Below are 288358 nucleotides of genomic sequence, written 5' to 3'. Positions count from 1 at the left end.
TGTCTTGAATTATGTCTCTTGGGCTTCCTCAGGCACTAGCCCTAGGGAAAGAACCTGCCTGCCAATACAGGAGACTTAAGAGACTAGGGTTTGATCCCTGGGTCTCGAAGATCCCCTGGAGGAGGGCACGGCAACCCACTCCAGGGTTCTTGCCTGGAGAATCCCTTGGACAGAAGAGCCTGGTGGGCTATAGTCCACAGGGTTACAAAGAGTCGGACATGACTGAAGCAGCTTAGCACACACGCCTGCATCTATCTCTTCTTCCTTGCACAGTCTTCAAAGAGATTGAATGTAGTTCTTATCTTTGTTCCTCTGTGGGCAAGGTTTTTTCCCTTTAGCTTCTTTCAATATTGTTTCTCTTTATCTGAATTTTAAAATCTATATTCTGTATTTTTATCTGTATTCTGTATTACGTTATATTTTCTGTAGTTTGAAAAATGATATGCCTACGTACAGTTTCTTTTTTTTTTGCCTGCTCAGTATTCTCTGAGCTTCCTGGATCTGCTGTTTGTGTTGGAGAATTCTCAGTTTTGAATATCACTCATGAATTTCAGCAAGTTGAAATTTTTATTTTAAGTATTTTATCTGTTCCTTTCTCTCTTAATTATCCTTCTAGTATTCCCATCATGTATGTGTTACATCCTTTTAGTTATGCCATAATCCTTGGATATTCTTTTCTGTTTCTTTTCAGTCTTTGTTCTCTTAGTTTTTTAATTTTGGAGACTTCATTGAGATATTCTCAAGTTCAGAGATTTTTTTTTTTCTCAGCTGTGTCCAGTCTACTAATAAGCTTCATTGCTATCACAGTGTTCTTGATCTCCAGCATTTCTTTTTTTAAAACTTTATTTTTAATTGACAGATAGTTGCTTTACAGTATTGTATTGGTTTCTACCAAACATCAGCATGAATCAGCCATAGGTTTACTCCTGTCCCTTCCCGCTTGAACATCCCTCCTGCCAGTTTGTTTGATTTCTTTTTTCTAGGATTCACATCTCTCTGCTTACATGGCTTAGCAGTTCTACTTTGTCTATTAGATCCCTTAGCATATTAATCATTGTAGTTTTAAATTCCTGGTCTGATAATTCCAGCATTCTGATTCTTGTTCTCTATCTCTGCAAATTGTGTGTGTGTGTTTTTTTTAATCTTTCAGTATGCTTTGTATGTTTTTGTTAACAGCTGGACATGATGTACTGGATACAAGGAACTGCTATAAATAGGCCTTTAGTAATGTGGCAATGAGGTGTGGGGAGAGGGGAAGTGTTCAATTATCCTGTGATTAGGTCTCAGGCTTTCAGTGAAGCTATGCTTCTAGACTAAGGATTTGGCAAGTATTTCTCTGTGTTTTTCTCCCCTCTTATGTGAGACAGAATGGATAGAAGGGGCTGAAGTTGGGTCCTTCCCTTCCTGTGTCAGTTAGATTCTGGTAATACCCTAGCAGCTTCCCCAGTGACTCAGCGATAAAGAATCAGCCTGCAATGCAGGAGAAGCAGGAGATGCAGGTTCAATTCCTGGGTTGGACAGATACCCTGGAGGCGGGCATGTCTAACCCACTCCAGTATTCTTGCGTGAAGAATCTCATGAACAAAGGAGCCTGGCAGGCTACAGTGCATGGGAATGCAAATGATTGGACACCACTGAAGCGACTCAGCTGGTAAAGAATCCGCCTGCAATGCAGGACATCCTGGTTCGATTCTTGGGTTGGAAAGATCCCCTGGAGAAGGAATAGGTTGCCTACTCCCGTATTCTTGGGCTTCTCTGGTGACTCAGACGGTAAATAATCCGCCTGCAATGTGGGAGACCTGGGTTCAATCCCTGGGTTGGAAAGCTTCCCTGGAGGAAGGCATGGCAACCCACTCCAGTTTTCTTGCCTGGAGAATCCCTGTGACAGAGGAGCTTGGCGGGCTACAGTCCATGGAGTCACAAAGAGTCGGACATGACTGAGCGTCTAAGCACGAGAACAAGAAGGGACTGGGCGCGCGTGCACATTCACAACAGACAGGGTCAGATTAGATAGTTTGTCCCCAAGGGCAGTCTTTGTTAAGAACAGAATGCTGTGGTATATTTCAAAATAGTTTCTTTTCCCCTTCTCCTCCAGGAAGCACAAGGAGATTTTTCTTCAATATTTACTTTGGGGACCTGGTCAAGCTCCTGGAGGAAAACCTTAACAATATTGTAAGTCCCTCTATGACTGGATCCTCCTGGAGTTTTTAACCCTCAGACTTGTTCTCACTTGGCCTCCAGCAATTCATCAATTACAGATCAGGTTTTCCTACCTTCTAAGGGTGATTTCCATTCCCCAGTCTTTGCTCTGGTAAGCAGCGACTCCCTGTGTTTGCTTGTCTGTCTCTTCCATTTGGGGTTTACACTGTGTCCTCCCTGCTCTTACAGATCCAAGAAGAATCATTGATTTTTCAGTCTGTTCAGCTTTTTGCTTGTTAGGACAGAGTGGTGAGTTTCAAGTTCCTTATGTGCAGAAACTGTTGTAGATCTTATTAAACACCAGTGTCACTGAGAAAGCTTTTTATTCAAGGTGGAGGAATTTAAAATATATCAAGAGACTCTGGATAGCCACTGAGTTCTAATTATTAATCTTTCTCTCTGTCCAGGAGGATCAAAGCAAGCATGAAGTGCTTGGTTGAAGTGAAGGATGGGATGAGAACTAAGAGAAAGTCTTGCTACAGTCACTAGGCTGCCCAGACAGGATCCTGCTGCTGCTGCAGGAGAATGACTTCAGTCACTTCAGTCGTGTCCAACTCTGTGTGACCCCATAGACAGCAGCCCACCAGGCTCCCCTGTCCTGGGATTCTCCAGGCAAGAACACTGCAGTGGGTTGCCATTTCCTTCTCCAATGCATGAAAGTGAAAAGTGAAAGTGAAGACGCTCAGTTGTGTCTGACTCTTAGCGACCCCATGGACCACAGCCTACCAGACTCCTCCGTCCATGGGATTTTCCAGGCAAGAGTACTGGAGTGGGTTGCCATTGCCTTCTCCCTGGCCTCCCTTAAACCTCTATCTCTACAATCCTTAGAAAGGCAACATCCATAATGAAGGAACTACCTTCCCTCAGACTCTATCCTCTATGTGGCAGTATCTATAAAATAGGTATATTGCTAGTCAGTAAAGCTTCTGGGGCTTTCCTGGTGGTTCAGTGGTAAAGAATTCATCTCTAATGCAGGAGTTGCAGGTTCAATCCTGGGTCAGGAAGATCCACTGGAGAAGGAAATGGCATTCCACTCCAGTATTCTTGCCTGCAAAATTCCATGGACAGAGGAGCCTGGCAGGCTACATCCATGGGGTCACAAAAGGGTTGGACATGGACGTGACTTAGAGACTAAACAACAAATCTGCTCAGATTATTTTCTCTGAGTAGATAATGTGTAATTATTTTTCTCCATAAATCTCAAGTAGATATCAAATGCCAATTCTTTCTTTCTATCTCATTTTTAAATGAATGAATGAATGAATTTTTGGCTGCACTGGGTCTTTGTTGCTACAGGCAGGCTTTCTTTCCCTGTGGTGCGTGGGCTTCTTAGTTCTTTGGCTCTTCTTGTTGCATAGCATGGGGCTCGAGGACACACGGGCTCAGTAGTTGTGGCACACAGTCTCAATTGCCCCTCAGTTGCTCAGTGGCACGTGGGATCTTTCCAGACCAGGGATCGAACCCATGTCATTTGCATTGGCAGGCATATTCTCAATCACTGGACCACCCGGGAAGTTCCAAGTGCCAGTTTTTTCTATCGGTTAGTTTTATCTCTCTACTCATTTTTTGAATAGGAAGAGATGAAGTATGATCTGTCCTATATATTGAGAGTTTTAGGAAAACAGGCTGTTCTACCTAGGAAAAAAGTCAAAACCACAGTTTATTTATATTTTTAAGTAAAAATCAGCCAAAGAAATAATACAGTGTTTTTGTGTTGCTGATGATATCGTAGTGTCTTTTTTTTTTTTTAAACTTCTGCTATAGTCTGGTAAAGGATCTACAACCCTGTGATGAGAGAACTGTGTTCTCATAGAGAATGGAAGAGATAGAGAGCCTGTGCCTCCAAGTATAATAGAAGAGCCTCCTGGCTTTGCGGTATCTCCAGTCAATGAAACCACAAGGTGAGATCATTCGGAACATTTTATATTAACTTAGGGCAGGCTAGATAAGAGAGAGAAGCAAAACTTTAAAATACAATCTGGTTTAATCAAAACCAGGGAACCATGAACTGTTTGGGACTCAGAAGGAAAAAAGAGAACTTAAAAGTGGTGGTAATATACAGGCACCCAATGCTGCTCTCTGTAACAGCTTCTGCTTAATGGGAAAGCTGTGGGTTTTTTCCCCGAGGTAAAGATAGCCAATCTGATTAGGGATCTGGCTAGAACAGGGAGTGTACTCTGACCCCTGGAAGAAGGTTTTGCCCTCTCAGGAAGCCTCACCACATCCTATGTGTACATTGGATGACTAATATTTATTATAGAGTCATGTGATGGAACAATGAACAAAGGTTGTTCCTGGTCACCGTAGGTCCGTCACCACAATCGCTGCTCTTGTGGAATGTGACATATTGCCCGCCTCCTAGGACAGTTTTTGAGTCACAAGCAAATGCTATTTTATAAATACAACTCAGAACCTCCCAAGGATGTATTAGGACAACTTATCAAACATATTGCCTGCTCACCCTGACTCTGAGTTGCCAAAGGATTCTCCCAACACTTCCTTTGTCCTCGTGGCTGAGCTTTAATTGGCTGTGAATGATGTCATGACACTGTTTACTTTTCTTAGTAGAAGCAAGGATTGGAGTGTGGTAAGTGTGTCTACACTGCGTTAGGTAATAGAGAAACTGTACACATAGATCTCAAGCCATGTTGTACTCATTTACTATGAGCCTATGATGTGGCAACTCAATGAAATACACATCATCTGTGTGTCTTCTGTTATTTACAACTTTTGAAAGTTTCTGTTTACCTTGGGTTCTTCCTCTAGGATGCCCTTTCTAATTTTAGTATTTGAGCCATATTATTAACAAGCTGTGTCTTTCCACAAACACAAAGCAAATTACTAGGCACAATTTGAAATGAGATTTATGGATAGAGCTCTGTCTTGACCAAGTTTTAAGACAAGTAGGCTTTGTTTATAATTGAGAATTGAATTGCCAGGTCTTTGCAGCTCATTACCACAAAGCAGAAAATGCCTGGAAAGGAGGCATTTGACTAGGTGATTTTTAGAAAAATATTAACATATCTCATGGGTTTAGAAACATTTCTGGCATTTCAAGAGACGTAGAAAATGCTCTTCATAGAATCTACAAGTAACTCTTTAAATAGATAAAGTAGAATGTGTGCAATGCTATTCGGCTAGATAACGTAGATTAGATCAAAAGGTTTTTATGAGAGGAAAATTCTATTAAAATGTTTTCAAAGTTTTTTGTTTTTTTTTTTACTCCTAAAGAATGATTTCACCCTGCTCCATACAAAATGTATTCCAGAAATTTTGTTTGCACAGTCACAATAAGAACAATAATTTTCACAATTCTTTTAATTACAATTTGGACATAGAATGTCCAATGAAAAGTTATGAACTTCAATTAAATAAAAATTTCACTTAAGAATCCAAGGGGCATCCCAAGGCAATGTCCAGCCTTTGGACATTTAATGCTTTTGTATCCTGAGTATTTCAGCTGCATGACAGGCCTCATAAATTGTTGATACTGATGAGAGATATTTCACATGATTTTAGCATACTCTTTAAGAACATTCATATATTGAAATATCCCTCAAGGTTACTTCTTGTTTCATTGGGATTTCCTCCATGGGATTTCCAGAAGTTGCATTCTTCTCTGAAGGCATTCAACACAACTCACTCACTGGAAACTGCTTTCCTGGACAAAATTCAAAATGTGCTATCTTTATCAAACACATTTGCATCCTAAAAGGTAAACTTACATTATATAAACACAATTTTGGATTCTCCCTAGAGTATGTATTGGCTTGTAGACTTTTTAACTTCTTTAGATAAATACTATTTATAGATATTAACCCAAAATTCCCTGAAATAGCTAAAATCTTAAACATAAGAGATAAAATAACTGTAAAATGTCTTTGAAGTTAAGAAATTCTGTAAGGGATTATGAATCACTAATCTTTACTATGCTTTGTAGAATCACAGCTTGGACAAGACCACAAGAACCTAAGGATAACCAGTTTAGTTCAGTCACTCAGTCACCGTGATTTTGGATAACCAATAACCCACAAATCTAGTGCCTGTCTCAGACACTTCCTGTGATTGGGAACTCACTCTTCCAATTTTCAGAGGAAAAGTTTTCAGAAGAATTTTACCTTGTTGACATTGGTTAACAGGTTTAAACTTTCTGGGTTTCAGGGTCTTTTTACTTGTAAAAGTATTCATTATTTTTTGCATTTCTACTGTGGATCAGGGTTTTGTTTAGTTTTGTTTTTTGGTGGGAGGGGCATTTCTTTTTTGGTGGGAGGAGCCAAGGTAGGAAAAATAAACAGATAGATGACATGAAAAAATAAGCTGCACAGAAATTTTAGGCTTTGGGGATATAAACATGAACAAGACCATAGTCTAAAGGAAGAGATGGGGACATAAACAGTTATGAGGACACTACAAGTAATTTATTAAGATTCTGGAAATTCTGTGAATTCTGGGAGCACTGCTTGCTAGTTGCTCTTTGCCCCGCTCCCCCACACAAGCTCAAAGTGCCGATTTCCTATAAAAACTGCATTAGGGGACCTCCTTGGTGGCTTAGCAGTTAAGACTTCAGTTACCAATACAGCGGACCCGGGTCCCATCCCCGGTCAGGGAACTAGATCCCACATGCTGCAACTAAGAGTTCACACGCCACAACTAAGACCTGGTTCGGTTCGGTTCAGTTCAGTCGCTCAGTCGTGTCCGACTCTTTGCGACCCCATGAATCGCAGCACACCAGGCCTCCCTGTCCATCACCAACTCCCAGAGTTTACCCAAACTCATGTCCATCAAGTCGGTGATGCCATCCAGCCATCTCATCCTCAGTCGTCCCCTTCTCTTCCTGCCCCCAATCACTCCCAGCATCAGGGTCTTTTCCAATGAGTCAACTCTTCACATGAGGTGACCAAAGTATTGGAGTTTCAGCTTCAGCATCAGTCCTTCCAGTGAACACCCAGGACTGATCTCCTTTAGGATGGACAAGTTGGATCTCCTTGCAGTCCAAGGGACTCTCAAGAGTCTTCTCCAACACCACAGTTCAGAAGCATCAATTCTTCGGTGCTCAGCTTTCTTCACAGTCCAACTCTCACATACATACATGACCACTGGAAAAACCATAGCCTTGACGAGACGGACCTTTCTTGGCAGAGGAATGTCTCTGCTTTTGAATATGCTATCTAGGTTGGTCATAACTTTTCTTCCAAGGAGTAATCGTCTTTTAATTTCATGGCTGCAATCACCATCTGCAGTGATTTTGGAGCCTAAAAAAATAAAGTCTGACACTGTTTCCACTGTTTCCCCATCTATTACCATGAAGTGATGGGGCCAGATGCCATGATCTTCGTTTTCTGAATGTTGAGCTTTAAGCCAACTTTTTCATTCTCCTCTCTCACTTTCATCAAGAGGCTTTTTAGTTCTTCTTCACTTTCTGCCTTAAGGGTGGTGTCATCTGCGTGTCTGAGGTTATTGATATTTCTCCTGGCAATCTTGACTCCAGCCTGTGCTTCCTCCAGCCCAGTGTTTCTCATGATGTACTCTGCATAGAAGTTAAATAAGCAGGGTGACAATATACAGCCTTGATGTACTCCTTTTCCTATTTGGAACCAGTCTGTTTTTCCATGTCCAGTTCTAACTATTGATTCCTGATCTGCATATAGGTTTCTCAAGAGGCAGGTCAGGTGGTCTGGTATTCCCATCTCTTTCAGAATTTTCCACAGTTTATTGTGATCCACACAGTCAAAGGCTTTGGCATAGTCAATAAAGCAGAAATAAATGGTGCAGCCAAATAAATAAAACAAACAAACCGGATCAGGTCTTCCCTTTAGAAGTCCTCATATCCACAGCCTCCATAGTTCCCTAGAGTGTTAACAAATCGGATCAGGACTTCCCTTTAGAAGTCCTCGTGTCCACACCCTCCATCGTCCCCTAGACTGTTAACTCCAATGAAGGCAGAGACCCCATTGATTTTATTCATCCTTTGATTCATCTCACTGAGCCCAGAGTCTGACATAAGGCAACCCCATGTAAGTATATGTTTAATAAAAGAATAAATGAGTTGTATCCAGAAGCTAATGGGGAGCTACTATTGGAAGTCATGGAAAGTAGTGGCATGAGCTGTCTTTCCCTTATTACTCCATCTGGAAACATACATCCGGTAGCAACAAGGATATGGATCAAAGGAGGCCATGTAGGAGGCCATGTGCAATAATTCAAGAAAGGAGTAATGAGGGGATGAAATAGGGTGATGCTAAGGATACTGGTGGTGGATACATCAAGGCGGGGTTAGCCTTGATAGTTGGGTAATGAGGGAGGTGAAGAAGTAAGAGGAGTTGAAGATTATTTTCTGAGTTCTGGTTTTGTATTTTTCCAACTAAGTCACGTAGGAGGAAGAGCAGTCTCTAGAGGCAGACCATGAGTTCAGCTTTGAACAGGTTGTGCCAAATATGACTGTGGATGGTAAGATGGGGAGATGCTCATGGGGCAGTTAGCAGACCAGGTCTGGAGCTGATGCTGCAGTCGTTGTTACTGACTCCCCAGCGTCCATCCTACTGCCCTTTCAAAGTGATTCAGGAAATGGACCTCATCTCAAAGGAAAGCCTGATTGATCTGAGAGTGTTGATCCAAAAATCATCCTACTTGTTAGAAATTAGTTCAGGGAAAGTCATGGGATCTAACTGCCATCAGTGAGAGGCAATACGGTGTTTACAGGCGGCTTCTAGGAAAGGCACAGGAAGCCAGGCTTTCTCGCAATGGATTTGGATGAGAGGAAACCTACAGCCTCAGTGGTCCTTACAGTTTTCCTGCAGCAAAAAAGGTACCAAGCCACAGGCTGAGGCCAACACTGAAGACTGGAGAGTGGAGAGAGAGAAGCTGTGTCCTTGATGATGTTGTTGAATCTATGCACCAGCCATCTTGGAAGTTTTTTCTGTCTCTTGATGGCTCTCACAGGAGCATTCATGTGTCTTTTTATGATCATTGGGTGAGGATCTTGTTAATGACAGTTGAAAGCATCTTAAATTAAACAGCTGAAGCTGCACATTTGTTGGTCACCAGCCACCGGGTGACAGTTAAAGTTGAGGATATTATTACCTGGGAAACACTGGCTGAAAATACAGTTCTAGGCACATCAGGCACATTATGCTTATGATTGCATCCAATTTTAACCTACGACTCAAGAGTTTTTTTAGTCAAACTCAATCTTATTAAGGCTATCCTTTAACTGAGTGGCCCTATGACTCTGAAGAGTCTACCAATCACAGCCTTTCTGTGTTTCAGTGAGCTGAATGGTGATCTAGAGAGGATAAAGTTGGTCTACACACTGACTATACACTTACATCTATATGAACAGGTCAGGTTTGTAGGGCTTGAAGTATATATAATCTTGAGAAGTGAAGTGAAATGAAAGTCTCTCAGTCGTGTTCAACTCTTTATGACCCCATGGACTACACAGTCCGTGGGATTCACCACGTCAGAATACTGGAGTGGGTAGCCCTTCCCTTCTCCAGGGGATCTTCCCAACCAAGGGATTGAACCCAGGTCTCCCGCATTGCACGTGGATTCTTTACCAGCTGAGCCACCAGGGAAGCCCCATAATCTTGAAAAGCTCCATTAAAAACTGGGTACTGAGCCTTGCAAGGAAACAGAACATGTGAGCGGCCCTAAAGCTTCAAGGCACATCTTCATCTGCTTAACTTTCAGGCTGTTGTGTGGAACGAGTAAGATAAAGCATGGGACATTAGCATATGGTTCAGTAAAGCTTAGCTGGCATGATTAAGAATATCTTAACATATAATTTAGATTTAAACTATGGCGATCCACTGATATCTGTATTTATTTAATTTGTATGTTGCTACTTTAAGCTCTTTCCCACACTTTTGAGCAGAGTTCTTGCTCTCTCCCCCTCATTCTGTCTATAAGGCCCACGTCTCCAGTAGGCATAAGAGAAAGGTGCCTTGGGCCCATAATAATATAGAAGCACACAAAAAGGTTTTTATTTCTTTTAAAATCAGATGAAAAAATGAGCTTTCAAGTAAAAAAATTAATATAGTCACCTTTATTTCAATGCTGTAGTAACATCTAATTTTTAATATCTTCTTATGGAAAAAGAGGCTTCCCTGGTGGCTCAGAGGTTAAAAAGCGTCTGCCTGCAATGCGGGAGACCGGGGTTCGATCCCTGGGTTGGGAAGATCCCCTGGAGAAGGAAAAGGCTACCCACTCCAGTATTCCTGCCTGGAGAATCCCATGGACGGAGGAGCCTGATGGGCTACAGTCCATGGAGTCACAAAGAGTCCGACACGACTGAGTGACTTCACGTTCACTTGTGGAAAAAGAAACCTGCAAGGCAAAAGTGCCCCTGGCCCACAAAGTCAGAATCATCTGTGTGTCTTCTATTGGCGTCTCCCTTTTAGTCAACATTTTTTTTTCTTCTCCATTACTTTCTATAGCTTCATCTCTTCCTCGCCTCTCCCCACTCTTTACTATTTTAGACCTCTTATTCTCCTAACTCTAGCATTTTCTGGCTTATATCCATATGACACTTTCATGTAAAATGAAAAAAATAAAAAACAAGCATTTTCCTTGTGCTAGCTTTTCTTTTCTGTCTCAGCCTTTTAATTCCTTAGGTTATTAGCTTTCAGAGTAAAGACGCATAATCCCTTAGAGAATGGGGAACTCAGAATAGAGAGTTTGAGACACACCTTCTGAAACTGCAGCCTCTTGAAAGCCTGATTCTTAGCAAAGAGTGTCACCACTCTGCTTTTCATATTGGAACGCCGTGTAGACGATGAACATTAATTAGGATGATCGAGCCAGGGAGGCTTACCGCACTGTGACAGATCACAGGAAAGAGAATGCCGCTTCTTTTTTGGGCTGCAATTCTGAGTGTCATGTATGTATTAATTCCTGGACTCAAGCCAAGTTACTTTAGGGTGAGATGCAATCTATTATTTTTAGGTCATATTGGGTAGGGGTGGAGGCTATTCTTTTAGGTTAGTAAGAAGGTAGGTTGGATTAATTTCAGATGATCAAGTTTCCTATTATGACTTCACAAACTAATTTTGGAATGTTATCATTTACAGTTCATGCTTACAGAGAACTTAATGTTGGAAGCATTCCTTAGTTCAAGGGGATTTCACACCTAGGTGGTTTTCAAGTTTTATTGTTTTCCAGCTTACTTGTCTGATTTAGAATCCCTATTGCTTCTTAAATTTCACAAATGAATGAGTTAAAGAAAAAAGCATACACACCAAAAACAAATCAGTACTTAACCCCCTCTTCCAACAACCCCACTGTCCCAAGGGAGATATACATAAAGGAAGAAATAAAGTGGCTAGTTTCCTGTTTCATAAATGCCTTGAATTCAAATTATATCTTAAAGACAGATTGAAAACAAAGGCTTTTATGAGTAACATACAGATCATTAAGATCGTAATCTCTAAACTCTGGCATGTAAGTCTTTGATTTACTGTAAAAGTTCACACTGATTATCCAGGATGATTTCCAGATGTTTACTCTCTGGGTGTAATTAAATTTTAGTAAAAATTATAACTGACTCAGTTGCTTTAAAAAAAGAACTGTCAACAGAAATACGGAAGAAGTTTTCAGTGAGATGTATTTTTTCCCTCATGGTATCACTTCTCTCATGACAGAAATCTCCTTCCTCAAATATTTCTGACTCACTTAAACCCACCCCTGGTTTTAACCAGAGAAGAGAAAGCTGCTCTGAGAAATGTGATGGATTTGATCACTTCAAGTCTATCATTTGGGAGGAAACTGCAACAAAATTTGCATGACAGAACAGAAAATTGGCACAAGTAAATTATTGAGTCTGTATTCACAGACGTAAGAGGGAACAGAAAAATATGACAATGGGCAGTAAAATGAAATCTTCGGGGACTATCAAAGTATCATGGAAAAACAGGATATGAGCATTGTCTTTTTATGTGTTGGGAATTGAAATTATAATTTTGGGAAAATCTATGCACTATATCAGCTAGAATGTGAGTATCATGTACAATAGCAAATGAAGAGACAGATGCCATGTGATGGAAAAAGAACAAAAGTCAGGCCAGAAAATAGTTCAAAGATGCATATCATGAAGAAATCATTTAAATATATTAGAAAGAAGGAGATGGCAGGATAATCAAATACAGAGAAATAAAGCAGAGGGGAAACACAGAGAGAAGAAGAAGGAGGCACAATAATTTGACAAGAGAGGAAAGATGAAAAGGTAGAATGAGAGCGAGCAGCAGGCAATGGTTCTTAATGACCTGTTTCTCATGAAAAATGCATTATCCTAGAAGGGAATGATTTTCCTCCTCCCTCACACTACTTTGATTTGTGGGTCTACAACACACCAAGCCCACTGGGATGCAGCCGATGGATTCAGAGCCTCCAGAATGATCAACCAGAGACTGCCATTCCCGACACCAAATGCAGTGTAAATAATTAAATATCAATGCAAGTCAACTAACACGGATGGAGTGTGTACCCTCAGGATGAAGCAGGCATCAGCATTGTGACAGAGTGTAAGGTCTTGACAGAAGTGCAGAAATCCAAAGGAACTGGAATGGTGATTCTGGGTTGAGGGTGGGGGGATTTAAAAAGGGTAAATGTAACTTAACCCGCAAGTTCTTAAGCTTATTCTGAATAGTAGACTTTACATATTTGATGAAAGCTTCAGGCTTTTACCCAGGAAAATGCACATTTGTGTGTATAAACAAAATTCTGTTTATGTCAGAAGGTTTATAGATCCCCTGAAGTCTGTGTTCCCCCTATTGTAAGATCTTAGAGTTCTGAATTTAATAGGGATACAATTTTTTAATAGCCCACTATTTAAACTGCTAACTGATTCACTTCAGTTACAATCTCAGCAGTTATTGTAATTACTGAATTTTAACTAAAGAGTGAGGCACAGATGTTGTCCCTCTGTGAAAACTTTATTCAAATAATGACTTCCTCAATCTTCCAGTTGGATTTTTTGTTTATGTATTATTTATACCTTGTTCTGTTCTAGAAAAAAATTCCACTCATATGCATATAATACAAAATAGCAAGATAAGTACTTGGAGGAATTGGAGTGAACTAAAAGCATGGGTAAAACCCCCACAAAATCCAGAAAAAAATTAACAGCATATATTCTCATGGTAGACATCAGTTACAATTTTATAACTTTGTAGTAGCCAAAGCTAATACAAAGACAGGCTTAATTACAAGATTTATAACAATCTATAAAATAAAAACTAATTAAATGTTAGGATGCAAGTAACTGACAGCACAACTAATGCTTTAAATGAATCAGTGGTTATTTTTCTTGCTTAACAAGAAATACACAGGCAGGCAGTTGTTTAGTCATATTATCAGAGACCCAGGCTTTCTCTATCTTCCCTGCTATCCTTAGGGTGTTGAGTTTTTTTTCACTTTGTAGCCTCGCTGTCTCAAGTGAGCTGCTGCAACTCCAGACATCACGTCCATAATCAAGGTAGAGAGAAGAGGTAAAGGGCAGGCTAGAGAGCTCTCCTCTCACATGTATTTTTCATCAGGATAGCAATCACTATCCTAGAGGCTTCCTTACACACTTCTTTCTATGTTTCATGGCCATAACTGGATCATATGATTTCCCCTTCAGTACAAGAGAGACTGGAAAAGTGAGCACTGCTTTTTTGGCCTTTACAGAGAAAGGAGGGCAAGCAAAGGCCTTGAGAATGGCTTTGGGTTAATGTCTTCTGCACACAGTATGAACAGTTTTTCCTGATGTAGAGCAGCCTCACTTCTGGATGTCATCAAAAGGAGGATACTGTGTGATTCCTCAGACTTTGCCCTAAACATCAATGGCTGCACTAAATAAATGCAGCAGTAAGTACCATAGCACCCCGTGGAACTTTATGTTTCTTTCTATAGGCTGATATTTCTATAGGCTAAGGCACAAATTTGGAAAAGGGAGGCCTATGCTATGCTATGCTAAGTCACCTCAGTCGTGTCTGACTCTGTGTGACCCCAGAGACGGCAGCCCACCAGGCTCCCCCGTCCCTGAGATTCTCCAGGCAAGAACACTGGAGTGGGTTACCATTTCCTTCTCCAATGCATGAAAGTGAAAAGTGAAAGTGAAGTTGCTCAGTCGTGTCCGACTCTTAGCGACCCCATGGACTGCAGCCTACCAGGCTCCTCCGTCCATGGGATTTTCCAGGCAAGAGTACTGGAGTGGGGTGCCATTGCCTTCTCTGAAAGGGAGGCCTACAAGGAATCAAAACTCAAGTCCACAGCCTTGTTATGATCTTGTTTGATCCAAGGGCCACATTTAAAAGCCTATTTACAGTAATGTATGGGCGGCAATGCTCTTGAACTACTCTTTTGTAAATATCAGTTCCCATAACCGGACTTTGAATGAGAATGAGACCACAAAAGTGAAAGGCTGTAATCTCCAGCACAAACCTACCTGGAACATGAAAACCTACATTGCTGATAAGAGCAGATACAGATGCTTTAACAACCTACTAGTGAGAGAGGAGGGTTAAGTGCTCCTTATACAAATTCAGAAGCATAACCAAGACGTATGCCTGATGGACAGATGTTCTCTGGTGGAGATGAGCCTCAAGAAGAGGTAATCATTCTTTCCACTCTATTCCCCTAGCACTTTGTCTCTTTCTCTATGATTGCACGTGCAGCCCAGATTTATGTAACTCTATTACTGCTTATAAGTCTACTCATTTTGTAGCCTCAGGCCATGTTATTTTTCATATAATAGACAGGTATATTCTTAGAAATATCCAGAAAAATGATTCTTTCATTGAACAGTGGGTGGAGGTTGCTTAGATAATGTTTGAAGGAATAACACTGCACAAAGAAATCCATGATAACTTCCTTCATGATATTTTTCCTAGTAATGACTTGAAATAAGCATTATTTGAATTCTTACCGTTTAAAGATTGGAATACTAGCTACAATGGGTTAGACACAAAAGGATAAAAGTTCAAGGGAAGGAAGATTACTTTCCTTTGAAGAAACTGTGAACTAGTTGAAGGGAGGGGCATGTAAAACATGTATCTGAGGAAGGAAACCAGAACATTTACAAAAGCTGTTTCTAAAATTATTTTTGGCTGTGATGGGTCTTTGTACTGTGCATGGGTTTTCTCTAGGTGCAGCGTGTGGGCACTACTCTCCTGTGGCAGTGCTTGGGCCTCTCGTTGCAGTGGCTTCTCTTGTTGCAGAGCACAGGCTCTAGGGCATGCGGGCCTCAGTAGTTGTGGCACACAGGTCCAGCTGCCCACGGCATGCAGAATCTTCCTGGACCAGGATCCAACCCATGTCCCCTGCATAGGCAGGTGTATTCTTAACCACTGGGCCACCAGGGAAGTCCCATGGTTGTTTTAATAAAGGGTAAATTTGACATTAAGCAGAAAAAGGGTACAATTAAATTATAATGTTTTTGTGTCTAATTCCATGTTTAAGGGCTTCCTTTGTGGCTCAGCTGGTAAAGAATATGCCTGCAATGTGGGAAACCTGGGTTCGATCCCTGGGTTGGGAAGATCCCCTGGAGAAGGGCAAGGCTACCCACTCCAGTATTCTGGCCTGGAGAATTCCACAGACTGTATATAGTCCATGGGATCTTAAAGAGCTGGTCACGACTCAGCCATTTCCACTCACTCACCATGTTTAAAGTTTCCTGCTTGATAAAGAAGATTAAGGTCTATGACTTGCATTATAATTGGAGGTGTTCCATAAATAAAAAGAGTTGGTGAATAGAGTCACCTGATAACGAATTTTAAAATATACCTGTGAAATATATTCTTCATCATGTATAATCAAGCTACATCTTTTGCATTAATTGTGGGTTCCCTGGTGGCCCAGTCGGTAGTCCACTTGCAATGCGGGAGACCTGAGTTTGATCCCTGGGTCAGACAGCTCACTCCAGTATTCTTGCCTGGAGAATTCTAAGGACAGAGGAACCTGGTGGGCTTCAGTCCGTGGGGTCACAAAGAGTCAGACACGACTGAGTGACTCAGTTCAGTTCAGTTCAGTCACTCAGTTGTGTCCGACTCTTTGCGACCCCATGAGTCGCAGCACGCCAGGCCTCCCTGTCCATCACCAACTCCCGGAGTTTACTCAAACTCATGTCCATTGAGTCGGTGATGCCATCCAGCCATCTCATCCTCTGTCGTCCCCTTCTCCTCCCGCCTTCAGTTATTCCCAGCATCAGGGTCTTTTCAAATGAATCAGTTCTTCACATCAGGTGGTCAAAGTTGACTAACTTTCACTTTTCACTTTTTTAGATTGGAAACAAAACATAATCTGTTAATTGTTTTTTTATTGCTGTAAACATTAAAGAGGCATTCCCATCTTATTTTGGGTTTAGGAGCAAATGGAAAATGACATCATATAAATGACATACTAAGCTGCAAGAATAACAGCAAATGAAAGATGAACAAGACATGTGGGGAGAACAAAGAAGCTTATTTATTGGCACTGAAAGTTAAAGAATTATGGGATGGGATGTCAGGAGTGTCAGTTAGCTGGAGAGCATGAAATTTGGGCAAAGAACATCAGATTTCACATGCTAAGAAACAGTGAAAGTATTTTTTTAAAACCTGACTATTGGATTATAAAATATTTGCAAGTAATGACTGACTTCCAGGTTTACATTTATTCACTTGATAAACATTATGAAACTATGGGGGATCAAAATAAAAAATAAAAATAAGAAATAACTCCTCTATGGTCTTTGGCAGGGAAGGCAATGGCACCCCACTCCAGTACTCTTGCCTGGAGGGTCCCATGGACGGAGGAGCCTGGTGGGCTGCAGTCCATGGGGTCGCTAGGAGTCGGGCACAACTGAGCGACTTTGCTTTCACTTTTCACTTTCATGCATTGGAGAAGGAAATGGCAACCCACTCCAGTGTTCTTGCCTGGAGAATCCCAGGGACATGGGAGCCTGGTGGGCTGCCGTCTACGGGGTCGCACAGTCAGACATGACTGAAGCAACTTAGCAGCAGCAGCATGGTCCTTGGTCTGCTAGAGAAGAAATGATTTTTAAACAAAAAGCTGTCATACAAAGTGGACTGTTTTAAATTCCATGCCAGGAATATAGATCAAGTTCCAGGGATTCTGCTATTATGAAGGAGTTTCCCAGCTGTAGGGTATCAAGAAAGGCTTCCTAGAGAAGGTGACATCTGAGCTAGGGAGATGGGAAGAAGAACATCCTAGGGAGAAGAAACAGAGTAGCTAAAATGTTGGTGGCAGAAAATAGAGGCATATGTTTAGAGGTTAGAAACCAATTCAGTTTTTCTGGTCCATAAGAGCTCATTAAGTGGAAAAATGAGGGATAAGGTTGAAAACCTTAGGTTTTCAAGAAACTGTTAGGTTTAAACGAAAGCACTTGGACTTCATGTGGTAGATAATGAGGACTATCAATGGTTTTTTGAGTCCCTTACAGAAACAGAATATATGTTTTCTGAGTGGAAGAGGCAGCAAATGATAGGAATCAAGCCATCATCCTGTACACTTTGAGGAGCCCAACACTGTCTTGTTGGTCAGTCACTAAGTCATACCCTACTCTTTGTGACCCCATGGACACTTGTAGCACACCAGGCTTCTCTGCTCTCCACGACCTCCAGGAGTTTGCTCAAATTCACGTCCATTGAGTCAGTGATGAGTGATGCTATCTAACCATCTCATCCTGTGCTGCTCCCTTCTCCTTTTGCCTTCATCTTTCCAAGCATATTTATTACAGTAGAGATGACAATCTTTAAATTGGCTATTAGAGACATACCTGAGCAAGGAAGCCATCTAAGAAAGTTATTGAGAATGTCTGACATCTCCGGGGGGACAAACAAGGGATCGGCCAGGTATGCTTTGTTGGCACTCACTATCCATACCCATCTCCTTCTGCATGCTCCCTGTGTCACAGAGGCTGGAAGGCTGACATTTACATTTCTCTGCTCTCTTGCTCCCAGGGGTCGAGATGCCTCCCATGAGATTTAGAAGATGAAATGCAGGTGGAGGCCAATTTTATTTCTGCATCAGTGATAGATTCTGGCAGAAATGAATTTCTGCAGTGGACGGACTTCACGTCCCACTGTCTTGTGGCCAGCTTCACAGAAGCACCCGTGAAATTGGCAGTGGTTCCTTGACCTCTGGGTGTTGACAGTGAACTCCTGACCTCTGGTTCAGAGTTACAGGGTTATAACCTCAGAACCTAGCAGTGCCACCAGCCTTGCATCTAACAGGACTTCCTCACTTACATTTAACTCTTTCGATCATTTTGTAGCGCTCAATTCCCTGTATTCAATTCCTTTCTACTTGAGGTACCTAAAATGGTGTCTGTTCCCTGCACTGAACCTCGATGGGAACAAGAGACGAAGAAACTTGCATTGCAGTGGGAGTTAGTGATTCAAGGGAGACAAGTCACTGTGGGCTGGAAGAAAAGAAATTGAAGTCAGAGGGCTTTGGGCACTACCAAGGGCACCAATGTCCTTTTTGCCCAGTGGTCACATCTATTTGAAGAGGAAGGAGAGCAAGGTAATCTTTATCCTGCACAGCTGTGTACTCAACTAAAAATAGGGAGTGCCATTAAGGAAGGGGGCAAGGAAAGATACGGGAGGACAGTTAATACTCTCAGTCACATCATTGTAGCATCCAGTCTTCCCTCATATGGAGACTGGCAGTTTCCCTTTTCTTGGCCTCTCAGACACCACCCTCATCCATGGTCATAACCTTGATGCTACTGGTGTTGTCATTTTTTGGTCGTGTTACCCTCTCTCCCTTCCTGGGGCATTTTTCTTGGAGTAATTCTCCTAGCAGTAGTTACTTTAACATTCTTTATCAGTCTATCTCTGACCACCTAAATTTCCCATCTCACTTGTCTACCTAAAAGTTGAACATCCCTCAGGCCAAACTTCCATAATGTCTTCTTCTAGAGTCATCTTGAATTTCTAGGTCCTGTCCCCAGAAGGGCTTCAGGTTATATTGCTCTTCTCCTGACCCACCTTTCTATTCTTCCTTCCAGAAGTCCAATAGTTCTTGAAAATATCTTCCGTGAAGCTTTGTTGGACTAACTGCAGCCCTCTGTATACCTCAGATGAATCTCCAACCAATGTCCCTTCTGCTGTGCCTTACCAGGGCTGAAAAACACTTTCTGTAATATAAACTGCATCTCTTACAATTTTGCCAGTATTCTTTCAGAGTTATTTTTAATCTGTGAGTTTTCTCCAACCATATTTTTTTTTCCTTTTCCACTTTTTCCATTCTTATATTAAAGAAGCTCAGGGACTGAAGCCATCTGACCATAGAAATATATGAAGAGAGACTAAATTCACATATTCTGTTGATAAAGTTTCTCTCTTGGTTTTCTTTGAGACCCAGTGAACATCTTCCTGCCTCTTCTGGGACCTATCGTGGCTCTTATCTACAACACCTTGGGCTTCCCAAGCTTCAGGCTTAGAGATGCAACCACAGACAGCTGACTTACAGTGCCACTCCCTCGAGAAATTCCCTGGCTTGTAAAAGCTCCTATTGCCTGAATGGAGTGAGGATGGTTTCCCTTGGAAGTCAAGGATCAGTTCAATATAATTCAATATCTAATCTCCAGGCAATGGGACAAGGAAAGGGGCATCTTCTGTGTCTTCAGCATTTACGATAGTCCAGGTTATGTTGCTGTAACAAACAACCTGCAAATATGAGTGACTTTAAACCAAAAGCGTTAATTTCTTGTTCATTCTACTTGTGCCTTGTAGGCTGGCAGGGAAACCCTGACATTATAGTTATTTAAAGGCTCAGGCTGATGGAGAAACTACCGTATTGAATACTGACGGTCCCCATTCCCGAGAGGAAAGAGAGCTCCAGAAAGCCTTGCATCAGTAATTCAACACTCTAGCCGGGAGGAGACCCATGTCACTTCCATTCATTGGCTAGAACTAGTCACATGGCTCTGCCCAACCACAAGGAGACCGGGAAGTGCAATCCATTTTGTACTTAAAACGGCAGAAACATGGAACTATTTAGAGGACAGCACTAATATCTAATTATTAATATTAATATCAAAATCTAGCTGATTATAATTATTAATATTCACAAGCCACTATGTGACCCAGAATAACTTGAGGCAATTGCAATCCACATTTCTAAACCTCTTTGTGTTTCAATCAAAGGAAATCACTTTCAACATTTTGCTCCTAATTACTGTGTATCTCTCTCAAATTGTTCCTACTTCAAGGTGAAAGGTTTTGAGAGCACTGGTACAAACTCCCAGGCCTGTCTCAGCTTCCTTGTTAAACATGCTCGGCACCTGGCTCTCCTTGAGCGTCCTCCCCACCCCTCCTGTCAGCCCCAGCCTCCCCCCTGCACTTGCCCGTCACCCTGGGAGCAGCTTGCATGCATCACTGTTTCAGTGGATGGCAGCAATACACAAGGGCACCTCATTGTTGGAAAGGAACTGCCTTCTGCCTGCCAAGGACAAATGCAGACACACAAAGCAATATCAAGCAAGACTTCACATCAAAGGGAACCCTGCCTGGGCTTGCCAAGAGCAGGGCTGTCTCTGAGCCTCTCCCTTCAGCCTTGTTAGTGTTCTTAGGGCCCACAGGGCCCAGGGTGTTCCTGCCAGGCCCTCTCCCCATTCACCCAGCACTCCTGTAAACTCTGACACCTAAAGCTCAGACTCTCTCTGAATCTGGCCCCAATCACTTGAACAGAATAGAATGCCAAGTGTTTAAAAATGTTGGGTGATTAGGAAGGAAAATCCATGAGAAAGATTTACCCTGTGAACTCTGTTTGAATAGGAGAACCAAACACTTCACTCTACTTGTTCAGTGCAAGAACACAGAGAGAGTTAAGTCCCAGCCTAGAGCTTAAGAGTCGGACACGACTGAGCGACTTCACTTTCACTTTTCACTTTCACACATTGGAGAAGGAAATGGCAACCCATTCCAGTGTTCTTGCCTGGAGAATCCCAGGGGCGGGGGAGCCTGGTGGGCTGCTGTCTGTGGGGTCGCACAGAGTCGGACATGACTGAAGTGACTTAGCAGCAGTAGAGCTTAAGGGGAAAAAGCACAGCAGGGACACTTACCTACTAAGGAAGGAAGGATGCTCTGGGAACAGAGGTTGGGGACCATTAGAACCAATGCTGAAATGGAGACTGGCTGTCCTAGGCACTCACACCTAGATGGGGAGAAGTGGTTTCCAGAGCAACTTCTAGTTCTATTTTTTGAATCAACACAGGGAGTTCAGGTTCCATTCAGGAAAAGAAAAAAGTCTCTGTTTTAGAAGGAAGATGAGGAAAAAATATAAAAACGGACTGACAGTGACAGAAAAAGGGAAAGAAACTTTTAGAAAACAAGTGAGGCATTCTGATCTGGATGCTAAAGAACTCTTTTGGAAAGCTGCATTAATCATCAAAATACAATAGAAGATTTTGAAAGTTTTAAAGCCAAAGACTGTGAGAGATGGAAGGGGAATTTATAGATTGTTTTTTCCAAAAAAAAAAAAAAATTGTTTTGAGTTAAATTTCTGAGGCTCTGGGATGTCAAAGGACTTTCTGTCACACTGATTAGTGACAAAGCAGTAGCTAGAACCCTGATCTGGCTCCCAGGTTCCGTGGAGCAGACCGAGACATGGAATGGGATCAGAGTGAAGGTCTGAAGCCTCATCAAGTACAGTATTTTTAACACATGGCTTCAACCCTTTGACTAAGATCTTCCACTGTGGCCAAGCCTACTGCCCTGTTCCAACAGCTTCCCAGAACGGTAGTAATTAGAGCAAAAAAAAAAAAATAATGGCCAGGGCCCAGAGAAAATGTCGCAGTTCTAAAAGTGGGAGGAGGTAGAGATAATGTCTTCACATAATTTCCTACTTCATGTGACTGTGTATCCATGGAGAGAGCTCAAGCTTTCCATGATGGGGGGAAAAAAAATTGACATCTTTTACTAACCTCCCACTGAAAAGCAACATTTTCTTCACTATGAATGCAGGCAACAAACTAAGACAGTATTTGCAGAACTTGGACTTTGTCACTAATAAAAATACGAAATATTCTCATATTATATCAGTTTAGTAGCTATCTTGGTATATCTTTATCCTCATTACTACTTTGCAATTATGGTAGTCATTTGATCTGCCACTGGAGCTTGTTATTCAGTGCTTAATAAATAAGCACATATATGGCTATGTTACAGATTTTTATAAATATTTTGAAGACAAAATTTTATTATAATTAGATTCCCTTGTAATCCTCTGTATTTTATGTTATTTTATGCAGTTAAAGGCATTGTTCTGAGAAGGGATCCATAGACTTCATCTGGCTATCAAAAGGGTCATGGCATGATGGTTGGGAACCCTTGACATATAAGGGGTGAGTGAGTGTCAGGTTGCTGACGGGTACCCATGTCACTCGAGCCCATGTCTCTGTGCCATCACCCTGTGGGCTCAGAGTGACAGAGATGCTCACTTGTCATTCCGGATTGGAGAACTGCCAGTGTCTCTTGTTTGAGATTCCAGGATGCGCCAACATTTGAAAGCTGGTATGACTATATTACAAACATGACAGAAAAGAATCCATTGTTTGGCATTATTATTAAAATGAAAGCTCATAGGGATTTGGTGACATTTATATTAAGAGGGCTGTATTCACATGTCTCATGGAAGTTTTTTCCCAGGGAGTTGGCATTCCAAAATCCACTCAAAAGGAAATCAGATTTTTCAAAGATGGCAATGTTGGTTTGGCATGGCAAATAAATGTTTAGAAAGAATGAAATTTTAAAACACCCAGGCACCATTTTCCACCTCTCCAATAGGCAAAGAATTTTAAAGATGACAGTTCGCAGGAATGGGGGCGTGTAATGAAATGGGTGCTTTCATAGGCTGCCCACAAGACCAAGAGTTGGCATAACTTTTCTAGATGGCAGTTTGGACTCTATATTTTCAGGGCTTTTTACCCAGTAATTTCACTTCCAGGAATTCATCCCTATACACAGAATTACAAGATATTCTTTCAAGGATATTCATCAAAATATTATTTATAACAGTCAAAACTGGGAAACAACATGAACGCCAACAATATGAGGTTGGTTAAAGAAATTATGCTACCGCTGCAGGGCACGCTATTATGTAGCTAATTTTAAAAAATAACCATTCTGAAAATATTTAATGACATGGGAAAATGCATGAATATAATGTTAGACTTAAAATGCAAGACATAAAACTGCATGTGTAAAATAATCCTGTTTTTTAGTTTCAAAAATAGTCACTGTATTTCTTTGTAATCTTATTTATATGCATTTGCATGTAGAGCATATATGTGTTTAAAAGAAAAACTTGGGAAGAAAGGCATCAAAGTGTCAGTTCATACTGGCAATCTTTGAGTGGTTGTATTTAAATCCTGTATTTTTATTTATTGACTTTGTTATATTTCGTCTGTGGTTTCTTCTGACATTAAATAAAGCAGCAAGACGTTGTGTTTTAAATAATGAGTTGGTGCCACCAGGGCTGATCTCTGTTTTCAGGGCCTTCTTGTTGCTCCAGACAAAAGTTTGTTTTGCTGGTTGCTACTGAGTGTTATTTTTCTCCTAACCTTTGCTCTCTTTCCCCACCCTGGGCTTTGAGATGTCTGATTTAACCAAGTTCAGGGTATTCTACTCATGTACATTTCCCCCTCTAGCTTGACCAAAAACTTCAGAAACTACATCAGGGCTGCCAAGCTGATAGAATCAGCACCAGCATGAATGTCAACCAGAAACCTCTAGGCATAATGAGAAATAGTTCAGTGGGGGAATTTGAAGCTTTTGTAAACAAAACTGAGGATGGAGCTTAAAATAGGGTGAGAATTTGAGAAAGCATCTGCCCCTCTTCTCTTTTTACTTGTAGCTGTTTCTGCCTAGCTGTGCTTTGTGCATGTCAAGGGCCAGGAAGGGCGATGAAAAAGAATTCTTCTAGAGCCACTTAACCTTTCACTGATATTTGCTTGAAAGTCATACATTTTCAACTTTCAGTGATTATTTAGTAGGTAGTGTATAAAATGGCTGGAAAGAAATGTTTGGCTCGATGAAGATATTATCTATTGATTTTACCTTGAAAGAGAATTATGAAGGCAGTTTTCTGTCTGGGAATGTTTGTTTTAGGCATCTATTATCTGCAATGCCATTTGGAATTTTGAAAACACTAGAGTCTATATTCCCTTCCTCCTCTCTTTCTTAACTTGGATCGATGCTCTCCTGGGTGAAGTTTAAAATAATAAAAACTGAGAAACCATTTACTCAATGCCTGCTGTTGCATAGCAATCTAAACAAACAAGCCCCTTTCCTCCGTTAAGAACTTCCAATAAAACAAATCACAAAGGTTGTGTTTAAAAAAGATGATTTCCAAGACTCCTTTTTTCTTCTTTAAAAGCTTCCTTTAAAAAAAAAATTAGAGGCCAAAGATTGCAGGCAAAAATTGACTTTTTAGTGAGTCACTTCTCATACTACTGCAGGGATTTGAAAACTTTCGTTTGTGGTGAGGCCAGAGGGGCTGAGCTGGACACATGAGTACCAAGCCAACCAAAACAGGAAAAACAATAAGAAATAATACTAACCATCAAGGGTTCAGAATCCTCTGTGTGCCCGGCACAGGGCCATGTCAATTACCTAATCCCCTAACTAACCTCTTGTGTTGGGTGTCTGCCATCTGTATGTCCAGGCCTTCCCTCTACTCTTTTCCATCCTGTTCTCTGCTCAGGAACCATGATCTGTGTGGACTTCAACAAAAGGCTCTCTTGCCCATGGGCACTGGCAAGAGAGAGGAGGGAGGAGGCGAGGATAGGGTACTTATTTTCCTGGCGCCTGACCTGCTGGTTACGACAGGTTGGCTGTGTCCCTCTGTTCAGAGTCTCAACCGTGGCCAAACAGCCCTCCCTGTCCAACTCCCCTCCTTGAGTCCAGGAATTGCTCCTCACCCTCTGCCCCTTCAGGCTTCCTGGCGGTAAGAGCTCCTCACTGTTGCTAGCTCCAGAGGGTGACCCTATCCCCTTTTTTAAATTACTTTTTGTCTGCACCGGGTTTTTGTTGCTGCACGAGGGCTTTCTGTAGTTGCGGCAAGTGGGGGCTACACTTGAGTTGTGGTGCTTGGGCTTCTCATCGCAGTGACTTCTCTTGTTGTGGAGCAGGGGCTCTAGGCATGCAGGCTTCAGTAGCTGTGGCCCATGGGTTCAGCTGCTCCACAGCAGGTGGCATCTTCCCAGACCAGGGATTGAACCTGAGTCCCCTGAACTGGCAGGCAGATTCTTAACCAGTGGACCATGATGGAACTCCAATGACTCTAACTTAATGATAGAGTCCAGCCTTACCCAGACCTCTGCAAAGAGTCTCTTGGTCCACTCACTTCAGTCACCCCTTTTTTGGGTGCCATTTGTCTCCTGCATACCTGTTACCCCTGCCTCCACCCTCAGGCAGACACTGGTAGTTCTTGCTCAGAGGACTATTATAGTTCCCTGACTGTTACTTTCTAGATTATTTTATATTCTCTTGTAAAGCAAATCTTTCTTTTTTAAAAATTATATATATATATATATGTATATCTATTGGAGAAGGCAATGGCACCCCACTCCAGTACTCTTGCCTGGAAAATCCCATGGACGGAGCAGCCTGGTAGGCTGCAGTCCATGGGGTCGCTAAGAGTCGGACACGACTGAGTGACTTCACTTTCACTTTTCTCTTTCATGCACTGGAGAAGGAAATGGCAACCCACTCCAGTGTTCTTGCCTGGAGAATCCCAGGGACGACGGAGCCTGGTGGGCTGCCGTCTATGGGGTTGCACAGAGTCGGACACGACTGAAGCGACTTAGCATAGCATAGCATAGCATAGCATATGTATATCTATATTTTATTGACATATAGTTGGCTTACAGTGTTGTCTTAGTTTCAGGTATACAGCACAGTGATTCAGTTGTGCATACATACTTATATATGCATAAATATATATAGACTCTTTTTCAGATTCTTTCTCTTTTAGGTTGAGTATAGTTCCCTGTGCTATACAGTTGGTTCTTGTGGTTATCTATTTCATATATTATAGTGTGTATATGTTAATCCCAACCACTTAATTTATCCTCCCCCCTTTCTCCTTCAGTAACCTTGTTTGCCTTCTATGTCTGTGAGGAAGATCTTTCTAAAGCTCTGCTAAGACACTCAATTTGCCCCTGCTCCCCACAGAAAAGCATTCAAACATGCCAGAGCTCTCAGTCTGTGCTCCATTTCTTAAAAGATGGTGCAATTTTCTCTTTCCTTATGATTGCTCACACCGTCAATGGGCCTTTGCTACCCGCTTCCAAAATTACACTCATCCATCAAGATTCTCCTCCAGCCCCACTTCTTCCAGTTAGTCTGCCCTCCCTGATGTTCCTGTTGGAATGTCTTTCTGTGCAAGTTACTGGGAAATCAATGACCTATCACCTTGCCATACATCCTTTAGTATTTTAGAAACTTTATTTAAATTTTAAATCATTTGACTTTTCAAAAACATGGACTTTGCCGCCAAGTAGTTTTGGCCTTGACTAGAAGCTCTGTCAACAGTGGAAACTCACATTACTTATGAACCTGGCAGAGTCTCCTTGACTCCAGAATGAAAGGGATATAGTAATATCCACCTTACATGGTACTGTGAGGATTAAGGGAATACCTATAAAACTCTTACTATACAGAATGGCAGATAAATATTATTTTACCTCTCTTGTTTTCTCTTTCTTTCCACTAGGGCTCAAAACTAGCTCAGTTCAGTTCAGTTCAGTCGCTCAGTCGTGTCCAACTCTTTGAGACCCCATGAATTGCAGCACGCCAGGCCTCACTGTCCATCACCAACTCCCGGAGTTCATTCAGACTCATGTCCATCGAGTCAGTGATGCCATCCAGCCATCTCATCCTCTGTCGTCCCCTTCTCCTCCTGCCCCCAATCCCTCCCAGCATCGGAGTCTTTTCCAATGAGTCAACTCTTCACATGAGGTGGCCAAAGTACTGGAGTTTCAGCTTTAGCATCATTCCTTCCAAAGAACACCCAGGACTGATCTCCTTAGGATGGACTGGTTGGATCTCCTTGCAGTCCAAGGAGCCTCAAGAGTCTTCTCCAACACCACAGTTCAAGCACCAATTCTTCGGCGCTCAGCTTTCTTCACAGTCCAACTCTCAAATCCATACATGACCACAGGAAAAACCAAAGCCTTGACTAGACGGACCTTTGCTGGCAAAGTAATGTCTCTGCTTTTCAACATGCTATCTAGGTTGGTCGTAACATTCCTTCCAAGGAGTAAGCGTCTTTTAATTTCATGGCTGCAATCACCATCTGCAGTGATTTTGGAGCCCAGAAAAATAAAGTCTGACACTGTTTCCACTGTTTCCCCATCTATTTCCCATGAAGTGATGGGACCAGATGCCATGATCTTCGTTTTCTGAATGTTGAGCTTTAAGCCAACTTTTTCACTCTCCTCTTTCACTTTCATCAAGAGGCTTTTTAGTTCCTCTTCACTTTCTGCTATAAGAGTGGTGTCATCTGCATATCTGAGGTTATTGAGATTTCTCCCAGCAATCTTGAGTCCAGCTTGTGTTTCTTCCAGTCCAGCGTTTCTCATGATGTACTCTGCATAGAAGTTAAATAAGCAGGGTGACAATATACAGCCTTGACATACTCCTTTTCCTATTTGGAACCAGTCTGTTGTTCCACGTCCAGTTCTGACTATTGCTTCCTGACCTGCATATAGGTTTCTCAAGAGGCAGGTCAGGTGGTCTGGTATTCCCATCTCTTGAAAAATATTCCACAGTTTATTGTGATCCACACAGTCAAAGGCTTTGGCAGTCAATGAAGCAGAAATAGATACTTTTCTGGAACTCTCTTGCTTTTTCCATGATCCAGCAGATGCTGGCAATTTGATCTCTGGTTCCTCTGCCTTTTCTAAAACCAGCTTGAACATCAGGAAGGTCACGGTTCACGTACTGCTGAAGCCTGGCTTGGAGAATTTTGAGCATTACTTTACTAGCGTGTGAGATGAGTGCAATTGTGCGGTAGTTTGAGCCTTCTTTGGCATTGCCTTTCTTTGGGATTGGAATGAAAACTGACCTTTTCCAGTCCTGTGGCCACTGCTGAGTTGCCCAAATTTTCTGGCATATTGAGTGCAGCACTTTCACAGCATCATCTTTCAGGATTTGAAATAGCTCCACTGGAATTCCGTCCCTCCACTAGCTTTGTTCATAGTGATGCTTTCTAAGGCCCACTTGACTTCACATTCCAGGATATCGGGCTCTAGGTGAGTGATCACACCATCGTGATTATCTTGGTCGTGAAGACCTTTTTTGCACAGTTCAACATGAAATGCTTACCACATTTCATGTATTATCCTAAGCATTTTGCACACATTCGTTTCCTTATAGCAGTCTTATGTATTTTTGACCTTCCCAGGTGGCAGCAGGGGTAAAGAATCCACCTGCCAATATAGGAGACACAGGAGACCTGGGTTTGATTCCCCAATCAGAAAGATTTCTCTGGAGTAGGAAATGGCAACTCACTCCAATATTCTTGCCTGGAAAACTTCACAGACAGGGGAGCCTGGTGGGCTACAATCCATGGGGTCCTAAAGAGTCAGACATGACTGAGCACATGCACGGATTTATATATTATTATTTTCCCTATTTTATGGATGAAGAAACTAAGGTACAGAGAGGTTAAGAAAACTTGCCCAAGGACTACAGTGGGAGCCTTGATTCACAGGTAGATTGGAGGCTTTTGGAGACAAAAACCCAGCTTTATACCAGATTTCTTTCTTTCATAGGGCCAAGCATGATGTCTTACATATAGTCAGTGTTCAATGAATGTTGATTTCATTCCAAGAGGGGAAGGCAATTAGGCCAGTTTCGCAATAGGCAGGGGGGTAGAAAAACACTTTGCCGAAGCAGCAGCTGCTTCCAGGAAGTAAGCGGTAAGTAACAGCGCAGCTGAGAAAGAGCTAGGACGTGAGGATCCAAAGAATGTGGCTGCTGCCGGAAGTCAGAGGGAAGCCAGCTGGGGTGACGTAAGAAAGAAGAGAACCTGAGCAGGGAGGCCCGCGAGGTTGGAAACCTGCACCCACGAAGCCGGAACTCCTCTCCCAGCTATCCCCCTGGCCCCGCGAAGGCACTAAATCTTACCCCATCCTGTGGTTATACCGCTGGAGCATCCTTAAAAACACTTAACCCCAAACTGATGGGCCCTTTCCTGCTGCCTTTCTTACTGAAGCCAGCAACCTCAGAGCTTTTTGGAATTTCTGTTAAAACAACAACAACAACAACAACAACAACACAAAACCCAGATCCTTGGACTCATTCGTTCTCCAACACAATGTCTCTCACACCAAGCATGGGACATATGGCCGAGCATCTGGGTGGGGGCAGATCGGCCAGCAGTGCTGGCGGGCGGGCGGCACAGGCTTTCATTAGAATGGATATGTCACAGTAAATCATTTTGTAAAAGTTCCCTCCCCTTCTCTCTGCATAGCGAAACATAAAGGAAGACGAATTACCCACAGCTCCATAATGCTGTTTGAATATGCCAAAGTTTGTGCCTGAGACACTTAACTGACACCGCCTTAAATATCTTTTTAATATCTTGGCCAGGTCAGGCATACCAATGGCATTACAGAGCTTGCAAATCAATGCCCCAGCTGTTTTGGTTTTTTAATAAAACTGAATGTGATCTCTTTTAAATGATTGCCTTCCACCCCCTAGTTTTCTGCAGGGCTTTCAGAGAGTGGGACTCTCGGCAGCCTTGAAGTCAGGACTTGGCTCTGAAAGGACAGTTGTTCCTTTGGGGTGGGGGTTGGGGGTAGAAATCAGACATTTGTGGGATTACTGTCGTCATCTTTCCCTAGTTTTCCCGGCCTCACAAATCTGGTGATGGACATAATTCACAAAACCAATTTGTGGTTTGCTGTTTTCAAAAATGAATTTACCAAAATGTTGCTGACGAATCTGAAGTTCTCAACTTCTAAAAAATCCCATCAGTTTCTCTGACTGGGTTCAGTCCAAGTGATTTATTCGTAATTTTATTAGAGATCTTTCCCCAGACAAATTCTCTGTATCTGAATATCAACATCATGGAAATTGAAAGAGCCCCTACCAAGAATTCAACCATATGCATGTGACTTTTGCCCTTGGGGAAAAAAAAAATGGAATATGTGAAACTGCCATCAACAGGAACCATCTTGCCTTCTGTATATACATGGTCCCCAGTTACGACAGGAATTCCTCATGCAAATAGGGAGGTGATCTTGTCAAATCTGAGGTCCCAGTAGGAGGAAAAATCCAATGTAAGTGCTTATAAATCAGTTTTATAATGATATTAGTTGACTGCTACTTGTGTGGGTCATAAATGTGACATCACGATAAACAGTCTTGTTACTTTGAGGATGTATTTGAAGGACTCTTTTATTGGCTTTGAGATATTACAGTACCTCCAACAGGAAGGTCTCATCTGCTCTTGCAGTTTATTGCTTTTACTTTCTATAGTCGGTGCAAATTGTCTAAGCTTTGTTTCTTCTAATATTTTTCCTGAGGTTACATTTGTGGAAGTCTGTGTTTTCCCTGGGCCTTCAGAACCACAAGCCAAATTAAGAGGAATGGGGAATTGGAGCTTCAGCTGGGCCCCTGGAGAGGCCTTCTCTCACTGCCTTCCCGCCCCTGACTTTTCACAAACCAGCTCCAAAGCAACTAAAATTTCTCCCCACCCCACCCCCTTTTTTTTCTGACCACAGGCAAAGTTCTGTCTCCTTGGTTCTCTGAAAGATATCCATTCCTGAATTTCACCCTCAACCACAGTGGAGGAAAGGGAATAACTGAGGTCAGGAAATATGGAAAGAATGTTAACAATTTACCACTAAAATATACATTAAGAATATTTTCAGTAAGTATAATCTCCACGTTGAACTTCTAAATCTAGAATTCTCCTGTCATGGGACCATCTTCACATTTACGCGTGCCCCTTTCAGCTTCAACTCAGCCCTTCCTGAAGGAACATTCTTTAAAAGATAGAGCTGATTAAAAGGAGACAAATAAGGTCTCCAAGTTTCCCTCCCTGTTCAACCCTGGACTGCACTGATTATCACTGTTAAAGCAGACAGGCTAAAATACTCATCTTTTACATGAGCGAGTGCCTGCATATCACCAGAGATGTGAATAGACATAAAAATAGAAGTGAAAATACACTCACAGGTAATGCCTTCAATTGAATACTAAGTTCTGTTAATAGAAATCCAAAGTCATGAATACTTTTGCTTTAAGAATATCACAGAGGGACTTCCTTGGCGGTTCAGTGGTTGAAGACTTTGCCTTCCAATGCAGGGGGTGTGGGTTCGATATTTGGTTGGGAAGCTATCCCACAAGCTGTGCAGCCAAAAACACCCCCATAAAAACAGAAGCAATATTGTAACAAATTCAATAAAGACTTTAAAAATGACCCACATTAAAAAAAAAAAAAAAAAAACCTTAAAAAAAAATAATGTCACAGCATGTCAGCACTAGAAAGGGACTTAGAGATTCTTTTTCATTTTTTAATCTTTATTGAATTTGTTGCTGTATTGCTTCTGTTTTATGTTTTGGTTTTTTGATCCCAAAGCATGTGGGATCTTTGTCCCCCAAGCAGGGATTGAACCTGCATCCCCTGAATTGGAAGGTGAAGTCTTAACCACTGGACCCGCAGGGAAGTCCCTTAGAGATCCTGTTATTCAACCCCTCGCTTTGTACAGTGACACCAGTAACAATAAACACCATTGCTAGTATAGATTGATTATCTCATTTAATCCTAACAATCAAATGTCTCATCCCCATTTTGCAGATGAGAAACCAAGGAAGAGAGAGGAGAAGTAATTTGCTCAAGCTGAAGTGGTAGAGGTAGTATTCAAATTGAGGCACTCAAGTTCCTAGTTCAGACATCAGAGAACCTCCAGGGACTTGAGTCTCCAGCAACTGGCCTCTTTGCCCTGCCCTGGGGCAAGTGGATGGTTGAGAACTGCCTGACTTTATCGGCTCCTTCCTTGTCACATGGCTCCCCCTCACCCTAATCTCAGGTTGGCCTGGAGTGACTGTCATGATCTAAGATGAATCTGCCTTGGTCCCAAGGGCTGGAGCCAGGGCCTCCCCAGACATGCATGCTGGGCTGCATCTGTCGCTAATGGGATTTCCAGATTTCTGTGTCTTGATGAGCCCCCACTTGGCAGCCTTGCATATCTGTGAATCTAATGTGTGCAGTCATGCTCTTCAGCTGTTCCAGTCTGGCAAAAAAGCGAGGATGTCTGTGGTCAGGTTAACTCTGAGAGCAGACTGACTGTGAAAGAAATGGACCTCTTATCTGGGTTAGGTTTCTGAGTCCATCTTTGCAGGGCTGAAGCTACCTTGAGAATGCAACATGTAATGTGATAATAATGCCTCCAACACTCATTTTCCTGAGATCCTGAGCATTTCCTGTATTATTTCCTTAGAGCTCTTTTTTCCCCTCTTCCTCTTTTTCCTAAGCAACATATTGTAACTTGAAGGCCACTGTCTTGTTCAGCATTGTTTTCTCTGTATATTACCTAGCATAGGGCATTAAACTTTGAACACCAACCAATTATTATTAAATCCAAAAAAGAATAGCTTGTACCCATGCCATATTTTCTCACTGACCTATGTAGTGAAGTGAAGTGAGTCGCTCAGTCGTGTCCGACTCTTTGTGACCCCATGGACTATACAGTCCATGGAATTCTCGAGGCCAGAATACTGGAGTGGGTAGCCTTTCCCTTCTCCAGGGGATCTTCCCAATCCAGGGATCAAACCCAGGTCTCCCACATTGTAGGTGGATTCTTTACCAGCTAAGCCACAAGGAAAACCCAAGAATACTGGAGGGGGTAGGCTATCCCTTTTCCAGCGGATCTTCCCGACCCAGGAATCCAAGCAGGATCTCTTACATTGCAGGCGAATTCTTTACCAACTGAACTATCAGGACCTGTGTAGTGGACTTGGGCTACCCACACTCATTCTATATCCCAACATATCCACTTCATTTTTGGAGAATTCTTTTTCCCTCACAATGTGAGATCTTAGTGATCAGTAAGTCCAAGTGCCCACTTCTTGCTCCGGCAGCTGCAGAGGCAAGTCTCTATCTCATAGGGTTGTAATGTGTATTTAATGAGTTAATTCAGAATAGCATCCAAAACATGCAGTAACTACTCAGTAAGTATTAGCTCTTTACTTGCTGTTATTGTTCTTCTTCATCTTGTTCTTGTTTACCTTCTCATTTTTATTTTTATTATTAGATTACTATCCTTTTACGGCAGTGGGACAAGGGCATTTGACCTGAACTTGGCCACTCAGACTCTTTTCTCCTGGCATGTTGAACGTTGTATGGTTTACATAGAACAGAAGATGTGGTTGGATTTTTAATTGCAAAATATAACAGCACTTAGGAAAGAGTGCATAAAACTATATGGTTGGTGGGTTAGTCACTAAGCCATGTCCGACTCTTATGACCCCCATGGACTGTAGCCTGCTAGGCTCCACTGTCATGGGATTTTCCAGGCAAGAATACTGGAGTGGGTTGCCATTTCCTTCTTCAGGGGAGCTTCCTGACCCAGAAATCAAGCCCAGGTTTCCTGTCTTGGAATCCCATGACAAAGGAGCCTAGCAGGGGGCTGGCCTCAAAGCTCAGTTGGTAAAGAATCTGCCTGCAATGCAAAACTACTTGCAAGATTTACAAATAGCTGAACACGTGCCCACAGGGCACCACTGTGAAGACTTCAGCCTCCTGAAGCTTTCTGTGTGTCCCTCACCAGTTGAAACCTTCTCCCTCATCAGGGACAGCTTCATGGGTATGTTGGCTATGCAGTGGCAAAGGACTCTGTGCTCAGAAATGTCCCAGGCTTGGTTTCATGCTTTGAGTTGCCATCTTGAAACTCCTAATAAACTTTGACCAAACAGTCATGCATTTTCATTTTGCATTGGGCCCTAAAAATTATGTACTCTGGTCCAATTTTCACTTCTTGAGGTAACCATTGTCCTGACTTCTATGAAGATAATTTTCCTGCTTTTCTTCTTTTTAAAAAATTTTTTATTTTGTATTGAAATATAGGTGATCAATGATATTGTGTTAGCTTCAGGTGTACAGCCAAGTGAGTTATACTTATTCATGTATTGATTCTTATTCAAATCCCCTGCTTTTTTTTTTTTTTTTTTTACCCTTGTGTGTATCTGGAGCTCTTCATCCCAGTGGTATATTCTCTGACATACTCCTGCTACCCATCTACCAATCCTATGGTTCCTGTTTCATAGGCGTCAGAGATGCCCTGTCTGTCTGCTTTCAATATTCTCCCAATACATTTTATTTTGCTCAGGTTTGCCAGTGTCACTTTCTGTTGTTAGTGATCAAGGAAACACAACTGGTACAGTCTGTTACTAAAAGACTCTTGATAGAGAAATATCAAGAGTATACAATATTTACTCTTGATATTTTATATTTATATTTTTCTTTGTTTTGTTTCTTTTGCCAATACCCCTAAGTCTGATGGGTATTCTACAGATTTGAGATTCATTTAAGAAGCCAGATTTATTTAAGAAACATCTAACCTGACAAATTCTTATTCTCTAGCAGAAGAAACTGAAACTTAAAGTTGTGAAAGCAGTTACCTGTGTTTAGAAAAATATCTTCAAGCAAGCCATGAAGCCTAATGTACCTGCCAATGACACTTTTCTGAAAAATTGCTTCAGGTTGCTAATGGATTGCCACTTTTTGGAGAACTCCTCCCCACAACATATGGTTGTGGTAGGACTCCCAGTTGCTTAACCTCAGGTGATTGGTTCAGCCATAGTCATGTGACCTATAAACAACCAATAATAATCTTCCCTAGGTGTTTTCTGCTTGAACCATCAAAAGATCCCTGGCCTTGGAGACCCTGGAATGATACAGGCTAGGGCTGTCGTGGTAAATTCAGGGAATGGAAAATGAGGAAAAATTCCTATTGCAGTAAAGACTGAAGCCAACACATAAAAGGCAGTAAGTAGAAGCCATGAAGTACCCAGAGGGTTGGTAGTTGATGGTGGCATAAAAGCAGAGAAATGCTGGTTGCCAGACTTCTCTGAGCCTCTTGGGGGACTGTGACGTCTTGAGGAACATTTCAGCGCCCCATGACACTTGGCTTTATTGCTGTCAAGATGGTTCCCTCCTCTTCCTATTTCCCTGTGTGTCCTAAGACAAACTTTGACCAACTTGCAATCTTGTTTCCTTCAACTTCATTCTCCATGGAGCAGCCAAAGCAAACATAATAAAATTAATATTTTATAACTGCTCTCAGGATATGGCTTCAAATTCTTAGTATCATTTGGGATGGTTTATGATCTTGGCCCTTGCTTGCTTCTCCAGCCTTGTTCTCACCACCTCCCCCCCCCACCTCCATCCCTTCTCTTACAAGCTCTGCTCCAGAACCACTCCCTCTCCCTCTTACTTTTTACTCACCTCTCCCTACCTTGCTGTGAGTTTCCTCACCTCCCTCTATCTTGCTGTCTCCTACTCTTCCTTGAGGGTTTCATTTGAATGTCTCTTCCTCCAAAAGATTTTTCCTGACCCCAAAGACTGGGATTCACAATCATGCACTATAGAGCTCTTTTATTTTACAATCTATTTTATTGAAAGATAGTTGAATTACAATGTATTAGCTTCTGGTATGTGTGTGTGTGCAAAGTCACTTCAGTTGTGTCTGACTCTTGTGACCCCATGGACTCTAGCTCTCCAGGGTCCTCTGTCCATGGGATTCTCCAGGCAAGAACTGCACTGTGTTGCCATTCCCTTCTCCAGGGGATCTTCCCAACCCAAGGAATGAACCCAGGTCTCCTGCATCGTAAGCAGATTATTTACCATCTGAGCCATCAAGAAAGCCCAAACTAATATAATTATTCATTATATTATATATATTCTTTTTCATATTCTTTTCCATTATGGTTTATCAAAGGATATCAAATATATATAGTTCCCCGTGCTATGCAGGAGGATCCTACTGTTTATCCATTCTGTATATAATACTTTGCATCTACTAATCCCCAACTGTCAATTTATCTCACCCCCACTGCCCCTTGGCAACCAGAAGTCTGTTTTCTATGTCTGTGAGTCTGTTTTGTAGCTAAGTTCATTTGCGTCATAATTTAGGTTTCACATGTAAGTGCTGTTGTATGATATTTGTTTTTCTCTTTCTGACTTATCTCACTTAGTATGATAATCTCTAGTTGTATCTATGTTATTGCAAATGGCATTGTTTCATTCTTTTTTATGGCTGAGTGATACTCCATTAGAAATGTTTATACGCATCTTCTTTATCCATTCATCTGGCAGTGGACACTGAGGTTGTCTCTATGTCTTGGCTATTGTGAAGAGTGCTGCTAAGAACAGGGGAGTGTAAGTATCTTTTCAGATTTGGATTTTGTCCGGATACATGTCCAGGAGTGGGATTGCTGGATCACATAGCAACTCTATTTTAATTTTTTTGAGGAACCCAGATACTGTTCTCCATAATGGCTGCACCAGTTTTCATTCTCACCAAGAGTGTAGGAGGGATCTCTTTTTAGAGCCCTTTATTTTAAACTGTAGAGTTTAGAGAACTGTGGAGTTCTTTATTTTAAATTGAATGATTCTTTAATTTGTCTGTTTCTGACTTGGCTGTATGTTCCTTAAGGGTGACAGGCACATGGCTGGTGTATAAATGAAAGGATGAGATTAGAAGAAACAATAGAACATTACACTTCTGTAGCTAGAGCCCATGGCTGAAGTGTGGGTAAAGGGTGATCAGAAATTTGCACTAGAATCTCGGCCAAAATGTGGGCCAGGGCCCCAAACACTAGTTGAACAAGACCACTAGGGACCATGAATTACTTCAGAAACTACCTCCTTAATCAGGTTTGTTTAAGACAGCCTGGCAAATTAAGACAGCCTGGCAAATCCATCCATTTTCTTCCCTTCCAGGGAAACTAAGTCTGTGAGCACTGGATTTGGGAGAAGTGTTCCTGAGCAGAAGTCATAAGGTCAAACTTTACGATACCATGGAACAGTAGGAAAGCACAGGAATCACAATTTCTTTGATCAAATTATTTTGATTTAAATTCCCCCTCATCAACTCTGCTAAAATCTCAGGCAATTTTTTACAATGTCATTCTGTGTTTAATGCTCATCATTAAATTGTTCATCAATTTAAATCAATAAGTTGGCAAAATAGTTGCAGGAACTGAGGTTTCCCTTGCTCTTCAGTACAGAAAGGAACATAGAAGGAATGTTCAAGAATGTATTTCCTTTTGGGTCTCAATTGAAGGTGGCCATTGGTAACAGTAAGGACTGGACTCAGAATAATCACAGGCATGTACCTAGCTACATCAGTTTACCATGGTAGACAGCAAGAATCAACCACAGCACTTTCCCCCTCAAGCTTGCAGCTGGCCTCAGAACCCTTCCCAACACAATGGTAACTTGAGCAGATCAGGGTGAAATCCATTTGTCATGCCTGGTCTAGGCACTGATCAGAGGCGTGACTCTTCAAAATTAAGTTGTTAAACAGCTATTAGGTGATGCCCTAATGTCCTACTGAGAATATAAACTAGCAACTTGCAGGTTTGTGACTTATTCTTTCATTTTAAGAACACTTACTGATTGCACTTAATTCAGAGCAAAGCAAATAGGGTAGCAGAGTTAAACCAAAATGCCTGGATTGTGATCCCATAGAAGTTTCTCTCTCTTCTTCCAGCCACACAGGATATTCGATCCTTCTAATGCTGTTAGCTGTTGGCTTCCAACAACTGTGAAGAAGAGGAGGAAACCTGACACTTTAGTTGGATGGTGTTTGTACAGATGTAGCTTCTTCCTTAGCATATTTGGTTCAGAGGAACTCAAGGAGCTAGGAGCTGAATCTCAGGAATGTGCAAATAAAGTGACATTGACACAGACCTTTAGGAACATTTGCAAGACCCATTCTAACCCCACTTAGAGCTGAGGTTCTTAATCTTTATTGGGCATGAACTCCTTTAGCAGTCTGGTTACGCTTATAAATCCTTCTCATAAGATTGTCTTTAAAGAAGACAGTAAAAGAAAACACATTAGGTTATAAAGGAATCTGGTTATAATGAAATACAGTTATTGGAATATTTGTTTAAAAATCTTGATGTAGGGACTTCCCTGGCAGTGCAGTGGTTAAAACTTTACCTTCCAATGCAAGGGGATGCTGGTTCAATCCCTTGCTGGGGAACTCCCACTTGCCATGGTGTGGCCAAAAAATAAAAATGAAGAAGTTAAAAAAAATAAAATCTGTGACAGTAATATATGTGTTTCTTGATTAAGCATTAAGATCTAAGTGAAGGTCAAAGAGAAGTGAAGTGAAAGTCACTCAGTTATGTCCGACTCTTTGCGACCCCATGGACCATACAGTCCGTGGAATTCTCTAGGCCAGAATACTGGAGTGGGTAGCCTTTCCCTTCTCCAGGGGATCTTCCCAACCCAGGGATCAAACTCAGGTCTCCCACATTGTGGATGGATTCTTTACCAGCTGAGCCACAAGGAAAGCCCAAGAATACTGGAGTGGGTAGCCTATCCCTTCTCCAGTGGATCTTCCTGACCCAGGAATCAAACCAAGGTCTCCTGCATTGCAGGCAGAGTCTTTACCAACTGAGATATCAGGAAGCCCTGAAAGTCAAACATCTACTATAATTTTGTAGTAAAGATTAGTGCAACTATCTGGGACAACCACAACCTTCTGTAGATTATGTGTGATTCCTGCCAGTGACCACGTCACAAGTACTGATTGAATGATACTACTGTGCTTTGTAAGCACATTGAAAATAGAAAAGTTGTTTGATTTCAAAGAGGGGTTAGTAAAAATAAAGGTGGAATTTTTTCCTGCATCCAGCTGGTTCATGAACCCTTTGAATTATGTGCTGGGACCCCAGTTACAGACCTCGGACGTAGGTAAACTTGGACATAAGGATCTCTGACTATCAAGCAACATCCTTACCTCTAGCTTCTCATTCGGAGAATATCTTATGGAAAAGAAAAGGGCCTTCTATGGATAGCTTTGCTTTGCTGTGAGACTACCACGCTCTTCTCTACTATCAGAGCTCTTCCCTCGAGGATGGAAGGCTGCTTAAGCATGTTCTCTGGCATAGAAACTGTGCACCTATCATAGACATGAAGAAATGGGAGCCTAAGAAGGATAAGCAACATGACCTACAGAACTGAACAGTGAGAAAAGACATCAAACACCACAGTCTCTGATTTCTAGAGTTCGGAGAAAGTTCTGTTACTTATATTTATTTTATATCTCTGGTAAGTTGAAGGGTTAGGCAGGTCAAATACTCTCTCTAAATCTGACTTGAACCAGAGGTCTAGGAAAGCAATTTCAAGTAGAATCAGGGACTCCTCGTCTAGGGGGGTTGATTTGATACAGCAGGTTACTTAGAACTTTTCTGTAGGAGAGACATCAAAGAACTCGATGTCCTAGTACTGGTGGGAAATCTCTAACATGATGTCATTGAAGCATTGTTAGTGCTACATACTTCTGTTTTGTGGTTGGTTTTACATTGGATCAAATGAAATCTAATGATGTTTTGGTGGAAGTGGGAGATGGGAAAAAAACTATTTTCGAAAATACTGCCTTTAGGTATGCTAGCTTATGACACAACTTTGTAATATTTCTTACTGAAGTATGGTTGATTTGGGCTTCCCTGGTAGCTCCGCTGGTTGAGAATCTGCCTTCAATGCAGGAGACCCTGGTTTAATTCTTGGGTTGGGAAGATCCCCTGGAGAAGGGAAAGGCTACCCACTCCAGTATTCTGGCCTGGAGAATTCCATGGACTGTATGACCTATGGGGTCGCAGAGAGTCAGACATGACTGACTTTCACTTTCACTTCATGGTTGATTTATACCAATGCCATGTTAGTTTCAGGTTTACAGCACAGTGATTCAGTTATCAATATGTTCTTTTTCAGATTCTTTTCCCTTATAGGTTATTATAATCCCTAGGGATTGAACACAGGTCTCCCATATTGCAGGTGGATTCTTTGCCAGCTGAGCCACCAGGGAAGCCCAAGTATAGGTTATTATACAATATTGAGTATAGTTCTTTGTGCTATACAGTAGGTCCTTGTTGTTGTTGTTGTCGTCATTGTTTTGGCCATTTGGCTTGTGGGATCTTAGTCCCTGACCAGGGATTGAACCTGTGCCCTGACCAGTGGAAGCTGAGTCCCAACCACTGGACCTAACTGCCAGGTAAGTCCCCAGTAAGACTTTGTTATCTATTTCATACAGTAGAGCACATATATTAATAGAACATTATAATTTAAATTCACATTAGAACTTAGATTATGCTCTCTATGACAGCATTAAAGTTGATTGACAATTTATTTTAATGAAAATATCTCTTTATTTATTTGTAAGTGATTACAAAAGGGCTCCCCAGAATTACTTAACACTAGAAAAATAATCCTGAGAGAAAAATCAAATCAACCACCCTCTTCCAACAACGTGGAAGCCAGCAAACAAGTCGATGGCTCCTAGTACACCAGCTCACTTGGGTTCTCTCATTTGGGTGTCATTTATGGTAACAGTTACAAAGAAGCTGAGCTTCTGGGGCATCTCAGTCTCCCTGAATTTAGGTGAGTGTCCAGAATGCAGGTAGCATTCTAGGTAGTGCTAATGGCAAAGAATCCACCTGCCAGTGCTGGACACCCAAGAGATGCAGGTTTGATCCCTGGGTGAGGAAGATCCCCTGGAGAAGGACATGGCAACCCACTCCAGTATTCTTGACTGGGAAATCCCATGGACAGAGGAGCCTTGCAGGCTAGGGCTACGGTCCAAGGGTCACAAAGAGTCTGACACGACTGAGCAAAAGGAAGAAGCACCAGATGCAGGAATGTGGAAGTGAAAGACATGAACAAAGAAGACTTTGTAGCATTTCTCTGAAGAACTTTGTCCTTCTATTCAAATACTTTTCCCCCACATTAAAAAAAAAAAAAAAGAACTCAAGTAATACATGCTTTGGTTAAAATGCAAATACTATAGAAGCAAACCTAATAAATCGTGAAAGTCCCTCTTCCTCCAGTCCTACACCCTTTCCCAGAAGTTGAGTATCTTTCCAGAATTTTTTTCAGTGTCTTTGTATATGCATGTATATGTACGGAAAATTAATAAATTCAAGTGAAGTATCTATTTCTTTACAAAAATGGGAACATATTTTACCTATTTTTCTATGACTTACTTTTTAACTATTTCTTAGATAGCTGTTTACATATATAAATCTATCTTGTTCCTTTTAATGACTATGTACTATTCCACAATATAGGTGGATGCACCATACATGTTTAACCATTTCCCTGTGCGTGGGCATTCTGGTTATTCACAGGTTGGATTTTTACTGGTTGGTTTTGCTGCTATTGTGCATTAGAAACAATACTCCAATCCAATATTTCCTTTAAGCCCCCCAAAACCTGTTTGATTTTTCTCTCTTCCTGCAGGGATAAGAATGGGAATGAGGAGAATAGGAAAAAGAGAGGTTGCAATTCTTTTCTTCCCCCATCACCCCCTTCCCAACTCCCAACAAAGCCTATATCAATACAAAAAAAGAGCTCCCTCTGCTAGGAATGCTCTTCTCTTTCTCCCTTTCACCTGAGTAACTTCATCCTGCAAGTCACACCTCCTGTTTTATTTCCCCAAGGCCCTGTCTTACCATCCAGAGAGAAGAAGGGCCCCTTGTCCATGCCCCCATGGCCTTCTCTGCACCTCGTTCATTTTAAAGTTTCCTGACCACGCGCCTGGCCCCTGAGGGGACAGAAGGAGCTCACTATGTGCACTGTGTACCCTCTGCCCCTAGTAGCACAGTTAGCATGTAACACAGGCCCCGTGACACAACTGGTTCCCTGAACTGAAGGGCTTTCAGGTGAGTAGTTCCTGACATAGAATACACTTAGTCTAGTTACCTTTCAATCTGTGTTGAAGCCAACAACACTAGATTATGAGTCATCTGGATAGCATCTGAGCATGGAACGAAATGTTTGGACCTGAAGAGTGTGGCAGAGGTTAAAACAACATAAAATCTCACCACATTCATCAGTTCTTTCTCTGGCCTACCCCCACACTCATCACATCCATGGGAATCACTTTGATCTTGGCAGTAGGCTCCAGCACACTGAAAAACCTGTTCTGCAGGTTCTATTTTTAATTTTGATGAAAACTGTTTACCGTGTCCTACCTACCTCTCAGGCTCTGATACAACTGGTTGGGTTATGCCCTTTCCCTGACTGCCAACCTGCCCATCCCGGTGCCTCCACTAGGGCTGGTGGGAGCTGACGGGCTCCCCAGTGCCTCCACACTCCCTCCTGTGTAAGACAGGGAGGACCGCCACAGGGGACGATGTACCTCTAGCCTGCTGGAGTAGAAAAGGAGGGAAAATAAGGAGTACAGAAGGGCTGGCCAGAGAGTCCACCTGAAGCAGCTGGTAGGTCAGACCTCAGTGCTGAGGCCAACATTTTGAATCCTGAAATTCTAGACTGTAAGTTATCTCGGGGATGAGCTAGTTAGAAATAAAGTCAGCAAAGGCTTGGGGGAAATGGATACCATGGTATGTGAAGCCCAGTCCATGCTAATTCCACCCTTTCACCAGGTGGTTGCTCCCTAACGTGACCCATATAAAAATCCTGGCGTGAACTGGCAAGAGGCCACGGTCTCTCACTCCAGCTTCCACAGCTGGCCAGTGGACTCTGATATCTACACAGTGGTCCCGACAGTGAGGGAGAAGGACGAGGGCCAAGTGGAGGAGACGGAGATGGAGTAGTATGAGTGAATCTTCCTCCCATCTGTCACTCTTCAGAGAAGCAAACTGACACCCAGAAAGGTGAAGGGTGAGGCCCGAGTCACAGTGCTGAGAGCCAGCAGAAGTCTGCACTTTGCTATGCCTTGCATTTTGGAGTAGGTAGAACAGGTATCTGCCACACATCTCATATAATCCACGTCTAAGAGAGGGATGGGTGTGCTCTGGCTGAAATGCCTCTTCCACCTGACTTGCCAGTTCCTCATCAAGATCAGATTTTTTTGTTGTTGTTATTTTTGTTCATCTTTGGTTGCACTGGGTCTTTGTGGTAGACAGTGGGCTTTCTCTAGTTGTGTTCAGATCAAATCAGATCAGTCCCTCAGTCGTGTCCGACTCTTTGCGACCCCATGAATCGCAGCACACCAGGCCTCCCTGTCCATCACCAACTCCCGGAGTTCACTCAGACTCACGTCCATCGAGTCAGTGATGCCATCCAGCCATCTCATCCTCTGTCGTCCCCTTCTCCTCCTGCCCCCAATCCCTCCCAGCATCAGAGTCTTTTCCAATGAGTCAACTCTTCGCATGAGGTGGCCAAAGTACTGGAGTTTCAGCTTTAGCATCATTCCCTCCAAAGAAATCCCAGGGCTGATCTCCTTCAGAATGGACTGGTTGGATCTCCTTGCAGTCCAAGGGACTCTCAAGAGTCTTCTCCAACACCATAGTTCAAAAGCATCAATTCTTCGGTGCTCAGCCTTCTTCACAGTCCAACTCTCAAATCCATACATGACCACAGGAAAAACCATAGCCTTGACTAGATGAACCTTTGTTGCCAAAGTTATGTCTCTGCTTTTCAATATGCTATCTAGGTTGGTCATAACTTTTCTTCCAAGGAGTAAGCGTCTTTTAATTTCATGGCTGCAGTCACCATCTGTATTGATTTTGGAGCCCAGAAAAATAAAGTCTGACACTGTTTCCACTGTTTCCCCATCTATTTCCCATGAAGTGATGGGACCGGATGCCATGATCTTTGTTTTCTGAATGTTGAGCTTTAAGCCAACTTTTTCACTCTCCTCTTTCACTTTCACTTTCACCAAGAGGCTTTTGAGTTCCTCTTCACTTTCTGCCATAAGGGTGGTGTCATCTGCATATCTGAGGTTATTGATACTTCTCCTGGCAATCTTGATTCCAGCTTGTGTTTCTTCCAGTCCAGCATTTCTCATGATATACTCTGCATATAAGTTAAATAAACAGGCTGACAATATACAGCTTTGACGAACTCCTTTTCCTATTTGGAACCAGTCTGTTGTTCCATGTCCAGTTCTAACTGTTTACTAGTTGTGTTGAGTGGAGGCTACTCTCTAGATGTGGTGCTCAGGCTTCTCATCACAGTGGCTTCTCTTGTTGCAGAGCACAGGCTCTAGGGCATGGGTTCAGTAGTTGTGGTCGACAGGCTTAGTCACCCCCACGGCATGTGGGCTCTTAGTTCTGGACTGAGAATGGAACCCGTGTGTCCTACTTTGGAAAGCAGATTCTTAAGCACTAGACGACCAGGAGAGTCCCCAGCTATATCAGTTTTAGTCTTTGATCTCTAATATTTTCATTTTTCATAAATGCAAATGCCCCTTGGAGATACAACACACTGGTAATAAGTTCATTAAAGCTTTTCTGTAAAGCAGTTGAGTAAAGTCATGGGCTAATAAGGAAGAGAGAGACAGAGAGAGATTGTGCATGTGTTTTAAGTTTTCCAACCATCTTGAGAAAATACGATGTCGAAAGAGAAGAGATGCCTCTGGGTTTACTTTTTGCCTAGAGATCAGGCTGATATCAGGGACTTTTCCCTTGAATGTGTTCCTGGTCACTCTGGCCACAAAGTGAGATATGGAGTCACCATAGTTCATATCCAGGACTGACTGATCCTACAACCATAAACTCCCATTGACCCAGATTCTTCTTGGCAGCCCACAGGAAGATGAGTCTACTGTGATCAGCAGATTAATTTTTTAAAGTGGAAGACTGCCAGCAAGATGTGTCAGCAGCTCTCCTTGGAGGCAGAAGGTGGGAGAGCCTGCCTTTTGGGTAAGGTGTGTCCTGGGTCAGTCAATCATTTCTGGGTTCCTGAAGTCAATGGCTTGTTCCCATGCATTAAGTAAGGAGTCTCCCTTCCTCCATCACATGTGGATTGCCAAGGTCATTCCCTTGCTACAAAAGCAGGGGTACCTCTGAAAAGCCTGACAAGCGCCCCTGTTCTGGTGGCTCTGCCTTCAGTAGTTATTTTAGGGTTCCTTCTGAACCTTGCTAACCCTTCACATTTCTTCTTAGTTGGAGGAGCCCAGAGTGAAAATGAAGAGATGTGGTGTTCCAACAGCTGAGTATGCTAGGAGATTGTTTAATGCACTCTGGCCCCCTCTGTCTCTTCATGTCCCTTTTGAGGATGAATAAAAGAGAGTTAAGTCTCCAACGCTCTTTGAGGTCCTTGGGGAGAAGGATTATGGATGGCCAGATTCTGTGGTTTATACAGGGTATTTAATAATAATACCACAAACAGTTAGACTTTCCCTTCCCTGACAGAATCGGATGACATGCACTCCCAAAGGTTTTCTCTGCAATAGAATTTTCTGAAAGTCAACAAAAGTGGAAAATATCACAGTCTCCCAATAATGATTGACCCCAGGCAAGATTCTGCTCAATCTTGGAAAGGGGCTGCATTTCCCCTGGGACAGGCAGAACTCTCCCGCTCTCTGGGGCATCTTAGAGATGGAGCGGTAATGGGAAACACAAGAATAAGTTTGACTACTGAGATTTAATAAGCCCTGACATTTCTATGCCTAATCCTCATATATATGCCATTATGGTGATTTTTTTCAAGACAGACCTCTAAAACCAGGCCTTCTTCTGTACATGAAGAGGGCCAGAAAGCAAAGGGAGAAAGAAGGGACTATCATCATTATAAAAATAAGAGCAATCAGGCATAATGCCAACAAAACTTCTGGAAAAACCGGCCCTGATTTCTGTTTGAAATTCTCCCTTTGAATTATCGGCCAGACTCCAGTGAAATCCTAAACTAAGTTCTTTAGAATGCTTGAAACACAAAAATCTATGTAAAACAGCAAACATTTTAGAAATAGATACACAAAAAGACCTCGTGGAAAGCTGGGAGAAAGAGAAGGTTTGGTAAGTCAACCCTTTCTAAACTATCTCAGCCTGCCTGGATCTAGACAAGGGAGGAATTTAGAACTCAGCTGCCTGGCTTCCCTCTGTGGCTGCTCAGACATTCTTCAGTGGCTTTAGTGGTTAAAAAAAAAAAAAAAAAGAAAGAAAGAAAAAAGAAAAACCCTCATAACTTGCTTCAGAAAGACAAGTGGCTCCCATTCATAACTGTTAGAAATCACAGAAAGTTGACTGAATTTACACCAACCCCATCAATGAAAGATCGCATGTCTCATGTAAAGGCTGCAGTACCATCTGCCCTCCAACAGAATGAAGAATTTTATGCTGTTTTTGCATGGTGTGGGTCTTTAAAACAAAGTGATAAATTAAAGTGGCCTCAGTAATGCACCAAAAATGTTAAGCTGTTTTCAGGCAATTGGAAAATGTGGTCTTCTCATACAAGGAAGGAGTCAGCAGACAGAAAGGTTTGGAGTCAGCCCTCAAATGAATTCAAGAGAATATCAGCCAACTGGTCCGTCTGGTATTGAACTTCAGAAATTGCACTGTACCCAGTATTGTGCTTGGGCATGAGGATTATTTCAGAGAGATTATTTTGGGGGTTTCTGAATCCCCAGTTTGTAGAGAATTTCTTAAGAGAGAATTTGTTTTCGTATAATACAACTCACCCAGCTAAGTTCACATCCCATCTTCTGCAGTTCTCCTAGGCTACTCAAAATGGCCTATTTTTGGTCACTGGAGCCATCCACCACTTCTTGCCAGTGCTCTCGAAGTCCAGGCCTTACTTCTCCACATTTCACTTAATTAAATCCTACGTCTCACACATCCTTCAAGGTCTAACATAAACCCCCTGTTTTCCCTTAATGATTTCAGCCTGTGATGGTGGCTCATTCTTCTCCTCTCCTATTGCACTTAGGGTGGACCACACAGAGATGTTTAGATGAGCTGTGCAGAGAAGGGGGACGTCCCAGAAGCAGCATGGGCAAAGGCAGATTGAGTGCACCCCAATGATGCTAGGGAATGGGGAGACTGGGAGAGAGCAGGGAGACTGGGAGGAGGAAGAAGGTCGATCCAAGTTCAAATCCAGGTCCCTCGACTCCCCAGTTCGGCAATACTGGGCAAACCATGTCTGGGAGTCTTGTTGCTCCAGTCTCAGTGATCTCCCTCACAAGCTTTTGTGAGTGATTGCCAGTAGTATCTGTAAAACAAATGAATGAATTTATGCTAAACCCATCTAACCTAAACCAAAGTGGCTCACTGGGATGAGGAGGGTATGAGTAAAGGCAGTTTGGGGAAGGCTTTCTGAGTTAGGTCTCCTCAGTGATCCCACCCACAGGTCGAAGTTCTTTTTAGTTGCTGTTGCCTTGTATCAGTTTAGTCTTAGGGAAGTGTGTGCATGTGCGGTTTTCTGACTCCCTCACATACTCTGTGAGTATGTAGGATTTTCATGTACTGTTGTGTCCCAGGGGCTGAATCCAGTGCCTCAATAAACTCCTGTGGGAGAAATGAAGTTTACCCTTGATGCCCTGGTAGCATTTGCAAAAGTGCTTTGAAAGGGTGTCCTGACGACGGTGTACTGCACACATTAGACAGAGTGAGGCTCAGAAGCAGAGCTTTGACAGCTTCTGGACTTGAGAAATTTGTTGTTGGCACATTTTATGTTTTGCCAGTGAGGCTAGCCCTCTTCTCAATCCCAACAATAGTTTCCGTACCGAGCATCACCACTGAAGATCATCCATGGGAACCAACCCTGCATTCAGCAGGAACAAGCTTTAACCTGTTTGATTCAATATAATGTATCTTAATACCAAGATTTATTGAGTGTTAAGTATGTGCTGAGGATTCCCAGGTGACTCAGTGGTAAAGAATCCATCTGCCAGTGCAGGAGATGCAAGAGACTCAGGTTCCCTTCCTGGGTTGGGAGGATCCCCTGGAGAAGGAAATGGCAACTCACTCCAGTATTCTTGCCTAGAGAATTCCATGGACAGAGGAGCCTGATGGGCTACAGTCCATGGGGTCGCAAAGAGTCAGCCACGACTGAGCATGCCATGCCACGCCAAGTATGTGCTAGACACTGTCCTAAGAATGCCACATGTATTGGTCAGGGTTGTCCAGAGAAACTGAAACTGTTGCAGAAAGGGAGATCCTTTCTGGGGCTTGAAAGAAGGTTCTTGTCTAACACTTTGAAATGAATTGTCCAAGGAAACACACAGGCTGACAAAGCAAGAGACATTATAGGGAAGGGGCACCTGGGCAGAGAGCAGGAGGGTAAGGGGACCCAGGAGGACTGCTCTGCCACATGGCTCACAGTCTTGGGTTTTATGGCCATAGGATTAGTTTCCAGCTTGTCTTTGGCCGATCACTGTTACTCAGGGTTCTTCCTGGTGGCACACGCATTGCTCAGCCAAGATGGATGCCTGTGAGAAGGATTCTGGGAAGCTGTAGGACACATGATGCCTCCTTTTGACATTTCCCAAATTCTTCTGGTTGGTGGTGGCTTGTTAGTTCTGTGGTCCTTACCAGGGCTTCCTGTTGTGAAATAACTCACACATATGGTTACTATGATGCCTGGCCAAGATAGGTGGTTTCAGTCAGTGTGTTTCTCCTAACAAAACAATAAGAGGTTTACATACATATGTGTAAAGAGATTTATTGAAAGGAGTTCAATAATGTGATTATGGAGGGTCAGAAATCCTAAGAACTGCAGTTGGCAAGTTGGAGGTCCAGAAAAGAACGTGAAGTGCTAGCCCCCCGGTCATGTCCAACTCTTTGTGGCCCCATGGACTGCAGTTGGACAGGCTCCTCTGTTCATGGAATTTTCCAGGCAAGAATACTGGAGTGGGTTGCCATTCCCTTCTCCAGGGGATCCTCCCAACCCAGGTATTACGTCCAAGTCTCCTGCATTGCAAGCGGATTCTTTGCCTTCTGAGCTACCAGGGAATAGCTGCGGGTATGGTTCTAGTTCAAGTTCACATCTCAAGGCAGGAGATGTGGTCTTAGCTTTAAAACAGGTAGAGAGAGAGAATTCTTCCTTCCTCAGCCATTCTGTTCTACTCAGGCCTTCAACTGATCCGATGAGGCCCACCCACAATGGGATAGAAAATCTGCTTTACTCAGATACTTCACTCAGATAACTCAGATATTTTGAACTTTGTTCAAACATACATCCACTGATTCAAATGCTAATTTCACCCAGTAATAACCTCAAAGACATACCCAGAAGAATGTTTAATCATATGTCTGGGCACCCCATGGCCCAGTCAAGTTGACACATAAAATTAAACAGCTTATATGTGTTAATTCAGTTAATCTTCATTACAATTGTGTAGGTGGGTAACATTATTATCCTCTTTATTTGGTGAGCCAGGATTTCTTGCCCAGTCCATCCTCATAGCCAGTAAGTCTATAGCTAGTACAGTGTCTTACACGGCTCCACCCTGTCCTAGAAAGCCATCCAAGGGCTTCCCTTCACATGTTCAAGGGATGTTTATTTTATTTTGTTGAATAAGATGCTTTAGAAACATCAAATAACAATTTTAAAAATAGCTTATTATTTTTATGTGTTACTCTGGTCCTTATTCACTTTTACACATAACTTCACAAAGGGTCCTGGTTTGCCACAGTTCTACATGTAAACTTAGAAGTTATGTTGGCATAAAGACTGTCATCTTCACCGGGCCCTGGTTAGTCATTCAGTAACAATAAAAATGGTAATAATCATAACATGAAATTATTATTGCCAATTAAGTTTACTAAGTAATCTTTATCTAATGAATTTTTAATGTATGTCATTCTCATGGGTTGTGGTTTACTTTCCTGAACATGACCAAAAAAATGATCCTCCAGTGGCCTCCCTTATCACACCTCAAACCAGAGCAGATTTCAGAACTTAGTGTTGTCAAACTGAAGATGAGTTGGCTTGCCCAACATGCAGCGGAGCCAATTTGCTGACACAGGTTGTAGAGAAGGAAAGTTCAGAATTTGCTGCAGGGTGCCAAGCAAGAAGAGTGGGCAGCTCAGCTGTTGCTCAAAAGACCCAAGCTGCCCGACGGCTTTCAAGGAAGGATTTTTAAAGTCAGCACTAGGAGTGAGAGTCACAGGCTGATTAGTTGTGGACATTTTTCCAATTGGTTGGTGGTGCGATAAGGGTGATTTTTCAGGAATCTTAATCATCAACCTTCTCATTCTAACCAGTCTGGGATCTGTCTATGTGCCTATGGTCACCACATAGTCACCATTCTCCACCTGGTGGAGGTCTTAATTTCTGCAGAGCAACTCAAAGATAGGCATCAGATTGTTAGTATATCCCTTCAGGAGGAACTAGGAGTCAGATGACTTCAGTGTTTTAATCATTAACTCTTTGGAAGTCAGGAAAAGTCAAAAGGGGGCTGGAAGGGAATTGTACTTGGAAGGGCCCCCAGGGTCCTGCTCAGCTTCAATCCCCCTTTATCTTTGATACTCATCAATCCTGATGGGAATAGGGGCAGGACAAGAAAGGGAATAAAGTTTTGAAGAAGTGGTTAATTATGAACTCATTAGAAGAACTCGGTTACAGGAGGACTCGGTTTAAATAGGGTTCTCAATCTGTTACTGATTTCTGCCAAGCTGTTGTTCACTTGCTAAACTGTGTTGGACTCTTTACAATCCCATGGATTATAGCATGTCAGGCTTCCCTGTCCTTCACTATCTCCCAGAGTTTATTCAAACTCACCTCCACTGAGTCAGTGTTACCATACAATTATCCCATCTTCTGCTGCCCGCTTTTCCTCCTGCCCTCAATCTTTCCCAGAATTACGGCCTTTTCCAATAAGTTGGATCTTTCTATCAGGTGGCCAAATACCAGAGCTTCAGCTTCAGCATCAGTCCTTCCAATGAATATTCAGGGTTGATTTCCATTAGGATTTCCTTTAGGATTTTCCTCCAAGATTAAAAGCTGTTTAGTGACAGACCAAAGAACGGAACCCAGGCTTCCTGATTCTTCCTAATTCAGGGATGCTTTTATCCCAAATGAGCTAGCTTCTTGAAACTTTCTTACTAAGATTTTATCACATGCATTTTCCTACTTTGCATTGGGTCCATGGGCTCATGGCTGCTGCTGCTGCTGCTGCTGCTGCTGCTGCTGCTGCTCAGTCGCTTCAGTTGTGTCCAACTCTGTGCGACCCCATACACGGCAGCCCACTCGGCTCCCCTGTCCCTGGGATTCTCCAGGCAAGAACACTGGGGTGGGTTGCCATTTCCTTCTCCAATGCATGAAAGTGAAAAGTGAAAGTGAAGTCGCTCAGTCGTGCCCGACTCTTAGTGACCCCTAGGACTGCAGCCCACCAGGCTCCCCCGTCCATGGGATTTTCCAGGCAAGAGTACTGGAGTGGGGTGCCATTGCCTTCTCTGGGCTCATGGCTATAGGAACATAAATGTAGTAACTGTGTGCAGGAGTAACAGAAACATGGTGAACCTCCCCCATTCTGCTGGCTCCTCACCCCTGGCAGGCATTGTTAATGGATCAGAGAGTGCTCTTCCCAGAGTTCAGCCTCAATTCACATCCTTCCCAACACATTGCTCCAGGCAGTCATTACAGAGAGTTGGTTCTGAGGATGAGCCTCCTTGCTCTCCCTGGATGGGACAGTGATGGCAAACTTGATCCTACTTTTCCTTGCCTTAGTATTTGGCTGTGGTCCTATGATTGTGGCTCCAACACTGCACTACTTTTTGTTTCTTTAAAAAATAATTTTTTTAATCATGAAAGTATGATAACACATTTATAGGAGACTTGAAAAATACAGAACAAAGTTATATGTAGTTCCACTGTATATTACATTTATTTAAGTATATAAATTAAGATTTTTAGTTAATTTCAAACTCTCAAAAATTAATAGAATGAATAGACAGAGAAGTAGAAGGATATAGTAGACCCTAAGAGCACTGTGACCAATTCAACATAATTAAGATTTATACAATTTTCATACAACAGCAAGGTACAAATTCTATTCAAGTTCCCATAGACTATAAACCAGGAGACTCTGGAACATATTCAGGGACATAAAACAAGGTGTAAACATTTCATGGTCTAAAGGTACTGAAATCATACAGAGTCTGTTCTCTTAACACTGTGGAATTATGTTAGAAATCAGTATCCAAAGATATTTGAAAATAACCCACATATTTTCCAGTGCAGCATTGCACTGTTTTCTCCTTCTGCTTGAGAGAACCTATTCTGAAAATGGTTACTTAGCTTGGAAGCTACTTTTCTTCCCCAAATAGTTTCCCAAAACACAAGACCTGGGGGAATCACACTGAACCTATTTATTTTGCATGTTTAGAACTCCCTACAAGATTGGCTGAAGCTTACACAGCTGTGTTCATGACGGAACAGCAACTAATCCCAAGCTAGCTGACTCTATGTCCAGTGCTCGTTTCACCACTCTGCCCATCTGACTCTGGGCTTTATCAGACAGAACAGCAAAAATGTTCCTAGGGCCTGACACGTGTAAACACTCCTCCACCACCCGGGCCATGGCAGCTTGCCAAGACAGGAATGAAGCCAAATTTAGTGGGTCCTTCAGCCCGGTGACCCCAGTGGAAACAATCTCCTGATATAGAACAGGGAGAGCCAGAGAAAAATGTGCTGTCCTACAAAGAACAAAGCCTGGGATGATTCATCCTCCTCATCCTGGTGATTTATCGCTGGACACGGTCATTCATACGTGGCTGTCAGCAACTTTGCAGGAATTCTAATCTGGATGTTCGTCCTGAACACATAATTCCCTCCTTACTTCCTCCAGGTTCCCAAACATTCAGAAGTTTCCTGGGCATGCTTTCCTGCCTGTCCTCTTGGTGTATAGCCAAATAGTCTGGGGACCTTGGGTAACTCTTTTAGCTTCTTTAGACCTCAGCTTTCTCATCCTTAAAAATCAGGAACTGAAAGAGCTGGTCTCAAAGATCCCTCCTGGACCTAAAATCCTATGACAAGACACATTTTGGAAACCCTTTTAAATAAACAACGTATTTGGATTTTCTGTATCTTACAGCTTGACTGTTCACCTATGCACCGATGAGACCACGCAGGGAGGATGGGGCAGGGCCTCGTGGGAGGCGTGGCCTTTGGGGCGGCACCCACCACCCTCCCAATCCACTGCGGTCCTCCCTCCCACTTTGCCGCGGAGACTGCTCTTGCTCGGGTCACTTATGATTTATTCATTGCGGCATTCACATACTTTATAAAGTAAAAGAAAATTATACAAGTACTATGAGTGTATTCTTACAAAAAGTCAACAAAGCATTGTATGTATATATACGAAGTCATGTACATCTGTAAACATTTACAAATATGCCATTTTTTTAAGGGGGACTTATTCTGCAATTCATGGGGTCGCAAAGAGTTGGACACGACTGAGCGACTGAACTGAAGTGAACTGATTCTGGATATTTTAGTTTAGTTTTATTTTTACAGAAGTGGGATCAAATGGAACATAGACTTTTGTAATATGCTTTTTGACTTGATAATATGTCCTAGAGCTCTTAACCATGTCAACCTATGTATTCTTTTTTATAACTGCTGCAGAAGGTCCCTATATCATGTTTTAACTACTTCTTTTTGTTAAGGACAAGAGTCTGGTGGCTCAGTCAGTAAAGAGTCTGCCTGCAATGTGGGAGACCCAGGTTCAATCCCAGGGTTGGGAAGATCCCCTGGAGAAGGAAATGGCAACCCACTCCAGTATTCTTCTCTGGAAAATTACATGGACAGAGGAGCCTGGTGGGCTACAGTCCATGGGGTGACAAAAAGTTGGACACGACTGAGAAATGAGAAAGTTTCACTTTCTCCATTGATGATATTTGGTTTGCTTCTAGGATTCTGCTATATCAAAAATAAATTTGAAATAAACTAATATTATTGTCCACGCATTTGACCATTTCTTTAAGAGAGGTCGAAGAAAAACTATTGAGTTTATAGAAATGCACATTTTAAATTTTGAAGAATTCAGCCAACTGATTCTTCAATATGGTAGTGCCAATGGGAATATCCATTCCCCCATATTTTCATTGATCTTTCATTGCCTTTTCTTTATTACAGCAAAGTTGAGCACATTTACAAGTTTTTGGCCATGTATATTTCTTTCATGAATTGACTATTTATACCCTTTGCTTATTTTTCAGTCAGGTTGCTTTTCTGTATTATCAGTTTATAGAAGTGTTAAAATTTTTTTCAAAAACTGAACTCAAGCACTCATTACCAAGTTTTGACATCATCAACTCATGGTCAATATATGTTCCCATCCCCACGCTATTATTTTGAAGCAAATCCCCAACATCATACCATTTCATTTGTTAACATTTTAGCTAGTAAATCTAAAAAGAAAAATCAAAGCTCTTAAAAATATCCATCATATATAATAAGAAAAATAATTCCCTAATGGCGTCAATTATTCAGGGTTTATAGTTCCTCCATTAGCTCTTTTATTTTTTAAAAATAATTACCTCAATGTCATCACATATCCAGTAAGTATTTAAATTTCCTCAATTGTCTCATAAATCTTTTTTTAACAATCTCTTTGAATCCAGATCCAAAGAATGTCTATGAATTTTAATTGGTTAATATGCCTTTTAAGTCTCTCATAATTAATAGGCTCTTTCTTTCATTTGTTGAAGAATTCTGGCTAATTTTTCCTATGAAGTTTCCCACAGCCTGGATTTTGCTAACTGCCTCTGATGATACTATTTAACACATTCCTGTGTCCTGTATATTCCTTGAATGCTTGCAGTTAGATCTAAGGCTTGATCAGATTGCTGTTTTGACAAGAATGCTTAGTAGATGTGTTGTATATTTCCAACAAGACCACATAATTCTGGCTGTCTCTTTGTGAGGTAAGCAGCCATTCATGGTTGTGTTGGTCTGGGTACACTCAGAGAAACAGAAACCACACAGAAATTCAAATAGGGGACATTTAATATAAAAAATTATTAATTCTGTTAGGAAAGTAACTATGAAGATATAAAGAGACCCCTACTGGGTATCCTCTAAGAGAGGGCGCTCAGGGCAAAATAAGCCTGGCAAGAGGGGCTCCCAGCAAGGCTGGGGCTGCAGCTCAGTTGGAGAAGGCATGGCTGAGCACACAAGATGGAGGTTAAGTTCACTGGGTTGCTCGGTCAGAATTCAGCCACCAGGAGAGCAAGAAAGATTTCACGGATGCAGGCGAGCTGAAACTGGTGAGGACTGCTATGGTGTGAGGCACTCACGTTGGAAGTATGGTGGGAAACGGCATTTTGGGGTACAGGCCAGCTGATCCTGGAGATTAGGATACAGGAGGAGGTGGGGTTCCACTGCAAGTGTGAGGCCTAGAGGGCAGTGTTCGCAGCACAAGGGCTGGGGCAAGTCGGTCACTGGGCCCAGGCTGGGGGTCTGAGAACTCTATAACCTGCACAGTCTGGGCACGTGTCTGAGGTGGGCCGCGCACTTCTGACAGGCCCTGCAGCCAGGGTGAGGGAAACAAGAAAGAAAGATCAATATACCAGGACTGAGAAGCCCCTTTGTCCTGCGATGTCCCTCTAGCACCCTCTACCGATAAAGATTAACATTGCACTCATTGTAAAAGTCTATCCATTATCATAGAGCAGGCACTGAAGGGTGGATCCCCGCTGAGAAGGAATAAATTGATAAGGGACACAATGCTCAGTGGCTAGGTCCATGATTTCATTCGTGGTTGCGATTCTAGCTACCTTCATATAGTAGCTGGACTGATTGGTCCTAGAGGGAGGAGCTTCCCACATCTCTTCACCTGCTCTGAGACACAGCATGTACCAGAACATGGCTCTTTCCCCGCAGCCCCCATTTTTCCTCTTCTCGCATAGTCTAGGTCCCTGAGGATCACAGCACTTTTTGCTCATTCATTGGCTCTAATCTGAACTCTTTCTGTTTTGGCCTTCATGCATTTCCTTTTCTCTCTGGTCCCATGCCTGATTCCAGGACAAAGCTATTTTCTCATCACCTCCTGAATCCTGACTCTGCCCGTAAATCCCCTGAACAGAATGTTTGGGAAGTGAAACTTTTCATTCACACCTTGTGCAATCCTCACCTTGTGAAATGCATGTCATTGTCCTGGTTTTACAGATGGGGCACCTGAGGCTTAGAAAGGTGAGGCAAGTACTTCCAGATACTTCCAGAACAAGTTCCAATTGGCAATGGGCAGAGATGGGATTAGAACCTGAGTTCTGCTTAACTCTGACTCCACCAGGAGAGCTTGCCACCCGCTGGGGGCACTCGCAGCTTTCTGCTTATTTTTCTTCTGGTAACTTCGGACTCACTTGTCTCCTGGCTTCTCACCAATTCTGCTTTCTTCTGAATTTCCAGGTTACTTAAAGTGTTCTCTGAGAGTGTCATACTGAGTGAAGTGAGTCAGTCAGAGACAGAGAAACATCGTATGACATCCCTTATATGTGGAATCTAAAAAGAAATGATACAAATAAACTTACAAAACAGGAGAGTCACAGACTTAGAAAACAAACTTAAGGCTACCGGCAGTGGGGGAAGGGATACTTAGAGAGTTTGGGATGGTCATGTACACACTGCTATGTTTAAAACAGATAACAAACAAGGACGTACTGTATAGCACGTGAAACTCTGCTCAATGTTATGTTGTAGCCTGGATGGGTGGAGAAGGAAATGGCAACCCACTCCAGTGTTCTTGCCTGGAGAATCCCAGGGACGGGGGAGCCTGGTGGGCTGCCGTCTATGGGGTCGCACAGAGTTGGACACGACTGAAGCGACTTAGCAGCAGCCTGGATGGGAAGGTGGTTTGGGGGAGAAGAGATATGGCTGGGTCCCTTTGCTGTTCACATGAAATTATCACAGAATTGTTAATTGGCTGTACACCAGTACAAAATAAAAAAGTTTAAAAAAAAAAGATGTTCTCCCAGAATCATCACTGAAAAACTCTCTCCTAGGATCACCTCCTCCAATATCCAATTCAGGTCTTTATTACTTTTTAAATTAATTATTTTTTTATTTTTGGCTGTGCTGGGTCTTTGTTGCTGCATATGCCTTTCTCTAATTGTGGCAAGCCAGGGCTGCTCTCTAGTTGCGGTTGCTTCTCTTGTTGAGGAGCACAGGCTCTCAGGTACACGGGCTTCAGTAGCTGCAGCTCCTGGGCTCTAGAACACAGGCTCAGTATTTGTGGCCCAAGGGCTTAGTCGCTCTGCTGCATGTGGGATCTTCCCAGATCAGGGATTGAACCTAAGTCTCCTGCATTGGCAGGCAGATTTTTCACCAACTGAGCTACCTGGGAAGCCCCAGGTCTTTATTTTTTAACTGGGGTTTCTTCTCTAACAGTTGCCTAATAACATCTCTTTGCATTTAGCTCCATGCAATTTAATTTCAGTTTATTTTCTCTGGTCTCAGTTTGATGAGACAGATACCTAAATCCTCTCTAATTGTGAAGATGCTGTTTTTAACTCCTCCATCACCCTGTCCCCGACAAATACACACACAGATGGAAGGGAGTGTGGCTAGAGGTGAGAATTTCTCTTCCCAGAGGCAGTTACGCTACTCAAGGGATTATAAAGCAGGAAATAAACAATCTGGAATCTGGCACTGACATGAAAACTGGCCCTCTTCATCCTGTATTCTCAGGAAACCAGGACCTTGCTGTGAAGTCCTGACCATGCCAGCTGGGTAGAGATGGCTACAGAGCATGTTGAAATCTTGCCTCTCTTCCTTCTCCAATTCATCCGTCCTCCTTCAACAAGTCACCTGCCACTTCTCCTTTTCTTGTGAGTCATGTCCTCCATCCCATCGTTATCACTGACGCCTCCTGGTCTTCCTTAGCCCCCGACCCCTCTATTCCTTCCTTCTGGTCCATGGTCCCCTCTCTTCTTCCTTCCTCCTCCCCAAGCTTTACTGGCAAAATCAAACAAAAATAACAAAAGAATGGGGAATAAGTAAACAGCTGCCTGCCCGCTCGTGGAAATCCCTGGAAGCCGCTTCCTTCACCTCCAGTGACAGAGTGTCTCTGCATTTCAAAGCGGTTGGCCCTCGTTCAAGGCCAGTCCCAGTGGCCGTGGAGTCATTGTGTTGAGATGGAGGCGCATCTAGGCAGTTTCTATATTTAGATGCAATTGTGTTTCTGGAAAAGGCTGCACATCACATAATAGGAAATCCTGAGAGTGTGAAGACTGTTTCTTGCTTGTCGAAGCACTGTTGTCTTTGGCTGTTCTGACAATAGCAGAAACCTTCGAGTAAGTGGGCAAAGGTGGAGGGGCAGCAGGAGGAAGGAACCCGGCTGCCCTGGGTAGATGAGAAGCAGTGAAGTGTTGGGGGGAAGTGGGAATGGCTGGGGAAGGTGATTTAAAACTATAAGTGAAAGCAAATTAAGTTCAGAATCCTGTCAGAGGATGGAAAAACAAAACTGGTCACTTTGGAAAAATATCTGTGGAAATGAGGTCAGCTAGAGCAAGGCATTATCCGCTCAGTGTATGCTTCTATAGAAATGGTCTTAAGTGAGATGTAATGGATGCACTCAATGGAGATAATGATGCCAGTCAATGGCGATGACTGGGGACCTGCCATTCATTCAGGACCTGCCCTGGGCAGGGTGATGAAGGAGGTAAAAATAGAATCTTCACAACTAGAGAGGATTTAGGTATCTGTCTCATCAATCTGAGACCAGAGAAAATAAACTGCAATTAAATTGCATGGAGCTAAATGCAATGAGATGGTATTAGGCAACTGTTAGAGAAGAAACCCCAGTTAAAAAATAAAGACCTGGAACTTCCCAGGTGGCTCAGTGGTGAAGAATCTGTGTGCCATTGATGGGGACCGTGACAGTAGTGTTGGAGCAAGTCATAGCTATTTTATTCAGGCTTAAGGAACTGAAGACTCGGCTGGGAGTCTCTGGAGAGTTCTGACGCAGTGCTTTCTCACCCTTAAATGTACATATGAATCACCTGGAGTATTGCATTTGCAAGCTGGTTCTGATTCAATAAGTTGCAGACAAGTGTGAGATCCTGCGTTTCTGATAAACTTCCTGGTGAGTTCTGCCAGCCGACCAATACATCCATTCTGTTTGCATACAGGGAGGGATGTGAAGTGTGAAAAGTGTTAGTCGCTCAGTCTTGTCTGACTCTTTGCCCCCCATGGACTGCAGCCAGCCAGGCTCCTCTGTCCATGGGATTCTCCAGGCAAAATACTGGAGTGGGTTTCCATTCCCTTCTCCAGGGGATCTTGCCAACCCAGGGATTGAACCCGGGTCTCCCACATTGCAGACAGATTCTTAGCCATCTGAGCCACCAGGGGAGCCCACAGGGTGGGATGCGAGAACATATTTGGGGATGGATCTTTAGAGTGTTGGGAGGGGTTGGGAGTCAGGGTTGGGAGACAGCAAGTAAGGCAGGGTTTCTTGATATAGGGCGCTCGTGATTCAGGATTCATATCCTGGTGAGGGCACGGAAGGCACTCTCATTACTAGAGTGATAAGGAATCCACTAGTTAGGGATGGGGGACACCGACATCCCTGAGAAGCACAGCAGTGGCTGTCTTCCACAGGCCAAGGTTGACTGTAGGAGATGCTCCATTAGACTTGGGCTCCATGCTCATCCTGAAGTACTGAAGGCCAGCTGGAGGCACCTAATCATCAGAGGCAAGCTGGGAGTAGTTGTCATAGTGAGACACAGGCAGAAGCACAATCTGGGGGCTTTGACCTGCAGGGGCCTCTGGTGGTGACAGACCAGCGTGTCTAGGGATGAGGTCATAGGCAGCCCTTGGCGGTGCTGCTTGACCTGTGTATCCAAAAAGGTCAGGAGCAGATGAGCAGGAGGCTGGTATCGGCTGCCACTGTGAAAATCACCATCTCTCCTCCAGTTTTTAGATAGAGGTCAGTTCTCAGACCCAGAGCACGTTATTAAAGGAGGGATCAGGTCCTTTTCAGCCTTCACAGGTGGTGCTAGTGGTAAATGCAGGAGTGGCATGATGACAGTCGATGGTGATGACTGGGGACATCTGCCTGCCAACGCAGGAGACATAAGAGACACAAGTTCGATTCCTGGTTGGGAAGAGCCGCTGGAGGAGGGCATGGCAACCCACTCCAGTACTTCTTGCCTGGAGAATCCCATGAACAGAGAGGAGCCTGGTGGACTATGGTCCATTGGGTCACAGAGTGGGACACAACTGAAGTGACTAACACACACACACACACGTGCTTTCAGGAAGAATCCTGCAACATACCACATCAGATGTATTGGGAAGCTCGTTCCCTAATCTTCCCCCAAATCCCACAGCCATTTGCCACAGTAATTCTATGCTAGGGAAAGGAGACGTTCTTTCAAGGATCTGAGTTGGTACTGATAACAGAGGACCCAAAACACCACCATGGCCCCCTTTTAGAGTGGTGTACACAAAGCCGTGTGATAAATGTCTCCAGTCAGTCTCAAAATGGGTCCAAACTGGATCTGTGAACCACACGGAGATCTCTTCCCCATTTCAGTGGTATGCTGGTAAACCAGCTCTCCACAAAGGAGGAGGAGAAAGAGGAGGAGGGCGAGGTAGGGGAGAAGGAGGAGAAAAGAAAAAAAGCCCTTGCCTGAACATGTGGCCTTTACTGATTTTTATGTAGTCCATGCTCCAACCATGGCTAATTTCCAGCCACCGACCTTGGGAACAGATGCCTCAGACTCTCCCTGTAGAAACAGGATGAATACACAGTAGGACTCACCTAGAGTCTGTCAACCCTCAGGCCAGGTCCTGTGGCTGTTTGGGTGAACCATCTCTTTCCTTCCACCCAAGCCTTTCTGACACTTGACTATAATTGTGGATCTAGCAGCACTGAGGAGTCACGGAGCAGGTCTTCAGGAAAGCAAACACTGTCTAACAAGGTATCTGGCTGGGGGAGGCCTTTAACTCCCAGGTGAGGGGCGACTGCTCTCCTCTAGCAAGTGGGAGGGGGTGACTTCTGCCAGCCCAGAGCTCCAAGGAACCTGAGGGTTCAGGCTCTTAGGCTCACCTCCCAGGGTTTCCCATCTCAGGTTCTGGCTCCCACTCCCTTCTTCTCAGGGCCCTCGCTTCCCTGCAGGAGACACACCACAGCTGTGATCCAACCTCCTCTGTTACTGCAACACTCTGACAATCAGGTTCTAGACCTGGTTTTCTTCCTGACCAGCCCTTCAGCTGCAGAAGATGAAGATTTTACAAAATGCTGCCATGGAAGCCTTCTGGTTTTTACACTGTGTTCTAAGCTGATGGTTGGCTGCACTGAGCCTGTTGTTTTCTTCCTTTAGGTTTCAACAGTAGTTAACAACAACTCAGCGACTCTCTAGACTTAGATGTGCTGGAGCCATTGCATGAGCTGATGCTCCTCCTTCCAGCAGACTCCATCTCAACTCACTGCAGATGAGAATTTTAGAGAACTCATCCATAGCTGAGTGAGATAAGAATCTTAGAGAACCTTTCAGAACTGTCCTTAACACCAACAATGGAGTCTCCAACATTGGGCTGATAAGTGATTCAGTTCCACAATTCCATCCTCAGGGTGTTCGTCCAGGACAACTTCCAGCACCAACTGTCTTAGGTAATTGCTGTTGTTCAGCTGCTATGTTGTTTCTGACTCTTGCGACCCCATGGACTGCAGCACGCCAGGCTCCTCTGTCCTCCACTACCTCCCAGAGTTTGCTCAAATTCATGTCCACTGAGTCGGTGATGCTATCTAACCATCTTATCCTCGGCTGTCCTCTTCTCCTTTGCTTTCAATCTTTCCTACCATCAGGATCCTTGACAGATGGATTTGAGTCTAAATATTTTATTTTTGAGAGGATCCCAGGAAGCACCACAAAGAAGGGCTGCTGCTGCTGAGTAGCTTCAGTCATGTCAGACTCTGTGCGACCCCAAAGATGGCTCCCCCGTCCCTGGGATTCTCCAGGCAAGAACACTGGAGTGGGTTGCCATTGCCTTCTCTGACGAAGAAGGGCAGGGGCCTAATAAAGGGAGTATAATCCAATAGGCGCCCTCTGGATAACACTGGGGCTTAATGGCACTGGGAAATATTCTGGAACATTCCTCAGAGTTATCCACTGTCCTGAGGGATGAGGAAGCTGATGTGTTTATCCACCCACATCTCAGCTATCATTGCTTGAGGGCTGTGTCTGGGGGACATTAACTCCCTGGCAGCCCAAAACAGCCCTCAGCAGAGAAAAATTAGGTATTTACAAAAGTAGCCATAGGTCTTTTGAGGTGAGTGCCAAGGAGATGTGGGCTGGGCATGTCAGTCTCTGCTACAACCTTGCATTGTAGAACTGAGTTAAGAGTCACTTCACCATGGCAGCAGCAGCAATGCCAAAAAGAATTCAGAGTAAAGCCAGCCCAAGTGGGGATGGCACCTGGAAAGTCTTGGAGAAAAGGAGACCTCAGTGCTGAGCCACTGATGCCATGATGGTCAGGAACCACAATTCCAGCTGAAGACTGGAACACTGCTCTGCCATGTGGGATTAGTCACCAAGCCAGTTCTTTCGAGACTCTTCACAGAGTGGGGTGAGTCCCTGAGCCAGTTCCCGAGAGACTGTCCATCCGGATGCCGGGAGATGTGGTCCACAGATGCGTTGGTGGTAGTTTAGTTGCGCACTTGTGTCTGACTCTTGTGACCCCATGCACTGTAGCTCTCCAGGCTCCTCTGTCCATGGAATTCTCCAGGCAGGAATACTGGAGTGAGTTGCCTTTTCACCAGGGGATCTTCCCAACCCAAGGATAAAAATAGGTCTCCTGCATTGCAGGCAGATTTTTTACTGACTGAGCTACCAGGGAAGCCCACAGATGGGTTAATCTGACAAATTAACATTGTGCTCGCAGGTAACAACCCATGATCCCAGCAAAAAAAGACCCCTGAAGGAGTGAAACTCTCCTTAAATGAGAGTTTCAAGCACAGGCTGTAGGGAAGTGATAGATATACAAGTTGTTGTTTTTGTTTTTTGTAGGGACCTTCACATTATATTGAGAATACTAACAGCAGCTACTTAACATTGCTATGGAGTTCTTGGAGCACTTTCACATATTCATTAGTTCAGTTGACTTTCATAAGCCGATGAAGACAAATACGAAGGAGATTTGTCCTCATTTTAGAGATGAGAACACTGAGAGCAGAGAGATTAAGTGACTCACTGCAAGGTCCCGAGGCCGTGTAGTGGTTGGAGAAGAGGCTCAGCCTCCCATCTCTGACTGCCTGTCATCCAGAGCTTGTTCCTAGAGCAGCATTTCTCCCATTAGCTTAAAAGAGCACCTTGGTAGCAGCAACGTGCCGGCATATTCTGAGTATTTAATATCTGTATGTTAAGCAAATGAAGTTTGAAGTCCTTCCAGAAGACTTGTAAACTGATACAGCAGCTTTCATCAGCTCCCCTCTCTTTTGTCCCTCCTCCTAGCTACGCCTACACACAACACACACACACACACACACACACACTCTTCTCTCACACACACATTCACACACACAAGCACACACACTTCAGTCCTGCAGGCTATACTCCACGCCCCACCCCCAGGTTTATTGAGACCAAGTTGACATATAAAACTGTAAAGTATTTAAAGTGCACATCATGGTGATTTGATATACATACAGATAGGGAAAGTATTCCCCTGTTTAGTTCATTAACACATCCACCACATTTATCTAGAACATTTAAGTTCTACTCTGAGGAAATTTCAATTAAACAAGGCATTTTTGATACTTCTTGGAAAGCCTTGGAGAAACAGAAATCTAAAGATTGAAAAGGAATCAGAGCCAACCTAACATTTATTAGGAGACCCAAACTGCTCTCTGGACGTGTCTCTTCAGTTAGAAGGTGGAATCTTGGCGGAGTCCTGAGTGTTCAGTTCACTTGCCTCTTGGGTCTGTTCTTCCAAGGTCGGAGAAGGCGATGGCACCCCACTCCAGTACTCTCGCCTGGAAAATCCCATGGACGGAGGAGCCTGGTAGGCTGCAGTCCATGGGGTCGCTAAGAGTCGGACACGACTGAGCGACTTCACTTTCACTTTTCCTTTCATGCATTGGAGAAGGAAATGGCAACCCACTCCAGTGTTCTTGCCTGGAGAATCCCAGGGACAGAGTTGGACTCGACTGAAGCGACTTAGCAGCAGCAGCTTCCAAGGTCAGGCCTCCCTTCAGTGCTATGCAGTGCCCTGTTAGAGCCACAAGAGGGAGCCAGTGGCGTGGAGAGCCCGCCTTAAAAGAGCTGCCTGCGTCGGGAATGACCCTCCAAGAGGCTGGGCTGGACCCAGTAAGAAATCTGAAACCAACGCCCAAGTGGGAGAGGAGGAGACCTTGAGGGGCAGGAAGCAGAACGGAGAGAATGTGAGAATAACCAGAACTTTGGAGTAAAGCGGAGTGGGAGGGTGTTAAAACTGTAATTAATCATATTTCATATTAAAGAAATTCAGGGGAACTTTCATTTTTACTTTGCACTGTTCTCATTGTTTTTCCAGAACAAACATACATTTTCATAATTAACAGCGAATAAACATATATTTAAAACAAATGGGAAAGATAGAATAAACTAAGTCAAATGATGGAAAAATCCTGTAGTTGCTCTGGAGTTCTGGGACAAATCAATGTCGTTTCAGGATTTTTTTTTTTGCTTTGTTACCAGGCACTGCCCCCACATCTCCTTTCCCTTGACTCACTCTCTTATGAATTGTAATTGTCTTCTGAGCAAACTATCTTTAGCCTGAAATTAGTATAAATTAATAGCAGATAGTTTCAGTGTTTTGCAATAATTCTTAACTGAAGCTGTTATCATTTCTACTTCTTTATGAAGATAAACCCCTAAGTGATTGATGCCATTAATGAGCTATAAATGCAACTGTTAAAACTTCGTTAGAAACTATAGTAAAATTATTTTAGTTGCCTCTTGGAAGCCTCTGTTTAGAGCATTGGTTTTGTGTATCCTGAGAGGTACAGCTATAAAGCAATGGGAATGAATTTAATTAACCATCATGTATCTAATTGACACTTTTCCTGCAAATCACAAGAACCAATATGATTATTACAGGCATCAAAGCATTTGGCTTAGGAAATTGCCCTCTGAGTCCATTTAGAAAACATACCCAAGGAAAAAAAAAATCAATTTATGTCATGCCTCTTTGGGACTCCAAATGTTATTAGCCATCTTAAAACGTGTTTTATTCATTTGAATATAGCCGCAGGTGTCTCAAAGCTTTTCTGGAGATTAATCCACCCTCAGAGGATGAGGACTCACCACCTCCATTAGCGGCTACAGGAGAAGGGGGGGTGGGGCATAAACAGAATCTGGCCTTGGTGCTGGGGCTGGAGCTCTCTGTTTGATGGGAGAGGAGGTGGAATGCTGAAGTTGTCTTTGAAGAGTGCCCTCTTAGACTCTCCCTGGTACCCACACAACTGAGAGGAGCCTGGGATACAGCCTTTTACTCTCCCACCTCCAGAGGTGGGCCCTGAGGCAGTTGAACTTATTCTGTCCCCAAGATTCCATCATTTATATATCATAAATATATTGAAAGGGCTAATGTAAGAACTAAAAACTAGAACTGGAGGATATCTAGAAGCATCTATATGGAGGGCTGATGAAAAATTCATTTCTTCGTGAAAATATTATAGGAAGTATTGAATTTATATGAAACTTCCAGATAAAATCTTTGAACATTTTAAGTAAGAGGATTGTTTGCTTCTGTCTACATGTTTTTCTACCTTCCTTCCTTTCTTTCTTTATTTTTGGCCGCCCGTGTTCCCTGCCATAGAAGCTCAGAGTCCTAACTGCTGGACCACCAGGGAAATTCCCTACATAATTTTCTAGGATCAGATTTGTGTTTGCAACAATTCTTCAAGACTTCTTAATAATAACCTCTTTGGAATTCTGACAGTCACCATCAATGACTTTGTCTGCAAAAGAGAGTGATGCAATTTTTAAGACTAGTTTCACAGCCATTCAAAAGTTTACTCCATTTGAAATTATGACAAAAGAGAATCCAACTCTATTCCTCGTCTTTTGAAATGGAGAATGTTGGCATTTCCTGGATAAGGGGAATGTATTTTTATTTCAGTGAAACATTTTCAAATCAAGTATCTCAAAATAAGAAGCTCTAATGTGGAGAGGTTTTTCCAGTAGTCATATACAGATGTAAGAGTTGAACCATATAAAAGACTGAGTGCCAAAGAATTGATGCTTTTAAATTGTGGTTCTGGAGAAGACTCTTGAGAATCCCTTAGACAGCCAAGAGATCAAACCAATTAATCCTAAAGGTAATCAATCCTGAATATATTCATTGGAAGGACTGATGCTGAAGCTCCAATACTTTGGCCATCCGATTTGAAGAGCCAACTCATTGAAACAGACCCTGATGCTGAGAAAAATTGAAGGCAAAAGGAGAAGAGGGCAGCAGAAGATAAAATGGCTAGATAGCATCACCGACTCGAAGGACATAAACTTGAGCAAACTCTGGGAGATAATGGAGGTCAGGGAAACCTGGTGTGCTCCAGTCCATGGGGTCACAAAGAATCAGACACGACTTAGCGACTGAACAACAACAACTTTGTGCAGAGGGAACATGCATGCATGGTTAGAGTCCTTACTTTGAAGCAAGGAGCCAGAAGTATCCCATGGATACAAAGATAGAGATTAGGGAGCTGTGAAGGCAGAAGCCCCTTGCTTCTTGGGTCCCTGGAGAGAGACTCTTCTGGCATCTGCATAAGCTCCTCATCCAGGCAGGCACTGCCACCCTCTGTGTGGGGTGGAGCTGCCCACGTGGTAGGGGGAGAGCACCCCCTTCGCCGCTCACCCACAGCTCACCCCTGCACAGCAGCCAATGAGATGGTCACAGTGATGCTCCACGCTCTCTGGCCCAGAGGCTTCAGGAAACCAAGGTCTTGGGGCTCACTAGTAAGCACCCCATTACAAACTGCTGTGGGAAAGCTCTCTTCTACTTTAGACTCAAGGAATTTTCTCCACTCATGTCCTGCTCAGCCAATTCGGCAGAGAGAGAAACAGAAGGATTTTCTGAGCTAAAGCTCCATAGGTACCATGATGCTCTAGGCTGCCTATGCCCCAGGCCTGAACTCTTGGAGCTTACCAGGGTTAGCATAGCCTCAGGAAGATGCTTTGAAGTGAAGTGAAAGTTGCTCAGTCATGTCTGACTCTTTGCCATCTCATGGACTATAGCCCGCCGAATTCCTCTGTCCATGCGATTTCCCAGGCCAAGAATACTGGAGTGGGTTGCCATTTCCTTTTCTAGGGCTATTCCCAACCCAAGGATTGAACTCAGGTCTCCTGCACTGCAGGCATATTCTTTACCATCTGAGCCACCAGAGAAGTCAAAGTTCCTGTCTTCGGGTATCTGTTACTACTGAGATGTGATCAACAACCTCTTTGCTGTTCACAATGGAATATCTAAGAGTTATTTCAGATGTGGTTGAAACAATGGTATTACCAGAATGTGTCCACTCACCCAAGGTGACTGTTTTTGAAGGAACAGTGCTCATTTGGGTATTTTCTCCTGTTGGAATAACCTGCCTCTTCTTATCCTTACACATAGTCTTCTTTTATCCATAGATCAGGGTTCTGCTGCATCTCAGAAAAACTGGGTTAATGCTCAGGTGTGTCAGCATGTAACTGGATTTGTGAATGGGCTTCACCTGCTTTAATCAGTTGTAGCTTTGTACCTCTCATTTGCTTATAGTCTCTCACTAAAGAACAAACGACTCTTTAAACGTAGTGACTTAAAATAACTCACATTTATTATCTCATTATTTCTATGGGGCAGGGATCATGTGGGGCTCAGCTGGTGCCTCTGGCTTTAAAGCCCTCATGTGGTTGCTGTCAAGCTGTCAGCTGGGGGCTGTGGTCTCATCTGAAGGCTTGGTTGGGGGAGAATAAGCTTTTAAACTCATTCACGTTGCTGTTGGAAGAATTTAGTTCCTTGTGGGCCAACTTCCCAGGTGGGTCAGTGGTAAAGAATCTGCCTGCCAGTGCAGGAGACATAGGACATTTAGGTTTGATCCTTGGGTCAGGAAGACCCCCTGGGTAGGAGATGGCAACCATTCCAGTATTCTTGCCTGGAGAATCCCATGAACAGAGGAGCTTGGCAGGCTACAGTCCATAGGGTCAAAAAGAGTTGGACATGCATGGGCTGTTGGACTGAGGACCTTGGTTCCTGGCTGGCTCTTGGCTGGAGCTGCCCCTCAGTTCTTTGCCATGTGAGTCTTTTGTTATGGCAGCTTATACAACAGAGCAGTTGGCTTCTGTCTGAGTGAGCAAGCAAGACAGAGAAAAAGCCCCCAAGATAGAAACCACTAGATTTGAAACTGAGCAGGGCCCTGCAGGAGCTTCTCAGGAGAGATTCCTCTGTGTCCCCACTTACTGCTGATTGGGAAACGCAGTCATGAAATATACTGTGACCTCCTAGGACCTCATGTAGAACAAAGAACAGGCCCTAGTGGTTAATGTTTAGGGAAGCAAAGAATGCTGAAACAAAGATAGGACAGTCAGGCAGGAGAGTAACCATAATTTCAACACCAAATCAGTCACAAGGACTCCCAGTTCTGTTTCAAAAGTAAAAATAAGTCTGACGCACAGGCCTAAGTTGTTTTGCAGATACTAAAACCCCCACCAGGTAGAAGTTAACTGAATGCTGAACACCAACGTGTAGCCCTAGACTCGTTGGAGCCAGAAAACTGATAATTGAGATTCTCCAAACATCATCCATCCCACAACCCTCTCCCTCACCCTGTCTTTGAACACCCTTGCCTGAAAGTCATCAGGGAGTTCAATCTTTCAAGCATGAGTGGCCTGCTCCCTTTGCGGGTGCCTGCAATAAATATCAGACTTGTCTTCACCCAAACCCAGCGTCAGTAGATGGGTCTTACTGCATTCTGGGCGAGCAGAACCAGGCTCGACTCAGTGACAGATTTGTGACCCAGTCTTTGGAGGAATTTCTCACTAAATCAGCCATAAACTTAGAAACAGGTCGATAAGTCCAGCCCTCCCTCAAGGGGAGGAGGCCACACAAGCTTGAATAACAGGAGTCAGAGGTCAGTGTTGGTTATCATGGAAGTTACCCACCAGCCTCTGCTTAAGGTCCATACTTAATCCCTTTCTCTGAGGTTCTTCCTGAAGGATGAGCTGGTTTCCCCATTGTTGGAGGACTGGAGCACTCGCTTCTTGTTAGTGCCTCTTTTCCCATTCACTCTCCTCTTCATTCAACAAGTATATATTGAGGCTACCATATGCCAAATTTCATGCTACACACTTGGAGGCTGACAGAAAAGAAGCCCCATCTGTATACACAGTTTCTTTCCCTCTGGCCTCTACCTGTGGCCTCTTGCAGTCCTCTCAGAGGCCAGCTGGTGTCCCAGTGCCTTGGGTCGGGGCTCCTCCTGATGCCACCATCCTCCAAGGCACCATGTTCCACCTCCAGCCTGGTCACTCCATCCACCCCTTTTCTGCAGCCAGACTTTGTTTCTCCATCCTGTGCCTTCCCAGGTCAGTACATCCTGTTGGCTCCCTTCTGAGTGGGGGAATCTTTCCAAGCCTCAGTTTCCTCTCGGGGTTACGACTTGCATAGTTAACTAAGATAATACAGGAAAGAACCTAGAACAGACACTGGCAACAGCAAACATTTAAGCTGAGGCCTTCCCAATGTTGTAATTATTTTGCACACCTGTTCAGGCAAGCCACAAAATTAGTCACATCACCACAGAGTCGTGCCTGCATGAGTTTGAGAGTGGGAACATTGATAAAAAAGGTTATGCTCATTTCCTCCAATTTAATCATCACTTTGAAGCTTTTTTCTTAAAAGCACATCTGATCGCATTATGGAAACCTGAACTCTTTTCACTCTTTCTCACTGACACTGCTGCTTTTCTCAGAGGTGCCTGTGTTGTCCGCATCCCATCCCCCAGCCACAGTCCGTATTGGGTGACTCATGTGGTCCCCTGCCGCTGACTCTCACAGAGCCTGGCTGCCTGGCTGGAGCCATCTTCATCCTCTATTGGGGCACCGTTGCCTGCAGGGGCTGCAGGCAGGAGGATTTGGGTCAAGATTTCCCTTGCTAGCTCCCAGGGGCAATTGGTCTATACATGAAAAGAAAACGAAAGTATTAGTTGCTCAGTCGTGTCTGACTCTTTGTGACCCAAGAACTGTAGCCTGCCAGGCTCCTCTGTCCATGAGATTCTCCAGGCAAGAATACTGGAGTGGGTTGTCATTCCCCTCCAGAGATTGAACCTGGGTTTTCTGCATTGCAGGAAGATTCTTTACAGTCTAGCCCACATGGTAAATTGCACACCAGCTGTTAGGAAAACATCACACAGGAGCCAGTGACTATGTTGAAGCTGGGGTCCCCTCACGTGAGTTGTTGGTGAACTTTAAGGCAGGAGGAAGTCCCTGGAAGGAACCGTTGGGTCCTGCCCGCCCTCACCCCCAGGTTCTGGAGGATGTAGCATAGATCACACTTGGCTAAACTTAGATTTCTCCCTGCCTCTGTCAGCGCTGCCTCCAGACAGAAGGCAGGTGTTGCTGTGATGCAGTGAAATTTGCCCTCTCTCTGCACTGCTATCCCAACCGTGTCCCTGGCTGCCCAGATGGAGCAGCCGGAGGTCTGACTCACCTCCTGTGGTAGAAATAAGTGTTTACATTCTCATCTCAGCCCCCTATCTATGGCTTGATGAACAAACAGTTAAGGAAGTTGGAATGGTTATTGCTCACCACAAGCTAAGATTACCACAAGTCAAAGAGGAGGGGAGTACAAGACAGCCTGGGGTGGAGTTTGGAGCATTATCATTAAAACATTGAATTTGGGGGCTTCCCTGGAGGATCAGTGGTAAACAATCCATCTGCCAATGCAGAAGGCATGGGTTGATCCCTGGTCTGGAAAGATCCCACGTGCCATGGAGCAACTAAGCCCATATTCCACAACTACTAAGCCTGTGCCCTAGAGCCCGGGAACTGCAACCGCTGAGCCCATCTGCTGCTACTGAACCCCCCACACTCTAAAACTTGTGCTGTGCAGTAAGAAAAGCCACTGCAATGAGCAATGAGCAGTCTATACGCCACAACAAAGAGTAGCTCCCACTCGTTGCAGGGAAAGACTGCACGCAGCAACGAAGACCCAGCACAGCCAAAAATAACTAGCTAAATAAAAATTTTAAAAAAACATAGAGCTTTTCAACCTTCTCATCAGCAGGTGGGTTTAAGGAAGCCTTTCTCCCCCATCTAGCTATAACTGCCGGCTCCTCTCTCATATTTGCCCCTCACTCTTTCAGAATTTTCTTTCTTATCTCCTCACCCCCATCCCCTGCTGTCATTTCTCCCATAAGCTCAGCTCCTCCTCCTAGATTTCCCCTCCTCAGCCTTGGATCTTTCCTCTGAGGCAGGTGCTCTGGTCTCCCTTCTCACACTGACACACCCCTGCTCCCTCCAGTCCCTCTGCTGCAGCTGTGATTGCGGATGGAGAGCAATGGAACCTGGGTTGGAGGTCCCCCACCTTGTGCTGAGCAGGTTGACAGAGCCTCTATGGATGAGAGTAATGAGCATTGGGAAGCAGAATGCACAACTGTTTCTTAAAGGGAGTGCCGGGCTGGCTTTACAGCAGGGTAGGTGGTTGTAGGGCTTCTCGGGTGGCACTCATGGTAAAGAATCTTTCTGCCAATCCAAGAGACACAGGAAGCAGGATTCAATCCCTGGGTTGGGAAGATCCCCTAGAGGAGGGTATTGCAACCCACTCTGGTATTCTTGTCTAGAGAATCCCAAGGACAGACTAAGCTATGGTCCATAGGGTCAAAGAGTCAGGCATGACTGAAGCGACTTAGCACGCATGAACTCAGGTGGTTTAGAGCAGTAGGTGATGCTTCAGGTCCCTCCTCATCTCCCACTCCCCTCTGAATCCTGCTTCATGTCTTTTATTACAAGCAGGTGTGTCTCTACCTGAATCTCTGAGGCTTTCTGACAAGTGAGTGGTTGAGTATTAACAGTTAGCAGTTAAGCAATCTCCAGAATATGTAAGGAACTACATCTCAACAGCCAAGAGGTAAACAACCCAATTACAAAATGCAATAAGGAGTCGAATACACATTTCTTTAAAGAATACATACAAATGGCTGATGAACATGGGAAAAGATGCTCAACATCATTAGTCATTGCTGCTGCTGCTGCTAAGGTGCTTCAGTCATGTCCGACTCTGTGCGACCCCGGATGGCAGCCCACCAGGCTCCACTGTCCCTGGGATTCTCCAGGCAAGAACACTGGAGTGGGTTGCCATTTCCTTCTCCAATGCATGAAAGTGAAAAGTGAAAATGAAGTCGCTTAGTCATGTCTGACTCTTAGCGACCCCATGGACTGCAGCCTACCAGGCTCCTCTGTCCATGAGATTTTCCAGGCAAGAGTATTGGAGTGGGGTGCCATTGCCTTCTCCGTCATTAGCCATTAAGGAAATGCAAATCCAAACTACAGTGAGATACCACTTCACATCTACTAGGATGGTTATATTATTTTTTTTTTAAAGGAAAAATAACAAGTGTGGGCAAGTATGTGGAGAAATCGGAACCCTGGTGTATTGCTATTGGGGATATAAAATTGTACAGATGCTATAGAAAACAGTTTGGCAACATAACAAAATCTAAACATACAATTACCATATGGTCTAGCAATTCCATTCCTAAATGTACCCCCCAAAGAAGTAAAAAGAGGCACTCAGATCCTTGTGTGCCAGTGTTCATAGCAGCACTACTCACAACAGCCAAAAGGTGGAAACAACCCAGGCGTCCATCAGTGCCTGAATGGAGACGCAAAATGTGGCACACCTATACAATGGGGTATTATTAAACCGTAAAATGAACAAAATCCTGATATATGCTACAACATGGATGAGCCTTGGAAACAAGCTACATAAAATGTCAGCCACAAAGGGACAAATACTGTATTTTTGTGTTTGTGCTGTGTTTATCATACATGTATTGATATGATTCCATATTAGTAAAATATCTAGAACAGGCAAATTCATAGAGACGGAAAGTAGATTAGAGGTTGGCAGGGGCTTATTGTTTAGAGGTGAGGCCTTATTGTTTAACGGATACAATGTTTCTGCTTGGGTTGATACACAATGTTTTGGAAATGAATAGTCGTAACAGTTGCACAACAGTGTGAATGTGATTAATGTCACTGAATTATACACTTAAAAGTATTAAATGGCATGTTTTACATTACAAATATTTTACCACAATAAAAAATTCAAAACAAAACAAAAAGAGAGCTCCAAAGGGCAGGTGCGTGAACACAGGCTCTAGAGGTGGAAGGGCTGGAGGCTGAAATTTGTGAGCTGCTTCCTAGGAGAGGGACTGTGGGCAAGACTTGACACCTTGGATAAATCCTCCTGAAGTCTCTGTTTTCTCACCAAGAGGCAGGAGAGCGAAGCTTCCAAGAGCACAGGCTGTGGCTGCCCAGGTCCAACTCCCATTTTGACACTTGTGTGACCTTGAATGAGTTACTGAGCCTCCTTGCTCTGTTTTCCCCATTTGTAAATTGGAGACAATATAACTCATCTCACTGGGTTTTTGTTTGGATTGGGTAAGTTAATTTGTACCAGGTTTGGGACTTTCCTGGTGACTCAGACAGTAAAGAATCTGCCTGCAATGCAGGAGACCCAGGTTCAATCCCTGTGTTGGGATGATCCCCTGGAGAAGGGAATGGCAACCCACTCCAGTATTCTTTCCTGGAGAATCTCATGGACAGAGGAGCCTGGTGGGCTACAGTCCGTGTGGTTGCAAAGAGTTGGACACAACTGAGCAACTAACACTTTCGCTTTTAAAAAATAGAGACTGGCCAGTAAAGAGTGCTCAATAAATATTAGCTGTAAAATGGAAGTGTGTGTGTGTGTGGGGGGGGAGGTGGCTGCAGGCATTGGTGGAATTATTTAGAGTTTATAAGCTCAGAGGGTTTTTTTTTTTTTTAGTTAAAATGTAAAATACTAAAAGAAAAAATTTTAATTCATGCTCTCATTATAATAGTTTTATTCTCTCTAAGTTTTTAGGTTTTGCAAGTTCCAGATAAGTTTATCAAATCTTAAGTTTTGCTTTTTTTTTTTTTTTCTATCCTGCTGTGCTGGTGCTCTAAGCATTTTTAAAAGCAACCTAAGCAGTATTTCACACTGGCTTTGGGGAGAGTTACTAGAAAAATAATATCTACCTCAAAAGGTGGTTTTGAGGCATAAGTAAGATAAATGTATGTCAAAAACTTCCTTTCACGGCATGTAATGTTCTTCAGCCCTCTGAGACCCAATGCCCCCTTTCTATAATAGATATTTATTTACCATCTGTAACAAGCAGAATTATAAGATTCATACCCCTGAGGTACACACCTTCCATAATCTCCTACCCTATGGTATGGTTGGAGAAGGCAATGGCACCCCCCTCCAGTACTCTTGCCTGGAAAGTCCCATGGATGGAGAAGCTTGGTAGGCTGCAGTCCATGGGGTGGCGAAGAGTCGGACATGACTGAGCAACTTCCCTTTCACTTTTCACTTTCATGCACTGGGGAAGGGAATGGCAGCCCACTCCAGTGTTCTTGCCTGGAGAATCTCAGGGACGGGGGAGCCTGGTGGGCTGCCGTCTATGGGGTCGCACAGGGTCGGACACGACTGAAGCGACTTAGCAGCAGCAGCAGCAGCATGGTATGGGCTGGATGAATGAATATAGTGAGATGCCAGTCCTATGATAAGGGATTACTAATCAACTGAATGCGATTTAATAAAAAAGAAGACAGTCTCAAGTCGGCCTGACCTTTAAAAGAAGGCAAACTATTAGATGCTCTTAAACAAACTGCTACATTGTTAGAGGGTCCGCAGGAGGAGCCACCTGGCAAGAATCTGTGAGAAGCTTCTAGATGCTAAGAGCAATCCTGGTAGTTTGTCGGCGAGGAAATAGGGACCCCAGTCCTACAACCACAACTAGGCTTCCCTGATGGCTCGGATGGTAAAGAATCTACCTGCCATGCAGAAGACCTGGGTTCAATCCCTGGGTTGGGAAGATCCCCTGGAGGAGGGCAACCCACTGCAGTATTCTTGCCTAGAAAATCCCCATGGACAGAGGAGCCTGGTGGGCTACAGTCCCTGGGGTCACAAAGAGTCAGACACAACTGAGCAACTAAGCACAGTCTTAAAACCACAGGGAACTGAATTTTGCCAACAACCCAAGTGATCTTAGAATGGATCTTGCCCTAGTTGACTCTCTGGATGAGAACACAGCCAGCAAACACCTTTCTTTATTTCAGTCTTTCGAGGTCCTGAGCAAAGGATCCCACTGAAGGTGTGCTGGACCTCTGCCCATGGAAACTGGAGTGAATAAATTTGTGTGGTGTTCAGCCAATAACTTTGTGTTAGTTTGTTAGGCTGCAATAGTACCCCCTTTTCCAACTTGAAATAAAATTCATAGATAATACAGTCTACTTACAATTTTAAAATTTCAATGAAAGTTACTAACTATATTACTAGGAGAAGTAAAGGGAAGGTAATTTCTAAGAGGAGAATAACATGTATATTTAACAAGTGAAAAACCAAACACAATCACATTGGAAGACATGAAAGAACCAGATGTTTGCATTTGTGCATAAAACCATCAAGAATGTCACAGGTACAAATGCAGACTGGCCTGGTGTTCAACACTGCTTGTGATTTTTCCAAAAGAGTGAACATTCCTGGTGAAATTATGTACAAAACAAAGTATATCCTTCTAGCCATTTGTACTTTAGTTACATCCCGCCAGATCTCAGTGTTTATTAAAACTTTGTAAAAAAAAAGGAGTGTGATCAAGTTAGGTTGTATGCATGTATAAGTATAAACAGGGGCTTCCGTGGTGGCTCAGTGGTAAAGAACCTGCCTGCCCATGCAGGAGACTAGGGTTCGATCCCTGGGTGGGGAAGATCCCCTGAAGAAGGAAATGGCAACCCACTCCAGTATTCTTGCCTAGGAAATCCCATAGCCAGAGGAACCTGGTGGGCTACAGTCCATGGGGTCAACAAAGAGTCGGACGTGACTTAGCGACTAAACAACAACTATAAACAAATTTCTCATTCACACGACTGTCCAGTGGGACATTTACAAACCATCCAGGATGCAGAAGAATACTTCTTGTTTGGAACTGGAGCCTATCCACTAAAAAAGCCAGGAGTTCTGTTCCTCCATCACACACGCAGGCATGCTCAGTCTAGTCAGACTCTCTGTCTCCTGTGTCTCCTGCATTAGCAGGAAGGTTCTTTACCACTGAGCCACCAGGGAAGCCCTTCCTCCATCATAGGTAAAATACCAAACTCCCTCGCAAATTTCCACACAGACTCCCAGGGGAGGTGCTGCTACAGGCTGTACTGTAGCTCCAAGTGCTATTATTATCTTGTGGTACATCTACCCCCCACCCCATGCTCTCCCGGGTTTGTCTTTTATGCTTGTCAGGCACATTGCTAAACATTGAAAAAACTTCGGGTACAGGATTTTTTTGCTTTTTTGGCAAAATGACAATGTTAAAATTAAAAATACACCCCCCACCAACCAGTGGTGATGGCCAAGAAACAAGCCACTGCAGTGGGCCCCTTGCCTTGCACGTGGGCAGCTCCCTGGGAGAGACATGTGTGGAGGCAGAATTGAGAGCCCCGGTGGGGATGTGCCAGGAAGCAAGCGCATGCACTTGGATTTCAGTAAGTGCCAGGATTGTTGGCCACAAGGTCTCTCTGACTAGCTCAAGAAATGCAGGGCTTAGCTCGCAGGGGTCACCGGGGCTCATTTCTGCTGCCCTCAAGGGTGACATGGTGAAGTGCAGGGTGCTTCTCGGCCTAAAAGCAAAAGGCACTGGGACAGAACGCCGCCATCCAAGCAGAGGACCTGCGACACGTGACTGTCCCCACCCCCTGCAGGCGCTGCATGTGGAGACAGTCCTCACCTCAAGGAGGCGGCCAGAGCATCCAGGGAGGAAAATTCTTGGCTCCCCCTAAGCACCGCAAAACAGCGTCAACTGGATCTTTCTGTGAGAGACTCTGGAAGGAAGGATGCTAAAGGTCGTCTGCCTCTGAGCCTCCCAGCCCGGCGACCGCAGTGCAGTGCAGAGGGTTTCCTCCTGGGAATCCCAGTTGCCGAGGGCCTCCGCAGGGAGACTGAGAATAGCATAGTTCTCCAGCAAAACCAGAGGCTCCCGTGGTGCGTCAGGGCCTCAGCATCCTGAACTGGGTTTTAACAAGATGCTAGAGGAAAACAGTGCAGGAACCTCCACTGTGTTGCCAGTACTGCCAGAATGAGTCACCCCCTCCCCCAGAACTTCTTCTGGGTGCTGGACTTCAGTGTTAGTGCCTGGCCAAGAGAATCCGAGGGATAATGCTGCTTCCAGACTCAGTTCTGGTGTGGACTTGTTCTGGAAAGTGTGCAGTGTATTTGATTCCTGTGTTGGTTCCCATTCCTCGTGAATCATCCCCTCATTTCTAGACCCATTCTTTTGTAGTCTGCTGCTGCTGCTGCTAAGTCGCTTCAGTCGTGTCCGACTCTGTGCGACCCCATAGACGGTGGCCCAGCAGGCTCCCCCGTCCCTATGATTCTCCAGGCAAGAACACTGGAGTGGGTTGCCATTTCCTTCTCCAATGCATGAAAGGGAAAAGTGAAAGTGAAGTCGCTCTGTCGTGTCCGACTCTTCGAGACCCCGTGGTCTGCAGCCTACCAGGCTCCTCCATCCATGGGATTTTCCAGGCAAGAGTACTGGAGTGGGGTGCCATTGCCTTCTCCCTTTTGTAGTCTACCTACAAGCAAACTCCTCTGCTTCAAGTCAGGAGTGGGAAGGGTTCCATTTCATTAAATTCGCTGGTCAGACATAGGCTGACCTTGTGATATTTTTTTGCTCACACATAAAAAGCACCTTGTTGAAACTTCATTGGTCAGGACTTTGATGGCTGAGTGACAACATTTTCCCCCAAAGCAGTGATGTCTACTCCCTTCGCACCACTGAGGAAAGGGCTCCTGTCTAAATGTGGACCTCAAGAAAGGAGCACAGAATAAGACAGGGATTCTCAGCTCTAAGACTGGTCCCACAGTGTGAAAATGCCTGGTTACATCTCCTTCCTAGAGCCAAACCTGGTACTCAGGGGGACTGTGGACCTCAATTACAAAATACATACTTCACATTTCAACCTCTTTAAAACTGGATGTGTCATACCTCTCAACTTTCTGACACTGGGCAATTTATTTTTTCTCATAGTACACAAAACAATGCAGTGTCTTAACATTCATGGTCTCGTGAATTCTATGAAATACATCAAATAGACAAGGCAGCCATGGAGAGAACCTTTACTGAAATTCTAATCAGCAGAAATGCACTGCACAGCCGAAGGAATCTCAGGTGGCACCTTTCAGTGGGGTTATCAGATTACAAATGACATGCAAATAGTTAAGTATTTCCAGAGTCAAAGGATACTGTCTTAGCACAGACTGCCGTAGCAGAATACTACAGACTGGTGGCTTATATGACAGATATTTATTTCGCACAGTTGTGGAGGCTGTGATGTTCAGGTTCAAGGTGCTGGCAGATTTGATTCTTGGTGAGGACTCCATTGCAAACAGCCACCTTCTCCCTATGTGCTCACTTGGTAGTAAGGGTGGGAAGAAGAGAGACAGAGACAGAGAGACACACACACAGAGGGCTCTCTGCTGCTAAGTCGCTTCAGTCATGTCCGACTCTGTGCAACCCCATAGGTGGCAGCCCACCAGGCTCCCCCGTCCCTGGGATTCTCCAGGCAAGAACACTGGAGTGGGTTGCCATTTCCTTCTCCAATGCATGAAAGTGAAAAGTGAAAGTGAAGTCGCTCGGTGGTGTCTGACTCTTCGCGACCCCATGGACTGCAGCCCACCAGGCTCCTCTGTCCATAGGATTTTCCAGGCAAGAGTACTGGAGTGGGGTGCCATCGCCTTCTCCGAGAGGGCTCTCTGGTCTCTTCTTAAAAGGGCTGCAATCTCACCATGAGGACTCCACCATCATGACCTCATCTAAACTTCATTACTTCCTACCTTAGTCTGTTCCAGCTGCTATAAGAAAAATGCCATAGACTGGGTGGCCCATAAATAAAGGAAGTTTACTGCTCACAGTTCTGGAAGCTGGAAGAACAACATCAGTGTGCCAGCATGATCAAGTTCTGGGGAGAGCCTTTTTTCCCAGCTACAGACTGCTGATTTACTTCTATTCCTACAAGGTGGAAAAGCACAAAGGAGCTTTCTTCAGCCTCCTTGGACATGAATCACATTCATGAGGGCTCTGCCTTTATGACCTAATCACTTCTCCAAAGTCCCACCTCCTAATACTATCAGATTGAGCATTAGTATTTTAGCATATGAATTTTGGGGGGGACACAAACATTCAGACTATAGCACCTCCCAGAGGCTTCATCCCTAAATATCATCACACTGGGGTTAGGGCTTTGGTGTATGAATTGGGGCAGCATACAATTTAGTCTAAAGCAGATACTTTTGTTGGTGAGATACATGACCATTTGGATGAACATTTTCCCAAGTCATTCCTGTTGTTGTTCAGTCGCTTAGTCATGTCCAACTCTTTATGACCCCATGGATGCAGCAGGCGAGGCTTCTCTGTCCTTCACCATCTCCAGGAGTTTGCTCAGATGCATGTCCATTGAGTCGGTGATGCCATCCAACCATCTCATCCTCTGTCGCCTGCTTTTGCCTTTAATCTTTCCCAGTCATCAGGGTCTTTTCCAATGAGTCTGCTTTTCACGTCAGGTAGCCAAAGTATTGGACCCATTCCTGGTCGAACATAACACATACAATGTAGTGACTCATATCTGTGTTAGGCTGAGGGTTATTTTTGACATGCGACAAAACACACAGCCTTGGCCCTTTCCTGGTCAATGATTTTCTATCCATAGTTTTAACAAAGGTAACATAAAGTTGCTTATTCAAAGAAAGGAAGGAACAACTTATATCCTGCATGCAAAATAATTCCCACCGAATGGCATCAGCCATTTGGAATTTAACAAAACAAAGGAAGTTTTCATTTAGGTTCAAAGAATCAATGGCATATATACAAGATGAGGGAGCAGTGGGATCACTCCTTAAGGAGGAAGGTTTTCTTCAACAAGTTTGATGGGAAGCAAGAATGTGATAGAGTTATGAAAATGAGTAGCAAAATGAATTGCTGTTAGAAAGTGTCCTGTCCTGACCTTAAAATAGAATGGTTCTGTGTGCTCTATATGCACATTAATATAAAGCGGAGTTTCTCAACTTCAGCACAATTGACACATTGGGTTAGATAATTTTTTGTGGTGGAGGCTCTTCTGTGCATTGGAGGATGTCAAGTTCCATCCCTGGCCTCTACCCACTAGATACGCATGGCAACCATATACCCTTCTGAACCCTCTCCAGGTCCTGACTATCAAAAATGCCTCCAGACTTGGCCAAATGTCCTCTGAGAGGCAAGATCACCCTCAGTTGAGAACCACTGATATAAAGTATTGCTTTCAATTTTTGGAATCACAATTTAAGAGAGTAACAGCCCCACTAGAAAAATATCCCCTGAGAAGGGCAATGATTACATTAATGCATTTATAAGAAATGCACAGCATACAGAGCACAAGTTGAGAAGGAGCATTTGTAAGTTAAGTCCTTGGGCCTCAAGAGTCCATTAAATAGTCCTCATTCAATATGGGGTCCTTAATAATCCTCAATTATTCGAAGAGTTCTTGATTAAAGATGGAATAGACCAAGGACATGGGGGGTTGAAGGAAGGCAGATTTCAGAATGCAATGAAAGCTTTTCTTTTAGTTGCTCTTAAAAAAAGATCAGATATTACATTAGTGTACAGAGTACAAAGTCAGAGCTTCTCCCCAATTCAATCCCTAGTGATAGTCACAAGTAATGGTCTGGGGATATTTCCCAGACCCCCCCACCCCCAGATAAAATGGATTAAAGTCAGAATGAACATGAATTTCCTCTTCGCCTGGCTTCCTAGAGTACATGAAATGGCCAAGCAAATGCTTCCCTCCTGTTTCACTCCCTCCTCCTCCCACTTTGTCGAGAGTCTTTCTGTTGCACTGGTCCAAGACTTCAGATTTTTTTTTTAATTGTGAAAATTTTCTAACCGCCACAAAAAAAAAGAAGAGAGAAAATAATTAAAAACAAAAAAAACCCACCCATGTTCCCATCATCCAGATTTTTTCCTTTTTTTAAATTAATAAATGTATTTTAATTGGAGAATAATTACTTTACAATATTGTGATGGTTTTTAACCGTACATCAACCTGAATTGGCCACAGGTGTACACGTGTCCCCGTAAATATTTTTTCAAAGTATTTATTGAATTTGTTACCATATTGCTTCTGTTTTATGTTTTGGTTTTTTGGCCACGAGGCATGTGGGATCTCAGTTCCCCAACCAGGGATCAAGCCTGCACCCCTCACGTTGGGAGGTGAAGGCTTAACCACTGGACCACCAGGGATGTTAAATCATCCAGATTTAACAATCGTCAAGATGATGCTACATTTATTTCCTTTACAATTTTTCTTTTCTGAAGAACTTCAAAAGAGTTCTCAGACATCATGTAATTTCACTCCCACATACTTCAGTGTGTTTCTTAAAAACATACATAATTCCCAAACTTTTAAACTGTAAAATCAGAGGATGGATAGGAGGCTGGAGCTGGGGTGGGGGGAAAAAACCTGGAGGAGAAGGAAAAGAAGTAGAAGGTACATCCGTTAAATGTGCTAGTTTATCTTATGAAGAAAATGGAACACATAATTTTCACTTAATATAGTAGACATTTTAGAAAGAGTATTTTTCCAAAGATTCCCTAACAATGTTCCAGGCTCTCAGTCCTTCACCTGAGCTACCTTGTTTAAATTCACAGTAACTTTAGGCTAGAAGTGCTACAATTATCCCTGTGTTACAGATGGGGGCTTAAATCTCTTGTCCAAGGTCACTGCTTTTGGGGGCAGAGGCAGGTCTTGAACCCAAGTCTGCCTATTTCCAAAGTGTGACTGTCAGCCACTCCTCCCCAGTAACTGTGCCAGGAGGCTGTGGAACCCAGCCATGGGGGAATGCCCATCTGACATGCATGGAGAGTTCTATGGCTCTGTGCTGTCAGAAATGCCACCCTACAAGTGTGCAGTCCTTTCTCAGAGGTTCCTGTCTTTATAAATTCCTATAAAAATGAACACTCTTCCTGGGAAAGCAGAACCAGTAAGATAAATTCACTGCTCATGAAACATGACTAGCTGGAAGGGAATTGATTTAGTCTGTTCAGGCTGCTATAACAAGTTGCCATATATCAGGTGGCTTATAAACAGCAGAAATTTATTTCTGACAATTTTGGCAACTAAAAGTCCAAGATCAAGATGTCAATACGTGGAGTTCTGGTGAGAGCCCTAATCCAGTTGCAGTTGGCTCACTTCCTGTTGTATCTTCACATGGTGGAGAGAGAGCAAGCTGGCACTCTGGGGCCTCTTTTATAAAGGCACTAATTCCACTCATGAAGGCTCCACCCTCATGACCTAAGCACCTTCCAAAGTCTTCACCTTCTAACACCTTCATAGTAGGGGTTAAGAGTTCAACATATGAATTCAGGGGAGGAGCCCAAACATTCAATCCTTAGCAGGAATGAAGTGATTAGGAGCAGGAACTCTAGACTCAGACACACCTGGTCTCAAATCCTGCCATTGTCCTTATGAGCTCTGACCTTGGGCAAATTGCTTAACTTCTCCAGGTCTCAGTTTTCTCTTTGGTAAAGTAGCAGTTATTACATGACTACAACAGATGGAGGCAGACAGAGGACGAGGGAAGCCTAATATGAGGGGGAATAATATGGAAAGGCAAGCTTCCCAGGTGGTACAAATGCTAAAGTATCCACCTGTCAGAGCAGGAGATACAAGTAGGTTCAGTCTCTGGGTGGAGAAGATACCCTGGAGAAGGAAATGGCAACTCACTTCAATATTCTTGCCTGGAAAATTTCATGGACAGAGGAGCCTGGCGGGCTATAGTCCATGGAGTCGCAAGAGTCAGACATGACTGAGCAAGCACCCAGTAGACACTTGAACACCATCAAAAATAAGGTTCACCTGTTGGGTTGGTGGTGTTGGCCTTTTGTTTCATACTGGACGATTTCAGTCTATACCCAAAAAAGTCTTTGTCATAGTTTCTAAACAGTGTCCTTGCCATTGATGTCACCCCTTTGGGCTAGACTTTGCGGGGGAAAGCACTTGTTGACATGGAGGGTGGGCCTAGTGGGATGGCACATGGAAGCCAGAACCATCTATTGACAGAACATCATGATCATGCAGGCTTGTAAAGGGTCAAGGATGTTCTCTGCTCTCCTCATCATTATTCAATACTGTAAATATAGCCAGGCTTCCTACATTGCATGTAGGCTTGGCCAACTGCAAAGATGGGACTTTGATGCTGAAACGAGGACCACCCAGGACAAACTGGGTGAGTTGGTCATCCTCCTGGTACATCTCCAGGTGATCTTCACGAAGCTGCCCTTTTGTGTAGGGCACAGTTTGCATAACTGTGTACTAGTTCTGAAAAGTGTTATTTAAAAAAAAAATTCTGCTTAGAGTTAAAATCAGTGGGACTTCCCTCATGGTCCAGTGGTTAGTACTCTACATCCCCAATGCAAGGGGCATGGGGTCCATCCCTGGTCAGAGGACTAAGATCCCATATGCTGAGGGTGCAGCCAAAAAAAAAGGTTAAAATTATTGTGGACAGTTTGTATTCTCAATGGTTAACTGAAAATGCCTCTACAAATTAGAAAAGGCCAGACAAATAAATAACAAAGTTATTTGGGCTCTATTTGGAGAAAAGGTCAATCTTTTTTGGCTCTAAAAATAAATAAAATTACTTAGTCTCCATTTGAACAAGGAGGCAAATTTTTCCTTCCTTAGCCATTTATTCCCTTAACAGTTTTATTCCTTCAACATTTTCACACATATGGAAAAGGTGAACAAGTAAAAACACAACCACATACACTCCATCTAGTTTTTAACAATTGTTAGCATATTGCCATATATATACACTCTCGCCTCTCTTTTTGTCTCTTTCTAGGTATGTACATGTGATATATTTGAGTTCTTTCTTTCTATGCATGTGTACTGAAAATATTCATGTATTTTTAATTTTTATTGATTTGAAGGTAAGTTGCAAATATCATGACATTGTACCCCTTAATACTTCATCTCACATCTCGTATCATAAATTGCACTTAAGAAAATTAACAATTCCATACAATCTTTAATCTCAGTGTTCCCCAGTTTTATCCAAATTGGTGCTTTAGAAAATGACATTATTATCATTCATTAATAGATTTAATTTTTGCCTATTTTCTTTAAGTCTCTATCTTGTCGAATGCTGTTCCTCATAACAACACCAGAAGTAAGTGTTAATAAGACAAAGCTGAGTTGATTGCTTGCTGTGATAAGGGAGAATGATACCTGGACAGAGCCTAATGGTGTCTCTGGAGAAGGAAGGGCAGTTGGGATATTCATTGAGTGTCTGAAGTCTGGTTTAAGGTGGATCTTTCCTTGGAGGATTAGAGGATGGGGTGCCTGGGTAGGATTGAGTAAGGATCAAGACATAATAATTTAAGATTCATGATTTCAGGATATCTCCAAGGTCTAACATTCTGTGAGCCATTGTGCCACATTTTCTTATTCAAAAGCACAAAGCAGTGTCTCCTGGGGATGCTGAAAAACTTACCAGTCCCCTGATCATACCACCAAATCTGCAGAGTCTCAGCAGTTTCTCTGAACTCCTGACATCTAAGATGCTTCTGACATCTAAGGCTTCAGCTGGGGATGCTGAAGGTCACCAGGTTTTTTTTTCACCCCATCAAACTTAAATTTTAGCTTGGGAGCCAGTGACTGAGAGAATGCCATTCCAGGGCTGGTACAGAATATGGAGGAAAGGGACTCTGTAAGTCCCACACCCAAGATCAGAAGTTTAATATTTAAAAAGGAATTTGTAGCAAAATCAATATAAAAATCAATATTTCTCTGCACTAGCAATGAGCATCTGAAAATGAAATTAAGAAAGCAATTCTATTGAAGCAAAAAAGAAGCAGACTCACAAATGCAGAGACAAACTAGTGGTTACCAGTGGGGAGAGGGCAAAGGTAAGGGGCAAGATAGGGGTAGGGGAACAAAAGGTATAAACTATTGGATATATAATAAGCTACAAGGATATATTGTACAACATGAGGAATATAGCCAATATTTTATAGTAAATACAAATGGAGTATACACTTGAAAATTGTGTACACTTGTAACTTGTACATCAACTATACTTCAATGAAAGAACAAAACAATTCCATTAATAATAGCATCAAAAAATGAAAGAAAATGTGACGTCATTCTTCAAAATAATTAAACATAGAATTATCATATGATCCAGCAATTCATCTTCAAGGTATGTACCCAAAAGAATTGAGAATAGAAACTCTAACAGATATTCACATACCCATGTTCATAGCACCATTACTCACCATAACCAAAAGTTGGAAGTACCCCAAGTGTCCATTGATGGATGAATGGATAAGCAAAATGTGGTATATATTTGCAATAGAATGTTATTTGGCAAATGAAGTACTGATATAGTCAACAGTATGGATGAACCTTGAAAACATAAGTGAAAGAAGTCAGACACAAAAGGCTATATATTATATAATTCTATTTATATGAAATGTGGAGAATTGACAGATTCATAGAGACTGAAAAAGGATTAGGGTTGCCAGAGCATTGGAGCAGCAAAAAAGTAGGGTGTGAGTGCTAGTGGTGTGGGGCTTCTTTTTCAGGTGATGAACTGTTCTAGAATTAGATTGTAGTGATGGTTTCCGAGTCCTGTGTATACACTAAAATCCTCTGAATTGTACACTTTAAAATGATGATTTTTATTGTATATGAATCATATCCTATTTTTTTTTGAAAAAGGGAAACTTAGAACAATCATGCAGATCCTGTTTCCCACATGACTAGTGGATTGAAGGGAAGTGATGTGAGCTCTCAGGATTTATCCTCCTTGAACACAACCTTATCTGTAGAGGAGATGTCCAAAACATCATCCTTAAAATTGCTATCTCTGGATTGGGATTGGCCATCGAAAAAGACCATCACACCAAAGCTGTGATTTCTTAGAATAAATTTGAAATTGCTGGAAAAGGTACTTGATTGGGGCATCCTGCGTTACATACCCAGCCCTTGAGCCAAACAAACAACTGAGGGGCAGGGGATAGTTAGGGATAAAAGGAGGAACTTCTAGGCCCCATGCCTGGACCAGTCAACTGTGGGCAGGGGTCACCAGGTACAAGTATCTCTGTTCGGATTGCAATTGCACGCAGGCAGAGGCAGAGGAGGCTCAGGCCTAAAGTGCAGGTCCCTACCAGACAAAATTAGGGCCTGTGCACTACATGAGCAGTTAGCCTGTCATCTCTAAGTCCTGTGTAGATGTTAGTATCAGAAGCTTTAGGATGAAAAGATATTGCCTTTCTAGATGTTGGAGATAACCAGGGAGTTGACCTAAGCCTGGCCTACCTCTAGCCATACAGATCTGCCCTCCCTTCCTCCAGAGAGAAAGAAAATACTTTCTCTCTCTCAACTCTGCCAGGGTGGAAGAGAGAAGAGGAGAAGGACTAACCCCTTTACTAGTCCCCTGGATCCCATCCACCAGCTCTGAACTAAGAGGAATTGTGGGCTTTTTAGTTGCTCTGAGTAAAACTGGTTTCAGTTAGTGAGAAAGAAGAGAAGAATGAAGATTGGAGAAGCAACTGACAGCCTCTGCCAAACCATTCAAACCATCTTATGATCTTTTTTTTTTTTTTTTTTTTTTTCATCTTATGATCTTAATGGAAGGATAGGGTTAGGGAGTCCCGAGGGGATGGAGGGCAGGGAGGGCAGGAAGTGCAGTCAGGCCCTTTTGTGGGGGAAGGGGCAGCCAATGCCTGTAGACAATTGGGAACCCAGGTGGCCACTCTGGGGGTCTCTCTCTGGGGCTCTATGGTTTTTAGTTGGTTCTTTAATGGCATCCCACTCCAGTACTCTTGCCTGGAAAATCCCATGGACAGAGGAGCCTGGAAGGCTGCAGTCCATGGGGTCATTGAGGGTTGGACACGACTGAGCGACTTCACTTTCACTTTTCACTTTCATGCATTGGAGAAGGAAATGGCAACCCACTCCAGTGTTCTTGCCTGGAGAATCCCAGGGATGGGGGAGCCTCGTGGGCTGCCGTCTATGGGGTTGCACAGAGTCGGACACGACTGAAGTGACTTAGCAATAGCAATTACTCCACATAATTACCTCTTACTTTTTTTTCCCTCTCCCATCTGGCTCTCTGTGTCTGTGTACACAAAGCAGAAGATGGTCACTCCCTAGATCCTGAGTTCCCATGTCCTTTGCTCGAGGAGACTTACGGGGATCACTGGGCTTTCTCTGACTGCTGCTGCTGCTAAGTCACTTCAGTCGTGTCCAACTCTGTGTGACCCCATAGATGGCAGCCACCAGGCTCCCCCATCCCTGGGATTCTCCAGGCAAGAACACTGGAGTGGGTTGCCATTTCCTTCTCCAATGCATGAAAGTGAAAAGTGAAAATGAAGTCGCTCAGTCTTGTCCAACTCTTAGCGACTCCATGGACTGCAGCCTACCAGACTCCTCCATCCATGGGATTTTCGAGGCAAAGTACTGGAGTGGGGTGCCTTTGCCTTTCTCTGACTACTCACCTCCAACTTTCCAGGAAAGAGAATCTGATCATCTCCCTTTGCTCATGGCTTATTCCTGGTTCAATTATAATTGATTGTGGTCAAAGGGCCACTCAGTTCAAATATGTCTGCTAGATCCGTGTGTGTATGTGTGTGTGGATGGGTGGGTGTTGGGGTTAGGAGAGTAATTCTCAAAAGAGTACTTCTCAGCCAGAATAAGGGCTCTCTCCAGTAAGTAGCCATAATGTAGTAAAATGAACTTCCATTAATAAAAATACAGATAATCAGAAAGTTCAAATTTAAAAGCATTTCCCTGGGACTTCCCTGGCAGTTGAGTGGTTAAGGCTTCGCCTTCCAATGCAGGAGGTGTGGGTTCAATCCATGGTTAGGGACCTGGTATCCCACCATGCCTCTTGGCCAGAAAACCAAAACATAAAACAGAAGCTCTATTGTAATAAATTCAATAAAGATTTAAAATGGCCCACATCAAAAAAAATATATATTTAAAAAAAAGTATCTCCTTGATCATATGAAATCGCTGAGGCCCTGCCAGACCCTGAAATACCATCTGAAATACCACATCAAGAGAAAGGTAGGTTAGATCCTATATCGTTTTTAAGTTAAGGGCTTTGCATCATCTTGGAGTCTTTACAAAAATCTGTCATTTATGTCTGAGCTGGGTGGGGATGCCCCACTAACCAGAATATCCCATTCTCTGGCCTGCCAGATAAATAGGGGTTTACTGTCTTCCCTGGAGTCTGGAATGGATTCAGCCAAATAGGCTCCACATTTCCATGACTTTTAAGATGCTGACTATCAGCCAGTTCCACCCACCAAGTGTAATTGTTGACAGCTGTGTCTTGAAAAGAGTTTCTTTTGTTGCCCATCCAGCTGAGTGAGCTGAATTGCTTCATTAACATTTAGGCCATGTTACACGTTCAAGTGCTTGTGAGGTATTTGGATTTCAGATGAGGTTAGTTTTTTTTTTCCTTTTTTTTAAAAATCTGGTTTCCAACATGACAAGCCTCCATTTTTGTAATAAGTTTTTTTGTGTTTATGGGTGCTATTGAAAGCCGATTTGCATCTTTGTTCATTTGTCATGCAAAATCATACAGAAATGATTGTTATGGGTTGACCTAGTTATTAAGGGCTTTTATATTTGGGAAGAGCAAATTGCAAATCATTCTTTGGAGAAGCAATGGCTGTTGGTGTTTCACCACCCAAGATGATGTCAGTTTCAAAGGGTGCTTGGCAAGGGGGAGAAGAAACTCCCCTGCAAAATTCATAGGCTTCCTTAAGCCATCCCAAATGAAAGCACATATGAATTTAACCAAAAAACAAAACCCAACAACACAAAAAAACAACCAAACAAATAAAAAAATCAAACAAACAAATAATGAATTTGCTATGAAAATTCAGCTTCAAGACAAATCCCCTCACCTACACTTTAAAGGAAATTTATGCTCTAAACCAGCAGTTCCAATCTTTTTGGCACCAGGGATGGGTTTCATGGAAGTCAATTTTTCCACAGACCTGGGGTATGGGGGTATGGTTTCAGGATGACTCAAGTGCATTACATTTGTTGTGCACTTTATTTCCATTATTATTACATCAGCTCCACCTCGGATCATCAGGCATTAGATCCTGGAAGTTGGGGATCCCTGCCTGCTTTGAACCATTTCTCTGTAGGAGTTCGGGGGCTGTAGTAGTAAGCAGCCCCTTCTCAGTCTGAGGCTCTAGGACCAGAAGAATTCCTTGTGGCATACACTAAGTGCTTATCCAATATCTATTTTCCTTGTTAACCTCAGTCATTATGAAGGTAACAATGTGCTGTGTTAAAAGTACACACCTCCTCAGACTCCCTTGCAGCTAGAGGTGGCCCATGAGGTCCTAATCTTGCCAATGAAATGTAACAGGAAATCATTAAATGAGACCTCCAGAAAAACATCGCAGAAGAAGCAGGGTTGCCTGCCAATCGCCTAGGCCTTTGTTCCCTTATTGGTTGTTACTGTCTCGGGACACGGGTGCAGTGGCACCAGAGGTGGCTGCAGAGGCAGTGATCACCTGGTGTGGAGCTGGAAGATAGGAGGAGCCCAGGTCTCTGCTGTGAGCCCAGAGAAGCTGTGCCATTCTAGGAGGTCTAGCTCTGGACTTCTCTTCTATGTTATTTACAACCAAACATAGTCTTAATTAAACCCTCCAGAAGGGCACAGAGAGGGTTTTTGCTTTTTGAGTAGGACCTATTCTGGTTATCTATTACTGTACAACAAGTTATTCTAAAACATATGTGACAACTATGTTATTATCTCTCTTATCCCATGGACTGCAGCCCACCAGACTCCTCTGTCCATGGGATCTCCCAAGCAAGAATACTGGCGTAGTTGTCATTTCCTTCTGTAGGGTTATCTCTCTTACTCAGCCAATGTTGGCTGGGCAATATTTCTGCTCCCTGTGGCACTGGTTGAGGTCACTGGGTGGTACTCCGCTGGTGGATGGGATGGTCTGGAAGGTCCAAGACAGCTTCACCCAAATGTCTGGTGCTTTGACAGAGTAGCTTGTAAAGTAGGGTTCAATGGGATCTCTCAACTGAGTCACTTATGTACTTTCTCCAATGTGATGGTCTCACGTTGGTCAGATATTCTATGGTGGTTCAGGGCACCCAGAAAGAAAAAGCTCCAAACAGATAGTTCCAGTTTCTCAAATCTGGACCTGGAAATAAATACAGCATCACTTACAATGTATTATGTTGGTCAAAGTAGTTGCGGAACTAACTAGATTCTGGAGCAAGGGGACTTAGACCTACCTTCTGATTAGAATATTGTCAAAGAATGTGTGACCATTTTTAATTTGCCAAAGGGCAATGAGCTACAAGGTTACTTTGACAAAGTTTGATCATAGACCTAGAATAGGCAGGTGTACCTCTGAAAGTAGGCCTGGTATTCATTCCCTTATTGGATTTACAAGAGGAGCTAGAGGACATATTCTAAAACATATGGTTGTGTTTGTGAGAATGTTTCTGGAAGACACTAGCATTTGACTGGTGGACTGAGTAAAGAAGATCACCCTCATCAATGAAGATGAGCATCATTCAATCCATTGAGGGCCTAAACAGAACAAAAAAGATGGAGGAAGGGTAAATTTGCTCTCTCTGCTTGAGCTGGGATGTTCAGCCTCTGTTCTTGAATGTGCCCCTGGTCCTGGGGCTTGCAGCCTTGGACCAGGACTTACACCATTGGCTCCCTTGGTTCTTAAGTCTTCAGATTTAAACCAGAACTACACCACCAGCCTTCCTGGGCCTCCAGTTGTACACAGCAGATTGTGGGATTTCTCAGTCTTCAATCATGTGAGCCAATCCCTCATAATACATTTCTTTCCATGTATCTCTATATATCTTATTGATTCTGTTCCTCTGGGGAACCCTAACTAATACAGTGACCTAAGTAGCTGCTCTTTATGTAAAGATCCTGGCCCACAGATGAAGAGTCCTGGGTTTGGTCTTCAGCTTGGTGCTAAAGATCTGTGTGACTGTGAAAGCCTCCAGTCACAACTTCAGATTTCAGTTTCTCATCCACAAAATGATGGGACTAGGCTTTATAATCTGAGTTCTCTCCCACTGTACATTCTACAGGTCTAGGCAATCACTATTTATGATTATGAAGAGATAGAATCATGATTTTTTTCCTTACTTTAAAAAAAAAAATGACATGCCTTTTCTGTCCTCAAATTCCATGGCATTTTCTTCCACAGACTTAGTTCATTTATAGAGCAGACCTCAGAGAGAGCTTGGGGTAAAGGCAATATTTTTGGGAAAATTAAATCTTCCCAGTTAATTTGATTTCCTTGACTTTCCCTGAGAACTTGTCCTTTCCAAACTTTCCCTGCTGTTCTCTTTTAAAATTATAACATAAACTGTTTCCTTTGTCATTGGAGCATGACAGCAGACTCATTTAAGGCCAAATGTTTCCGGGTTCACTAGGTTCTTGAACCATGGGGGAATCTAAGAAGTCTTAATAACAAAGTAAATGAACAAGAGCCTGAGAGGGAATGATTTGGGGTTCGTTTAAGAAAAGGGGACCACTTATGACCAAAAGATGAATGCCCAGAAGGAAAAATTGAACTTGCTGGTGGGAAGACAGCCAAAGATACTTCTTTCAGGGAATTTATTCCTTTTTTCCCACTTCAAAGATTTGTAATAATAGTATGTAATTCAATCCCACAAAAAATTGGGGATATCTGAAGAATTCATGGAACATCTACATGACTTGGAGTATAATGGTGAGTCTTGGGATTTGAGAATGTCAAAGAAAAACCAGAGCTGGACTGTAGTTAAGTATTACAAACTGATTTTATTCAGGGTTATGGTGGTGCTAGTGGTAAAGAGACTAACCTGCCTGCCAATGGGGGAGACACGGGTCTGATCAGGGAGATCTCCTGGAGGAGGAAATGATAACCCACTCCAGTATTCTTGCCTGGAAAATTCCAGGGACAGAGGAGCCTGGCGGTCTACAGTTCATGGGGTTGCAAAGAGTCAGACATGACTGAGCACGCTCAAGAGTCAGAATTTATAGCCAAGGAGCAGAGTGAGAGTCAGCAGATAAAAGATGTCTTAGAAGAAACATCAGGAAGTTCTGGCTAAGCTAACCTAATAGGATTGTTGCTGAAGACAAATCAGGGTGATCAGACATCATCTGGGGGAAGGAAAAGGATGAAGAGCCTAATTAGATATTCAGAGTAGTCAGATGTGGAAGATGGGGGTTCTTGGTAAAATGACTTGGCAGGGTTCTTGATAAAACTGGATTTTATAAAGAAGTGCACAGATGGGCCCAGGAGAAGGCTCAGGCGACTGACTAAAATTCGGTCAAGTAAAGAATCTCTGTCAAGAAGTGGAAAAACCTGGGTTTCTTTCTGAGGGACAAAAATATATACGACTTTTGCTTTGACTTCCTGTAGTATTCTGGCTAAATCTATTAACTATTTCATGATTATGTTATGGATATGTTATTTGGTTTCTAGGAGAAAAAGAAAAACGATCTGCTTCTTCTATTATATTAGTATAATGTACTTCTATGTAAGGTTTGCAGTTTGTTTTGAGAAATAAATGCTATAAGACATCCTCATAACTCTATCCTTGGGATCCATTCTGGGGGACAGAATAATAAAATAAGATTGCTTTATATGGAGGTCTTTGTGACTCCAGTAACTAGTCTCCTTTGGGGGCTTCCCCAGTGGCTCAGTAGTAAAAGAATCTGCCTGTAATGCAGGAGCTGCAGGAGATGAAGCTTTGATCCCTGGGTCAGGCTACAGTTCATAGGGTCACAGAGTCAGACATGACTGAAGTGACTTAGAAGGCATGTGCATTCTCCTTTGGATTAGCCCAAGAAAGACTCAATGCACACAAAAGGACACTTAATAGTGAGTGCTGTTATACTGAAGACTCACTCATTAATAGTAACAAGATAAGAATCAGAATATTTATCAATGGCCATATGCCAACAGTGTGCCAGGCACCCTGATAGACGCTTGTCCATACATTGCTTATATTCCTTACAATGGCCCTGGAAGTTCTACATCTGAAAAGACTGAGATGCAAGGAGCTTGAGTCTTCAGACTGGGGAGTGGTGGGGCTGGAATTCTAACCCAGTCACGTGTGTTGCCAAAGCCCAAGCTTTTTCCACTTCTGTCTTTATCCAATTATCCCTTTGAGGGTAGTGCAAATATTTTTAGAATACCATAGAACAACTGCAAACAAACAATTTGTATTTTCCTCACTTGGTAACAAAAGACAAGACAATCAGGCAGCAATTACATTGTTGAAACAGGATATTTTCCCTTTAAGATTTATATGGTAAATACACATTGTCAAATATTTCTGGATTCTATGGAGCTCTTTTTCACCCCAACAAATGCTCTTCAGAAGTTCATGGAAACCACAATAGACACTATGCTTGTCTGGTGGGTGAGAAGTTAAAATGTATCCAAATTTAATTAGGTACTGCCTTTTTGGATCATTTTTAGTTTTGAATTTATAGCCTCCTCCAGTACTCTTGCCTGGAAAATCCCATGGACAGAGGAGCCTGGTAGGCTGCAGTCCATGGGGTCGCTAAGAGTCGGACATGACTGAGAGACTTCACTTTCACTTTCTACTTTCATGCATTGGAGAAGGAAATGGCAACCCACTCCAGTGTTCTTGCCTGGAGAATCCCATGGATGGATAAGCCTGGTAGGCTGCAGTCCATGGGGTCTCAGAGAGTCGGACACGACTGAAGCGACTTAGCAGCAGCAGCCAGTACTCTTGCCTGGAAAATCCCATGGATGGAGGAGCCTGGTAGGCTGCAGTCCATGGGGTCGCTAAGAGTCGGACACGACTGAGAGACTTCACTTTCACTTTTCAGTTTCATGCGTTGGAGAAAGAAATGGCAACCCACTCCAGTGTTCTTGCCTGGAGAATCCCAGGGACAGGGGAGCCTGGTGGGCTGCCATCTATGGGGTCGCACAGAGTCGGACATGACTGAAGTGACTTGGCAGTAGCAGCCACTCCACTCACCTTGTCCTTTTTTTTTTTTTTTGAAAGGAAGAATTAAAAGAGTTTTATTTGCTGATGATATGAATATATTTTTTTCTAAAAATTCAAAGGAAATCTACAAATATATTACTAGAATGAATTTAGGAAGCTCTTGAATACATGGTTAATGTTTCTGAAAATCAATTCTATGTTGATTTAACTGTTAGAAATAGTTTAAAATACAATATTATTTGAAATATCCCCCTAAAGGATAAAATAACTAAGAATCAGTTTAATGAAAAAGCACTCATCTTGTCTTTTAAGTGGATTCTTCCTTTTTAAATCTTTTCTTGGTATTCCCACTTTTCTTTATTGCCCCCAGGGGCTCCACTCCTGACCTTTCAATTGTAGACACCCACTTTCTAAGACTGCCTGACTTGCTCCTGTTTACTCAAGATCATTAAAAAAACACCTTGATAAAAAGCATCCCATTCAGGAGTGACTGCACATACTGCTACCCTGTCCTAGGCCAAATTCTTGATTTTTTCCTTTCCTCTGCCAGATGGCTGTGCAGATATTTCATTTCAATTCAGGGTCCCTGTCATCAAGTTGTGAAGCACAAAAATAAATCACCTGCTTACTGGCATCCTCCTAAAGATTTTGAAGAAACAATAAAACCAGTACAAAAATGTAGTTTAAAAGCAAAACCTTTTCTAAACAACAGGGTCCTAAAGTCAGTATCTTGAGATAAATCATAATGGAAAAGAATATTAAAAAGAAAGGATTTATATGTGTAACTGAATCATTTTATTGTACAGCAGAAATGAACACAACATTGTAAACCAACTATACTTCAATGAGAAAAAAAATAAAAAACCAAACTTCTCATTTCGTATCATTATAGACTGACAGGAAGTTTCAAAAGTAATAGAGATCCTGTATATATTTCACCCAATTTTCCCCAATGACAATAGCTAACATATCTACAGGACAATATCAACACTAGGAAATGACATTGGTACTATGCACAGACCCATTCATATTTCACATTTTACATGTATCATGTGTGAGTATGTGCATGCAATCTATGAAATTTTATCACATGTGTAAATTCATACATCCACTACCACAGTCAAGGTTCAGAACTGTTTCATTACCACAAAGTTTCCTCATGCCAACCTCACACCCACCTTCCTCTTTCATTATCTTTTAATCCTTGGCCATCTGTTCCCTATCTCCATAAGTTTCACATTTTGAAACTGTTGTGTATTTGGAGTTATAAAATACCTTTTAAGATTGGTCTTCTTTACTTAGTATAATTCTATCACAATCTTTTTGGTAAAATGTCTGCTCATTACTTTTGTCAATTTTCTAATTGTTGTTTTTTGTTTTTTGTTTTTAAAAAAACTATTGAGTTTAATATGTATATGTATGAAAGTGAAGTGAAAGTGAAAGTGTTAGTCGCTCAGTTGTGTCTGACTCTTTGCAACACTATGGACTGAAGCCCACCAGGCTCCTCTGTCCATGGAATTCTCCAGGCAAGAATACTGGAGTGGGTAGCCATGCTGTGCTCCAGGGGATCTTCCCAACCTGGGATCGACCCCAGGTTTCCTGCATTGCAGGAAGATTCTTTACCGTCTGAGCCACCACGGAAGCCTTATATATATATGGCTATATATATATACACACATATTCTAAATAAAAGTCTTTTGTCAGATATGCGGTTTACAAATACTTTCTCCCAGTCTGTATCTAGTGCCTTTATTTTCTTAGCAGAGTCCTTTACAGAGCAAAGTTCTTAGGTTTCATGAACTCCAATTGGCCAATTTGTCTTTTCTGGATGGATTGTGCTTTCGTATCACGTCTAAGAACTCTTCATCTAGCCCTAAGTCTTGCAATTTTCCCCTTTGTTATCTTCTAAAATTTTTATGGATTTATACTCTAAAATACGATGTATTTTGAGATAACTTTTATATAAAGTATGAGGTTTAGATTAAGGTTATTATTTTTGCCTACACATATATTCAATTGTTCCAGCATGATTTATTGAAAAGAATAGCTTTCCTGTTTTGAACTGCTTTTGCACCTTTGTCAAAAATCAGCTGGCCATACTTGTGCAAAGGGTCTATTTCTAAATTATCTTGCTCCATTGATCTTTGTGTGTACCACTCTGCCAGTTTCATACTTTCTTGATAACTGTAGCTATATACGAAGTCTAAAAATCAGGTACAGGGATTCAGTCCATTTTATTCTAATTTTTTAAAATTGTTTTAGCTATTCAAGTTTCTAGGCCTCTCCATATATATTTAGAATGTTTGCTCATACATGCAACAATTCTTATTGGAATTTTGATAGGAATTAGACTAAAACTATAGTTCAATTTGGGGAGAATTGATATCTTCCTTATGTTAAAGATGAACATAGTACATTCCGCCATTTTTCTAAGCTCTTTCATTTTTTTTCCACCAGCATTTTGCATTTTTAGCATACAAGTCCAGTACATGGCTTATCAGATTTACCTAAGTATTTAATTTTCTTGAAAAATTGATTCTAAAGTTTATACAAAAAAATAAAAACACAGAATACCCAGCACAATATGGAAGAATAATAAAGTTGAAAGACTAACGCTACCTAAATTCAAGACTTCCTATATAGCTACAGTAATCAAGAGGGTTGTTATTGGTGAAAGAATAGACAGACAGGTAAATGGAAGAGGATGGAGAGGCCAGAAATACACTCACATAAATATGATCAAATCTTTGACAAAAGAGCAAAGTAAACACAATGGAGCAAAGGTATTCTCTTCAACAAATGGCTGGAATAACAGACATACACATGCAAAAACAAAGAAAGAAAAAGGAAATATATGTAAACATATAGCTGACTCACTTTGCTGTACACCAGAAACTAACACAACATTGTAAAGCAACTATACTCCAATAAAAATCAGTTTAAAAAATACAATAGCGGTCATTCCTCTACCACACTATGCCTTGGACAATGCTTAGTCTGTTCTGAATAACAATCAATTAAAAAAAATACTATGTACCACTTAAAAAAAAAAAGAAAATCTAAAAGCACACACGTTATGTCCCTCACAAAAATTAACTCAAAATGGACCATAGACCTGAATATAAAACACAAAACTATAAAACTCCTAGAAGATAACATAGAAGGTAACCTTAGGTTGTTTAATGACTTCTTAGAACACCAAAGGCATAATCCATGAAAGAAACAATTGATAACCTGGGCTTCATTAAAATTAAAATATCTTCATAAAATTAAAATATTTTGCTTGCTAATGACACTGTCAAGAGAATGAGAAGATGTCACAAACTAGGAGAAAAAAACCAAAAATATGTCTATTTGCAAAAGCGCATCTGATAAAGGGCCATTATTTAAAATATACAAAGAACTCTCAAAGCTCACCGATAAGAAAATGAACAGTCTGATTGTAAAATTGGCAAAAGAAATACAGACAGTAAATAAGCATATGAAAAGATCCTTAGTGTCATATAGCATTAAGGAACTGCAAACTGAAGTAACAATGAGGTATCACTACACACCTACTAGAAGGGTCAGAACCCAGAACATTGACAACACCAAATGCTGTCAAAGATGTGGAGCAACAGGAACACTCATTCATTGCTGGTGTGAATGAAAAAATGGTACTGCTGCTTTGGAAGACAACCTGGCAGTTTCCTATAAAACTAAAGATAGTCTTACCACGGGATTCAGAAATCACGCTCCGCTATTTGCCCAAAGGAGTTGAAAACTTATGCCTACGCAAAAACCTGCACACAAATGTTTATGGCAGCTTTATTCAAAATTCCAAAACTTGGAAGCAACCAGAATGTTTCTTAGTAAGTGAGTAGATAAATAATGTGTGGTATATACGGACAATTAAGATATTATTCAGAGCTAAAAGGAAAAAGAGCTATCAAGTCATGAAAAAATCTACAGGAACTTTAAGTGCATATTAGTGAGTGAAAATAAACCAATCTGAAAAGACTATCTCTGGTATGACTCCAACTATATGATATACTGGAAAACACAAAACTACGGAGGCAGTGAAAGTATCAGTAGTTGTTGGTTAGGGTAGCGGGGGGGCTGAGTAGGTGGAGCACAGAGGGTGTTTAGGGCAGTGAAACCGCTTTGTGTCATACTGTAATGGTGGATATGTAACTACGGATCTGTCAAAACCCCAAGAACTGCACCATACTAAGAGGGAACCCTAAGGTAAATTGCCTACTTTAGGTAATAACCATGTATCAATATTGGGTGGTAAATTGTAGCAAATACACCGCACTAATGCAAGATGTTAATTACAGGGGAACTGGGAGTGGGAGGCTGGGAGGCTGGAATATGGGAACTCTCTGTACTTTCTGCTCAGTTTTGTTGTGAAGCTAAACAAAAGCGCTAATAAATAACATCTATTTTTTTAAAAAGGAACATTGACAGAAGGATAAAAAAAATCAAATACCTAAAAAATAAATCTAACAAAAAATGTCCAAGCCTTCTTTATGGAAAATTAAAAAGTGTTATTGAGAGAAAATTTAAAAGACCTATATGTATATTCTTATTTATTGATGGTATATTTAATATTACAAAAATGTCAATTCTCCAGTAGCCTACAGACTTAATGCGATCCTGTGATTCTAAATTTTATGTGTAAATATAAAGTTTTAATAACGGCTAAACCTGAAGATTTGATGAGAGGACTAGATAGCTCTTCAGAATTATGAAGACATAAAAGTTCCAGTAATTAGAATAAGTTGATATTGGGGCAAGGCAGAAAATGGAACAGAATAGATCATTCTAAAACATAAACAGAAATGAACATTCGACCAAGGTGCTACTGTAGAAGAGAGCCATGAGCATGGCCTTTCCAGTAAACAGACCTAAGACAATTGGATATCTTCCTCAAAGAAAAGACACAAGTACTACTGCCTACCAACAAAACGTCCATTTCAGGAAACTGCAAGCCTAAATGCAAAAGACGAAACAATAAAGGTTTTGAAAGATTATATAAGACGGTGTCTTCTTGTCATCAGGGCAGGAGAATATTTTAAAAAGAGGACACAGAAAACATAAAGAAAAGATTTATAAATTACATTCCATTAAAATTAAGAACCTCTGTTTATCCACAGGCACCAAGAGGATGAAAAAGCAAACCATGAGAGGGGAATGCGTATCAGCGTATATAACTAATAAAAATTTCTTAATGAGAATAGCCAAAAGACCAGTAAAAATAATTTTTAAAAAAGACCATGAAAAATGGCCAATAGACCTGAACAGGTAACTCACAAAGGATATTCAAATAGAAAAATATATATATATGAAATATATATGCATATATATATGGAATATATATACATGTGTGTGTGTGTGTATGTGTGTGTGTGGAAAGTGCTTAACTTCACTACTAATTAGAAAAATGCCAATTCAAACACCGTGAGGTATCAGGATCATACCTATCAGAATGACAAAAATGAGAATGACTGACATTTTGGAGATTGTAGGGCACAAAGGGAATCCTATAGTGAGAACAAACTTTGTTATATTCCACTTTAGATACAGTTTGTCATTATTTACTAAGGTTGAAAATACGCAAACGCTATGACCCATCAATTACAAATACCAATAATGCGTCCCAGAGTCCTATACATACAGGACCCAGTGTATGTGTCTCCCCAGACTCCTCTGGATGTCATCAACCCCCAGACCTTGATTTTTATAACAGATGAGTTTGCATGTAGCAGCAAGGTCTGTCCTTCAAGGAGGAAACGCTGATAAGCAAGAATGTAAGACAATTTGACTTCCACAATGCCTCAGCAGGTAAAGAATCTCCCTGAAATGCAGGAGACAGAGGAGACACCCGTTCAACCCCTGGGTAGGGAAGATAACCTAAAGAAGGAAATGGCAACCCACTCCAGTATTCCTGCCTGAAAAATTCCATGGACAGATGGCAGGCTATCGTCCAAAGGATTGCAAAGAGTTGGACACGACTGAGCGACTAAACACTTAAGACAATTTTGTCTTCTTTCTGTTTCTGGGTCCATCCCCAGCCAATAGTGAAGTCCGGCTTCTTGTTTATGATAAACTCCCACAATGCAAAAGTGTCAGACACAACTGAGCCTGCACGCACACACACACCCCCCCCAGCAGGTCTGGTTTTTTTTGGTACCATTTTCTTGCCAGAAAACAGGGTATGTTTGTTCACCTAATAAGCCCATCAGAATGCCTTTAGTCCTGTTCTGTAACAACACTAGATGGAGCTCCTTCTTTTTGTTGCCCTTGACTCTGGCAGGCTGTTCAGCCATGGACTCAGCAGTTTCTCAGAACCAGAGCTGGTGCTCTTGCTCTGCCACATTCTCCAAACGGGAAGTCTGCACCCAGGGGAGAGGGGAATGCACCCTTTCTTCCAAATAGCTAAGGAGCTTAAGAGGTCCTCCAGTTAGCTTTATTCTTCTATCTATAGATAAGTGTGGGATCAAATAATTTCAAACCCGCAATTCACTGCCTTCTCCTGAGGGACCACGGGAAGCAGAATCCATGGAACCCCCTTTAGTGACAACCTTGATTTCATCCTTTGAGAAGCAACTGTCTCCCCATGGCATACAAAGAAGGGCTCAAGTCATGTTGATTGTCCATTGAAAAAGAACATTACCTCCTTGAGGAGAAGAGGGAGTCAATAAAGCTCCAGAAATGAATTAGGGATTGGGCTTTAAGCCACATGAACTAGGGTCACTCTGCCCCTGGGAAACCCAGCTCTCTATCTCTTCTCCTGCTGCTAAGTCGCTTCAGTCATGTCTGACTCTGTGCGACCCCATAGATGGCAGCCCATCAGGCTCCCCCGTCCCTGGGATTCTCCAGGCAAGAACACTGGAGTGGGTTGCCATTTCCTTCTCCAATGCAGGAAAGTGAAAGTGAAGTTGCTCAGTTGTGTCCGACCCTTAGCGGCCCCATGGACTGCAGCCTTCCAGGCTCCTCCGTCCATGGGATTTTCCAGGCAAGAGTACTGGAGTGGGGTGCCATTGCCCTCTCCTCTTCTATCTCTTCAGATGTCTTCTATCTCTTCAGATGTCTGTAAATCCTGATGGGAATAATCTGTTTCAACATCTCCTCTGCAAAGTGATGGTCTATTCTCAAGTAGTGCCCCCATTCATCATCACATCCCCTGCTTTTTTTTTTCTCTCATTTATTTGGTCAGTTATGTACTGTAGGTCACTCCACCAGACTGTGAGTTCTCAGAGACCTTGTCTGGTCTGTTTACGGTGTTGTCCTCCTGTCCTAGAATAGTGCCCAGCAGATACTAAGTGCTCAGTCAATGTAGAGTGGACTGAATCAGCTTTGTCTACAGGTCATCTTCCACCTTGCACAATATAGTCCCTGTCTCACAGTTTGCCAGCTTATTTGTGTCCTTCCCTGAGTGGCCCCTCAAAAACCTCCCATGGAAGGGGTCTTTGGTGTAAAAGTCTTCACTAAAAATATGGGAGGAGAGAGGGGCTTACATAGAAGTGACCAGATCGTTGAATGCTGAATAGGAGTGTTTCATGGCTATAACCTTTTCATCTCCCTCCCATAATAAAATATCTCTAACACTCCCACCTCACAAACATTTCTGACATCTCAGGATTTTGCTGTCTCTCCTCCCTTTATCACCTCTCTTACTTTTTTCAATTCTCTTTCTCACACTTTCATGCAGAGTAACTCAACTCGGCTCTTCCCTAGCAACTTATCACAAACTGAACTCTAAACCCAGCTTTGCCCACCTAAGACCCATCAACATATTAACCAAACTAAAGAATCACCTCCCTTAGCAAACCGAAAAGTCCAAAATGTGACAATGTTTTCTTACGGTGCCTTTATGGTGCTTAGTCGCTTCAGTCGTGTCCAACTCTTTGTGACCCCATGGACTGTAGCCCGCCAGGCTCTTCTGTCCATAGGATTCTGCAGGAAAGAATACTGGAGTGTGTTGCCATGCCCTCCTCCAGGGGATCTTCCCAACCCAGGGATCGAACCCACATCCCTGGTGTCTCCTGCATTGGCAGGTGAGTTCTTTAACACTAACACCACCTGGGAAGCCCTTTCTTATGGTAGCACTGCCCTTTTCTTTACAACTAAGATTTTCACCTGTTTATCTGTTTCTGTTCCTTTACCTTCTCTTTTTCCACAAAAAGTTAGGTTAAAACAGCCAGTATCCTTCCTATCCTCCAACATTTTTGTTTAGAATAAAAGTGGTTTAAAAGATGACAGGTGGAGGGAATTTCCTGATGGTCCCATGGTTTTGACTCCCACTTTCACTACAGAGGACAAGGCTTCAAACCCTGGCTGGGGAACTAAACTCCTACAAGCCATGGGAGGGGAGGGGCAGAAAAACAAGAGAGAGAGAGAGAGAAAGATGGAGCCAGTAAGAAGATAAATAAATCCTCTAAGCCCTGAAGCCTAGGATAGCAGTGGGGAGCAGAGGGAATCTTCCCTTTACATGATCTTGGTGATTGCCTAAAGAGACACAAGGGGCTGTCGTATTTATCAGCCCTTGGTCTTTTACTTACAGAGGAGATGAGTTCAAAGAAGTTATCACCTTGATTTTTGAATTGCCTCTGCTCGCCATAGGCTTCTTCTGAGCTTTTATATGTGTGAAGTAAAACTAGCTCCTGAAATAGATCAATTCTGAAATCTCAGAGACTTCAAACAATAGAGTTTCTTTCCCATTTCCATTGCAGTCCAATGCAGGTTGATGGCTTCTAGGTGATCATTCGGAGGCCCTTACCTCATGGCTTCTTCTTCCTCTTCGTCTCCTTTTCCTTTGTTGTTCAGTTGCTCAGTTGTGTCCGACTCTTTGTGACCCCACGGACTGCAGCAGGCCAGGCTTCCCTGTCCTTTACCATGTCCCTGAGAACTGCTCAAACTCATGTCCATCGAGTCGGTGATGCCAGCCAACCATCTCATCCTCTGTCGTCCCTTTCTCCTTCTGCCTTCAATCTTTCCCAGCATCAGGGTCTTTTCTAATGAGTCAGCTGTTCGCATCAGGTGGCCAAATTATTGGAGCTTCAGCTTCTGCCTCAGTCTTTCCAATGAATATTTAGGATTGACCTACCTTAGGATTGACTGGTTTGATCTCCTTGCAGTCCAAGGGACTCTCAAGAGTCTTCTCCAACACCACAGTTCAAATGCATCAATTCTTTGGCTCTCAGCCTTCTCTTTATGGTCCAACTCTCACATCCATACATGACTACTGGAAATACCATATCTTTGACTGTACAGACTTTTGTCAGCAAAGTAGTATCTCTGCTTTTTAATATGCTGTCTAGGTTTGACTGGCAAATAGAGAAACAGACTAGATGGAGATTCATATGCATCTTGGTCCTTCGGCTCACTTGACATTTTACAAAAGTCTTTTACTCACATTCAATTAGTGAGCACCAAACCCATAGCCCATCTCCATGTAAGTGGTGAGGAGGCTACAAAATGTAGCCTCTGGCTGATCAGGAGGAGCTTGAATCTTTGGTGGTCAACTAGTCATGCTTGTCACACCAGCTGGAAGATCCAATTTCCATCTGGGGATTAATCACATGTACTTGGCCTCCTTACCTTCTTCTAGCTGAATTCCTCATCTTTTCAGCTAGAGTTTCTACTCTCAACCCCTTATAAGATCCTCAGGTGCTTTCCCTACCTTCTTCTCCCAGACTGGTATCCTAGCCTTAACACCTTTCTTCTCCCTGAGCAAGCTCATTTATTTGAGGCATCTATACATTGTTTCTTAACTTCAGCCCTTCTTTTGCCAGCTGAGCCCATGTCTCTCTGTTTCCTCTTCATGAATGTGTTGTCACATTTTCAGAAGCCCTCAAAACTCAAAGACTGTAGAGTCCTCTTGCCAAGCCAGAGGTTATATTTCTCAGCCTTCTCTACCTACCCAATTATGTCTAAATGGGCTGAGTGACTGATTCTCATTAAAGAAATGTGAGCATGAGAGTTCTGTAAAGACCCAAGTGATTAAGAAACAGAGGAGCCTTCCCCCTAGTCTCTTTCACCATCTGCCAGGTGCTGAGAGAAAGATTGTGGTTAGAGAGAGGGACCTGGGCTCTGAGTGATCATGTACATAGGCCATACCACCTGTCCACTTTGAGGAGGGCAGCGTCTACAGTAACGATGCCAGACTGGCCTCTGACTCCACCTCAACTCCTTTCTGACTTCTATCCTTCCATGTGGTCACTGTCCCCTATTTTTCTTCTCTTTCTTCCTAGACTATTAAAAGCTTAAGGCATGTGCCTTTCAAAATAGTTTATTCAAGAAAGGTCTTTTCCAATAAGATTTCAAAATTCAATAAAGGAATTATAGGCATTGTTATAGGCAGAGAGGGAGAGATATTTTTGAAAAAGGAAATTGCCCACAGCCCTTTAAATCTCCTACAGTTATTAATATCCACCATTTGTTAATGATGATACGCTGCTAAGGACTATTTTATGTGCTTTCATTGAATTTTTTTCTACAGACTGATGAGGTTGAGATTCATATTTGTCTTCTCCAAGATATCTTGGACATCTGAATTAGGGACTGTTCCTGGGAAATCTGCCAAGCTGTCTCCCTCTTCTTTCCTAACTTGGTTTAAAGCATCTGCTCATTTTCCCCCAACATCATAGCTCCATTCTACTCTCCACATCCCACTGGACTGTAAACTCATGGCTGAGAACATTCCTGTCTGTCACCTACCTGCTGACCTGAGTGCTCTGCTCATGCTCAAAGGGATTTGCGGCAGCCTATGTCTTACACATATTTATAAATTCCATGGAACTTAAATGTGCAACTTTTTTCATAGAAGATGCCTAATAGATTTATACTTGAATAATGGATGAATTCCAGTGTTTTAAGTGTTCCATTCAACTATTTCTGTAGTTCCCAGGAATAGTCAGAGTCAAACAGTCAAACAGGAAAAATTTTTAGTCTATCAACATTTCTGAGGATAGGTTTCATAAATCTCTATTTTTTTTTTTAAAGAACCTTTCCCACTGTCAATCAGTCATGTCCAACTCTCTGCGACCCCATGGAATGTAGCCTGCCAGCTCCTCTGTCCATTGGATTCTCCAGGCAAGAATACTGGAGTGGGTTGTCATATCCTCCTCCAGAGGATCTTCCCAACCCAGAGATTGAGCCTGTGTCTCTTATATCTCCTGCATTGGCAGGCAGGTTCTTTTTTTTTTTTTTTTTAAATCTCTATTTTTAGCAAGTTCCCCCAAGTGACTCTGAAGTAGCCAGCTTGATCCCAGGCTGAAGACTGGCATTTGAAAATTCATGGAGCATTCTATCTTTCTTCACCCCAGAGTCCTATAAAATCTCCCCTTCCTGCCCCTGTCCATGCTGTCCTAAACCATTTTCTCTTAGCAGACCAATGCCAACAACCAAGTTGGTTCATTCTGAAAGTCTCACCATGAGACAAAGATATGCTTCAAAGTCTAAAAAATGGTAAACTCTACTAGACATCAAAACTTACCCCTAGCAATCAGCTCCTACCTATAAATAGATGACCACCTCTATAATCTACAGTTCCCCCAGCCCCCTACTCAAAAAAAAAAACATCAGAGACACATTTCCTGGGTGTGTTTTACCATGTTGCCTATTTATCCAGCAATAGAACCTTGAAAATTTCTACAGTGAGTTTTGCCTTTAAACTCTTTTCACATGGTATTTGGGTGTCCCACGTTCTCAGACAACCTGAATCCACTGGTTTCTCATGCTGACCCTACCTGCAAGCATGCTCTTTGGGGGAGCTTTTCACAAAGAGGCTGTTAAAGTAGAACAGGCAGCTTCAAGAAAACTGCCATCTGGTTTCCACATTGCAGATGCCCACACGAGCCTTGAAAAATCTAGCTGGGGAGGAGGTGGAATATCCTGTGGGCTGGTTGATAAAGGAAGAAACAAGAAGGGTACTTTTTTTCCCCTCTTAATGTTCCTACAGTTGAGCCTAATCACCATAATATGAGAGAAAGAGAAAACTGTAATCACATTAGGTAGAGAGCCTGAAACATCTGACGGCTCAAGAAACAACCTGAATTTTGTGTTCTGTATTCTAGAGACGCATTATGTGTCCACCTTGGTAGCTCTTCATGCTGCCAAGGATGGAATTCTTATCTAATCAATTCCACTTTTTCTCTTGCTTATATTTTCTGGCAAAATCCCTCTTATGACACAAGAAACAGGAAGATGTTCCTCCCATATATATGCATATGTATATCTTTTCATTAGGAATCCCAGATGCCGCTAGTGATTAAGAACCTGCCTGTCAATGCAGGAAACATAAGAGACACGGGTTCAGCCCCTGGGTTGGAAAGATCCCCTGGAGGAGGGCATGGCAACCCACTCTAATATTCTTGTGGAGAATCTCATGAACAGAGGAGCCTGGCAGGCTACAGTCCATAGGGTCGCAAAGAGTCGGACACGACTGAAGCGACTTAACATGTTTGGTGCATCTTTTCATTACATGCATAATTTATAACACAAGGTTATTTTCTCCATTTGCTAAAGACAAGGTAGAAGGCCAGTTATGAAAATTGGTTTTAAAAACTTAGAATTATAGAGCTGAAGGAAACCCAACCAGACTTTCAGTAGGAGACAAAGTTGAAACCCAGAGAGACAAGGCAAGTTGCTCAAGTGTACACCGCCAGTTAGAACCAGATCCACGGTGATCTTAGTTGATGGGCCCCACTGGATCTCTCTTAAAGGAAGGATTTGTTGCTTCTGCTGCTTGGAGGGCTGTTGGCAGGCAGCCGTTAGCTGTCAGTCTCTTTAGGATAGCTGAGGCTACCAAGAGCAGTCTCTCCCAGGGACAGACCCTTACAGGGGAAGCTCATACTCAGTGACTGACTGAGGCAGAACAGAAAAGTCCAGACTTTTGACCTAACCTGGGGCACCTTGAAGGGCCATTTTAGCTCCAGAGCTCCCGGTGAGGTTAGCTAAGGCTATCAGTCAGTCAGCGAGGCTAGTTTCTCCCAACGCTTTCTTTTCCCCTTTTCACAAATGTTGATCCTAAAACATCTACTGAATAAACATCCTGCACACTGACCTTCATCTCAAAGAGAGCTTCCAAGAGAACCCAACTTTGAATAAAACCTAAAATAAAAATTGTGTCTAAAATAAAATCTGTTTCCTGCTAAAATGTCCATTTTGAAAGTAAATGTGTGTGTGTGTGTGTGTGTGAGAGTGTGTGTGTGCGTATGTCTGTCTATCTGTTCATGGTGTAAACATGCATATATACATGCATGAATATATGTCCGTGTGCATCCCATGTCTCACCATTTCTAAGAACTTTCCCATTTGGCAGCTGAAAAAACATCTAAGTTTTCCATCATGCACTGTCAGGCTTTTGCCTCTCTAGAGAGATGGTGATTATCTGGTCCAAATGGATAATGCACTTGACATTGGCATGGCTCAGTTTGGTGTGTGCAGGACTGTCTCAGACTGACCTCACATCCTAGCAGCCAATGAGTGACTGGTTGAGAAGCAAAGATCACAGCAAGAGAACCAATAGGACCCTTGCAGTCTTTCACCTCATCTACTGACAGTGACTCCAGAAAACGAACCTATAATCACCCTCATTAAAGTCAGAACAATCTATCACATGTCCAAAGACATGCTGGCTCTCTTTGTATCTTCCCCATCCACTCCCTTTCACAGTTTCAAATCTACATTTCTAGACACAATTGGACACTCCCTTGGCTGAGGCAGTGGTAGGAAATCAGCTGTGACATCTCAGCTGCCAGCCTCTTTCCTGGCTTCTTAGCTGTCCCCTCCTTACCCCTTACCTGTCTTGCCTTCAACAAGATTGACCATCAAGGGCTATTGCACTCCCCACCCTCCACCCACCCTGAACAATATTTTTCCTTTTTTTCATGTCTTTCCCATCTAATTGGATATCATCTGTCAACTGAATGATCTTAGAGAACTCTCTGTGTCCTCATGTGGAAATGGGATCATGGTTCCCATCTCACAGGGTGTTCTGAGGACCGAACAGGATTGTGCTGTAAGGGCTTTAGCCATAGTGCATGTCCAATCCCAGTAGCTCTTCCTGACAGTCTCCCAATACAGTCCTATGGTCATTCTTCAGCCACTTCTCCTTCAACCACTGTTCTATCCCTGTCCATACACTTCTTCTCAGCAAAGGAGGGGTTCATTCAAAATCCTTCCTCCACTGTTAAGAAATGATGAGGTGATATGATCAATAAGAAAATAAAGGCATATGTACCGTGCTTGCAGGGTCTTCCGGGTGGTGCTAGTGGTAAAGAACTCATTTGCCAATGCAAGAGACATAAGAGATGTGGGTTCAAGCCCTGGGTCTGGAAAATCCCCTGGAGAAGGAAATGGCAACCCACTCTAGTACTCTTGCCTGGAGAATCCCATGGACAGAAGAGACTGGTGGGCTACAGTCCATAGCGTCACAAAGAATCAGACCTGACTGAGGCAACTTTGCATACACACACTCACAGTGCTGTACTTTAGTCAGGCTCAAACTTACACCCCAGAATTAATCTGCTGTTCCTAAGGATATCTTTATCAATTATTATGCATATGTAAAATAGCCATGCATTTGAAAAATATTCTCACAAACTTGACATTTGAAAGGGAATTCTAAATATATACCACATTTTAACCACCTTGCAAATAACTTAGTTTTTTTCAGGCCTTTCCTGATCCTTCTATTTATATCCCATGAACATCACATTGTAAGAGTATTGACATACTGACATTTTAAAGCCTTTTCACTTTAAGCTGTTTCTCTTTGAAGATTTCTCGCCACCACCCTGTCTACTCCATCTTAAGAATGAAAATCAGAGGGATAAGGGAGCAAATAATATAACTAAAAACAGAGGTAGGTGCATGTTTGATGAACAGATTGTATTGTTGGGTTATAGAAAGGACAGACCACTGCTGTTATAAAATACGCAGCCATTTTATAACTCTAGAAGGCCCTAAATTTATTTTCAGTGAGAAATAATCAAGATGGAAAAGAAAAAGGAGAAAAAATATGAGCAATAAAAGTAGAGGAAGATATTATATTCAAAACATCATTAAACTGAAAGTTGACAGACATGGCAAAGCAAAACAAAACATATTTTATCAAGGATTGCTCTATGCCCTTGGTAATGCCATCCACTTTATGACTCATTATAATGCTGTGAAACCTTTTTATTTTTAAAGTATCATTATTATTATTATTATATTTTTATGTGGGTGAATTTATCAACATAATCATTTTCGGTTAAATCCTATCCTTCAGATTTCTAATAGAAGCTCCATAGAGTAAAGAAATGTAAAAGTTTCAACAAAATTCACACAATGACAATACAGGGTATCCTTTTCCTACAATATGGGTCTTCAGTACTTCTGCTAACAATAAGCAACATTTGTGGAATGTGACTTTGTGCCAGGCACTGTTCTGAGTACTTATCATATTAACTCACTTATCTTTCTCAATCCTCATCTGAGCTGGGTACTTCGCTTTATGATTGTGTAACACTTTACAGTTAGAGAAATCAAGGTAGAGATGACTCTGGTCTGGAACGCAGCTGTCTTTCCTTCCGGTTTTAACTCTGCCACAACTTGTAACAAGACCTTGAGCCTTCCAATTTTAGGCTGTCAGTTTCTCCTCTGTAATATGGGGACATCCCATGGCATCATCTCAAAGGACTCTGTTTCCTCTAAAATAATCTGGTTTTGTGCTTCTATATTTTGTTCCTAGAAAGCTGTATTTGAAATTCTTAAAACATCTTAAAAAAAAAAAAAGCAACTAAGACGATTATATTGAAAGCCTCAGCACTCATCTGAAAATGTATAACTGTGTTGCCTGCAGAGTTTGTCTTGGGAGTGACCAGTTTATATTTCAAGGAAGAATGAATGAAAAATTGTGGTTGAGGGGGTCACCACTTCAAAAGAAAAATATCTATACATGTAAACTTAGAAGAGAGTAAGATATGAAAAAAAAAAAAAAAGAAAACTTCAAGGGTAGGTAAGTGAAGGATGTAAGAGAGGGGAATTGAACACCACAACATATTTTTCCTTTCAGAAGACCATCTGCTGAAGTTCTGAGCATGAGAACAAAGTGGGATTTGAAGGATCTGGAATAAATGAAGTGAAAGAAATGCTGAGAAATCTTTTGAAGGAGCAATTTCCAGACAAGCAAGGGAAGTCATGTGGCTTGCCCTTCTGGTCCCACAAAAGTATGCACGTTCTTGGAGAGCAAGCTCTGTGGAGGGTTCTCTGGCTAAAAGAATGTGATTCAGGGCCCATAATAACAGAGCCCTCAGCAGGGGGAAGGTGGACGTGGGGAGTGAAGGCATTCAGGCTGGGACAGGAGACAGAGTATAGGTTCTATCAGACAGAATGAAGAAAGAACATTTAAATGGTGAAACTATAAAACATTAAAACTTAAAAAAAAACTTTTTATTTTGTATTGGCATATAGCTGATTAGAATATTAAAACCTTTGACACCTTATACATCTTTTACTTCACCTGCTTCCTCTTAGGATACAAACACTGATGGCCAGGAAAATGAAGGGATTTTACAAAGAAAGATCTTGAAATCAATGCACTGAGGATTAAAAACAGCATGAATTTTAGAAACAAGATTGATGGCAAAATATTTTTTTACTCTCTTAAAATATGGAATGCCAAAAAGGAAAAAAAAAAAATCTTTCCCAAAGAAAGCACTAAGTGATAATCCTTGGCTTCTTCAGCAATCTGTTTTAAAGGTTATAGTATTATCAGTCTTCTAAAACTGCTGATATGCTTTTTTTAGGTAAGAAATTATGAATCAGCTGAATGAACAAACTCATCTACTGTTTCTACAATGTCTAATTTAGGATAACATTAATAATAGAAGATGCTCAAAATGCAACAATGAGAGCAACAGAAAATATATTCTTTTAAAACTTGGCCCCTAAACCCCAACAATCCTCCTTATAGGAAAGCAGTTGTGGTACAAAGGCCCGAACAGAAGAGGAATAAAAAAATCTACCAATAGTTATTTTTAGCAGTTGTAATTTTAAAATTTTATGTGTTAAAAGTAAAAAAAAAAAAAATTTCCTTAGAATGGAAATTAAGATTCATCACTGAGAAGGAAAAATAATGGTAGGAGTTTTCAGAATCTTAAAGAGTGTTTTAATCTAGCTGTCAGATCTGTGACCTACTATGGTTTTCCATGCCTCGTGTTTTAAAAAATGGCAAAATATGCACATCATGAAGTGCTTTGGAAGTATTTTTTTATGATGAGAAACAGGTTCTGAGTGGTGAGCCAGGCCTCAGGGTCTTTCTCTTGGAGCTGGTATTGAGTACATTGCATGGATCTGAGGGGTAGAGTTACAGCCGCTTTTGTTTCTTCTTCTATCTTGGGTCAGGTTATCACTAACATTTGGGGACTACCCTGGTGGTCCAGTGGCTAAGACTTCATGTTCCCAGTGCAGGGGACCCAGGTTCGATCCCTGGTCACGGAACTAGATCCCACGTGCTGCAAGTAAGAGTTTGCATATGGCAATTTAAGATTCCACGTGCTGCAAACAAGAGCCAGCCAAATAAATATTAACAACAAAAGAAAAGGATTATCACTAACATTCGGTCCCTGACTTTCTAAGAGGAAGCAATTCCAGTCTCTATTTTTGGCTCCTGATTCTTCGTGTGCGCTTTTGAAATTATTATGAAAATTTATTTTGAAATAATGGCATCACTGACTCGATGGACGTGAGTCTGAGTGAACTCCGGTAGTTGGTGATGGACAGGGAGGCCTGGCGTGCTGCGATTCATGGGGTCGCAAAGAGTCGGACACGACTGAGCGACTGATCTGATCTGATCTGATGTGCTTTAAGGAGGCCAGGAATGAAGGGCATCATAACAGAAAGGGCCTTCACCTTCTTTTTCTTTAATTCTTTTTTTTAAAAAGGAAACTGAACAGCCTACGGGCCTCTGATGTGCAGAATCTTGTGGGCAGCTTGCTTACCTATGCAGTGGTCTGCAGGGGGCATAGCGTCAGTGGCTGACACAGGCTTTTCTGAGACACTGCCCTTCACTGCCCTGAGATTCCCCCCAGTCAGGCCCAAAGCACCCTAGAGCTGACTGCAACCACCTAACAGCCTGCCTCCAGAAAGGAAGTCTTTCCTGGTGGCTGGCTTTGAGGACCCAACTGGCAAGAGGATCATACAGAAGTGCTTGAGCTGGGATTGGAGCCATTTCAGCAAGTCTGATACCTCTTGGTAAATATCCTTTTAGTGAGTAGTCTGACATGCCAGTTTATATCATCTGAGGCTGCCAGGCAGTTCTTGGGCCCGTTTAGACAATAGCTCTCCCAGTCCGGTCAAGCCCTTTCCTACCTGAGAACAGATCCAAACACACTGAGAAGTAGTTCTGAGTTTCCCCCTTGTAGAGCTTAGTAGGAACTTCAAAATTATTTGGGAACTGTTTTGGAGGGTTTTGAGCTAGCATATTTAATGATGATTTTGCTCTCAAATTAATTTCCTCATCTCTTCCATCACTTCGATCAGCCACCACAAACTCTCCTCTGGATTACTATGACTGCTCTTCATGAGGCTCACTTCCTTGACTCTCTCGTCTTCCCTACCATCTAAAGAATCTTCTCAGATCACAAATCCGACTGTGACACTTCATGCTCACGGCCCTTCACTGCCTACCCCTCATCCTTTGACAAACATTGAAAACCACTAAAATCTGGCTTCCCCTGTCGATCCTCTCCCTTCATCATCTTCCTCTTCTCACCACGCAGGGCTCCATACAATTCTCACTTGGGCCAGCTTTTCCCCATTCTGATTTGCTGGTGCCCACTGTGAACTCATTTTTAGGTATCAGGTCCAGAGTTCCCCTTGGGAAGACTTCTCCGATTCCCTTTGCCTGGACCAACCTGCTGGATCCTCCACCCCTTCACTTCTGTGTACAGGGGACTTGGCTGTGTACACATCCATCAACCTCACCAGAATGTAAGCTCCTAGAGGCCAAGAGCTGGGTCTTATTCTCGGGCCCCCAGTGCCTGGTCCAGGGCTTGACACTTGCAAGAGCTCAACACATGTCTGGAGCTTGAACGAAGTATTTCATCAACGCTGAGAACCAGGGGGAGGAGTTGCCTGCCCCTAGGAGGGGATCTGGCTGCTTCTTCCATTTTCCTTTCTTCCCTGAGGCCAAGAGGGTGCCAAGACTCCCCAGTCTCCCCTCGGCAGCCAGGGAGAGGGTGAGGAGAGGGGGCCTTTGTTCCTCCTCCAGATGGCTGGAGCTGGGACGCAGCCCAGCAGCTGTGTTTGGGTGGAAGGCGAGAGGACAGATGGCCTGGTGTCTGTTTGCAGACAGCCTGAGAGACCGCAGCCCTGGTACAAGGCACGCTCCGAGGTAGGCGCCACAGGACAGTGGTGGAGCGGGGCAGACGCCAGGGCAGACCGCTGTGTTAGCATTCACTGCTCAGACCCTGGCCGGAGCGACTGCTGGGCAGCAGAAAGAGAAGCCTTTATGCACGAATCCCTTGTGTTTCTGGTGGTAGCTTTTAACATTTCAATCCAAACAAAGACTTTCCTATATGAAAACTCTCTTAATTACTATCATTTAAAAATTGGTTTAACACAAGCAAGCCTCATTAGGATTCAGTTTTGCTTTCTGCAAATTTTGGCAGCCATTGAATTATTAACCCAACCAATACTGGGGGGGGGGGATGGGCAGGGGTGGGGGGGTTCTCCTGCTCAAAATATTTAGAACAGAACATGATACAAGGTGTAGTAATTTGTACCAGGAAAGCAGTCATATGTTTATGTACTTCGATCAAAATGAGCTCACTGATATCCTTATAGCTTCAGGAAAGCCTTTTATTTAAAAAATGGGCAGGATCCTCAGGAGATCAGGATGAGATCTGAGGACAGTGCTATCATCAGCTGACTGACTGCTCTTCCCCTCCTGATCCAAAGCCAGTCAGCCCAAAAATCAAGGCAAAGTGTCATACTTGTGTCCCACAGATGTTTGTGTGACCTCCCTAAGATGCCAGTTTGTAATGGACATGCTTACAAGACAGCCACCTCCAAGACTGTGATTCTTTGATCATCTTCTTCTTAATCAATCATTCAAGCCATGACTTGAAATCACCTTTTGTTTCTGTGTGTAGTAAAACAGAGACTTTGAAAGATGGAAAATCATATCTTGGTGCTTCATGTAGTATAAGTATAAACTACCTTTCCCCTACCAAAAGAATTTTTAACAGCAGTAAGAAATCTGGTTCTATCCAGAATCAACTAGAGGAATCCCAGTGAGGAAAGTGGAATTGCCTTCTTTCTTGCCACCACCTTGTCCCTCACCCTTAAAAAAATCCACATCCCCACTTAATAGATGGAAGCGAAAGTGTCAGTGAAAGTGTTAGTCGCTCAGTTGTGTTCAACTCTTTGCAACCCCATGGACTGTAACCCACAAGGCTCCTCAGTTTATGGAATTCTCCAGGCAAGAATACTGGATCGGGTAGCCATTCCCTTCTCCAGGGGATCTTCCTGACCCAGGTCTCCCACATTGCAGAAGGATTCTTTACCATCTGAGCCACCAGCCCAAAGGGAATCCTTTAAAACCTGAGCATTCTGACATCCAGGCTTATTTAAGGCACCTGTAACAAAACAGAGTTCTGACCAGGGAAGCATCTGACTCCCTTTCTTGCACCTGACACTTCTGAGTCCTCTCACCAAGGGTTGCTGCTGCTACTGCTGCTGCTAAGTCGCATCAATCATGTCCGACTCTGTGCGACCTCATAGACAGCCTACCAGGCTCCCCTGTCCCTGGGATTCTCCAGGCAAGAACACTGGAGTGGGTTGCCATTTCCTTCTCCAATGCATGAAAGTGAAAAGTGAAAGTGAAGTCGCTCAGTTGTGTCTGACTCCCTCTTGGCTACCAAATGGGCCTTAGCCTAAATTGCCCAATATGGTAACCACTAGCCACTCGTGTCTATTAAGTTAGAAGCTTAAAGTAAGTAAAATTAAATACAGTGAAATAGTCCCTCAGTCACATTAATCACATTTCCAGTGCTCAATGAGTGCATGCCACTAGTGGCCACCATATTGGACAGCAAAGATATAGAGCATTTCCCTCATCACAGAATGTTCTGTTTGATAGCACTGCTCAAAGACTATTTAGTTAGGCAATTCAATTTGATATCAAGGCAGGCTTGCTTGATTTTATTACTGAATTGACCCATTGTTTGAATTTATTAATAGGTTCAGTTGGTCTAGCTGTGCGCTGCAGCAGCTGTTGAGGAGATGACAGAAGTGATTTGTTTCATAGAATGGCAATGGTTATAGTGAAAGTATGAACGAGAGTAATAGCTGACATTTACTGAGCACTTAGGATCCAGGCACTGTGCTAAGCACTTTATTTATGTAATCTCATAGTCTTCATAACTCTATTATTATCCTAGTTAAACAAGAGAAAATTAATAGCAGAGATGGGAAGAGTCTTTTAACATTCGTCCGATTCAACCCTCTCTGTTGACAGAGCTTAGATTCTGGAGTCAGACTGCCTGGGTTCAGTTGAGTGGCCTTGAGCAAGTAACCCTCTTTTTGCTTCAGCTTCCTCATCCATAAAATGGAGGAAATGGCAGCATCTGTCTTATAGATTGATGTGAAAATTGGACAAGAATAGTTCATGTAAAGTAAGAATCTAGTAAGTATTAACTGCTTTGATTACTATTACAGGTAAAGAAAATCCAGGGAGATTAAAGATATGTCAAAGTCACACAGCTAAGACCAGTCTAGAACTCTTCCCATTACACTTGTGTATAAATCACACTGGCCCTCCTTTCTACCTTCTCACATGCTTTCAACTAGCCTATCCACTTTTATCATAACTACTTGGCAGCTAACTGCTAGTTTCAGAGTGACATCAGCACTTTTCCATTGGCAAAGAATCCAATGCCTCTCCTGTGGAAGCTGCCAGTTTCCAGGCTTTCTGGCTTGGTGACAATTGAAGAATAACCTAGATGAGCTCCAAGGTCCCTGTCTCTCCCAATGTCACTCCCAGGAGCATTTGAGCCCAGAAAGCAAAGGCAGTTTTTCCTGTTAGGGGAGAATAAATTCTTTGGCACAATTGTCTAGGTCAAAGATAAGACTCCTGAAATTTCTCTATAGTAGGATGAGAGTGAAAGGGGAAAAAAATAATTAACTACACCTGGCCCGATCCACGTGGCCATCTATCTACAGCATACATCTCTCAGGCCTTTTTAAACAGCTCATGGGTGTGCTAGTGTGGTTTCCAGTCCCAGGCTCCACATGAGATGTTGATCCAAGATGTTCACGTTAGAGGACACTGACTGAGGGTTCATGTGTTTGGATCTCTGCTCTTACCTGGAAGTTTGAAGACAGGAGAAGAAAATTCTCTATGCAACAGCATAAGTGCATACAGATCACTGGAATTCTTATTAAAATGATTTAGTAGGTTGGAGTGGGGCATGAGAGTTTGTATTTTTAGCAAGCTCCTGGGTGATGTAGATGCTTCTGGCTCAAGGTCTACACTTTGTATAGCAAAGATCTATAGGGCTTTTATGCAGAAGTTGACAACTGGAGATTTCTAGACTCAGAATCTTCCTGATAAGTGTTATTTCTTGCTGGTGTAGATATCTTAGGTGTAAATTCAGTTCCCTTCCAAACATTTTCACCAAAAATGCTTCTTGAGAACAACCTTGTCCCAGCAGATCCCCACATAGATAGTTCACCTCCAGGCCTTACAAAGCAAGGTACTCCTTCAGTGGGCTAGCATTAACATCTTCTTGCTCTTTCGTGTAATTGTGAAGTTAGTTGGGAAGGGCTACCATCTGGAGGTAAGAGAGGGGAAAGACTTGCATTCAAAATATATAAAGAAACACTTATAACTCAACAATAAAATTAAAAAATATTCAACACTATTGGTTTTTAGGGAAATATGAATCAAAACCATAGTAATGATTGCTTACGGTGAACGATGACGGACTCGTGATCTCCGAAGATGATTTAGCTTCGGGACCAGGGACCAGGTCTGCTTTTGTATAGCAGAGTTTTATTAAAGTATAAAAAGGGACAGAGAAAGCTTCTAACATAGACATCAAAAGGGTGACGGAGAGTGTCCCTATGGTTAGTGTTAGCAAGGGAATTATATACTTTTTAATTAATTATTACAATAAATCAAAAGAATGTCTCAAGTTTGTGGAAACTTTACCAGACCCACTCCCACAAGATACATTTTAGGATAACAGTATTAGAATTTAACAATAGAAAGGTCGTACCAGACCCACTCCCGTAATTTACATTCTAAAATATCAGGATTCAGTTCAGTTCAGTTCAGTCGCTCAGTCATGTCCGACTTTTTGCGACCCCATGAATTGCAGCATGCCAGGCCTCCCTGTCCATCACCAACTCCCAGAGTTCACTCAAATTCATGTCCATCGAGTCAGTGATGCCATCCAGCCATCTCACCCTCTGCTGTCCCCTTCTCCTCCTGCCCCCAATCCCTCCCAACATCAGAGTCTTTTCCAATGAGTCAACTCTTCGCATGAGGTGGCCAAAGTACTAGAGTTTCAGCTTTAGTATCAGGATTAGTCAGAAGGTTTTCAAGAAGGAGAAACTGTCCTCAAGCAGGATACATTGTTGCTGTATAATCCCTAATACAGAGTTTACAGAGTTTAAACTGAGTTGTTTGTTGTGTAATCATCGGTTCCGGGCTTAAAGAAAAAAAACGTTCTATGTGACTAAGACTAAGGAATGTAGAGAACAAAAAATGTTTGTCCTTTTCTCCTCCTTGAGAACCCCAGACTCCTATCTTTGCTTTGAGAGTCCCAGACCCTTCTCTTTTCCTCAGGGATCCTGGACTTCTTATCAACCTGTCTAGGAATTGACTCTCTCTGTAAGACATTACTTCATATCCAGTAGGATGATAATGGGTTTCCCAGGTGGCTCAGTGGGTAAAGAATTCACCCATCAAGGCAGGAAACACAAGAGATGTGGTTTTGATCTCTGGTTTGGGAAGATCCCCTAGAACAGAAAATGGCAATCAATTCCAATATTCTTGCCTGGAAATTTTCATGGACAGAGGAGCGTGGCAGGTTACAGTCCATGGGGTTGCAAAGAGTTGGACACAACTGAGCACACGCACACAGCAACACAGCAACAGGATGGCTATGATAAAAAAGAGAATACCAAGTGTTGGCAAGGATGTAGAGGAATTGTAATACATTGCACAAGGTAAAATCACACCACCGCTTTGAAAAGCAGTCTGACAGTTCCTCTGAATGTTAAGCAGTGAGTTGCAATTCTAATCCTAGACATACATCAAAGAGAAATGAAAACATGTGCCCACAAATAAACCTGTGTACAAATGCCCATAGCTGTATTATTCACAATAGTCACAAAATAGGAACAATCCAAAAGTTCACAAGCCAATGAATGGATAAAAAATGTGGAATAGTCATACAAGAGAATTGTTTCAGTCCATTTCAGCTGCTATAACAACATACCATAGACTAGGTGGCTTTAATAACAAACATTTGCTTCCCATAGTTCTGGCAGCTAAGTCCAAGTCAAAAGCAATGGCAAATTCAGTGTCTAGTGAGATCCCACTTTCCGGTTCACAGATGGCTATCATTTTGCTGTGTCCTTACCTAGCAGAAGGGACAAGAAAGTTCTCTGAGATCTCTTTCATTAGGGCACTAATTCCATTTGTAAGGGCTTCATCCTCCTGAACTAATTACTTCCCAAAGGCTCCACCTCTTAGTACCATCACATTGAGGGTTAAGATTTCAACATATAAATTTGGGAGGGGGACATAAGTATTCAGTCCATAGCAGGAATATAATTTGGCAATAAAAAGGAATAGAAACCTGATACAGGTCATAACATGGATGAACCTTGAAAACATTATATTAACTGAAGGAAGCCAGTCACAAAAGGCCACATATTGTATGATTCCATATATATAAAATACTCCAAACAGGCAAATCCGTAGAGACAGAAAACAGATTAACAGGTTGTCAGGAGCTGGGGCGAAGGAGAATGGGAAGAGACGGCTACTGTAAGAGGAGTTCTTTTGAGGATGATGAAAATGTTCTAAAATTAGATTGTAGTGATAGTTGTACAACTCTGTGAATTTACTAAAAACCACTGATTTGGACACTATAAATGGGTGAATTTTGTCGTATGTGAATTATATCTCAATAAAGTTGATAGCTTTCCAGGTGGTGCTAGTGGTTAAGAACCCGCCTGCCAAAGAAGGAGACACAAGAGGCAGGTTTGATCTCATAGGGGCAAAGAGGTGGGAAGCATGTGTTGAGAAAGCGCTCCACCCACTTCCTCCATCCAGGGGACAGTACTCCACTACCTCAAGGGGGTTGTGCTTCCTCTTCTCTTTGTTGGAAAATTCACCCTTCATTTTGTGCCTTCTCAGGTCTTAGTAATATGCCTATATTTAAAACAATCTCACTGCAGATTTTTTTTTAATTTTTGGATGATTTTCGCATTATTATTTTTATTCATATGTATTTCAGGTCATGTATTTGTGACCATGAAAATGAATCAGTTGTACTTAAGTTTGTCAACATTATTTTTTTTAAAGCTTATTTAAACCTTATTTATTATTTAAACCTTATTCATTGCATTAGGTCTGCATTGCTGCAGGTGGGCTTTCTCTAGTTGCGGCGAGCAGGGGCTTCTCTTTATAGAGGTGCGTGGGCTTCTCACTGTGGTGGCTTCACAGAGCACAGCCATCGGTAGTTGTGGTACACAGGCTCAGTTGTTCGGAGGCATGTGGAATCTTCCTGGACCAGGGATTGAACCTGTGTCCCCTGCACTGGCAGGCACATTCTTATCCACTGTACCACCAGAGAGGTTCTCAACATTATATCACACTAAGAAAGAGTCATTTCTGACTCCTTTTCTTTCTTCTTCGTTCTTTTCCGGGCTTCTTCCCCAGGCATCATGAGTCTTTAGAGGTCTGTCCTGGTTTCAGTACCTAAAGAAGCTCAGGGTCTTGATATCTCATCGCAGAGAGAATTCAGTGAGAGACAAAGTGATAGGTAAGAAGTGAATTTATTCAGATTCAGAGAGAAACACACTCCACAGACAGAGTGTGGGCCATTGCAGAGGGGGAGTGCTGCCTCACTGCAGATTTTTGAGTGTGCTGATATATTGTTTTTTTTCATAGGCTGTGAAAAAATTTCCAGACCAAATCTGATTAAATGTGCTTTCCATCTGAGACTGTGAGAGACTGCACTGTGTAGTGTCAGTGGCATGACAACAAGCCTGCTAGATTTGGGTTAAAGAAGTTACGGGAATTCAGGTGAGCTGACATTTCCTGTTCTGCTTCTGAACAATTCTCACTTAGAGTCCACAGACCTCTGTGATGCCAAACCAGCAGAAGGATCACACAAAGTTTGCTTTTAGAGAAATGATGGCTTTCTTTCTTTTTAATATATATTTTTGACGTGAACCATTTTTAAAGTCTTTATTGAATTTGTTACAATATTGTTTCTGTTTTACGTTTCGATTTTTTGGCCGAGAGTCATGTAGGATCTTAGCCCACATCCAGGCATCGAGCCCACATCCCCTGAGCTGGAAGGTGAAGTCTTAACCACTGGATTTCCAGGGAAGTCCCCATGGCTTTTATTTAATAAAAATGGGCACCTATTTCTCTGTACCTGTTCACAAAGAGCTGACTAACTATTTGCTGCTAAATGCAATGTGGAAATCTGTGTCAGGTCTAGATGGCTATCAATATCCTTGAAAAGATGAACTTTTTGTCACCAGTCTAACATTTTACATTGTTGTTGTTCAGTTACTAAGTTGTGTCAACTCTTTGAGACCCCATGGACAGCACGCCAGGCTTCCCTGTCCTTCACTATCTCCTGGAGTTTGCTCAAACCTATGTCTGTTGAGTCAGTGATGCCATCCAACCATCTCATCCTCTGTCACCCCCTTCTCCTCCTGCCTTCAGTCTTTCCCAGTATCAAGGTCCTTTCCCAATGAGTTGGCTCTTTGCATCAGGTGGCCAAAGTATTGGAGCGTCAGCCTCAGTCCTTTCAATGAATATTCATTGTTGATTTCCTTTCACTGACTGGTTACGTGCCTGCCATTTAATTGCTCTACCACAATACAAAAAATCCTAGCTAATGAATTTGTTTCATCAAAACTGGTTTTCTGTATGGATGGAGATGCTAATTACTTACAGGGCGTGATTTGCACCTGATCAGCTGCACCCTCTCACCCTCTACTCCTGGCACTTCCCCGACTCAGTCTCCATCAGTTGTGACTGAGTTACGCTCTTAAAGGTTAAGTTACTGCTCTATTGGTTTTTCTTTAAAATACAAATATGCTCGGGAGAAACATGTTTAGCATTTTAGAATTACCAACACCTTGATTAGATTCAATTAGATTCCCTGAATTTATTAGGTCCCTTTTGTCTCCTTGATAACACAGAGCAGCATCCAGAAAAAAAAGGAGGGGGTGGGGATTCTGACTGGGAATAAGGAAACACAGAATAAAGAGCAAAGGACTGGCTGTCAGGTCTGGGTGAGCTCCTGGGATCAACAGTTTCTTAGTTCTAAGCCTTAGTTTCCTCATTTATAAAAAGAGACTAATGGTGGTAATGCCATCTGCCCTGCCAGCCTCCAGCTCAGTGTTGGGGTCAAGGCAGTTGTGAAAGGGGGCAATTTTTGTTACCTCTAAACTGGGCTTTGCAAGCATGCAGCCCAGACAGCACTTAATGCACCCCCTGCATCTGCTGGACAGTGTTGAAGGACCCCAGTAGATCACAGAATTGCACACAGACCTTGAAGATACTATTTCCTACATACTTCCTATGGAAAATACTAAATGGGTTTTTTTTTAATTTTAAGATTTTTTAAAAATATAATTTTATTTATTTATTTTTGGCTGTGTTGGGTCTTTGTTGTTGCACACGGGCTTTCTCTAGTTGTGGCAAGTGGGGGCTACTCTTCCTTGTGGAGCACAGGCTCTGGGATACGCAGGCTCCAGTAGCTGCAGTTCCTGGGCTCTGGAGCACAGGCTCCGTAGTTGTGGCATGCGGGCTTAGTTGCTTCACAGCATGTGGGATCTTCCTGGTCTTCTGCTTTGGCAGGCAGATTCTTTACCACTGAGCCATGTGGGAAGCCCCCTTTAAAATTTTTTTCCCCAATATCTTGTTAAGAAAATTTTCAATCATATGTAAAAGTTGAAAGAAATTCACAGCAAGCCCACGTATACACCCCACCTAGATTCTATAACTAACATTGTACTTTATTTTATTTATCCCATGTTTCTTCATTGATTCAGCTGCTGCTGCTAAGTCGCTTCAGTCGTGTCCGACTCTGTGCGACCCCATAGACGGCAGCCCAACAGGCTCCCCCGTCCCTGAGATTCTCCAGGCAAGAACACTGGAGTGGGTTGCCATTTCCTTCTCCAATGCTTGAAAGTGAAAAGTGAAAGTGAAGTTGCTTAGTCGTGTCTGACTCCTAGCGACCCCATGGACTCCTCCATCCATGGAATTTTCCAGGCAGAGTTATCTTTAAAATCAGGTTAGCTTTGCATGCCACTTATTAAGATACTTTGTCTGGCAACCAACATGTACAGAGGAGGAATCAAATAAAGCTTTTTTTTTGGCATCTCACTTGGGGTTGTTACGTCTAAGAGCCTTAACGGCCAAATCCTTTTATCCTTTTCCAAAAAACTAAGATACAGAAAAGATAGATTTGGTAAAGCCAGTAATATCGTAATGGTCCTCATCACCCTAGGTAAACCATGAAGTTTTTTATATTTAGGCAAGAACACGAAAGAAACAGAAGGAGTTTGCTTCTGTTTTAAGTATCATTGATGAGAACAGAGAGGGAGGATTATTTTTTTTTTTTTAAAGTAAAAGAAAAGAGAAAGACTTGTCTATTATTAAAAGTTCTGAAATAAAGCAAAAAACTACACACAAAATATTTAAACAGCCCCGTATATTGGTTTAAACAGCATACTCTGCACCTAAAGAAACGCACAAGGAAAAAGATTATGTTAAACCAAGCAGGAATTCCCTGGTTGTCCAGTGGTTAGGACTCTGAGTTCCCACTGGAGGGAGAACAGAGGCCAAAGGTTGGATCCCTGGTCAGAAGGCAATGGCACCCCACTCCAGTACTCTTGCCTGGAAAATCCCATGGACGGAGCAGCCTGGTAGGCTGCAGTCCATGGGGTCGCTAAGAGTCGGACACGACTGAGCGACTTCACTTCACTTTCAGGGAACTAAGATCCTGCAAGCCAGTGGCATGGCCAAACACAAAGTAAAGGGTTGTCTCGCTGACGGTGGTTTGCTTATCAAAGAAAGAGAAGGTTCTGGAACACTATAAACTGGAGCAGAAACTTTGAGCTGTGTTTCCCAAACTTAGTCTTTTAAGTATCTTTTCACAATGCCTGCCATGGCTGATTACCTCCTGTGCTTATATAGTTTTCTTTAAACTGGGTTGCTTTTTACCTAAATATATATTTTTTTTCAGTGGGCTTCCTTGGTGGCTCAGATGGTAAAGAATCTTCCCACAATGGGGGAGACCTGTTTTGATCCCTGTGTCAGGAAGATCCCCTGGAAAAGAGAATGGCTAGAAGACTTATCTCATTTCCATACACAGAAAACCAATAGATTTGCCATAAGCCAATAGCTACTTCAAAAATAAAAGCCATGAAAATCAAACAATGTTATTAACTTCTAGTTCAATCCTGTTCTTTGACAAAGGTTCTGAACTTGGGCCTGTTCTTTCTTTCTTTTTTTTAAAACTTTTTATGTCTATACAATTTTTAAAGGTTACTTTCCATTTACAGGTCTTCCCTGGTGCTCAATCTGTAAAGAGTCTGCCTGCAATGCCAGAGACCCAGGTTCAATCCCTGGGTCAGGAAGAGCCCCTGGAGAAGGGAATGGCTACCCACTCCAGTGTTCTTGCCTAGAGAATTCCATGGACAGAGGAGCCTGGTGTGTTACAGTCCATGGGACTGAGTGACAAGACTGAGTGACTAACAGTTTCACTTCCATTTACAGTTATTACATTGGCTGTATTCCCTGTGCTGGACAATCCATCCTTAAGTCTATCTTATACTTAATAGTGGGAGGGGGCAACATACAGATGGGGTAGTGGGAGGAGTCTATTCTTATTGGAAAGTTGTTAAAACATTCAAGTGGAAACTTCCTTCTTGATTTAATCAGAAGGATTGAGGGATAATTTAAAAAGAGAAATACTTTCTTGGTATGTGATTCAACATCCTTTAATACTAAGTCCTTGAACTATTCTGTGTACTGCAATCGTACACATTCCATACTGAGAATAGTGTTTAACAGTGTATAACACACTGTCTTGGCAGTATCTTCTGTGATTCTCCAAGTCAGACTTTTCTTTGGAATGGAGTCAAGGATCAGTTGATCCCTGGTTTCTCCAATTACCAGAGTGCCTTTCCTTACACATGTCCATTATGCAACAATTCTAGCAATTGAGGGCAGACTTATGTCATAGCTTTACCTCTGTCCTTTACCCCTTGAACATCTCGAGTGTTGGCTGTTCTCCAATCGTCTCCTTCTGCTCCTCACTCTCCACCCTCCTTTGACCCATTCTCTGTCCTGGAGATCATCATCTACAGACTGACTCGGATTCAGCTGTACTGAAGCAATAGCAGAAGATGGAAGTACAGAAGGAGAATGGCCAGATTTCTCCTCCCACTCCCTGTTTGCTTGATGAAATAGCTCGGGCAATATCCTCACCCCCACCTCCACGGTTCTGACTTTGACCAGCTTCTGTGAAAACTGTGTCCTTTCTTTGCTCTTTCAGGTCTAAAGGTAATAATGACATCCTGCTGATGATGACTCAACAATGATTTAACTTTCCTTGTTTGATCCCTCAGTCCTATTGACACTTTTGTAATAATTTCTTATTAAAACACCTTCATATAAGACATCTTTTGGGGACAACAGAATGGGAAAGACTAGAGATCTCTTCAGGAAAATAAGAGATACCAAGGTAAGATTTCATGCAAAGATGGGCACAATAAAGGACAGAAACCATATGAACCTAACAGAAGCAGAAGATATTAAGAAGAAGTGGCAAGAATACACAGAAGAACTGTACAAAAAAGATCTTCATGACCCAGATAACCACGATACTGTGATCACTCACCTAGAGCCAGACATCCTGGAATGTGAAGTCAAGTGGGCCTTAGAAAGCATCACTATGAACAAAGCTAGTGGAGGTGATGGAATTCCAGCTGAGCTATTTCAAATCCTGAAAGATGATGCTGTGAAAGTGCTGCACTCAATATGCCAGCAAATATGGAAAACTCAGCAGTGGCCACAGGACTGGAAAAGGTCAGTTTGCATTCCAATCCCAAAGAAGGGCAATTCCAAAGAATGTTCAAACCACTGCACAATTGCACTCATCTCACAAGCTAGAAAAGTAATGTTCAAAATTCTTCAAGCTAGGCTGCAACAGTATGTGAACCACGAACTTCCAGATGTTCAAGCTGGATTTCGAAAAGGCAGAGGAACCAGAGGTCGAATTGCCAACATCTGTTGGATCATCAAAAAGCAAGAGAGTTCCAGAAAAAAATCTGCTTCTGCCTTACTGACCATGCCAAAGCCTTTGTCTGTGTGGATCACAACAAACCATGGAAAATTCTTAGTGTGATGGAAATACCAGACCACCTTACCTGCCTCCTGGAACATCTGTATGCAGGTCAAGAAGCAACAGTTAGAACCGGACATGGAACAACAGACTGGTTCCAAATCGGGAGAGGAGTACATCAAGGCTGTATATTGTTACTCTGCTGATTTAACTTACATGCAGAGTACATCATGAGAAATGTCGGGCTGGATGAAGCACAAGCTGGAATCAAGATAGTTGGGAGAAATATCAATTACCTCAGATATGCAGATGACACCACCCTTATGGCAGAAAGTGAAGAAGAACTAAAGAGCCTCTTGATGAAAGTGAAAGAGGAGAGTGAAAAAGTTGGCTTAAAACTCAACATTCGGAAAACTAAGATCATGGCATCTGGTCCCATCACTTCATGGCAAATAGATAGGGAAACAATGGAAACAGTAACAGACTTTATTTTCTTGGGCTCCAAAATCACTGCAAATGGTGGCTGCAGCCATGAAATTAAAAGACACTTGCTCCTTGGAAGAAAATCTATGACCAACCTAGATAGCATATTCAAAAGCAGAGACATTACTTTGCCAACAAAGATTCGTCTAGTCAAAGCTATGGTTTTTCCACTGGTCATGTATGGATGTGAGAGTTGGACTATAAAGAAAGCTGAGCACCGAAGAATTGATGCTTTTGAACTGTGGTGTTGGAGAAGACTCTGGAGAGTCCCTTGAACTGCAAGGAGATCCAACCAGCCTATCTTAAAAGAAATCAGTCCTGAATATTCATTGGAAGGACTGATGTTGAAGCTGAAACTCCAATACTTTCGCCACCTGATGCAAAGAACTGACTGATTGGAAAAGACCCTAATGCTGGGAAAGATTGAAGGCAGGAGGTGAAGGGGACGACAGCAGTTGGATGGCATCACTGACTCAATGGACATGAGTTTGAGTAAGCTCTGGGAGTTAGTGATGGACAGAGAGGCCTGGCATGCTCCAATCCATGGGGTCACAAAGAGTCAGACATGACTGAGTGACTGAACTGAACTGAACTGATTTCTGGCCAGATTTCAAGTAGTAAAGTTGGAAATTTTTCACTGTATATACTTTTATACATGTTTCTGTGTGCTTGTATTACTTATTCAAAAATGTAATTGTTTAATAATCAAACAAATAGCAATATTACACATCAAAATTTGTGAGATACAGCTAAATCAGTGCCTGGAGGGAAATTTTAGCTTTAAGTTGACAATTTATAAGCTAAGCTTCCATTCCAAGAAACTAGAAAAAGAAAAGCAAATTTTAATTAAGACAGGAAATAAAGACAGGAACAAAACTTGAAGAAGTAAAAATAGAGGTAGAAATAAAGTAAAAAATTGGCTTTTTGAAAAGATCAATGAAATGATAAACCTCAAGCATAGAGCAAGTAGAAAAAATGCAAATTACTAACACTAGGAATAAAAAAGGAGATAACTACAGATCCTAAATATTAAAAAAATTAAGATGGTAGTCTAACAACTTTATGTCAAAAATTTGACAACATAGTTGAAAAGAAATATTTTCTTGAGAAATATAAATTACTTAAACTGAAACAAAGGAAATAGGAAAAATAGTAAGTCCTGAATTGATTAAAGAAGCTGAATCTAAAATTAAATCCTTCCTTATTCTCCAACTGTCTCAGAAAACCCTACAATCCCAGATGGACTTATTGGTAAATTTTTTCTGAACATTCAAAGGAGAATATGTATACTTTTAGATAAGAAAGAAGAAATGATTCTAAACTAGTTTTATAAGGCCAGCATAACCCTGATGCCTAAGGGATATTATAAGAAAGGAATGTTACAGGCCATTATGTCTAACTTAAGAGTATTAGATACCAAAACCCTAAAAAAACTTAGTGAATTGAATCCAGTGATAAATAAGAAAGACTATATACCTTATAACTAAGCTAAGTTTTACAAAACTGCAAAATTGATTTAATACTCAGATAAATGTAATTCACCAAATTAACAATATAAAGAAGCATCGTAGGATTACCTCAATACACGCGGCGAGAGCTATTGACAAAATTCAACAGTCTTTAATGATAAAATCTGTTAGCAAACTAGAACAAGTTCTAGTTTGGGAACCTTCTTAATCCTATAAAGAATACCTATAAAACACCTTCAGCTAATATTAAATAAATTGTAAAGCTCTGAACTCCTAACTCCTGAGGCCAGAAATAAGACAACAATGCACACCATCACTTCTATTAAACAGTATATAGGTGAATCTAGCTAGTGTATTAGGCAAGAAAAAATTAAAATATATAAAGGTTAGAAACAAAGATATAACACTTTTTATTTACAGATGATATGATTGCATATACATAGAATTATTAACGATCTTAGAAACTGAATTAGATCATTCAGTACTGTTAAGACTTTAAGTTTTCCCAAACTGATGTACAGGTTCCATGCAATCCCTATTGAAACTTCAGTTGCTCTTCAGGGGGTTGATTTATTTTCATATAAATATGTTCAGTTCAGTTCAGTTCAGTCTCTCAGTCGTGTCTGACTCTTTGCGACCCCATGGACTGCAGCACACCAAGCTTCCCTATCCATCACCAACTCCCATAGTTTACTCAAACTCATGTCCATTGAGTCAATGATGCCATCCAACCATCTCATCATCTGGCATCCCCTTCTCCTCCCACCTCAATCTTTCCCAGCATCAGGATTTTTTCCAATAAGTCAGCTCTTCGCATCAGATGGCCAGAGTATTGGAGTTTCAACTTCAGCACCAGTCCTTCCAATGAATATTCAGGACTGATTTCCTATAGGATGGACTGGATGGATCTCCTTGCAGTCCAAGGGACTCTCAAGAGTCTTCTCCAACATCACAGTTCAAAAGCATCAATTCTTCAGCACTCACCTTTCTTTATAGTCCAACTCTCACATCCATACATGACTACTGGAAAAACCATAGCTTTGACTAGATGGACCTTTGTTGGCAAAGTAATGTCTCTGCTTTTTAATATACTGTCTAGGTTGGTCATAGCTTTTCTTCCAAGGAGCAAGCATCTTTAACTTCATGGCTGCAGCCACCATCTGCAGTGATTTTGGAGCCCAAGAAAATAAAGTCTGTCACTGTTTCCATTGTTTCCCCATCTATTTGCCATGAAGTGATGGGACCAGATGCCATGATCTTAGTTTTCCAAATGTTGAGTTTTAAGCCAGTTTTTCCACTCTCCTCTTTCACTTTCATCAAAAGGCTCTTTAGTTCTTCTTTGCTTTCATATATAAATACTTTATAGTCATATAATTTCATATAAATTTATTAGTATATCATATTTATATGAAAATGCAAATATCCTAGTACAGCCAAGGCAAATTTAAAGAAAAAGCATAAAGTTGAAGACTTTATACTTCCAAATTTCAAGATTTACTATAAAGCTACAGTAATTCAGACAGCGTAACTTGACCTGTTAAATAGGCAAATAAGTCAACAAAATATAGAGTTCAGAAATATGCCCAATGGCCCCCCACTCCAGTACTCTTGCCTGGAAAATCCCATGGACAGAGCCGCCTGGTAGGCTGCAGTCCATGGGGTCGCTAAGAGTTGGACACGACTGACCGACTTCACTTTCACTTTTCACTTTCATGCATTGGAGAAGGAAATGGCAACCCACTCCAGTGTTCTTGCCTGGAGAATCCCAGGGACAGGGGAGCCTGTTGAGCTGCCGTCTATGGGGTCGCACAGAGTCGGACACGACTGAAGCGACTTAGCAGCAGCAGCAGCAAACAGTTACTTAATGTGCAATAACAACACAGTAGCATAATCATTTTTAATAGTGTTATTATAGCAATTATATATTCCTGTGGAAAAAATGAACATTGCCTCTTACTTCATGTCAAACACAAATTATTAATTTGAGATGGCTAGTTCTATACATGAAGGCTTCTAGAAAAAATGTTAAGAGAATACTTTCACAAATTTGGATTAAGGAAAGATTTACTGAATGGGACACAAAAATTACTAACCATAAAAAATTAACAAATTTGGCATAATTAAGATTTACAGCTTCTGCTCATCCAAATCAAGATACCCATAAAGGATTAAAAAGGCAAATTCAGGAGAAAGTATCTGCAATGCTCAGATCCAACAAAAGAATTGTATAAAATGTATGAAGTGAAGTCACTCAGTCGTGTCCGACTCTTTGTGACCCCATGGACTGTAGCCTACCACGCTCCTCGGTCCATGGGATTTTCCAGGCAAGAGTACTGGAGGGGGTTGCCATTTCCTTCTCCAATACAAATGTATAAAGAACTCCTAAAAGTCAATAAGAAAAAAATAAACAAGTAGTTAAAAAATGGGCAAAAAACTTGAAGAGACACCTAACAAAGGAGGATATTCAAATACCTATTTAAGCATATGAAAAGGTGCTCAACTTCATTACTCCTCAAGGAAATGTAAATTAAAATCAGAAAGATATAACACCATCAGAATGGCTAACTTCAAAGTTTGATGATACTAATTATTATCAGTTAAGATGTCAAGCAACTGGAATTCGCACACACTGGTGGTGAGAGTATACATTCATATCGCTCCTAGAAAGCTACTTAGTATTATGAACTAAAGCTAAGTATATAACTATCCTATGGCCCAGCAGCCCCACTCTAGGCGTATACCCAAGAGAAGCAAAGCCTGTCTACTAGAAGACATGGATGAGAATGCTCATAGCAGCTTTTCTCATTATTGAGAAAATTGAGAACAACCCAAATATCCATCAATGAGAGAATAGGTCAATAAATTCTAGCCTCTCATACAATGGAATACTAAAGTAATTTTGATAAATACACAAAGCAACATGAGTGAATCTCACCATATTAAACAGAGCAAAAGAATCCAGACACAATGGTAGTGTACACAATATGATTTCATTTATGTGAGATTCAAGAGGGAAATGGTGTAGTTCATTAAGAGCAACTGATCTCAAATGTACACAAAAGTTGCTCTTGTAGAGTACATAAAGCTAAAATCACCTCAGCTCTTTCAACAAATGGACATGATCAAAGGAATTAATTGTACTGAGCATCTAAACTCAGTGCCTTATAATCTAATCACGATCTAATGAGGGAGACTGAATAGGGACTTTATATTCTTAGAAACTCATAAAAACCTTTTTTAATAAAAGCCCTCAGCAAACAAATCAGACCCCTGTGGTGGAATAATATTTTAAGATATTAACCACCGGGTCCCCACTCCTGGCCCCAGGAGTTTCCCATAGCCCTTCCACCCACTCAAGCTCAATGCACTTTGCCTTGGGGTAGGAATGACCCAGCAGAGAGGGAGAAGAAGCCTTTGTAGTTCTAAAAGCCCAACCCACAGCGGGGACCGGAAAGAGCACAGGGCATAGCACAAAGGATTTCAAAGAATATGTAGTGACTCAGAGAGTTTTTCCCACCCTCAAAACTAGTTTGAAAATATTCCCTGGGTGGATGGGAGACAAGGACTGGAGGGAAAGTAGAAAAAACTAGGGCCCTGAAGAGGTGCCCTGTGCCTTGCTGTCCTTGGGCTACATCCTTGGAGTGGAGGTCAGGGGAATGATGGCAACCCCAGAAAGATTTGAGGGATTCAAATGAAGACGGTGTCTCTTCTTACTTTGCAGTTGAAAGCCATCCCAACTTATCCTGCACTGAGCATGAAGCAGGAGCAAGGACTGCAAGCAAGGACATGGTTATGTGGGGCGTCTGGGTTGATGGGCCCCTTAGCAGCCTCTAGAATTCCCTCATGCTCCCAAGCAGAAGAGGCAGATGTATCAAAAAGTGGACCCTAGAGTGGGCTGTGAGAGTCAAAAAGAGCCATACTTGGAGAAGCCCAGAGATCTGCATTGGGGATAAGGTAACAGCACACATGAGACCCAAGGATTGGGAAACTGTACATCCAAGCAGGTGCCAACCTCGTGGATATTTATCAAGAGATGGATGGCCCCTCCCAAAGCTGTGACATAACATTTGTTGTTATGACATTGAAACATGTAAAATATCATGTAAGAAACGAGTTGCCAGTCCAGGTTCGATACACAATACTGGATGCTTGGGGCTAGTGCACTGGGACGACCCAGAGGGATGGTATGGGGAGGGAGGAGGGAGGAGGGTTCGGGATGGGGAACACATGTATACCTGTGGCGGATTCATTTTGATATTTGGCAAAACTAATACAATTATGTAAAGTTTAAAAATAAAATAAAATTTAAAAAAAATTAAAAAATAAAAAAAAAAAGAATTCATTAAAAAAAAAAACAAAACATTTGTTGTTGTTCAGTCGTGTCCAAGTCTTTGTGACCCCATGAATCACAGCACACCAGGCCTCCCTGTCCGTCACCAACTCCCGGAGTTCACCCAAACTCATGTCCATCGAGTTGGTGATGCCATCCAGCCATCTCATCCTCTGTCATCCCCTTCACCTCCCACCTTCAATCTTTCCCAGCATTAGGGTCTCTTCCAATGAGTCAGCTCTTTGCATTAGGTGGTCAAAGTATTGGAGCTTCAGCTTCAGCATCAGTCCTTCCAATGAATATTCAGGACTAATTTCCTTTAGGATGGACTGGTTGGATCTCCTTGCAGTCCAAGGGACTCTCAAGAATCTTCTCCAACACCACAGTTCAAAAGCATCAATTCTTTGGTGCTCAGGCTTCTTTATGTTCTAACTCTCACATCCATACATGACTACTGGAAAAACCATAGCTTTGACTAGACGGACCTTTGTTGGCAAAGTAATACCTCTGCTTTTTAATAGCTGTCTAGGTTGGTCATAGCTTTTCTTCCAAGGAGTAAGCATCTTTGAATTTCATGGCTGCGGTCACCATCTGCAATGACATAACATAGGCATCCTGAAACTCAGACTCAATCTCAGAGAGAAGGGGGAACCTTGAATTGACTGAGATTAAGTTTCTACTGCCAGACACGCTAATAGGAGATGGCTGCCACCTCTGTAGGTGGGACCCAGGAAGAGAGAGGAAGGTGATTTTTTTGCTTGTTTTTTTTTTTTTTTTAAAAACTTTGGATGCAAAATTAATCAATGTTCAATATAGAAAACATATAGTATGCTTAGTCACTCAGTCATGTCCTGCCAGGCTCCTCTGTCCATGGAATTTCCTAAGCAAGAGTATTGGAGCGGGTTGCCATTTCCTCCAGGGGATCTTCCTGACTCAGGGACTGAATCTGAATTTCCTGCATCTCCTGAGTCTCCTGCATTGCAGTCGGATTCTTTACCACTGCACTACCTGGGAATCTCAGAAAACATATAGTTCACATAAGCAAAAAGGTAAAGCATATAATCTCATTACGCAGAGATAATAGCTATTATTACATGACCCTTTTATTTTCTTTTACAAAAATAAGATTTTATTGTGCCCATCAATTAAGAACTTTGCTTTTTTTTTTTTTAATAATTATATAGCATAACCTGCCTGGGTTGTCATTACATGCTCTTCCTCGTCATCATTTTTAATAACCATAGCAGTGAGTGTTAGGGATGTTCTATAATATTTTTTAAACACTTTACTAATTGTTGGGCTTTCCTACTACTGTAATTAACACTGTGATGAATACTTAATGCTAAATCCTTGTGTACATCCTTGGCTATTTCAGTGTTAACCTGGATTTTTCCACTTCCTTTGGCTCCCAGTGTTGAAACTGGGCATATATAGCAGAGAAAACCTGGCTGGTCATTCTAGTCACTTAATCAGCCATGTAGATTGGAACCAGTAAAACAGGTTGGGTATAGTGCTATAAAAACCAACCAACCCTAGTTTTGACTCAAAATTATTCCTGTTCCCTGGAGATTATGTCCCCAATTCAAATCCTCTGGCATATCGAGTGAGGGAACTGCCTCATGTATTAACTCATATTCTTAAGAGAATACACTGTCATCCTTGCCTGGCAAGAGGAGCCCCTGGCAGCATGGTCTATGTTACTATTTATACAGCATGCTTTATACATGCTGGTGAATGCCAAATGTATTAAGTCAATGAGAGTCACTTGCACAATGCATATGGGATCAGGATATAAATGATTTGGAGTCCTTTTTTTGTACAATGAATCTTCTTATATAAAATCTACTGATAAGCTTCCAAATAGAATGTTTAAATATCTGGCAGAGAAGTTTTATAAGAACTACTCTTCTTCCGGTGGGTCTTTTCTTATGCTCTGCTGCTGCTAAGTCGCTTCAGTCGTGTCCGACTCTGTGCAACCCCATAGATGGCAGCCCACGAGGCTCCATCCTTGGGATTCTCCAGGCAAGAACAACCTGGAGTGGGTTGCCATTTCCTTCTCCAATGCATGAAAGTGAAAAGTGAAAGTGAAGTCGCTCAGTCATGTCTGACTCTTAGCGACCCCATGGACTGCAGCCTAGCAGGCTCCTCCGCCCATGGGACTTTTCAGGCAAGAGTACTGGAGTGGGTCGCCAGTGCCTTCTCCGATGCTCATCTCTGGCTAAATGGGGCTCAGAGAATGGTTAGTAAAGCTCTTAAAAAGCTCTTCAAAGTGTTTAAATGCCCCAGCAACCTGTCTGCCTATACAGTAAAGTGCAACCCCTTAGCACAGATGATTTCCTTGTCCTGCTGAATCTGTCCTCAGATCTTCCCCTGTAGCTTTTTTCTCCCCTGACTATCACTCCTTTCTTACTGAACCACTATGGATTATAACACTTTATGTCATAACTGGTTTAAATATCTGTCTCTCCCTTCCCATAACCACAAAATCCTGCCCACTACTCTGCCTCCATCTAAGAACCTAGTTCCCTGGGTGGCTCAGATGGTAAAGAATCTGATCCAATGTGGGAGACCAAGATTTGATCCCTGGGTCAGGAAGATCCCTTGGAAGAAGAAATGGCAACCCATTCTAGTATTCTTGCCTGGAAAATCCCATGGACAGAGGAGCCTGGCTGGCTACAGTCCATGTACTCGCAAAGAATCAGATATGACTGGGTGAATAACAAGAGAGAGAAGTACCTGGGATACAGTAGACAATCTATAAAAAGATCCATAAGTCAATTTGTCATAAAATAAACACCTGACATATGATAAGAAGGGCTAGCACTTATTATGCTCCAAGAGCTTTATCTGTGTTATCTCACTTAATCTTCACAACAACCTATCAACTTGGCACTCTTATTGTCTTCATTTCATAGACAAGGAAACTAAGGCACAGAGATTAAGAACCTTATCCAATATTATAATAGTCAATAGATGGCAGAATGGAATTTGAAGCCAGACAGTAAGGTTGCAAAGTCCTGCTTCTTCACCTATAATGAATGAAATTTATTATAGAATAAATGATGCTAACATGTCACTGGGATAGGGACCACATGCAGGGAATTTGTTCAGTTTTTTTGATAAATGCTTGGGCTCTATAGACAGATTGCTTCTATTAAAATTCTGCTTTTGCCACTTAGTAGCTTTGTGAGCTTGGAAAAGTTATTTAAAATTTCTAAGCCTCTGTTTTCTCACCCATAAAATGTGGATAAACATGGCCCCATCCTGATGAGATTATAGTGAACATTAAATGATATAATTCTTATTAAGTGCCTGGCATGTCATAGGAGCTCAGTAAATACTGTATACACATAGCTTATTTCTAGGTCATAATCTAGTACTTACTGATATTTACTGTCCCCGAGGGAATATTTCAAATGCCTTGGCAAGCAGGCCATCCATTCCCCAGTCACCTTCTTTGCACACAAGTCCGTGTATATGTGTGTGTATTGATCATACAATACAAATATGAAATGACAAGGTCCCTTATCCACCTAGAAGGCCTCTACAAGTGTGTTCTGTGCCAGGCACAGGTGTTACAGCTTTCTAAGGTGGCACCAAACAGGGCTTCAGTGTCACCCTGCCTGACAGATCTCAGGGACCCTCTCATTCTAACATCCCAACTGTCAAAGAGTAAAGCCTTTTCCAGACCTCAGGCAGTCATGAGAACTTGGGAGGAGAGCAAGGGTTGGAGGCAGCCCCACCCAACATCCAGAAAAGGGCTGCCCCTTCAATCCATCACTGATAAGACACCAGCACATAGCATCCACCCCATAGACCTGTTTGGGCTCAACCTTCCAGAGACTAAATTCTCACTGGGTTCTTTTCCCACCAAGAGGAAGCTGGGTGGGATTTACCCATGATCTCATAGCTCCCTTCTCTTACTTTATTTCTCATGGGTCTGGGCAGCTGTGCCCTGAAAATACAGCTCTGAGTAAAAGAAATAAGGTCTGCTTTCTTTCATCACTAAAACTCGGAGTTAAAGTCAAAAGTAAACTGAACTTCTGAAAGGCAAATGGAGAAATCCACCAGCACAATTCAGCAGGGTGCTGGGAGAGAGAGAGACAAGAGTAAACAGCGCGAAAGTCTCTCAAAGATGAGGCAGGGCAAGTGAATTCAACCAGTGCATTCAGCCAGTGAATGCAGAGGCCCCAACGTGCACAAGTGGAATCTCAGATCCTCTGCTCCCAACTTCAGCCTAAACTCAGATGTGAGTATTACTCAGTCTAACTGGTGAAGAAAGGGTTTGGGGGACATTTAATCTGCCTAGGATAATGTGAGTCAGTGGTGCTATCAGGACCCATGATGTTTCCTCTGTCTTTTTAGAAGTAGTTGCTGGGAGGGTGCAGAGACTCATGGAATGTTAGTGCGAGAAGGAATCTACCCACCCATGCCCCCTTATTTTACCTGGGGAGGAGCTAAGTGTCAGAGTGAATCCATTTGCCCAAGGTCACAAGACACGATGGCTCGTCCATGGTTCTACGCTGTCCCCCTTATGCTTTCTGCCTCCTCCAGCTGATACACCCATACCTTCCTTTCTACCCACTATTCATACTTAATATGATGCAGGGTGCATGTCAGAGCCGTAACACGCCTGTGGGCTACAGAGGGGAAAAAGCATATAACAGGGTCTCATAGGAAATACCTTGCCATCTATTTTTCTGCCCCCTTGTGGGAATCAATTCCATTTTGGACCCCATATATAAAGCTAACTTTCCACCCAGAAAAGAGACCACAGATCTTCCAGAGCAGAGAGAGAAACTTCCAGGGTTATGCCACCAAGGTATCCAAACAGAAGGAGAGGCCAATCAAGTTGCCAAGCACGTGTTACAGCCATTCTGTTGCTACATGTGGCTGAGGATTAGCAACATTTTCTTAGCAAGAAAGAAAGAGCATCATTATCAGAATGCTTCCAGTAACAGATATTGAGTACTTACCATATACAGGCAGTATTACTTAATCCTCAACAACATTAGGTAGTTATTGTTATCCCCTTTTTAAAGAAGAGGAAATTTAGGCACAAAAAGGTTAAGTAGCCATGAAATTAAAAGACGCTTACTCCTTGGGGCTATATGGACTGAGGTTCGTGACATTGTACACGAGACAGGGATCAAGACCATCCCCATGGAAAAGAAATGCAAAAAAGCAAAATGGCTGTCTGGGGAGGCCTTACAAATAGCTGTGAAAAGAAGAGAAGCAAAAAGCAAAGCAGAAAAGGAAAGATATAAACATCTGAATGCAGAGTTCCAAAGAATAGCAAGAAGACATAAGAAAGCCTTCTTCAGCGATCAATGCAAAGAAATAGAGGAAAACAACAGAATGGGAAAGACTAGAGATCTCTTCAAGAAAATCAGAGATACCAAGGGAACATTTCATGCAAAGATGAGCTTGATAAAGGACAGAAATGGTATGGACCTAACAGAAGCAGAAGATATTAAGAAGAGGTGGCAAGAATACACAGAAGAACTGTACAAAAAAGATCTTCATGCCCCAGGTAATCATGATGGTGTGATCACTGACCTAGAGCTAGACACCCTGGAATGTGAAGTCAAGTGGGCCTTAGAAAGCATCACTATAAACAAAGCTAGTGGAGGTGATGGAATTCCAGCTGAGCTATTTCAAATCTTGAAAGATGATGCTGTGAAAGTGCTGCACTCAATATGCCAGCAAATTTGGAAAACTCAGCAGTGGCCACAGGACTGGAAAAGGTCAGTTTTCATTCCAATCCCAAAGAAAGGCAATGCCAAAGAATGCTGAAACTACCGCACAATTGCACTCATCTCACACGCTAGTAAAGTAATGCTCAAAATTCTCCAAGCCAGGCTTCAACAATATGTGAACCGTGAACTTCCAGATGTTTAAGCTGGATTTAGAAAAGGCAGAGGAACCAGAGATCAAATTGCCAACATCTGCTGGATCATGGAAAAAGCAAGAGAGTTCCAGAAAAACATCTATTTCGGCTTTATTGACTATGCCAAAGCCTTTGACTGTGTGGATCACAATAAACAATGGAAAATTCTGAAAGAGATGGGAATACCAGACCACCTGACCTGCCTCTTGAGAAACCTATATGCAGGTCAGGAAGCAACAGTTAGAACTGGACATGGAACAACAGACTGGTTCCAAATAGGAAAAGGAGTAAGTCAAGGCTGTATATTGTCCCCCTGCTTATTTAACTTCTATGCAGAGTACATCATGAGAAACGCTGGGCTGGAAGAAGCACAAGCTGGAATCAAGACTGCCAGGAGAAATCTCAATAACCTCAGATATGCAGATGTCACCACCCTTATGGCAGAAAGTGAAGAGGAACTCAAAAGCCTCTTGATGAAAGTGAAAGGGGAGAGTGAAAAAGTTGGCTTAAAACTCAGCACTCAGAAAACGAAGATCATGGCCTCCGGTCCCATCACTTCATGGGAAATAGATGGGGAAACAGTGTCAGACTTTATTTTTCTGGGCTCCAAAATCACTGCAGATGGTGACTGCAGCCATGAAATTAGAAGATGCTTACTCCTTGGAAGGGAAGTTATGACCAACCTAGATAGCATATTCAAAAGCAGAGACATTACTTTGCCAACAAAGGTCCATCTAGTCAAGGCTATGGTTTTTCCTGTGGTCATGTATGGATGTGAGAGTTGGACTGTGAAGAAAACTGAGTACTGAAGAACTGATGCTTTTGAACTGTGGTTTTGGAGAAGACTCTTTAGAGTCCCCTAGGACTGCAAGGAGATCCAACCAGTCCATCCTAAAGGAGATCAGTCCTGGGTGTTCATTGGAAGGACTGATGCTAAAGCTGAAACTCCAGTACTTTGGCCACCTCATGCGAAGAGTTGTCTCATTGGAAAAGACTCTGATGCTGGGAGGGATTGAGGGCAGGAGGAGAAGGGAATGACAGAGGATGAGATGGCTGGATGGCATCACCAACTCAATGGACATGAGTTTGGGTGAACTCTGGGAGTTGGTGATGGACAGGGAGGCCTGGCGTGCTGTGATTCATGGGGTCGCAAAGAGTCAGACACGACTGAGTGACTGAACTGAACTGCACTGAATCTGTAAATAGTAAATAATCTGACTTTCGAACCTGACTCTTCCTCACACTCTTGTCAACTCTCTTATAAAACTGTGTATATTTCTTGCTTCATGCTTGGGTTCCGTCATTCTCATCGGGTTCTATTCTCTTTATCAAGTCCTAAAGGAAAGTTTCCCTCCAGTTATTATTATTGGTCAACACCTAAACCAAATCTATTTCAATTTCTTCGCTGCTTCATTCCCCCCTCACTATATAATGTATTGTTAATAGTCTTTATAACTACCATTTTTAACTGAATAAATAACCCTTTGTTGAATAGATCTATCATTATTTGCTCACGATGTTAAATAAATAGGGCACATAAAGCCCTCTTATGATATATTTGGGCAGTTCCCAAATTTTTCATGTTATCAATAACTGCAGTATACTTTACCTTTTCTATACTTACCATATATATTTTGCTTTAGGTTAGCAGAGTTTCAATTTTCTTAAGGAAGTCAAAGCATGATTTGTATCTTTGTGAGTTTAGATAGGAAGAGTTTAAGAAAACATAGATGGGCCATGAGCCAACCCAGAGGTCTCAGTCAGTTCAGTGAACACCATGAAAGGCCTGCATAAATCAGCAGTGACAAGAAGAGAGAGTTGCCACATCAACCGAAAGACTATGCACAAGCAATTTAGGAAGGCTAGAAACTTCATCACGGCTCAGAGTCCTGGCTGGAGAGACAGCTCTTATATCATAGTGAATACTGGCTACTCATCTGGAGCAGTTTTTCGAAACAAGACAAGTTAATCATGATTCCCAGATCACTTGGGAGCATTCTCAATTCTTTGCAACAACCACAATGCACAGAGCACAGCACATACACACACATGCACACACACACACACACACACACACATTTGTTGTTCAGTCAGTTATGTCCGACTCTTTGTGATCCCATGGACTATAGCACATTAGGCTTCCCTGTCCTTCACTATCTGCCAGAGTTTGATCAAATTTATGTCCATTGAATTGGTGATGCCATCCAACCATCTCATCCTCTGTCATCCCCTTCTCCTCCTGCCTCCAATCTTTCCCATCATCGGGGTATTTTCAAATGAATCAACTCTTCACATCAGGTGGCCAAAATATTGGAGCTTCATACACACACACACGATCTAGAGAAGCCCATTTTCCTGCTCATTCACATAGCAGAAATGAGAGACCTTGGGATTAGGGAAGGCCTTGATTAGGAGCTCAGCCTCAATCCTTCCCACCAAGTTGAATGTTATCCAATACAACTATTTCCCAGTCTTCTCACATGTAAAATGAGATTTGCGTTTAAGGGAATAATTAAATGGATTTTTTAAAAGTACTTTAAAAACCACAGAATCAGATCAGATCAGATCAGTCGCTCAGTTGTGTCCGACTCTGCGACCCCATGAATCGCAGCATGCCAGGCCTCCCTGTCCATCACCAACTCTCAGAGTTCACTCAGACACACGTCCATCGAGTCAATGATGCCATCCAGCCATCTCATCCTCTGTCATCCCCTTCTCCTCCTGCCCCCAATCCCTCCCAGCATCAGAGTCTTTTCCAGTGAGTCAACTCTTCTCAAGAGGTGGCCAAAGTACTGGAGTTTCAGCTTTAGCATCATTCCTTCCAAAGAAACCCCAGGGCTGATCTCCTTCAGAATGGACTGGTTGGATCTCCTTGCAGTCCAAGGGACTCTCAAGAGTCTTCTCCAACACCACAGTTTAAAAACATCAATTCTTGGGCGCTCAGCCTTCTTCACAGTCCAACTCTCACATCCATACATGACCACAGGAAAAACCATAGCCTTGACTAGATGAAACTTTGTTGGCAAAGTAATGTCTCTGCTTTTGAATATGCTATCTAGGTTGGTCATAACTTTCCTTCCAAGGAGTAAGCGTCTTTTAATTTCATGGCTGCAGTCACCATCTGCAGTGATTTTGGAGCCCAGAAAAATAAAGTCTGACACTGTTTCCACTGTTTCCCCATCTATTTCTCATGAAGTGATGGGACCGGATGCCATGATCTTCGTTTTCTGAATGTTGAGCTTTAAGCCAACTTTTTCACTCTCCTCTTTCACTTTCATCAAGAGGCTTTTTAGTTCCTCTTCACTTTCTGCCATATGGGTGGTGTCATCTGCATATCTGAGGTTATTGAGATTTCTCCCGGCAATCTTGATTCCAGCTTGTGCTTCTTCCAGCCCAGTGTTTCTCATGATGTACTCTGCATAGAAGTTAAATAAGCAGGGGGACAATATACAGCCTTGACATACTCCTTTTCCTATTTGGAACCAGTCTGTTGTTCCACGTCCAGTTCTAACTGTTGCTTCCTGACCTGCATATAGGTTTCTCAAGAGGCAGATCAGGTGGTCTGGTATTCCCATCTCTTTCAGAATTTTCCACAGTTTATTGTGACCCACGCAGTCAAAGGCTTTGGCATAGTCAATAAAGCAGAAATAGATGTTTTTCTGGAACTCTCTTGCTTTTTCCATGATCCAGCGGGTGTTGGCAATTTGATCTCTGGTTCCTCTGCCTTTTCTAAAACCAGCTTGAACATCAGGAAGTTCGTGGTTCACATATTCTGAAGCCTGGCTTGGAGAACTTTGAGCATTACTTTACTAGCGTGTGAGATGAGTGCAATTGTGCAGTAGTTTGAGCATTCTTTGGCATTGCCTTTCTTTGGGATTGGAATGAAAACTGACCTTTTCCAGTCCGATGGCCACTGCTGAGTTTTCCAAATTTGCTGGTATATTGAGTGCAGCACTTTCACAGCATCATCCTTCAGGATTTGAAATAGCTCCACTGGAATTCCATCACCTCCACTAGCTTTGTTTATAGTGATGCTTTCTAAGGCCCACTTGACTTCACATTCCAGGATGTCTGGCTCTAGGTCAGTGATCACACCATCGTGATTACCTGGGTCGTGAAGATCTTTTTTGTACAGTTCTTCTGTGTATTCTTGCCATCTCTTCTTAATATCTTCTGCTTCTGTTAGGTCCATACCATTTCTGTCCTTTATCGAGCTCATCTTTGCATGAAATGTTCCTTTGGTATCTCTGATTTTCTTGAAGAGATCTCTAGTCTTTCCCATTCTGTTGTTTTCCTCTATTTCTTTGCATTGATCACTGAGGAAGGCTTTGTTATCTCTTCTTGCTATTCTTTGGAACTCTGCATTCAGATGTTTATATCTTTCCTTTTCTGCTTTGCTTTTTGCTTCTCTTCTTTTCACAGCTATTTGTAAGGCCTCCTCAGACAGCCACTTTGCTTTTTTGCATTTTTTTTCCATGGGGATGGTCTTGATCCCTGTCTCGTGTACAATGTCACGAACCTCATTCCATAGCTCATCAGGCACTCTATCTATCAGATCTAGGCCCTTAAATCTATTTCTCACTTCCACTGTATAATCATAAGGGATTTGATTTAGGTCATACCTGAATGGTCTAGTGGTTTTCCCTACTTTCTTCAATTTCAGTCTGAATTTGAAAATAAGGAGTTCATGGTCTGAGCCACAGTCAGCTCCTGGTCTTGTTTTTGCTGACTGTATAGACCTTCTCCATCTTTGGCTGCAAAGAATATAATCAGTCTGATTTCGGTGTTGACCATCTGGTGATGTCCATGTATAGAGTCTTCTCTTGTGTTGTTGGAAGAGGGTGTTTGTTATGACCAGTGCATTTTCTTGGCAAAACTCTATTAGTTTTTGCCCTGCTTCATTCCATATTCCAAGGCCAAATTTGCCTGTTACTCCAGGTGTTTCTTGACTTCCTACTTTTGCATTCCAGTCCGCTATAATGAAAAGGACATCTTTTGGGGGATTTTAGTTCTAAAAGGTCTTATAGGTCTTCGTAGAACTGTTCAACTTCAGCTTCTTCAGCGTTACTAGTTGGGGCATAGACTTGGATTACTGTGATATTGAATGGTTTGCCTTGGAAACGAACAGCGATCATTCTGTCGTTTTTGAGATGGCATCCAAGTACTGCATTTTGGACTCTTTTGTTGACCATGATGGCCACTCCATTCCTTCTGAGGGATTCCTGCCTGCAATAGTAGATATAATGGTCATCTGAGTTAAATTCACCCATTCCAGTCCATTTCAGTTCGCTGATTCCTAGAATGTCGACATTCACTCTTGCCATCTCTTGTTTGACCACTTCCAATTTGCCTTGATTTATGGACCTGACATTCCAGGTTCCTATGCAATATTGGTCTTTACAGCATCGGACCTTGCTTCTATCACCAGTCCCATCCACAGCTCGGTATTCTTTTTGCTTTGGCTCCATCCCTTCGTTCTTTCTGGAGTTATTTCTCCACTGATCTCCAGTAGCATATTGGGCACCTACTGACCTGGGGAGTTTCTCTTTCAGTATCCTATCATTTTGCCTTTTCATACTGTTCATGGGGTTCTCAAGGCAAGAATACTGAAGTGGTTTGCCATTCCCTTCTCCAGTGGACCGCATTCTGTCAGATCTCTCCACCATGACTTGCCCATCTTGGGTTGCCCCACGGGCATGGCTTAGTTTCATTGAGTTAGACAAGGCTGTGGTCCTAGTGTGATTAGATTGACTAGTTTTCTGCGAGTATGGTTTCAGTGTGTTTGCCCTCTGATGCCCTTTTGCAACACCTACCATCTTACTTGGGTTTCTCTTACCTTGGGCATGGGGTATCTCTTCACGGCTGCTCCAGCAAAGCAAAAACCACAGAATAGTATAGTACCTAAATGTTAGCTCTTACGTATTGTTATGTATGCATGCATGCTAAGTAGCTTCAGTCATGTCCCGCTGTTTGTGATCCTATGGACTGTAGCCCGCCAGGCTCCTCTGTCCATGGGATACTCCAGGTAAGAACACTGGAGTGGGTTGCCATGTCCTTCTCCAGGGGACCTTTCCAACCCAGGGATCAAACCCGGGTCTCTTTATGTCTCCTGCACAGCCCTAGCACCTTTAGGGCATTGAGAAATTCTGACTTTGGAGACTTCCCTTGAGTACAGTGGTTAAGACTCTGCACTTCCATTGCAGGGGTGCAGATTCAATCCCATGTTGGGATGAATTCATGATACAGCCAAAAGAAAAACAAAAATGATGGCTTTATTATATAATTAATATCCATCTTAGGGGTTGAGGGTGGAAGTGATTATATATGTAAAATTCGGTATTTTATACTTCCTTAACAGGGTACTTTACAGGCTAGTTGGGATTTTTAAAATGGGAGATATTGATGAATGGTTTATATCTCCTGCTAGAGGAGATTCAAAAGAGTGGTATTTCCCCCTCAGCCTGCCCAGTGGTGTTCAGAGTCTAAACTACCTGTCTCACAGGTCTGAGCAGCTTTCTTGATGCTTGGCACTCAGAAGTCCCCCACCCTTCTTCCTTGCCTTCTTGTTGGGGAGGTAGGAGCCCATTTAATCAACTACTTATCTATAGGACCCCTGGAATCCTTGTAGACATTTGAGTTTGTGAACCCTCATTCTGAGAAGTCATGATCAAACCTTGGCAGTCTCTCTCACCTCCTTGTCCATTTGCATAATAAATTCAGTTGCCAAAATCTTTGGTTCCAGTCTTTCCATTGATGTCTCTACACTAGTCCTCCTGCTGCTATCCTAATCTGTCCGCATTACATTATATCTTGCTTTGTCTAATGTGATCATCTATTTGGCATCCCTGCTTCTTAGTTTTCCCTCATTTCAGTCCATCCTACACATCACTGCCAGATATTAATTATATTCCTAAAATAGTATCACCTTTTGCTTCAAAATAATCTACAGTCTCCAGTTTACTTGAATTAAGTGCAAACTATTCCAACATGGTATTCAAGGGGCTCTGCAGAATGTCCATGTAACCAAGACTGCCAGTTTTTCTCTCCTCCTCCTTAATAAGAGACACTCTTTTCCTAATGTTAGCCAGACACATGGCTGTTCTGAATAGGGACTACATTTCCAAGCTTCCCTTTTAGTTAGGGAACCATGTGACTTAATTCTGCCAATGAGATGTAAGACATGACATGTGCAAGCTCTGGGAAGTACCTTAGGGAAAAGACCCATACATTTTGCCCTCTCCTTCATCCTTCCTGATGGCTGGGATACAGACGCAGTGGCTGAAGCTCAAGCAGCCATTTTGAACCATAAAAGGAAGCCACACACTGAGCATGACAGACCCTGGTCCCATGGAGCACTGCATCAGTCCTGACTTGACTATCTTGGAACTTGTTTTATATAGGAAACCAACAAACTTCTGTCTTCATTGTTTTATTTTATTACACTTTCCCAAATATGCATTTTTCAACAGTTTTATTTTGGTATAGTTGATATACAAAAACTGCACTTACTTAATGTATACCATTTAATGAGTTTGAACATATGCATGAACTTGTGAAACACTGCAATCAAAGTGATAGATGTGTTGTCATCTCCAAAAGTTTCCTTGTACATTTTTGTTGCTGTTATTGCTTTTGTTGTTTTTGTAGTAAGAACACAACATGAGATCCATCCTCAACACTTTTGTAAGTGCACAATACAGTATTCTTAACGACAGGCACAATGTTGTTCAGTAGATGTCTACAACTTATTCAGCTTGCATAATTGAAACTTTATACTAATTGAACAACTCAATTTTCCTACCCTCAAACTCTCACAACCACCATTCTATTCTCTACTTCTAGAATTTGATTACTTTAGATACTGCTTATAAGTATAATCATGCCATATTTGTCCTTCTGGCTTTTATCACTTAGTATATTATCCTTCTGGTTCATCTATGTTGTCACATATGATAAGATTTTCTTCTTTTTCTTAAGGTTGAATAATATTCCACTGCATGAATACACCGTATTTTCTTTATTCATTGATTTGTTGATGGACAGTTTGTTTATTTCCGCATCTTGGCTATTGTAAATAGTGCTGCAGTGAACATAGCAGTGTAGTTACCTCTTTGAGATGCTGATTTCAACTTCTTTGGATATATACTCAGAAGTGGGATTGGGGTCCAGATATGCATTTTAATAAGATTTATTGAGATATAGTTCACATACCATTATTTTCACCTTCTAAAAGTGCCATCTTCTCATATGTGCTGCGCTCAGTCACTCAGTTGTGTCTGACTTTTTGTGACTCTTTGGACTGTAGCCCACCAGCCTCCTCTGTCCATGGGACTTTTCAGGCAAGAATACTGAAGTGGGTTGCCATTTTCTCTTCCAAGGGATCTTCTCAACCCAGGGATCGAACCTGCATCTCCTATGTCTTCTGCATTACAGGTGGATTTTTTACTGCTGAGCCATTGGAGAAACCCCACCATCGTCTCATATATTTGTCCCCTATCCTTTGGATCCATAACTTTTTTGTTTATTTGTTAAGGTTGGCCTTATTTTATAATTATTACCCACCTGTCACTTCTTCTCTACTCATATCCTTAGTACCTACCATTTTTAGGAGCTCAATTTTTTGTTAACTTTGCTTACTGACTATATTTATGAATGTATGAAAACACTGGTTAAGTTCAAATTCCAAGATGAACAAAAATGAAATACATATGAGAAACCTATGTGCACTTTGACTTTTTCCTGTGTCCAACTCTTTTGTGACCCCATGGACTGTTGCCTACCAGGCTCCTCTGTCCATGGGATTTCCCAGGCAAGAATACTGGAGTGGGTTGCCATTTCCTTCTCTAGGGGATCTTCCCTACCCAGGGATTGAACCCAGGTCTCCTGAATTGGCAGGCAGATTCTTTACCACTGAGCCACCTGGAAACCCTGACTTATTCCTAGAGAATGGGTATTCTTTTCAAGACAACACATTGAATTTAAAGAAGTTTAGCAATGTTAAAATAATATAATCCAAGACAGGATCTTAATTAATAAATATGTCAATTGTCCTTTCATTATGCAGATTTTAGTCAGGATCCTGACACAGAAAAAATGGGTACCTCTTATGCTTAATCAATCTTATCGATCCCATTTTTAAAATAAGGAAACTAAAGCCCAGAATAAAAAAGTATTATTTCAGGAAATGGTATCTCATTATTCGATATTATCTAAAGACTTTAATCATAACCAGTTTCCTGCAGCTCTGAGAATATTACTTCCCCTACATCAATCAGCACTTCTCAAACTGTGATCTGTAGAAGACTATAGATGCTTGATCATTATATGGATTCTGGGACTCCACCATCTTCCTATGAGTTAGCATCTCTGGGAATGGGGCTCTGAAATCTGAATTTTTAATAACCTCCTGAGAAGATTTCTATGTACATTGGAGTTTGAGAACCTCAACTCAGCATAATTAATAATACATTAAACTGAAGTATCTCAGCCTTGGTTGAGCATCAGAAACCCTATGGAACCTGAATTACCCTATTTCTGGGCTCCAGTCCCAGAGATTCTGAGTCAGCCAGCTTTGAAGTCTTCTCGACTCTACTCTCATTTCACCAAGAAAGATTGAAGGCAAAAGGAAAAGGGGGCAGCAGAAAGGGGCAGCGGAAGATGAGATGGTTAGATAGTCACTGACTCAGTGGACGTGCATCTGAGCAAACTCTGGGAGATAGCAGAGGACAGGGGAGCCTGGAGTGCTGCAGTTCATGGGATCACAAAGAGTTGGACACAACTTAGCTACTGAAGAACAACAACAATATGTTCTTCAGACTAAGTCATCCCTGCTATGAAAGAAAGTTGAAATACTGTGTGTGTGTGTGTGTATACACATTCAACAAGATAGTGCCAACTTCCCAGATCACCAGGAAAAAACTGTTAATTAGGAAAAACTAAGATTCTTAGATTTACTGTAGTAAGACACAACATCAGCTTGACAGACAAGATTGTGTCTCAAAAGAGGAAAGTCAAAGGAGGATATTTAGAGGATTTTAAAGAAGGACAAATGACGTTGGGATAAAGGCCTTGGAAGTTAGGAAATGGACCGGGCAGAGTTTACAACACAATAGCTTTGGGTTGTTGGGCACAGGGAGGTCAGGGTCTTCAAGAGTCTTGATAGATGGGCCAGTTACTCTTCGTGAGTGAGTCATTTTCTTTTTTTTTTTTTTTAAGTAAGTCATTTTCATCGGCTTTCAATTCTTATTCCCCAGGAGCAAATACATACTTCCTGGAGAAAGCAGGTAAATTATTTAGTCTGGTCCCAGGATTATTGAACACAGGAGGAAAATATGTTTATTTCCACTCTGAGTGCTCAGTCACTCAGTTGTATCTGACTCTTTGCAACCGCATGGACTGTAGCCTGTCACGCTCCTCTGTCCATGGAATTTTCCAGGCCAGAAGGCTCGAGTGCCATTTCCTCCAGGGGATTTGCCATTCCTTGCCATTTCCTTCTCCCAGGGATCATCCCGACCTAGGGACCAAACCTGAATCTCTTGCATCTCCTACATTGGCAGGCTGATTCTTCACCACTGCACCATCTGGGAAGCCCCATAAATATTTTCACTGAAGCTTCAATTGTCCCTAAAAAAACACTTTCCAGAATTTTACATTCTGTGAGCCCTGTGGTAGAAATGTACCCAATAACATTTGTATTTTCACATTTTACAGAAACCATTCCAACACATTGTATATTATATTATTGAAACAATAACTTGTGAAGTTTTTAAGCCAAGTTATTTAATATTCCCATTTTACAGACAAGGAAATGAAAACTTAGGCAAGTTATGTAATTTGTCCTAAAAGTAAGGTGCTTTAGCTGGGAACTGAACACTGCTATTTAGACTCCTAAATCCATACTCTTAAATAGCACCACAAACAGGTTTTACTATGTTACACTGGAGGCTTTAAAAAGAAGAAGAAAGAAAGTGCTGAGAAATCTGGAGTTAGCCCTTGAAGCTTGCTTAATGTATGAATAATTTGGTCATGGAAAAACTGGAAGGACTTCATTATAATTTGGCCCCAACTCTAAATTTCCAGAATCATGGACCCTAGAGAAGGAGCTATAACTGATCAACAGCAGAGCAGTAATTAGCCACGTATAAATCAACTGAGAAATAGGGGGAAAAAATAATGACGGCATCCTGAGTGTAAAAAGCACTACATAGCACTTTTGTCCAGGTTGATTAGCTCCTTAATGCAGACAACCTAGAAGCTAGTTTTGTAGGTTCCAAATTATAAACTCTTACAGAGTGAAATGTGTTTTTCAAGGACACAAAGCACCCCCCGCCCCCAAGTCTGACCAGGAAGTTACAAGACTTTTCAAGTGGAAACTTACTTGTGGGGTACTTAATGACCCATGTCACTTCCATTAACGAAATGAAATAAACCACACTTCCCAAAGTCTCTTTCAATTACAGATTTGTCTAAATGGTTCTTTTCAGACAAACAACTGCAAAAATTCCCTCCAAAGTATAGAAGCATACTGGATGCATACAGAAGCATATGATGATCTGGAAAAAAAAAATCATGAAGGAAAATAAGGGGAATAAGTCATTGATTTCTTCACTCTTCAAGCAGCAGCAGATACTTGCAAGTGTTAGTCTCTCAGTAGTGTCTTGAGTCTTTGAGATCCCATGGACTGCAGCCCTCCAGGCTCCTGTCTCCAAGGAATTCTGCAGACAAGAAGACTGGAGTAGGTAGCCATTCCCTTTTCCAGGGTATCTTCCTGATCCAGATATGGTAGGTCTAACACAAACAATGAACTATCTCTTGGATACTGAATGTTGAAATAGACATTCTTCTGCAGGGCTTCCCTGGTGGCTCAGATGGCAAAGAATCTGTCTGTAATGCAGAAGACCTGGGTTTGATCCCTGGGTCGGGAGGATCCCCTGAAGAAGCGAATGGCAACCCACTCCAATATTCTTGCCTGCAGAATTCCATGGACAGAGAGCCTGGTGGGCTGCAGTCCATGATGTCGCAAAGAGTCAGACACGACTGAGCAACTAATACTTTCACTCTCAAATATTTTCTGCTGCCTGAAGAGTGAAGAAATCAATTGTGCTTTCCTCAAGTGGGGTCCATACACTAAATCTGGGCTCTCAGCCTTCACTGTACCTTGCAATCATCTGGGAAGCTTTGAAAATTCCTGATTTTCAAGCCTCACTCCAGACCACAGGGTTTTTTAATTACCCCAGGTGATTCCAAAGTGCCGGCAGAATTTAAAAACAGTGCTCAAAACCAGTGGTTCTCAAAATAAGCAACAGCAGCATCTGGGAAATTGTGGTATGCAAATTCTCCAACCCCACCCCAGCCTCTCTTGAAACAGAAATTCTGGGGGTGGGACCTAGCAATCCTGTTGCCACACGCCTCCAGGTGATTCTGCTTTAAGCCACAGTGCTACTCAGAACCACTGTTCTAAATATAAGGGCTGCATCCTTCCACCTGCAGCTTAAGAGAACACAAGCCTGACCTGCCCCAAACACAGCTTGAGACCTGCGACTTTTGTCTCAAACCAGAAGCCACTATTGACACAACACCCAGGCCTCTGGCTTTAGGTAAATTTTGTGAAGTATCCTGTGAGTATAAACTGTGGGGCTTTAAGGTAGACATGAACAACAGAAGTCCCGGGCCCCAACTCCAGAGCTGGTCCCGTGAGGCAGGCTGGTCTGACACAGAGCACCTACTGGGGACCACAGTCAATAACCCATGGCCAACATTTGGGGGTTTCCTTGCAGGATACATTATACCTTCTTCCAGCTGCCAAAATTTTTGCTCAGGAATTCACCTTTTCCCCTTTCAGTCCTTGAGCAAAGTCTCAGTCTTCAGGAACCAGGCCAGTCACCTAAAGGCTCTGGCACTGAGGACCTCGGCCCCACCTTCCTCTCCCCTCCATCTCCTCCCGTTCTCCTGGCAACCCAAGCATCACCCTGGAGAGCCATCCAGTTCCTCCACCACATACTTCCTGAACTTCCTCATTTCCGAGGACCTTTCCCTAGGCTCAAGCTCACCCATTTCCCCCCCTCCTCCACAAGTCTTTTAAATCCATTAATTCAAGCATCCCACCTCTGGCCCTCAGCCTCCTCCCCTTCCAGCGCCTTTGCTTGGATACTCCTGGTTCACCTCACCTGCCCTTCTCATCTCTTGACCCTCATTCTTCTCCTTTTTTGTTCCTCCTGAGAAAATGAATGGCCCTCATTCAGGGGCAGGGAATTCAAAAAGGCACTTTTTCACCCGTCCAAATACCCATCCTGTCACCACTATTTGAATTTCACTATTGCCTCAAATCTCTGCCACTCTAACACGACGGAGAAAGTCCCTTCTGCTTTTCAAAGGCTAATCAACCTATGTGTTCTGGTCCCTCCCTCTACCCCTTTTCTAAAAATTTTCACACCACTCAGTATCTGCCTTTATTTGTGTCCACTTTTTCAATCATACCTTGAAACTGGATCTTTCTCATCATGAAGAAACATGATGGCTAAACATGCTGGCTTCTCTGGTGGCTCAGATGGTAAAGAGTCTACCTGCGATGCAGGAGACCCGGGTTCAATCCCTGGGTTGGGAAGATCCCCTGGAGGAGGGCATGGCAACCCACTCCAGTATTCCTGGCTGGAGAATTCTATGGACAGAGGAGCCTGGTGGGCTACAGTCCATGGGGTCACTACTAACATATTAAACATGAACTCATTATTCCTGACTGAATCTTTCCCTGTATGAAGATGCATGCAGGCATTGTTCTATTCCCACCTTTCTTGCTCATTCTTCCCACAAGGGTTGTTTGCATTTCCTCTCTTTATAGGTTCATCGTTTGTTCCTCAGCCCTTCTGGTCCAGTTTCTGGACCAGTTTACTTTTTCCAATGAAGTCAGCTCCATATGGTTAAACCCATTGGTTTAATCTTCAGTCCTCATTGTCCTTGACTCCTCGGAAGCATCTGACACCCTTGACCATTCCCTTCCTCTCCTCTTTCCTTACTTACTTTTTAATTTTTTTTCAATGTGGACCATTTTTAAAGTCTTTATTGAATTTGTTACACTATTGATTTTTTTGGCCATAAGGCAAATGAGATCTTAGTTCTCTGACCAGAAATTGAACCTGCATCGTCTTCACTGGAAGGCGAAGTCTTAACCACTGGAGTACCCGGGAAGTCCCCTCTTTCCTTTTTATGTTCCCCCATTAACCCCCCAGAAGATACACTTCATGAAAACACATGGATTATCTGTTTTGTACCTGTTGTATCTATATCCTAGAACAGTCCTGGCACATAGTAAGTGCTCATTAAATATTTACTCAGTGAATGAGTGAATCAATTGCATAAATTTTCATCTCATTATGAAGATGAAGGGAAGGGCAACTAGGAAAGAACATATGATGGGGGTCTATCCTCATATTAGGGAGAAGCACAGTGTGAAGGCTTCTGGTTTTGACACTCCCACACTCTCCAACTTTTCTTTCCACCTCTCCAACCTCTCCTTCCCAATCTCCTTTACCAGATGCGTTCTCCTTCTCTCACCCTAATGTGCCATTCCTCAGGAATTGTTCCTGGACCCTATTTTCTTCACACCTTAAAACCCCTCCCCAGGAGTTCAGTTCAGTTCAGTTCAGTCGCTCAGTTGTGTCTGACTCTTTGCGACCCCATGAATCACAGCACGCCAGGCCTCCCTGTCCATCACCAACTCCCTAAGTTCACTCAAACTCACATCCATATATGACGACTGGAAAAACCATAGCCTTGACTAGACGAAACTTTGTTGGCAAAGTAATGTCTCTGCTTTTGCATATGCTATCTAGGTTGGTCATAACTTTCCTTCCAAAGAGTAAGTGTCTTTTAATTTCATGGCTGCAGTCACTATCTGCAGTGATTTGGGAGCCCCAAAAATAAAGTCTGACACTGTTTCCCCATCTATTTCCCGTGAAGTCATGGGACCAGATGCCATGATCTTCGTTTTCTGAATGTTGAGCTTTAAGCCAACTTTTTCACTCTCCTCTTTCACTTTCATCAAGAGGCTTTTTAGTTCCTCTTCGCTTCCTGCCACAAGGGTGGTGTCATCTGCATATCTGAGGTTATTGATATTTCTCCCGCAATCTTGATTCCAGCTTGTGCTTCTTCCAGCCCAGCGTTTCTCATGATGTACTCTGCATAGAAGTTAAATAACCAGGGTGACAATATACAGCCTTGACGGACTCCTTTTCCTATTTGCAACCAGTCTGTTGTTCCATGTCCAGTTCTAACTGTTGGTTCCTGACCTGCATACAGGTTTCTCAAGAGGCAGGTCAGGTGGTCTGGTATTCCCATCTCTTTCAGAATTTTCCACAGTTTATTGTGATCCACACAGTCAAAGGCTTTGGGGTAGTCAATAAAGCAGAAATAGACACTTTTCTGAAACTCTCTTGCTTTTTGATTACCCAATGGATGTTGGCAATTTGATCTCTAGTTCTTCTGCCTTTCCTAAATCCAGCTTTAACATCTGGAATTTCTCGGTTCACGTACTATTGAATCCTGGCTTAGAGAATTTTGAGCATTACTTTGCTAGCATGTGAGATGAGCGCAATGGTGCAGTAGTTTGAGCATTCTTTGGCATTGCCTTTCTTTGGGATTGGAATGAAAACTGACCTTTTCCAGGCTGTAGCCACTGCTGAGTTTTCCAAATTTGCTGGCATATTGAGTGCAGCACTTTCACAGCATCATCTTTCAGGATTTGAAATAGCTCCACTGGAATTCCATCACCTCCACTAGCTTTGTTCGTAGTGATGCTTTCTAAGGCCCACTTGACTTCACATTCCAGGATGTCTGGCTCTAGGTGAGTGATCATACCATCGAGATTATCTTGGTTGTAAAGATCTTTTTTGTACGGTTCTTCTGTGTATTCTTGCCACCTCTTCTTAATATCTTCTGCTTCTATTAGGTCCATACCATTTTGGAAAATGACACAGGTAACATTAGCTGTGTCATTTTCCATGTGCATACCCGTACCACCTTCAATGAGAAGACCTCAGCCTGGGCCTCTCTTCTGAGCTCCAGACCAGTAGATCCAGTATATTCCTGCCTGCTTAGCATCTGTGCCTGCATGTCTTATCGCTTGTTGTTCAGTCACTAAGTCATATCTGACTCTTCATGACTCAATGAACTGCAGCATGCCAGGCTTCCATGTCTTTCACCATCTCCTGGAGATTGCTCAGATTCATGTCTGTTGAGTCAGTGATGCTATCTAACCATCTCATCCTCTGTCACTCCCTTCTCCTTCTGCCTTCAATCTTTCCCAGAATCACAGTCTTTTCCAGTGAGTCAGCTCTTCACATCAGGTGGCCAAAGTATTGGAGCATGTCCTATATGCACCTCAAATGGAATGTGTCCAGAATTAAGTAGACACACTAGTGCTTCACCATTCCCCATATTTGCTTATTTTCCGTTGTTCTCTGTCTCAACAAGTGACACCACCTTCTGCCTAGTTATTCACGCTTCCTTCTCCCTTATTAATTCTCCTTCCCAGAACTGAGCATAATGATTTTAGACATGATTATAATAAATGAGATTCAATCTATTAGGCCCCTCATTCTTTTTTTAATGTTTATTTATTTGGCTGTATCATGATCTTTTGTTGCAGTGTGAGGGCTCTCTAGTTGTGGCACTTGGGCTTAATTGCTCCATGGCTTGTGGAATCTTAGTTCCCCGACCAGGGATTAATCCATTGCTTTGGAAGGTGGATTCTTAACCACTGGACAATCAGGGAAGTCCTCCCTAATTCTTTTATTCTCTACTTACTAGATGTAGATAAATCCCAAGTATAGTACACATACGTAACTTTCCTTTACAAAATTGCTTTACCTGGAGTTATTAATTGCCTCTTTTTGGTTTGTTCATCTGTTTGCTAACTATATCTTCCCATACCTCAAATAGCTGTATTAAATACTTCTTAGTACACTGTTTGACTTTGTCAAACTTGATACATAGTCCATCCAATCCATTTTCCTCCAAGGGATATATATATATATATTTTTCTTTTTTATTTATTTATTTATTTTTATTTTATTTTATTTTATTTTTTTTACCTTTTTGCTTTTTTTTTTCTAATTTTATTTTATTTTTAAACTTTACATAATTGTATTAGTTTTGCCAAATATCAAAATGAATCCGCCACAGGTATACATGTGTTCCCCATCCCGAACCCTCCTCCCTCCTCCCTCCCCATACCATTTTTTAAGAATCCTCTCTTCTTTTTATCTTCTCTCACTGTTCCCTTGTTTCCTCAACCCCATGTCTTCTTCCTTTCTTGGTTTACTCTCTCATTTTAACCAAGTATTTCCTTTAGTAGCTTCTGAGAAGCATCATGGGAAAGATTGAAGGCGGGAGGAGAAGGCGAAACAGAGGATGAGATGGTTGGACAGCATCACCGACTCAATGGACATGAGTTTGGGTGAACTCCGGGAGTTGGTGATGGACAGGGAGCCCTAATGTGCTACAGTCCATGGGGTTACAAAGAGTTGGACACAACTGAGTGACTGAACTGAACTGAGAAGCATCAAGTATATTTTTGAGGCAGCATGTCTGAAATGTCTTCACCTTATCCTCATATTAGATACTAATTTGGCTAATTTGGCTGAATATAGAATTCCAGGTTGAAAATAACTTTCCATCAAAATTTTGAACTTATTTCATTGTTTTTATTGTATAAAAAATGCTGTGGTTGAGAAGTTTGATGCCATTCGATTTCCAGTTCTTATATGTGACATGCTATCTATGGAAGATTTTGAGCTTCTCTATTTAGTACTGGAGATCTCAAATTTTGTAATGGACCCTGATACATATATTTTTCATCATTCATTCCTTAAACTTTTACAATCTGAAAACTCAAGTTCTTCAGTTCTGATAACTTTTCTTATATTATTATTATTATTAATTTTCAATATATTATTTCCTTTCTAGTATTATTTTTTCTATTCTCTCTTTCTGGATTTAAAGTTTTATTCTTTTTTTTCCCTTGCATCATCTCTTTTTCCTATAACTTTTATCTTCATATTTAATTTTGATTTCTCCCTTTCACACCAGAGGCTTTCCCTAAAAGGCTGTCATCCTTGGATATTGTAGTTCAGCTTAAGCTACACTGTGTGTTTGAATGAGTTTGTTGATTTGGTGGCTTTACTGTGGGTCAATTGTATGGCCATCTGGCTTTTTCATAGGGACCTTCAAATGTCAATTTCTGCATGTTTTTATTCTGTGGTAGTTCAGTTTCTCCAGAGAAGATCCTGTGGTCTCCTGCTTGGTGGTGTGTATAAGCTTCCCTTGACTTCCTGGAGTAGGTGGATGGGAAATTTTTGAGGTCTTATAACCAAAAGTGGGATCTGGCTGCTCACTGCTCAAAAGCCAACAGAGAGGCTAGTTTGGTGGAAAGGAAAATTTCCTTTAGTTTGGATCCTGGCAACCAAAGGGAAAAGCAGATGCTTGTCCAAAGGCCTACCCTCCCATCCTCCAACAATCATTGGGCAAGAGCTTTTATAGACAGAGTGTAGGGGCAACATGCAGAAAGAGCATGGTCAGTTCTGACAGTCATCTTGAAATCAGTCATCGGCCATTCTTAGAATTGTGGCAGCCTATGTCATGGCTACAGTCTGGTCATCATGTAGTTAACTTCTTCCACCTGATGGAGGTTTCAGTACTACAAGACAGCTCACAGGATATGGCTCAGAATATTATATATAGCCTCTGAGAAGGAACTAAAGATCCTTCACTTTGATTAATGACTACATTATTATTATTTGGCCTCCTTTGACTATTTTTCTTTGTTTCTGCATTTTCTCACTTCTCTGATTAAATTTATTCTTTGGCTAAGTTTCTTCCACAGACAAAAGACAGGCTGAGGACATGTGAGACAAGGACCATAGGGGTCTTGCTCTGTTTCAGTCTCACTTTTCAGTTAGCAGACTTTCACTTAATCCCTCACTTTCCCAAATTCTGCATCTTGGTTCCGGAATACAGTATCCCTCTAGTTTAGTTTCTGCATGGGTGCTCTCTCCTGTCTCTCTGGGCTTTACAGAGTGATGATATGTAGGGAGCATTAAAATGAATTTATCTAGGCAGAAATTTTGGAATCTGACCTTTCTTAGGAGCTGATACTATCTCCCCAGGGAGAAATAGCTGTGAGTGGCTGGATACAGGCAGGATTTCTTGTCCTTCCTTTGACTCCAGGTTTAGGGTCTCTTACCTAATTCCCATGTTCCTTTTGCCTTTAGTATTTTATGTCGGATAGGAATATAGCCCTATTGATATGTAAAATTTGGGTAGACCTAAAAGGAAATCAACCCTGAACATTCATTGGAAGGACTAATGCTGAAGCTGAAGCTCCAATACTTTGATCACCTGATGGGAAAAACTGACTCACTAGAAAAGACCCTGAAGCTGGGAAAGATTGAAGGCAGGAGGAGAAGGGGATGACAGAGGATGAGATGGTTTGATGGCTTCACCAACTCAATGGACATGAGTTTGAGCAAGTTCCAGGAGATGATGAAGGACAGGGAAGCCGGGTGTACTACAGTCCATGGGGTCTCAAAGAGTCGGACATGACTGAGTGACCAAACAACAAGTCTTTGTTCTTGTTGTTTAGTCACTAAGTTCATGTCCACTAAGTGGTGTCTCACTTGTGACCCCATGGACTGTAGACTGCCAGGCTCCTCTATCCATGGGTTTTCCCAAATAAAAGTATTGGAGTAGGTTGCCATTTCCTTTTCCAGGGTGTCTTCCCAATCCAGGGATCGAACTCACATCTCCTACACTGGCAGGTGGGTTCTTTACCACTGAGCCACCAGAGAAGCCCAAACCTAACTCTTAAAGATGTATTTGTGCCAGACCTATGCAGTAGGGCTTAGACACACCACCCTTTTGTGCATTGTTGGGGTGATGGGAGAAATGGGAAGAGGCTGGTGAAGAAACGTAAGTGTTTGGCTGAAAACCTCTTTGTGGGACTGTCTCTTTGACCAATGTTTCTTTCCTTGTTTCCTAGAGCAAAACTACTGAGTAGTCATTGCCCATTTGTAAAATCACTGGATTTTGAAAGTTGTCCCCAGTTATGGCAACAACAAAGAAAAACCTTGATGTCTCACTAAAAGAACCTCAGAATTAGACCAAAAGAAGAACGTTTTAGAAGGGGTGTGGAAAAAAGAGCTGGTGACTCTTTTCACAGTTGAGATGAAATACCTCACACTGTGCTAGTCATTATAATGCACATAAATGGCTGAATATTTATGAGCCTCATTAAGAAGGATTAAAAGAAATAGGTGAAACTAATTTTAATAATATAGTTTATCTAATTCACTATTTCCAAAACTATCACTTTGACATGTAATTAGTATAAAATGTCACTGAGTTATATGATATTTTCATGTTTGTTCTGAGTCTTTCAAACCCGGTATATGTTGTATTCCTCCAGCACATGTCAGTTGGGACTTAACATGTTTCAAGTGCTTAATGTGGGCATTGGTTACTGTACTGGATAGTACAGCTCTTAAACCATTCATTACCAGTGGGAGGCAATGGGCTGTGACGGTAAGTTATCACAACTGACTGTAAGCTTCTGGTGAAAACCCAGTATATCGAACCATTCGAATGCAAAGCAGGTGTGATTGTCAATAAGCCTTGCACCTTTGAGCTGAGAAAACTGTGGGCCTGCTGGACATAAGGCCTTGGGAGCCATTGAATGGGAACAGGCTTTCTGTCTGAAGGATCAGCTTAAGAAATTCTGGGCATTTTCCTTTCTTGAGGCATCCAGTATTCCTACCTGCCCCCCCCACCCCTTTACAAATTAAGGCTTTTATTTTCCTAATTTTCAATGGGAAATAAACTTTTGTGGTAACTAAGGTGTATTTTAGGTCATACCTGAGTGGTCTAGTGGTTTTCCCTACTTTCTTCAATTTAAGTCTGAATTTGGCAATAAGGAGTTCATTATCTGAGCCACAGTCAGCTCCCGGTCTTGTTTTTGCTGCCTGTATAGAGCTTCTCCATCTTTGGCTGCAAAGAATATAATCAATCTGATTTTGGTGTTGACCATCTGGTGATGTCCATGTGTAGAGTCTTCTCTTGTGTTGCTGGAAGAGGGTGTTTGCTATGACCAGTGCATTCTCTTGGCAAAACTCTATTAGCCTTTGCCCTGCTTCATTCCATATTCCAAGGCTAAATTTGCCTGTTGCTCCAGGTGTTTCTTGACTTCCTACTTTTGCATTCCAGTCCCCTATAATGAAAAGGAAATGGGGTGTTAGTTCTAAAAGATCTTGTAGGTCTTCATAGAACAGTTCAACTTCAGCTTCTTCAGCGTTACTGGTTGGGGCATAGACTTGGATTACTGTAATATTGAATGGTTTGCCCTGGAAATGAACAGAGATCATTCTGTCGTTTTTGAGACTGCAATCCAAGTACTGCATTTCGGACTCTTTTGTTGACCATGATGGCTACTCCATTTTTTCTAAGGGATTCCTACCCACAGTAGTAGATATAATGGTCATCTGAGTTAAATTCACCCATTCCAGTCCATTTTAGTTCACTAATTCCTAGAATGTCGACATTAACTCTTGCCATCTCTTGTTTGACCACTTCCAATTTGCCTTGATTCATGGACCTAACATTCCAGGTTCCTATGCAATATTGCTCTTTATAGCATCGGACCTTGCTTCTATCACCAGTCACATCCACAATTGGGTATTGTTTTTGCTTTGGCTCCATCCCTTCATACTTTCTGGAGTTATTTCTCCACTGATCTCCAGTAGCATATTGGGCACCTACCGATCTGGGGAGTTCCTCTTTTAGTATCCTATCATTTTGCCTTTTCACATTGTACAGGAGACAGGGATCAAGACCATCCCCATGGAAAAGAAATGCAAAAAAGCAAAATGGCTGTCTGGGGAGGCCTTACAAATAGCTGTGAAAAGAAGAGAAGCGAAAAGCAAAGCAGAAAAGGAAAGATATAAACATCTGAATGCAGAGTTCCAAAGAATAGCAAGAAGGGATAAGAAAGCCTTCCTCAGCGATCAATGCAAAGAAATAGAGGAAAACAACAGAATGGAAAAGACTAGAGATCTCTTCAAGAAAATCAGAGATACCAAAGGAACATTTCATGCAAAGATGAGCTCGATAAAGGACAGAAATGGTATGGACCTAACAGAAGCAGAAGATATTAAGAAGAGATGGCAAGAATACACAAAGAACTGTACAAAAAAGAGCTTCATGACCAAGATAATCACAGTGGTGTGATCACTGACCTAGAGCCAGACATCCTGGAATGTGAAGTCCAGTGGGCCTTAGAAAGTATCACGATGAACAAAGCTAGTGGAGGTGATGGAATTCCAGATGAGCTATTTCAAATCCTTAAAGATGATGCTGTGAAAGTGCTGCACTCAACATGCCAGCAAATTTCGAAAACTCAGCAGTGGCCACAGGCCTGGAAAAGGTCAGTTTTCATTCCAATCCCAAAGAAAAGCAATGCCAAAGAATGCTGAAACTACCGCACAATTGCACTCATCTCACACGCTAGTAAAGTAATGCTCAAAATTCTCTAAGCCAGGATTCAGCAATATGTGAACCATGAACTTAAGGATGTTCAAGCTGGTTTTAGAAAAGGCAGAGGAACCAGAGATCAAATTGACAACATCCACTGGATCATGGGAAAAGCAAGAAAGTTCCAGAAAAACATCTATTTCTGCTTTATTGACTATGCTAAAGCCTTTGACTGTGTGGATCACAGCAAACTGTGGAAAATTCTGAAAGAGATGGGAATATCAGACCACCTGACCTGCGTCTTGAGAAACCTGTATGCAGGTCAGGAACCAACAGTTAGAACTGGACATGGAACAACAGACTGGTTCCAAATAGGAAAAGGAGTCCGTCAAGGCTGTATATTGTCACCCTACTTATTTAACTTCTATGCAGAGTACATTATGAGCGACTAAACTGAAGTGAACTGAACTGAAGGGGTATTTTATGAGCCTCTTGGGGATTTCTGGAATTCAGATGTAATTTCATTGATGGTGTACTAATAAACAAAGCAGAACAGACTCCATTTTCTTTCTGGGATGGATGGGCCTGAACTCGATTATAACTAATTTCTATATTAATTGAACAATCATGAATTCAAATAATATGCTACTTTGCCTCAAAATATACTAAGATTCCTGGGATCCCAAATGTATTATCAAGATGATCTAACTCATTCTCATTCTGCAGACCCATTGTCTGGATTGGTAAATACAGCATTTTATCTGAATCTGCTTCATTTCATGAGCTGTTTGCTTGTTACTCCTAAAACAGACATGGCTGGGACAGGAGGGTGGGTTTATCCCCTTTCTAGACCATCTGGCCCCTCTTGTTTCAGATTCTAAGAACCATCCTTGGCTGCTCCAGCCTCCATGTTTCTCATGCACAGGACTGACAGGCATTCATTAAGATGGAAGTGTACACCCTGTTTGACTTTCAGAGGATCAGCAAAATTATTTTTTGTCTGCATGAAAGATGGCACCTTGAAATATTCCAGTCCTGGTCAACTCTTCAGACAAACGACCTGCTTATTGTCAAATTGCCAGCTCAGGCCAAGGCATCTCCCACTCCTGGTCTGCCTGAGTCCCAGCAGGCCTCTCCAACAAGCCTCTCACACGTCTAAAAAAGTGACATTTTAGCAGTCTGTTTATAAAACCGCCGAAGGAACATTTATCATGAGGTGCAAACAGAAGAGGCACTGGAAAGAAATGTTTTTCACCAGGTTTTCCAGAACCCTACATCCCAGGTCTCCCGGACATCTCTTGTTTCCCTGAGCAACCCCTCAAATATCAGAAGAACACAATTCAGCAGAACAGGGGACCCTGGAAGGCAGATACACGCTGTGTGAAAGCTTGGGCCAGGAAGACTGGAGTGTTTAAAAGGGTCAGAATCCACCACAACTGTCCAAGGGATTATTAAAATAATATGCTGAAGGGAAATTTTTCTGATTACAGCAAGAGTCCAAGAGGTTAAGGAACTGCTGATAAAATATCCCTGACTGACTGAGTTGCCCCTGGCATTATATTACATTTTGACAGGCTGCCCATGTTGGAAAACAAATAGATATTCCTTCAACAAGACGGTGACGAATCAATTCTTTTCCAGGAACAGTGGCCACTGGAGCATAGATTTAGGAGCATTATGCAGTTTTCTCTAGTGACTTATCCAGTTTGCTCTCTGCCAACTTGTTTGAACTTCTTTGGGGGAAATACCAGAATCAGAAGTTAATGTCCTGAGGAGAAGCTACCATCAGAACATTACTCATTAACTGAGAAAACCTGAATATAACCAGAAAGATCTGGCTGCAGTCACTGAAGCCAGACCAATATGGAGCCGCTGTCTCTTTCCTCCAGAGGTCACTGGTCAGGCCATCCATGACATGCTTGGGAAATCAGGGAAATAAACTCTGATGGACCACTTAGCCTGTGTTATACTGTTCAAGCAGAGTTACGAGGTCTTCCAAGCACCACAGGATTCCCTATCACTGATCTTACTCAGATGTTTACAGCCGGGGTCCGATCCACCTTGAGGCTACCCTGTGGATCAGCATAATCAGACTGCCCTGGGTGGGGGAGAGCCCATGGAGGAGGGCTTGGCAACCCACTCCGGTATTCTTGCGGAGAATCCCACGGGCAGAGGAGCCTGGAGGGTTATAGTCCATGGGATTGCAAAGAATGAGACACAACTAAGCAATTGAGCACATGTGCACATACACACAGTCACATGCACACAAACACATACCCTCTCCTACACTCACACTCAACACAAGCTCACACAGTCACATACACACACACTCACACACATACACACACATGCACACTCGCGATCCACGTCAGATCCAAGAAACTCGCCTCAGCTGGACTAGCTGGCTCTCCCACCCTCCTCTCTCTCTTTCTTCTCTCCATGTTTGCGCTCTCCTTCTCAGCCAACAAATGGAAATGGAGATTTAAGCAGTGGAGGCAGGGACTTCCCTGGTGGTCCAGTGGTTAAGACTTCACCTTCCATTGCAGGGGATGCAGGTTCAATCCTTGGTCAGGGAGCTAAGATCCCTCATGCCTTCCGGCCCCAAATCCAAAAGAGAACAGAAGTAATATTGTAGCAATGTTCAATAGAGACTTGAAAAAATGGTCCACATCAAAAAACAAACAAACAAAAAAAAGGAGTGGAGGGGTAGAGATGGGAGTCAGGCAAATGTCATGGTGTCCTAGGAAAGGAAAGAGACACACCCTGCGGCCCCTAATAATTAAAAGCCACTCAGAGGAGCCACTTTCTGGCTGAAACAGGAGGTGGGTAAGGAACAAAGGTAAGTCCCACAGTGACATAACGAATATGTCTGCTTCTTTTCTAGGCTGTGGGCACCTTGAAGGCAAGATCTACATCTTAAGGTCTTCCTTTAAAGCAATATGGATTTTTTTTTCTGACTATGGAAGAAATCCATGCTCATTATAGAAAAATTGAAAAATATAAAAGATATTTTTGTACAGCTTTTTGAATAGTATTTGGAAAGTAACAGGCACTCAGTAAAATTGTGTTGGAAGAAAGGAAGGAGAGGAGAAGTCTAGGACGCCTATAACTGTGACATCAATCTCCTCATTAAGATGTACATTATTTAGCAGTGGCCACGTGGGGGCCATGAGTCAGGAAGTGCTAAAGCTCAGAGCTGTTCAGGGTGGGGCTCGGGTTCACAGGCTGCCTGTGGCTTTGTTCTCTGGCTACCATCCTGTCTTTGCTCTCAGAAGCTTATCAGGACGCATAAAGTGAATTTACCAGACTGTTAGGAACTGGATTACTTAGCCTGGAGAGAAGAAGCCTTCAGAACAACTTAAAATTAGGATAGCACTATTATTTCTATTATAAAAAGTAGTAAAATTTATTAGTGACAAATTGCAAAATATAAATAAATCCCCCAGAGTTCCAGGCCTGTTGATATTTTGGCACATTCCCTCCAGGCAAGTTCTCTAGATGTATGTTTTTGTCATTTGCTTTTTCCATCTTTGGTATCATGCTTGATTAGTGAAGGGTCATAATCCTTCACTGGTGATGAAACCCATATGGTGGGTTGCATTGGAACTAGCATCGGAAAAGATCCAATGGAAGCACAGATAAAACGCCAAAGTGCATTGCACCCAGCGTTGGCAAGCACTGTTTTCTGCAAATGTTATAAAAATATGTATAAGGTGTCCTGGGTCAAGATGCAAAATGAACCGTGTGGACAAAGAAGGTTGCCTACCATTCCAGTGAACAAGTGTTGGCTACCATCAAGCCATCAGCCGAAACACCACACCACCACACACCACTCTCAACCACGATGTGCCCTGAGGGGAATTCAGGACTTAGGATGGAGAAAAACAGAATAATTACCTTAGATAATTATTAATAAGAAGCATATCAAAGGAATAGTTTCAATGAGCCTGATTCTTTCATCTTCCCATAGGTAGAGAAACACAAAAATCATTAACTTGAGGTGCCTGTGTTTTGTGATTAGCAGTAATCTTTTTATGTTCCACTACATGTTTTTGTTTTTCAGCAAAATTTTCTATATATCCTGGCTCCTCCCTTACCGCTTTGGCACAGTTCCTCAGAGCTATCTGCAAAGTTGCCTCCTGGTCTACAGTCTTCAGTAATGTCCCTGAACAAAACATAACTAGCAACTTTTAGATTGAGCTTTTTTTTTTTCAGTCAACAACTGGTTACTCTGGGTCATGGTCAAAAGGTTTAAAAAATACAATATTTCTTTATGCTTGTTCCATGGACCAATTTAATAGAAAAGTAATTATATGCCATTTCATGTTAGCGGAAACATCATTGTAACTAGTAGTCTAATATGCCACCAGGTGGATGTACTATAATGTACCTAATCTTCTACTGGTTGGCATTTAGGTTGCTTCATTATTATAAACAATATAGAAATAAAAAATATATCTGCATAGTTTTTTCTATTTTGAAGATTAGGTTTTCCCAAATAAAATGGTTAAAGCATATGACTTAGAAAATGCTCAGAGAGCTCTATGCTTAATGACAGAGGCACAGACACTATTTTGATGTTATTTGTCCCCAGCCCCACCCTATCTCCAGTCCACATTTTCAAAGATTCCTGTGGGAGTTCAAGTGCAGCTGGCAATGGGCACTTTGGATTTTCTTACTGAGAAAAGTTATCAGGAGGTAAATATAAGCTGATTTATAGCCCACTGGAGCTTTGTTTTTGTTACGCCATCACCTCTCTCAACCTAGGACAAATACTTCCCAAGTTAGGGCTGTGTGCCGCTAAGATGACTTTGTTTGATGGATATGCATGGCATTAGATGACCTTGAATTAAAACAGAAAACCGAACTCAGGGTGTTCTCAATGACTGAAATAGCCTAGAGGGCAGGAGAGAGGAAGGCATCCTGGCTGGTCTGCTCATCTGGCTCTGGGGCCTCCAGTATGCTGGCCTCACTATGGGGCTAGCAGCATCTTTTCCCATGGCTAAGACTGCTCCAGGCCTGGTGTTTGTATTCAACACTGGCCCCAGTCAACATCCAGAGGAAGAGATGCATTCTCTTTCAGGGCCTCTCAAAAGAGAGAAAATCTTTTTTTCTCCCCCAAAGCCTCCAGGGAAATTTCTCCTCTTGTTTCATCAGCACAAATTGGTTCACGTGGCCTTTTCTGAACAATTGAAGATTAGTCTTAAGCCTCAGGCCTAGGTCTGTGGCAAGGCCAATGTGCTAAGAGGGTAAAGCAAGACTCCCTCCATTCTCTTGTTAACAAAAAGACAGCAGACCCCGGGATGCCTTTAGGCAAACAAGTGTCTTGCTTGCTTTGAATACCATACGGGTGTTTGTTTTTGCTTTTCTTCCACCCCCGCCCCCCATTGCTTTCTCTTGATGGCAAATAGTGCTGATTTTCTATTTACAGTTCTAATAAGAAACTTTTTTAAAAATTATCATTCAGTTTTAAAACAAAATTTAGGATATGTAGACTCCTATCTGGAGGGAGGAGTCAAAAGCACCTCTCTGAGTCGGGAAATGAGAATATCTGAAGAGCAGTCACTGCCTTGAGACTGGGCCACAGTCTCTGGGGCCATGCTCAGATCTCGCGATGTTTGGGCCATTCCACACGGGAACTAGGGGCAGTTTCTCGCGAGAGCCTGTGCTGAGGGTTCTGTGAGGCACCATGTGCTGGTGTGTGTTGGTGTGCTGGTGAACATGAGCACTGGGAAGTGCTGAGGCCATCACAGCGGTGGATCCTGAGGTACCAAAGCCCCATCCCGAGCTCTGCTGTGGGCTCTTCTAAGCCCATTGTTTCTTTTAGATTTGCTGGGGCCTACGCAATCTCAGAGCCCAAAATTTGGCGTGGCCAGTACTGCCGCCTGAGCCTGTTGGCTTAACAGTAACAACAGGAGTGGCAGCAGTTGCAGTCTTCATTCAGAATACAAGCCTGGGAGTGGGCACTTGTTTAACACTTGGAAATGAATTGTCTGAGTAGACACACATGCTAACAAAGCAAAAGACTTGATTGGAAGGAGGTGCTGGAGCAGAGAGCAGCTGGGTAAGGAAACCAGGAGAACTGCTCAGCCAGGACTTGCAATCTCAGGTTTTATGGTAATGGAGCTAGTCTTCTGGGTTGTCTCAGGCCTATCACCTTGTTTGGGTCCGTATTCGGTCTGACTTGGGTCCTTCCTAGAGGTGCTTGCATCTCTTAGCCAGGATGGATTCCAGTGCGAGGCTTTCTGAGGGGTTGGCGGGATGTAATATGGACTGGCCTCTCCTCCTTTGTTTTGGCCCCTCCCTAATCCTGCCAGTTAGTTTTCCCTGGCAGCACCCTGTTCCCTATTCAGATCAGATCAGATCAGTCGCTCAGTCGTGTCTGACTCTTTGCGACCCTATGAATCACAGCACGCCAGGCCTCCCTGTCCATCACCAACTCCCGGAGTTCACTCAGACTCACGTCCATCGAGTCAGTGATGCCATCCAGCCATCTCATCCTCTGTCGTCCCCTTCTCCTCCTGCCCCCAATCCCTCCCAGCATCAGAGTCTTTACAAATGAGTCAACTCTTCACATGAGGTGGCCAAAGTACTGGAGTTTCAGCTTTAGCATCATTCCTTCCAAAGAAATCCCAGGGCTGATCTCCTTCAGAATGGACTGGTTGGATCTCCTTGCAGTCCAAGGGACTCTCAAGAGTCTTCGCCAACACCACAGTTCAAAAGCATCAATTCTTCGGTGCTCAGCCTTCTTCACACGTCCAACTCTCACATCCATATATGACCACAGGAAAAACCATAGCCTTGACTAGACGAAACTTTGTTAGCAAAGTAATGTCTCTGCTTTTGAATATGCTGTCTAGGTTGGTCATAACTTTCCTTCCAAGGAGTAAGCATCTTCTAATTTCATGGCTGCAATCACCATCTGCAGTGATTTTGGAGCCCAGAAAAATAAAGTCTGACACTGTTTCCACTGTTTCCCCATCTATTTCCCATGAAGTGATGGGACCGGATGCCATGATCTTCGTTTTCTGAATGTTGAGCTTTAAGCCAACTTTTTCACTCTCCACTTTCACCTTCATCAAGAGGCTTTTTAGTTCCTCTTCACTTTCTGCCATAAGGGTGGTGTCATCTGCATGTCTGAGGTTATTGATATTTCTCCCGGCAATCTTAATTCCAGCTTGTGCTTCTTCCAGCCCAGCGTTTCTCATGATGTACTCTGCATAGAAGTTAAATAACCAGGGTGACAATATACAGCCTTGACATACTCCTTTTCCTATTTGGAACCAGTCTGTTGTTCCATGTCCAGTTCTAACTGTTGCTTCCTGACCTGCATACAAATTTCTCAAGAGGCAGATCAGGTGGTCTGGTATTCCCATCTCTTTCAGAATTTTCCATAGTTTATTGTGATTCACACAGTCAAAGGCTTTGGCATAGTCAATAAAGCAGAAATAGATGTTTTTCTGGAACTCTCTTGCTTTTTCCATGATCCAGCAGATGTTGGCAATTTGATCTCTGGTTCCTCTGCCTTTTCTAAAACCAGCTTGAATATCAGGAAGTTCATGGTTCACATATTGCTTAAGCCTGGCTTGGAGAATTTTGAGCATTACTTTACTAGCGTGTGAGATGAGTGCAATTGTGCGGTAATTTGAGCATTCTTTGGCATTGCCTTTCTTTGGGATTGGAATGAAAACTGACCTTTTCCAGTCCTGTGGCCACTGCTGAGTTTTCCAAATTTGCTGGCTCAATATGCACTCAATATGTGCAGCACTTTCACAGCATCATCTTTCAGGATTTGGAATAGCTCCACTGGAATTCTATCACCTCCACTAGCTTTGTTCGTAGTGATGCTTTCTAAGGCCCACTTGACTTCACATTCCAGGATGTCTGGCTCTAGGTCAGTGATCACACCACTGTGATTATCTGGGTCGTGAAGATCTTTTTTGTACAGTTCTTCTGTGTATTCTTGCCATCTCTTCTTAATATCTTCTGTTTCTGTTAGGTCCATACCATTTCTGTCCTTTATCGAGCCCATCTTTGCATGAAATGTTCCTTTGGTATCTCTGATTTTCTTGAAGAGATCTCTAGTCTTTCCCATTCTGTTGTTTTCCTCTATTTCTTTGCATTGATCGCTGAGGAAGGCTTTCTTATCTCTTCTTGCTATTCTTTGGAACTCTGTATTCAGATGTTTATATCTTTCCTTTTCTCCTTTGCTTTTCGCTTCTCTTCTTTCACAGCTATTTGTAATGCCTCCCCAGATAGCCATTTTGCTTTTTTGCATTTCTTTTCCATGGGGATGGTCTTGATCCCTGTCTCCTGTACAATGTCACAAACCTCATTCCATAGCTCATCAGGCACTCTATCTATCAGATCTAGGCCCTTAAATCTATTTCTCACTTCCACTGTATAATCATAAGGGATTTGATTTAGGTCATACCTGAATGGTCTAGTGGTTTTCCCTACTTTCTTCAATTTAAGTCTGAATTTGGCAATAAGGAGTTCATGGTCTGAGCCACAGTCAGCTCCTGGTCTTGTTTTTGCTGACTGTATAAAGCTTCTCCATCTTTGGCTGCAAAGAATATAATCGGGTTTGACCATCTGGTGATGTCCATGTACAGAGTCTTCCTTATTAGAACCTTCTTTTGTGACATGACTTGTGCAAGCGGTTATTGTTGTGCTCGTCAAGGTGGGCTATTTTAGTTAATGGTCCCCTAACACAACAAAAAAAATCACAGACCAGGTGGCTTACAAGCAACAGATATTTATTTCTCATAGTTCTGGGGTCTGGAAGTGTAAGATGAAGGTGCTAGAAAGGTTGTGTGAAAACTGTCCTCCAAGTTGCAGACTTCTCTTTATATCTTTACTTAGTGGGAGGGCAGAATAGCTCTCTCGGGCCTCAGTTATAAGGGCATTAATTTCAACCATGAGAACTCGGCATTCATGACCTATTTACCCCTCAAAGGTCCCACCCGCTAGTAGTATCACATGGGGCACTAGGATTTGAATGTATGTATTTTGGGGAGATATAAACATTTAGATCGGATTAGAACCACGTAGGAGTTTTGATAAAGCAAGTTTCTGGGCTCCACCCTCCAAAGATTAGAATGGTCTCTAATGGGGTCTGAGTATCTGTATTCTTTTTAAGAAAACAAAAAAAATCTTCAAAGACTATTTTAATAGGTTTCCCAGGTGGCGCTAGTGGTAAAGAATCTGCCTGCCAGTGCCGGAAACACAGAAAACAAGGATTTGATCCCTGGATTGGGAAGATTCCTTGGAGAAGGAAATGGCAACCCACTCCAGTATTGCCTGGAAAATTCCCTGGACAGAGGAGACTGAGCCTTACAGTCCATGGGATCGCAAAGAGTCAGACATGACTGAGCACACACACACAAGGACTATTTTAAAGTAAGCCAAAGTAAGAACAACTGCGGAGAACTTTGGAGAATCCTTTTAAAACTGGACATTTAGGGGCAACATGGGTCTTGTTTGGTTTGATCTGCTGTCTCCATTCCAGAAATGTCATGTTTATCTTCACTATTAATCCAGTCAAAATGAACATAAAGATATGCAAGGTTTGCCAGAGAGCAAAAGGGACAAAAGCTTTATTATAAATGATAAAACACATTTGAAAATACTGTTTCCCAATTAGTGTTCTCACAATAAATTTGCAAGGATAGTTATAAATGCAAGAAGATATTAATGTTAACTTGTGATGTCTTTAATGTGTGCTTAAAAAAAAAAGTGTACATTAAAGCTTGGAGTATTTGGAAACCTTTTTTAAAAAGCCAGCATCCCTTTTGTTATTATTTTCTTGGTGATATAAAATATTAACTTAATATTTTGAAACTGAACACCTAAGGGTATTCAGGAGAAGGCAGTGGCTCCCCACTCCAGAATCTTGCCTGGAAAATCCCATGGATGGAGGAGCCTGGTAGGCTGTGGTCCATGGGGTTGCAAAGAGTTGGACACGACTGAGCGTCTTCACTTTCACTTTTCACTTTCATGCATTGGAGAAGGAAATGGCAACCCACTCCAGTGTTCTTGCCTGGAGAATCCCAGGGACAGGGGAGCCTGGTGGGCTGCCGTCTATGGGGTCGCACAGAGTCGGACACAACTGGAGCGACTTAGCAGCAGCAGCAGCAGCAGCAAGGGTATTCAGCTTCAAACTTCAGGTGTTCATCTGCTCAAGATTTTAGTTAGGAGTTTGAAGACAAGTATAGTCCCTGAGAGAACAGAGTTACTACATTTTCAAAATGCAGTCTTTGTCATAGTCATTTGAAAAGTCATATATTTATACTTTGGTGCTTTTCTGCTGCTTTTGACATTTACAAAATAAGGTATCTCACTCTTCACTAGTCAACAGTAAGAGATCAATGTAATTTAGGAGGTTGCTAATCTTCCATAAGTCCTCCCTATGAAATTATACTTCTACCTTTGGTCTTCCTTCTGTATCATGAAAGTGTTGACATTTTTAATCTCAACTACTTGTAGCATAAGTGAATGTTAATGAAGGGGCTTTGAGTTCCTATGTAAGAGCTGTTTAAAAATGATTAAAGAAGACAATTTAGATGATAGAAACAAACTACTTAACACTTCACGAAGCAAGAGTCTTCTTTTGCAGACAACTGGAAAATAGGAACCTTTTATAGGATAAAGACTAAAAAGCAAGAAAGAGAAAAATAGAAACTCTGATTGGCAGGTACCACCTAGTCCACCCAGTTTCAGATGAAAAGGCCCAGAGTGGGCTTTGTGTTTGGGAATTGGCTGGATGGATATATTGCATTTCTGGTCAACTGGAGCATTGATAGGGACACAAAAGTTATTTGAGTTTCCATTTGCTGATGTGGCTCACCATCCTGGAGTGTCTCCATAATGGACCTAGAAAGTTCCTTCAATAGAACTAAAGGTGAAATGGCAACAAAAGAAGAAACCCAGGCAAAGGACTGAATGAACTTTCTGAAACTCTGAAAGGTGCCTTGTTTGTTAGGGGGATTCCCATAAGGGCCCTGGTTCTAGACCAGGAACAAATGATTTATTAAAGGAGGACACCAGATGAAGAGAATGTGCCCACCAGTGTTAGCTCCACTTCCCATCCTGATCATATTTCTTTATTGAAAATTCATTTATTCAGCAAATATTTAAGCACCTATATGTGGACATGAGTTGAGCAAACTCTGGGAGATAGGGAAGGACAGGGAGGCCTGGTGTGCTGGAGTCCATGAGGTTGCAAAGAGTCGAACACGACTTAGCAGCTGAACAGCAACAACATACATGTGCCATATTCGGGCACTGAAGTAACAAACATGAATATAGAGACCGCCCTTGGAGGCCTAAGTCAGGTTAGAAGGCAAAACCTTTGTTCCTAGCTAGAGAGTTCTTAGGACAGTGAGGCTGACATTCAGTTCCAGAAGGACTAAAATTCTACTGGGGATAGTAACAGGCAAAGAGACTTGAGGCTGGGAAGATGGAAGTCCTTCAGTGGGTGTCAGAGAAATTCTTCTGGCATGCTCTACTGTGTCTGGACGGCCTCTGACCCAGCAGGCAAGACCCTGGCTCAGGTTTTGTTTCCTCTCCTTGCCCTCCTGGTCACCATCACTTCTCACACCATCCCCCGGCCCACTTTGGCTTAGCTTCACTAAACTACCATCTGCACCTGTGTGTGTGCATGTGTTAGTCACTCAGTCACGTCCAACTCTTTGCAGCCCCGTGAACTGTAGCCCACCAGTCTCCTCTGTCCGTGGAATTCTCCAGGCAAGAATACTGGAGTGGGTTCCCATTTCCTCCTCCAGAGGATCTTCCCAACACAAGGATTGAACCCAGGTCTCCTGCATTGCAGGCAGATCCTTTACTGTCCGAGCCACCAGGGAAGCCTGAGTCTCTGCACTATCTGGACCTCTGTTCCAGGAGCCCATAACCTTGGTGTGGTCCTCAAAATTTATATCTGTATTAGAAGCCATTAGCATGAAAATGTTATTTAATATTCCAGAATCATATCTGGAAGATCACTTTTTCACTCTTTTGTTCCCCATTGAAAAAAAAATTTCACCTAAAATTTTTTCTAAGAATTAAAAAATAAGAAAATTTATAACCTAGACCAACTGTATTCTTGATGCAATTGTGTCTTATACCATGATACGTTAAAAACACAGGGACATTGAAACTAGCAAATAATGTGACTGGAAAGCATCAAGAATATTCCTACTAAAGAGGTACCAGTAAGATGATTTATATGTTACCATCTTTTCAAGTTGTAAAGAAAGTGCTTGAACTCTGCATCATTTGAAGTGTGATGGCATATAAACAGGATACTTAATTCCAGAGAAGAATCATGCATTGGCACCTGCTAACTAGCCAAGTCGTGAAGCTTGTGTTTGTGTATGTGTTTAATAGTCTGTTATATTCCAGTTTTGCTTTTTGACAAATATGCATTTAAATATATGTCTTAACTATATACTTTTTTAACAAATGTTTATTAGCTAAAGACAATATCCTTTGAAACCCAGCCCAGAAAGCGACAGCTTAGACTGAGTGAGGTCTGATACATTCTGCCTTTAACTTATCTTGGTGTGTGTGTGTGTTTAATCAGTACTAATGACTTTATGGCAAGGTTTGTGGACAGAGAAAAACAAGGAGAAGGTCAGGTAAACCAAACTATTATCTGTCAAATTATCTTTTTCTTTTCTAAAAAAAAATATAACATTAGAGATTAGAGCCCCAACAAAACAATTTTTTCCCTTTCTACTTAAAAGCATTCTTGCCTCATTGATGTTTAATGCTTAAAATGATCACAAGGGATGCCTTTGTTTGCATCCATGTAAGCTGCCTTCCTTTAAGTTCAATGTTATAGCCCTGGAGGGCAATTCATTTACTTAGTTGCCTTTGGTCAAAATGGTTCCTGGGCCCTTTAGAAGGATATTGATCATTCAACCACTAAACTATTTGCAGAAAAGCAGATGAAACCACTTCATGTCTTTCATAAAAATACTTTCAATGATAGTTGAAAGAGTTTTATTTACACCTGTCAATGCTGCCTTTTATGTCTATGTTTTACTTTCTGCAGAATTTATCTTCACTCCATCATATATTTAAATAAAGCATAGGTCACTCTGATTATAGTAAAACTCACGAGGCAATGTGGGACTCCCATGGACAATTTTGGTTGCTTTTTTAGGGGGTCATTAGAGCCATTCCCAAATAGTCCACCTCCCCTTCCTTCCCAACTCACCATAGAATTGCACTTCCCTGTCATAGGAGTTGGGAGTGGTCAGGAGACTTGCTCTGATGCAGAGATGGGTGTGGAAGTTGTGTGTGTCACTTCTAGACAGAAGGTTTAAGAGCTAGCCTGCCCCTATACACATCTCTCACCGCACTGGCATCATAACCAGTCTTGATCCAGAACTGGCTTTCCTTTCAGCCTGAGTTCCAGAGGACATGAAGAGGTGGAACAAAGCTCCTGCTGACATTTGACAGACACGTGGCATCATTATAAACCTGAGCTGTTTTAAACTATCAAGATTTGGGGGCTGCTTGTTATGGGAGCATAACCTATGCTTTCCTATTTCATCTCTTTTTTTTTAAGTCTCAAGGAGAAATTATCTTGTAAGTGCCAATTAAAAGGGAATTTTGTTTCAGGGTCACAATAACAAAATGAGAACATTAGCTTTTATCTAAATGGAGCAAATTAATTAAAGTTCTGCATTTATATAATAAGCTGGTTGCGTCTCCCTCTCAGAAATAGTTTCATTCTTAAAAAGAAGGAGAAATCATGGAAGCTTTTGGACCACAGACTGTCACTGCCACTTTTATTTTGAAAATTTTTTCCTTGTCATTTTATTACTAAAGAACACATGTCCCTGAGTAAGTCACTTCATTTTTCTAAACCTCAGTTTCCCTGCTATTGGAGAAGACTCACTGGTTCTCCCTGCAGTATCTCACAGCAGTAACATTCTGTGCTTAATGCACAGTTCATAGAAATCAGTAGGAAAATTAAGTGGAAACTAGAACTCATCTTTTAGCTCTTCTAGTTTCTGAAAAGTGTTATTAAAGCTTGAAGTAATTCTGTGAGACTATATCCTCCCTGAGAGAGAGGCCTAAAGTGAAAGAAAGAGGATTTTCAAAGAAATGAAAATGTTAGAAAATTTGGGGGTTTTTATTTTGTCTGATTCTCAGTATATGTTTGATTGAAGTGTAATCTATAATACATCTGGGGAAAATGTAGATGTTTAATATACATCTTCATAAGTGAAGAGCTCAGTGAATTTTCACAAAGTACACACACTTTTTAAGTTGAAGTATGGCTCAGTGGTGGTGAAGTCAATGGCAGCCCACTCCAGTACTCCTGCCTGGAAAATCCCATGGACAGAGGAGCCTGGTGGGCTGCAGTCCATGGGGTCGCTGAGGGTTGGACACAACTGAGCGACTTCACTTTCACTTTTCACTTTCATGCATTGGAGAAGAAAATGGCAACCCACTCCAGTGTTCTTGTCTGGAGAATCCCAGGGATGGGGGAGCCTGGTGGGCTTCTGTCTATGGGGTCACACAGAGTCGGACACGACTGAAGCGACTTAGCATTGTTGAAATGTCATGTAACACTAAAGAAGCGCATGAAATATTTTTGGTTAAACTGGTTTTTGAAAATTTTTATGTTGGATTAAACTGATTAAGTTATATTTTAGTGGCCTTTGGAAAAGTTTTTTACAGTAACTTAAGATTATTTCTATCTAAACAATGAAACTTTAAGATCCTATCAAAGATCAAAGAATTTTACTAATGTTCAATTCACAGGAATGCTGTGTTTCATAAACATTGATGTAAGTTTAAATCTCAAGTCAAACAATTTTTATTAGCATATATTTTGTGACTACATTGAATCTTTAACAAAGAGTACAAAGTAATCAAAGAATCAAATGTTACTGTGTGTATCCTAAGAAGGGGGAGAGTGAAATGATTTAACTTTTTGTGTATTAGTAGTATCTAGCTTTTTGGAGCGGAGAAGGCAATGGCACCGCACTCCAGTACTCTTGCCTGGAGAGTCCCATGGACAGAGGAGCCTAGTGGGCTACAGTCCATGGGGTCGCTGAGAGTCGGACACAACTGAGTGACCTCACTTTCATTTTTCATTTTCATGCATTGGAGAAGGAAATGGCTACCCACTCCAGTGTTCTTGCCTGGAGAATCCCATGGATGGGGGAGCCTGGTGGGCTGCCGTCTATGGGATCGCACAGTCGGACACGACTGAAGCGACTTAGCAGCAGCAGCATGGCTTAGTGGTAAAGAGTCCACTTGCCAATGCAGGAGACACAGGAGATGTGGGTTTGATCTCTGAGATGGGAAGATCCCCTGGAGGAGGGCATGGCAACCCACTCCAGTATTCCATAGGATTGAACAGACTCTGATACGACTGAAGCAACTGAGCTCAAAGCTCAAAAAAAAAAAAAAGTTAATTTGCAATGTTGTGTTAGTTTCAAGTATACGGCAAATTGATTCAGTTATACATATACATTTGTTGTTGTTGTTGTTTAGTCACTAAGTCATGTCAGACTCTTGTGACCCCATGAACTGCGGCCTGCCTGGCTCCACTGTCCATGGCATTTCCCATGCAAGAATACTGGAGGGGGTTGCCATTTACTTTTTCAGGAGATCTTCCCAACCGCTGAGGGATCAAACCTGTCTCTCCTGCATTGGCAGGAGGGATTCTTTTACCACTGAGCCACCAGGAAAGCTTATATAGATATTTACACACATACATACACACACATATATATTATATATCATATATATAATCTTTAAGATTATAATCTTATATAATAATTGGCTTCCCTGGTAGCTCAGCTGGTAAAGAATCTGCCTGCGATGCAGAAGACCCCAGTTCGATCCCTGGGTCGGAAGATCCCCTGGAGAAGGGATAGGCTATCCACTCCAGTATTCATGGGCTTCCTTGGTGGCTCAGATTGTAAAGAATCCGCCTGCAATGGAAGAGACATGGGTTCTCTCCCTGGGTTGGGAAGATCCCCTAGAGAAGGACATGGCAACCCACTCCAGTATTCTTACCTGGAGAATCCTCATGAACAGAGGAGCTTGGCAGGCTACAGTGCAAGAGGTCACAAAGAGTCAGACATGACTGAGTGATTAAGCACAGCACATACATAAAATCTTTTTCAGATTCTTATCCACTGTAGGTTATTACAAGATAGTGTGTATAATTCCCTGTGCTCTACAGTAGGTTCTTGTTGCTTATTTATTTATTGTTTTATTTATAGTTTTATTTATTTATTTATTGTTTTATTTATAGTAGTGTGTATATGTTAATCTTAAACTCCTAATTTATCCCTCTTCTCCAACTTTCCCCTTTAGTAACCATAAGTTTGTTTTCGAAATCTGTTTCTGCTTTGTAAATAAGTACCTTTGCGTCATTTTTTAGATTGCATGTATAAGTGGTATCATGTGATACTTGTCTTTGTCTGATATACTTCATGGAGTATGATAATCTCTAGGTCCTTCTATGTTGCTGCACATGGCATTGCTTCATTCTTTTTTATGGCTGGGTAATACTCCATTGTATATATGTATCACACCTTCTTTATTGAATCATCCATCTATCGACATTTAGGTTGCTTCCATGTCTTTGAGATTATAAATAGTGCTGCTGTAAATATAGGGATGCATGTATCTTTTCAAATTAGAGTTTTTATCTTTTACAGATGTATGCCAAAGAGTGGGATTGCTGGATTATATTATATTTTTAGTTTCTTAAAGAACCTCCATTGCTATTCTTCACAAAGCCAACACACTCTTAAAATCAGCTCCCCAGAGATCCTCCCTGTCACTCCTGCCTGACACAGGGTTCCACCCTCCTGACTTTGACTAGGCTCACTTCTAACAGCAGAGATTAGTCTTGCTGCTTTTTAATGTCAATGAAGAGCACCACAGGTACTCTTTTGTGCTTCACCTCTTAAATGGTAGACTCATTTGTGTTTTTGCGTGTGGTTGCAGTCTGTTCTCATTGCTCTGTAATGTTCTAGTGTGTGCATTTACTACAGTCTATCCATTCCAGTGTGATGGACACTTGGGATGTTTCCAAGTCTGGGCTAGTATTAATAGTGAATATTTTAATGGTTCAGGAGGTAGACATCCTTAGGCCTAAATTAGAGGATCTAGCTCTGTTGCAGAAGATTGTATTTTGAAGCATCTCACTGTGGATGGAGGGGAGTAAGCCATTCTGAAGTCCTAGGTAGGAGAAGGGAGAGAAGGAGGGAGGGAGAGGGTGGAGATTCCTTGGAGCTAGAGGACTGAGTGCTGCTGAGTTCTGCTGTTCCCAGCCAGAATGCCACGTCCCTTTAGTTTAATCCTTTGAACCCTCAGGCAGTACCATCATGTGGAATTCCCTGAAAAGCGTTTTCTGGAGCAGCATTGTTGTGTCAAAGCAGGAAGTCAGCAAAAAAATGGTAGATGCTTAGAAGGAAAGTGTTTTTTCTAGACTTGTTATTCAAAACTGAAGGAATCCTGCAAACACAGTATGTCAAATACCAAATAAAATGCATTAAAATTCATAAGGGAGAGGGAGAATATGAGCAATTGCTAATCACCTGATTCCCTTTTTGGTGGATCTTGAAACTTACAGTTTCCCTGATGCCACTCTCAATCCAATTTGGGGTGTGTAATCATAGTAAAAATGGTAAGAGATCCTTAAGTATGACTTTTTCTTTGTTTTCTCTATAAAAATATGAAATTATGAGAGAATAAATAAAAGGCAGCATACCAATAAGCTTGTCAGTTCAAATGTCATACTTGTTTTCATTCCTGAAACTTAGGGCTTTTCTTGACCTCCTGGAATGCAAACTCCTTCTGCCACCAAATGCATTCCATTTCACCCTGAGTTGCCAGCTCCTCTCTTTGGTCATGTTTTATTCATGCATGTTTTGGTAAATTGACCCACTAGCTATTGGTCCAAAGAAAGCAATAGTTTAGTTAAATTAATGTAGCTTATTGAGTACTTTGTGTACCTTCTCTCTAATCCTTCCTGTAATTTTGAGCACTATGATCTCTGTTTTGCAGAGGAGAAAACTGAGGCTCAGTGAGATTAAGACTTGTGGCTTAAAAGGTACAAGGTCAGTATTTGGACATGAATCTGTTCTTGACCTCCATCTTTCCACTGGAGGTATGTCTATGCTGAGACTTATATTCTCAACCCAAAGTTGCAGAGATTTAACAAATTACGTGTGGTGATCTTAGAATGCTCATTTTAATCTGAAGGCTATTTTGTCCTGCACAGGACATTTGGCAATGTCTGGACAGAGGGAGGGGAATACTACTAGCATCTAGTGGGTGGAGGCCAAGAATACTGCTAAACATCTTTCAGTGTGTAGGACAGCCCGACTACAAAGAATTCAGTTGAGTTCAGTCACTCAGTTGTGTCCGACTCTTTGTGACCCCACAGACTGCAGCACGCCAGGCCTCCCCATCCATCACCAGCTCTTGGAGTTTACTCAAACTCATGTCCATTGAGTCAGTGATGCCATCCAACCATCTCATCCTCTGGTGTCCCCTTCTCCTCCCACCTTCAATCTTTTGCAGCATCAGGGTCTTTTCAAATGAGTCAGTTCTTCGCATCAGGTGGCCAGAATATTGGAGTTTCAGCTTCAGCTTCAGTCCTTCCATTGGATATTCAGGACTGATTTTCTTTAGGATGGACTGGTTGGATCTCCTTGCAGTCCAAGGGACTCTCAAGAGTCTTCTCCAACACCACAGTTCAAAAGCATCAATTCTTCGGCACTCAGCTTTCTTTATAGTCCAACTCTCACATCCATACCTGACCACTGGAAAAACCATAGCTTTGACTAGACAGACCTTTGCATTACCTTGGCAAAGTAATGTCTCTGCTTTTTAATATGCTGTCTAGGTTGGTCATAACTTTTCTTCCAAGGAGCAAGTGTCTTTTAACTTCATGGCTGCAATCACCATCTGCAGTGATATTGGAGCCCAAATTATCTGGCTCCAAATACACTTGCCGTCCAGGTTTTTGTGCATCATAATGTGTTTATTAACCTTAAAAAGAAGAAGGAAATGGTTCTTGCCTGGGAAATTCCATGGATAGAGGAGCCTGGCAGGCTACAGTCAGTGAGGTCCCAAAGAGTCAGACACGACTAAGCAACTGAATACACAAGCTTAAAAGAGTGATAAATTGCATTTGAAGGGAGCAAAGAGGGATAGTTGAATATATCAATACATTAAGAGTCAGAATATCTGTGTTCTGGTCCCAGGTCCTCTGTTAAGTAGCCTCATAACTTTGTGAAAATAGACTCTCTAAACCTCAGTTACCCTGTGAGTAAATGGTGAAAATAGTATCTGTCTTATCAATTTATTAATCCATCAGATTTTTATTTATTATCCACAATGTCTCAGACACAGAGAAGGCAATGACACCCCATTCCAGTACTCTTGCCTGGAAAATCCCATGGACGGAGGAGCCTGGTAGGCTGCAGTCCATGGGGTCTCGAAGAGTCGGATAGGACTGAGGGACTTCCCTTTCACTTTTCACTTTCATGCATTGGAGAAGGAAATGGCAACCCACTCCAGTGTTCTTGCCTGGAGAATCCCAGGGACGGGGGGGCCTGATGGGCTGCTGTCTGTGGGGTCGCACAGAGTCGGACACGACTGAAGCGACTTAGCAGCAGCAGCAGCATGTCTCAGACTGAGTTAGACACTGAGTATGTAGCAGGGAAGGGCTACCCTGGTGGCTCAGTGGTAAAGAATCTGCCTGCAATGCAGGAGATGTGGGTTCGATCCCTGGGTTGGAAAGATCCCATGAAGGAGGGCTTGGCATAAATATTCCAGTATTCTTGCCTGGAGTTATCTCATGGACAGAGGAGTCTGGCAGGCTATAGTCCATGGGGTTGCAAAGAGTTGCACAAAACTGAAGTGACTGAGCATGCAAGCATGCAGCAGGGAACAAAATGGGCACCAACCCTACCTTCACGTAACTTAGTGGGAAACAGAGATAAGAACTATGAGATAATCTGGTAACCTAGAGATGGGATACATAATCTAGTCCTAGGCAGTGAGAGAAGTAAGAGGTAAACTGATAACTAGAGAACAAGAAGGTAGGCAAGCAAAAAATAAGGGAAGAAAGTAGAGAGTTCCGTGTTTGCAAAAGTCCAGAAGTGAGAAAATACATGGGGTAATAAAAAACCTGAGAAATGTCCAGTATGACTGAGTACAGCATTCAAAGGGAAGAAAGAGGCATGCCTGGGGAGGGAATTCCTGCTCAGTTCTTGGAAGATTTCATGGGCCGGGGTAAGGAATAGAAATTTCAGCCTGGGGCAGAGAGGGAAAAATGAAAGGTTTTAAAAGCAAGGGGGTGACATAGTTAGACTTGAGTTTTAGGAAGATCATTCAGATTGCAGGAGGAAAATGGGTTCTAATTATGCTAGTGACCAGGAGACCAGGTGTAGCTTGCTGCTGCTGTCCCAGCGCAGATCATGGTGGCCTCAACTGGGGTAGAGGCAACAGGACTGACAGACATGAATACATTTAAGAAAGATCAACCAATTCCTGCTACTGAGGGCTTGATGAGATATCCCTGTCGTAGAGCACCAAAGTTCCCAGAATGAGGCATGACTGTCACTGCTGTCTAGAATCCGGAAATATTGATTGGATTCTATGAGGAACTGTATCTTTGTCTCATTAATGTGGAGCCTTTGTGGTATGTGATCAGCAGGGCATAGGTCGTATGTCTGCACTCAAACTGCAAGGGATTTTGGGAAAGTATGTATCTGGCTTCCCCCTGGGGAGAATGCCCTAAACTTAGGAAGGATGTTTAAGAAAGACAAATACTCCAACAGTACCAATGGAATGTGATTTGTTAGAACCTATTTAAAAGCAAATCTGAAAATATCTTTCAAATTAAAAACATTCTTCCTCTTACAAGCCCCATTTCTCAGAATCTATTCCATAGAAGTAAAATTACCCATACGTAGAGAATATATTCATAGAGATATTATAGGAGCAAAAATCCTGGCTATTCTTAGTGGCAAAATTTTTGTAACAAAGTGAGTTAGAGCTAAACCAATTGGGACTGGGATTCTATGAAAGGCTGAGAGATGTGCTAGGACACCTCAAATAGTAACCTGTCATATTTCACAAAAATCTGATTCATACCATCTTCCGGGGAATGAGAGGAAGAGGGTTTTGTTTTTTTTCCCCTGAATGACTCGCTCCTGCTTCTTCAACAGCCCTGTCCAGACCCAAATCACTGAATATTTTGCTCATATTTGCTCTCAGCTTCACTCAGGAAGTGACCACTGATAACAGGGAAGGTACTGAGTTTTAGTTTATGCAGCTTCCCCCGGAGCTCTCACGCCTGCTCTTGGGTTCACCGTACATCACCCTTGCGCCAAGAAATTCTTTGTGACCTGTCCTGCAGGAAACAAGGTCTTCACAGAGAAGCCCCTGAAGTAATCCCTGGATCTGAGCTGAAACTCTTCTGCCTACAGTTCCTTGTCTCTGGGTAACAGCTTGGTTATAACAGCTTTGTGGTCTTACTCTTCTTGGACAGCTGTAACAAAATACTGAAGACTGGGCTTAACAGAGATTTATTTTCTCAGAGCCCTGCAGCTTTCAGACCAAGGAGCCAGCAGATTCAGTTTCCTGTGAGGGCTCTCTCCAAGCCAGGGAGATGGCCACCCCTCACTGTGTCCCCACCTGGTTAAGAGAGGGAGCTCTAGTGTCTCTTTCTCTTCTGATAAGGACAGTGATTCCAGCACGGGGTCTCCACCATCGTGACCTCAGCTAAACTTCCTAAAGGTCCCATCTTCAAATACCATCACATGGGGAGTTAAGACTTCTGCATATACATTTTGGAGGGACGCAAACGTTCCCTTCCTAGCATGGCTTCTGAATGTAGTCATCAAGAACACAAACTTTGAGGTCAGACTAAGTCCTGGTTCTGCCACTTACCTGCCGTATGAACTTGAGCAAGTTAGTTAGCCTTTCTGTGCTCCAGTCTCATCTATAAAATGGGTTAGGAACAGTATATCCGTTTCATGAGGCTGTTACAAGGATCAATTGGTTAACATATTTATATGTATATTACATATAACACATGTAATGAGGCTTCCCTAGTGACTCAGATGGTAAAGAATCTGCCTGCAAAGCAGGAGATGCAGGTTCAATCCATGGGTTGAGAAGATCCCCTGAAGAAGGCAATGGCAACTCGCTCCAGTATTCTTGCCTGGAAAATTCCATTGACAGAGGAGCTTGGCATGCTACAGTCGATGGGGCCACGGAGTTAGACATGACTGAGCCACTAACACTTTCAGTATGGCTGTAGAGCAGTGCCTTAAATGTACAAAGATCATCATTCACTTCTCAATGTATATTAAATTAGTATCTTCCCCCAAGTACTTAACCTGGTTGACGTACTCTAGCAGCTTTCTTTCTCTCCCAACCTCTGGTTGATCCTTTTGTTTAAAAAACAAAGTTGTATTTATTATTAATACACAAGCAATATTATAGTAATGGTGATTCATAAAAGACACATGGCTAAACTTCTTGAGGGTGGGAGAGGAAAGGAGGAATTTCAGTTCTCTGGATCCATTCCTGAACTGGAGGACGTTCTACTACCCCAATACTTTCTGTACTTGCAATGTTGCTATTTTCCATTTTCTAAAGCTCTATTTAACCATTGTAATTTGCGGCTTTCTTCAAAGCTAAGTATAGAACAAAACATAATAATGCAAACTGGCTCCTGCTGAGCTGAAATGAGTAGTGTTCTGTCCCCAAATTCTCTTGTGAGCTTTAATAACTTCTTGAATCCCTCTGTTATTTTCCAATATTGTATACCTGTTCCAGAAGTGCTCATTTTGTCTTTCCTAAACTGGCTTTCCTCTGCTGGAAAAATGATTCTGCTCCTGTCCTCTTACCACACCTCTGTTTTTTGGTTTTCAGCTCCCATTCTGGGGTTATAACCAATTTAGCAGTTGTTGATCATGGTAAGAAGCTATAATTGAGTCAGCACTGGAGATGGAATGACTTGTCAGAACATTTCATTTGCGAGAAACCACTTCTAGGACCCAGAGAATGAGCAGGACCGTCCATATGCATTATACTTGCTTGGGAAGTAATAGAGGGGATTTCAAGATGGAGTTAGCTTGGGTTATATTCCTTGACTCTGTGGCATACTCTTCCTTTTTTTGTCTGTTTTAAAATTTAAGATTATCCTCTAACAGAGGCAGAAAAGTTCCCTGTCTGGGTTGAGGCCTGGACACTATGTTTAGACTGTGAGCTCTCAGAAAGAGCAAAATATTAATGCTCAGCTTGTCATGAGAACTCAGAAAACATGAATTCAAATCTACAGGCAGAAAGAAAGTGCTATGCTTAAAGAGACATGGGTTGGTTAGTGGTGACCTTATGGCTGCTTTTATAAATAATGGGTAGCTATGTTTGTTTCTATATTCAGATTCCTACGAAAAGGAGAATGTTTGGACTTTAAAAAGTACCAGGGTGAAAACAGTAAGGAACTGGAGCTGAAGTTTAGAATGAAAGGGGCAAGAGAGAACTGCCTCCTTGCTGGAATGTGAGGGGCTCCAGAGTACTTCCTGGGAAAGGCTGAGATACTTTTCTACCCACATTCCCTCTGGACTCAATTGCCTACAATTCTGTGAGAGGTCTGTGGTCTTCAGGAGCACCATGCCCTTGTTCGCTCTGCCTGAAGCATCTCTTCCCACAGGTGCACTCACTACCCCCACCCAGACCCCATTCAAATGATGCCAAGTCTTCTCCCAGCTAGGCTTAAATCCCCTCCTCCTCTGCATTCCCATTGCTCTCTGTTCATGCCTCTAGTACTTAACACACTCCAGTGTCCATACTTCTTTTAAAATCAGACCTAGAGTAATGGATTTAGGGAGAATAATTTATTTGGGAAGAGATCTTAGGAAGCACTGTGAGGGAGTAGGAAGTGGGACCAAGAAAGGAGAAAAGCTAATAAAATGTGTTTTAATGAGCAGGTTATTGCTGTGAGCATCTAGCCTTAGTTCCATTAGGGACCTCCTGAGAGACTGAGTGACATGGGCTCAAAAAGTTTCCTACTTAAGGGCAAGGAACGCCACTCTCACTGGATGAAAATTGTCCTGGAGGTGTTATTTCTCTGACAATTCCAGTCTGCCTCCAAGGTGCTGAGCTACTCCAAGGTTAAAGAGTGCCTTTATGTGGAGAGATGCCATAACTCCTGGTGGAACTATCCAGAGTGGAAGAAGGGGGATGCTGAAGGGATATGGACTTAGCAAGGACAGCCTGCTACAATGATTGACAGTTGTGTAAGCTTTTGGAAGGCAGGATATGAACTGCACTCATCTTTATACACCCAAAATATCCAACATGCAGCCTTGTACCTAGCTGGTGCTTACTTACTGTTAAATAAATGAGGTTAATGAGCGCCGAAGAATTGATGCTTTTGAACAGTGGTGTTGGAGAAGACTCTTGAGAGTCCCTTGGACTTCAAGGAGATCCAACCAGTCCATTCTGAAGGAGATCAGCCCTGGGATTTCTTTGGAAGGAGTGATGCTAAAGCTGAAACTCCAGTACTTTGGCCACCTCATGCGAAGAGTTGACTCATTGGAAAAGACTCTGATGCTAGGAGGGATTGGGGGCAGGAGGAGAAGGGGACGACAGAGGATGAGATGGCTGGATGGCATCACTGACTCGATGGACATGAGTCTCAGTGAACTCCAGGAGTTGGTGATGGACAGGGAGGCCTGGCGTGCTGCGATTCATGGGGTCGCAAAGAGTCGGACACGACTGAGCGACTGATCTGATCTGATCTGAATGAACATAAAACACATCTAATGAGCCAATGACGCATTCGACTAATACATAGTGAAATACTGACTGTGCACCAGAGTAATCAGTCAGGCCTTGTTCCTGCTCTTGGGGGAGCTGACAGTCTCACAGAAATGACAGACAACAAACAAATAGTTACAGTGAGGTTGATGAGTATATTGACTGACATCATCAGTGTACTTATCACTCATTGGAACCCCCTCTCACTGGTATCACCCATTGGTACAAAACCTATCATTTGAATCTTAGCAGGTTAGATTTTTATCTTCTAAGTTTATTTTTCAGATAGAGAGTAGGAACAGAGATTAACTTTATGAAGTTATTTCGATGTGATTTCACATTCTGGATTGGTAGACTTGGATTAGGATTTTAAACAGACATAAAAGGACATGATAAATGGAAATGTAGAAATACAACTTCCTGATTCCTTTCCGGTTTTTACTTAAAAACTGATCTGTTAAAATAGCTAAGTAGATCCTTGATTCAAGAAACCAGAGGAAACAGGGTATTTTCTTGCCTTGCCTGATAAGTAATACTCAGTGAATGCTGAAAAGAAGCTCAGAAAAGGAAAGAAAAAATTGTCCCCCAAAGTGGGCTTGTCTCAATTTCAGTTTGAGATGAGGAGGCTGAACAATATACCAACAGAACTTTTGACCATAGCACTTCAGTTTTCTAGAACTTTAAAAAATAATGCCTTTCAGTTTCCAATCTGGTGTGTAAGGGACTTGGTGTTTACTCAAATGAATTAAAAACTTATGTGCACAGGTGTGTATGGCAGCTTAATTCATAACCGCCCAGACTTGGAAGCAGCCAAGGTGTCTTTCAGAAGGTGAATGGATACACAACTGTGGTACCTTCCGATTATGGAATATTATTCAATGCTAAAATGAAATGAGCTATCAAGTTATGAGACGACCCAGAGGAAACAAACAAATACTGCTCCATGAAAGAAGCTGATCTGAAAAGGCTTTATATTGTATGACTTCAATGATATGATTTTCTGGGAAAGGTAAAACTATGGAGACAATATAAGAAAAAAGTCAGTGGTTTTCAGGGGTTGTGAGGAAGGCAGAGATTATAGGAAGAGCACAGAGGATTTTTAGGGGACTAAAACTATTCTGTATGATATAACAATGGTGGAGTTAGATACATGTCATTAAAAATGTGTCACATCCCATAGAATGTAACATCACAAGTGAACAGTAATGCAAACTATGGATTTAAGGTGAAATGCACTCAATATGCCAGCAAATTTGGAAAACTCAGCAGTGGCCACAGGACTGGAAAAGGTCAGTTTTCATTCCAATCCCAAAGAAAGGCAATGCCAAAGAATGCTCAAACTACTGCACAATTGCACTCATCTCACATGCTAGTAAAGTAATGCTCAAAATTCTCCAAGCCAGGCTTCAGCAATATGTGAACCGTGGACTTCCAGATGTTCAAGCTGGTTTTAGAAAAGGCAGAGGAACCAGAGATCAAATTGCCAACATCTGCTGGATCATGGAAAAAGCAAGAGAGTTCCAGAAAAACATCTATTTCTGCTTTATTGACAATGCCAAAGCCTTTGACTGTGTGGATCACAATAAACTGTGGAAAATTCTGAAAGAGATGGGAATACCAGACCACCTGACCTACCTCTTGAGAAATTTGTATGCAGGTCAGGAAGCAACAGTTAGAACTGGACATGGAACAACAGACTGGTTCCAAATAGGAAAAGGAGTATGTCAAGGCTGTATATTGTCACCCTGGTTATTTAACTTCTATGCAGAGTACATCATGAGAAACGCTGGGCTGGAAGAAGCACAAGCTGGAATTAAGATTGCCGGGAGAAATATCAATAACCTCAGACATGCAGATAACACCATCCTTATGGCAGAAAGTGAAGAGGAACTCAAAAGCCTCTTGATAAAAGTGAAAGAGGAGAGTGAAAAAGTTGGCCTAAAGCTCAACATTCAGAAAACGAAGATCATAGCATCCGGTCCCATCATTTCATGGGAAATAGATGGGGAAACAGTGGAAACAGTGTCAGACTTTATTTTTCTGGGCTCCAAAATCACTGGAGATGGTGATTGCAGCCATGAAATTAGAAGATGCTTACTCCTTGGAAGGAAAGTTATGACCAACCTAGATAGCATATTCAAAAGCAGAGACATTACTTTGCCAACAAAGGTCCGTCTAGACAAGGCTATAGTTTTTCCTGTGGTCATGTATGGATGTGAGAGTTGGACTGTGAAGAAAGCTGAGCGCCAAAGAATTGATGCTTTTGAAGTGTGGTGTTGGAGAAGACTCTTGAGAGTCCCTTGGACTCCAAGGAGATCCAACCAGTCCATTCTAAAGGATATCAGTCCTGGGTGTTCATTGGAAGGATTGATGCTAAAGCTGAAACTCCAGTACTTTGGCCACCTCATGTGAAGAGTTGACTCATTGGAAAAGACCCTGATGCTGGGAGTGGGGCAGGAGGAGAAGGGGATGACAGAGGATGAGATGGCTGGATGGCATCACCGACTCAATGGACATGAGTTTGAGTAAACTCCGGGAGTTGGTGATGGACAGGGAGGCCTGGCGTGCTGCAGTTCATGGGGTCACAAAGAGTCGGACACGACTGAGCGACTGAACTGAACTGAACTGATGTTTTAGTGCAAGTTCACTGATGGCAACAAATGGAACACTGTGGTTTGGGATGTGGTTGGTGGGGAGGTTGTGCATGTGTGGGGCTAGGGAGTATATGGAAACTCTGTACTGTCTGCTCAATTCTGCTGTGAACCTAAAACTGCTCTAAAAATAAATTTTATTAATTATATATCATTGAACTGTTAGAAACACAAGCCTATATTTTACCAAATTAAAAGAAATTTTTTTTTTTTTGAGTCATGGTGCAACTAATTAACTTTTGGGTGACATAATTTGACATGAGAATTCATGGTGCCTTTTTACATTTATATTTAAACTAAATATAATTCAATAAAATACTTATTATGGATTCTACTGCCACTCACGTTGACAAGAACTATTGAGAAATATTAATCTTAAAATACATAGTTCAGAGATGCTAGATCATCTTTATTCATGAAATTATGTTCCCAGAAACAGTCTAGATTTCATTTACACACTTTGTGCTTCCCTGCATCTCATTCCCACATTTGTATTCTCTGCCTCCCTTTATAAGCATAAGGGCTCCACATAATGGGACATGATTTGCAATATACATTTAGAGAACGGTCCTAATTGCTCTGGATTTTCAGCTCAGAATATACATATTGGTGGGTAATTGTTAAACTATCATATATTATTCTAAATACCAATGATAACTATTTTAACAGTCTTATCTATCAAAAAAAGAAATTTTATCCACAGGGAGGTTAGGCAACTGAATGGTTTCTTGTATCAGGCTCTGTAAGAATAAAAGAATGCAGGGAATATGGGGGCCAGCTCTCACCTAACTTCTTCTTAGATTAAGAGATCATTGCATTAGTACTGATGTCTTCTCCTATAACTTACCCCAAATAACACACACGTCTTTAAGTGGAATCACCAACACTTTTGTTTTTGTTTATCTTTCCTCGCATTACTTTGTCTTTGATGAGCATGCATTAAGGATGCAATAAAAAACCTCTTTAAAGGGGCAGAGTTTTTAATTTGTTGTTTAAAAAGCTTTGGAATGGGACATTTTACTCAGGAATTCTTAACAACTTTTGCTCCATGCTGCCCTTTGGTGGTGTGGGGAAGGCTATCTAACCTTCACAGAGTTAGAACTGGAAGAGGAAATGTTTACTGATTTTAATAGAAGGTAAGCCTAGAAAAAAGTGAAAGTGAAGTGAAAGTCACTCAGTAATGTCTGACTCTATGCAACCCCATGGACTATACAATCCATGGAATTCTCCAGGCCAGAATACTGGAGTGGGTAGCCTTTTCTTTCTCCAGGGGATCTTCCCAACCCGGGGATCGAACCCAGGTCTCCCACATTGCAGGTGGATTCTTTACTGGCTGAGCCACAAGGGAAGCCTGGGGTCACAGCCTAAGCTGAGTCAGGACAATGAATGAATGAATCACAAACAAGGGAAAGAAAACTGGCACAGGATTTTCCTGGAGCTCATGGAAAGCTTCTGATGGAATCCCTGCTGCTTTCTTACAGCAAGTGCTTTTTGAGGTAGCCAAGCTTATCTTTTTCATCATATGCACATTCCAGTCAAGACATTTTAAAATATGAAACGTCCCCATTTTCCATAAGGCTGGTTTAATTGCAAACATTCACAGAAGAGAGGTTAGACCCTGACAGATGACATTGCTCCAAGTGCATCATCCCTCACCCTTGGGGTCGGCACAGGACTCCAAGCTGAGCATCATCAAAGGCTCTGCCAGAGGCTCTGTCTTAAGTACATCAGAATGACCTGGCCCTCATATTTGGTGGTGCCCCAGGGTATCTGGGGGCAAGACAGGAATTCACAATGAGAAAGTTACATGTGGCCTGTGTGGAGATCCTTTCAATTAAAGCTTTTAACGTTTTTTCACAAGCAACCCCTAGGGATTCAGTCATTCTTATCACTAGCTTTGATGGATGGCAGGCTAATGCAGCAAATGGCTCACCCAGCTCGCTTGCAGATAGCAGCAAATTCAGATCGTCTACCTTCTCTGGAAAGCTCCTCGTGCTTCTGTTAGGGACATAGGTCAAGAAGCTTTAAGAAATGTTGATTTTTACTTAAATAGGTGCATAACTGCTGTTTTCAGCAGAAATTATTCCTGTGGCTTGTTTTTGTCAGAATAATGTTCACTCATCTTGTGTTTTCTTGATAAACTGGGCAGCAGCCTGGTATCAGGAGCAGAACAGTCCAGCTATTTATTGTGTGACTCTAGACAAATCACTTAACTTCTCAAAACCCACTTTTTCTCATATCTGCAATGGAGTAAAATGCCTGGCTTATAGTTCTCATTCTGATTCAGAGGAGGGTCCTAGTCAGTACCTAAGTCATTATTCATGAGTCTAACTCTAAGGAGCTGTTATGTATGAGTAGAGTTGTCTGTGTCTGTATGTGCACACATGTGTTAAATATTAATACATATCCATCCATCTATCTATGCTATGCTATGCTATGCTATACTATGCTAAGTCAGTTCAGTCGTGTCCGACTCTGTGTGACCCCAGAGATGGCAGCACACCAGGCTCCCCCGTCCCTGGGATTCTCCAGGCAAGAACACTGGAGTGGGTTGCCATTTCCTTCTCCAATGCATGAAAGTGAAAAGAGAAAGTGAAGTCGCTCAGTCCTGTCCGACTCCTAGCGACCCCATGGACTGCAGCCCACCAGGCTCCTCCATCCATGGGATTTTCCAGGCAAGTGTACTGGAGTGGGTGCCATTGCCTTCTCCCCATCTATCTATATACACATACATATACATGAGCCAACATATAAAAACTGAAAAATTGCATACAAAAATGAAATATTTCCTGTTTTTTTTAAAGTAAAATCATAGCATTTGGCAACATTAGGGTAAGTGACAACGGCTCCCTGAGCTATGGCAAGTACTCACATCCTCACTTCCTGAACCACGTCCCTTCCTCTGAGGCCTGCTCTTTGGTCATTGGACTGTACCATATTCCATCTGCACCTCCACTGCCACCCCACCTTCTACTGCAGGTCTGGTGGCAAGAACTCTTCAGAAAGGCAGAGGCAAGCTCCAGTTTGAATAGACTGAGGATGTGTATTTACTTTTGTTTGTTTTAATGTTTTTATTGAAAAGACAATAAAATAGGATAAAAAAAGAGCAGTGACCATTTTAATCAAACTTTAACTTTACAATTATAAAAATATAACCAAAACTTCAGTTTCTTCTATACATTTTTCTGTAAACTTAATGCCAGAGTAATTCTCAAAGCCAAACTATAAATGATGCTTGTACACTATGATGTGAACACAGCAACCAAAGTATACGTTTTTAAAGTATTGATCTTTCCCTTAACAGAACATGATACATTTTCCCAACTTAACTCTAGTCTCACAATACAATCCAAGACTAAAATAAAAATTACATCTTAACTGGCTTAATCTAGACTTACTTAGGTTTTAGTCAGTTTTCTTTTTCCCCAAAGCAAGCTAGATATAATACAAGCTAATATTAAAGTGTGTTTTATGGCTCAAGTCAAATTACAGCGTTATGCTGCTCGTTATGTATTTAACAAAAGCAAATTGCTTCAAGTGAGTCCAGTTTAACCCCAACGATGAGTGATGTAAAACATGTGGAATAATTATGGGAAGCCAAACCTTACAGTTATAAAATCGGATTTGTTTCCATCAAAGCCCACTAATGACAGACCTCCTTGGTCTCCCAACTTGGTTAGTCAAACTTAGAAGAGAGGGACTCCAGAGGAGATGAGTCAGCTTTTTAAATTAAAACGTATTTCCAGCCTAACCCTATTCAAGAAAGTCCTCTGCCTGTCTCCAGAGCTGCCAAACTGAGCAGATGGTGTTGCTGGAGGTGGGGATAAAACAGTGGGTCTGAGGGCATATTTCAGCCATGACAGTGCTTCTCCATCAGTGCTTCTCCATCCTTAGGGATTGTGTTGGTAATTTGTGAGGCTTTTGTTTGTCACATGATTGGAGGGTACCACTTGCCTTCAGTAGGTAGGGCTAGGATAGAAGATGCTCTGTAGTGCTCAGGAAAATGACCCCCAATAAAGAGGTTTGCCATATCCCCCCTAACTTTCATGTATTCTGCCAGATATTCACACAGGTGAAAAACGTAACTGTCTTAACTGGAACCCAACTCCACTGTACATACACAGTGTCCTCAGATGGCTTTAATAAGCACCCACTTTTCTAGGAGCTCAGGTACTGTGTAGATTGAGGGAAGAGTGTACTTTCTTTGCTCAGAGGTTTACCAAGTACTGATCTCCATTTCAGAACCTGCCCAAAAGCATCACTGTTCAATGTATTTAGGGTGACAGTTCAACCAACTGAGTCAGTCCGCTGGTATAGATACTTTATTCAGGGTGTTTTTACCTATAGTAGTGAATATCTGATTACTTAATTAAGGATACTGTAGAGAAAAATTTGGGTTTCCTTAGGTGATGCTAGTGGTAAAGAACCCACCTGCTAATGTGGGAGACAAGAGAGACATGGATTCAATTTCTGGGTTGGGAAGGTCCCGTGGAGGAAGGCATGGCAACTCACTCCAGGATTCTTGCCTGGAGAATCCTGTGGACAGAGGAGACTGGTGGGCTACAGTGCATGGGTTCACAAAGAGTCAGACACAACTGAAGTAACTTAGCAGGCAGGCAGAGAAAAATTTGTACTTCGATGAAAAGTGTGTGTACTATGGAATAGCACACCCCTCTGGGTTATCTGATTCTGTGGGAATGATTCTACAACTCTGTAAATTGTAGATAAGTGATAACAATGTGAGATAATATTTGTCTATAGACATCTGAGTTCTGTCCTTCCTAGTAGAGGTTCAATTATCCTCTCTTTTCCACTGCTGAAGAAACTAGCTTTGCCTTCATTTACGTATCATTTCAATATTCCTAATTTATAAATGTATCCATTTTTTGGCTTCTCTCTTGAATGGGTTATAACGTTTGCCAGGTTCTTTATTATGAGGTAATTGCCATAAATACATTTTATATCTCAGTGAGGGTCATGATTTTACCTGTTTGTTTTTTAAATTATCTTTCATCAGTTGTCTGAGTATTTGCAAGTTGAGAGACATGTCTTATTGAAGATTCCTTTCCCTTTGGTTCTCCTTTTATAACAAGGTGTTTTTTTTTTTTTTAATGTGTAATACATAAATTTCATTTCAAGATAACAAAAGGGCATTCAAATACTTGTTATAAAAGGGAGCATGAGATCTGAAAGGGTTGCAGTCGTAGATTCCATCAGAAATTCTCTGAACAAGCCCACATATGTTACTGATTAACTGAGTCATTATTTTTTGTCAGACAGAAAGTTCTAGAGTTCCAAGCTACTTATAGCAGTCACTAAGCTATGAATTATTTTGGGAACCAGTCTCCTTCCCCAGCTTCAGCTTGGTTAAATAGGAGAGGCATAAAGTAGCCTTTTATGGGTACCACTGACCCAAGTTTCATTTTTCAATACTTTCCCCCAGATCATCAAAAAAGCCAAGAGTATTCCAGACAAACTGCATTGTCTGACTGTCTTGGGTAATATCAAGAAAACATAAATTAAAAGAAGTAACTTTCCCTTATTCCCCCTTCCTTGATCCATATTTTTTCATCCCAAGATAAATACCCCATGAGTACTCATTCCCCACATCACCTCTAGGGAATACTGATTCTGACTTGCAGTCCTGCAGTAAGTCTTAGGTCCAACTCCTATAATACATGTATCTGTTGTCACATTTTAAAGTCCAGAAAGGGTGGAATTTCAGGCTGAAATTTCTTTAAGCTCAGAAAGAAACAGTGAAGTGGCTCACCCATCTTGACGCCATAAATTTCAACCCTAGCTGCTGACTGAGAATGTCTTCAGCTGACAATGATGAATGAAAAAGAAAAGATCCACTCCTGGTTGTTTACTACTAAGATATCCTTATTTTAAGACATCACTTTTCCTTTTATTAAGTAAACATTTATCTCCCAAAAAGTACAGAAGAGCTAGGCAAATAAAAATAAACTTTAGAAAATTTATAAGCCTGGTTTATATATTGCTTTATTTAGAGGATAATTCGCACATGTTTTTTTTTTTCTTCCACCTACTAAAAGGAACATGCATAATAAATGAAACTAAGCTTGGCAGGAAATCCATCAATAAGGTTAATTTAAAGTGTAGGGAGGACGCGAATCTCCATATGGATATCAAGGGGTTTGTTCTTGTTTCAAAACCAATTGACTTCTAGACATATAAGTATGCCTCTCTGAAGAACCACCAAATAGAAGGAAATTCCAGCAACTTAAACATCTACATCCTGATGATATATTCTCTGAAAATTCATGTTTTAGATCGCCTAAAATTAAGAGCAAGGCTTAGGCTAGAAATGGGGCCATTTGCTGCAAGCAGACACTCAGGACCTGGGCTGCAGGGTTCAAAATCTGGCACCATCACTTGCAAGCTCTATGACTTTGAGTAAGATACAAAAATATCCTGGGCCACAATTGCCTTATCTGTAAAATGATAGCATGCAGTGCTGTATAACTTCATATACAGTATATGTGGTTGAAATGACTACTGGAATCCATAAAAAAATTATTAGCATTGGCTGGGCATTACACCATTTAAGACAGTTTTTAAAAATCATAATTGGTGAGGGGAGATATGTGTAGAAATATGAGGAAGTATACTTTTAAAGATTACTTATTTTAAAAGAACAACTCCTCTAAAGAGGAGATAAGGACATAAGATAAGACCTTAGAAAATGGTAGAAATAATTTGTTTTTCAGCATGAGCAAACTTGGTTCTCTGTAGAACTTTAGTAAAGTTCTATCTTCTTGACCTAAGTCCTCCACCAAAGAGGATTTAGGACCAGAGAGGACTCTGACCCTTACTAGGTAAAAGACAGCTTTCTTGCTCATCCCATTGGGATTAAGTGTGGGCATAAAACACGAAAAACAAGAATCTTGGGAAATGAAGATCTTAAATATTTTCAGTAGTAAGACATTGCCTAACTCCTTATTTTTTTAGTCTCTAAAATGAGGGCTTCCCTAGTGACTCAGCTGGTAAGGAATCCGCCTGCAACGCGGGAGACCTGGGTTCAATCCCTGAGTTGGGAAGATTCCTGGAGAAGGGAACGGCTACCCACTCCAGTATTCTGACCTGGAGAATTCCATGGACTGTATAGTCTATGGGGTCACAAAGAGTCAGACACGACTTAGAGACTTTCACTTTCAAAATGAAGAGCATCAGTCAGAGCACTAAGGCAAGGAAGAGAAATAAAAGGCATCTAAATTAAAAAGGAGGAAATAAAATAATCTCTTTACAGATGACATGATCTAACTTGTACAAAGCCCTAAACATTTTACACACACACACATACACAAACTGTTAGAACTAATGAACAAATTTGTCAAAGTTGAAGGATACAGAATCAAGACACAAAAATCAGTTGTGTGTCTGTACACTAACAATTACTAAAGAAAATTCTGTTCATAATAGCATCAGAAAGAATAAAATACTTAGGAATAAACTTAACCAAGGAGGTGAAATACATTGAAAATTAAAGAATATTTCTGAAAAAATTAAAGACACAAACAAATGGAAAGATATCCCATGTTCATTGATTGGAAACAATATTTTAAGATGGCCACATCACCCAAAGCAATCTACAGATTCAACATAATCCCTGTCAAAATTTCAGCTACATATTTTGTAGAAATAAACTCATCCTAAAATTCATATGTAATCTCAAGGGATCCCAAATAGTCAAAAAATTTTGAGAAAGAAGAACCAAGTTGAAGGACTCACGTTTCCTGATTTTGAAATGTATTATGAAGCTACAGTAATCAAATAGTTTGGAACTGGCATAAAGACAGACAAATAGACTAATAGAATAGAGCAGACAGCTAGGAAATAAACCTTTGCATACATGGTCAAATGACTTTTGACAATAATGCCAAAAGGTGTCCTCTTCCCAATGGGGAAAGGACAGTCTCTTCAGCAAATATTGTTGGAAAAACTGGATGTTCACATGCAAAATAGTGAAACTGGACCTTTATCTTACATGATACAGAAAAACTAAGTCAATATAAGACCTAAAGCTGTAACTGAGGAAAAATCATAGGAGGAAGTTTTCATGACATTGGATTGGCAGTGATTTCTTGACTATGACACAAAAAGCACAGGGAACAAAAGGAAAAATAGACAAATGGGACTACCTCAAATTTTAAAACTTTTATGTGTCAGAGGACATGATCAACATAGTGAAACGGCAACCTGAAGAATGGAAGAAAGTATTTGCAGGTCACATTAACTCCTGATTAGGAGTTAGTATCCAGAATATATAAAGACCTCCTACAGCTCAGCAACAAAACATCAGATAGCCTGTTTTTAAAACATGTAAAGAACTTGAATAGTTGTTAAATGGTCAGCAAGCATATGGAAAGATGCTTAGTATTTATCATTATCAGAGAAATGCAAACCAAAGCCACAGTGAGATGTCACCTCACACCCACTAGGACAGGTACTGTATGAAAGGAGGGAGGGAGGAAGGAAGGGAGAAAAACAAGAAAAAGGAAGTGTTGATCCTCATGTGGACCCATTGGAACACTTGTAGACTGTTGGTGGGGTTGCAAAATGGTGCAGCAACTATGGAAAACAGTATGGAGGCTTCAAAAAGTTAAAAATAATACTACCATGTGATCTAGCTATCCTACTTCTGGGTATACATCAAAAACTGAAAATGGACTCTTGAAGAGAGATTTTCACACTCACATTCATAGAAGCACTCTTCACAATAGCCAAGAGGTGGAAGCAAACCAAAGGTCCCTCGACAGATATGTATATATGTTATATACATATAATGGCATATTATTCAACTTTAAAAAGGAAGGAAGTCATGTCACATGCTACAGAATGGATGAATCTTGAGAATACTCTGCTAAGTGAAACATGCCAGTCACAAAAATACAAATACTGTATAATTCCACTTATATCTTAAAATATCTTAAAATAGTGAAATTTATGGAAACAAAATAAAATGGTGGTTATTACTGCCTGGGGGCAGTGGGAAAAGACAACGTGTTACTTAATTGGGTAAAACTCAGCAGTGGTCACAGGACTGGAAAAGGTAAGTTTTCATTCCAATCCCAAAGAAAGGCAATACCAAAGAAGGCTCAAACTACCGCACAATTGCACTCATCTCACACGCTAGTAAAGTAATGCTCGACATTCTCCAAGCCAGGCTTCAGCAATACGTGAACTGTGAACTTCCAGATGTTCAAGCTGGTTTTAGAAAAGGCAGAGGAACCAGAGATCAAATTGCCAACATCTGCTGGATCATCAAAAAAGTAAGAGAGTTCCAGAAAAGATCTATTTCTGCTTTATTGACTATGCCAAAGCCTTTGACTGTGTGAATCACAATAAACTATGGAAAATTCTTCAAGAGATGTGAATACCAGACCACCTGACCTGCCTCTTGAGAAACCTATATGCAGGTCAGGAAGCAACAGTTAGAACTGGACGTGGAACAACAGACTGGTTCCTAATAGGAAAAGGAGTCTGTCAAGGCTGTATATTGTCGCCCTGGTTATTTAACTTCTATGCAGAGTACATCATGAGAAACGCTGGGCTGGAAGAAGCACAAGCTGGACTCAAGATTTCCGGGAGAAATATCAATAACCTCAGACATGCAGATGACACCACTCTTATGGCAGAAAGTAAAGAGGAACTCAAAAGCCTCTTGATGAAAGTGAAAGCCTCTTGGAGAGTGAAAAAGTTGTTTCAAAGCTCAACATTCAGAAAACGAAGATCATGGCATCTGGTCCCATCACTTCATGGGAAATAGATGGGGAAACAGTGGAAACAGTGTCAGACTTTATTTTGGGGGGCTCCAAAACCACTGCAGATGGTGATTGCAGCCATGAAATTAAAAGATGCTTACTCTTTGGAAGGAAAGTTATGACCAACCTAGATAGCATATTCAAAAGCAGAGATATTATTTTGCCAACAAAGGTCTGTCTAGTCAAGGCTATTGTTTTTCCAGTGGTCATAATGGATGTGAGAGTTGGACTGTGAAGAAAGCTGAGCACTGAAGAATTGATGCTTTTGAACTGTGGTGTTGGAGAAGACTCTTGAGAGTCCCTTGGACTGCAAGGAGATCCAACCAGTCCATTCTAAAGGATATCAGTCCTGGGTGTTCATTGGAAGGACTGATGCTGAGGCTGAAACTCCAATACTTTGGCCATATCATGCAAAGAGTTGACTCATTGGAAAAGACTCCGATGCTGGGAAGGATTGTGGGCTGGAGGAGAAGGGGATGACGGAGGATGAGATGGCTGGATGGCATCACCGACTTGATGTACATGAGTTTGGGTGAACTCTGGAAGTTGGTGATGGACAGAGAGGCCTGGCATGCTGCGATTCATGGGGTCGCAAGAATCAAACACAATTGAGTGACTGAACTGAGAATGGAGTTTCAGATTTGCAAGATGAAAAAGTTCTGGATATCTGTTTCAAAACAATGAAAGATATACTTAACACTGCTGAACTGTACAATTGAAATGGTTAAGATGGTAAATATTATATTTTAACACAATTTTTAAAATGAAGAGAGTTAAATGAGATGCATGTGAAGGCTTCAGGAGGATGCTTTTCATGTAACAAATGCACATTAAATACTATTAGCTATTAATGAGGTTATCAAATGCAAGTGCTCCAACATGGTTCTTTCTGTACCACCCCCTCCCCAGCCTTTCCCTGTCAGCACAACATGTTCTTTCTCAATCTGCACTTGTATTCTGTCCTATTTCATAGCTACATTTATACCTTTCTATGGCAACCCACTCCAGTACTCTCGCCTGGAAAATTCCATGGATGGAGGAGCCTGGTAGGCTGTAGTCCATGGGGTCGCTAAGAGTCGGACACGACTGAGCGACTTCACTTTCACTTTTCACTGTCATGCACTGGAGAAGGAAATGGCAACCCACTCCAGTGTTCTTGCCTGGAGAATCCCAGGGACGGGGGAGCCTGGTGGGCTGCTGTCTATGGGGTCGCACAGAGTCAAACATGACTGACACGACTTAGCAGCAGTGTCAAATGCAGGAGCAATGAATTGCTGAACACTGTGTCCTTGCTGAGTTCTACTCACCACTAGGAGTTTGGTAGATACATATTTTTTTTTAAGTTAAGATTTTTTTTTCCTTTCCATTATGACCAAAGCACATCATTGATTCAGAAAATATGGACAATAGTAAAGTAAGAAACAGAAAAAGAAAATTGCCCAAAGTCTCACCTTTTAAAAGTAATTGCACCTGTGGCGGATTCATTTTGATATTTGGCAAAACTAATACAATTATGTAAAGTTTAAAAATAAAATAAAATTAAAAAAAAAAGTAATTGCAGTCAGTATTTTCTTTAGTAACAATTTCCTGTATCAGAGTGAAAATATTAATAAAACACCAACTGTCTTAAAAGGAAGGTAAGAATTTAATATTCAAGTACATTTGGGAATTGTTTTCCTTGAGAATACCTCAGGGTAGGTTGAGGCACCTAGGTGCCAAGAGACTGATAGGGATGTTGAAATAAAAGACAGTATAACTGTGATAATGCAAATATATATCTTTTAGTTAATATTATTGTGGTTGCAGTCAAAATAACCCATCTCTGGCAACTGAAGTAAAAAGATGAATTAATTGATTTCAAAATATAATTTTCAAAAAGGTGAAACATATGACTCTCCTACTCAATGATATAGTATGTGTGTGTGTGATCTATCTATCTAATTAATAAGAGAACCAACAGGATGGTAAAACTGGTTAAATGGAGGATACATTGAGATGGATGTAATGGTCAGTAAGAAACAGGATGCTGAAATCAAATAGCTAAATTAGATACAAAACTAAACCCAAAGTAGTACAACTATAGCTTCTGTGGATACCCATTCCACTGGACAAAAAAGATTTTTCTCTTAGACAAAAATTACACGTAACTTAATTTTAACATCAAACTTTTGGGAAATAGGGCCCTAATCAATTGTCCGCTGTGGTCCTAAGTTCCTTCTCTACAATGTCACATGACCCTTAGTCAGGCCCATTGGACACTTATCCAATATGACATTGAAAGGCATCAGATTAGATCAGATCAGTCGCTCAGTCGTGTCCGACTCTTGGCGACCCCATGAATCGCAGCACGCCAGGCCTCCCTGTCCATCACCAACTCCCGGAGTTCACTGAGATACAGTCATTCTTTATTTCCGAAGATTTGATCTTTTTTTTTTTTAAGTGAACACAGTTTAAAGATTGTATATACCTTGCTGTTAAAGAGAGAATTGGTAAGATGTTACCACAGTTCAAAGGAAGAACAGATTTATAGACCAGGAATAACAAAATGAATATGCAAATAAAGGCAAAACTGATGTTTTCCACAGTGGGTAACAGAAACCAGTTAAACCTCTATTGGATTTAATTTACATGTCTATAAACAAGAATTATTTTGCATTACTACTTTTTTCTTCTTTTAATTGTGGTATAGTTGACTTATAATGTTTTAGTTTCAGGTGTATAATACAGCAACTTGTTATATGTATATGAATATATATATATTTTTTAGATTTTTCATGTGTGTCTTTATTTTTTTTTTTTTTAATTTTTGGTTAGCTTTTATTTATTTATTTTTTTGTGTGTGTTGTGACTGGCATTTTTAACAGTCATTATCTATTAGAGATGTATTCTGGAGTATTTACAGGTGAATGATATGATATCTTGGATTTTGGTTTAAGATTTTCCAGATTTAGGCAAGGAGGGTGCATGAAATAAGATGGACAAAATGTTTACAATCACTGAAACTTGGTAATGATATATGGGGGTTCATTATACTATCTCTCTACTTTTGTGTATGCTGATATATTTTTTTTTTGTCTCTGCTGTGCTTTCTTTTTTTTTTTTTTTTGCACATTTTTAATTTTTGATGTCAAGCTTAAAGAAAAGTTCCAAAAATAATACAAATAATATCCATATAACCTCTGCCCAGATTTTTCACTTGTTCTTATCATTTCACCCCATTTCTTTATTATTTGTCTGCTCCCCACCCAAAAAGTTTTTTTCTAAACTCTTGGAAGGCCTGCTGCAGATATCATGGTTTTTATTCCCATGAAGTATCCCACATACTTCAGTACATATTTCTGAATTTCCTAAGAATAGGGATATTCGGTTAATAACTGTAATAGTACAGTTGTCAACTTCAGTAATTTAACATGGATAAAATACTTTTATTAAATCTACTGTCTGTATTCTAATACTGTTAACTGACCCTCAGTGTCCTTTTTAGCACTTTTTCCTTCTAGTACAAGATCTAGTCCAGGATCAGATATTGCATTTCATTGTCATGTTGATAAAGTCTCTTTTAATCTGGAACACTTTTACAGCCTTTCTTTGTTTTTTATGATATTGTCATTGTTAAAGAATACTGCCCCTACTTTGTTTTTTTTTTTTTTTTTTTTTGACAGCTTTAATTTTTCAGCACTTTATTTTTTTTTTTATTTGATAAATTTAACGCCTTTTATTGCCATACCTCATTTTACTGTGCTTTGCTTTAGTGAGCTTTATAGATACATGTTTTTTTGTTTTTTTGTTTTTTTCCCTTGTTAATTTTCTGTTTAGTTGATTGTCTTTATTTTTTAATATAAATTTATTTATTTTAATTGGAGGCTAATTACTTTACAGTATTGTATTGGTTTTGCCATACATTGACATGATTCCACCACAGGTGTACATGTGTTCCCCATCCTGAACTGCCCTCCCATCTCCCTCCCCATCCCATCCCTCTGGGTCATCCCAGTGTACCAGCCCCGAGCACCCTGTATCATGCATCGAACCTGAACTGGTGATTCATTTCACATACGATATTATACATGTTTCAATGCCATTCTCCCAAACCATCCCACCCTCGCCCTCTCCCAGAGTCCAAAAGACTGTTCCATACATCTGTGTCTCTTTTGCTGTCTCGCATACAGGGTTATCATTACCATCTTTCTAAATCCCATATATATACGTTAGTATACTGTATTGGTGTTTTTCTTCCTGGCTTACTTCACTCTGTATAATAGGCTCCAGTTTCATCCACCTCATTAGTACTGATTCAAATGTATTCTTTTTAATGGCTGAGTAATATTCCATTGTGTATATGTACCACAGCTTTCTTATACATTTGTCTGCTGATGGACATCTGGGTTGCTTCCATGTCCTGGCTATTATAAACAGTGCTGTGATGAACATTGGGGTACATGTGTCTCTTTCAATTCTGGTTTTCTCAGTTTGTGTGCCCAGCAGTGGGGTTGCTGGGTCATGTGGCAGTTCTATTTCCAGTTTTTTAAGGAATCTCCACACTGTTCTCCATAGTGGCTGTACTAGTTTGCATTCCCACCATCAGTGTAACAGGGTTTCCTTTTCTCCACACCCTCTCCAGCGTGTATTGCCTGTAGACTTTTGGAACGCAGCCATTCTGACTGACGTGAAATGGTACCTCATTGTGGTTTTGATTTGCATTTCTCTGATAATGAGTGATGTTGAGCATCTTTTCATGTGTTTGTTAGCCATCTGTATGTCTTCTTTGGAGAAATGTCTACTTAGTTTTTTTCCCCATTTTTTGATTGGGTCATTTATTTTTCTGGAATTGAGCTGCAGTAGTTGCTTATATATTTTTGAGATTAATTCTTTGTCCGTTGCTTCATTTGCTATTATTTTCTCCCATTCTGAAGGCTGTCTTTTTACCTTGCTTATAGTTTCCTTTGTTGTGCAAAAGCTTTTAGGTCCCATTTGTTTATTTTTGCTTTTATTTCCAATATTCTGGGAGGTGGGTCATAGAGGATCCTGCTGTGATTTATGTCAGAGAGTGTTTTGCCTGTTTTCCTCTAGGAGTTTTATAGTTTCTGGTCTTATGTTTAGATCTTTAATCCATTTTGAGTTTCTTTTTGTGTATGGTGTTAGAAAGTGTTCTAGTTTCATTCTTTTACAGGTGGTTGACCAGTTTTCCCAGCACCACTTGTTAAAGAGATTATCTTTTCTCCATTGTATATTCTTGCCTCCTTTGTCGAAGATAAGGTGTCCATGGTGCGTGGATTTATCTCTGGGCTTTCTATTTTGTTCCATTGATCTATATTTCTGTCTTTGTGCCAGTACCATACTGTCTTGATGACTGTGGCTTTGTAGTAGAGCCTGAAGTTAGGCAGGTTGATTCCTCCAGTTCCATTCTTCTTTCTCAAGATTGCTTTGGCTATTCGAGGTTTTTTGTTTTCCATACAAATTGTGAAATTATTTGTTCTAGTTTTGTGAAAAATACCATTGGTAGCTTGATAGGGATTGTATTAAATCTGTAGATTGCTTTGGGTAGTATACTCATTTTCATTATATTGATTCTTCCGATCCATGAACACAGTATATTTCTCCATCTATTTGTGTCCTCTTTGATTTCTTTCACCAGTGTTTTATAGTTTTCTATATATAGGTCTTTTGTTTCTTTCAGTTCAGTTCAGTTCAGTTACTCAGTCGTGTCCGACTCTTTGCAACCCCATGCATTGCAGCACGCCAGGCCTCCCTGTCCATCACCAACTCCCAGAGTTCACTCAGACTCACGTCCATCGGTTCGGTGATGCCATCCAGCCATCTCATCCCCTGTCATCCCCTTCTCCTCCTGCCCCCAATCCCTCCCAGCATCAGAGTCTTTTCCATTGAGTCAACTCTTTGCATGAGGTGGCCAAAGTACTGGAGTTTCAGCTTTAGCATCATTCCTTCCAAAGAACACCGAGGGCTGATCTTCAGAATGGACTGGTTGGATCTCCTTGCAGTCCGAGGGACTCTCAAGAGTCTTCTCCAACACCACAGTTCAAAAGCATCAATTCTTTGGTATTTAGCTTTCTTCACAGTCCAACTCTCACATCCATACATGACCACTGGAAAAACCATAGCCTTGACTAGCTGGACCTTTGTTGGCAAAGTAAGTATTTTATTCTTTTCATTGCAATGGTGAGTGGAATTGTTTCCTTAAGTTCTCTTTCTGTTTTCTCATTATTAATGTATAGGAATGCAAGGGATTTCTGTGTGTTGATTTTATATCCTGCAACTTTACTATATTCATTGATTAGCTCTAGTAATTTTCTGGTGGAGTCCTTAAGGTTTTCTCTGTAGAGGATCATGTCATCTGCAAAGAGTGAGAGTTTTACTTCTTTTCCAATCTGGATTCCTTTTATTTCTTTTTCTGCTCTGATTGCTGTGGCCAGAACTTCCTATTCTTTTTTGGATTCTTTCCTAACCCTTATAGGTTATTACAAAATATTGAGTATAGTTCCCTGTGCTATACAGTAGGTCCTTGTTGGTCCCTGTTGGTTACCTATTTTACACCGAGTAGCGTGTATACATTTGCTAGAGAAGGGAATGGCTATCCATTTCAGTATTCTTGCCTGGAGAATTCCATAGACAGAGGAGCCTGTTGGACTACAGTCTATGGAGTCACAGAGTCAGACATGACTGAGTGACTAACACACATGCACATACACACAGTATGTTAATCCCAAACTCCTAATTTATCCTTCCCCACTGCTTTCCCCATTGGCAACCATAAGTTTGTAAATAATTTTTAGAAAACTGGGAACCTCAAGTCACGGAATAATCACTACTGAGAAGTACTGAATGTGTGCCGTGGATCAGGCCTGAGCTAAATGCTTTACACGCAATATTTCACTTCATTCTCATAACCCCTGCAAATTGGTACTATCACTCCTTCATGTTACAGATGAGTAATCTAAAGTGGAGAAATTTACATCATTTCCCCCAGGTTATATCGCGGATAAAGTGGCAAAGCTCAGACAGTGTTTATCTGAGCAGTCTTAAAGCCAAACAGGCATCTCCTCGACTCTGGGCTTTGTGAGGGTGGAGGAAAGGGAGGTTTGCCATTAAAGTGACTTCTGTGTGACTCTTAACTTCCTACCAAGGCTTTTAGAAATCACATTGTATGGTGACTGAAACGACCTACAGATGAAAGACAGTAAACCACTGGGTCCTCGCCTTAGAAAACTGAAGGGCAATGAAGGCTGGACACAGAGTCCACAGGAATTCAGATTAGCTTCCAGAGGCAAATGCCAGCATCATCCTCAAAGCCTAACTGAGGAAATGCTTGGAGCATTCGGAGCGAAGCCCTCCAAGTGTGCTGTAACATTCATATTACTGGGCACTTTCTGAAATTACTAGTTACACTCAATTGGATAAATGCTTCTAAAAGCAATTAAGAATGTATTCTTTGTTAACTTCCTGGATAAGCTAAGAAAAATACTCATTATCTTGTCTCTCTGGGAAATACTACACATTCTTAGAGGCTTGGTCTTCTTGCCACAGTTGTAGGGCATAAGCAAAGGGGAGGGGAACCAGAGCTCCCCAGCCCAGCTGCAGGTGTCCTTTCAGTGCCCACTCACCCACTCCACACCCACACCACACACAGGCCTTGTCACCCAGCTCCCTTCCCCAGCTTGAGAAAGCCCAGTGTGATGAAGCTGGGAAACACAGCTTCCTGCCTAGTCCTAGTCACACTCCCCAAAGCAGATGGCCTTCAGGGACCTCCAGGTAATGGCTCAGTAGGGGCAGGTAGCCCCAGAAAAAGGAAGAGGCCTCAGAAAGGGCATGGTTGGGAACTCTAGCCTCACAGTGGAGCCCCTCAAATCAACCCTCATCCTTTTCCCATATGAATGGTATAAGCTCACCTGCTGATTTCACAGTTACAAGGTACTTCCAGAGGGTACTGCACATAGTGGGTTTCAGCTTCCCTCTACAGAGAAGTTTCCCCTTTTATTTGACAACTAGTTGTGGCAGGTATGGGCTTTTCCTGGTGGCTCAGATGGTAAAGAATCCATCTGCAATGCAAGAGACCTGGATTCGATCCCTGGGTTGGGAAGATCTCCTGGAGAAGGAAATGGCAACCCATTCCAGTATCCTTGCCTGGGAAATTCCATGGACAGAGGAGCATTGTGGGCTATAGTCCATGAGGTCTCAAAGAGCCAGACATGACTTAGCAACTAAACAACAACAACAACCCAGTCTTCATGCACCTGTATGGCTCCTCACACTTGAAAAAGGCTGACTGTATAATAATAAAACATTGCAGAAATGATAAAGTGCAACTTCCAGAGATAGATCATAAAAGGCATTGCACCTTCTGCTTTGCTGTCTGCTAGATCACTCATGCTGGGGGAAGCCAGCTGCCATGTCAAAAGTACACTCAAGTAGCCCTAAGGGAGATCCATGTGGCAAAGAACTAAGGCTCCTACCAACAGCTACGTGAGGGACTCATCTCAGAAGTGGATTTCCAGCTCCAGTTTAGCTTAAAGAGACCGCAGCCCCAGGCAGCATTTTAACTACGATCTCATGACAGATCCTGAGCCAGAACCATCTACTTAAGCCACTCTTGAACTCTTGACTGGAACAGAAACTATGTGAGATAATATTTATTGTTGTTTTAAGTCACTGTGTTTGGAGTAATTTGTTATACAACAATAGATAACCAATATATCCACTGTAGTAGTCAAGTCTCTATCTATCAATCATTATGTCTTTCTGTGTGTAAATCTTTCCCAATACAATTCTCATACCCAAGATCAACAGAAAGGAATAAAAAGCAGGGAATAAAATTCTCTTTTGTTCTCATTTGATAAAACATTCCAACAGTTCCAGGCAAGCACAGAGCAAGCAGATCCAAGGTAAGAATGTTAGTTGGCGGGGGACCACATCCTCCCCACACCCCTGTAGGTTTCCATAGAAGGAAGAGATTAACCATTCCATTTTCCAGGAGGAGGGGAAGAGGGAAAGTTTGAGAATTTCCCTTCCAGGAGCTTCTTTTTGTCCCTCACTCTTTCCTCCCTGGGCTAACAGACTTACCTGAACAGACTTCCCAAATTTTATCATTTTGGAGAAGGAACTCAGCCCTGTGCTCCCAACTACAGAGGGAGGCTGACTCTGCAACTCAACAGGTGAGCTTAGAAAAGTAGTCCTGTGGGATGACCCAAGGTGGTACAGCCCTTCCAAGGAATCTGTGCAATCTTAAATTAGGTGAGGTGTTAGGATCCATGTGTCACACACTTAAACTCTGTTCTCCAAGCCAACTTTATTTATGAAGAGTGAAGTCTCACTTTGATCTCCATCTGTGTAACTTTGTGTCTACCTCTTGGTTCCAAATTCAGAAGAGGAAGGAAGGGGTGTTATTAGCCCCTGAAACATCAGCGAGAGGCATACATTCAACGTAGATGTGTTATTCTAAATTACTTTTTTATCTTCAATCTTCCTCAACATTTTCCCAGTTATCACTTTCCCAAACCACCACCTATATAAGAAACCTCTGTTACATCCTAATTACAGTCTCACTTTCTCAACATAACTGCTCATCTTCAAAACCTAAGTAGTACACAGCAGAGGGAGAATCTAGGTGATTGAGGAAGTCAGTCCATCTCATTGATCATAGTAACAATAAGGACACCTACCATGCACTACTATACTACTTATGTTTATAGTCTCTCTTTAATCCCCATGATAACTCTGATGTAACTAGAGCTTATTTCCATTTCATTGAGGAGAAACCCGAGTCTCAAAGGGATGGTTCACAGAAAAGTGACAGAACATCCTAGGTTTGTGTGCATGTCTGGCTGGCTCTGAAGTCTCTGTTGTTTCTAATGCTCAATATTACATTTAAAGCCATACTTTGGACCTTAGTCAGTTTAATAAGCATTATTGTATTTAGATGGCTTGAAAATTTTTCTTTAAGTTTTATACCTTGTAAATGATAATATCAAGTAAATTTTTAGGATTATTATCAAATTTTTGAATTTCTCTCCCAAATTTCTTTCATACATGCTGTAAAATTACAGAACATTTCAAGTTTTCTTGTTGTTTAGTTGCTAATTTTGTGTCCAACTCTTTTGTAACCCCATGGACTGTAGCCCAGCAGGCTCTTCTGTCCATGGGATTTCCAAGGCAAGAATACTGGAGTGGGTTGCCATTTTCTTCTCTACAGGATCTTCCTGACCCAGGGATCTAACCTCCATCTCCTGCATTGGCAGGTGGGATTCTTTTACACTAAGCTATTTGGGAAGCCCCAGGTTTTCTTGGATCATGACTAATCTTAAATACTCTTTAAATTAATAACCCCTACTAACTAGTTTGTTGCTGATGCCCAGGTTATAATGGTATATGTTTAGTTTTTATCTTAGTTGATGTCAGTGTTTTGTGTCAAATTGGCAAGGAGTTTAAATCTTTTTCCATGTGGTCAGACATTTTACTTTTCATTAATTTCATGTTTAAGCTGTCCATGTTTAAGCTTACTGAACCACCTTTCCTGCCTCCTGGGAAATCTTTATGCAGATCAGGAAGGAACAGTTAGAACTGGACATGGAACAACAGACTGGTTCCAAATTGGGAAAGGAGTACATCAAGGCTGTATATTGTCACTCTGCTTATTTGACTTACATGCAGAGAACATCATGAGAAATGCTGGACTGGATGAAGCACAAGCTGGAATCAAGATTGCCAGGAGAAATATCAATAACCTCAGATATGCAGATGACACCACTCTTATGGCAAAAAGCAAAGAGGAACTAAAGAGCCTCTTGATGAAAGTGAAAGAGGAGAGTGAAAAAGTTGGCTTGAAAGTCAACATTCAAAAAACAAAGATCATGGCATCCGGTGCCATCACTTCATGGCAAATAGATGGGGAAACAATGGAAACAATGACAGACTTTATTTTATTGGGCTCTAAAATCACTGCAGATGGTGACTGCAGTCTTGAAATTAAGATACTTGTCCCTTGGACGAAAAGCTATGACCAACCTAGACAGCATATTAAAAAGCAGAAATATTACTTTACCGACCGTCTAGTCAAAGCTATAGCTTTTTCAGTAGTCTTGTATGGATGTGAGAGTTGGATCTTAAAGAAAGCTGAGTGCAGAAGAACTGATGCTTTGGAACTGTGGTGTTGGAGAAGACTCTTGAGAGTCCCTTGGACTGCAAGGAGATCCAACCAGTCCATCCTAAAGGAAATCAGTCCTGAATATTCATTGGAAGGACTGATGCTGAAGCTGAAGTTCCCATATTTTGTCCACCTGATGTGAAGAACTGACTCATTTGAAAAGACCCTGATGCTGGGAAAGATTGAAGGCAGGAGGAGAAGGGGATGACAGAGGATGAGATGTTTGGATGGCATCACCGACTCGATGGACATGAATTGAGCAAGCTCCAGGAGTTGGTGATGGACAGAGAGGCCTGGCATGCTGCAGACCATGGGGTCACAAAGAGTTGGACATGACTGAGTGACTGAACTGAACTGAAGCTGTCCAAGAATCCATTTCTTACTTTTATCTGAAATGTATGCCTTCCTCTTGATCATTTACTACTCTTAGTATAATATAAAAAATTTTGCTTCTATTTGCTTCTTAAAAAAAAAAAAAATCTATGCCCCATGATAGCATGTCTATGTTTGTCAGCCAGTCATGTCCAACTCTCTGTGATCCCATGGGCTATAGCCCACCAGTCTCCTTCTGCCTGTGGGATTTCCCAGGCAAGGATATTGGAGTGGGTTGCCATTTCCATCTCCATCACCCTTGGTAGAGTGGAGGCTTAATTACCTTTATATTCCCCATATAGAAAGTTACATTACAAAATCACTGTCATGTAAAGAGTCAAAAAAAAATTGGGGGAAATGGTTCTATTGAACTATTCTTTTGATAAATAAAAATAACTTATTTTCTCAAAAAAAAAAAAAAAAAGGAAACATTATTTTGACTCGTTCCCCTTTGGGCTGAAACTGAGCTTGTGGTTGGTTTCAGAGAAGCATGGAATTTTTAATTCTGACCTAAAGATTCAGTTCAATCAGTAGAGTTCCAGAGAAGCATGAAATTTCTGGCCTTGAAAGTTCTCTGAATATCAAGTCCTACCTCATCCCCCTTCATTTACAAATGAGGAAACTCAGAAATTTAGATCACTTCCCAATAATTTAATGGTAGCTTGTAAGAACTATGGGTAGTCCAAACTGCTAATATGATTATGAAGTTAGCTGTACAGAGATTTTATTCCCTAAGGTCCCTTATTTGACCATCTGAGATTTTATTCCCTGAGATCTCTTATTTGATCATCCAGTTGTTGGCTTGGGCCCAAGAGAACCAGACAAACTGAATTCATAACCAAAAGATGTGCTATTTACCCTCTCCTGTGATACCCAATTGCTTTGGAAGATAGTTTTATGGAGGTGAAATATAATTCTTTCGTAGAAGAACAGAAACATTTTGTTTGTCTCCATCCAAGCTCAGAGTTTCACATTTATAGTCAGTTATGGGATGGTGGTATTCCCAGTAAAAACTCAACATCTAGACCCAAAGAGAATTGAGCCCATGTCACAATTACAGATCTACAAGAGGGCTAGTTTGTCTTGGATGCAAACTCTGACATTTTGTAACATTTTGGATTTGGTTCACTTAGGAAGCTGTCAATTACTGCCACAAAACCAATCATTCTTTGCTAAAAATACACTTAGAAACTCCATTTCTGACACTTTTAGGAATTTCCTTGGCATTTTACCAAGAAACATCACTTATTTGGAAAGGAAAACAACTCCCATATTTTCTGCTGTAAATGACCCTTTGCCACGTGGGAGAGCACAGGCATATGGTGAGCCCACCACAAGCCCAGCCTCAGCCCAAAGAGGGAGTAGTTGGAAATAACGTGGAGCGTTCTGGACTTCACCTTTCTGTTCTGGTAATACTGCTATGACTTGTCCTAGTGACCAAACTTCAGTTGGTCCCTGGGTCATTTCCTTGTTTCCTTCTTCATGGCCCAATGCCCTCTTGTGGTGCCCTTCTTACAGGATCCTTTCAGATGGAGTGCAAAGGAGTGAAATTCAGAGCACTGGCCTCAGAGTCAGATGGTTCCAGATTAGGTTTCCACGCTGGGATCTGTCACACTGGTTGTGACCCTGGTGATTTTTCTTGAGCCTCTGATCCTTGATTTCCTCATCTGTGAAATAGGCATACAATACCTAATATGGAGAGTTGTTGTGAGGGCTGAAGGAGATGCTATTTGTCTAACATCTAACACACTTGGCATGTAATAGGTGTCCATAAGTCAGAGTTCTCCCTTGTGGTTACACCTTAGACTCATAGGGTGCAGTTTTTAAAAATACCCATACTCAAGACCCGTGACCCAGGATTTGACTTGTCAATTTTTAGAAGCTCCCCATGTGAATCTGGGCTTCCCAGGTGGTGCTAGTGGTAAAGAACCCACCTGCCAATGCAGGAGATGTAAGAGATGTGGGTTTGGTCCCTGGGTCTGGAGATCCCCTGGAGAGGGAAATAACAACCTTTTCCAGTATTCTTGCCTGGAGAATCCCATGGACAGAGGAGTCTGGTGGGCTACAGTCCATGGGGTCACAGAGTCGGACATGACTGAAGCAGCTTAGTATGAGCACATGTGAATCTAATATACAGCCAGGATCATGCTCCCACTGTTATAAATGTTTTTCTTTTCTTTGCTTCTCTAGTTCCTTATAGAAATGAAAATTTAATCATGAATAATCTAGAATAGTTCTATTTCTGGAAACTGACTCAGGACATGCTATCCCAGGTTCGGAATCTTTGCAATGTGTTTAAATCACTCCCTGGTACATGGACTATAATGGCACATAGTGAATTCCTTCCATTGCGCCAGATCTTTCAAAACATTTGTTCGAATATTTAAATCTCAACTAATCTGAGTTTATCCCTATGAGATAAATTATATTATTGACCCCATTATACTGAGTGAGAAACTAGTAGTCATAAAGATACATTCAGTTTTTCAACAAATGTTTATTGCGTGCATGCCTCTAGGTGATACATCAAAGGGGCACTTCTAGTTGAATGAGCTTGCCTCATTTAAGAAAGAAAGGGAGGCTGGACTCAATTCCACACTGCCTGACTCAAAGTATGCTTTCCATCATGGCTTTCTGCCGCAAAGTGGAATTGCTCAGCCCAGAAGCAGGAACCAGAAGAAACTCTTGTCTATTCATTCATTCAACTCTCACCCTCCATGGAGCACTACTCACATCATACTGTGCCTGAATGATGCTCCAGGGAATTGTGCAAGCCAGTGGCCCTGCCATTTCTTTCCTTTTTAAAAAAATTAATTTTTATTGGCATATAATTGCCTTATAATGTTGTGTTAGTTTCTAATATACAGCAAAGTGAATTCAGTTATATGTATACATTTATCCCGGAGAAGGCAATGGCACCCCACTCCAGTACTCTTGCCTGGAAAATCCCATGGATGGAGGAGCCTGGAAGGCTGCAGTTTATGGGGTCGATGAGGGTCAGACACGACTGAGCGACTTCACTTTCACTTTTAACTTTCATGCATTAGAGAAGGAAATGGCAACCCACTCCAGTGTTCTTGCCTGGAGAATCCCAGGGATGGGGGAGCCTGGTGGGCTACCGTCTATGGGGTCACACAGAGTTGGACACGACTGAAGTGACTTAGCAGTAACAGCAGCAGTGTATATATGTCAATCTCAATTTCCCAATTGGTCCTCTTCCTTCCCCTCTTGGTAACTGTAAGTTTGTTCTCTACATCTGTGACTCTATTCCTGCTTTGCAAATAAGTTCATCTGTATCATTTTTCTGGATTCCACATATTAGCAGTATTATACAATATTTGTCTTTCTCTGTTGACTTATTTCACATAGTATGATAATCTCTAGGTCTGTCATTTCATTCTTTTTTATGGCTGAGTAATATCCTATTGTATATACGTACCACATCTTTTTTATCCATGCCTCTGTTGATGACATTAGGTTGCTTCCGTGTGCTAGCTGTAGTAAATAGTGCTGCAATGAACACTGGAGTGCCTGCATCCTTTGCCTACGAATGGGATTGCTGGATCTATGGTAGCTCAATTTTTAGTTTTTTAAGGAACCGCCATACTGTTCTCCCCAACCATTTCATTCTAAAGGAGATCAGCCCTGGGTGTTCTTTGGAAGGACTGATGCTAAAGCTGAAACTCCAGTACTTTGGCCACCTCATGTGAGGAGTTGACTCATTGGAAAAGACTCTGATGCTGGGAGGGATTGGGGGCAGGAGGAGAAGGGGACGACAGAGGATGAGATGGCTGGATGGCATCACCGACTCAATGGATGTGAGTTTGAGTGAACTCCGGGAGCTGGTGATGGATGGGGAGGCCTGGTGTGCTGTGATTCATGGGGTCGCAAAGAGTCGGACACGACTGAGCGACTGAACTGAACTGATACTGTTCTCCATAGTGGCTGCCATTTCTATCACTGCCATTCTGTAGATGGGGGAGCCAAGGTACCCTGAGGGTCTTAGGTTCACAATGCTAAAAAGCGCCTCCCAAACCTCAGGCTGGTTTGCAAGCTTCCAAAGGACAAGATGTCCATCTTCTGTGTGGACTGTTCATTGACATATATGCTGTGTTTGAGCCACATTAACCAACAGCTGAGAAATGCCTGGCAAGACCTTCCTGAGGGAGTCAGTGCCCTGAGGGACTGGGATGAATAGTGAGTCTCATTGTTGTGGATTCCAAGCAAATGCCAACCCTAAGCATGTGATTGTGCCGCTCCATGATTATATTTATCTTGTATTGCATCACATATTCAACCAAACATATTAAAACACAGTGCCTGCATCCAAAGAACTAAATATACAAAAAGAGAGAAAGGAGGCTGTGTCAGGAGGAAGAGAGTGAGTCTCCTTTCCGTGCTGTTTTGGGGTTCTGGTTTGTACAGAGAGTTGATATCAGATACTGATTCAACACTTAGTGCTTTTGTTTTTCTTACTCTCAGATATAGTGGAAAGACATGGCCCTGAGAGCCTGATAATGTGGTTCTCTGTCCACCAATTACTCAGCTACATTGACCTGGAAGCAGCCAAAGCTTTGACCAGATGAGGCTAGGCTCATTCAGAAAGTCTAGAACTCTGGTTCCGGAACTGTAATGTGCATCAAAATGCTCCACAGGGCTTGTTAAGACACATTGCTGAGTCTCATTCCCAGAGTTTCTGACTTACTTGCATTTCTAACAAGTTCCCAAGTGATGCTGTTGCTGCCTGTCTGGGGACCACACTTTTAGGACTTCTGGTCTCCAAGAACAAGGCAGTCCCATGGATACTAGAATAGTCCCAATCTAAGACTAAAAAGCAAGGGGAAGCAAGGGAAGGGTTCACTACTATTTATGTATAAAGTAAGTTGGCATATATTACATTTGCAGCTTGTATATACATAGACTATTTCTAGATGGTTATAAAAAACCATGAATAGGGAGCTGTAGGTCCACTCCAGTCTAGATCAGGGGATCTGCCGGGCCTGAGGCCGAGTTCCACCCTGGCTTCCCGGGATGTCGGTGGCCTACGTACCGGACTGGCTGAGAGGGAAGGCAGAAGTCAATCAGGAGACCATCCAGCGGCTCCTGGAGGAGAATGACCAGCTGATCCGCTGTATCGTGGAATATCAGAACAAAGGCCGGGTGAATGAGTGCGTCCAGTACCAGCATGTGTTACACAGAAATCTCATTTATTTGGCTACCATCGCAGATGCCAACCCAACCAGTGCTTCAAAAGCAATGGAATAGTCTTCCAGTTGGCTGTTGTGAGGAGTAATTGAATGTGATCTATTTCCTATGAAATGGATTTTTGCCAACTCAACTGCTTAGAATGTGAATGGAACCTCTGTGGCTCTTCTAAAAATGTGAAAATGTGAAGAAAGCTACTAACTTAACCATATTCTCAGTATAAATATTTAATAATTAAGTGGATTCCCTCAATTAAGTTGACTCCAAGTGTCCTTCATCCTGAAATAAGTGTGTTTGGATAACAGAGATATAATGGGCATCTTCAAGTCAACCTTTTTAGTTTCAATCTGAAGAGGAAACTGAGCAGGTATTGGGCGATCAGCAGAAATTGCTGAGACTTTCCACTGAGACACTGCCAAATGGACGTGTGACTGTTTCTCCCTCCTACCAGTTTGTGGTGGTGGACCCCTGACTGCTCTTTTCATGTTGCCTTGAAATTAAGCTTGCCTTTCCACAAAAAAATAAAAATAAAAAACCATGAATAATAGTTGTTGGGGAGAGGGGGTGCTTGGGGGTCTAGGGTGGTGCTATGTTGATTGTTTTCTGGGTCTGACTCCAACCCAAACAAACATGAACTCATTTTCCTTTCTCTACTGTGTTCCTTTCAGAGTCTGTCCTCCACAGCCTTCATCATCTAGTTCCCCTTGATGGTTAACTTCCTCTTGGATTTGGCCAATGGGAGGCACCAGCAGGGATCTGAGGATGGTAAGAGAGAAAGATGGACAGATTTCTTCTCTGAGGTCTCCCCACTTTGGTGCAGTGTCTAGAACACACTTAGCCCCAGCTCTCACTGGACTTCAGTAAGAACCTTTCCTTCTTCGGCTGTTGCTAGTCTCTGGGGCTTCCACATCCCCCCTTTTAATCCCCTTAACCCTACCCACCCATCTGTGAGTGGTCCCTTTATTAACATCTCTGAATTTGAACCTTCTGGAGGTGAATTTTGTTTTCTAACTGAAATGATGGGGAACTTACTAGTTCAGTTCAGTTCAGTCACTCAGTCGTGTCCGACTCTTTGCGACCCCATGAATCGCAGCATGCCAGGCCTCCCTATCCATCACCATCTCCCGGAGTTCACTCAAACTCACGTCCATCAAGTCGGTGATGCCATCCAACCATCTCATCCTCTGTTGTTCTCTTTTCCTCCTGCCCCCAATCCCTCCCAGCATCAGAGTCTTTTCCAATGAGTAAACTCTTCGCAAGAGGTGGCCAAAGTACTGGAGTTTCAGCTTTAGCATCATTCCTTCCAAAGAAATCCCAGGGCTGATCTCCTTCAGAATGGACTGGTTGGATCTCCTTGCAGTCCAAGGGACTCTCAAGAGTCTTCGCCAACACCAGAGTTCAAAAGCATCAATTCTTCTGCACTCAGCTTTCTTTATGGTCCAACTTTCACATCCATACAAGACTGCTGGAAAAACTACAGCTTTGACTAGATGGACCTTGGTCAGTAAAGTAATATTTCTGCTTTTTAATATGCTGTCTAGGTTGGTCATAGCTTTTCATCCAAGGGGCAAGTATCTTAATTTCAAGGCTGTAGTCACCATCTGCAGTGATTTTAGAGCCCAAGAAAATAAAGTCTGTCATTGTTTCCATTATTTTCCCATCTATTTGCCATGAAGTGATGGCACCGGATGTCATGATCTTTTTTGAATGTTGACTTTTAAGCCCACCTTTTCACTCTCCTCTTTCACTTTCATCAAGAGACTCTAGTTTCTCTTTGCTTTTTGCCATAAGGGTGGTGTCATCTGCATATCTGAGGTTATTGATATTTCTCCTGGCAGTCTTGATTCCAGCTTGTGGTTCATCCATTCCAGCATTTCTCATGATGTTCTCCACATGTAAGTCAAATAAGCAGAGTGACAATATACAGCCTTGATATACTCCTTTCCCAATTCGAACTAGTCCATTGTTCCATGTCTGGTTCTAACTGTTGCTTCTTGACCTGCATACAGTTTTCTCAGGAGGCAGGTAAGGTGGTCTGGTATTCCCATCTCTTTAAGAATTTTCCAGTTTGTTGTGATCCACATGGTCAGAGGCTTTGACCTAGTCAATAAAGCAGAAATATATGTTTTTCTGGAACTCTGTTGCTTTCTCTATGATCCACCAGATGTTGGCAATTTGATCTCTGGTTTCTCTGCCTTTTCTAAATCCAGCTTGAACATCTGGAAGGTCACGGTTCACATACTGTTAAAGCCAGCCTTGGAGAATTTTGAGCATTACTTTGCTAGCATGTGAGATGAGTGCACCTGTGTGATAGTTTTAACATTCTTTGGCATTGCCTTTCTTTCAGATTGGAATGAAAACTGACCTTTTCCAGTCCTATAACCACTGCTGAGTTTTCCAAATTTGCTGGCATATTGAGTGCAGCACTTTCACAGCATCATCTTATAGGATTTGAAATAGCTCAGCTGGAATTCTGTCACTTCCACTAGCTTTGCTCGTAGTGATGCTTTTTAAGGCCCACTTGACTTCACATTCCAGGATGTCTGGCTCTAGATGAGTGATCACAGCATCATGGTTATCTGGATCAAGATCTTTTTTGTATAGTTCTTCTGTGTATTCTTGCCACCTCTTCTTAATATCCTCTGCTTCTGTTAGGTTCATATGATGCCCATCTTTGCATGAAATGTTCCCTTGGTATCTCTAATTTTCTTGAAGAGATCTCTAGTCTTTCCCACCCTATTGTTTTCCTCTATTTCTTTCCATTGATGCCTGAGAAAGGCTTTCTTATCTCTCCATGCTATTCTTTGGAATGCTGCATTCAGATGGATATATCTTTCCTTTTCTCCTTTGCCTTTAGCTTGCTTTGATTCCATGAGTCTCTTGTCCCTCCTGGGTCCCCAAAGGGGACTCATCCCATCACATGAAGGATCTGTACTGTTTGGACATTGCCTCTTGGATGCCGTGGCATTCCTACTTTTACATTCTTCCATGAACCTAAGAAACAAGCCATTAATCCCTTAGCTGTTTTCATTCCAACATAAGGACACAACATACCCTCACCCCATGTCCAAATCACACCCCTACTAGCTCGAGGAGGGGTGGTCCAGGGGTCAGGCATGAGAGAAGGCTTGAACCTAAGGCACTGAGATTTAGAGAACCCCAAAATTGTAAATAATGGTTTTGAAAGCTTAACATCTATTTAGCAAGAGTAATGGTTTAAAGTGGGAAGTCGCCAGATGGTGTGCACTGTTAATAATGCCCATCTGTGAGCCATGTCATGAATTATAAAATTGATTTGGAGGAGAACATCTCCTGCTGTTTGTCACAGGTGCCAGAATGTCTCCTCATGCTCTGGGGGTCAGGTATGGAATGAGGCAGGCTGAGGTGCATGTTGCTTAAAAATAACATTATATAGTGTTTTGTATAATAATATTAAAATACTTGAATGCTAGTTAATTTTTTACAAATATGTGTGGCATCCAGAACTTCCTGATTCACACACGCCTGCCTCCAGGAGTGTGGAGGTGTCTGGCTGTAGGTAGGGCTGCCTATCTCCAATGCTGTGTTGGGCCACTCTTGACCTTCTGCCCTGATTCTGGTGAGCTTGGCCCGTGAGCCTCTTCACTTCAATGTAGATTTCTGTCGATGGCCTCAGGTGCTCTTGCATTCAAGGCCAGTTTGCTCCTGTGTCTCCACCTTGACCCTGCAAACTCTCCCTGTCTAATGTCATAGCTGCAGATACAGAGGTTCCCTCCTTCCTCCTTGGTCCCTGAGGACCGGATCACTTGGTTGCCTTGCCTGAATGGTCTGCTAGGAGACGGCATGAGCAGCTTCCTAAAATCTCTAAGGCACAGTTCTTCACCCGTAGTGATACTTCACTAAGGAGTTTCAGTGAGGACTGATGTAAAGCAACAGTGGGAAGTGGTGATGGGGGCAGAGCACGGCAATCCTCAACCGCCAGCCCCAGGACAGCCTGCAAACTATACCCCATGCACACTCCTTCCCTTGCTCTCTGTCTCACCTGCAGGGAGCACCCTCCCATTGCTCCACAAAGCCCCCAACTCAATGCTTCCCCTATGAAGCCCCTTTACCCTTCACACCCATGGGGGTCTTCCTTCCCAGAATCCTTGCAGGCATGGCAGCCACCTACCTGTACTTTGCTTTATGCTGCATTCAGTTATCTTCACTTGTGCTCGTCTCTCAGGTAGGATGGAAAACTCAGCGGGAGAGCCACGCCTTCTATGTCTTTGCACCCTCTCCCACTGTGTGTCCGACCCAGAATTGGAAAGACATGTGTGCTAAGTCACTTCAGTCATGTCAGAGTCGTCGCGACCCCAGGGACTGTAGCCTGCCAATCTCCTCTGTCCATGGAATTCTCCAGGCAAGAATACTGGAGTGGGTTGCCATGCCCTCCTCCAAGGGATCTTCTTAGACCCTGGGATCAAACCTGCGTCTCTTATGTCTCCTACATTGGCAAGTGGGTTCTTTACCACTAGCACCACTTGGGAAGCCCTGGGAAGACACAGAGAGCTTCATTATTCTTATCCATTGTGTAATTCATCTTGTCCTGTTATTTCAGTAGTCCTCAGTCCTCACACTGCACTAGAATTACCTGGGAAACTTTCAAATATGCAGGTTCTCAGGCCCGTTTCACTAGATCTAGAATGGAGCCTGGTTTTGGATGTTTATATAAAAGCTCCCCCATATAAGTCTAAGGTACAGCTCAGAACATGGTGTGAACCAGGATAACTTTGTCCTCAGCTGTACTTACTGCCACTTCAATTTGTCTGCTGGCTGCTCTTTCTCCATTTTAATATTTCAAATGATATCTTACAAGTTAAATTGCAACCCTCAGCTCCTTTTTGATATAATATACAAGGAATCATCTTTAAGGCAAGTGAAAATTTTTGCCATTACCTCATTGGGCAGAGAGTCAAGCTGTAAAAAACCATACTAGTGATTCCTTCAAATTGGGACTCTCATTAATCAGTGGGCCATCCTCCAGGCACCTGTGTAAAGCCAGGCAGTCACCATTTGTGACATTCTGTTTCCTTCATCCACATAAATCAGGCAGAACTAGCAAACAGCAAAGGTACTGTTACCTATCAGGGTCACCAACAGGTAAGGATGAAAGAGTAGGTAAAGAGGGAAAAAGCAGGAATGATGAATCAATGAGGTTATTATGACAAAATGATTTAATATGTGAAAGTGAATTAAGGAGGTTTTGATGGTATTTACAAGTTTCATTTCATTTGAGGATCGCAATGAATTCAGTATCTCCTGAAAAACTTTTAAGAATATTTTATTTTGAAGATGTTCTGCTAACAAGACAGGAAAAATAGTCTTGAGGAATATTTTCGCCATTTGCTTCTTTTTGGTTTAGTGCAGTTTTAATTACTGAGGAAAGGAAACCATGAGGTGAAAAGAAAAAAAAAGCAATTAACCCACAGAATTCTTAAAGAGTCAAGGTGATTCGAAACGAATATTTTTGTAAGATGGTTAAAACAGGGAAACTGTGAGGAAGTGTACACTATTTTACACTTCTCTAAATTATGTTTTTCAAAAATTTCCATTGGGCATCAATACACTTTTAGATATTCTGTCAGATTAATTTTCTTAACAATTGCTTTAAAAACAATTTTGTTTATCTGCTCAGAATTAAAAGAGCTATTATACTTTGTTATAAACTGTGGAGCTGCTTTACTGAAGATCTATTATTTCAACTTTGTCTCTTCAATGTACAGTTAAACTAGGCTCTAGAATCAAATCTATTCTGCATCTACACAGTTATTTTTTTCATGAGCAAAATTTCCATTGTCATGAATCTTTAGTTTAGAATGGATTACTTTTCCCTTGGATATCTTTTCAGGGTATTGTTTTTATTAAAATTTGCCATTTTTCTTTTATGGAGACGCTCACTAGATAATACACACTGCTCATACATCCAGAGCTTTCACATACCTTAATTCCTCCCTCTGAAATATAAACAGAGACCAAGGATCACCAATACTGTAAAATCCTCCAATATGAAGGAAAGTGACCCCAAAACAAATATACAGACTAAAGGAATGCAGATTGATAAGAGGAGATGAAGAGAGCAGAAGAAAATGCTGAAACAATTAGAATTCACATCCTCCAGGAGACAAAAGGAATTTCTGTACCCATTTTAAAAAAATAAATCAAACCTGAGGAAAAAGGAAGAAGACCAGGGGAAAGCAACATGGGTTAGAATGGTTGGTGTCAAGGAAGAAATGAGTCTCAAGTTTCATCACCCTTTGGGGGTGAGCATTCCATAATGCAGGAACAGTATAATCGAAGGTGTGGAATCAGGAATAAAGCAGTGTGTGTCTCAAAGACAGAGCAGTGGCTCGGATTGAGATTACACTGAGAGTAAGGATACATGCTGAGCAGTTGTGTGAAATAAGAATGGATAAGTAAGATGAAGCTATGTTGACGAGGGCTTTGACATTCGGGTTTTGGATTTGGTTCCATAAGCAATAGGTACACACTGAAGCTGGGGTTGCATGTGAGACTGGGAGCTGGGCCACTGAATTGCAGTTTCCGTAAGCTTCTTTAGGTTAGTAGTGGGATGGAGAGACACGAGTCAGGAGGACAGATTAAAGCTTATAGGAAATACCCAAAAGTTAAGCGATGTTATTGTAAAATAAAAATTACATCTATTACAATTTTTAAAAGAAACGGAAAGCATTATTTGCCTCCAAATTTTCTCGATTGATTATAACTAAAACCCTGAGTTATTTTGTTAAATAGCATTTCCAAAAAAAAAGCATCATGGCAGTAATTATTGCAAGATCACTGATGAGTATTATCTCTCAAAAAAGCTCTCTATACACTACGGGTATGGTTATAATTCTGCCACTGCTTGGGGAAAAAATCAAACAGCGGTTTTATGCTTTACTTACATAGAGAAGCATTAGAACTTAGTGGTCTATGTTCAAATTCAAGATAAGCCATGTTAGAGAAGTCATTTAGCCTTCCTAACCTCAGTTTCCTTATCTGTAAAATGGGTATAGTGATAATTAGGAAAATACCTGTCACATAATAAATGTTAACTGTGTTGTGAGGTCAATGTTTTGTTTATAGATTCATTGATTAGAATATTGGCTGCTAATTTATATTAGAAAGAATATTGCCATTTACTGTAGTGGTAAGGGAAGAGTTAAAAGATGCTGTAAGTAATAATTAAGTAATGAACAATGGGAAATTTAATCAAAGTCACCATTTAAGGACAAAGTACCATTCCTTGGTTTTGAATCTATTATAACTGTAGTATTATTAATAGTAATAAAGTGTTGGTTTCTATAGAACCAGGGCTTGGAAACAAAGCCAAGTGGCATATGTATATATTTATTTAATGGTGGGAGACCCAGCACATTTGGCGACAGGCACAGTGTTCCACTCAGTGGGATGAAATGCGTGCCTCACGCCAGCTTCTTTAGAGGGACTGTTATTCATCACAGCTGTAATGTTCCCTTCAGAGAGCTCCCACCAGAATGGAAAAGGCGCACTGGCAATTTATATACAAAAGCCAACCCACGTTTGGCTTTGAAAATTCACTGGGAAAACTGTATGCAGTCTGTTAGTTATTCATGGACATGCTCTGGTTTCTGATGGAAGTGCTGTGGTTTCGTTTGTTATCGTCACAGTAAAATTAGAAAGCAGCAAAGAAAAATTAAAGGACTGGCATGTAGACATATTCTAGCTGACAAATCATTATGTGTAAGTTTGCATGGTTCAGCTGCCATGTAAAAATAGTCATAATTCACACAGCCCTGTGTTTGGAGGAGGCAAACTGGCCTTTGGCCTGGTTGTCGGCCCTGCCCCCACCTTCCTTTGGTAAAATTATAGCGTCGTCCTCTGCCCTGGGACACTCAGCATGCCCTGCAGAGCTAAGGGTTTGGGACGCACGAACACCCTGCCTTCCTCAGCAGTGCCATTTATGTAAACTGTACCGAAACATCTTTTAACATCTAATGAAACAATGTAACTGAAAATATAAACTTGCAAAATGCTGCAGAGTTGAATCTTGATTGAAAGGGAGTATTATCTCCAGTTAACCTTTCAACTGAAATAGTTTCTCTGCTCCTTAATTAGATAAGTGTGTAAGTCTAGACACCAAGATTTTTCCTCAAATAACATTCTCTCACATCCACAGAGGAATGCTATGCTGTTCTAAAAGCACCTTCGCATCTACCATCACAACTGATCCTCACAAGAAAAGTGAGAGACAAGCATCACAACACCCATTTTACAGGTACAAACATCAAAATCCAAGAAAGTGAACAGCTTTGCCCCAAATTTCACAACTAGGAGAGACAGAAGTGGGGTTCGAATCCAGCGCCCAGTAAAGGATCCAACATTTATGCCACTTTCTTGAAATGTGTTTTGGAAAGGAAGTAGGACTTTGTTTCCCATTTAATGATGAATTATTCCTATCAACAAGTTAATGATGAATTAAATCTTTATTTAAATGATAAAGAATACAAATACAGTTTCTTTTGGTCCCAGTCAGAAAAGCAGTCATCCCTGGTGGCTCAGACAGTAAAGAATCTGCCTGCAACCTAAGAGACTTGGGTTCAATCCTTGAATCGGGAAGATGCCCTGGAAAAGGAAATGGCTAGCCCCTCCAGTATTCTTCCCTGGAGAATTCCAAGGACAGAGAAGCCTGGCGGGCTACAATCCATGGGGCCGCAGAGAGTCAAAGACGACTGAGCAATAACACTTTCGCTTTCAGAAAAGCAAACATGATACCATAATGCTTGAGTATGGAACATGTAAGAAATGTGATGCTGTCATTTTGTTGGTTGATTTTTTGTCCATGGGATCAGTTCTGTACTCATTTTACTTCAACCAACCCAGAACTGGGCAACCACTATGTAGCAAGCAATCTGCTAGACACTGAAGACACAAAGGGTCAAGTTTCAGCCTTTGGCTCAGAAGTCCTTTTTGGAGACAGACAAGCAAACAGATGATACCTCACAGTATTCTAAATGCTGTGACAGAGAGGTGCACACAGGCTGCTAGGGGAGCCCAGGGGAAGGGTTGGGTGTGTCAATTAAGGAAGATTTTCTGCAGAAGGAAATCTCTCAGATTGGTTTTGAAGGATGAATAGGAGTTTTCCAAGCAAAGAAGAGGGGAAAGAAATACCAGGAATGTTCAGAGACATGGAGACAGAAGACAAAAGGAATAAATACAATTTCTGCTGAGGGACACAGGAAAGGAGGGGCACTTTAAAGGAGAATAGCCTGGAAAATCCCATGGACAGAGGAGCCTGGTGGGCTGCAGTCCATGGGGTCGCTAAGAGTCGGACCTGACTGAGCGACTTCACTTTCCCTTTTCACTTTCCCTTTTCACTTTCATGCATTGGAGAAGGAAATGGCAACCCACTCCAGTGTTCTTGCCTGGAGAATCCCAGGGACAGCGGAGCCTGGTGGGCTGCCGTCTATGGGGTCGCACAGAGTCGGACACGACTGAAGTGACTTAGCAGCAGCAGCAGCAGCAGCAGCAGCATATAATCATAAAGATAGTTAAGTTCACATAGTGCTTGCCTTGTGCCAGGCTCTGTTCTAAGCACTTTACATGTACAAACACATTTATCATCCACAGTTTTGCAAGCAAGCAACTGAGACACACAAATATTAAGCAGTCTGGCCAATAGTCCATGGCCCATGCTTTCAACACTATGCTATACTGCCTTCCAAAAATGTGTGTGTAACAGAGAGAGGGAGAGGAAGAACAGAGGAAGCTTCCAGAGAAACAGAGATGAGCAGAATTTTGGAAAATCTGTACACTTTAGAAAAAAAATTAAACCAATGGAGGGACTTTATTCTGGAAAAGTGGGGTGAGAAGGCAGAGGAAGAAAATGAACCTCAGTATAATTAAGGAGCCTATACATTAAACTCAAACTCAAATAAGAATTTTCTCCTGGGTAGGAGTAAGCTGTGTCAGACCTATGTCCCCTAGAGGGCTTGTCAAGGAGCCTTCTGGCAGGCTCTGCTCCCCATAAATGTTTTGAGTAGTCAGAATCCTGCCATGTCATTAGGGCAGCACAGGAGGAAAATATGAATTTGTTGGAATGCATGAGCCCTTTGGGTGCAGATGTGTAATAAATATTGATTGGTAACAAATCATAGTTAGTGCTATAACTAAGGTTAGTTAAATTAATTGGAAACACATTGAATGTTAGCTTAGTTGTTATGACTCATGGCTAACAGGTGAAAATTCAATAAGGAAAGTTTTACCCTTTTCCTCATTTTTAAGGACGTTAATGTAGATAAGCTGTCACTAGCTAATAAGAAGTTCAAAGTCAAATTTGCAGTCCTCTTCTGTCAAGGAAGGAAGAACTCTGTGATAAGTATTCTAATCACTAATCTTGCCATCATTTTATCTTATTTTTTCAGTGCTTATTTCCTCTCCATATTTACTATTTCCTTTAAAACAATTTTTACTGCACTCTATGTATCTTTGAAAATGCCCACAAATTCTTTTGCAATGAGGTAAAGGTATAATTAAATACATACATAAACCAGATGTTACTTGAAGACCCCTTGGAGGGTTAGTTAAAATTAGTTTACCCCTGATCAGAGGAACTCAAAGAATTCCCATGATTTCCACACTCCTGTGGGCCATGTCAATTCAAACCCACTTATTCATTTTTCTTCTCGTTCTTTCAACAAGCATTTACTGACCACCTCTACGTCCCAGGTACCATTACATCAATGGCAAGTCCCTGTCCTGGAGGATCTTCCATCCTAGTAGGTGAGAGGCAGGCAAAGAAGCAGACAAGAGCCAAAGAATTATGTACGTGAAAAGATAGTTCCAGGGGGTGAAAAGTTTGATGAAGAAAAGGAGATAAGGAGATGTGGGGTGGGGGGTGAATTTCCCCTGGGGGCTCAGGGAAGTTCTCCCTGAAAGGTGACCTCTGATTGGGACCTGAATGACCAGCCTGATGGCCTGCAGGTCTGGGGGAGGAACTGCAGGCAAAGATAGCCATGAGGATCAAGGCTTTGAGGTTAGGCTGGACAGGGAGAATGAGTGGCAGGGGGTAGATGCACTTAGGAGAGGGGGCTGGAAAAGATGAGTGGCCAAGATGGGCCAGGTCACAAAAGGCTTTGTGAAAGGCCAGGGAAGATGGGAGTTATCCTTAATTGGGATCTGAAGGCTTCTGCCTTGTGGTTTTTAAAGACCGCAGTTTTTATTTTGTGGAAGGAAGATTGCAGAAAAGTAGGAGATCCATTGCGGGGGGCCTCTTGCAATTGTCTGGGGGACAGATAGTGGCCCTGGAACTACAAGGTACTGGGCGTCCAGGGAGAAATACAGTGGATCCTTGAACAGCATGGGTTAGAACTGTGTGAGCCCACTTATTACATGGATTATTTCCAATAAGAAATACTACCCTACTACACGATCTGCAGTTAGTTAAATACGTGTATGCAGAATCATGGATGTGGAAAAACCTTGACCTGTATTTCTCCCTGGATGCCCAATACCTCGTAGTTCCAGGGCCACTATCTGTACCCCAGACAAATGCAAGAGCTGCCCACCCCCCACTCCAAGAGCTGACTTTAAATTATACTTGAATTTTCTACCACATAGAGGGTGGATGTCCCAAACCCGGCTGCTGTCAACTGTAGACAGCAGCAGGTTCACTTTTAGAGATGCTGAGACAGAGGCAAAACTCCTGCCTCAGTCCCCCACCCACACCCTTTGCTGACTTCTGCAAGAAATTTAATTGCATCAAAACTGTAATTTTTGGAATTTTACTTAAGTTTGAGGAGTGAGAAGGAAGGGCTTACTTTGGGGAACCTGTGAGCATCATTGACAGGGCCCCCTTTGTCTCACTCTGCCCTCTTTTAAGGGTCTATTGTGCCCACCCATGAACCCTCCTCTCTGTGCAAATCCTCCAGCACTTATAATCCTGTCCTCACTGCCCCCTGCTTCACTGCCCCTTTACCTCAGTGCCAGTTGAAGATCATTGCAAATATATTAAATCAGATGGAAGTCCACCCACTGTCCGCACTAAATGTAGTTACATATGAACTGACTTGTTACTGACTAGGTGATACACTGTTATGGTTTGTAAGCATTTCATTAGATTTTTATTTTATGGTTTATTTTTCTGTTACGATAATACTTTTTTATTTTTCAGGCCTCAAACATTTTGTGGGACATTACAAAACTCTTGTCCTCTGTGCCCATGGAACTTCATGACTCAAACAACCGTGACGGAGGCACCAGGCTCGCTGGCACTGTGGTAAGTGACATCACCTCCGTGTGACTACACGTGTACACTGAAGGACGAACTGCAGTGTCAGCAGGCTTCTAGGACACTGCTCACAACATAAATGCACATCTCCCCACCCTCCCCTGTTACAATGGGCTTCCTGGGCCATCTGCCTTCCTCTTACTCACAGGTTCCTCTCCACTCCACACTCCTCTGCTCCCAGGACCTTGGGCCCAGAAAGGTCAACCCAGAGTCTGAGGTGGTAGAGAATCTGGATCCTGGATTCTCCACGGCCGATCTAGGGTGAGAGCATGGCTTCCACTCAGGAGCCCCTGAGAGTGGGGCACAGACTGGGCAGAGAGAGGAACAGTTGGAAGAAGGGACTCAGGGCCCTCACACGCAGGAATCTTGAGGCAAAGAGATGGAGACGAAGCCTGGAGGAAAGAGAGAACGTGTGTGTGGTGGGGGCGGGGTAGGGGAGCAGAAGCACAGTACAGGCCAAGGTCCGGCAGCCGCGGGGAGGACAGGCCTGCTCCTGGTGGGTTCCTCTAAGGCAGCCGCATCTTCTTGGCTCCAGCAGGCCCTGCAGTCTGTGTTTCAGCAACCACACAGCTCACCTGGGCGCACCCTTCCTGGCACAGTTCTCATGCCGCTTCTCCTCACCTTCTTTTTCCAGCTCTTCTTAGAGATATAAGGGATCCTCCCTGTGTGTGGAAACTCAGACATCAAAGTCACAGCGGGTTTAGGGGTTGAACACATGACCCCTAGAGCCAGGTTGCCACAGCTTACATCCGGGCTCTGTGCTCAGTCACCTTGGGGTGTGACTAAAACTCAGCCTCTGTTCACCGGTGCCAAATAGAAACATGGAGACAGCGTTTTGGGTGAAGTAGAAAAGAGTAGCTTTTATGGGTTTGTCAGGCAAAGGGGGCCACAGCAGGCTAATGCCCTCCGTGTGTCCCAAAGGTTACAGTGAGGAGAGTTGTAGTGTTCAAGGAGCAGGTGTGATCAGCTCATGGACATTGTTCTGATTGGTTGGTGGTGGGGTAATTGGGAGTCAACATCTTCAACCTTCTGGTTCCATCCAGTCTGGGGTCTATGTGCTTGTGGGCAGCAAACAGTTGACTTCTCCCACCTGGTAGGGGTTTCAGTATCTGCAAAACAGCTCAAAGGATGTGACAGTATTATCTATAGACCTGACTTTGTTTAATGGCTAAAGTATTATTATTTCATCTTGCTTGACTGTTTTCCTTTCTTTCTGCATTTTCTCACTTCTCTGATTAGACTTATTCTTTGACTAAAGTTTTTCTACAGACAAAAGGCAGGCAGAAGGCATGGGTGGGGGCCTATAAGGTTTTATAAGGATTTATAAGGTTCTGCACGGTCACCTGAGCCCTGGGCCTACTTCTTATCATGTCTGTGCCTCAGTTTCCTCAGTTGTAAATGGGCTGGAAATAGTTCCCATTGCACCAGCTTGTGATGTCAACTGCGAAGTTCCTAGCATGTACCAAAAGTGAAAGTCGCTCAGTCGTGTCTGACCCTTTGTGTCCCCATGGACTGTAGCCTGCCAGGCTCCTCTGTCCGTGGGATTCTCCAGACAAGAATACGGGAGTGGGCAGCCATTTCATCCTCCAGGGGATCTTCCCAGCCCAGGGTCTCATGCATTGCAGGTGGATTATGTACCAGCTGAGCTACAAGGGAAGCCCTCCTAGCATATAAGAGTTCACAAATGCTTCACTATTACTGTTTTAAAGATTTGTCAAAACAAGCACAAAACTGTGGCATATTTTAAAGTTTACCTTAGCAAGTTATAATTTTAACTCAGAAAACACAATGGTATATAACTGTGCTATGCCATTCCATGCTAAGTCACTTCAGTCATGTCTAACTCTTTGCAACCCTACAGACTGTAGCTCACCAGACTCCTCTGTTCATGGAGTCCTCCAGGCAAGAATACTGGAGTGGGTTGCCAGTACCCCTCCTCCAGAGGATTATCCTGACCCAGAGATCGAACCCACATCTCCTGCAGCTCCCCCATTGTAGGCAGATGCTTTACTGATGAGCCACCGGGGAAGCCCATGCTGCTGCTGCTGCTGCTAAGTTGCTTCAGTCGTGTCCGACTCTGTGTGACCCCATAGACGGCAGCCCACCAGGCTCCCCCGTCCCTGGGATTCTCCAGGCAAGAACACTGGAGTGGGTTGCCATTTCCTTCTCCAATGCATGAAAGTGAAAAGTGAAAGGGAAGTCGCTCAGTCGTGTCCGACTCTTCGCAACCCCATGGACTGCAGCCTACCAGGCTCCTCCGTCCATGGGACTTTCCAGGCAAGAGTACTGGAGTGGGGTGCCATTGCCTTCTCCAGGGGAAGCCCATATAAGTGTGCTATTCTCAGGTAATTGCATGTTTGTTTTTCTTTAATTTGCAGCACCTGAAATGCGGTATGGGTCAATCACAGAACACAGTTTAGAGTTGAACAAGAAGCATCTACATGTAATGCCTTTTTAGGAAATAATGTCCAAAATCCAAGTTTGAGATCCTTTGTGAATGTTTTATCTCCAGGCCAAGTGCTTTTCCTGGTCCCTCTCTGACCCCCCACTCCCACTCTCATTCATATCTTAAAATGATGACAGCACATAAGTGTGGGAGCTGGATTAGACTCCATTTCCTAGCACTCTGATTTTAAAATGGGATTAACAGGGTATGAGACAGAGAGGAATAATGCACGGCTAAAACTCCTATGTCCTATAAACAACTGAAGTCAGGCAGTCTTTGAGGAGATGAAGGCCCACAGGTCCTGGGCACAGGAGAGCTGTGGAAGGAAAGACAAACCCTCTCTTTTCAGTCACTAAGTCATGTCCAGCTATTTGTGACCCCAAGGGGACTGCAGCATGCCAGGCTTCCCTGTCCTTCACTATCTCCCAGAGTTTACTCAAACTCAAGCTCTCTCTACCACCAATTGTTTTAACTCATCATGTCTGTGAGTGATTTTCAACCAAATGGCACTTTAGGGCCACAAACATGACCCTAAATTACAGCAGTCCATAAATTAGGAGGAAGTGGAGGGCATGGCAACCCACTTCAGTATTCCTGTCTGGAGAATCCCATGGACAGAGGAGCCTGGTGGGCTATAGTCCCTGGGATTGCAATCGAAGTGACTTAGCGCCTGTGCGTAGGAGACAGAGAGGGAAGGCCAAGTTAACCCCACTCCCTGGTTTCCTCTGGAAACGTCAGTGCATGAAGGGCTTTGTGGTTGCTACTGTAGGAATGTTACTTGCAGATCTTTAAAAACAGGAGCCTTGGCTGCTCTCTGGGAAGCTGAGATGAAAGCCTACCTAGACTGGAGCAGACTGGCTGACCTTTCAAAGGCCCTTTTATACTTGAGCACCTGGTTTTGATGTAGTGTTGAGTATTTTTCAACTTCCTATCAAGAGTCAGGGAGATATGAAAAATAAGGTTGGGTTCTGCACTCATTGCTTCATGCATTTTTAAAAGGTTTTAAAAATGGATAAACATTGTAGTCACTTGATAAATAATATTCCAACAAGATGAGAAATTTAAATTTGTCTATTTTGCAAATCTAAAAGTTCAAAATTCCTATGCAAGAATCCTTGTGGGGGGGAACGCCATTTTCTTTAAAATAGGAGACAAGTCCTTGTTGATCAGCCCATAGTAGAAACACACATTTTTGTTGAGTGAAGGAGATATTGAGGAACACAGTTTTTTATGTCTTAATGCTTATTATTTTGGAGGAAATAAAGTCAATGGATAATGATGACAACTTAAAAAAATAGCTGACATGTATTGAAAGGACTTTTAATCTCAGTTACCTGCTGCTGTGTAACAAACCACTACAACATGTAGTAGCTTAAAAGAATATTTTATTATTTCTTAGCATTCCAGGTGGCACTAGTGGTAAAGACCCTGCCTGCAAATGCAGGAAATGTAAGAGACACGGGTTCAGTTCCCAGGTCTGGAAGATCCCCTGGGGGAGGAAATGGCAACTCACTCCAGTATTCTTACCTGGAGAATCCCATGAACAGCAGAACCTGTAGGGCTACAGTCCATAGCATTGCAAAGAGTCGGACATGAGTGAAGCGAGCAGGCAGGAGTCTATGGGTTGACTGGGCTCAACTGGGTGGCATTCTGCTCCGCATGGTGTCTTCTAGGGCTGGACTGTTCAAGATGGATATCTTGCTGGGTGGGATGCCTGGAACAGAACAGCTAGGGTTTGAGTTGCTATTTCTCTTTCTCCCCAGGGAGTTTCTCCAACAGGATCACCTAACTTCTTTATATGGTGGCTCAGGGCTTTGAGAGCAAATGTCCCAAGGAGACAAACCCCTATATGCAAGCATTTATTAAGACTCTGCTTCCGTACCACTTGCTAGTATCCCATTGGCCAAAGCAAGTTATCCAGCCAACTCCAGAGTCAGCGTGGGGGGACATTACACAGGGCTTAGTATTGGAAGGCATGGTTCATTTGAGGCCCCCAGTGTAAGTCAACCACACAACCCACATGCCACATCTGTGTTGGACATTTTACATCAATGTATCCTTTTAAAATTTAGAGTACTGTAAAGTGTATACTACTTAGAATCTTCATTCTAAGATGAAAAAACCTAGATATGGAGAGGTTACTGACTTCATTACCCAAAGCCAAAACTGGTAAGAACTGACAGAATTGGAGTTGAATATAAGCCATCTAACCCTAGAACCTGAACTCACAAATCTGAAGGCACAAGCACAAGAATCGAAAGTTACTAACTTAAAAGTAAATAATATCTGAGAAATATTTAGGTAATATTTGATTTAGAAGTTCAGGGCTTCCCTGGTGGCTCAGTGGTAAAGGATCCACCTGCCAGTTCAAGAGATATGGGTTCAATCCCAGGTCTGGGAAGATCTCACATGCCATGGAGCAACTAAGCCCATGTACCATAACTACTGAGCCTCTGTTCTAGAACCAGAGAACCCAACTACTGAGCCCTTGCCTGAAAACTACTGAAGCCTGTGCATACTAGAGCCTGTGCTCAGCAACAAGAGAAGCCACTGCTGTGAGAAACCCGAGCGCTGCAGCTAATGGAGGACCAGCCCCGGCTGATCCAGGGTATTCGAAGGAGAGATGGCGTAGGCGAAGATCAGGAAACAATTGCTTAATTAAATGTTAATTAAGGATATAAAGAGTAATAGAATGAGGATAGCTCAGTAGGAAAATTCAGTGGAGAAAAGAGGCTGAGTAGCTTGGTTTACGCAGGAGACCAATAAAACTTCAAGACAAGAAGTTTGCACCACTTACGTAGGCCACAGGCGTCCTTCCGTTCTCCCGAAGGAGAGAAGACACTGAGGCCTCCCCGGTCGGATCTTAGAAGCCCAGGCATAATTAGTAAGCGTGGTGGGTTCCGCGCTCCAGATGGAGACTCAACCAGAGTGAGAGAGAGAGCGACATGGGGAGACCAGTATTTCGAGAAACTGATCCCAATTCTTTATTTTCCAGAGTCTGTTTTTATACACTGAGATGTTATACAAAAGTCACGTGGGGACAGCAGTCCTGACTTTTATCAAAGTCAGGTGCTTCATACAAATGTATACAGAGGTCTTAGGGGTGTTACATCATCTTCTGCCCAGGGGGGCCTGCTGACAATTTACGACCCTCTCCTTGTGACAGCGGTCAGTCAATCAGGACACTTATTTCTCCAGGGCTGATTATTCTCAAAACAGACACCACCCAAATAAAGTTACGTTCCTATAGGGTGAGGGTGTAGTGGGTTTTAGTTAAGGAAAGAATTTACTTAGCCTAAGGTCTAACGTGATTAATATCAAAGGTTAATACTTATTTCTTCTATATATTCATTAATGTGTGTAAGGGCGGGGGATGTGGAGACTTAGCAACAAACATTGGCTCAACAAGTGAAAAACCCTTCACCAATACAATTTCTAATCAGCCCATTATACTTATACTAATAGTTTTCTAACTTTTCTAAGGAACCTGTTTTTAGAAGGTTTAAAGCATCTCGTGCCTCTCACGGTTGGGAGGCTGTGAGCAATCACATGTGGCCCGACAAGCCTGTCAGGCAGGCTAGAGAACCTTCAGAGGAGTTTGTAGGTTAAAACACTCTTGTCACACCCAAGAGTTTTTATTGACTGGAGCTCTAGGTTAACTCCTTCTCCGAAAGAGGTGGTGGGGGACAGCCCCCCGTAAAGTCAGAGGTGTAGGTAAGAGCACAAAGTAGTAAAGTAGGCAGGCTCTGGTTATGGGGGTAGACGCTCGAGGATTTCCAGGGGGACTCCTGAGGCTCGATCCCGCCTTTGCGTATGTCGAGCCTCCTTCCTCATGACCTTTGCCATGGGCGGAGTACCTCACTCTGGCCCCCAACAGAGTAGCCCCCAATCTCCTCAGCTAGAGAAAGCCCACACAGCAATGAAGAACCAGCATAGCCAAAAATAAAGAAAAAATTAAAAAAAAGAAGCTTATACATTCAGTAACATATATGAGAATTCTGTCCTCCTTTTTCTAAGAGGTAATATTACATCTTACCTCCTAAAAGGATTGTGAACCAGGAGAGGCAGGAGCACGGAGTTGTCGAGTTCCATTGACCTGGGTTAGAATTTTTCTTCTCCTTATTCATAGACTCACTTGATAACTTCATTTCCTCAGCTGTAAGTTGGGAATGATCATCTATAACTTGCAGAGTTGTGGTGAGGATTAAATGAGATATATAGTGAGCACAAAGTGTGGAGAATGTTCTTGATGCATAGAAGGTGTTCATACCTATGTATCAGTATGCATCCTGGACAGAGCTGAGTGTGACAGGACAAACAGGGGGAAGAATTAGGGATTTATGATCTCCTACATGAGCTCGCTGGAGAATTAGAGCAGTGAGGTTTAACCATAGCATAAGCCATTATATTCACCCACAGCTGGGAAGCATGGACCGGAATAGAGTGAGAGAAATCACAGGTCTGGAACACCCCCTCCCAGAAACAAAGGGAAAACAGGCACCACGGTCCCCGGAAGACTCATGGCTGGTATCCTCACAGAACTAGTCTAACTGATCCAACTCAACTTGACCAGGCTCTATTATCTGCAAATTTAATACAGTTCTAAGAGTCTCTGAGGGCATCCCCCAAATTTAGAGAGTCATAAACTAGCTGAATACAGGTCAATCATCTGGTTCTGGTCACCTTCTAATACAGAAAATTATTTTTGATTCTTGTGAAGATGTGGAAAATTGGAGAAAAGAAAAAAGCAATTCATCATGGGTAACTTTCCAAACCTTAGTTTCCATTGTCTGGTTATGCCCTTAGCTGTCTGTTGGTTTTGAGGCAATTTACAGCTGGAAGAAACAAGACTCCACATTTCTTCCTTTGGGGTTTGAATGATGGCTTTTTCCATAGTATTATGGTCACACATGAGTTATGGCAGCTCTAAATTACAGCCACAATATTATGGGAAGAAGGATAAATCCCTCACTGCCTTCTTTCATCTCCAAAGCAGTTGGGAAGTAGGGAGGAGGCCACTTACCCGAAAGGAATAAAATGCTGTTGGGGGAGGTGTCTGGGTCAGAAGAGGCAGCTGGCAGCAGGCTTTGCTGAAAATGCTCTCAAACGCTAAATCATTAAATCATTATTACACAAATCTCTCTTCCCCAGATGCAAGAGGAAGGACAGAGCAAAAGAGGATAAGTGAGGAAGAGGAGAACAGGGCAAACCCTTTTAAACCCTGCTCATTGCACTTAGCTCACTGATGGTAACTGCCCAAATACTACTCTACAAGGACTCAAGGATACTCTCTTCCCAAAGCAAGTTTTTGGTTTTTTAAAGGTAATTTCCAGTACTCCCTTAAATGTGTTTCTCCCTATCTTACACACCTGAGTGATCCCTGAGTGCGGTGCCTCAGTTCTGTGGTATGATTTCCATCCTATTAGCTAGTAAACTCAGGTACGTTGATGTAACCTCCTTAAGCTCAGTTTTGTCATCTGTGAAATGGACCAGACACCTACATCGCAGTGTCGTTTGGGGTATCTAAAAGCTGTTGTTTGCACCTTCCTTTCTCTCACTTTCTTTCAGACTCTGCTGATTCTGCATCCCACATGTCTCTGAGATGGTTTCCTTCTTCTCCATCTTCTTGCTGATGCATTATCTCTCTCCTGAACCATGGCAGGGTCCCCCAACAAGTTTTCCTACCCTGGACAGTGGAGGGATCTCCAGAATACACACTGACCCACTGCTACCTAAAGCCCTTAGCTCCTTCCCATTGCCTATAGTATAAGTTCCAAACTCCGGAGCAGAGCACCCAAGTCTCTGAGACCCAGCTCTGTGGACACACCCTACTCTGCCTCCTCCCCCACCTCATTCTCTGCACACAGGTTCCCACTTAGTGAGCTGGTCGGCAAGTAACGTGGCCTTTGAGAGAGGAACAAAAGCTATTTGTCAGGTGGCAGGATTGAGAATCCAAAAGCTACTTGCCACTGTACAGTCAGATGAGCCGTGGTCAAAGCTGAAGGTTTTGGTTGCAGTTAGTTGTGCAGATTTCTGTTTGGGTCACACAGCTTTGTCCTTTGAAGACCTTTAGTGGCCAGGGTTTCTTTTCAATCATGTAGATTCCCTTTTATTCTTTCCCCTGCTTAAGAATTGGTCTGCTAATTATAATTTGAAAGAAATAGCAAGCTGTGTTCCCTTGCTTTGATTTAAAATTTTCAAGGAATTCAAGTCCTGGGGCAAGTCAGAGGTGCTTTGGAGGTGAGGGGAGCTTGGTGAGTGACAGATCTGTTGTACCGGTGCAGCACGCCAATGACACTGCGGGGTCAAACAGCCTCACTCCATGTATACTCCTTCAGTGGCCTTACCACAGTTTCCATCTCAGTATTTTCAGGCAGAAAGAAAATTATTTGAATGGAGGTTTCATATTCTACATAGAAAGGAATCAGAACCTGAAGGACAACTTTGAAAACCACACAGAACGATAGACTTCTACTCAGCAATAAAAAGGAACAAATTACTGATAATGTGCAAAACCATGGCTGATTCTCAAAAGCATTAGGCTGGAATGGGAGAAGCCAGACACAAAAGGTTACATACTGCTTGACTCCATTTATATGATGTCCTGGAAGAAGCACAAATTCAGGGACAGAAATCAGATCAGTGGTTGTGGGGAATGGAGGTCGGGGCAAGGGGCAGGAGGGAATTTGGAGAATGATGGAGCCATTCTGTGTCTGGATTGTGGTATTATTACAAGACCATGTCAAAGCTCATCTAACTGTATGCCTAAAAAGGGTGAATTTTACTGTATGCAAATCATACCTCAATGAACCTCACACATACACACACTCAGGAGGGTGCCGCTAAGCTGGCTGGAATCAGAGCTGTGGGAAAGTCTAGGAAATGGCCACTGGGATGTCACCTGGGTTATACATGAAGATTCTGTGGCAAATTTGTTTGCAAAAAGATTCATGCTGCTAAAAACATTTGGAAAGACTGGATAATGTCAGTTGGGGGCAGCTGAGGTTTCTCAAGAGAGCAACGCTCTGTTGGTTTTTCTCCTGTATCCTACTACAAGGCAGAAACCAGAAAGGGGAAAAGAAGGCTATATGTATTTACCTTCTCGGAGAAAACCCCCAGAGTGTTTTCTCTCCCTGGATCTGAGTCTCACTAAGAGCTCTGTTCTCCTCCACACTTAGAAGCAGAGGGCTGGGCGCCATCTATTTTTGCCAGCCTGTACCGGCCAGTTGACAAGGATCCCTTAGTGTGAGCAGGTGCAAGGCAACGAGGCCTTTGTTCAGCTCAAACCCACACCCGATGGGCTTTCCTGGCCCACACAGCCGTGGGAGCTTAGCAATAAAAGGACTTTGAAAAGTTTGGCATGCCTGTGAAGCTGGCTGAATAAACCATCCTTGAAGCTGTGGTTTGGCTCCAAGTGTCAGACGGCTCTCCTGCATATCACCTACGTCACAGCTCAGTGTGCAGGCCCTTTCGTGGGCTGGCAACCCCCTTTACTGCAATCCCCACATCTTGTTCTTGCCTTCCCTCGAACCTCCCGGTTTTAGGCCCCAGTCCTGAAGGTGTTTATGTTTATGAAAACCGTTAGGATTTGCTGAGTCACATTGGGACTAAATGAAATCAACCCTGAATATCCATTGGAAGGACTGATGCTGAAGCTGAAGTCCTAATACTTTGACCCCTGATGTGAAGAACCATTGAAAAGACCCAGATGCTGGGAAAGATTGAGGACAGGAGGAGAAGGGGATGACAGAGAATGAGATGATTGGATGGCATCACTGACTCAAGGGACTTGAGTTTGAGCAAGCTCCAGGAGATAGAGAAGGACTGGCATGCTGCAGTCCATGGGGTTAAAAAGAAGCAGACATGATCTAGTGACTGAACAACAAATTGGGACTAAGGGTAACCATCGGATGATGAAATTCCTTCCTCCCGGTCTCTCTACTTCACGTCACATGTGCAGGTGGTTGGGTGTCCAATCATCCTCCTGTGTCATCCACCCTCCCTGGGACTCATCCCCCATGGCCCAGGATGTGCCCTAATCTGCCTTCCTCTCCACCCTCCAGACCTTCCTAACATCCTGGGGAAGTCACCAGCTGACGCAGCTCCCATCAATGGCCCCTCTTTCCCAACTCCTCCTCCCAGCAGCCAGGGACGACTTCCCCTCCTGTCCCCTCCAAATGTAGGGCTGCTAACAGCTTCCCTCTGTTGCTGGTTCCCACATACTTCACCCCTTTATCATTTCCTAGCCCTGCCTACACCTATGTGAATAATTCTTTCATCACCTTCTCTTCCGCTAAACAATGTCATGGTTTAATTTGATTTCCCTTAGGACCATGGCCATTCCAACTCTCTTGCCCCAAATTCTGTGAAAACTTCTCAGTGCCTTTAGGATAAAACCCAACCTCCTTTATGCCCTCCCTCCCTGACCCCATCTCCTATCATTTTCTAGTCCACTAGGACCGTGCTGTGTAAACTCTTTGTCATTTGGGGCCCTGTGCATCTGCTGTTCTGGAATGTTCTTTCTCCCTATGTTGGTGCAGTTGCCTCATTCTCATCATTACGGTTTTTGTCATACATTCACTCTTCAGAAAGCCCTTTCCAGGCCACTCTAGGACACAGCCCTTCTCCCTAGATGTCAATCAGATGGTCCTCCTTTTTTTTCTGAAGAAAATAATTTATTAAATTTAAACCAGGGAATTGACATGCAAGTAGCAATATGACTACATGATTTAAAAAAGAAAAAAAAAAGGCAGAAGGAAGGAGGTGCCCTGCTGAATTAGGCTATTAAGTGGCAGTGAGCAGAATCAGCTGGTGACTCCATCCCATTACCCTGTTTTACTTTTTTCAGCTGTTTCGCTATCTACAATTATATACATTATACCTGCAAATATGTCTGGTTTTGGTCTTTTCTCCATGCTCCTGTCAGCTCTGCCTTGTTGCTGTTTAGTCACTGTCGTGTCTGACTCTCTTTACCACTATCTCTGTCAGAATTCCAGCGAGACATCAATGATGGCACACTCGAACTGAGTCACATGAGAACAGTCTCTTAGAAGAACCATTTAGAAAGATGAGGGCGATGAGGGAGAGTGCGATCCCCTAGGGCTCATGACGGCAGGACAGTCAGAGTGCTCGACAGAACTCTGAGAAGGTAATGGAATGGAGAGGGCTGAGCCCCAGGGCAACCTGGCAGGGGGTGGGTCCACCGGCACTCCCCTTCTTCCAGCCTCCTGCCAGTGGGAAGTTGGAGGGCAAGGGTGTTGATGCCATGCACAAGGTCTGTTTCCGGGGTCACAGAGCAGGGTGGGGAAGATCAGAGTGGGCCTCTGAAGACGCAAAGAGGTGTGACACAGTAACTGTAACACAGTCAGGGGCCTTGCTGTGTTCAAGATGGTGCTTGGCACCAGGGCCCACCACATTTCACATTCACCAGGGCCCAGCGAGCAGCATTTACCTAGAGTTGAGCGACATGGCAGCCCTGCCTGGCAGCAGGATCTCCGAGAAGGAGACATGGAATGAGTCCATGATTCCCCCATGGGTTTGGCTCCAGGTTCTGGGGACTGATTAGGGAACATTTACTCCCTCCGTCACAGGGAAAGAGTCACTGCATCATGGGCTTCCTGAACACTGACCAACATCTTGGCCATGGCTCTGTAAGATGGAGAGAGAGAATTCCTGTGACTGGTAGGCTCCTACGTTCTGTGCCAAGGACATTTCTGAAGTTGAAGAACAATCTCTATTTATGTGCAGCATGGAGAAACGGGAGGTTGTTTTGCATTGTGTTGGGAGGCAGAGAGGAGTCAGGTAGCAAGCTGGCAACGTTCCTGATTTTTCATGGAGTGTAGAGCTCTCTGGGCATGGTGGGGGGAGGAACAGAATCATCCATCTACCAGATTAGCGGCTGAATGGGGATGAAGCCGAGTCATTACACACTGCTGCCATCAACCTTTAGCAAGGTGGAGAGCTGCTATTGTGACACGTAGGGAGCAGGTAAATGAGTTTTTAATCAGAAATCCCCCTCGAGTGCCTACTAGTTGGAATGTGGCAAGAATTCACAACAAAGTGAAGACAGAGTTTACCTTTAACATAACATGCAGCCAAAGGAACTGTAGGTACACGATGGAGAACCAATTACAAGAGACACGTTCCATCATGAAGGGTGGAGTGGGAGATGCTTGTCAAAAGGGTTTGAACATTAAGCTAATGATGGGATGAAAATTGCTGCCAAAATAGATTTCCCCATTTCCGCAGTGTAGGACAGATTGAAAGAGGAGGCGACCTGGGATGGCTGTGGAAATAGAGAAGCAGGGGCAGACACGACAGACTGCCAGGGTCTGCAACGCCCTCATCCTGCTTATGCCTGCATATGTGTCCTTCCATAAACACAATGAAGGTGCAAACAGCTGTGAGCTCTGTGCTGCTGCCTTTACCTGGTACATTCAGTTTCCCAACACATCCTTCTGTTTGATCCATCCTATGTTATTTGCATGAAATAATGTTGCCATTGCTTTTAGTTGCTTTGCCTTAACTTTGTTACAAAAAAAGAATCACAGATGCATGTTAATTTCGGGTAGGAATTCTGCCTCCCCCATGGGGGAAGCTGCTGCCGGCTTGTTGACTGATGACACACTGATCCACCAAAAAAAAGAGAATAAAAGAAGGAAGTGCATGTCCTCTGGGGACAATAACTTCAAACTTATAATGCTGGAACTTGTTCTTTCTTGCCCTAAATCATACTGAGGCATCAGCTGATAATAGATTAAGAAATTTACTTGCTACATGAAATTAGCATTTGATCAGGTGGATCCTTATTTATTCAATATTTATGGAGCCCTTACCATGTGCTAGACTCTGTGCTAGGCATGGGCGGTATACCAAGATAGTTAAGACATAGCAGATACCCCTGCCAAGGAGCTCACAGTCTAGGGGGTGAGGGGCAGGGGGTACAGGATGTGGGCGCCTGAGCACTGCTGCAGTGGGGAGAACACAGGGTGTTGTAGATCTAATGGGAGAGGCTGCTGACCACGACTGGGGCTGAGGGTGGTCAGAGTGTCTTCCAGGTCCACGCTCCACCCTGCTCTGTGCCCTGCTGCTAGCTGGTAGGGACTGCATCAAGAGGCCCCCAAGCCTGCTGTGTTCAGTTAGATTTGGTCAATGAGGACCCAAAGCAAAAGATGAGCAGAAAGGGGGAGAGAGAGTCTGGGGTGCTAGTTCTCTCTAGGATTCCTCCTCTCAGGATCATTGCAGTCTGAGTCTGTATCTACTCCTGACAGGTAGCCCTTGACACACAACTCTTTCCTTGGGGCTCTAGAAACCTTCCCTTCTCTGGCTCTTTCTAGCCTCCGGGATGGTGACAGTACTACTAGTCATGGGGTGCTGTTCCAACAATTTTTGGTTTCCTTATACCCTGCTCACTCCTTTATAATTAGTCCCTTTACTCAGTCAGTTCAGTTCAGTCACTCAGTCGTGTCCGACTCTTTGCGACCCCATGAATCACAGCATGCCAGGCCTCCCTGTCCATCACCAACTCCTGGAAGTTGGTGAAGTCCTGGAGTTCACTCAAACTCACGTCCATCGAGTCGGTGATGCCATCCAGCCATCTCACCTTCTGTCGTCCCCTTTTGCTCCTGCCACCAGTCCCTCCCAGCATCAGAGTCTTTTCCAGTGAGTCAACTCCTCTCATGAGGTGGCCAAAGTACTGGAGTTTCAGCTTTAGCATCATTCCTTCCAAAGAACACACAGGGCTGATCTTTAGAATGGACTGGTTGGATCTCCTTGCAGTCCAAGGGACTCTCAAGAGTCTTCTCCAACACCACAGTTCAAAAGCATCAATTCTTCGGCGCTCAGCTTTCTTCACAATCCAACTCTCACATCCATACATGACTACTAGAAAAACCATAGCCTTGACTAGATGGACCTTTGTTGGCAAAGTAATGTCTCTGCTTTTGAATATGCTATCTAGGTTGGTCATAACTTTCCTTCCAAGGAGTAAGCGTCTTTTAATTTCATGGCTGCAATAACCATCTGCAGTGATTTTGGAGCCCCCAAAAATAAAGTCTGACACTGTTTCCACTGTTTCCCCATCTATTTCCCATGAAGTGATGGGACTAGATGCCATGATCTTCGTTTTCTGAATGTTGAGCTTTAAGCCAACTTTTTCACGCTCCTCTTTCACTTTCTTTTTTTTTTTTTCCTCTTTCACTTTCATCAAGAGGCTTTTGAGTTCCATTTCACTTTCTGCCATAAGGGTGGTATCGTCTGCATGTCTGAGGTTATTGATATTTCTCCCGGCAATCTTGATTCCAGCTTGTGCTTCTTCCAGCCCAGCGTTTCTTATGATGTACTCTGCATATAAGTTAAATAAGCAGGGTGACAATATACAGCCTTGACATACTCCTTTTCCTATTTGGAACCAGTCTGTTGTTCCATGTCCAGTTCTAACTGTTGCTTCCTGACCTGCATATAGGTTTCTCAAGAGGTAGGTCAGGTGGTCTGGTATTCCCATCTCTTGAAGAATTTTCCACAGTTTATTGTGATCCACACAGTCAAAGGCTTTGGCATACTCAATAAAGCAGAAATAGGTGTTTTTCTGGAACTCTCTTGCTTTTTCCATGATCCAGTGGATCTTGGCAATTTGATCTCTGGTTCCTCTGCCTTTTTTAAATCCAGCTTGAACATCTGAAAGTTCATGGTTCATGTATTGCTGAAGCCTGGCTTGGAGAATTTTGAGCATTACTTTACTAGTGTGAGAGATGAGTACAATTGTGTGGTAGTTTGAGCATTCTTTGGCATTGCCTTTCTTTGGGATTGGAATGAAAACTGACCTTTTCCAGTCCTGTGGCCACTGCTGAGTTTTCCAAATTTGCTGGCATATTGAGTGCAGCACTTTCACAGCATCATCTTTCAGGATTTGAAATAGCTCCACTGGAATTCCATCACCTCCACTAGCTTTGTTCATAGTGATGCTTTCTAAGGCTAACTGGACTTCACATTCTAGGATGTCTGACTCTAGGTGAGTGATCACACCATCGTGATTATCTGGGTCATGAAGATCTTTTTTGTACAGTTCTTCTGTGTATTCTTGCCACCTCTTCTTAATATCTTCTGCTTCTGTTAGGTCCATACCATTTCTGTCCTTTATCGAGCCCATCTTTGCATGAAATGTTCCCTTGGTATCTCTAATTTTCTTGAAGAGATCTCTAGTCTTTCCATTCTGTTGTTTTCCTTTATTTCTTTGCATTGATCGCTGAGGAAGGCTTTCTTATCTCTTCTTGCTATTCTTTGGAACTCTGCATTCAGATGCTTATATCTTTCCTTTTCTCCTTTGCTTTTCACTTCTCTTCTTTTCACAGCTATTTGTAAGGCCTCCCCAGACAGCCATTTTGCTTTTTTGCATTTCTTTTCCATGGGGATGGTCTTGATCCCTGTCTCCTGTACAATGTCACGGACCTCCATCCATAGTTCATCAGGCAGTCTGTCTATCAGATCTAGGCCCTTAAATCTATTTCTCACTTCAACTGTATTATCATAAGTGATTTGATTTAGGTCATACCTGTATGGTCTAGTGGTTTTCCCTACTTTCTTCAATTTAAGTCTGAATTTGGCAATAAGGAGTTCATGATCTGAGCCACAGTCAGCTCCCGGTCTTGTTTTTGTTGAATGTATAGAGCTTCTCCATCTTTGGCTGCAAAGAATATAATCAGTCTGATTTCGGTGTTGACCATCTGGTGATGTCCGTGTGTAGAGTCTTCTCTTGTGTTGTTGGAAGAGGGTGTTTGCTATGACCAGTGCGTTCTCTTGGCAAAACTCTATTAGCCTTTGCCCTGATTCAATCTGTCCTCCAAGGCCAAATTTGCCTGTTACTCCAGGTGTTTCTTGACTTCCTACTTTTGCATTCCAGTCCCCTATAATGAAATGGACATCTTCTTTGGGTGTTAGTTCTAAAAGGTCTTACAGGTCTTCATAGAACCGTTCAACTTCATCTTCAGCGTTACTGGTTGGGGCATAGACTTGGATTACTGTGATATTGAATGGTTTGCCTTCGAAACTAATTCTCTCTAATTGCTCAGTGATAACATGGCGTCTCCCTCCTACTAGATCCTGACAGTTATGGCACGTTTGGAGGGAGAAGTGATGCATGAGTTAGGTGGCAATGGGAAGTAGAATAATTGGGATGAAGAGGGGAGAAAGGTCCAGTCAGAAGCAACAAGCAGCCAGTGCAAAGACATGGAGGAAAGTGAAATCAAAGTGTTCCAGAAGCCAGGGAATGATCCCTGCATTCTTTTTCCTTCATCCCAGCATCTACTTGGACACCAGGTCCAAGTTCCTCACCATCTCTCCAACCTGCCCACTTGTCTCCATCTGCTCTACTTTCCTGATTTCTTGCCTCCATTACTGTATCAGCTTTGCGATCATTCTCATATCCTTGCCAACAACTCTCCCCATAGCCTTTAGGTTAAATGCAAATTCCTGGGCAGGGACCCCAGCCCTCCTGCAAGGATCTGGGCCCTACCTATTTGTCACCTGCAATTGCAAAATATGGTTTTAAATCTTTTTTTTTTTTAGATGGAGGGGAGAAGGTCCCAGGAACGCAAAAATACCTAATGGCCAGGAAAATCATCTGTCCCTATTTCTCTCATCATCCTACTCTTATTCTGGGTGGAAAATGTGCTTCAAAACTCGTTTAAGCAGCTATTATAAGATGGATACAGTGCCATGCAGATTGTAATCTAAAGAAGAGGGAGAGAGGCTCTTTGAACTCAGGGGGGAAATCGAGAAGCATGGAAGAAAAAGAGTAAAGAGATGGAATAATCAGTGAGAAGTACTGTTCCCTCAAAAAACTGATGACGTGGGTGAGTGGGAATTTCCTAACACATGATCCCAGCGTGCTGAACTCTGCGTGTCTGCAGGAAAGTGACACAGCATTGTGGCACCAGATCTAGTTTCCAAGGCAGGAGGCTGAAGCTAAAAATAAATAAATAAATAAATATTCAGTTGATAAGACATAAAGCAGTAAAGATATGACTTTCCCTCTAGATACATTTGTATCATGTCAGAGTTAATCTTGATTTTGCTGAGACTCCTAATATATAAGCTCAAAAGAGAAACAGTAACAACATGTAAAATGTAAAGTCATCAGTGAGTATCCAGATACAATTTCAACCACTTGGGCAAACAAGAAAATAGAAAGAAATGATCAGAACACTTCTATAAGTGTTCTGTCAACTCCAGGATGAAGTGCTAGCTATAGCTTATCTCTAGGGGGTGGAATTATAAGTTATTTTATCTTTGTTTTGCTTGCCTCTCTATTTTCTTCTGTTCTCACAATGAATACCTGCAAATTTTGTCTCTAAAAATCAATACAATTTTTCAAACCCAATTATACAAATTATAATGTCACACATTGAGGAATTCTTTTAAGAGAATAGAAATATATGATGTTGTTTATGAAACTGAAAAATTGAAATAAGCTCACCATTCATCAATACAGGACTGATTAAATATTATATTTTAGTGTACCCTCAAATGATCACTAAAAATTATTACTGAGATCTATATTTATTGATGTGGCAGATATTTACAATCCATTGTTAAAAATAACGTATAAAAATGTATGAAAGGAGTAAGTATGACATAATTTCCTTTTTCAAAAAAATTTAAAATGCCCTTTTAAAGACGGGTAGGAATATATATTAAAATATCAGCAGTAGTTGGAGTATTAGAAATACAAGTAATTATTTCTTCTCTATATCTTTTTTACGAGTGTATAATTGCTTTACAATGTTGTATCAGTTTCTGCTGTACAACAACACGAATCAGCCATATGTATACATATATCCCTACCCTCTTGACCCTCTGTCCCCTCCACCATCCCACCGCTCTAGGTCATCACAGAGCACTGAGCTGCTGCTCTGCGTTATATAGCAGCTTCCCGCTAGCTATCATATGGTAGTATATATATGTCAATGTTACCTTCTCACTTTGTCCTACCCTCTCCTTCCGCACCACACCGTGTCCGCGAGTCCATTCTCTTCATTTCTGTCTCTATTCCTGCCCTGAAAATAGGTTCATCAGTACCGTCTTTCTAGATTCCACATATATGTGTTAATATATATTTATTTTTCTCTTTCTCACTTACTTCACCCTGGATGACAGACCCTGGGCTTAAACTTAATTATTTTATTCTTTACTCTTTTCTAACTAGAAAAAAAAAAAAAATCTAGTACTTCTACTTTTAAAATTAGAGTACAAGAAGATAGTCAGATGTGCATCGGACAAAAAGTTTTAAGAAACATTCTCCTGAAACAACACTTCTCTCATTGAAATCCAGTGTGATTTTTGAAAGGAGAACCCCCCTCCAAAAAAAAAAAAAAGCCTACTGCCACAGATTTGACATCTCCAAGGTTTAACAAACCATTTCCTCATTAAACCTGCTTCCCCTCCCTGCTTCATTGATTGTAACCATTCTTTTTTTTTTTTAACTTAGTTTATTTATTTATTTATTTGGGTGCACCGGGTCTTAGTTGTGGCATGTGGGATCTAGTTCCCTGATCAGGGATCAAACCTGGGCCCCATGTACTGGGGCCACAGAGTCTTAGCCATTGGATCACTAGGGAAGTATTGTAACTATTCTTGAGCTCAGAAATTTAGTTGCTTGCTTCCCAAACCAATGGGATGCAATGGCTACAAAAGATTCATGGCAAAAATAAGGGTATGTTTGCTAATCCATCAGTCATGTTTGACTCTTTGTGACCCCCATGGACTGTAGTCTATGGATTCTTTACTGTCTGAGCCACCCAAGAAGCCACCAGGGAAGAAGGGCATGTTTAGGATGGGCTAAAGGGAAAGGTTGGGCTTCCCAGGTGGCTCAGTGGTAAAGAATCTACCTGCCAATACAGGAATCCTAGGAGTCACGGGTTTGATCCCTGAGTCAGGAAGATCCCCTGGAGAAGGAAATGGCAACACACTCCAGTATTGTTGTCTGGAAAATCTTGTGGACAGAGAAGCCTGGCAGGCTAGAGTCAACAGGATGGCAAAAGAGTCAGACATAATTCAGCAACTAAACAACAAAAACAGAGGGAAAAGCATGTTCCGCAGGAGGAAGGGCATGGACCAAGGCTGAGTTGAAATATGCACATGATCTTTGGAAAATAGTGTTGAGAAGTTAGTGAATGAGTGGGGAGTTGGTGAGGGGAATGGTGGGAAGTATGATAAAGTGGTCAGATAGAAGGGTCTTGTATATCAGACTGAGGGGGTCTTCAGTTTATCCAGGTGATGACACCATTAAGTTTCTGAGCAGCAGAAAGATGGGAGGTAATTGGAATTTTAGAAAGACTCATCTGAGGGCTGAAAGCAAAATGATGGATTTTGCTGCTGTTCATATTCTGGGATGAAAAGCCTCTGGATTAAGACAGAAAGCAATTAGAGAGGAAAGAGTGACAAATGAGAGACTTTCTGTATTGGTCAGCGTTCTCCAGAACATAACCAGTAGAGGGTAGGGTGGGTGGATAGATGAGTGGATGGATATAGACAGATAGATGATAGATTTATTGTAAAGCATTGGCTCATATAGTTATGGAGGCTGAGAAGTCCCGAGATCGGCAAGCTGGAGACCCAGGAGAGCAGATGGAGTGAGTTCCAGTCTGAAGGCCATAGGAATCAGGACGCAGGAAGAGCCGATGTCTCAGCTCAGGTTCAAAGGCAGAAAAAGAGCAATGTCCCAGCTCAGAGACAGTTGGGCAGGAGGAATTTCTACTCACTCCCTTGAGGGCTGGTTTTTCAGTTCTGTTCAGACTTTTCACTGAAGGAATGCAGCCCATCACAACTGGGCAGGGTGATTGATCCATCATTCTACCCATTCAAATGTTAATCTCATCCAAAACACCCTCACAGACACCTTCGAATAATGTCTGGGCCACAGGATGCCCAGAAAAGTTGACACATAAAAGTTGACCGCACTTTCCAAAGGAAAAGCAATATAGTGTTTGTTTTTTGGAGGTCCGCCTGCAAGGAGTATGCCTGCAGGCTTGTTTCACCTCGAGGAGACACACCCCATGGCCTCTCAAACATAAGCCAGACACTCCTTCCATCCCACAAGAGCAATGGCTGTGAAGTCGTCCCCTGAGCCACTGGTCAGGTCTCACAGCGCTGATTGTTGTGTTTGCCTTCTGCATGATTTATTTATTTATTTATTTTTTTAATTTATTTTTAAACTTTACAATATTGTATTGGTTCTGCCATATATCGAAATGAATCCGCCACAGGCATACACGTGTTCCCCATCCTGAACCCTCCTCCCTCCTTCCTCCCCATACCATCCCTCTGGGTCGTCCCAGTGCACCAGCCCCAAGCATCCAGTATCGTGCATCGAACCTGGACTGGCGACTCATTTCATATATGATATTATACATATTTCAATGCCATTCTCCCAAATCATCTCACCCTCTCCCTCTCCCACAGAGTCCAAAAGACTGTTCTATACATCAGTGTCTCTTTTGCTGTCTTGTATACAGGATTATTGTTACCATCTTTCTAAATTCCATATATATGCGTTAGTATACTGTATTGGTGTTTTTCTTTCTGGCTTACTTCACTCTGTATAATAGGCTCCAGTTTCATCCACCTCATTAGAACTGATTCAAATGTATTCTTTTTAATGGCTGAGTAATACTCCATTGTGTATATGTACCACTGCTTTCTTATCCATTCATCTGCTGATGGACATCTAGGTTGCCTCCATGTCCTGGCTATTATAAACAGTGCTGCGATGAACATTGGGGTACACGTGTCTCTTTCAATTCTGGTTTCCTCAGTGTGTATGCCCAGCAGTGGGATTGCTGGATCATAAGGCAGTTCTATTTCCAGTTTTTTAAGGAATCTCCACACTGTTCTCCATAGTGGCTGTACTAGTTTGCATTCCCACCAACAGTGTAAGAGGGTTCCCTTTTCTCCACAACCTCTCCAGCATTTATTACTTGTAGAATTTTGGATCGCAGCCATTCTAACTGGCGTGAAATGGTACCTCATAGTGGTTTTGATTTGCATTTCTCTGATAATGAGTGATGTTGAGCATCTTTTCATGTGTTTGTTAGCCATCTGTATGCCTTCTTTGGAGAAATGTGTATTTAGTTCTTTGGCCCATTTTTTGATTTGGGTCATTTATTTTTCTGGAGTTGAGCTGTAGGAGTTGCTTGTATATTTTTGAGATTAGTTGTTTGTCCGTTGCTTCATTTGCTATTATTTTCTCCCATTCTGAAGGCTGTCTTTTCACCTTGCTTATAGTTTCCTTTGTTGTGCCTTCTGGATGATTTAAAGATAAGGAAGACCGAGGCCAGAAACATTTAAATTACTTGCTAAAAGTCTCCCAGCTATTAAGTGGCAAAGCCTGGACCAGGGTGGGAAATAACCTCTTGATCACCTACAGTGGATAGGGCAATAGGCCAGCTCCTCATTATACTTTATTTTGGTTAATCCTCACAGTAACCCTGTATGCTATTATTATCCCCATTTTACAGATGAAGAAACTGAGGCTTATAAAGATTAGAAATTTCACCCAAAGTAGGCAGTGAGACTCAGGTTTGGAACTCACATCTCTTTGACTTTAAAGCCCTATGCTGTGATTTCCTGGTATATGACAGGTCGCATGAGAACAGAGGGAAAAAGTTAAAGGTGACCGGGGCAAAGAGCCAGTGTAGCCCAAATGATGGGAGTGAATGAGCCAAGAAATTCTGATTCCCTCAGCAGTGTCTATATTTCACCGCTCAGGCCTACGGTTTGGCCCAGATCTCTCTCAGCAAGTTTCCTCGTCCATCCCCCCAACAGGCCTGTGTTCAAATCCTTGGTGCTGCTCAGAACCACAGAAGGGCTGGAACTTTTTGATCACACCAAAGAGGAACGTTTGCGTCAGCAAACTGAAAGCAGAAGTCCCAACTGTCAGAGATGCTTACACTTTGTACACCGCCTATTCCTTAAAAACTAAGCAGACCTAACTCACCGGCTGTCTGACTAATTAGCAGAATGTTCTTTAGGCAGACAGAACTCAGAAGCCTCCAACAAAATAGTGAGTTCAGCTCTTTGGAATGGCATTTTTCTTTTTCTTTTTTCCTTCTCTCTTACAGGAAAGAAGGTCTGAGTGGAATGCTTCGTGGCCAACTTTCACCAGGGTCTTAAATATAATTTCTTCAAGGTGCTGAGATGAGTGGATGAAGAAAAAGAGAAGAACTAGAAGCTCCCTTGGGAGTTCTTTTCATCTTTTCTGCTGATTTCTGCCCTGTGTTGCAGGGAAGGTACGAGAAACTAAGAATCAATAGGATTTGCTGGCACCATATTGCTCAGGTGTACACTGAAATTAGACATCTGTTCCATCCCTCACCTGCATTTACCTAGTTTCCTGGAGCTTCCATTTATAATGCTAGGCTCTAGCTGCCCCGAAATAAGAAAATCAAAAAGAAACACACAGCTAGCATATATATGACATAAAAATGAATCTGACCAACCATCAGGAAAGGTATTCTGTCCCTTTCCTATACACTATACACAGGCTATGTGTACATTACCCACACTGGTCTACACTTTTCCCAAAAACTCTGAACTGAAGACTCTCTGTGACCCCCAAGAAGCAGTGTTTTATTTTCCTGAATCATACCGTTGAATTGGCACTTATATCAAACAGGCACAAGGAGAAGGCTTCTCTGAGACTAGAGGACAGAGAATTGTTATAAGTGCACCTTTCTCTCTCAGATGATTTGCCTAGTCCCTGAGGCTAGGGGACCAGGCCCTGAGCCTGTTAAAGCCCCCACAGAGAGTCCAGTTTATGGTAGGTCTCCAGAGGACAGGTTAGAAGTCAGAACCCTAGAGAGAGAGCAGGTCGAGGAGATGGCTAGGATGAGAACAGAGACAGAAAAGCCAAACGTGGAGGAACATTTAAAGCCTGAGAACAGGCTGCTTCTGCAGTCCCCGTGATAATGCTGACTTGGATCTGATTTTGTCACGGAGTTCCAGTAAGGCGGGAACAAAGCCCAAAGCGGTGTCAGGTGGCTGCAGCAGGGACACAAGGCCACAGCCGGCTGGCAGCTAATGAACTGGCCGGAGCGAAACCAGAGAGGGTTCAAAGACAGTGGAGAGTGGCACCTGCCAAGCCCTGCCAAGGACTGATACGCCTGGGAAACAATGAGTGAAGCTTCAGCAATTAGCAGCAGTCCTCGGCCCTGGGTGCTGGGTGGCACTGATCTATGACACAGCCTCTCTGTCCTGGCAGGCTTCGAGAGGGCAGAAAAGACATTCTCCTTTCCACAGGGATTTCCATAGTTACGATGGTTGTCTCAGCTGCTATTTTTGGAAACAGTCTGTCACAGGTTAGCTATGAGCGCTCCTTTATGATGTTGTTCTTTTGTGGTTGACACCCTACCTTGTAAAAGACACTTTTCTTTTCTTGGCTTCAAGAAGTGACCTGTCTAGCTATTACTATTACTCCATGTTCGTGGTCATGATTGTAAAGTAGGGTATACATATTTAATGCATAGGTAAGCAAGAAGCCAGGGTCACTAATCTTCATTTTGAAGAGTACCATGCTCGTTGCAAAAACCATGCAGCAGTTTATAGAATGTTTAGTGCTAAGGCAGCTGCAGTATTTCCTGCCAGGGTGCCAGGGTGCCAGGGTGCCAGTGAGTTTGGAGATGGAGGAGAAGGCTGGAAACTGCATCTGCATGGCTCTTTTCACAGTATTGAGCAGACCTCAGTTCTCTACATCAAAGAGTGAGTGGGGACTTTAGTCCTAACTAGGATCCCCACCCCCCACCCCCAGCCCTCCTGCTTAGCTTAAGCCTTCATTTCATCCTGACTTGCAATCTTTTCCCACCCATCCCAGGCAAAATCTTGTTGGGTTTAGCATTTTAGTCTCAAATCAACTTCCTTGATTTTCAATATGTTCATTTCAATTTAAGTAGCAACACGAGTTAGCCTTTCCTCCTCTCTTTTGAACCCACCATCACTTCTCCATCCCCCGCAGTCACAGCCTAACATCCGTTCCCTCTAAGCTCTCTCTATTGTAAGAGCCTCCCACCTTTCTCCCATTCATCCTGATGCCTGAAGGAACTCTTAATGTATATGTAAGCCAGTCACCCCGCTTCTGGAACAATTCACTGCAGTATCCAATCTGACTCCCTTAGCGTGGCATCTCCAGGCTTTTATGATGTGACCCCTGCCTACCATTCCTGGAAAAATGAAAATAGCTCTTTCCATTGATGCGGAGGTGAACAATTGTAATGAAGGCCTTTGTAAAGGGGCTCCAGGATTAGGAGGTACTGAACACTCTTCAGCATGTTGTAGCTGCCCCCAGATGACTTCCATTTCCACAGAGCAATTTCCGCCCCAGAAATAATGACCATCATTTGATTCTGCCCCAAAATGAACTCTCTTAGGCTCTTCCCCAGGTCAGTCCTACAAGGGGGTGGGGCTTCACATCAGGGCAGGTCACAGAGACATTCTTTTCCCAGGTAAATACCTTTACCTTGGCAGCATTTGCCATTTAACATGGGGGATACAAGCAATGGAAGAGGATTAGTGATGCTGGGGAGCTCCCTTCACCTGGTGACATCAGAGCACTGGAGGAGACCGCCTATCTGTGCAGCTTTCCTTTGCAGGTGACTTTTCCCTGGGATGAGTGAGTACTCATTTTTGAACCCCAACCAAAGAGTGCTTTGGAAGAACAGCCTCAGCATGGTCCTGGCCTCCCCCTCCCCCAGGACTTGGAGGTTAGGCTGCAGGTTGTCTCCTCATCCCAGGAGCACGTTTCTTCTGGAAAGATTGCACTGGGGGGCCTTCTATCAGGAACACTTCTGCACCTCCATCAGGCACCACCCACACTCAGCCAGCTTGTGGTATTTGGGGGCTGTCTTACTTTCTCAGAAGTTAGGGAACAATCTGGAAGGGCCAGTTTTGTGAGTTTTCTCCAACCTCACAGATGAATTCAACACAATGTTTAGCAGAGTACAAGACATTCTGACCTACCTCCTACCCTTTTGGGAAAGCTTAAAAAACACATCAAACACAAAGTGACGGCACTGTCACCATTCGCCTTCCGGACGTCATTTCTGGCCTCGTGCAGCTTGTGTTCAGTTTTTAGTATGAGCAGCTGCTTCCAAAGAGAAGTCCTCATCCCTGGAGACTGCTCTCAAGTAATATTCAAAACCATCATCCTTTGGGCTTTCTTGGTGGCTCAGATGGTTAAGAATCTGCCTGCAATGCAGGAGACCTGGGTCTGATCCCTGGGTCAGGAAGATCCCTGGAGGAGGGCATGGCAGCATACTCCAGTATTCTTGCCTGGAGAATTCCATGGACAGAAGAGCCTGGTGGGCTATAGTCCATGGGGTCACAAAGAGTTGGACGCCACGGAGCAACTAACACTTTCCCTTTTTCACCATCCTGAGAGAAACCATTAGGGTTTCTTTTCTAAAAGACCTGATTCCTGAAATGAGAGGTCTTTGTAGCTGATCATAACTCCTCCTGTCAGATCTGTTCCTTTTGCCCCTCCCTAAGACATGAATTCCCAGGTGGTGCTACTAGTAAAGAACCCGCCTGCCAATGCAGGAGGCATAAGAGATGCAGGTTCAATCCCTGGGTTGGTAAGATTGGAGGAAGAAATGGCAAGCCATCCCAGTATTCTTGGAGAATCCCATGGACAGAGGAGCCTGGAGGGCTACAGTCCCTAGGGTTGCAAAGCGTTGGACACGACTGAAGTGACTTATCATGCACACACGCAATGCATGAATTAAAACTATGTTGAAAAATAAAAACAGAAAACCCCATTCAAATTGTCTAAAGTAATAATAATATAAATTATTTGTTCAGTAGTAATGATGTTTCAGGTCAGGTTTGATCCAGCAGCTCACACAATGCCACTAAAGTCAACTCTGCCTTGTCATAACATGGGCTCCACATGACATGAGCTGCAGCCCACCTGGTCCTATACCCTTCATCCCATGGCTACAGCAACTGTAGGACTCACATATTCACATTCCACTGCCCAAGAATAAAATATCTTACAAATAGAAAAGAAAATGTTTCTTTCTGAGAAGCCCTGGCAAGCATCTTACCTTGTACTGTCTCAGATCGGTCTACATGCCCCAGAAATAATGCCACCCAAACCACAGGTAAACCCAGTTCTTTCCCCACAGTGAGACCATCTCCCTGCTAAATATGACAAGCATAGTCATAAGTGTTATTCTGACTAAAATTCTAAACTCTTATCCTTTGCCTTGCTATAACCTTCTACGTGGAGCCCCTCCTGGCAGACACCCTAGGCTTCTAAATATCTCTTCTGAACACAACTTGGGTCACTGATCCCAGACAAGTTCTGCAATTGCTTGCCCCATTGGACCGAAGCTTAATTTTGAGGTGACCATCTGTCTAGCTCCCTCCTATTACTTCTAAAGAGCTTTCCCCTGTAACCTAACTTCAGATCCAGCCATCTGCAGTACGGTGAGAAGCGGTGGTAAGGTGAGGGATGGGCCCACCTCCTCAGTTACTCTAATAGCTTAGCATAAAAATAAACCATCCCAGTCTGTTCCAGACCATCCTCTTTTGGGTCCCTTCCAGTTAGCTGCCTTGCTTCCAACTCTAGCCCCTTAATGAAAAGAAACACTGGTGACAAGCATGATATTTGCTCGTCTACTGAGGGCTTCTTCAGCAAGTCAGCTGTTTTCATTTCTCTGCCATGGTTTTTCCTGTGGTCATGTATGAATGTAAGAGGTGGACTATAAAGAAAGCTGAGCACCAAAGAATTGATGCTTTTGAACTGTGGTGTTGGAGAAGACTCTTGAGAGTCCCTTGGACTGCAAGGAGATCCAACCAGTCCATCCTAAAGGAAATCAGTCCTGAATATTCATTGGAAGGACTGATGTTGAAGCTGAAACTCCAATACTTTGGCCACCTGATGCAAAGAACCAACTTATTTGAAAAGACCCTGATGATGAGAAAGATTGAAAGTGGGAGGAGAAGGGATGAGATGATGAGATGAGAGGATGAGATGGTTGGATGGCATCACCGACTCAATGGACATGAGTTTGAGTAAACTCCTGGAGTTGGTGATGGACAGGGAGGCCTGGCATCCTACAGTCCATGGGTTGCAGAGTCGGACTGAGCATTGAACTGACTGAACTGAGGCAGCCCATGCAGATATGAGCGCTAACCAGGAGAAGATGAGAATAAGCCCCTGAAGGCAGGGCACAGACCTGTTTTCCTGTTCAAATTTCTCAGAGGCTCATGGGAGCGCGCTTCCTTCTTTGTAGGCATCCGGATTCATGAACCTCTGCGTGTCCCCTTGGGGCCCGCTGCCTATCCACGTGTGGTGCACCCTGGTCTGGGCACCCACCTCACCCAGACTTCATTCCAAGCCACACCAGGGCTCAGCCTGACAAGCCCACAGCTGAGCATTCCTCTGATCCTTAGTAAACAGCTTACCTAAACCTTGAGAACAACTGTGTTTGTGCTTCTTCCATGAGTCGCATGACTGATCCGTCACCCAAGATGCAGGTGCTCTGTGTATCTACCTGAAAATCTGCCTGTCCTCCTCGGCTCTGTCACTGGAAGATCCTGGTCAGCACAGATGAGTCCTTTCCTACTGGAGCCCCACTTCCACTCCTTGACTTTGATGCATAGATAGCCTCCCCAGGCACAGCAGTACCCCAGGATTCTGGTGGGTGAAATTCCCTAAATTGGCCTCCTAAAACCACTCCTTTTAGATAAACCTCCATCCTCATTCAGAAAATCCTGCTTTCCTTCCAGCTGTCTTTGTTTTTTCTCCTAAAAGCCACATTTCATTAAAATTTCACACGCTACTCTCTTCTCCCATATTTTCATCCTAAAACTGCTGAAGAAAAATATTTCACCCTTCTCTTTTAATGTTTAATGTACAAGTAGCATTCATTCCTCTTATCATTAACATATTTAAAAATCCAGTTTTATACTTTTCAGTGCATCTCATTGCTCTGTGGTGCCCAGCACCACAGAGTATAAGGCTGGGGTGTGATCTGCTCCACAGTTCTGCTTTGCACAAAAGATGTTTGAGACTTCAGAAGAGCATAAAAATTAATTTTTCTTCCTTTGCATTGAGTCCTTGGATATGTTTTGTACACACCTGTGTTAGTATAGGGCTCCTTTGTGGCTCAGCTGGTAAAGAATCCACCTGCAATGTGGGAGACCTGGGTTTGATCTTTGGGTTGGGAAGATCCCCTGGAGAAGGAAACAACTCCCCACTCCAGTATTATGGCCTGGAGAATTCCATGGACTGTAGGGCTTCCCTTGTGGCTCAGCTGGTAGAGAATCCACCAGCAATGTGAGAGACCTAGGTTCAATCCCTGGGTTGGGAAGATCCTCTGGAGAAGGGAATTAGTATAAGTGACCAGCAATGCAGGGATTTTCTGAAAGGAATATTTGGATAAAAACAAATACAGTGAGAAAAGGAGAGTAATTCTCTGGTTGTCCAGTGGTTAGGACTCTGGGCTTTCATAGCTAAAGGTGAGAGTTCAATCCCTGGTCTGGAGCTAAGATCCCACAAACTGCATGGTGAGGCCAAAAACAGATAAATACATAAGTGAATAAAATATGGAAAAAGAGATAAAATATTGCAAGCAGCCTCTTAGTTGTTTTTTTTTAAGAGATAAGGGACTCCTTGTACACTGTTGATAAGAATGTAAATTGATGCAGCTACTGTGTAACACAGTATGAAGTTTCTCAAAGAAATGAAAATAGAACTACAATATGACTGGGAAAAAAACCCCAAACCATTAGTGCAACTGATACATGCACCCCAGTGTTCATAGCAGCACTATTTGCAATTGCCAAGACATAGAAACAATCTAAATGTGCATCAACAGATGAATGATAAAAAAAAAAAGATGTAGTATATATACTAGAATACTACTCAAACATAACAAAGAATGAAATTTTGCCATTGGCAGCAACATGAATAGACTTGGAGGACATTATGCTATGTGAAATAAGTCAGATAGAGAAATATAAATACTGTATGATATCACTTATATGTGGCATCTAAAAAATATAACCAACTAGTGAATATAGTAAAAAAAGAAGTAGACTCACAGATATAGGGAACAAGCTAGCGGTAGCCAGTGGTGGTGGTAGGGGGACTATCAGGGTGAGAGAGTGGGAGGTGGAGACTGCTGGCTATAAGATAGAGTCAAGGACGGATAGTACACATGGGGAACAGAGCCAACATTTTGAAAAAACTATCAGTGGAAAGTAACCTTTAAAATTCTATAAGAGTATACAATTAAAAAAAAACCATGGTGGACACTACCCTTTCTGAAGCTCCAGTCCTGGAAGTGCCTCTAGCAATAGAACTCTAGGCTGGGGAAGAGACACTTAGCACAGTGTACTTCAGAAGACAATCTAGCAGAAGGGGATGGTGGTAGCACTGTGAAGGGGGAGGAAAAAGTGGGCATAAGGGAGAGAGCCTGTGGGGGACGTTCCTGCCCACGGAGGGTGCTCATGAATGTGCCTGATGCCCATGCCCATGGCCAGGATCAGAGGCAGCTGACACCCGGTGCTGCCACTCAACAGCCCTGATCTTGGAATGAACAACTGACCCTCCTCCGAGTCCCATCTCCCTTGTCCAAGAATGGCCAGGGTATAAATCAAGGCAGAAAAGCTATACTAGCCTTGAAAAGAGTCCCCAAAAGCCTGCCAACCCAAAATGACACCAAATTATCCCTCAACCTATCTGGCAGTCAACATTTGCACAGCTTTTCATATTCACAGCTTGGGGAGCTGAGGGCAGTCAGTAGTTAGCAGGTAGAACACAGAACAAGACTAAGGTTGTAGGTCTTGTTTTCAGTTCTTCTTAAGATTCTGATTCATAGCCTGATTGGATCAGTCTCAAGGCCATTTCCCACAAGTCGAGGCCGCCTGCACAATTGCAGGGCTGAACCCAAAACTTGGCATCAGCCCCTCGTGGTCCATCAGTCCTGAGTCAGCAGCTCTCTCCTCACAGCAGTGATTTCTCCTTTCCTCTCATGAGTCCTGGCAGACAGAACAAACGCAGTAAAACCTAAACAGATGAGAATGGCAAAGCTTACTTGGGCATTCAAAGATCAATGCAGTTAAAAACATCTCTGTACTTTCAACTGACTGATTCACTGTTAATGTGGAGTTACCTGTTCTGAGCTTTCACAATCTGCTAAGTGTTCTGTAATTGTATTTAGTGGTATGGTTCTGATATTGAACACTTGGGAACAGATATGATAAATAAAGCATGTTGTAAGTATGCTTACTCTAGGTTTGATTACTTTTTGGTCAGACAAGCATGGATTTGAATGCTACTATGCCACTTGTTTGAGCCCCTTAAATTCTCTGAGCCTCAGCTTTTGCATCAGTAAAGCAGGACAGTTAAACCATTACTACCTAGGGTTGCTGCAAAAATTAAATGAAATAAAATTTGAAAAAGGCCTAACAGAACATTTGAAAATATACCACATCATTCGTAAATGTTCAGCCACTAAGTCGTGTTCAACTCTTTATGACCCCATGGATTGCAGCACGCCAGGCTTTCCTGCCCATCACTATCTCCTGGAGTTGGCTCAGATTCATGTCCATTGAGTTGGTGATGCCATCTAACCTTACTAAATAATAGCTATTATTAATGCTACAGGAATAAAAGTTGCAGTGTAATGTAACCAGAAGATTCAGATAAACAGTCACTTTTGTTTTTCATTCACTTCTATTTATTTATCTTTGGCTGTGCTGGGTCTTCACTGCTGTGCTCAGGTTTTTTCTAGTTGTGGCGAGTGGGGGCTACTCTTTGTTGTGGTGCATGGACTTCTCCTTGTGGTGGCTTCTCTCATTGTGGAGCATGGCTCTAGGTGCTCGAGCTCAGTAGTTGTAGCGCATGGACTTAGTTGCCCCGTGGCATATGGAATCTTCCCAGACCAGGGAGTGAACCCATGTCCCCTGCATTGACAAGTGGATTCTTATTCACTGAACCACGAGGAAAGTCCCAGAGTGACTCTCAAAAAGTTTTTTTCTTCCTTCGTGGCAGTCAACACTGTTCCCTGGGCACCTACACTGTACCAGACCCCATTCTAGAAGCAGGAAATGCAGCAAGGAACAAGACAGGTAAGGTCCCAGTTCTCCCAGGGGTTACCTGAGAATGGCAGGAGATAACAGAAAAAGAAATCATGAATAAAGAAGATAATTTCAGATATTAAACAGTGATACAATAAATAGACAGTGACTGGTGGGTTACCAGGGAATAATTAGGGAATTATAGTTGAGGTGACACCTGACAGAAAGAGGAGACACAGGAGTGTGTGGGGGAAAAGACAGAGGAAGTGGCAAGTACAAGGCCAGAAGTGGGATCAACCCTGGCCTGGCAGAAGAGGATGGGGACGAATTTACCTAGAGCATAAGGAGGGAAGAGGAGAGTAGTGTGAAATGAAGTTGGAGGACTAGGCAGGGCTTCTGATTTCCTATCTCAGCTCTGCCGCCAGCAAGCAGTTACATCTTGTATGTGCGCTTGAACTCTCAGAGTCTCAGTTTTGCCATCTATAAAATGGGGTTAAGGGGTGGGCCTTGATATGGTCCTTTCAACTCTGTGATCTGCATACAATATAGATCGGATGTTGTGTTACTTTTTCTATGATGACAACACTGGGATCCATTATAACTCTTGCAAACTGCCTGGTTTTGTTTGTTCATCAGTATGTTGACCTTGAGGAAAGAGTTACCATAAAACCAACCAGGCGCCAAGGTGCGGAATGCTTTATCCCCAGATCTCAAAGCATCCTTTGAGTTAGTTGTGGCCAAAAGATTAACTGACCACAGATTCTTTTCAGTTCCTGGTTTTGTTTTTGGAAAACCACTAGCAGCTCACAGACAGTCCCAAGAAGCTAGCTTTTAATTGTTTTTATTTGAATTGTTCTGCGCTGTGTCTTCTTGACATTTTTTCAAACAACTGGGGAGCATGTATGAAGACACACAACTGGGTTTAGGGAAATTTTAAGACACATTCTATTTTGTTCAATAGTGTTACCTCCCATGGAAAATCATGCTGAATGGCCGCATGAGTGTTGCCATGCTCTTTGTAAATCTTCATCATCTGGAATATGAAGACTTTAACAGTATTCTAGTAGCAGTCTCTTCTCTAGGGACTTAATATGCAGTTAGTCCACTATCAGGGCAAATGTACCTTTAGGAAATGGCAAACCATTCACCATTATTACCAGTAACAGTGCTAATTTAAAGTTAGTAAAGGGAATTCCCTGGCATCCAGCAGTTAGGACTCAGCAATTTCGCTGCTAGGGTTGAATCCCTGGCCAGGGGACTAAGATTCCTCAAGCTGCACAGTACAGCCAAAAATAAGTAAATAAAGTCAGAAGAGACAATTAAATGAAATTCTAAGCTATTCAGATTAAGAAGGTTGCTGCTCATCTGAGGTACCTCTAGGATAACAGATATACCAAATTTATCCTGATCAAGTGAGTAATTGACTACCCTGCTTAAAAGGCAGCTATTTTTCAAACCCTTGTAACTTCTGTGGTGTACTACTCCAGAACTTTTTAAGACAACAAAAGCTTTCCATGTTCTTTCTTATGCCTAACCTGAACCCCTTATATTGATTTCCAGATTGTTCCCTCCAATTCTGCCTACATGATGAAGAATAAGCTGGTGATCCTGGCATGTTAACTTTTAAAAATAAATAATAACAAGCAACACACATATTGTTTACTAATCTAGGTTCTAGACAGAGGACTCATTTAATCCTCACAACAGTCGCATGAGGCAAGTACCCTTATGAACCTCACTTTACAAGGAGGGGCACTGGGGTACAGAAGCCAGACTGAGATTTGAATCCATGGCATCTGACGCCAGGGTCCTTGCTTTCACCAGTCTACCATTTTGCCCCCTCATATTTAAAATCTCTGCCGAGTCGATATTCACCAATCTATCTCTTTTTTGGTTGAAGTGATTGATGAAGAGAAACAAGAAACATTCTTTTTTCTCCCATTCTTTAATAAATAAATGTAATCATTTCCTTCTTCCTGAAAATGGAAGCCTAAGATCTGTGTTTTGTCTCAAAACTTTCACAAAAGGTGTTTTTTGATTTATGTGTGCTTTGTTGTTAATAGATGAAAAGCCTTGCTGGGCCAGACTAAGCCCATGCATTTCCCACTATCTGATTGTTTCAGAAAGTGTGACCCAACACTGGAGTTACAGCTGGAATTCTGCCTGTCTACTGGGAAAGTACAACAGGCCACAAGATTAAGTGCTGAGCTGAGGCTGGCAAAGTGGACTGGAAAACCCAGGAGACATGTTTTACAGGTTCATACAAAAGCTTTAGCAGTGATCTAGCTTTTCCTCATCATTAAAATAACTGCTCTAGGCAGAGAGGTAGTAGCTCAGTATTTCTGTCTATCTGTTTATCTATTTATCTACACCACACTCACACACACACACATGCACACATACACTTCTTTTTGTTTTCCTTATTTTAACCACTAAGATAATTTTCTGCTAAGTCTCTCAAGGCTCCATCATAAATAGAAAACTCCACTCTCTTAATTGTTTCCTTAGCAAATTTCCAAACTTCGAAACCCAAAACAGAGAATGCATATAATTTAAATATATAAAATATTACATTCCATATCTATCTATAATGGAAATGTATTGCTGGCCACAAACTTAGTGGCATAAAATATGTAACTTTGTTTAATCTCTTTAAAACCAAACTTAGTATGTCTTCTGTGAAAATAATCTCACTGAGGGCTCACCCTCCTGTCTAAGTTGCTGTGGGCCCTGGCATGGGGTGGGAGGGTGCATCTGGTCTGGGTTATTGTCCATCCAGTGATGGATATCCATCCAGTGGATGAAATGTCCTCATTCCTGTCTGATGTTCCATTGTTCATACAGGGAGACTGCAAGGCTTCCAGGGTTTGGCTGTGTCAGAGATCAGGGCACAGCTGTGTGGCCGCCTGGGGCCAGGAACCCAGCGCTCCAGCACACACAAGGTGTTCCAGGGGACGCTGGTTCTGGCTGCCTTCCCAGTTTTCTAGTGGTTTGGAGGGGCAAGAGAATATAGATGCTCACCGTCCTCAGAGCCTCTGATCTTATCTGGATTTCTTTCACCCTTTTCATCACCTTTTGCCTAAGGCCTCAGTCTGGAGGAGAGGGCAACCCCTGGTTACCTCCTCTCAGATCACTCTAGAGTTTAGCTAACCTCCCCTACCCTCCTCTCCAGTTGTCTTTCTTTTGCTCTCTCCCTAACCTGTGAATCTTTGGGGAAGCAATGAGTTGAAGGGAAGACTCATTCTCTAGGTTTCTTTTTCTATGTACTTTTGAGAGCCCAAAGCCTTTCTCTGCTACAGGAATCTGAATCTGAGGTCTGTGTCTCACTGATGGAAACAGGCAAAGGAAATGGAATGTGTGAAACAATGATCTGTTCATCCAACCATGTGTACTCATTTAGGAGTATGTAATGTAGGTCAGACACGACTCAGTGACTTCACTTTTACTTTTCACTTTCATGCATTGGAGAAGGAAATGGCAACCCACTCCAGTGTTCTTGCCTGGAGAATCCCAGGGATAGCAGAGCCTGGTGGGCTGCCATCTATTGGGTCGCACAGAGTCGGACACGACTAAAGTGACTTAGCAGCAGCTTAGCAATGTAGGTCTACTATGTGTAACTCAACAGGATATATACGTGTGTATTTAATACACAGGGCTTCCCAGGTGGCTCAGTGGTAAAGAATTCACCTGCCAAGCAGGAGTTTGTGGGTTCGATCCCTGGGTTGGGAAGATCCCCTGGAGAAGGAAATGACAACCCACTCCAGTATTCTTGCCTGGGAAATCTCATGGACAGAGGAGCCTGGCTGGCTACAGTCCATGGGGTTGCAAGAGTCGGACACAACTTAGCAACTAAACAACAACAATTTGATACACAAGAAGTATATTTACATGTATAGGCATGACTCATCCATGTGGTTTTAGTCTATGGAATATAGCTTTTGGGACGAATTAATCTGTGGATGAATACTTCTATCCAGTTTCTAAATATTTAAGTAACAGACATTTTTTATTTAGGGTTTGTAGGATATTGAGAGAAATGGAGAATCAGAAGAGAATTGATAGATAGTTATGGAGAGGTAGATTTCTCATCACCTATTGCAGAAGCAAGAGTTTCTGACTCAAGCATGCAGTAATAATCAACATATAGTCCTAGTCATGTCATTTAGTTTAACTGTCTCATTTTCAACACCAAGAATTTTTAAAATGCTCAAGTACATAGCAAATGTAAGATATCTCAGATTTCAAATAATGAAGTTGATTGTGCTTGAAGTTTAAAATATTGGCTTATTCATGAATAAGACATTTTAGAGCACTAATCAGGCATAAAGAATTCCTAGTCCTTGTACCAGATGCCACAATTCACTGTTTTTCTTGGTATGAAATTGCCTTCAAGCAAGACTCAGACACACTTAGCAAAAAGTCAGATCATATAAGATCTTTCTAACAAATGGTATGTGAAAGGAGTTGTTGAAAAAGAAGCAAATCAATCTTTGGATTGGTCATATCTTTAACTTATTGCTACTAGTCTAAGGTGAGAATTTAATTTTTATTTCTCTCTAAACATGCAAAGAACAGTATTCTTCCCATGGCAGCCTGAATCTTGAAGGGACAATATTCCTCTTCCAGGTTGTTGGACAGGAGCCTGTTTTTGTTCCTGGATATATAAACATATTGTCACTCTAAACTATAAGTGATAAGATTCGTGGAAAACATATTCTCAGGGGTTACCTCGGACAAAAAATAGGTGGAATCCTAGGAGAAGTGGCCTGAGGTAAGGCTAGCCGCATTTAGCAAGTTAAAATACAGGATGCCTAGTTAAATTTGAAGTTCAAATAAAAAATGTAAGCCCCAAATATTGCATGGAATATCCCTACCAAGGTAGAATTATGTGAAGACAGGAAATGGCCACTGGACAAGGATTTACTAACCAAAAGAGTAAACAATTGATAACTTAGGCCATTCTAGCTGCAGAAAATAGCATAGAACAAAATTCCCCCTCAGGGGTCCATAAAAATGCAACTGGCAAACTGAAGTAGTAACGCTATCAGGAGCCTACCTTGGAATTAGCCTGAGCAACTTGACAGGGCCTCTAAGAAAGACCAAAGTGGGACAGAAAAGGAATAAGGGACCTGTGTAACCAGGTGGCTGTGTCTGTGATACCAGTCTGTGACTCGTCTTTAAGTTATCTTAGGACGCAAAGTCTGTGCTTGGGAAGCTCACCTGTTTCTGTGCTCTTGTATCTTCCCTTTTTGGTCTTCAGGTGCTTTCCTCTTATTTCTCAGTCAAGTTTCCTTTTGAAAATCCTAGCTTTTGTCTCTGAATAATTAGCATATAGATCTTTAGTCCTTTTCAGCCTCATTTGGTCATGATGTATTATCTTTTTATATCTTGGATTTCATTTGCTAGCATTCTGCTGAAGATGTTTGTGTCTAGGGAAACTGGTCTGTAGGACATCAGTCTGTAGTTTTCTTTTCTTATAATGTCTTTGTCTGGTTTTAGTATTAAGGTAATATTGGCCTTATAAAATGAATTAAAAAGTGTCCACTCCTATTTTCTGGGATACGTTGTGTAAAATTGGTCTTATTTTTTTCTTTAAAGTTTGGTAGAATTCACCAGTTCAATTCTTGGGTTGGGAAGATCCTTTGAAGAAGGGATAGGCTACCCACTCCAGTATTCTTGGACTTCCCTGGTGGCGCATGTGGTAGAGTCTGCCTGCAATTCAGGAGACTTGCGTTCTGTCCCTGGAAGATCCCCTGGAGGGGGTCATGGCAACCCATTCCAGTATTCTTGTCTGGAGAATCCCCACGGACAGAGGAGCCTGGTGGACTACAGTCCATGGGGTCACAAAGAGTTGGACACGAATGAGTGACTAAGTATCAACAATAGTGCTGAAGTCCTCTCAAGTGTACCTAAGTCATAGGAAGCTTATAATGTGTTACAGAGAAAATGCATGTGTTAAGTAAGCGTCATTCAGACATAAATCATAGTGCTATTGGTTGTGAGTTCAGTGTTAATGAAGCAGGTGTCTTTAAATAAAGAGATTGTCTTTAAATGAAGACAAACATAGGGACTTCCTGGGTAATACGGTGGATGGGAATTCGCCTGCCAGTGTAGGGGACATGGGTTCACCCTGTGGTCTTGGAAAATTCCACGTGCCATGGAGTAACTGAGCCCACAAACCACAACTACTGAGCCTGTGTACTGCAACTGCTGAAGCTTGTGCTGAAGCCCGTGCTCTGCAGTGGGAGAGGCCACTGCAGTAAGAGGCCTAAGCACCACGAGTAGGGCTCAGGTGCTTTACTCCTGCTTTACGAGTAATGCAACTAGAGAAAGGCTGTGTGCGGCAATGAAGACCCAGCGCAACCAAAAATAACATAAATTAGGTATTTAAAAAATGAAGGCAAACATTAAAATATATGCTGCATTGATCAGTTGACAAAATTGCTATGACAAGAGACTCATAACCTAACATGGTGCTTCCTTTAGATGTAATGGTTCAGTATTAACCAATTCAATATGTATGGTGGTTTTATCAAGTAAGTGTGTTACATTTTGCTTACCCATTTTTTAGTTGGTGGCTTTTGGTTGTCTCCACTTTGGGGCATCATGAATAATGCTACCAAGAATATTTATGAACAGGTTTTTGTGCCTCTATATTCTTTCTGATTTTCAGTCTACTTGTTCTGTTGATTACTTACTGAGATAGAAATGTTGAAGATTCCAACATAACTGTGGATTTGTCTATATTTCATTTCAGTTTTCTCAGTTTTACTTCATGTATTTTGAAGTTCTGTGTTAAGTTCATACATATTTAGAATTGTTATAGCTTCTTGGTTAATTAACCTCTTTAGTATTACATACAGTAAGTCCCCTACATATGAATAAGTTCCATTATGAAAGCACTTTCATAAGTCCAACAAAATTAGCCTAGCTACCTGACATGATTGTCTATATAGTACTGTATTGTAATAGGTTGATAATACTTTTCACACAAATACTACATAAAAACAAACAAACAAAAAATAAGGAAAACATTTTCAATTTTACAGTGCAGTATCTTGAAAAGTGCAGTAGTACAATACAACAGCTTGCATACAAGGGCTGGCATCAGGTGAACAGGCTAGAAGAGTTACTGACAAAAGGAGGGAGAGGAGGTAGAGATGGTCGAACTGAAGGATCATCAGCAATAGGAGACAGAGGGCAAGCTGCAATTTCACTCATGCCTGACACTGATGGCACAGGTTCTGGTTCCTTGCTGGATTCAAATCTACCCACCCCCTGGAAGAACTGTGGTGCTGGAGAACAATTTTGAGAATCCCTTGGACTACAGGGAGATCAAACAAGTCAATCCTAAAGGAAATCAACTTTGCATATTCATTGGAAAGACTGAGGCTGAAGCTGAAGCTCCAATACTTTGGCCACCTGATGTGAAGACCTACTAACTGGAAAAGACTCTGATGATGGGAAAGATTGAAGGCAAAAGGAGAAGAGGGCAGCAGAGGATGAGATGGTTAGATAACATCACCAACTCAATGGACATGAGTTTGAGCAAGCTCTGGGAGATGGTGAAGGACAGGGAAGCCTGGCGTGCTGCAGTCCATGGTGTCACAAAGAGTCGGACATGGCTTAGTGACTGAACAACAAAAAACCACCACCACCCTCTGGAAAAAGACGATCCAGTGGTGTCTGGCGAGTAGCTCTTTTTTTCTTGCCGTGGAGGACGTGGTAGCACTGACTACATTCTGAGTGGCTGCTGGGGCCGTTGTGAACCACTCTGTGTTCAAGTTCCCTGCCTCAAGAACTGACAGTGCCTCCTCAAAGAAAACCCCCTTGCCATGTTCTGCCATGTTCTGCTTCGTGAATCTGTTTGGTTCTTCAGTTACTACTTCTTCCTCTTGTCTCTCTCCATCTTTTCTCTGGGCCTCCGATTCCATCTTTCCTTTTGCTCTCTCCATTATTTTCACTTTAGTTTCCGTCATTATAGATTGTTGCTTCTTAGCAGTATCAGCTATTAATACAGCAGTGCTGCTTTTATGCTTACTTCCAGACATCTTGGGCATCTTATTAAAAAAAAAAAACATGCAGAAGTATTTTACAAATCTTACAAAAATACATGAACATGAGAACATATGGTTTATACCCTTCCAGGGCCTTGGAAGAAGCCATGCATGGAAGGGTCCTGAAGTTTAAGTTGCATTAGCTTCATGGTCGATTGCTTCTGCCTTTGACTTTAGCATTATTTTAGTATAAAAATAATAATGGAGCTAGTGGAAAAGAATTTTTTCCCTTTAAATCTCAAATATTCTGCATTCAAGCACCTTCAACTCTGGATTAAAAAGTGTATCACCAACCTAAAAACCTATAATTTTTTGAGTTACTTGATAGTGTGTATCATGTCAGGATCATTTGGTTCATTGTTTCAAGTTATTAACATGGGCAATTCCATTAAGTGAATTCTATACAGCTTCACAATTTGTCTTTAAAATCTTACGTCAGGAGATACATGCAGGTGTTGAAATTTCACTGGCCTGGAAGACATTAAGGGCTAGTATGAATGAAAGTGTTCATTTGTGTTTAGTCCACAGTTAAGTAAGTTAAGTGATGGACTTAACTTTTCTAAAGAATGTGTGTTCTTGTCAGACTCCCTTTTATCCCCTTTCACTGTAGAGGCTTCTGCCTTCATCAGACAAGTTATTTCCTAGCTCCAGGTTTTGCCTTTATCAGACTGGTTCCTCCACATGTGATGGAGACTTGGGATGAGAGAAGGAGGGTAAGGAAGAGATGAGGGAGATGCCAGCAGAGTATGAAAGTGCAAGTATAAGTGTCCTGAGCTCTTACAATGTGCTGGGCACCGCTCTAAGACTATCATGTAAGACTTCTGCACAGATTAACCTACCAGAGGCAGGCATTACTACAATTTTAAATCACAAAAGAGAAAACAAAATAATTTATTAACTTTCCCAGGTAAAACCAAAACCTACATATTTTCATCCCAGAGCCAAGTCACATTCAAAGAAACACAAAACATTCTGTGTCTTTTCTTGGTAGGTCCTTTGAAAAATGTAGAGTCTAAACATAGAGTTTGTAGCTATTCTTATTAAAATCCATTGGTCCCTCCTACTCTCTGATTCCCATTTGGTTTTAAAATTCAATTCAAACTTTCTCAAGCAAAGGGGTTCTGTTGAGGCTCTTGTAACTTAGAGTGTTCTCTTCTCAGGAGGGGCTGGATCCAGCCCCCTTAGTGATGCCATCAGATCTGTGTGTTTGCCTCTCTTCTCCACTTGGAGCTGGTTTTGTGTGATAGCTTTGCTCTATGGGCAATTTTTCCAACACTGTTGAGGAAATTGCCTTCAGGCTTTCACAATCCCTACAACTAGAAATCCTGGAATAAAAGAGATCCTTCTCTCTCCCAGTGTCCACCCATCATGTCATGGGAAAGGCCAGTGTCCTAAAGGATTAAGACCTCTGTTTGGTCAGGTAAGTGCATAAGGAGGTGGGGATGGTCATGGGAGAACTTAGTCCTTCCAGGATCACATGGAGTGTGAGAGGCGTAGTGCCCCACAAGGAAAGGAGAAAGAATACCAATCAGGTGAAATCAACCAACATCCATGACCTCCTGAAATGCTCTGCTCTGCTCTCTCTCCTGCTGCCAACCCAGAAATCCCTCTCATTCATGCTCTTCAGAAACTACCATCTCTCATCCCAGTCGCTCTGCATCAGTCTACCCAGAACTCTCAACAGAGTACATGTCTGTTTGCTATTCCCCTCTTTCATACCCTTCCTCTAATTTAGAAGAGCATGCCAATCGTTACAGACTTCAAAGGTGGTGCTAGTGGTAAAGACCTCGCCTGCCAATTCAGGAGACATAAGAGAATCAGGTTCAATCCCTGGGTGGGGAAGATTCCCTGGAGGAGGGCATGACAACCCATTCCAGTATTCTTGCCTGGGGACTCACATGGACAGAGGCGCCTGGCAGGCTACGGTCCATTGGATCGCAGAGAGTCAGACATGACTGAAGTGACTTAGCGCACATGCACACGCCAATCATTACATTTTAATGTGATTTTTTCACTAATGCACTGTCTCCCAATAATATTTAGATTTAAAGTCTAAGCAAGTCATTCAAGCTTTTATTCCCAGCTTAATTTGAGCATAGACAAAAGGGAGGGAGCCCCCTCCTTGAAACATGAAATTCCAGCAGATGTCCATTTTTCCCTCAGCAAGCCATTGTCACTCAGAGCCACTGATGTCAAGCCCTTCTGCTGATCACACACCAGATCATCAAGGTAGGAAACCAAAATCTGACTGCAGCCTATGCACAGAGAATTCCTTCCACAAACAGTCATGGGGTTTCTTTTAGGCCTGGGACACAGAGGTAGCCACTCTCCTCCAGGGGATTTACTAGGACTCAGGATGACCTCACCTTCTCTGGTTACTTCAACCAAATAGTTGGCCTGATCACATTTCATCCAATGTCACCATATTTGAGCAGCTTCTTTAATATCCTTGACTGATTCTTTTTTTTCCTAATCCTTTCTCTCCCAGTCTTAACAAAAACACTTTATAACCCCTCACCTGAGTCATTTTTGACCACTTAATGCCTCTTTTATCTGTAAAGTAAATCTTTTGGACAAGGGCTGCCTACAGCATTGAAAGAGGGGAGGATGACATTGGCAGGATGATGGAGCAGCATCCCAGATGCTACAAACAGCGGGAGTAAATGGAACACAACATTTCTTTCCCAGCACTGGATGGGGGAGGCTATTATTAAATCGACTAAGAATTCACGCCTAGAGCAGCAGCCGTGAGATCTCTGCTGCTGGGCCAACCTTTGGTTTTTAAATACATTCTGCCCACAGGTGGCCCAATGTTTCCTCCAAATTGTTCCTTGTCAACAAATGAGCTCACCCCTCACCCTCCCACTTTCCACCCCAAAGTGTTGCGAGTTCTACCGCTACCCTACAAACAAAACAAGAGTGGTTTTTCTAGCAGAAGGAAATCCATTATGTATTCCTTTATTTCTTCCACACTCTTCAGGTTGGATTGGCATTGATTCATGTAGCAAACTTATTCCTCAGGGAAAAGACTTTTCTGACACAAGAACACTAAACAATACACACATCACCAGAGTTAATTTTCTTCATTCTGTTGGTGACATCGGCCCCTACGGGCTTGTAATCAATAGAAGTTGCCGTAAAACATTTGGCTATAAAACATTGCCCTCCCTTTCTGTCTTCCTTAGGGCAATGTTTCTCTGTCAACCAATACCATTGTAGCTGGGGTCCCAAGGACAGCTTAGGCTGTGTTTCCAGAAAAATTCAGGCCTGTTCAGGGACCTCTGGAACACTGTGGACAAATAAGTGGAGCCCATTTGTAGATCCTTTTGCCTGAGGGGTCCAAGAACCTAATGAGAGGAAACTTCTAAAGGAAGAATTGGTGTGTGCACAAATGTGAGTGGGGGTGATTGTGAGTACAGTGGAGGGTGCAGGGCTCACAGTGCCCTCTGGATTGGTCTTCCCAATGCACTCCACACTTAACTTTCCCCTGTACCCCACTCCCAAGTCTCTGACTAGAGTTGGAGAAGTTGAAATATAAAAATAAGGGAGAGGCAGTATGGTCCCCTCACTCAGGATGGCTGCTCTCTTGCTCTCTGTACATCCCCTGCCTGACCAGGCCTCACTTCATTCACATGACTATCCAATCCTCTTAATTATAAGCATGGTTGGCCCCGGTAACTGATGAGCCCACCTGATTTCAATTCCCCTTATAGAGGGAAGCATCCTTCTCCCCTGAGTAGTGAAGGCTTCTATCACATCCTGTCTACTGTCTGCTGTACACATTGGGGTGTCACCCCAGGACTTTGTGTAAGATCCCCGTGTCCAGTGAACTCTCCATGCCTCTGTCACTGTCTCCAGGCTTTTTGTTTGGTCCTGAGGCTGGGCAACTACAAGACTTGTGGGCCTGTGGGGTGCAATACAACAGAAGTGAAGTGAAGTGAAGTGAAAGTCGCTCAGTTGTGTCCGCCTCTTTGTGATCCCAGGGACTATATAGTGATCCCATGGAATTCCCCAGGCCAGAATACTGGAGTGAGTAGCCATTTCCCTCTCCACAGGATCTTCCCAACCCAGGAATCGAACCGGGTCTCCTGCATTGCAGGCAGATTCTTTACCAACTGAGCATCAGGGAAGCCCCAATACAACAGAGGTATTGCACTAAAACCTTAGAAGGCTTTGAGAGCAAAAAAAATTCACAGCCTTGTGGCCCACCTTACAGAGTGCAACACAAATGGAGTGCAGCGTAATTTCCCCACTTCAAAGGGGACATTGCCATTTAGAGCAGTAGGGAGCCAAGGCCACCAGGCATAGCCCAGGGCTACCTGGGTGGAGAAGGCTAGGAGGACGTCGCAGGGAGCAAAGCAGTGGAGACAGGCTATGATTATGCCTCATGAGGCTGCCGTGATCCTGCACTATTCGGGAATAATTTGGTGGGGAGAGGCATATAGGAAGGATGTGTATCTATAATTCCTGGAGTTCTGTGATTAGAGGCTAAATTAACAAAAAATGACTGTATTACTAATTCCGTTACCCTCTTTTCCCCCATGTTTGGGGTGGGGAAATGAGATTAACTGTTATGATAAAAATGCATTTGTTTCCCTGAGAGATAATTTTGACTCTACGTTACTTCATTTTCTAGGTCCTAAATGAGCTGCCATTTGGGATCGGTCCGGTTTTCTGTTGGTCCTGTAATGTACACTATTTCCAAGAGGCCCCTAGATGTGTGGAAAGTCAGGGTGGGTTCAGAGATTATAATATTGGTTTCAAATAACAAATACACTTGCAGTGGGGAAAAAGAGAGCGGCCAGATCTTCAGTCATGCTTCTACTGGGTGTCCCTTTTTTAAGAGGGCAATTTAGATTCCTGCAATTATTTTCATTTTTGTTGCTAATTGCTCCTACCATTGGTGCAGCCAACCACTTTGGGGTGCAATTACCCCCTTGTGGGAGCAATTACAGATGAAAACACTTCTGCACGTGCAGCTCATTGTGACAAAACAAAAGGCGGCTGGGGAGGACAATTTGGCTCATCAAATCATAACTCCTACTTCAAACATGTGCCAGCTATGAAAAGGCAGAACAGTGGGACAGGGTACCAACACCTACTCTGGGTGCCGTGAGCTGGAGCATTCCTTCCACTGTTTGCTAATGCATTTGGGGAGGGTTAGATTGTAGACTTATTTAATTAGAAAAGAACAACTTGGCTCAGCTACTCATTGGCCTTTTGCTAAAGGGGTTCTAGATACCACATCAAGCCAAAGACCCCTCTAACTAAGCACCCAGACTCTCAGATAATGCCAGATTCTAATGGATTTTTTTTTTTTTTTACAAAGAACACTGACATTTCCATCCCATTGAATTATAAAATACACCCAAGTCTCCCTCCCCTTGTCTCTATGAGACACACCAACATAACTGCTTCAGTTTAGGATTGAAAGTGATGGTTTAATGAGCTGACAAATGAGGTCTGATTACCAGGAGCAGCGGCTCTGAATGGCAAAATGTATCAAGCATTCTACTCAAACCATCCTAGGTTTCCAGGCAGCCCACATAACAGACAATTGTCATATCTCATTGCCTGATTCAAATTTTAGATTAGAAATGAAAAATGGGGATGTATCTAAGTCCACCATCAGTCTGTATCCCTGCTTCTGTCAAATTTATAAATATACATGGATCCTCCTGTACCCTCAGCTGTTTTTTTTTCTCATGGGAAGCAGTTAAGCACACAGGTTCTAGACAGACTACCTCCTTTTTCTCCTCTGTAAAATGAGGACAGTAATAGCCCTTGTCTCATAAGGTTAGGACAGTAACTAAAAGGGCTACTACATGAGAGCACAGTGACTAGCGCTCCATACGCGTGAGCTGTTTTTATCATTATCTATGATATTTTATTGCAATTCCTGATTTCTAGATCTGTCTCTTTGAATTTTTAAGAAAAATTACCCCAAATTTAAGATAACCATCTAGCCTTTCAAATAACACTCAAGTACTATCTCATATGCAGGCCTAAGGGGGAAGTAACTTTGTTTGACATATTACTTTCTATAATTAAGAGTTAGAGGCCAGGTTCAGGAGAGTTAGATGTTAATTTGTAGAAGATTGATAAATTGCAAATGATTTGTATCTTAGTAAGAAAGAAAGTGAAGTTGCTTAGTCGTGTCCAACTCTTTGTGACCCCATGGACTGTAGCCTACCCGGTTCCTCCATCCATGGGATTTTCCAGGCAATAATACTGGAGAGGGTTGCCATTTCCTTCTCTAGTATCTTAGTAAAGAGGTAAACTATTTTTTTCCAGTCAAAAAATAAACCCACAGGGGTATGGGATTAAGGGATACAAACTACTATGTATAAAATAGATAAACAACAAGGATATATTATGCAAAAAAGGGAATCCAGCCATTATTTTGTAATAACTTTAGATGGAATATAAGCTATAAAAATAGTTACTATGCTGTATACCTGAAACTAATATAATATCATAAATCAACTATACTTCAATATAAATAAATCCTAATAAATAAATCCAAAAGTTAAGGTTTTTAGGCTCCTGTAGGACAGAAACCAGTTTTGTAGTGAGCTTTGCAATCTTATTCCAGCATTTTGTTTTTTTCTCATTGACCAAATTTAGCAGCTTTTCCTATTCTCTTTTGAACCGGTTTTGCTATTTTATCAAACTCATATGATTAATGGCTTAAATCTTTGACACATGTTCACTATACATTTTTCTGAGATCATGTTTTTACCTTTTAATATATTGAATGAAGGATTCTTTAAATTCCATGCTGCTGCTACTGCTAAGTCGCTTCAGTCGTGTTCGACTCTGTGCGACCCCATAGAGGGCAGCCCACCAGGCTCCGCCGTCCCTGGGATTCTCCAGGCAAGAATACTGGAGTGGGTTGCCATTTCCTTCTCCAATGCAAGAAAGTGAGGTCACTCAGTCGTGTCCGACTCGTCACAACCCCATGGACTACATGCAGCTTACCAGGCTCCTCCGTCCATAGGATTTTCCAGGCAAGAGTACTGGAGTGGGCAGGTGCCATCGCCTTCTCCTTAAATTCCATAGTGCTGTTCAATTTTCCAAAGTTTCACACACATGATTTCATATAACCCCGTAATAATCCTTTTCTCCCCTAACCCTGTGGTTCGCCTCCCCCTTTTCCTATCCCCACTGATAACCACTAGTTTGTTCTTTATATCTGGTAATCTGTTTTTTTTATTTTATTTACTAATTTATCTTTTAGATGCCACCTATAAGTGATGGTATGCAGTATTTGTCTTTTTCTGTGTGATTTATTTCACTTAGCAAAATACCCTCCAGGTTCATCCAGTGTTGCAAATGGCAACATTTCATTCTTTTTTGCGACTGAGTGGTATTCCATTGTATATGCGTATATAGCGCATCTTCTTTATCCATTCATCTGTTGATGGATGCTTAGTTTGCTTCCCTGTCTTGTCTATTGTAACATGTATCTTTTCAAATTAGATCATGTGTTTACCTTTTTTTAAAAAAAATATTCTTTGCCAAAAACCAGAAGCTCCTTACAGAAGGGCATCTTAGAGCTCTTTTCCATTTCTCAAACTTTAATGTTCATCAGCTGGGAATTCTGTAGGTCTGGGCATAGGTAAGCCTGAAATTTAGAATTTCTAGCAGATGTTGTTGATCTTATTCCTGACCACAAGGCCTGGACTTGGAAAATGTCAGTGCTTATAAAACATCCACCTGTATCAGCAAACGACGTGTCCTACTCTTTATGCCACCACCCTCCCATATCTATCCTTTATTTTCACAAGTTATACACAGTAATTCAGAGGATCTAATTTTGGTTGGGATGCAATTAGTAAACCTTGCTTATCACAATGACTCGGTTAAATGCGAGGTTAGTGAGAGAGTGAGGGAAAATGGAAGAGGGTTCATCGACGACTAGAAAACACAGTTATTTTGGATGTTAAACCTAAGGCACCTGTGATGGTGATGGGCTTCCATCCCTATAGAGGGCCTGCCAGAGGACCTCAAAGAGAGGGTAACACCTGTAGCATTGCCCAACCTCGTCCCCACAGGGCATCTGAACTCCCCCTTAGGCAACCTTGGGCTTCAGAGAAGTGAATCATGGTGGCTGTACCAACACTGCCAGGACTCCTGACCTAGGGAGTGGACATGGCATCCAGCTCCTGTTGTCTTCGGGTCTCCCACCTTCACATGCTGTCATGTGTGTATAGTTATGGGCAATAAACTCTCTGTTATTAGAAAAAATAAAATAATCAAGTGCCTCCTATATGGATTTAGGGAGAATTCTGGATGCCAGACCACCTTACCTGCCTCCTGAGAAGTCTGTATGTAGGTCAAGAAGCAACAGTTAGAACAGGACACAGAACAATGGACTAGTTCAAAATTAGGAAAGGAGTACATCTGCTTATTTAACTTATATGCAGAGTATATCATGTGAAATGCTGGTCTGAATGAAGCACAAGCTGGAATCAAGATTGCCGGGAGAAATATCAATAACCTCAGATATGCAGATGGCACCACCCTTATGGCAGAAAGTGGAGAGGAACTAAAGAGCCTCTTGATGAAGATGAAAAAGGAGAGAATGAAAAAGCTAGCTTAAATCTCAACATTCAAAAAACTAAGATCATGGCATCTGGTCCCATCACTTCATGGCAAATAGATGGGGAAACAGTGGTAACAGTGAGAGACTATTTTCTTGGGCTCCACAATCACTGTAGATGGTGACTGCAGCCATGAAATTAAAAGACACTTGTTCCTTGGAAGAAAAGCTATAACCAACCTAGACAGCATATTAAAAAATGGAGACATTACTTTACCAAAAAAGGTCTGCCAACAAAGCCATGGTTTTTCCAGTAGTCATGTATGGATGTGAGAGTTGGACCATAAAGAAACCTAAGCACTGAAGAATTGATGCTTTTGAACTGTGGTGTTGGAGAAGACTCTTGAGAGTCCCTTGGACTGCAAGGAGATCAAACTAGTCCATCCTAAAGGAAATCAATCCTGAATATCAATTGGAAGGACTGATGCTGAAGCTGAAACTCCAGTACTTTGGCCACCTGATGCAAAGAGCTAACACCCTAGAAAAGACCTGATGCTGGGAAAGACTGAAGGCAGGAGGAGAAGGGGACAACAGAGGATGAGATGGTTGGATGGCATCACTGACTCAATGGACATGAGTTTGAGCAAGCTCTGAGAGGTGGTAAAGGACAGGGAAGCCTGGTGTGCTGCAGTCCCCGGGGCCAAAGAGTTGGACATGACTGAGCAACTCAACAACAGCTGAATGTCTACCACAGTGGTTCTCAACCCTGGAGGCACATCAGAATTGGGAACTTGAATGAAAACATGCCCATGCCTGGGTCTCCCCTCCAGAGAGCCTGTTGTAATCAATCTGGGGTGGGACTTGAACAAGAGTATTTTTAATATCACGCTGCTTCTTAAGGGGAAATAATAGCCACATCAGCTGCCCTATCATTGAGATAACTGGGAAATTGTTGGCTATCGACTTCTTTACTCATCTCAGCAGCACTAAGGCCAAGTATCTCTAGTCATCTTAAGAGCATTGCAAGATTTCCAAGAAAGTGGTCTTACTTCTTTGTGCTTCATAACATGAATGTGTTAAAACTGCTTTTGAGAAGAAGCACTGCTGCCGTTGCTGCTGCTGCTGCTAAGTTGCTTCAGTCGTGTCTGACTCTGTGTGACCCCATAGCCAGCAGCCCACCAGGCTCCCCCGTCCCTGGGATTCTCCAGGCAAGAACACTGGAGTGGGTTGCCATTTCCTTCTCCAATGCATGAAAGTGAAAAGTGAAAGTGAAGTCACTCAGTCGTGCCCGACTCTTAGCGGCCCCATGGACTGTAGCCTACCAGGCTCCTCCGTCCATGGGATTTTCCAGCAAGAGTACTGGAGTGGGGTGCCATTGCCTTCTCCGAGAAGAAGCACTAGATGCTACAAAAGGTAACATGAAATACAGGTGGCTTGTGAAGCCTGGTCGTAAGATATGACCTCCTCAAGCACCTGGAAGAAAAAGAAAGGTGTTTCATTTGAGTCTGAATCTAATTAAATCAACACTTAATGGATACAATCAAGCAGCCAAGAAATTATAAATATGGTATTATGAAATTTTCGTTGGTATTTTTATAAAATACTTTTACTATTGAAAGAAAACATTTCTAAAAATAAATTACTGAGAAATGAAGTCTCACATTTCTGTACCCTTGCTTCTCCCCACCACTGCTTCTTCTCATTCTTTACCTGGAACCTGACTGCTGGCTTAGACAGGAATGAAGGTGAATTCAGCCTGGAAGCCAAACTGCATCTGGACCTCTCTTAATGAAGAGGATTTCTTTGGACTACACCCATCCTTATCCAGAAACTTCCTTCCAGAGGCCAAACTATCGGGAAGGCACAGATGAGGCAAGGGGTATTTTGAGAAATAAGATCTAACACTATAGAAAATGTCATTAAACACCAACCAAAAGTGTCAAATACAGGGACCTATTTGTAACGATTAGAAGAAGGAGGAGGAAAAGAAATAGAAAAACAGCTAAAATGCAGAAGACAAATATAAACAAGCCATGAGAAATTAATAGTGACGGTCATGTGTTGGTACCGAATGCCAGGTACTTTATAAATGCTATTTTATGTAATTCTCAAAAAAGCCTAACAAGGTGGGTCATTATCTACGTCTCTCAGTTAAGGTCTCTTTTATGTAGAGGTGGCTGAATCAGGATCTTTCCCCTGTTAGCCAATTTTAAATCATTTCCAAATTTGATGTCAGGAGGGGGAGGGCACACCAGAGGCCTGAGACTGGTTGCTACTTGGGGGGATGAAGAGGACCCTGAGCATCTTGAGGGGTGTGGGGCCCCAAGAAGGAAGGAGACTAGGACCCTGAAAAGGCCCATGGAAAACCAACAGACCAGGAGCACCCACACTGGACAGAAAGGAAGAGTGAGCATTTTTATTCACTCATTTGCTTATACATTTGTTCATTTATCCATTCAGCAGCCACTTGCATAGGTGCCAGACACTGTTCTAAGGGTTATATAACTATCAGCTCACTTAATACACAAAACAACATTCTGAAGTACATGCTAATATTTTTTTGGCACATGCTAATATTGTCCCCATTTTACAGATGAGGAAATTGAAACAAAGCTAAATAACTTTCCAAAATATTGTGTTAAGCCATTGATTAGGAGTTTTATTTGTTACAGCAGTGAGGCTGCCTTGATTAATACAGTGTCACCACCTAGATATCTTCTATTCAGACTTAAAGGGCTAATTTTGTGAAGAAGTTTACAAAGCCCAGAGTTGTGGCTTCAAAGACGTTGAAAAGGAAGTTCAAAAGACGTCTCACATTTTGATGTGGCTCAGTTCAAAAGATTTATGACAAGGATGAGTTTATTTGGATGATGTAGGGGGGATTAATACATTGACTACTAATGATCTTTTTGAAAGTATCTATACACTCTTATCTACAAAATCTCTTGTGAAATGCGCTGTCTTTTAAAGAAAATGAATAATTTCACCTCTCACATCCAGGTGGCTGCATGTTCTCATCTGTTAAATGAAGGTTAGGGATGGATAAGCTTGGAAGTACCTTCCAGCAACAACAATAAGCACCAGTGTTCAATTTCCCATGTTGAGGCCATCTCAATATGTGAAATTTAACTTAAAGTGGGGATAACTGCTTTTCATAAACAGTTCACAAACTCAAGGCTGAATTCAAGCCTCTGATCCCAGTCTTAACTATGAGCCAGGAGCAGAGGCATAAAGAGTCTCTGTTAGAATGTGAGCTTTTACAGACATCAACTAATATAAAAGAACTATAACTGCACTTTAATTTGGCTATCATTTTTTAAATCACACAGTGTATGATAAATAAAGTGATAAGTGAAGCACTTTCCTCGGATGCACGCATACAGTACTGCCACATACTGGAAGGATTTCTATGAGAAAACAGATTGGCGGAGACATTTGACCTCCTCTCCGCTCCATCATTTTCTGCTCCCTTTTGTTCTCTGTCCTTTCAGTTCCTCCTCATTAGAGCCTCTGGCTCTCTCATTTTGTGTTTCCATCATTTGACATTGAATTCACCTTTCCTTTTGACAGGACCCGCTGCTTTATATTTTCCTTTTTCCAACTCTGCAAAGATAAAAATCTCATTTCTCAATGAAAACTGAGACTCAGATACAGAGCATACTCAGGAATTGGCTTAATTGGCAAAAGAAAAAAGAAAATTATTGAAAAAGCCAGATAACTGATCCCAGCCAAACCTGGTGTTAAATCTAGCATAGCTATTATCTTTTATTCAAACCTAGTACTGAACCAAAATCACTGCTTTTGGAAGGTTTTGTGAAACTTAATCAAACACTGCCGTGGGGTACGTGAATGAGGACTTTTACAATGAGCATCAACCTGCATTGTCACTGGCCTGAACCTAAACCAGACTGGAACAACCTCAGGTTTAACTAGAAGCTAAAACCCAAGTAGAACACTTTAAAGTTCTGTTCCATGTAGGGCTAAAGCAGCAACCACCATTCCTTTTACTAGGTTGACTTAGTAGTCTCTAAAAATAAAGATTTGTGGACTTGATTTTTGCCCTTCAGTTCTGTTCAGTTGCTCAGTCACATGTGACTCTTTGCAACCCCATGGACTGCAGCACTCCAGGCTTCCCTGTCCATTACCAACTCCCAGAGCTTGCTCAAACTCATGTCCTTTGAGTCAGTGATGTCATCCATCCATCTCATCCTCTGTCGTCCTCTTCTCTTCCTGCCTGCAATGTTTCCCAGCATCAGAATCTTTTCCAGTGAGTCAGTTCTTCGCATCAGGTGGCCAAATTATTGGAGTTTCAGCTTCAATGTCAGTCCTTCCAATGAATATTCAGGATTGATTTCCTTTAGGATTGACTGGTTGGATCTCCTTTCAGTCCAAGGGACTCTCAAGAGTCTTCTCCAACCCCACAGTTCAAAAGCATCAATTCTTTGGCACTCAGCTTTCTTTATGGTCCAACTCAAGTGGGTTTTTACTTATGCCACAAACTACAGTTATGTTATCATATGCAAGTCATTTTGCCTGATGCCCAGTGAGGCCAAACAAACCTAAATATCAAAGACTGGAGCAGATTTATTGCAGGGCCTAGCAAGGAGAATGGGAGACTTGTGCCCAAGAAAAGCCCAAATTGCCCAAAGGTTTCAGTAAAGCATTTTTAAAGACCAGATGATAGAGGAGCGTCCTTGGGGTTTATGATCAGCTCATGTATAAAATTCTCTGATTGGCTGATGTTGAGGTAACAGGGCAGTTAACATTATCAATTCTTAGAGACCCGTAGTTTGAGACAGCGGGTGGGTAGCTAGTCATGATCACCAAGTACTTAATGTCTTCCATTGTTGGTGGTTTTTGCATCTGAAAAACTCAGGAAATGTGCATTAAATACTATTCTCTAGGTACTTCAGAGATAAGCTATCGCAGAGGATATGAGGAAGGGGGTCTATCCCAGGAAGTCCCCATGGGGTCTTGCTCGGTTACAGTTAGATACCAAATCCTCTCTCTGTCTCTCCCCCCAGCCCTGCCTTCGCACCCCTTTCCCCTCTATTCCTCCTCCTTCCTCTTTACCTCTCTCTCCCTCACTCCTCTTCTCCCTTCTTTACCTTTGATTAGGGGAGGAGGTGGGCAGGGACATCCTCTAAGGCACAACCCTTTTAGTTTCTCCCTTAAGGGATCTAATTATTTCATGAATTCAACTTCTGATCTCTGTCTATGATTTCTATTTTCTGTCTCTAGTTCTATCCTTTCACCTAACTTCCAGGTCTACAGGACACACTCACACTGATGTAGTTGTAGCTTGTCTTCAAGAAAGCTGCATCAGTTTCTTCCCCCTTTGAGAGGTGGAGCCTATTCCTTCACCCCCAGTGAATCCGAGTGAGGGGGGCTGAGACTGCTTTGACTAACAGAGTATAATGAATGTGATGCTGTAGAACTTTGAAGACTAGGTTTTAAGTCGCCTTGCAGCTTCCACTTGGGTCTCTTAGAATATTACTTCTAAGAGGAGCCAGCCCCAGGGGAACCAGCCACCATGAGAGAATCTAACTACCCTGAGACCTCCATGCTGTCAGGAAGCCCATACTAGCAACAAACAGAAGTCACGTGGAGGGAGTGACACCCAACCAGTCCCCAGTGGCCCAGACATCACAGCCCAAACACCAGACAAACATGAGCCAAGAAGTCATAACTCCAGCCCTCGCTGCCATTTGACTGCAATCCTATAAGGAATCAGTCCCAAGGGAAAACTACCCAGTTGAGCTTATCAGAATCACAGAATCATAAATAATCAGGAGAGACATCTAAGACATTTCATTCAATAGCTGACTCTTTCATTCACTTAGCAATTGCTCATTGAACCTTACTACATGTGCAGCAACTTGCAAGGTACTAGAAACAAGCAATGAAGAAATCAGACCCAGTTCTTGCTTTCATGGAGCTGACAGTCCTTCAAAAGGAAAGACTGAACAACAACTGATCAATCGCTTCAAACTTCTAATACCTCCTCCTTTGCTCTCATGCTCAGGTGGTAAACATTCTTCAACTTTGCATTGAGTCATGGAAATAATCGAGGAGGGATTCCTTCACTTAGGGACCTAGGATGTAAACTCCTAGCCCACCAGCATCTCTGTGGAACTCTCCACCCACCTTCTCTCTTGTTTCTCTGAATGAAGTGTCTCTGGAGTTTAGTCCATCCACTTGAGCCCTGGATCCCATCCTTCACAGTGACTTCTCCATCACTTTAGTCAGAAAGCAAATAGCTTCCAAGTGATCTCGACCAGGCCCTTGGTTTGAAATACCATCTTTAGGCTGATGGCTCAGGCATCCATCTCTCCAACCTTGATCCCTGCTCAGACCCACAGACTGGTATATGTCCAAAAGACACACCACGACCCACATAGAGCTCTAGATGTTTCACCTGCTTCCTTCACTCTCCCTCATGCTTCTCAGTCCCAATAAATGTCTTCTTCCCAACCCCATCTCGAGCACAGATGAGTGATACTTGATTCCTCTCTTTGTTTCACTCTCACCTCCAATGCAGCAGGCAGCCCTATGACTCTACCTCCAAAACATCCACAAATCTACTCACTCTTCAGCTTCAGCTTCTCCATCCTGGTGCGGGTCCCCATCCTCTCCCAGCAGACTGCTGAAATTTCAGGCCTCCTTATTTCCACTCTTGTCCCTCCACAATCCCTTTTCCTTACAGCATCCAGAGTGTCTTTTAGAAGCATAAATTATTATCACATGATTCCTCTGTTTAGTGACTTCCTCTGCACTTAGAGGGCTTCCCAGGTGGCACGGTGGTAAAGAATCCACCTGCCAACGCAGGAGGTGTGGATTCAATCCCTGGGTCGGGAAGATCCCTTGGAGTGGGAAATGGCAACCCACCCTAGTATTCTTGCCTGGAAAATTCCACAGACAGAGGAGCCTGTCAGGCTACAGTCCATCAGGTCACAAAGAGTTGGACATGACTGCGCGACAGAGCATGTGTTGTACTTAGAAAAGCTTGTGTCTTTGTATCTTTATTTCTAAACTCTGTGTCCTTGTTTCTGTGATCTGGCCTCTCAGACTTCTTTGCATGTGACTCTTGCCTTCATCTACCACATTCTAGCCATGAGGTCTTCTTTCCCTGCTGAGACAGGCTGAGCTCACTTCTGCTCAGGGCTTTTGCACTATCTCTTGCCCTAGTCTTGACTTGGCTGACTTACTAGTCAGCCTCCAGCTTCAACGTCTCCTTTTCAGACTATCGAATCTAGTATGACAGCACTCTATTTTAATTGTTTGCATAGCACTGTTTACTCTCTGACGTTGTTCATGATTATGTGTTTTTTTAACTTATTTTTTTTCATCACCTGCACCTAGAAAGTAAGCTCCATGAAGGCAGGTGCTTTGTCTTGTTCTCTGTTGCTTCCTCAGCTCCAAAAGAGTGCCTGGCCTGTAGTAGGTGCTGCATAAATGCTTGGTGATGAATGAATGAAACAAGCAGTAGTGTGATGAATATGAAGAAGAGTGTCAGGTGCTTTGGGAGCACCTAACCTATGATGATGAATGGACTAACCTAATTTCAGAGGTGTGGAATGGGAACCATTTTCCTGAGAAGGTGGCAGTTTAAGGGAAGATCAAGGTCTTCTCTTGTGGCTCAAATGGTAAATAATCTGCCTGCAATGCAGGAAACCTTGGTTTGATCCCTGGGTTAGAAAGATCTCCTGGAGTAGGAAATGGCAGCCCACTCCAGTATTCTTGCCTGGAGAATCCCATGGACAGAGGAGCCTGGCGAGCTAAGTCCATGAAGTTGCAAAGAGCTGGACATGACTGAGCAACTAAGCATACAGCACACAAAGGGTAAAAAGGAGAAAGACGCAAAGCAGGGAGCAGGGAAGAGAGCAGAAGGTCACGCAGAAAGTCTCTGAGGGCAAGAAATGCCTGGCTCCTGGGGCACCTGAGGAGTTTGGAGGGAGAGAGGCTAGCAGGAAGGGTTTTCATGTTTTCAGGCCACTCATCTCTGTCCTGCCTAGACCTTGCTCATCTTGTTTTCAATCTGGAATCTTCGTGAATGTGCCTCTATCAGGGGCTCCTCTGTTCTCCCATAGGGTCCTGAAACCCTGAGGTCATCTCTGCTTCCTCTCAGTCAGAATGTCATGCCCCTCAGGGAGGGTCTCTGTCCTGCTGACCACCCTCTCAAATTCCCCTCACATCTGCTCTGTGGTCACCATTCCCAGTGCCCACATAGCAGAGAGGAACAGCTTTGCCCGTGCTCATCGTCAGCCTCTGTCTGAAGCCCTCTGTCAATTTTCCAGGGACCATGCCCCCTGGTTCTAGCTGCACCGTTTCACCCTCCTAAACACTCACACACCAATCCTACCAGCCTGGAGCCCCCGCCCTAAATCTTCCTGGGAGGTGGCCTTCATCGTGACTCCTCCAAGCAGAGACCTCAGTGGCCCCTTAGCTCCTGCAACATCCTCTCTAAACCCCATCACCAGGCTCCACACCTCCCATCCAACCTGACCCAGAACCCCTTCTGAAGACTCCTGCTTCACAGGGCAGTGAACACACCAAAATCCTTCCCTCCCACAATTTTGCACACACCTCAGCATGACCTCCTTTCTTCTCTCAACTACTTGAGTCCTCCTTCTCCTCCAATGAACATCTGCCCATCACTCAGTACATGGCTGTGATAAAGAGCTCTAGGGCTGAAACCAAATTGCTCAGCTCCACCCCACACCTGCAGTGGAACCATAAGCAAGCAAGGCACTCCACCTCCCTGTGCTTTGTTTCCTAAACTGCAAAATGGGAACAATAATAGTATCTAATTTATCCCAGAGGAATGGTATGGGGAGGGAGGTAGGAGGGGGGTTCAGGATGGGGAACACGTGTACACCCGTGGCAGAATCATGTTGATGTATGGCAAAATCAATACAATATTTTACAGTAATTAGCCTCCAATTAAAATAAATAAATTTCTATTAAAAAATAAAGATAAAAAAATAAGAAAAAATAAAACTATTTCTATAGGTAATTAAAAAATTAAAAAAATAAAATGGGTAACCAACAAAGACCTACTGTACAGCACATGGAAGTCTGCTCAATGTAATATGGCAGCTTGGATGAGAGGGGAATTGGGAGTAGAATGGATCCATGTGTACGTATGGCTGAGGCACTCTGCTGTGCACCTGAACCCATCACAACATTGTTAATAGATTTCACTCCAGTATAAAATAAAAAGCTAAAAAAGAAAAAAAAAGAAAAGAAATAGTATCTAATTTATCAAGCTCTTGTGAAGATTACATGAGTTAATATAATAAAGCACTGAAAACAGTGCCCTATACACTGTGAGCACTAACAAGCTTTTACTATTATTGTTGTTGTTGCTATCATCACTTCATCTTTTCTGTCCTGAACTCAGAAAGTACCCAGGATAGTCCACATCCCAAATGTAATACTTAGCTTTATTCCTAATTGTATTTTTCCCTGTTGTTTCCTGAGACTCCCCCGCTCCCCAGGAGGATCTTCATTTCCTTGAAGACAGAGAAACAACAAAGGCTGTCTTGTATGCCAGCAGTCCCAGGGAAGGCTGAGATGAATCAGAGCCCTGGCTCTCAAGTTGTTCACAGGCTGGTAGAAGGAGACCAGCCTGTAATCGTCATTCAAACACCATGGAGTGTGGAAGTGCGATAACCTTCTTGGGAGCACCAAGAAGGGGCTTTCTGGAAGGAGGGCTGCCCAAGCTGTAGGTTGAAAGTGCAAGCATCGGATCTATAAAGTCAGGAGTGGAGGAGACTGTACACATTTCACCCTGGCCCACACCACATGAGCCTCCTTTCCTTTCAATGGAAGCACTAACTCAACATACAAAAAGCACTGACAAGGATTTTAAATTCTACCGAAGTTTTAAAAACAGGGTCTAAACAAGCTACACCGCATGACTCACAGCAGCTTACCCTGAAATATCTCATCAGCCATCCGGGTCGTTTCCACAGCAGCCACGCAGAAATCTCCCCTGGCTCCTTTCCCCACTCTTCTCTTTGCAAACTTTCCCCACAAACTCCTCCAGGGTTGGCCGGTTCCCTCTCCCCTCCCCACTTCTGCTCAGCTCTTCACTAAGGAGACACATTTAGCTTTTCTGGGCCTCCTTCAATTCATCTTTTATTCTCAGTAGCAACTGAAAGCCAGGCTCCAAGGCCTCCCTGGAAAGGAAGGGGGAGGGTGCAAACTTTTATTACACTAGACTTTCTCTCCTTCCCTATCACAAATTCTGCCTGGTAAAAGGTTTTCTCTTCTCTAAGAAAAGGACGTGGGCTTCTCTAGGGACTCAGTGGTAAAGAATCCGCTTGCCAATGCAGGAGATGTGGGTTCGATCCCTGGGTTGGGAAGATGCCCTAGAGAAGGAAATGGCAACCCACTCCAGTATTCTTGCCTGGGACATCCCATGGACAGAGGAGCCTGGTGGGCTACAGTCCACAGGTTGCAAAGAGTCAGACACGACTTAGTGACTAAACAACAAGAGGACATCACACCATCCAGGTCACCTTCCAAACTCATAGCCCACCCAACAACCTCCCCCAACCCTTGTCTCCTGTTGGACTGAGCCGGTTTCTCCTCTGACATCGCAAGGTTGGGGTGGGGAGAGCTGAGGCTGCCTGCTTCTGTGTCTTTCAAAGTTTCTTCTAGAACAACGACTTATGAACTTTTTTTGAGACCCACTGTAAGAAATACATTTTACATTACAGCCAAGGACACATGTGCACACACACACACACACACACACACACCACACTACTGAAACAAAAGTTTAATAAGACATTATTTAACCTTAATGCTCTATTTTCTATCCATGTATGTCATTTTAAAATGGGAATAAGCATCGTCTTTTAGGGATACAAACTATTTACAGATGAAATGATCTGAGGTCTGTAACTTGCTTCAAAATAATTGAGCTATAGATTAAACAAGATTGAACATGAGTTCATAACCACTGAAACTTGGTGAGAGGCACATGGTACATGGTGGTTCATTATACTATTTTCTCTAATATTTTATATAGTTGATGTCTTCCATAATAAAAAATTTAAAGCAAAACAAAAATATTGCTGATGCCCCATGAAAGTGATTTTACAATCCATGAATAGGCCGGGAACTACATGTAAAATACCTTCTAAAAAGTCCAGGAGTTGGGAAATTTGAAACTAGATGGCAGGGGGAAATGTCAAGATCTAAATTTAATCTGTGACACACTCCACCCCCCTAAACAAAGTCTCTTTCTTCTTCTAGGATTGGGAGGTGGAATGTTTGCTGGGTTTTGTTTCCCTTCAGCATACAGCTGTTTCCAGGTGTCCGTATGGATGAAAAACAAATACGGCAGGGTAGGGAAAACACACTGAAAGGATGGCAGGGACAGCCAAAGCCCTGTATAGTGTCTGCTTCAAACAGACAGAAAGGGAGGCATCATTAAATTCAACCTAGACAGTGCGGTTTTATCAGAAAGAAAGCCGGTTGTGCTCATCATTTGGTCCTTCCAGAATGCTGTATGTTTATGTGTGTGTGCGCCAAATCACTTCAATCCTGTCTGACTCTTTGTGACCCCGTGGACTGTAGCCCACCAGGCTCCTCCGCCCATGGGACTATCCAGGCAAGAACACTGGACATGCTCTCCTCCAGGGGATCTTCCAGACCCCGAGATTGAACCCGGGTCTCTTATGTCTCCTACGCTGGCAGGCAGGTTCTTTACCACTAGTGCCACCTGGGAAGCCCCATATTATATTCATATTTGATGTCAAATTGCCAGTCTCTTGTGTTATGATCTCCCTTGATAACCTTGTGGAGGCTACTGTCTTTATGAAGGCTCCTGGCTGAGGAAGGGTGGGTGGTGCCTACTGCCTATAATGCAGTGGCCCCATGTTCTCTCCATACCAGATGGTGGCTGCTGCTGCTGCTAAGTCGCTTCAGTCGTGTCCAACTCTGTAGATGGCAGCCCACCAGGCTCCCCCGTCCCTGGGATTCTCCAGGCAAGAACACTGGAGTGGGTTGCCATTTCCTTCTCCAATGAATGAAAGTGAAAAGTGAAAGTGAAGTCACTCAGTTGTACCCGACTCCTAGCGACCCCATGGACTACAGCCTACCAGGCTCCTCCGTCCATGGGATTTTCCAGGCAAGAGTACTGGAGTGGGGTGCCATTGCCTTCTCCGATACCAGATGGCAGTTGAGCTTATTCTGGGCCTGCCTCTACACTCCACCGCCACCAGCTTTCCTGAATGGCATTGTCTGGGCAGTGATAGACTCGCCCCAGGAGGATCCTGGTTCTTCAAGAAAATTAGAGATACCAAGGGAACATTTCATGCAAAGATGGGCTTGGTAAAGGACAGAAATGGCATGGATGGACCTAACAGAAGCAGAAGGTATTAAGAAGAGGTGGCAAGAATACACAGAAGAACTGTACAAAAAAGATCTTCACGACCCAGATAATCACGATGGTGTCATCACTCACCTAGAGCCAGACATCCTGGAATGTGAAGTCAAGTGGGCCTTAGGAAGTATCACTATGAACAAAGCTAGTGGAGGTGATGGAATTCCAGTTGAAGCTATTTCAAATCCTGAAAGATGATGCTGTGAAAGTGCTTCACTCAGTATGCCAGCAAATTTGGAAAATTCAGCAGTGGCCACAGGACTGGAAAAGGTCAGTTTTCATTCCAATCCCAAAGAAAGCCAATGCCAAAGAGTCTTCAAACTACTGCACAATTGCACTCATCTCACTCTCTAGTAAAGTAATGCTCAAAATTCTCCAAGCCAAGCTTCAACAATACGTGAACTGTGAACTTCCAGATGTTCAAACTGGTTTTAGAAAAGGCAGAAGAACCAGAGATCAAATTGCCAACATCTGTTGGATCATGGAAAAAGCAAGAGAGTTCCAGAAAAACATCTACTTCTGCTTTATTGACTATGCCAAAGCCTTTGACTGTGTGGATCACCACAAACTCTGGAGAATTCTTAAAGAGATGGGAATACCAGCCTCTTGAGAAACCTGAATGCAGATCAGGAAGCAACAGTTAGAACTGGACATGGAACAGACTGGTTCCAAATAGGGAAAGGAGTACGTCAAGGCTGTATGTTGTCACCCTGCTTATTTAACTTATATGCAGAGTACATCATGAGAAACTCTAGGCTGGAGGAAGCACAAGCTGGAATCAAGATTGCCAGGAGAAATATCAATAACCTCAGATATGCAGATGACACAACCTTTATGGCAGAAAGCAAAGAAGAACTAAAGAGCCTCTTGATGAAAGTGAAAGAGGAGAGTGAAAAAGTTGGCTTAAAGCTCAACATTCAGAAAACTAAGATC

General features: G+C 42.4%; 3 long non-coding RNA genes and 1 pseudogene across 29 annotated transcripts; 3 read left to right on the top strand and 1 right to left on the bottom strand.

Annotated features, from left to right (window-relative positions):
* The first annotated feature begins 2092 nt into the window (after window positions 1-2092).
* LOC147379300 (uncharacterized) lies at window positions 2093-4445 on the top strand. The gene is made up of 2 exons (XR_015160097.1): window positions 2093-2172; window positions 2607-4445. It is a non-coding gene; the product is annotated as an uncharacterized LOC147379300 (long non-coding RNA).
* Window positions 4446-166236: 161791 nt separating this feature from the next.
* LOC147379297 (uncharacterized) lies at window positions 166237-286061 on the top strand. 26 transcript variants are annotated; one of them, XR_015159802.1, is made up of 7 exons: window positions 166237-166383; window positions 215284-215380; window positions 226785-226889; window positions 234499-234669; window positions 249462-249629; window positions 258398-258474; window positions 259984-260406. It is a non-coding gene; the product is annotated as an uncharacterized LOC147379297 (long non-coding RNA). The 26 variants fall into 26 exon arrangements; XR_015159848.1 differs by lacking the exon at window positions 234499-234669 and adding an exon at window positions 222792-222890; XR_015159893.1 differs by lacking the exon at window positions 215284-215380.
* On the top strand, window positions 214381-214871 carry LOC147379299 (SS18-like protein 2 pseudogene; annotated as a pseudogene).
* On the bottom strand, window positions 226888-233309 carry LOC147379298 (uncharacterized). Of its 2 annotated transcripts, none has more exons than XR_015160086.1 (3): window positions 232145-233309; window positions 230875-231061; window positions 226888-228021 (listed from the first exon to the last, which is right to left on the bottom strand). It is a non-coding gene; the product is annotated as an uncharacterized LOC147379298 (long non-coding RNA). The 2 variants fall into 2 exon arrangements; XR_015160093.1 differs by having other exon boundaries at window positions 226888-228010.
* Window positions 286062-288358: the final 2297 nt, after the last annotated feature.

This window comes from Bos grunniens, chromosome 1 (assembly GCF_055505025.1).
Source record: "Bos grunniens cultivar Pamir isolate PY7600 chromosome 1, Bosgru_T2T1.0, whole genome shotgun sequence".
Taxonomy (NCBI): Eukaryota; Metazoa; Chordata; class Mammalia; order Artiodactyla; family Bovidae; genus Bos; species Bos grunniens.
This window is presented reverse-complemented; position numbering and strand designations above follow the sequence as displayed.